Consider the following 288358-nt stretch of genomic DNA (forward strand, 5'->3'; position numbering starts at 1 on the left):
CATCCCTCCCTCCCTCCCTCCCTCCCTCTAGACGCGTCCTTCTCTGACGAGATGAGCGACCTGGGCAGCGACGCCGACACCTCCAGAGGACCTACTGAGCCGGCTGTCAAGAGAGAGAGGATCGACATGAGCCACCCTCTGCAGGAGATGTGAGTCCAGTCCAGACAGGAAGCCACGAGGACCAGCTTCACCGGCTCTAAGAGGTGTGACCCTGCAGGGGCCTTCTGAGGCCTTACGGGACACAAGTGGCTTTTTTCTAGCCGAGCACAACGCATCCCTCTGCAGTCGGTGTGTGCAGTGTACATAGAGAGTAGCAATGTCAGTCCCCCCCCCCCCCTCCCCCTCCCCCCTCACTAGTTTGTAAAGTTGGTGATCTTTGTCCCAGGAAACTCTCGTCTTTTCTTTCCTCACGGGGGCGTTAACACAGGTCGGATTCTGTTTCCTTTTTGTTTTTTGTTGCAACTGTGAATGACTTTGTGCAGTACCTTTCTATTGGATGTGTATCTTCGAGTGCTGGTGTGTGGTGTTTGTGTGACTCTTTTTGTTCCTCTCTCTCAAATTTCAAACTAGTTGTGCCATAGTGTCATTTGAGTGCCTTAGATCGCCAACTTTGAAAGCACCAGTGCAGATGCTGTCCATCTGTCCCTCAGCTGTGCCTCTACCGCAGTATGAATGTATCGTCTCCGAACCTCTGACGTTCGAAGCACCTTGAGCGTCGGTCGGGTGTCGGCGTCTGCTCCTCGTTGCCTCACACGGAAGAAAAAGAGAGAATAGAATCACCAACATGCAACCTAATGACCCAAAGGACCTTTTCCCTCAGTCCATCCCACCAGCTCAGTCCGTCAGGCAGGGAACAGTCTATCACCTGGGCTGTGTACACTGATAGTTTGTTTACCTCAATAGATTTCTATGCTGTGCTCCGTTCGGCTCAGATGACACGAGGCAAGTATTAAAAAAAAGAAAAGATGTAGCCACTGTTTGTGTGTCCCATGTAAATAAGTCCTCCCGGAACATGAATTCAGGATCCAGGGACTGATGTGTGCCGACCGGCTGTGGTTTCACTCCATCAACACCGAGTTGGGAACGAATCCAGATCAGTAATCTTAACGATGATGGGATGTTAAACTGGAATCAGGTCGGATTGTCCTGATTACAACTGGTCTTACATTTCAAAGGGAAGATGAAGCTCTGGGCCTTTAAAACCAAAACCCTGATCCAAGGAAAAGGACGTGGTTGGCATCTGAACCGGCACACACACCCCCCCCCCCACAACCACCCCCCCCCAGACGCCGATACTCAAACCTCATGCTGTTACTCAGATAAAGTCTTATACTCCGTTTGGATTAGATAGAAGAAAAAAATACAGTTCGTGATTGGGGGAATTTGTCCATAACGATAAATTATATATAAATATATATATATATCTTTATATGATGTAGAAATGATGTGTGTGCTCTGTGGCCTTCGGTCTTTGCCTAATCGCTCTCCTCAAACTGTACCAGACGTGTAATTGATTAGACTGATGTGTGTGTGTGTGCGTGAAAAATCGGTTTCCAATCTCGATTGTTCAATGTGTGAGATTCAGTTTCTACTTGTGGTGACGTGCACCCGAGTAAACCTGTTAAACTGTCACAAGAGAAATCTCTATTTATATGAAATCTTCTGCTTTGATCCACAGAAGCTTTGTGTTTGGTTGACCCCCCCCCCATCCCCTCATATGATTTTGTCGTAGCGATGAGAAACCTCGAGCTTGACTTTATTTAAGGCTTTTTGTAACTTGTGCCTCTCGTCACAGTCGTTTGCCTTCAAGTCCTTTGGGGATTTAAACAACAACAAAAAAAAGTTCTTTCTAAGTGTACATTGTAATGTTTTGTAAGGCTGTTTTAGATTTTTGGGCGGAGGATTATTTTTTATTGAACTAGATTTGGTTCCTCACAAGTATACTGAACCCTTATTTTTGTGTATTTTTAAGCCTGTTCTTGACTACACTTTAGCTAGCCCAAGGACGGATGATGGTCTGTAAGAAACTGCATAGTTCAGCTGTATTTTGTACTTGGTCACGATGTGTAATAAATTGGTGTAAACCAAAAACCATTGAGCACATTTATTTATTTTTTTAATCAAATATCAACGTCACAAAAACCTCTAATGGAAACAAACAGCAGGTTCACAAACGGTTCTGTTTGTCTCAGGTCTCGATCACAAAGGACTCGATCGCTCTGTATTTTACTTTCCTCTGTAGCTCAAGGAAAGCTCTGACCTCCAGTGGAGTTTGCAGTCTCTACCTACAAAGGCACACAGAGCAGGATGTGAGCAGAGGAGCGTCCAGGGAGAGAAGAAAGACTTTCCCTCCGGGGAGAGGAAGGAGGAGCGAGTTACAACACACGACTTAAATTAAGAGGAGGAGGAGAAGAGGAAGGAAAGGGGAAAGGCTTGGTCCTAAAGCTGCAGGACACCATCAGAAGTTAAGTGCACATTGTCCTCGAGGCCGAGCTGGAGCCTCCTCGTCACCACCGATCATCTCCTCGACTCCGACGCAGTTCTCTCACCCGCCAGAGAGGGCGCGTGATTCACAAGGAGCAGCCGGCCATGTACTTCCCTGAGGAAACGATAGAACCAGGAAATGTGTCAGCGAGTAGAGGGAGCGAGAGAAAAGAAAAACTTCATCACGTGAATAATCATCTGATAAACAAGGATGATACTGACACTCATGGACTTGTCACAATTTTTAAAGGAATATTTGACATTTTCTTCTTCATGAGATTTAAACCAATGAATCTCTGATAAAAAACAATTACATTTAACATATTTAAGTTATTTATATTGTTATATTACAGATGAATCTATCCATTAGGTTTTTCAAATCATTTATAATTTTGTTAGAGTCGTTGGAAGCTGTTACTGGTGGATTTATTTGTTCTGTTCTATATTATATAAACAAATTAATTCTGGTCTAGATCATCTTCATCCTCTTTGAACCAAAAGAGGTCAGCAGAGGTTTTATCAACCTGACAACCCAAAAAGTTTGTTTTTGATTATCTGTTTAAAAAAGTCCATCTAAATTATTGATTTATTGTCCATGAATAAAGCAGCTGGTTCTACGTCTCATTAGAAAAGGAACATCGTCTTGTTCCAACATGGGCAACAATCCAAGAGTAAGGATTTTCAACGCACAATTAAATAGCAGGAACATTCTCTTAATTCAGGAGCTGGAAACAGAAAAATATTAATTTGACATTTAGAAATTATTTATTTCCCAAATCAGAATTATAGAATTTGATTTTCTGTAAATCCATTAATCGATCACGTTTTTAAGAATAAGAATAATATAACAACTGAGAAAGAAAGAACCCACTTCTACCATCATTTAAACTGTCAAACACTTTTTTTTAAACATATCTTATAATGTAAAACTCTTTATATAAGGGAAGTAAAATAATCTACAAAATGTGTTTTCCTGATGTGTCATGAAAGCTCCTCCTCCACTCATCAGCTCGTCACCTGTGGCGAATCTCTTCTTGACCAGCGACATGCGGTAGCGGCTTCCCACCAGCTCCACGTCCATGCCCGACAGCGACGCCCCGGAGCCCTCGAACTGCACGGCCAGGCTGGGTGGGGGGCCGCGGGGAACCTCCAGGCACTGCCAGCTGGCACACAGGGTCCCTGAGCCTGAGCCGGGGCAGACGGACAGAGAGAGAGACACAGAGGGACGGAGACAGCAAGACAGAGTGATTCACAGCAAGGACAACACAGTGGATGTTTCTCTTTCTTTTAACTGATAAATCAATATAAACAGTTTGTGGTGCAAACAGTGAGAGTCGGATGAAAAGGTGAAAAATGAAAATCTTAAGAACTGGGACGCTGCTGATCTTCCCAGTTGCTGTTTTCATGTTTTTAAAGCATCAAACCAGTGGATGAAGATTAGTTTGAAAGTCCCTATACACGACATCTGTGAGTAAATGAACACAAGTTATTGAGTAACACCAGACGTCCAGTAAAAAAAAAAAGAAGTAATATTTGACTCGAAGCTGTCAGACGTGATTCATTACATCAAACTGCACTTGGACATTTTAGTATTGAGCAGAGTGTTGAGCAGCATCTTAAAAAGGGACAGGGAGGAGTAATGGTGACCCTTCAGTGCTTTTGTCAGCGGCTTATAAACCAGAGACGTGAATGTTTTCAGGCTTTAACTTCTCATCCATCACTGACGCCGGTGACTGGTCCCTTTCAGCCCAGGAGCTTCACACTGATCTAATAATATATCATTAAGTGGAAAATAAAAAAAAAGGAGAAATGTGGGCATGTGGAACAAAGAGACACAGGTGAGCTCAGAGCCGAGTTCATTTGAGGCTTTTCTCTCCTAAAGTCGAGCCACAAAACTCCACTCCGACGTCCCGCCTCTTCTCCGGAGCCGTTTGGTTCCTGAAATCCAAGCGAGGATCAACTGGACACGTGATAAAAGATTAAGATCTCCTGCTCATCTTTATATCAGTGCTGCAGTCAGAGGCTCCTCCACCGGGCGGAGGAGAGCAGCTGCATCGTTCCAATGCTAATGCTGCAGTTAAAAAACGTAATGATACGCCTCCTGATTTCAGCTTTTTTTAAAAGAGGATTTCTTTTACTCTTAATTACTCGTTTCAACATTTGTCTGACACGATGCAGCGAGGGAGAACCGCCCAGAAGACGAGGAGATGAGAGCTCTGGCTCGATTTAGAAGAATCAGACGTGTGCGGATGACGCGAGCCGAGCTGAGAACGTTGAGATGTGGATGAGGTTCCTTCAACAACGAGAGACAGAAGATAGAAGCGGAGAGGCTCTGACCTTTACTGTGATTGGTCGGCGAGAGGTTGGGGAGTTTCCACAGCAGCCGTCTCTCTTCTACGTTCCTGTCGAGGGAAATAAACGGGTCGTTAGGCCTGAGCTGCTCCTTGATCTCCCTCCTTTGACTTCCTATAAAACGCTCTCCTGTGAATCCATCTCAGTCGTCCTTCATTTTCTTTTACTTAGGCAGGATCAATAAATATTACTAAAGGACATAATCTTCACGAACAAGCAGCTCAAGTTGGAGGAAAACAGGGAAAATGGACGTTAAACCAGAACTGCAATGACTCCAATCGACGTCTCTCCCACAAAGTGTTTTTTTATATTTAAAACTAAGATTTTCTATAAAATAACCTCTAGATCCACATTTGTGGTCGATGTGCTGCAGAAAAACACAACAACACAATCAAATACATTTAGCTCCAACATGAAAATAATACAAAGTTTCTTAAAAAACGAATTATTAGAGAATCAATATTGTTTAAATACAGTCCTGACTTTAGTTTGAATCACAGAAACAAGATTATTTATCTATAATCTTAAACTGAGTTAATTTGCTGTCAACAGTTATAGTTATAATTAAATTAGAGCCCCTCAACTTCATATTATAACATTTCCTTATTCATCCCTTATCCTGTTATTTATTTATTATGATGCGTGTCTGATGATGAATTCGCCCTTTAGAGCGAGAGGGGACGACATCATCTCGAGTGAGAGCTGGTCTGACAATCTATCAAAACTTTTGTCTTTAAACTTCTCTCAAACCCACAAATGGAGGTTTTCATAGATCATTTAAAAAACGTAGGAGAATTCAGACCCTTCACAGAAATGTCACTGTGACATCCGTCAGACTCAAGATGATGATGATAAACCTCAGTGTCTGTGAGACATCATTTGTTTCTCCAGCTGACCTTTAAAAACACTTTGTTTTCCATCCCAGACTCACAACCTGTGATATAATGATCACAAGGATCCGTTTGTGCATTTCAATCATTTCCTCTTGTTCATGTTTATCAGAGAAATAAGCTACAGGAGGCTGACGGTCAAAACAGTCCCAACAAACAGGGATCCTCTCTGCTCACCAGGAGGCCGGCGGCTGGCACTGCAGGTCGGTGGCCGTGTGGTCTAACGGAAGCAGCACCTGGACGGCGGTGAGCTGGGTGGAGGGGGCGGTGGCCGGGCAGCAGTGGTAATCCAGAGACACTCGGGTCACGGTGCCGCTCCGCTGACACTCGGCCGACAGCAGGAGAGGAGCTCGGCCCGGATCCTGAGAGGACACCTGAGGGACGACGGAGACGGTTAATGTCTTCATGAAGACAGGAGGAAGACATGAAGAGTCCAGGGGAGGTTGGGTTTCTTCTTTAGGTCACATAAACTCACTTAAGATGATTTTTACTCTTGACTTCATTTGATCTGTCACTAATGTTTATATAACTTCTTTAAAGTTGCCCCAAAAGTTTTGTTTAAAAAAAAAGACTAAAATTTCTCATATAAAACATCTTCTACAGATATGAAGAATAAGGTTTTCTGTTATAATCAATGGGAGAAACATAATAAATTATTATTATTATTGTTATTATTAATGAAAGACCTGTAAAATAAAGTATTAATATTGGATATATATATAAAAAAAACAAGTTAAAAAACGTCTTTGAAACCATTACAGTTAGATGAGGAAAAATTGTGTCTGTGATGAGTAAGAAATAGTTCAAAGGGTAAAGGAAGCAGGAAGTGTTTGTGACCTGATACTTCAGCAGGCCCACGTTGTAATAAGAAGCCTGGGGGTTGAGCTCAGCCTCTCTCTGCAGGTAGATCTGCAGAGCCTGCATGTTGAACCAGAAGTCCCTGGTGTCCGGGTCGCTCTGAGACGGGTCACTGTGCACAACACAGCAGAGAGCGGTTAGATTTCATACAGGAACAAAACCAGTTTGGGATGCAAAACCAGCAGATAAAGCCTATGGACCTGAAGAGCAGCTTCTGATTTGGCAGGAAGTGATCGATCCTGGACATGTGGACCAGCCGGAAGCTGAGGACGGGGACGTTGGGGTTGGCCGTGAAGATCCTGGTGATGCCTGCTGGGAAGGACATGGTCAGGTCCCCGGTGATCTTCACCAGACAGCTGCCGGAAGACAGAGAGACAAGGACACGGTTCAACAAGCCCCCCCGACGGATAATTACAACAGTACCAACACAGAAGAGACCAGAACTGGACTGGTTCTGTAGAAAGCTGCTGGTACTCACCGGTTATGCTGTCCACCTTTGAAGTAGGCGTTGATGTACTCAGTTATGGCTGCTGCCACTGGCCAGGCCTCCTGTGTGCTGAGGGAAATGGGACTGGGACCTCTGGACAGGTGCACTGGGAGGAACAAATGTTGATGGTACTAATGAACCAGGGTGAACGTGAACAGACACTTTTAAAGGAATAGTTTGACATTTTGGATCAATTACTTAATCACATTGACCGATATGAGCCTTTTCACAGACACATACTTTTACATGTTTCTCTCTTAACATATTTCTGTCTGGTTAGTGTGACTTCATTTTGGGGCTGAGACCTACACGGCCTCTGCTGGTGGTCCTGGTGCTGGTAGGGCAGCGGCGAGGCCTGCCCCGCCCTGGGAGGACTGGGAGGTCGGTTGGGACCCCCCCACTCGGTGTCTCTGGCCTGAGGCCCCCACTCACTGGGACTGGAGGAGGAGGAGGAGGTGAGGGAGGGGCTGGGCTCCGGCAGAGGGGACGAGCACAGGGAGCGCGACTGAGACCAGCGGGGACAGAGACGGTTTAATATTCAGACTTAACAGGTTAGAGACCAGTAGAAAAATTATTAAAAGATGCATTCAATTGCTCTTTGTATCTGTTCGAAAAAGGACTGTGATATAAATAATTCATCTGGGTACCACGGCCACTCTGGCTCAAGAATAAAGTAGTGAGATATATTTTTATAAATGGTTTCCTCACATTAGCTGAGCTGTTACCTCGGTGCCTCGCACTCACCCTCTCATAGCTGCTGATTCTTCCCGAGCTCCTCTTGACCCGGGGCGCTCTCTGAGGAGCAGCTGCGACCGCCTCAGCTGTGTCCTGTCTGAAGTTGTGCTTGGACCCTTCCAAAGACAAAGACAGAAAATGACAGAAAATGACCCAAAGCTTAATCTGAAACACACAAAGGAAGAGGAACAGCCTGAATCGCTGCTCGGAACAAAAGGAGACGAGAGGAAAACGCAGCGCTGCCAGAACGAGCTGGCTCCTGGGAACATTCTCTTATCTGTTGGTTTATTTGAGGGAATTAGTTTCCTGCTGGTGTCGGAATATTCAGGATATTTCTCTCTTGTATTACTCATAATGTTTAAGCCTCTCAGACCTTTAACAAGTTAAGTTCTTATGTAAATATGACAAGATATAATTTAACGTGAACCTGATGATAGTGACGACTGCTAGTTGTGATTTACCGTTTCATAACCACAGTGAGATGGAGCGTTTTTAGACATTTTCATACATTTCCCAGGAATAATTCATGGTTCTTAATCCAAAGTAATTGAAGGACTGATTTCTATGAGTGTATGATTAAGAGTTACATTGGGCCTTGATGGAGGTGATATCTTGTAAATGTTTGATTTAGAACTGCAGTCATACATTTTCATCGTCCAGTAGATGCCCAGTTACTAAAAGTTAATCCCCACATAGTAGTAGTATAAACTAACATAGTATAAACTAACATAAAATAGAAATACCCAAGTTTAGTAATTGAAAACTGAACTTAAGTACTTGTATGTTTTGTTTGGTTGTGTTGGCCCCGCCCCCAGAGTCATTATTTGCTTTTATATGAGAATTAAACTTCTGTAAAAAGGTAATCCCTTAATACCCTTGTGGGAGCTGAGGCTGCAGGTGATCTGAGTGTTGAGATCCAGGCAGTCCTGGTCCTTGTCAGTCGAGAAACACAGGTCCTCCTGTGGGCCCGAGTGCCTGGTGAGCGGGGGGGGCGTTCCTGCGTGGCTCGTTCTCCGATGACCGATGTTTTCTCCTCTCCCCTCCTGCCCCCCCCTCTCCTTTGCCTCCCCCCTCCTGTGTTTTGGAGACGCTCTCGCTGAACGGGTTGTGGAGCGAGTTCCAGTGCATCAGCTCCTTCTTTGTCTGAGCTGTGGGCAAAGAGCCTGAGTTAGAGTCAAGTCCCAGTCTGCTGCTGCCCACAGAGCTGCTTCCCATGTGGCTGCTGCTGCTGCTGGTGCTGTGCAGTGGGATTAATCCAGCTGCTGCTGCCAGGGTCGACTGGTGCGTGGGGCTGCCGATCATCGTGATGGCAAACGGGTCATCGGAGGAAACGGGAGGAGGAAGGCTGCGATCTCGTTTCCTGTCTCTGTCTCTACGAGTGGAGGAGGAGGACGAGGAGGAGGAGGAGGTCGGGTGTTTCTTAGTTTCAGTGGTGTTCATGGAGAACGGGTCCCCTCTCACCTCCTTCCCCCTGCTCTCCTGGGTCGAGCGAGGCGGTGGGCGCGCCCAGGCGTCAGACAGGTTTATGGTCTCCTGGGTGACGGTCCTCTCAAACGCAGCGAGGAAGGGATCCTCGGGGGGGATGTGTTTACAGTTCCACACAGACGACTCCATCTCAGGCGGGGGGAGGGATTGAGAAAAGGGAGGAAACTGAATCGCTGAGGGGTCCATGTCGGGGGGCACACGAGAAGGACGCGATGGGGCAACGGACCAGACGCTGGAAGGGTCCTCTTGGGGGTAAGGGCTGCCACCGGGGGAGGGGTCACGGAAGACAGAGAGGAAAGGGTCCACAGGCCGACCCAGCGTTTGAGTCTGAGGTTGATCTTTACTCTGGGACACGGGAGGCCATGCTGCCCAGCCCACCGGCTCTGGCGAGGGCCCAAGGGGCTGATGGGAAGGAGAGTCCAGACCAGAGTCCTCCACGTTCTCAGGAGAGGAGGAGTCAGATGAGAAGGCAGCATCTGAGTGGAGATTATCAAACTCAATTAGACTTTATTGATCTGTGAAAATATTCAGGACAAATATTTTTACATTGAAAAAGTTAATTTGATTTAAGGAGGCACAAAGTGTAGGTTATATTTTTCAAGGGAGCAGGTGCTTAAAGCAACTCTGTGTAACTTTTACTGTGCAACAGCTCAAAGATGATTAATGTAGTTTGAGCTCTGAGTTTGAACAGAGACGATCCATCAACCTCCGACTGCATCAGTCCGGCTCACTGAACTGAAACACAACTGAACGCTGGATATTACCCACGATCCCCGGCTTCCTGAATCACTGCCACTCTAACAAATACATTAAACTCTGTTTAGAATTTTTCATATTTTAAGTTTCCTGGATGAATGTCAGAGATAAACTTTTTTTTTATGTTACCTCTAAGTCTTTTTATCTGATTTACAGTTCAGCATTAAACTGAAGGTTTTACTTCAACATGTAAATACTCAGGGGACAAACTGGTTCTGAGTATGTTTGGGTTGAGGGGACAAACAGACTCGGACACTGCCCCATTAATACCAGACCAGCTTGTTCAGTTCTCATTTATCAAAGACCAGTCTCAATATGATCTTCCTCTCAGTTTGACTTATTAATATTGGTGACATTCTATTGATATGATTTCCTGCCTTTACTTAGCAGAGATTAATTCAAAATCTAAATTTGTTTATCATGTGTGTGTTTATTGATTATATTATAGTGAGCAACTGAACTCGGCTGTGACTATGTCATGTTGATTCATGTGTTTCCATAGAGAGAATCTAGATGTGCAGTTTATTGAAACTACTCGATACACATCCCCGGGTCTGCAACAATCTACAGACAGAAAAACTAACAGAAACCATTAGAATAATCTGCATTAATGTGCAATATAAAATAGAGAAAAAGATTTTTATCTAAATGAACTAACACAGTCCATTTGCACTGAGCCAATAGGGTCTATGAATAATTAAACAAAACATAATATTAACACTGGAACTTCTCTTACATTCAGATGCGCGGAACTTGTTCTGCTCTCTGAGTTGCTCCCGGCTGTCGAAGCTCTTGGACTTGAAGGCCGAGTCCAGCGGAGGTCCAAACAGACTGTCTGAGCCCGACGCCGTGGAGCTCAACCTGACGGAGAGAAGGGAAGAAAAGAAACAAGAGGAAATCAGACAGAGCGGAGGACTGATGAGAGGGCGGGCTAATAAAAGGGAAGGCAGAGGGAGAACGGATGTGTGGGTGTAAGTGAGAGGAGATTAAAAAACGAGGGAATGTGGAGGACGGAGGAAGAGAGAAATCAAGAGAATTATTTACATTAAATATAATAAATAATGTTTTCTGCATTGTTTATTCTGCAAAATAAAAGCTGTTATATTGGTGCATATCGGAAATCAAACGCTCTTATTGGGAAAGTGTAGTATCCCTCAAAGACATTGACACTTAAGATAAACTTTAAGTAATAAATAGATTAAACGATGGATGAAATCAAGATGATGACTGAAAAAGCCACGAGGTTGAAACCTGCCGAGGTGAAAACTGGTGGAAAGGTCCCAGATGATGCAGTTAAACCTCAACATGCGTCTCGTGCAGACTTGACTGAAGAAGAGGGAAGAAAAAGAAAGGATAACACCTCACCTGCTGTGATCAGGGCTGGAGGTGGACCTGCGCATAGCCTCCTGGTCGCCATCTGAAACACACACATACACACACACACACACACACACACACACACACACACACACACACACACACACACACACACAGAGTGACTCACTGCAGAGGATGCTCCCTAATCAGCACTAATCAGAAACCCAATGTTCTTCATCAATGTGCTGCAGGAGGCTGGGACAGGCTGAGACCAGATGACATGAGAGTTCACCCATCAGCCATTAGTCTCTCCATGATTAAATACCAGCAATTAATATGGTCCCGCTCATCACCAGCAGCCAGTGCTGTCACTGGGGAGCAGCCGCTTTAATCAGTCGCTCTTTGTTAATCTGTCATCTCTGCATTTGAGAGAGAAAGAGAAAGAGAAAGAGAAAGAGAAAGAGAGAGATTCCCCCGCTGGTGTGAAGCAGCAGGTCGGAGCCTCCCACTCCAGCGTAACCTTCGGGCAGCTAATGAACCTGCCGGTGATAAAACATGCTCAGGAGCACGAGTGGAAGAGCCGCCTGTTGACTAATGAAGGGTGGTGGTTCACACAAGGTCAGCCAGCTAAGAGATTTGCAGTCGGGGGGGAAACAGGGCGGAGGTGGCGGGACGCTGTGCCGATGCATCATCGCTTCACCGAGGACACAGAGGTGGCCCTGAGCGACTGTGTGTGTGTGTGTGTGTGTGTGTGTGTGTGTGTGTGTGTGTGTGTGTGTGTGTGTGTGTGTGTGTGTGTGTGTGTGTGTTTGTGTGTGTGTGTGTGTGTGTGAGGAATAGTGTCCAACCGTTTTTTAAAAGGAAACTAACTGATGAGCAAACAAACAGAATGAGAGAGGGAATCAGGTTGGACTCACCCCTGTGGGAGGCAGCGTCACCTTCCTCCAATCGACCCCCTGCGCTGCTGGAGTTTCCTGCAGAGACACAACAGAAGCTCTCAGAGGTCTGCACTCAAAGATACAGAAGAACGACACCAGTAAAACGCACTGGACTGTTCATTTCAAATAGATTTGTTCTTTACTACGACAGGAACGGGAATTCTCCAGAAGCAGAACTTACTGGAAAAATTACTCTTGCGTGAGACCTGAAAATCAGAGAGAGAGAGAGACAGGTCTGATCAATGGAGTGAAATCCCTTCATCAACAATGTCTGTCTCTTAATAATAATCAAGTCCATTTGATGCACTAATGGTTATGTGCAGCAGCATTATGGTGTGTGAGGGATTGACTCAGAATAAACTGCAGAGCACATGTTCACACTATAATGATGGAATATGTCACCCAGTGTAATAACATGGTTCCCTGCTATGGCACGGAATAACAAGTTGTTAGCCATTGTTGTTTTCTGTGGTATTTGATTAACTGCATTCATATACGAATACATATAAATTGAATGTTCACATTAATCAACATTGATATTATATGCCAACATGGCGCTGTTGGCTCAACAGATGATTTGCTCCCATAATCGAAACACAACTAAATCTGACGAGGGCACGTGTGTCACATCAATTTGTTCTGGCAAATTAAGCAAACTATAAAGTCAAGTAGGAAGCAATCTTAGTATCTTGTGGGAAAACCCAGAGCAAACCCAACCTGGTGCCTTGCTCCTCGGTTGGGCGGCAGGGTGAGCGCCCCCACGGTCGCCTTCAGCTCCTTCTCGGTGGCGCCAGAGTTGCTGCGGCTGCTGGTGGCGACCGGTCGGATCTGGATGTGGAACTTCTTGGGCTCCTCGTCCTCAAAGTCTGAGCCACTGGAGAAGAAGTTGTTCTCCTTCTCCTCGGAGCAGCGTAAACAGAGAGCGGAGGGTCAAGGAGAACAAGCTTTTTACTGGAAGAAGGATTAGAAACCAGCGAGCACCAGAGCTTTATTACCTCTGCTCATTGGAGAATATCACTGATTGGACAAACCCTGTGATTCCCTTTAAGAGGAGTGAGAAGACATCAGGACAACAGGGACATGATGACGAGCAGCACTGAGAGATGAACACGTGCAAAAACACAAACAGCTGCAGCAGAGGTGACGACTGCAGAGCTGCCAAACAGCCAAACCGCCACTTCCTGTCAAAACATCACCCCCCCAACGACAGTCACCTCTCCTCCTTCCTCTTTTCTTTGGACTCTCACTGTCTGCGTCATGTGATGTCATGTGGGGGGGGGGGGGGGGGGGGGGGGGATGACGAAGACTGAGAGCCACCGCTGATAAGTGGATCAGGGGCTGAGGAGCCGGGACGTGAAGTATCAGGTTATCCTTCACTGCATCCTTCACTTTGCACTCGTGTTACACTTAAATGACAAATGGGATTAAAATCGCTATAGTTGTCTGGCTTGAGTTAATGAGGCCATGAAAGCAGCCGATTGGGCGAGCAAATTGGTTCGACCCCCACCTCTGACCTCCGACCTTCTCATCACGCTTCATTTAAAGCCTCCCAGTCTAAGGTCGGGGTCTTATTAAAGTCTATTCAGCGGCTTCATGAGGTTTAATTAGAGACGCTGTGTCTGGCGAGGCAGAAAAGTCTGGGACATATTTCAGAAATGAGAATCTGCTTTATGAATTTAAAACTTGTTGGTGACACAACTGAACTATGTTGAGTTTGAGTCATTGGTTTTAAAGTCGCTGAATCTTTATTATTCAACAGATGGTTTGTTCCAGTGCAGATGTTATTAACGTTCGGTTAATTTATCAATAAATCAATAGAAAATCAATCAGATGATTTCATATTATGCTTATTATGCTGAATGATGTGGTGGAGGCGGGGCTCTGTGTACGTTTGTTTGTTCAAACACTGAAAATAAAAGGTAAAGAAACTAAACAGGAAAAGAAGATGACAGAAAAAGGATATCATTGTGGGTGCTGTCGGCTCGGATCACAAATCCTTCATCATCTACTTCCAGAGGTGAATTCTATGTGAATGGAAGCAAACACACACACACGATGGGTCAATGAACATCCCAGCAAGTTACCTATCTATGACAGGAAAATCAATATACTACACTTTAAGACTTCTAATCCATGTCTATCCAGATGATGCTCCAGTACTTGTACAAAAATAGTAAAAACCTACCAGACCTTGTCAAGGATAGAGCGATACAAGACTATACTAGTACAACTCCTACCCCTTAGTAGTGGGTGTGAGTAAGTGAGTAATACTCTTCTCCATGTTATTACCAACAGGTGAAATGAAGATGCTTGTGCTGTCAGTTTGATTTAAATCCTGTGATTGTGTCGGGACATCTGAACATCAAGCTGTGTTTGCAGCAGCAGCAGCAGCAGCAGCGTAGGAGCAGTTATTTTTAGACTGAGTGGGGACATATAAAGATCTTATTTCATTCTATCACATTTCAGTAAACACATCTCAATAGGTCAAGTTGACATGACGAGTGAAACTGTGCCTACTGATGTTTTTGTTTTTCATTAGATCACAATCTGATTTAGGGAAAAACTCCAACAGCTCTGAGCCGTGCTTCATGGTGTGATCAGGCTACAACAGGAGATTATAGTGTGACTGTATGGATGAATATATTTTATATCTACACTGATACATGCATTGTTTTATCCACTATAATAAATCAAGCTTTAAATTCTACAGGTTGACACTTTGCCTAAAGTTTCTATTTAAGTTAATCAGAACACTGATTCAAATGAGTTCTCAACACAACTGCAAACATCGAAAAAATACTAATACTTTAAAACAAATTGTAGATTGTTCCATCTTGAATGTGAAGTGACAGTTTCAGAGAATGTTTTATCTTATGTCACAAGCTTTGAAATGACGTCTGTTCACATGGTTGGAAACATGAAGCCCTTCAAAGGGTCACATAGCAGCTCCAGGAGCTCTGTAGTTTACTCTCTGCTTCCACATCAGTCTGCACACACACTAACACACAGGCTGACATTTACACAAACACACACACTATTACGTACTTCATGTCTGGCAGCCAGATTATCTCCTACACATCTTCTCGGAAGTACAGGAATAAACTTGGAAAACCCCACACCGTCACTATCACACACTGCTCCCTGCTCACCTTCTTTCCAAATATAAACACTCTCACGCACACACACGCACGCACACACACGCACACACACACATGCTCGCACGCACGCACGCACGCACACACACAGGCTGTTGTGCAGCTTTAGGAGTCGGTCTGACTGAGAGGAGCTGCATTGTTTTGGTGTAAGTTCTGCAGATGCTCACCGTCTCTGGCACTGCGGAATCCCTGCAAATAGAAAAGAACACATCATGTTATTTTTGTGTTCATTATTCAGTTGTAACTCAGACTGAAGCGAAACCCAGAGAACGAGGATTGTAACATTACATTTCAAAAGATCTGTGACCTGTAACACAAAGTGCTTTACAATAAAGTGATAAATAAGAGTAAAGATAATTTTGCTGGTCCTGGCTTTCCAAATGTCTCCTCTACTTTTAGAACAGATATTCAAACAAACTGATTTACCAAAGTAAATATTAACGCACTTTTGTTCCATAACTGAAGCTCAGAACAACACAACGAAATTGTGATAGTTAATGGAAATAAAACTATATTCTCTGTTGTCTTTTATGAGAAAAATAACCCATTAAAACTTAAATACTTCCTGTGGTAATAACTGCAACATTTCAGTCAGACAGATCATAACTAAATAACTTTTCTACTTCTCCTGTTTGGCAGCAGCAGACTGAAAATACATATTTCAGACAGAAGGAAGCAAGAAAATTATCAATACTAAAGAAATACAATTCATAAACAGCCATGTCCATACATATAGATTCTGAAATCATTTCCAGTGTTTCCACAGCTTCTGGTTATATTGAAATACTCTGGTTGTGAAATGATATTGTCTCACTTCACCTCAGCTGAACAGAGCTGCTGAGGGGAAACTTAAAGGTTCTCTCTCTGTGTGTGTGTGTGTGTGTGTGTGTGTGTGCGTGTGTGTGCGTGCGTGCGTGCGTGCGTGCGTGTTTGTGTGTGTGTGTGTGTGTGCACTCACGTAGAGTCTGGCTCCTTGTCCCTCTTGCCTAAGCCGGGGATCCTGAAGGCTTTTGGTCGAATCTTCTTCACACCTTCAGGTACCAAGCCCGTCAGGTACTCTTCAAAAACAGCAAGAGCTGCAGACAACAAGCGATTTGATCAGATAAGAATCATCCACACACAGAGTGCAGCCTCCATGTAGACACACGTGTATCATCATGTCACTATGGAGGACGGCCTCCTCCTTGTTGTTGTCAGCGTCTTTATCATTTTATTGCTACACAAGCTTCTTTTACTTCCTCACACTACCTGGCCTCTCTTTGCCTGTTCCCTTCTGCTCTGCAAACTTCTGAACGAGGTTATCGATGCCAATGTTTTCCACATTCTGCTTGAATTCCTCGTGCACCTGCAGCGGAGAAGAAGAGAGTGATTACTTGGTCTTTTCTGGATTTGTTATTAAGGCTGTATGTGGTCAAATAAAAAAGTATGGATAAATGTTAGATAAACCTTAAAGCTTGTGCATAAATTAGTGTAAACATGTATTCAATTTCTCATTCTAGTGCCCTCTAGTGGTAGTAATAAAACACACAATATGATGTATATAAAGTCGCACAATAGATTGTTTTACATAACTTCTATTTAACCTGCAGTAGATAATAGTTCTTTGGTGGATGCTTACTCTAACTTTTGACTGGAAATATTGTTTATAATTATTGAAAATGACAAAATTGACTTGTGTTTCTCCGTTGACTGAGGTTTCAAAAAAATAAACAACCAACTGACCGAGGAGATAACAGTGCTTTGATTGTAAAAAATGAAATACCCTTAAAAAAGTTATATCTTTTGAAAAGATTTACAAAGGAAAGAAGGAAACCTTTCAGAAAACGATGACAGATACTTTGAGAGGAAGTGTTTTCTTCTCGTGAAGCAGGAGTCAGTGGACGTACCTGTCCCACCTGGACGTGAGTGTCCTCTATGGAGTGGGAGTAGCCTTTGATCAGCTGTTTCATCTGCCGTAGGTGAGCCTCCTCGATTCCCTGAAACTTCTTCTCAAACAAACACAATCACGGATGAGAAAACAAAAGAAAACATTGTGAAACCTTTAAAACTCTACTGCTGGTTCATCTACTTCTCTTGAATAATCATCAAACCTACACTTCAATTTGCTGAGAAGATCAAACTACTTTTCTTGCTCAGTATTAGTTTCTGTTGCTTCGTTCTTTTAACACACAACTTTCTCCGTTCTCCATCTCTGCGTGATGGTGTGAGTTTCGCGACAACTCCCAACCAGAATCTAATAAACCAGAAATTCAAAACCCCACTTCTCTACAATACAGTGAAAGTAGCCTTTTAATGGACTTCACTCTATAGAGGCGCTCAGCCAGCAGAGGAGGCCGTGGGCTGCCAGGGTGTTAAAACCAGCGATAATTTGAGAGGATTTAAGTTTGATCCTGGTCTTTCTTCAGACAGCTCATTTGCTGCTGTATGTTTCAGGGGAATTGTCTTGATATAGTGGATTTGGCTCCTGGTAGAGAAGAGAGTTTCGCCAGCCCCTTTGCTCCGATTAGCCGCGCAGAATCTGGGCAGACAGAGGAAACATAAAACACTGCTCTATTCTAGACTGCAGTAAACCCAGAGAACACTCCAGTCTCTGCTGCCCCACTGCTACAGGCTTTACTGCAAACTCTCACATCTGGATATGTGCACGTAGCCCCTAGGCTCTCCCACAAGGGGCAAGTGATGACGTTTGAAGAATCTGTCACCAGTTACTTTAACCTCCTGGATTTGGCTGCAACGCTGTTTAACCCTGAAACTCCAAAAGTGTTTTATGGACTCAAACCCACACACAATGTTTTTTGGTGAACTATCCATTTAAGTTGTTTTTGCGATATTGTGTTGTGACAAACCAAAAACATTTCTTCTTTGTAGCATCTGAAATGTTTTGAGATTTTGTTTTAAATCCCTGTAAAATCTTAATCTTTTATATATTTGATGATTCATTTGATCTCCTTCTTTATCTTCCTCAATCTTTTCACAATAAAACTAATTTCCAGGATGATATTTCCCAGACTTTGCCCTTCAGAGCTTTTACAAGAGATACTTGGTCAGAAGGATTTTTGTTATGAATTCAAATGCAAGAATCTGAAGCGCTCATTGGGGTTTGATGAAAATGTCCATGGAAACAGCAGCAGTAACCATGGATGTGTGGAGGCAGTGATTAAAGGTAATGAGCGGGGGGGGACAGGAAGTGCAGGCAGATGTTTTTTTTTCGAGGCTGTGGTTGAGGTTTCCATTTTTGGGGAGGGCATGATGTGGGATAATAAATAAAAGCACGGAGTGGAGTGTTTGTGTGGTGAGAGGTTACGAAGCGAGTGATTCACTGAGATGAATTGAAAGATAAAACCCCAGAGAGGAGAGGAAATACAGAACAACACCACATCAGAGGGAGGGAGAGATGGATACAGAAGAAGTGGCTCCGGGGCCCAGCTGGACTCGGGGCTGACCTGGGCAGACTCGCTCATCTTCTGCTCAAACTCTCCTCCCACTCGGTTGTACTTCTCGATGCTCAACGCAAATGACTCAGCCGCTTTCTTAGACTTCAGCTCCGCCTAGTGAGAGAGAAAAGGAAAATGAAAATGAAACGACAGCCTTCATCTACTGACTCTCATTCACAAACATTCAAAAGAAATGAAAACCTCAGTTAGGGACAGACTACACAGACACCTCCAGTTTCCACAGTAAAAGATTACTACCCAACGACTTCAGACACACGCCAGTCTGAAGTCTTTAGTGCGCTCCACAAATTAAACTGTGAAACAAAATCTACTTTGATCGAAGGTAAATAATGGAACAAAGACATGAACGATGGTCCCAATCCTCCCAATCCTCCCAACCTGCTGCAAAGAGGTTTCATAGCCGTGTTATCTGGTGATATTTAGCTGAAGTTACACGGTTTTGCACTTCAAAAGGCTTTTATAGAATCAAGAGAGCATCAATCGTCTCTGCAGGGGACTGGATGATTTGCAGGTTTGAACAGAGGATCAAAAAGTATATTTCTGAGGTAGAGAGGAATTTCAATCAAAACTATTCACTGTTAACATCCTTGAAAAACTCTAAAAGAACTATCAAATGTGTAAGTGGTCAGACTCTTTCAGTTTATCTCATGAGAAGCTTCCGTGGGCTTCAGGGATCAGAATCGCCTGCAGAGTCTAGGACACAGAGAGAGTCGTGACTGACCTTCTCCACCTCTTTCTGTGGAGCCCCGTCCTTCCTGAGCCGGTCCAGCTCAAAACACTTTCCGTGATAGCCCTCCTTGGACTTCTGAAGGTGACCACTGTGAACCTGCAGCGCCTGCACCGCCTCCACGGTCCCCACCATCTCCTCCTTCGTCTGAGTGCAACACACACAAACACACGGTCGGTGCACATCCTCATTGTGCTTGATGTTTAATGGGCAAATGCAAGCAATTACAATGAAGGGAGACGACACTTATTGGATTTTCTGTGAGATAAATTAGATCCGGATGAAGAGAAGTTCGCTCCAGGTCAGGTAATGAGAAAACACACAAGTCTATGTTCACACAGACACAGATAACATCCAGCGTTCAGGCAGAACATTCCTCCTCATCCCAGATTCCTACCTTGCGGTGAACTTTGACCTGCTCGTCTCCGTACTTGTTGATGTCCCGGATGAGGTCGTTCATCTTTCTCATCAGCTCCAGGTGGCAGAGGGCCAGTTTGTCTGAAGACACCCTGAACACATCCCACATGGGAGCAAACGTCCTGGGAAATAAACAAATACAATCAAACACACGCATGAGGCTTGAAACTTTAAACTTGAAGGGAGTTGAACAGGATGAGGAGGAGTCGAGAGGAGAAGATGTTACACTGTCCTGTGTTCACATGTCACCACTCACCCCTGTGGACTCCCATTGCTGGCGATCTTTGCCAGTTTGCTCATCGACTTAGAGTAAGTCTCCTCGATGGCAGCCCTGTCGAAACAAAAGCAAAAACATATATCAGCTAAATAACTGACAGTTACTGCAGGACTCAAGTCCATAGAACCCTGAAGCTGCACCCCCGCTGCTGCACAGAGAGTCTCTCATCCGTTTAGTCAAAGTTCGGGGAAACTCAGTAAACAGAACTGATGATGTCATGAATGAGTTGTGATCAACGTCAACCGCTGGACTGATGTTGTTATTGTTTTATATTGACTGATCGTTGTTGCTCCAACACTATATTAACCCTGGTGAGAGTGTCTCTGTGTGTGTTGTTTCTTCTTTGCAGCAACACAACATGAAGACTAATGTTCACAGAAGTTCTTGCTTTCTGGTAAATGTAATTGTAATGGACTTTAAAATCACTTCTTCTCCAAGCTATTGCTTCTTCTAATGGCCTCATATGTTACTTTCACCATCTAGAGCTTCATTTGGCCCAAATGCGGAGCCTCCGCCCCCCCACCGCAGTCGTCGAGATAAAGATTTATTTCCATTAGCGTTGGGAAAATGTTGCAAAAAGCTTCATTTAAATGATGAATGAACTCATTTTGTGAGGCTGGACATGAAACTGTAATAAGCATCTGAGGAGAAGGAAGGAGGGAGCATTGGACTAGATTCCCTGAAAGTGAACACACAGAACGTGATGCTGAGGACTGAACATCGACAGGAGAGACTTACTCTTCATATTTTTATATATTGTTTCAAGTTGTACTTTGACAGACAATCTCTCTCTATATCTCTATGTATAAACGTTTACAATTATTGACATACTGTAACCCTCAAACAACCTGAAATTAAACAACTAATTAATCATTAAAAGACTACTGGATTTAAGGTCTAAATAAATAAATATATTAATTGTGAATTATCTTATTATTGAAGATAAATTGTTTGGTCTGTAAAATGTCTGAGAATAAATAGGAGATCCAGATAAAAATTTACTTTCGGCCAAAGGTGAGTTTGAAAAACAAGCAAATTCCCACAATTACAAAGCTTGAAGACAAACTGGGCAATATCTGTTGAATTATAGATTTTCTATCAATACAGCAGTTCATTGATCAACTCATTGTTTGATTTGTCAGCACTGGTAAAGACCTGATTGTGTCTATTGTGTCCCTGACATCAATGGTCACTCAATAATAAGAAACATCAATATATCTCTATTAGACTGAGCACTGGAACAAGAGCAGAGAAGTGCTCACATGAAATAACTGAAACCTCGAGGTTAGAGCTGTTACAGTACTTGAACTGATTCATAAGGCCTCTTACATTCCAACGACCCATCAAGAAAGTGGAGTGAGAGAAAAACGGGGGGGAATGTATCAACACAATTGCAGCTTCCCAGTCCCCTGAGGGATCAGACTCCATTTTACCCACAGTGCCACATATTTCATTTCCCGGCTGCTGATTTGTTGTGTGCTGCAGTCCGAGCAGATAACTAAATCTGCCCCTGCGAGGAATGTGCACCGTGAATCAATGTCAGGATTCTATCAGTGGACTGACAGTGTGCGCTGTGTGTTCCCTTCAGCTGTGAGAGGACCAACTCCTGTGGGAACCTCATTACTCCACACAATTTACTCACTGATAATCGCTAATTGGAAAACAAGAGTATTTAATGTAACGATCTGGGCACTTTGAGGGAGTTTTAATTGGGTAATTGACCGACCCACTTAATTACTGTTGCTAGGCCAGTCAGGCAGTTTACTGTGGTTTTATTGGCAGAGTTATTTCAGATTTAATTGAACATAAATATTCAACTGATGGCTTTACAGCACCGTGCTAAAAGCTGGAGGCTAAAGCTGCATGTCCCAGGTAAAATCCTCCTCCTCAGCATTTGATTGTCCATTTAAAAATAGTATTGTTTCTGCATTGCAGAGTAGAGCTCGTTATTATAAGGAAAAATGTGCTTGGCTGTGTAGCTCACATATACATTTTGAAAAACGTATGTCTTTTGAATTAAGACAACTTTGGATGCATTCCACAAACATATCCTATCTTGGTTACTATTGGCCGAACCTATGGAGATAATTCACAGGGCTGTCAGGCTGATTTACAAAGGCAATTGGATTTAAGAAGTGTTTAATTAGAGGTTATTGAGGCGATGGAACTCATTAAAGGTATTCAGAGAATTTAAAGAGGGCGTTTGGTTATTGAGGATTGATGGATACTTCTACTCTGCTGGAGGTTAAAGGGATAAGTCAGGGTTTGTGTAGGAGTGTGTTTGACAGATAGCAAAACCAAAAAGTAGCACTGTAGTGCGGACAGGGGTCAGAGGTCAAAGCTGACTGATGCCCTCCTAACAGAGAAAGGATTGTTAAAATGTCGGCAAAATTTGGAACGTTCAGACTTGAAATAAACGACGGATGAAATTACAAACAGAACATTTATCATTTCTGAGCGTTTCCCCAAACCCTGGCACAATCTCTCCTCTTTCTTTCTTTTTTAAATCAAGTTCCATCACCACCTCCCACACACACACACATTCACAAATACACAAGAACCTTACCTCTCACGGACAAACTCAGCCAGCTCCTTGGTTGCCAGCTGGCCATGCTTCATGTTGTGGTAGAGCACGTCAAAGCCGGCATTCTTCTCCCCCTGTCGAGGTACAAATAAAACACACACACACACACACCGTCTGTTAGCACCCGAACGACAAACAGCTAGCAAACATGAAGGAGTTAAAGATAGAGATGTCAGCTGAAGCTTTGGTGTTACCAGGATCACACTTGTTTGGGTTTAGGAAATACTTCATTTTGCCACTGATAGTCCTCTACAGGCTTCAGAGGCTCAACAGATACACTCATAAAAGGAAAATCGAACTAGCACACATAGCACTGTAAAATGTTTTATGTGAAAAGAGTGTGTCTTCCCCCCAATCTCTCTCTCTCTGTCCAATTTACACCTATACTGTCCTGTCAATGAAGGAAAAATGCCCAGAAAAAAATCCCTCTTTCCTCAGCCTATTAACGTATGTCCAGTGAAAATAAGAAGTTATGGAAGGAATTGTCTTTAGCCCTGAAGGTGCATCACACCCCCGCAGAGCAGTTGACAGTAACTAGCAGCTCAACTTGGAAAGTCATGACAGTGTGCTCTCTGTTGTCAAAGACTTCTCTCCACCACCTCAACCAATGGCTGCAGATTTAACAGGTGAATCGGACAGCAGTTTCAGTTTTGTGTCCATTGTGTTTTGGAGAGTTCACCAACAGGCCCACTTGCTTGCTGTGAATTTTCCACCCATTTTCCATCCGTGCTCTCACATGGGCTCACTCCGACTTTTTACTGGAGGGCTAGCGGGGAAAGGTTCCTGAAAAAAGTCAGGAGCAGCTGACCTGGACGTTTGCTTTCTCACATTCAAACCCTCTGGAAATCTTGTCATTTCGGACAACAGCATAAAAGTTGAACTTCACTGTCTGAAGGTCAATTTAGACCGAAACTAATTCTGCTCGTCTTTCTTTGGAGCTTTGGGCATTTTGTTGCTTTTGGTTCAAACACGAGATGTTGTGACATTTAGAGGGATTTATTTTAATTCATTCTTCTTCTTCTTTTTTGTTTATGCTTCTGCACTCCACTGGATCATCTCTCACTGTTTGCTTCTCATTTGCTTAACCATCAAAGCTGCAGGGGCCAAAACTCAGTATGACTCAGTTGTGAGGAAGCCAGAGAGCTGAGGGTTTGCTGTGGAGAGGAGAGATGCCGACCTTGCAGGTATGCAGATTTACCAAAGACTCCAGCACCACCTCACCCCCGCCACTGTCATAATTACACAAACCTGCACCTGTCTTAGCTCTAGTCTCCTTAATCCCAAAAAGTGTCTGACAGACGCCGTGTTTTTACTAAGAGCTGGTTTCTTGAGCCGGTCTACATTTTTTCCAGTCAACAGCTGGGCTGTGGGTGCAGAGACACAGACCACAGACAGCTGCCTCTCAGGACCTAAAAATACACCGTCGCAGGAGAACAGACCAGTTCCCAGGTACCAGGGGAATGGCTGGAATGTTAAGGAAGGGTCACCCAAAACCACACACACGCACACACACACACACAGACACACACAGACACACACAGACACACACACCACAGTGAGAATACAAAGTAGAAACCGACTGGAGAAGCCTATCAAGCCCTCGACTCTCAAGTGGTCAAGAGGGGAAACAGCTGTTTTGAGATGCTTGATGATAGAGGTGAGAGATCTTTTTATAAACATCGCAAGAACAGGATTTTGTGTTATTACACAATAGTCGAATGTTTTGACATTAGTTTGCTATAAACAGTGGAAGGGTGGAGGTGCGAGCCGGCTCAAACTGGCTGTGGTCTGCTCCATTCTGAAGTGCTCTTGGTTTTCTCCCTTTCGTGCAGTTGGCAGACGCCTTTTGTTGAAACTCTACCCTCGCTACAGAAAGACGAGCTGCCATTCACACACACACACACACACACACCTGCCTCTCCACAGCTTGACACAGCACCTGTCTGCCACTGCTGCAGACTTGTGTGTTGGCTGTATGTAAACAGGAGCATGTCCACAGATGATTGAGGAGCTCAAATGGTTTTATAACCAGTATATGATAATGATATCCATCAGTAGGACTTGTTGAACACTACTGGTGCCAGGAGGGATATCCCATCATGTTATGGTATTAAAGTGTTTTATCTGCTCAACATATCATATTGACTTTTGCAGACACAGACTGGATCCTCGTAACCTGACAGTGAATAATTTCTAACTGACGGCTCACTGCTGTTATCACCTCTGCCAGGGAAGTTGTGTTTTCATTGCTGACTGTCTGACTTTTAGCAGGATTATGCAAAAACTACTGAACCAAGGTTATTGAAACTTGGTGGAAGAGTGGGGGTGAGGGCCAAGGATGGTTGGAACCCATTAACTTCTGGAGAGGATTCATTTAAGCCTTGGTGGATGTGTGCATTCTGCCAGTGCCCTTTTAGTTGTGGCAGTTTTCGCCTGCTTTTCAGAATCTGTTGTCTTACTTTCATTAATATTTTTGATAAGTTGGCAGCCTTTTGTTGTCTTTGAACTTAAACAATGGATGTGAAAGACTGAATGTTTTATTTTAAACCTCTAATCACATAACGAAAGTGTGTTTAGGGCGTTTTCAATGTCACTTTTATCATTAAAACATTGTTAATAAAAGGTGTCTCTCTCAGACACATGGTTCAAAAGGGTTGTCTCTCTCTTATTATGGGTGTTTCAAGTGAAACCCTCAATAAAAAAATCATCTTGTTAACTTCACTATCCTTTAAAAGCAAGATTTACACTCACCGTGGCCCTTAGTTGTTATAATGGCAGATTTTCCAAAAAGTAAAATAGAAAACTTGCCGCGGAAACTTTTACTTTGCACATGAGCAGACTGTCTGTGAGACATGACAGCTTTCCTCAAGTGAAGCCAAATAATCTTGATGGCCCACTTGGTTCTAACAGGTAATCTGATGCTGAAAAACAAGATTAAACCTCCAGATTGGCTCGTGGTCGGTCACGCGTGTATCTGCAGGATGTTCATCACTACTTGCAGACTCTGGCTTCAAAGGATGTAAAAAGCATTACGGAAGGAAGTGGAGACGCGATGTCCATCTTTATAAATAGTCTCTGGTGTGTATCAAAGAGTGCACACACTTTGTGCACCCACCTAAGACCGTGCATATAGCTTGATAATGCCCTTGGTAGATTACTATGCCACTGACCTCAGACCAGGTTTTTTGTTGATCAAACACTTTGTATAAGGCAACAATGCAATATCAATGCATCTGAGCTCACTTCCTTTTAAAGACATGAAATGTGCATTGTCAAAGTGCGACCACACTGACACTGAACTACACTCCGGTGTGTGTTTAAATGTGCAGGTTTTGATTGAACCGGCAGATGTGAGGTGGCACTTAAAGATGTTGAGTCATGCCAAGGAATCTAGCTCAAAACATGAGAGCTGCAAACCCACTCAGTCTTTTTCGAGTGCGGTTCTGTATTCCTCATGCCTTTAGAATTACACTCCTCAGGTCTGATATATGCAAACCCCCTTTCCCTCTCTCCTGAACTGATTTTTTTCAATCAATTAAGTTGACTGCTTTGGTCACGCACGATGGAGCACATTACCATGACAATGAGCGGGATGATGGGAGAGAAGAAGAGAGGGATGAAGGAGGGGGGGGGGGGGTGGTTGTGGAGACCAGAAGTATCAAATCTGTATGTGGACAACTTTCTCATGAAGAGGAGGAAACTATAACTATATAGAACCTGTATGTATAAAGGAAATAACAAAAAATGAGGCTCAGAACTACTGTTACAGACACACAAGACGAATGTGCCCCAGCTGAGATGAGGCTGATCCTGTGAGTTCACAGAGTCTCAAAGGCTTTCAGTTGGAAATGTGGGTTTACAAAGCTTTCCTTAGATTTATACTACGACTGAATCAATCACCAGACAGGGAGTCCTTTAGATAACTGATCAAATAGAAGAAAAAAACAAGAACACACCGACAGACATTTCCTGTTTGGACAATGGTTTCACTAGTGTGTGCCTGTGTGAAACTTTTGTGTGTTTTACATTATGTATTTCCAGTATTTGGTTTTTGCAACTGCTCTCACTGCTGATTCTAATTCTTCACACTTCTCCTCAGGCTAATTACAAACGGTGAGGAGACCTGGGCTTCACTACAACAAACAGTAAGATCACAGGAGGGCTTACAGTGTAAATGAAAAGGAGGCGACAGGGGATTTTCTATGGCTTCTAATGAACAAGACCCCAAAATCATATCTGCAACATTCAATCCACAAAACAACAAAGTGTCTTGGTTATGCCTCACGTCTGACAAACCTCACAGTTCAATTGTCACATTCCTCTTTCCTGGACAGACACAATGGGCATTTGCTTCCAAGGAGGCTGAATAATGGATGACTGGCAGCTGTCTCTTTCACTCGACTGGATGAGTGCACTCCTCACTGGACTGACGATGGTCCTTGTTAAGGACTTCAAGCTTGACGAATATAAATCGGGCTTTTTAGAAACATCACATATCTCCCCAAGAATATCAACCAAATATCAGATTTGTTTTAAAAGAGAGGGTTCCTAAAACCCTTTATAGATTCTGTGTTAAGCCTGTATGTACTTGCCAACTGAGCAAACAGAACACAGCCAGATGCCAACGTGTGTAACACGAGTACCAACATCCCAGTCATATTATTAAACAGGGTGTTCAACCGTTACATCCTTGGGGAATACAGGTTGGTCTGGAAAACCTGTGTGACCAGTGTGTGGTTACAGGAGCACGGAGCCGGGTGATATCTTTGAATCGTATATCAGAAGAGGAAACCAGTTCAGCACCAGTTCAGCCTTATAAGGAGAAGTTTATTTACAACCGTTTTCAAGCTGCTTCAATCCTGACGTCGGATTTTTTTTCTTTGATAGAATTTCAACATAAACACAAGCAGGAATTCCCGGTGGTGCTTCTCAGCTGTCTGATACTGTCGGGCTTTGGCTGTCTAATACACTTATCCGCTCTCTGGCACTGTCTAAAGGGCTGCCTTTAGTTCTGGCAAATGGTCAAATCTGCCTTTATGGTCGGTGTGAGAGGATCTGATGTCTTAGGGCATTCCTGCAGTGTAATACGCCCCTTCACTCAAATGAAACCAGGAAACTGAGGAGAACGCAGCAGAACCGACCAGAACAAAAGCTGGGATTATGGCGCTCTGAGCTCAGATTCAGTGTACATCTTGTCTGCTGAAGGTGTTTTCTGTCTCTGAACGAGTCCCGAAACGTAAGCAACTTCCTTAAAAAAGGTAAAATAACAGATGGAGCAAGGCTGGGCATATTTCTCTGCAACCTCCATCTGTAACCTCATATGTGCAGGTTTATACAAAGCACTGAAAGGAAGCATAATTCCACCTCCAGGTTGTACAAAGGCACAAAACTGGCAGCAGGTCTATCAGGGAGGGACTGTAACTACTAGAGTGTCACATGAACATCTGTTAACATCGAGCTGCACATCTGACATTTGAAGTTCTACTTGCGATTTATACAACATTTATCTTAAATCTCTAATCTGCAGAAATAAGAATATAATACAAAAATAAAACTGGTTTCTCCTGAATACTACCAGGTTACTTTCAGCTTTAGCAGGATTAATGCCGTTTCTATATTAAATATGATTTGAGAGACTGTTCAAACACACGTACAGATATTATTTGCATATTATAGATAAAGTATGCAATGAATAGAAAAAAATAAAAACCTCTGACTATTTAAATGTTCATTCCAAAGTTTTTACTCATGAGGACAAGATTCTATAGGTAAATGTCCAAATGACATTAAATTTACTTTCTGCCACAGAAACTTTTAATAACTTCATAGGGTCCAGTTCTGTCTCTTTCAAGCAGCTGTAAAACATTCCATGCATCAGACTCCATCCAGCGATCCCTGCTGACTCGAGGAAAGTTTTTCTGCTGACCAGGTGGGTTGAGCAGAAGGACCTGTCCCACAGCAGAGAGGCGTCAATAACATCAGGAGCAGGCGGCGGCCCGTCATCACTGATGGCTCCAAACTAATTAGTGGACTCGGCTGCTCTGACCAAACTTCCCCTCTGCAGGTCTGAGATGCTGCATGATCCTAAGCTGAAAACTGTGTAGTGCATCCTGAACTGAGGAGGTGTAATTAAAGTTTATCCCAAAAAATAACTCTGCTTTACACTGACTTTATTTATTAATTATGTAGTTTGCGCTGATGAGTGAATCATTTTTTTTTTTCCAATAGACAACATTAGTTCTAGCAATTGTTGTTGTGTAATCATCCTTTTTGCTCCAATAAAAATAGAGGCTGTTTAGACTAAATGACAAACTGTAAGTAAAGATGGGGGACGTGTCTTCACTTCCCCGAACCAAAATATAAATTGATCGACGTGTACTTCGCCTTTTATTTTTTTCCATGTCCCATCTGCTCACATGGAGGAAGCGGGATTTAAGAACTAAACTGCAGCCAGCCACCAGGGGGCAGTCAAGATGGGCTGATGATGGCGTAATTTTTGGGAATCTTTTGGGTCATATCATCCATCTTTAAATACAGCACAATCGATTCATGTGTTGTGTTGGGGAAGCTATATACATATACTACTGTATATATATCATGATAATTTAAATAAGAAACAACCTGTTATTGGCTGATCCAGTGAATTCAATAATATTCCAAACATCAAGCAAAATCTCTGAGGTCCAAGGGTTTCCCGAAACGCATTGGAACATGAACACAGATAAAGAGACTCTTCTATTGATCCATGTTGGCTCTTAATCTAATCAGAGCAAGAACAGATCCATGACTGAGAGAGAATGAAAGCAGTGAGGAGGTTGGTAGTAATGACCGAGGGGAGGAAGACGAGAGGAAGGGAAACACGGAAAGGACAAAGAGTTTCACACTGTGTGTTTACTGCTCTTCGCCCCGAGAGAAAACCCCATGACTTAAAGTGACGGGATCATAGCAGCGCCGGCATCCTCGTGCCGAGAAGCAGGCGACAATGGAAAACTACTGGGTTGTCGTTTGTGTGCATTTCTGCAAAACACACTCTTGTAACTGCAGGCGGAGAGAGAAGGAGCTGTTTCTAAGAAAAGAAGAGACAAGACAGCAACTGTACAGCCCCAAACCAGAACAGCTTGCTGCTCTTTACTGGTCGTCTTTCAAACAGTCCAGTTTAAATCCCCCCCTGGATAATGTGCCGGCCTTTTTTTGTCCTCTACTCATCACTGCAGAGACAACACATGGTTTGTTCTGAGAGCAGAGACGGGAATTTTTACTGAAGATCATTCAACGTGTGTCCTTAATAATGAATACACCCATTTTAATGTAGATTTAGGTCTCTCACCTAAAACCAGCATGAGGCAGCTGTCTGTAGAGAAAACAGCACAGGTACAAATCAGATGGGATTTAACAGACTCAGTTATATCTGATTAATTTTCTGTTGATCCACAAACTGATTGATTGACTAATTATTGCAGCTTTAATGTGTTCTGGTGCGTTGTCAGACTTTCTGGGGGAAATAGAAAACACCAATCCTAACAGAAATCATTTCTATTCCTGCTGCACCTGGATCTACTGAGGATGTTCAAGATTATAGCTGACGGGTCTTCACCCTGTTAACTGTGAGACCAGCTCTTATTTAGTCAATGGCAGAGGACCGTGTGTTTGTGATGAGGAGGCTTCGTGAGCGGTCGTGAATGTTCTTCAGCTAAACAAGTCGAGCCTCCCCCCCCCCGTGTGTGACGAGCTCCCAAGAGGCTGCTGGATAATGAACTAGAGGGCTGATTTGTATTACACAGCTATTTGTGTCTGACAGCAGGCTGGGTGTGGAGCACTGCTTCATCCACGTAAACACACACATGCAGGCGCACACGTTGCTCTAAATGTTGGTTTGAATCGAAATGAAGCCTTTTTAAATGCATTTCAGAGGAAAGACATTTAATCTGAAATACAGAGTCTTAGTGCCTGGATGAAATTCGCTTTTTTGGGGTGCTTCTTCTAATTGTCTCCCTTCCTGTCGACCATGCTTCTGTGCCCCTAGCTCTAAGACTGCACTGCGACATCCGTGGATCATAGACGACTGACTGAAAGACAGAATAAACCACAGACAATATCTCTTCATCGTTCTGCATTCAGGAAAAAGTCTCTCCACAGGATCAGTGATCGTACAAACCTCATTTCTGCATCTTAACAGCTCGCTTTGGTTCAACTGCTAAAATATTACTGAGGAGGGGGGAAGTAGGCCACACCTGAAATAGATGCACCAGGTGTGCAGGGATAGCGTGGAGAGGAGAATGTGAGGATAAAGGAGAAAATGAGGGAGAGAGCAGGCAGAGTCACAGCAGGAGGAAGAGGCTGATGGGGGGGGGGGGGTTCTCTCCTCCACTTTGCGCATTTGTCAAAAGTTGATAATGAAGCCGTTAATTACTGCCCACATTTAGTCAATTAATATGACATTTCCATAAATCCATGGGATGTTTGTAATAACCAGCTCATATTGGTGAAACAACAATAGAGAGGTGTTGATACAAATCAGTCTTCTATCTATTGTACAGTCAGTGGTGATGAGCTGGACTGCCTCATGATGACATGTGTCTGTAATAAGCTATAACAACATTCAACATTACATTTCTGTCGACTTACGCTTCTGAGTTGTTATGTTTATAAATGATTACCTCACACGGACAACAGTAGGGATTTGAACCTCGTTGCTATTGAGATGTCCATAAGCTTTATAAACAGATGCTTCATGTGAAACTGCAGACTCTGTAGGTGAGGGACAAGATTTAGGAGCCAGACGCTTTTCGGGTTTTAATTTCTAGTTTGACCAATTACGTTTGAACAGCTTTGGTTTCCCGCAGGTAAACAGTCCGTGTGGAGAGCTAGAGAAAAGCAACACAATCGAAAAAAATGTTATTAATCTGCATTTCTATGCAGACAGCTGCTGCCTTGCTAAATTGCTGTCTGGACCTAAAACGTCTGCACAGGGTATCACTGTTTGTGTGGAGAAACCAGTGTGATAGAAGAAACTAGTTGGACTGTAAACAGTGTAGGGCAAAGATAAAGTCTTTGCCAGATAATCCATCGTCTACACCAGAAGCTCCCATGTACTGGCCGTTCCTCACGAGGCTAAAAGAAGATAGTTGATGGGCTGTGAAAGTGAAGTGTCCAAAGCTTTGAGTATCAGTAGGTATCGTGTATGGGTAACAGACAAGAGGAAAACCCTGAAACTATAAACTGAAGGCTAATAAGAAAATAAGGAAACTAGTTTAAGTCCTTGAAATTGCTGTAGAAAATACAGCAGTTATTTCTGCAAAAGAAGCAGAATAATGTGAATGAGATTTCTTCCCATGAGGCAGAGAGATGAATACAGGATCGATCTCTATTGTGTGCAGGCGAGTGGAGGAGGGAGGCAACCACTGCTTCCAGTGAGCACCTGACGAGCAGCAGGGAGCCAGAAGCTCAGCTGTCCACTGAGACTATGAGCCAAAAGCCCAGTGACTCAAAGCTGTCAATCAACTATAATATTAATAATGATAATATAGTAATATATGGCAGTTAAACCTTAAGGTGTGATCAATATAACCCATATAGACAAGTGTTCTCCTGCATTATCTCCATTATTATATTGAGTCATTACCTCCAACAAAGAGGTGAGGTTTTTAATCTTTTCTTTGCAAATACTTACATCATCTTCCCACAAAGCTAGGTGGAAGGATGGGACATGAGCCAAGCAAGGGTCATATCACGAGCATATCTGTTAGTGTTTGCAATCTGGTGCAGATCCAAATAAAAATCGATCTAGTGAATATAAACGTGGTTTCATAAGGGGTCTGTTGGGCTGTGGGGAAGGTCACTGCCAGTGCCCTTCTGCTTTTTTAAGTGTTTACAAGACACTTACCCAGAAGTTGTTCTGAAAGAAGGCCATCTTCACACGGAGATTCACAGCAACCTGTAAAAGAGGAAGAGAAAACGCTGACGTAAAGACCTTTTCTCTTCTCCAATTCACAGCCTCAGAGCTGGTGAGACTGAGCAGGCGGCTGCGTCGTGGGCTCTTTGTAACAATCTCTAAAATGTTGTTTCTCTCTGCTCTCTGACAATAAACCGCAGTATTAACGTCTCTGTAAATTGCACTTAAACAAGCTCCCAGACAGCGCTGGCTTTGTAGAAACTCCAGAGACACCTTCAGTGTAGGAGGAGAGAGCCGAGGAGCGCTTAACGGATGACTTCAAAAGGAGGGAAGAGGGGAGGAGGAGTGACAGGAGGGAATACGGGGGAGACGAGATGAATCGATGGAGGCAGCCACCGAGGACGAGATCACAGCTGGTGAAAGTGGCGGATGCGATCCTCGCCGGTTGAGTCACACTCAGTCAGATGCTGCAGTTCACATCTGCGGCTGCTCACAAGAAACCCTCCACACATGTTTAATCACTATCAGACATCTAATGTTAAATAAGGCAATGTGTGGGGGAAAAAAGGTAGCCTGCAATTAATATTCAAGTAGTGTGATGAGTTGTGTCAGTAACTGGATGGGTCACATAAAATCTAAAACATATTGTACAGTTAATAAATACAGCAAGAATAGTTTGACATTATTTTGTGATACGCTCATTAGCTTTCTTTCCAAGAGTTGAATATTGACGACTCATATTTGCATTTAAGATCTTTTTTAACTATAAACCATCGATCACTTAGGGGCTTTGAGACATGCACTGGGTGGAACGATTCACTAGCAGCCAAAACATGTCTCCACATCTTTTAAAGCCGGAGTCACGACAGCATTGTTTTTCTGACAGATTTTAATTGGCTGAGGGCAGGAGGGAATTCAATAGTAGCTGCTCAGCACACACCTATGACCCTCTACTCTCTCACACACACACTACAGAAAAACTCACTACAGAAACACACACTACAGAAACACACACTACAGAAACACACACTACAGAAACACGCGCTACAGAAACACACACTACAGAAACAAACAAGCGCGCAAAATCATTGGAATTCGGTTGTGCCCTTTTTTTTTGAGAATCTATAATGTGAGAGTATGTCCCCGGGGCTGCTCACACACAGGTTATTCTGCTGACTGTGTGTGTGTGAGCGTGTGTGTGTGAGCGTGTGTGTGTGTGTGTGTGTGTGTGTGTGTGTGTGTGTGTGTGTGTGTGTGTGTGTGTGTGTGTGTGTGTGTGTGTGTGTGTGTGTGTGTGTGTGTGTGTGTGTGTGTGTGTGTGTGTGCTGACAACAGCCCTTTCTCTGTATTGGCACAGAATCGGCTCAGGCTTGGTGACCTGGCATCAGGCAGCAACAATAAACTGCAAGACCTACTTTACATAACAGTGTGCGCACACACACACACGCACACACACGTGTCCGCACACGTACCCATGTGTACGCACACCTCACACCTTGTTAATTAGCTCAGCAGTTGGACTGGGGGCCCCTGCTGAGGGCATTCTGTTTGGCAGAGCTTGAGAGAAATATTATAGAGCAGGACCATAACGCAGGACGAGGCAAAAATACAATGCTACCTTTTTTTTTACACGAATTGACAGAATGATAATATTATGCATTAGTTACCGTGGAATAATCAGATGTAAAGCACAAGTCGTCCAGTACATCCAGCACATGTTGTATTTCTCATTCTGGTTCTTTTATGACTTCTCTGTCCTCACCTGCAGATTCTGGACCTCTGCACTGAACTGTAGTTTGAATGATTGGTTTAACACAATGTTATACAGTTATCTGCCAGTACAGCAGGTTCACAGAGTTCAAACCTGTGCAGCCTAATACAGGGTTCCAGCTAAAGAACAAGATTTACATAAATAAATAAATGTAAGTTAGATATTCGAATTTAAATAATTTATTCAGTGAGGCCAGCAGCATGGCTGAACCAGGATCAGACTGTACAACCACCACTGCTCAGCAGATCATATGCACCAATTCTAGACTGTACTTTAGACTCAGGTCTCACTATTTAACTGTGTAATATTAATTTCTGCCTGTTTAATTAAATGTATTCAGTTTATAATGTATGTGTATTTAAGACTTTACTGAAGTCTGTTCCTGACTGAACTCGTTGCTGCTGTAACACAGCAAATTGTGACACTAATAAGGGATTGTCTTAACACTAACAATACATAATGTATTTTGATACATTTATTTTTAATCATTATTCATAGTTTATTTTCCAGTTCTTAAATTGATACAATATCAACATTTTGGGGATTAATAACTGACATTTTTGAAAAACATTTTCATATTAAAGTTTTCTCATTGTTTGGAAAATGTCTTGAGTTCAGTGCAGGTCAGCTAATGAGTGATATATTACAAGATAAGCCATATCAATTGTTTTGAGTATCTAGTTATGTTGTGATAATGATACAAAATCCATAAATTCACCAGCTCTACAGAAAATATAGACTTAAACCCACCAAACCAAAAGTATCAAAGCCAATTATTGAAGTATGGTAAAATGCGAATGCCGGGGGACAGTGATCCTGACTAAACCATCAGATGGTTTTCAGGCAAAGAGAAAAGAGGGTGACAGAGGTAAGATCATGACCATGAGGTATCAGAAGCCACTGGTTTTCCTCCTGCGACAGCCTGGTTCACCAGATTGAAACATCCTGTAGATCTGAGATGATTAACCGTTTTGTAATAATCCTCCCGCAGCCTGATCCAGACACACAAAAGACAAGGCGAGCGATGCACCGGGGACCCCATAGGGATACCAGTCACGGTGGGATGTATAGAAGTAGCTGACATTCAGCATTCTCCATCTGGTTCCAACTACATGTTTAGCTGAAATCAGCTCTCAGGCAAACAGAACCCCAGAGAAGAAGTGGGACACGGGGCGACCTTGATTCCCTCCTTGCTCAAGATCATTTTATATTCAGAGATTAAAAAGGCTGCAAGAGTCCCCACGCACACATGATTCAACCATAGAAGAACAACCAAATGCAGCCACAAACACTTTACAGATCCAAGAAATTCATAATTTATAAGCGAATCGGACCATTTGAAGTAGTTTTCTTTGGAACAGAGGGTGCTCTTAAAATTCAGAAAATGTAAAAGTGACCTGCAGTAATTGAGCGGCGGCTGGTGAAGACTGGCTCCGGGACACAGTCCACAGAACCACTGTTGCTGTTTATTCAAATCTCAGAGAAGCTCGACTCAGAGCCTTCAAACTAGAGGATGAGTGGTTGCAGTTTCCATAAATGTGCTGTAGTCAGATAGACAGCGACTCTAAAGTTGAGGAGTCTCAGCCGTCACTGCTACAGAGCCCTGGTTGCCTGTTAATTCAAAATGTATTAATATTGAACTTGTTGCATGTGGCAACGGCACCAAATTAGACACAGCACTTCACTGGGCCCTTATCATTTCACATGCCAAGCTAGACAGATATACGAGCCAAGTCATAAGTCAAGGTTCATAAACAATTTCTTTTAAATCTCCTGTTCTGAGGTTCAGATACAGCCATCCTGTGGGCCATTGTTCCCCACTGAGTACAAGCATGATGTAAAAGGCCTACTGGACAGGCGGTGGACTAGTGGCAGAAACTTGGACTATGGGCAGAGAAGGTCTCTGGTTCCTCTCTGGTTCGACAAAAAGACGAACCTGGATTGATCTGTCCAGAAATCCAAGAGGATTCTCCCTGCCCTGTCTAGTGCCCCTAAGCAAGGCACTCCCCAAACATCTGCTCCCCGGGCGCCGTACATGGTTGCTCACTGCTCTGTGTGTCCTGCACCAGATGGGTTAAAAGCAGAGGTTAAATTTCCCTACCTGCATGAGTGGGCCTGTGCCTGTCCGTGCATGTGTTTGGGATAAATAAATGCATCTTAATCTTAATCTTAATCTAATCTTCTGATCCTGATCACATTCAATTCGATGCTTGATGATTACGTGACATGTCGAAGAGAGAAAGCGAGAGAGTGCAGAGTTGGAGCAGCAGCACAATCAATCGATAGTAGAGCAAAGGAATTCATCCATAAACTGCAGGTTTGTGGGGAGGATCATATCATTGTAAGACAAGCAGGGAGACAAGGCTACCAGTGTTATTAATGAGCCCACACTAACCTCTTCTCCTGCTCTGACAACACAGATGGCTGCCATGAGAAATTAGGACTTACAAAGGCAGATGGGGCGGAGTGAAAGAAATTCTCATACACAGACAATAAGTATCCACAGCCCATTTCATTCCTGCAGGAAATAAAAGCTGTGTCCTCTCCGCCTGCATTTTCAGCATCTTCTGTTTTCATCATTCTTTTGCAAAGAGAGGGGTCTATGAACAGATGTCTCTCTGACGGAAGGGAGGGAAGGTCAACACAAACCCCCGCCTCCTCACCTCCTCTACCTGCCTCTCTCCCTCCTCTGGGTGGGAAAGGAGATGAGAGAGGATGGCCAGGCAATACTCTGCGTGTTTCTCTCCTCACAGCGTCTGTGAAAACACCGGAGAGCAGCAGCCGCCTCCTCCGGCTCAGAGACCAAATCAAAATGGAATTGGGTTAAATGTAATGGCACATTCAAGTGTGCTGTAAAGATGCTTCAGTAACCTCCGCACAGGCTCATTTGTCACAAGCTCAGGGAGCCGTGCAGCAGGGAGACAGAATATGACAAAGAGGAGAAAGAACCGAGAGAGGAGAAGGAGAAGTAGAGGTAGGAAAACAGAGAGGAGAGAGGAGGTGGGTGGATTGTTAAACCCAGGAAATAAAATCGTACAAATAAACAAGCCTCCAAACAGGTGAGACAAATTATTTAGTGACAATTGTTGTCAAGCCGTCCATTTTCAATATACAGTCTATAGTCAAATATCGGAAAAAAATACCTAACAATTCAACCAGTAAAGAAATTAATAGCAGAGAGTAGCTTCAAACTCCCAGTGCATTTAGGAACCATTAAACACAACAGCAATGCAGTCAGGTTTGTGTTTTGTCAGCACAGGTGGGACACACTGAGAGGTAGGACAACGACAAACAGGAGGAATGTATGCAGCAGCTGCAGCCTTGATGTGAGGTCTACTTCACAGTCCATCTTCTGTCCTTCAGCTTTACTTTCAAACCGGATTTGGCGAAGCGTGGAGGAGAGATCATTTCATGTCGGGCCTTATTTCCGCCCCTGACCACCACCGACAGTCTCCTGCCACATCCAGCAGCGTGGGATGAGTCATTGCTGTGGCCGGTAATTCCGAGACTTCACTGAGGAAGGTTTAGCAGTTTGTTTTATTGATATATGAAACCTGTGTGGGTTGATTGATTGGTCAAGCTTCAATATGAGCTCTGATGCCGTTCAATTTAGTTTATTTTTCCCAGTAGCGGCTCCATAAAGAGTTTACGTCTGCAGGCAATCAGCATTTTAACATGTCCACAGCTCACGACTGCATCTGTCTGCACAGTTACTCAAACCAATGTTAGTGAAATTCAAACTACCATGACTCATGCTCTATATTGAGTGAATGGGGCTGTCTCAAGACTTATCATATGGCCTAAATGTGAGCTTTTGGTCACATGTTAACAAGTAGTCATCCTTGGGTAGGAGGGGGGGGGGGGGAGGGGGGCATAACAATTGAGTACCGATTTTTATGGCTTCAACTACTGTTTAAATTGATTATCAAATAAATGACAGGTACTTTTACTTTATAGTCATAAAATTGCAAAATAAAGGCTGAATATGTTTTTTGCTTTTGCTTGTAAAAAAGACTGGATTGATCAACCAATCATTTAGTCTCAAAACTATTTTGATAATCAATAATTTCTCAAACAAACACGGTGAGCCTTATGTTGTTCATGTTTTCCAATTGTTAGTTTCACAATGACTTGTAAGTGTAATGCTTTGGGGTTCTGGACTGTTCGCAGAGCAAATCAGGAACACGTTTGCTTGGGTTCAGACACATTTCAATGAGCTTCCGTTTCTGACATGTCATTCATAAAAAAGATGAATCCATTGGCTGGAAATAAAGTGACATCAGTAAACTGATGTTTTGAAGCTTCAAGATGAAATAGCTATCAGTAGGACTGTTTACAACCGAGCCACTGACCTCACACAGTTACACAGCATCCCGGAGGTGACTGGTTGTTTGTCTATTATAACAGAAAGATGATTGCTACAATTACCGACGACAGCTTCAGCACTCTTAAATTGTCAGCTCACCTCTCGGAGCCAAATGAGTCGACAAAAAGCACTGTAAAAAACTACAGCCCACACTTTAACGATGACTCACTGAAACCAACAATCACATCAGCGCCGACTTGATGACAGAATTACAGCCTGCGTTTAATGACTAAAGCGATCCGGCACAGAGCCGTTCTCTCAGAGCGATAAACAAGCTGCTCGACGAGTGTGTGGTCGAGGCTTGGGCGACCGAGACAGGGAGAGAAACGGTGAGGCAGCAAACACAATAGACAGGAGGGCTGTGAGGGAGAGAGAAAGCAAGAGTGATAAACACAACCCAGGCTGTCAGCTCCCCATTGTCCAGACCTGAATGTGCTTTTGTCACAGCAGCACACGGCCCTCAGTCCAGCTCAGTCTATGACAACGTGCCAGGCGGGCATCACCCCACCCCCCACCCCAGCCCCTGGCATCAGCAGCTGTGTGAGAGCAGCGAGCGCACGGCGAGACGGCAAACAGCCTCACGGTGCATGTCGAGGTCCGTGCACACGCTTGAGAGGAGCATGTGGGTTCAACTCGGTGAATTAAGTGTTGAGGCCGAGGACTCTTTCAAGCTGTTTTAGTGATTCATTAACAACAACAACCCCCCCCAGCTAATTAATCTGCGTTTTAATGTGAACATGCCAAATATATGCCAGTTATACCCACTCAAATGTTCATATTTAATGTTTATTTTCATCATCTTTAGGTTTTGGATTTTGAGTCAAATGAAACAAGATATCTGAAGAGGTCACCTTGACATTTCACATGCTAAATGATTTGCTGAGTATTTCTGTGACTTAATCATCAATTAATCGGTTGATTATTTTCCTATTTACTCATTTGGTCAATAAGATGTCAGGATATTGTTAAAAATAATGCCAGTAACAATTTCATAAAGCTCAAGATAGCATTAACAATTTGCTTGAGAACTGCCTGAGGATGTTCTCAATACTCAATAATCAACAAATCAAGCAATTAAGAAAAGCCGGTAATTCTGTATAAATAATCAATCGGGAAAGTTATAAATTCATCCATAAACTCTGTATATTGACGATTAATTTGTTTACAATAATCTATTATTTGTTTATGAATATAAAAAAGTGGCCATTACAATTTCCAAAAGCCAAGGAAAACGTCTTTGAGTCACTGACCAACTTAATATGATGAGTGATGAGGGCTGATACTTAAGTATGTTTTTCCTCTATGAATTATGTGACAGTTGTTTTCTTGATGAGTTAATTAATCATTAAATAGGAATGGAATGATGGGATCCCTTTTTAGTTGTGAGGTAGTTGAAATAATCTCAAAGTGAAACAGCGCTCTTCATGCTGCTATTAAACAAATACACAAAATGATCTAAATGAGTCGCCTCTCTTTATCATAACTCTTGCCTCTCGAGTACAGCACAGCATGAAATGAGCCAGTAACCCAGAAATAGACCCAGGACAGGAGCCAAGGTGGACGGGTGGATGTGGGTTAGGCCTGCTCCTCCATCCTGCCCCAGGATCTTCCCATCTGCCATTAGGAGACCTTGGCTGGGACCATTCAGAACCTCCGGCTCAGGTCATGGGTTTGTATGACGAGCTATTATAAAGACTTCCCTGTAGCATGTCACCTGTTGTCACCTCTCTGTGTGTAATACAAAAAAATGTAATACACAGTTAATTGAGTGAGTCTGAATTAAAAGTACTTAGAGTTTTGTTTATGGTTTATTAAGTAGCACGTTAGCTTCACTGTTTCTTGCCTCAGATTTCCTGCCTCTGGGTCCTGCCCTTCTTGGCAAAAAAAAATGAGGGGAGGCCTTGCAGCACTGTAGCCTACATCTGAGAGGCGTCACATGTATAATTAATACTGTCATGGGCACCACATGATGTGTGGCAGGAGGGCCAACACAGAGAAAGAGGGAGGCCCAATAAAGCAATAAGTAATAGTAAGAAGATCCTTATGGGTCAAAGAGAGAGAAAGAGGAGTCATCAGGGAGTAAGAGTACAGCTCATTAACTATGCATGGCTGCAAGCGTGTGCACATTGTGGAGTATTTGAATATTTGAGCCGAGGCGCCGCTCAGCAGGTTGTTGTCAGATTAGGCGTCAGCTCAGCAAAAAAACATCGAGTCCATTCAAATCTAAATGCAAAGCAGATAACTCTTCCTCGGCTTCTTTCTTTTGCTTCCTCTTCCATCACACGTGTGGAGTCTATCTCTTTTCAGTAGATGGCTGCTGCAAAGGCTGTGAGGAAAGAAGCAGTCAACCATCTGACAATCAGCAGAAAACCCCCCGAGGGTGAGACTAGAGGTGTGGGCAATTTTCCCCTGCATGTATTATCCTCTCAGGTGGCCAGCCTCCTCACTTCCTGTGGCTTCATCATGACCTGTTGCATGTCTAAAATCTCTGGACGCATTCCACTGGGGATGCAAAAAACAGAATCCCTCTCGGGTTCGGACAGAAGATTCTCTAACTCCAACCTGTCCTCACTTATAGAGCTGTGGATGACAAGTATATTGATAAACCATTCATCTGGAATATCTAGGAGTATTTCATCATTTTACTAGAAGGCCCACATCCCTTCACAAACTATAACGATGCCTGTAACTGACCCAGGGACGGGTTCAGGAGTAAGGTGACAATTCACTACTTTGACTGATCGGACAAATGCACAACTGCACACAACTTGTAGATCTAAAAAGTGAATACTGTTAGTCACGGCCTGCCCAGCATCAAACACCATCTGCCAAATAAACAGGCATTCTGACGCTGGTATATATTTGTTTCATCCAGTGATATAGATAGTGAAACCAACCCCCCCTCCCTCCCTCTGCTCAGTGACTTTTATCTCCATCCCACACACCCTGACAGTGTCTCAGCATTCAGCAGGGAGAAAGTCTCTCTCCTGTTGAAGTCAAGGCACCAGGGAGCGTGTTGTTTACTTCATTTGATATCATAAGACCCGGCAGCAGCCACGACTCGACTCCAGCCATTTGCTCTCTGAGACACAGAGAGAAAAACCATGCGAGCAAACAACTGCAGTGGCTTCATGCTACAGCTGTGAGGAAATGAAGTTGAATGTCACCGAGAAAAATCTATCAGGCAGTTAAAGGGGAACTCCAGTCTGATGGAGCTTCGGTGCAACCCTGACACAGTTACCGTCTTAAAAATGATGCAGTGAAGCAAACTGCCACCGAAACTCACCGAAAAACAATCATCCTACTTTCACTTTTGAAGCTTTTTAACCCCACAGACTGTCGGTGAAATCAAACCAAGCAGAATCACACGTCAGCCGACGAATGAGAGACAATCTGTAGGTTCAAACACGTGTGATACAAACAGGAGCGAGCGACAGGAAATGTGCCTTCAAACCAGGGTTGTTGTTGTGAATAGCTACACAGGCCACCAGTAAAAAAAAAACTGTAAATGCTGGCCACAAAGGTTTGAGGCATATTCACATTCATTCACATTCAATCACATTCACACCTGCAGGCACCTACAGTCAACCTGAGCTGCTTGTCTTTGGCTTGTGAAGTAATCCAGACAACCTGGAGAAAAAGCCAGGCAGACACAGGAACACAGACTGCATCTTTAAAGTTATACAAAAATAACTGATAAAAGAATATCCTTTCTGTGGTTATATGAAAGAAAGACATGAAGTGTTTTCCATTGAAACCAACAGAGAAACATACTACGTTTCAATTTAAGACAGCATTAAACTAAATTGTAAATACAACCATAAATAGAGCCTGATTTAAGAAAATAATAATGTATAATGTAAGCGACATCTTCTCTGCATTGTTTTTTCTATGAAATTAAAGTTTTTTTAAATTGGCGAATATAGGGTTATGGCTGTGGAGGGATTCCATCAACCAATATTATCAACCAACCCAAATACCGGCCAGGCAAAATTTCGGTAAAAATTTTGGTGAAGTAATATACAAGTTTTTGTCAGATGATCTTGGTCACAACTATTTAAAGTAGGGTTAAGATATCACCCAAGATGATATCAAGATAAACATTTTCAAATCAGTGGAATATTGATAATCCTCATGATAAATGTCACATTATTGTTTCTTTTAGGTTTAAAGACTTGTTTCTGCTCCTCGGTGAAGGTTGTGGTTCAAAACTCGATTTTGTTTTTACAAATCATGGGTAAAGATCAATTCTCTTTTACATCTCTTCACTGTGCTTGCTTGATATCTATTGAGCTTTTGCTATATTGCTATTGATAAATACTGATATTGTCTTATCAACATATTTTTTAAATCCTAATAAAGAGCCCTGTTAAGAGCTCGATCCCAGGTTCACATAGTTATATAAACTTAGTACCTCAAACACCTAGAGACCACATGTTAACCTCAGTGATGTGAACTAGTGAGTGACAGACACACACACACCAGCAGCATCCAGCCCTCAGAAGATGCTACACTACGGACCCGTCCCCAGAAAGAAACTACACTATCTCGGCATGAAGCTATTCAGACACACAACTTACGTTCTATTTAATCACGCTCGGGTTCCTTCTCACACAAGTTTTGTCTGAGTGTGTGTTTCCCTCCGTTCACATGTCAAACACAACGCGTCCAGCCGCCAGTTTCAATCCAACAATGTCACAGCCGCGTCCCGAGCGACTCTCTCCCCCCGGGCTCCGGAGCCTCGCAGCTCGGGCGGCTCGGGCCGGACTCACCGGGGGAAGGAGCCGCCGCGGAGGGGGACGTGAAAGAAAGAGGTCGTTACCTGCTCGGACGCTTCTTGAGCATTTTCCGCCCGCAGCCGCTCGCGTGCTCCCGCAGCGGTTTGATCTGAGTAGTGGAAGATCTAGCACCGTTTCACCCCCCCACCCCACCCACCCCCGGCCCCGCGCTGATTGGCTGCCCGGGCCCGTCACTCCGGGAGCAACGCGTAGTAGGTATAGCAACCGTGAAAAAGGCGGGTCTTACGAGTGCATGCGCGCAGCCCATTGGGTAGCTGTCTCAGAGGGAACGCCCACAAAGTACAGGCTGCAGAACTTCAATGTAAAAGGATGTTTGTGCAGCAAAATTAAAAATAAGGGATCAAATAAGGTTCGGTGGTTTGATAACTCATCTGATCCGCTTTACAGCAGCATTTTAAATAAATATAAATACATATTTGAAGATTAGGACACTAAGACACTGTAACATGAAAGGGATAGTTCACCCAAAAAGTTAAAATTCACCAGTATGCAGATGGAGGTGGTGGGTGAAGGGTTTGAGTCCACAAAACAATTCTGGAGTCTCAAGGGTAAACAGCGCTGCAGCCAAATCCAATACAATTGAAGTATCTGGTAACTGGTAAACTTGTGCAGTGTGAACGTGTGTATGTCTGTAAATATATCTAAAATGCATGAAGACTCCATTTGTTCATCATATCTTTAATCAGATTGTAATGATACAGTTGGTCTGTTTTAGAATACCACCTACAAGTTTGTCTGATACCTTGTTTAAAGTACCTGGGATATCTACTGGAATTTAACATGAAGCTCTTTAGGCAATGAGCTGTCCTCTCAGCATTTCAGGAGGTTTAAGAGGCTGAGTGTCAGGAGAGTCTGAGATAAGGGGAAACACACGGAAGAAACCAAGCCTCAACTTTGTTCTCCTCAAACTAATCTATTATATCGACCTCCAAAAGCCAGTGTGGTCAGGGCCCTTGAGTCATATAGTTGCCTGTTATTTATTATCAACATGGAAAGCCGTACACGTAAACTGTCTTTTGCATACAGTCACAACAAGTGTGAGTCAGAGCCAAAACACAAAGTCTTGGTTGTGTTGTTTTGTGTCTTTGACGGACGTCCTTCAGTCAACAAACCAACATAGCTTCGAGGCGTCCAGTGTGAGAAATGTGCCACACGGCCTTATGGAAGTCTACTGCTGCCACTTTGCATCGAAAAGGCAAATATTAATATATTAATCAGTATTATGCAGGGACATAAAGTGTTGACCTTGATAAATTATTGTGAAATCATAAAACTTATACTCATATCAATAAGAGTTATCATGTTATAACATGACACGTTTTATGTTTTAATAATTTATCATATCATAAAGTCATACTGATCCATTTCTCCTTTTCTGGCACGATAGGAATGTATTTTTTGATTCGGACTCTTCATATAATTTTTTTTAATTCAGCTGCAGAATCTATTTCTGCTCTAGCATCAGTATCAGGGTGAATGATCTAAATAATACAGCCCAGTTAATTATAAGAGTTGAAGAAGGAACAGCTTGATTTTACTGGCCAAGAAATAAGGATTCTCCTGTGCCCAGTTGTTTTATGAGCAGAAATCATATTACTAAATACATTTATTGATGAGGACTCATTTGGTGGAATACAGATCAACTTATCTTGTGATTAGACGTTTGACTTGTAATATTAGCACAGGTTTAACCTACATTACCAAACGTCTGCGTGTGACAGCAGTTCAGCTTGAAGGTAACGAGACACCAGGTCTATCGTGCTGGTGCAGGATATGTTTGAGTGACAGGAATATATTTATCTCTCTGTCAACCTCCTTATCAAAGTCAGATAACATGGCTGGGCTGGTGACAGTCGTCCTGGGGGAGGTAACGGCTGTAGCTCTGGTGAGATGCTGGTTGTATAAAGCAGAACCGTCCTCAGTCAGGCCTGTATTATAGTGCAGTTTAACCTTGAGTCTGAAATGCAAAGCTCAGCCTGTACTGATTTGGGGTCAGTTAAGGGAAACTAACAACTGACGCTCTAGTGTCATGACACACATTTTGCTTCATATCGCTCTGGCAGCAGAAGGGTCTCATCAATCCTGCAGCTGTAGCCTAGTTCTAGAACTGTCCACTTCGCCAATATGTTGTTGAATAGAGAATAGGGATGAAAAAGTTAAATGGCACTTTAGTACGATTGTCATTTAAGTTACTGCTGCAGACTCATAGAGTAAGTAACACTGACCAGTGGGGCGTGTTTTGGCCTTTTCATCAATTCTGAAGGAATAATACATAAATCTTGATGAAAAATAGAAAGTGATATTGCAGCTTAATTGATTCCAAGGGGACTGTTGGGCCTTGGAAGAGGTTGGCTGAGTGCCATTAGCGTGGTTTATCTTTTTTTAGAATAAGACAGATGAGTGAAACTTGGGTTGAAACTTGTCAAATTAGTCATTGGGCTGAAAATAGCTATTATTTCAATTACTGACTAAGCTGCAGATTGTATTTTATATTCTAAGTTGAAACATTTTCTCTATAAAATGTATTTTTACAATTTTCTATTGTCCGACAAACAGTGCAAAAGATATTCAGTTTTGGCATTCAGGCTTATTTGAGCGACTGAGATAATATATATTTATTTTTATAAATAGAAATACTGGAGGAAATTAAATTACGCACAGCCAGTGTTTTGGTTGACAGTGCGAGTCCTGCCACATGCAACCCTGTTGTGACTAAAGTCCACACGACCTTTCAGGTGCTCTTACACATCAAACACCCGAGCTGTGAGGCTCCTCTGCTGGAGCTGCTGATGCTCCGTGATGTTCAAATCAATACAGGCTGCAGCACAACTTAATGTCAAAGGCAGTGAGGTCGCTCATTAAAGGGTTAGAGTCTATTTCCTGTGTAGTGACTGAGATCACGTCCACCTTCAGACTGACACTGAGCTGCAGCCGAGAGGAGAACGTGTTTCCTCAGATATCTGTAAGGACGTTGGACGTAAAACACACAAGTTTTAGCTCATGTAAAGTAGCTTATAAATGTTCAGTGTGAGATGACAGACAAGTGTGCGACAGAGAGAAGCTGTGGTCACACACAAACCCTGACTCTTCGTAAACACTCTCGTTGGCTGTGTCCCTTCACTTCCATCTGCGTCCACAAATGAAATTGAAGATAATCTTTTGAGCGTTTTAAATCCGCAGTGAAATCTTCCGAATAAAATGAAATGAGCTGATGAATTTAATTATGCATCATCAGCCCCTGCCACCTGTTGGCGTTTCTATTCTTACCCAGAGGCGTTTGTCTCATCTGTCTCCCTCTAAAGGTCCTCTCTGATCGGGATCTCATTCATCACCATATCAATACACTGTAAACAAACACACCGTGACAGGCGGTGTCATTACTCCTGCTGGGTTTTGCAGGTGCCAGATGAAGAGCTGTCGTCAGGGAGGCCTTCTCACTGATGTCAGGTCCGGATCGTTGATTTCTAGGTACAAATTTGAACCAGACAACGTAGTGTGCTTTTAATCTAATGATAGATTCTTGTGTTATTGCTTGTTTAGAAGTCAACGTTATTGTATTAATTTTGCACTCAACCAGGGATTTCCCGAGCTTCTATTATTGGGGTTCTTTCAACTGAGAACTAGCGTGTTCACCCTGATGCTCGGCATCTCCTCTCCTGTGTGTCTCACCGTTTCCGCTTCTTTCACATCCACATAACAGACCGGTGGATTAAAGCTGACGAGACAAAAGATGGCCTCCGCTACTCATGAACACAGGAACCGCTTTGGATCCAGACTTTCCTCTCGGCAGGCTCTCTCTGTTCTCAAGGAGATCCTGTGTTCAACACCCAACTGTGGAAATGAGCGTGTTGTTGTGACGGTGTGCACTGTCACCAGCTTTGATTGAGACAGGCACTGTGGGCCAGGTCCCTGCCTCTCCGTGGGCTGGAAGTCACAGCACCCACCTTGTACCAAGTTGTGTGGTTATTGGTCCAGTAGTTTATTACATAAACCTGTTGACAGACAAATCAGAGGTGAAAACATAACCTCCTTAGCAGAGGTAATAAAACCTCCACCCATTTATCAAGGAAATGTCACCAACATTAATAATTATTAGAAACACAACAGGAAATTAAAGTTGAATGAAATGTTTCGAGAATATCTAAATAGTTGACGGGTAATTTTCTGTTGGTTGACTTATCAATTCATTTATTAAAAGCAAATTTCCCCCTGCTACTTAGTCTATAGGGTTTTTATATTGTGTTTTATTAACATTGTATATATTTGTTTATTGTGCACTGATTGCTGGTTGAACATCAAGCCGCCCCTGTCACTGGTTATCTTGGCTCGCCGTCTGGCCGGTAACCAGCCGTCCGGACCGCTCCGTGAATAAGGAGGAGGAGATGTTTCTTTACTTGGAATGCGGCCACTTATTATTTCTCGGATATACAGCAGGAGCAACACTCGCATCACCTCTAGGTGCTCCGTCACTTCTCGTTATCACACACTTTTAGCGTCTTTTCCCACAATACCCTGGTGCACTACGTCACACACTACAATCTTTCCTTAAAGGGGCAGGCCATACCTGCAACACAACAGCTCTCGGTCTCATATACAGATTGAAAGAGAAAGCAGAGACGCAGACTCAGCAACTACATCCGAGATCCGATGCACCTTATTATTATCTGAGGGATTTGTACACACTGTCTGATAAACATTCCGACAGTAAAGGCAAGGGTAAGTGATGGATAAGGTTTTCTTTAACAAGTTAAGTCTTTCATTCTCACTGTCCACCAGGGCCGGGTCTAGACAGGCATGTATGAGGGGGCAGCCACAAATCTTGAGGGGGCATTGTGCCTAACCCTAACCCTAACCCTATTTAGTTTGAGGGGGCACAACATTTATTTGAGGGGACCAGGCCCCCTCTTGCCCCTGCCTAGACCCGACCCTGCTGTCCACCTTAAAACTATGAAATGAACTGAAATATGAACTAGTTCAGAATTTAAATGGTGAACTATGAACGTGAACTATTCATGTTTACTTGTATGAACTGAACTTTGAACTAGTTCATGAGAGGTGTGAACTTGCACAGCACTGACAGGAACTTTCACCTCTTTAACCGTGAGCAGAGCAGACAAAATACACCCAGACAATCTTGTAGCCACAAGGGGGCGCATAGACTTTACTATTAAGACTTCAACACAACCCAGTGCACTTGTCAGTGTGGCAGTATGTTGATGTGTGAAGGTCATTGGTATTCATCTGAATGTGACAGGGGCTCGATACTTCCTCTTTTCACGGGGCTGCAGTGGATGAACTGTGTCTCTCTGTGTTGATGTGAGTGTCCAGGAGGCCGAGTCCCTGTCGTCATTATCTCCTTGACACAAGTGCACTAATGAGGCTTCTCCTCTAATTGAACCATGACATGATTGTAAAATACCACTGATATGGTCCATCAACGCCTCAAGCATAGATAGATTGCATGCCATTTAGGAAATTATTAACTAAACTAAATTAAGCTAAACTTAACTATAATAATAATAATACTAAAGATAAATATGCTATAATATAATATGACAATAATAATGTATACACTATAATATGATAATACTAAACTCTATCTATAGAGCAATTTTACAAATCCACATTACAAAGTGTTTTAAAATGGTAAGAAAAATAAAACAGATTACAGATGGTATTTGCTTTGAGCCCTGTAAACCTGACAGGCTCATATATATAAGTAATAATGTCACATTTGATTTATCGTTTTGAAGTTAAAAGTTAAAACAGTGGAGTTGTGGGTGCGTTCAAGAACAAACTGTCCTCGAACAACTTGTCACTGTGCTGTAAGGTCAAAGTGCTGAGGGACCAGTGAGCCGGTTACTCCAGTGCATGTAAACTCACTGACTATATACCACCGTGGAAAATACTGAGAAACCTCAAATACAGTCAAACCCACATTTATGGCTCGTTACAAACAATGTCCTTCACAGTGGTGAAATCTCTCACACATTTATTTCAGTTTATAAGATATCACGAAATGTTATGACCCAGATAGACAACTCAATTGTGGTCATTCAATTACATTTTGCTAACGCACTCTTATACCAATAACATTTTGAAGACAAGATTTAATTGTGTAATTGTGGTTATATAGTGTGCTATTGCCAATTTTACTCAAAAAAATACTTTTCCCAGCACTGGCTGCTCTCATGTATGACGACGTATCAAATTAAAAAATTAACCACAGACTGTAGCTAAGTTGTTTGACATGGTCCTGATCCGTCTATGATGATTTTAATGTGTCCCGTCCACCCACGTGTGACTAACAGGTCACACACACTTTTGCTTTCGCCCAGACGTGTGTGAGGTCAGCCGTCTGTCTGGCACAGATGTGTGTTGATGTGCCTCCAGCTGTTTGCGGGGAATCATGATGTCTGGACCTATATGGTCTGGATGGGAGGATCCTCCCTATCCAGCCTGTGAGCTCACCACAACTTTTAATTAGACCGGATTCGCCAATTAAAGGGCCGTCCAGTCGGCCGCTCTCTCACAGGCTTTTAAAAGCAGCAGGAGTCTGAACGTCAGCAGCAGCAGCAGCAGCAGACAGAGGTAAGACACTTTTCATGTTCTCTCTTAACCTGAAAGTAAAGTTCTATATATGATCACACTGGATTTACATACATCTGCCACTGACACAAAGATCTGATGCAGTTATTATTTTTTGTGTATCATTTTACAGGTTGAACTGAAGATGTCTTCCACTTTGCTTTGTGCCGGTATTTTGTTGGCATGTGCCGTCACACTTAGTGCAGCTCAGAGTGAGTATAACTTGTGGAATATTGATTTGTGTGTTTGCTGAGCTGTCACTCGTTCATGTTTACCCTGCAAATAATGATAGAGCAGAGGGTCGAGCCGCTCTGGTGGAATAATGGACCGAACATTTAAAAGTGTGGGTGTCGTTTGACCTTCCATGGATTTTCTGCAGCGAGCTGTAAAGGACGATGCGGTGCTGAGTACTACAGGGGTTACATGTGCCAGTGTGATTACACCTGCCTGCTTTATGGAGAGTGCTGCGATGACTATGAATCTCAATGCACCACAAGTGAGTCTTTAAGCCCTGATATTATTCAAACTATCTTTTTATTGTTTGTGCAAGCTTTACTGATCAGATGTTGAATTGGGATTCTCATGTTTTACTAAGAGAGCAATGTGTCCTATGCTATAACCCTTGAATACCTTATTAATGTGATGAATGTATTCAGCATTGTGTGGTCTTATTGTACAGTGTCTTGAGCCCGGCTTCTGTTTGTGTGCGACAGAAAGCTCATGTAAGGGTCGATGTGGAGAATCCTTCAAGAGAGGCCGGCGGTGCACCTGCGACCCGGACTGCTTCAAGTTCAAGCAGTGTTGTCCAGATTACAAGAGCCACTGTGATGCAGAGGGTGAGCCTCGTCCCACTCGTTCAGCATGACAGTCATCACGTGTCCCTTTCTGCATGTTCACGTCCACACAGCCCCCCCCCCCCCCCTCGCCGCCGTTTCATACTCTGTGGTATCACCGTAATATTTTCTGTCATTACTAAGTGGTCATTCATCGTCTGGTCTGGTGTCGTCTGTTGACATTTGGTGGTCGTTTGATATGTGACCGGCAAATACAGGGAATGCTCGTGTGAAAGCATGGCTGCATGTTAAAATCAGCCCTCACCTCTCTCACCCGCACCATGAGCATGGAGAAGCGTGCGATGATATCTGAACCCGATGCATTGGTTTCCATTTGACTAAATTTTCTGTCCTGGTAATTCCTGCAGAGGAAATCAGTGGAGCAGCCGGTGCAACAGCACCAGTGAAGACTAGTTCATGCGATAGTGTAAACAATAACAAACCCACAGGTATATATCTCTTGACAACAGGTTTAAATCTTTTTGTACGTTTTCAGTTTTTTAAGGATTCAAGAGAAATATTTTCAGGGCTCGCTAATCTTTGTTATTTAATGAAAAATTCCCACAGAGCCGCCTCTGCTGGGACCAGAGGAGCAGCCTTCTACGTTCAGCGAGGAAAACAAAGCAGGTGACTGTTTGAAATGTACTCTATGTAATATTATTAACTCATTACCTATTACCTTTTGTATCTCTGATTGTTTGTAATCTAAATAACACAAAAACTACAGGCCTGATTATCGTGAAACTTGGCAGAAGGATGCAGTCTGGGTCAGGGAATACAATGTTGGTGTGGATCTGGATCAGGGGACAGATCCAGGACTTTATTTTCTCTTTCTTTAACCTTTTGAGATGCATTTCACACAGAAGGATTCATGGATCTTGGTGGAAAAAGCCAGGCATCTTTAGGGAACTGATTTCTATAAGTGTAAGCAATTTGGTGGAGCTGGGTTGAGTGGGGATTATTGGTATGTGCTCAACTGCCTTTCTCTTTTTTTCCATGTTACATTATTATCATCACTGATTATTATGAGCTGAACCTGATTCATTTAACAGGATTTACGACATTTACCCTCGACCACCGCACCTCGGTCGTTTTGGTTCGTTCCAGGGGCCAAGTCTCACCAGGACAAGCCAAGAGAACAAGGCGCTCAGGCCAAGAGAAACACAAGGCAGCAGTGTTGTGATGAGTGTGTGGGAGGGTTACCGGCACAGGCTCAGTCCCAAGAGAGGAAAGAAAGCCAAGAAACCATGACAGAACACTTTCTCCATAGGTTTAATTCAGGAGCTGGCCTGGAATAGTTGGGAGGGTGGAGTTTCTTTCATCCTCGTCACCTTCTTTCTCAGGAGGAAGACATGTTGTGATGTTTCCATGTGGAGAGCCACAGCCTCAGTGATGTGCAACCAACACATACAGGGGAAATAAAGACAGTGGTGTTGAAACTGAACGTTGATTTGTTTTGTCACAGATGAAGATTCAACTCCTCTGGTTGGTCTTACCTCATATCTACCAGATGACTCCAGTGATGGTGAGCAGTGAGGATAAATCTATCAAAGCTCTTTCTCTAGTTGTTTTTATGACTGTGGGTTCACACAGCTTTTCATTTCTCTAGATACAAACAACCAGCTCCCTCCGGACTGGGAATTCACCAACACTGGACAAGAGGAGACCAGTCCAGTCCCTGAAGGCACCAGTGGTTATGGGTCGTCCACAGCTGATCCCCTGGATCACGTCTCCACTGAACCCACCCTGCAGCCGGACACTGAGGATTTCACCCCCGAGACGGTCACAGTCATTTCTCAGACAGAAGCGACTCAGACAGACGATGAACCCACGGGTAGGGAGAGGACACACATCTCAATGCTCCCTGTCTCTGAACTCTGAACTGGAGGACATGATATTCTCTGATGTGGAGACATAAGTCTTGATACAACTGGGTAATTCTAATCTAATTCAAACCTAACATTTGATAATCATGTTCACCTCCAGTTTCCAGTGATCCAGGAACAACCCTCGCTCAGGCCACGACAGAGCAGGTCCCGGACCAGCCGACACCAACCTCTGCAGCCCAGACAGAGGTTTCTTCCACAGCCAGCAGCCCAGAGCCGGAGACAGCAGGGCAGGGAACCGTCCAACCGGAGGACGACTTTTCTCCTGCAACACAGACGACAGATCTGCCGGAAGCCTCCACTGATAATCCAGAGGTCACAACCCTTCCCTTCACCACAGCAGCTTCAGCATCTACAGGACTCACACAGGACGACACAACCGCGGATGCGTCACAGTTCACCACGCTGGAGTTGACAACCATCCCTGACGAAACCACTTCCAACACTGATCCACTAAATACTGAGAGCAACTCAGAGGATTCAACAACGGGCCTTCAAGATCCCTCCACCAGTGTTTCCCCAGAGCTCGATGCCCCGACGACTCACGTTCCCTCGTCCACATCGGAAGCACAGGACGAGACCACAGATGAGGTTCCACCACAAGTTGCCACTGCAGATCCAGTGAAAGTCACAGACCTGACCGAGCGACCCCAACCAACCAAACCCAGCGAGCAACCACAACCGTCCACACCCATTGAGGGAACCCAACCGTCCAAACCCACCGAGCAAACCAGTCCGTCCAAACCCACAGAGCAAACTAGTCCGTCCAAACCCACCGAGCAAACCAGTCCGTCCAAACCCACAGAGCAAACCAGTCCGTCCAAACCCACCGAGCAAACCAGTCCGTCCAAACCCAGCGAGCAAACCCAACCGTCCAAACCCACCGAGCAAACCAGTCCGTCCAAACCCACCGAGCAAACCAGTCCGTCCAAACCCACCGAGCAAACCAGTCCTTCACCAACCGAGCAAACCAGTCCGTCCAAACCAACCGAGCAAACCCAACCGTCCAAACCCACCGAGCAAACCAGTCCGTCCAAACCCACCGAGCAAACCAGTCCTTCACCAACCGAGCAAACCCAACCATCCAAACCCACCGAGCGACCCCAGATCAAACCTTCGCCATTGCCAGCTAAACCAATTCTGGTCAAAGACCCCCCCAAAGGCCCAGGAACTAGACCTGTGGCCGTAGAACAAGCTCTGAACATATACAATCCACGAGACTACCAGGCAGGTGAGAACTCATCATTAGACTCCAGTTCCTGTTTCCTGTTTCCAGTGTGGAATCTGTTTTACATGAATTTGATAGAAATGTAAAGATGCTCCTTTAACACAACAATTTGCCGTCTCATTACTCGTCAATCCTTCTTTTTCAAGATGACAGCAACGATACGAACCTGTGTAGCGGTCGCCCGGTGGGGGCAGTTACCACCCTGAGGAACGGCACGGTGGTGGTGTTCAGAGGTCAGTGCCAAGGTCCTCTCTGATCTACACGATATCAAATGATGTGTTCAAGTGTTTTATTCATAACATTGGTTTTCACAGGACACTACTTCTGGTTGCTGAACAGACACAGGGAGCCGGGTCCGGCCAGAGGCATCACACAAGTGTGGGGAGTCCCATCCCCCATTGACACTGTGTTCACGCGCTGCAGCTGTCACGGCAAAACATACATGTTCAAGGTCAACTTCTCTCCCCTAATCTGTGTTAACGTGGGCTTTTGCTGGATTTGAGGGATTTATTAGATGTCATAAATTTATTCTGCTGCTTCAAATTCCAGGTACATCCTCCAGGTCTGACATTTTTGTTTGTGCTCACATGGTGTTGTGGTGTGTGCAGGGATCTCAGTACTGGAGATTTGACAATGATGCTTTGGACAGTGGTTATCCTAAAGTCATTAATACCGGCTTCGACGGGCTGCGGGGCCACATCACTGCTGCTCTGTCTGTGCCTCAGTACAACAGGAGGAGAGAGTCCGTGTACTTCTTCAAGAGAGGTGATGACCGTCGCTGTGTTTCATCCTCATTTAACAAAAGAACTAGTTTCACTTTGTTAAATGTGTTATTATTTGTACAAAATACTTTTTTATTGTATCGATTCTAAAATTATTATTGGTTTCTTTCAGGGGGACAGGTCCAGAAATACTCATACCAGTTTGGCACCAGTCCATCATGTGGCAGGAAAGTCCAGTACCCCGTCGTTCACAATGTCCACCACCGGATTGTTCGACAAGCAGGTATAAAGATTCATGTGTAGAACAGTAACTGTGGCGACTCACTGGGTGTTCACTGGGAGTATTTGAACAGATTTGACTCAACATGTTGACCGTGTGGCCGCACGTGCACTTCTCTGAAAGAGTGAGTCATGCTTTTACAAGGTGAAAAGGGCAGAAAGGTCCATGTTGCAAATAGTGTGGTAAATAACAAACGGCATGTGTAACATTCACAGGGATAGGATTTTGTCAATGCCAAAACACTTGAGATGAGGAAAACACTGCAACACCCACTGTGGTTTCCTCACCCGCTTTACCCTGATGTGTTTCCAGTGTCTGCTCTAGGCCCAGTCATCAACATCCGGACGTCCTGGAGAGGTTTCCCCACCACCGTCACAGCCGCTGTGTCCGTGCCCAGCACCAGGGAACCAGAGGGATACAAATACTACGTCTTCTCCAGATGTAAGACAATACATACAGTCAACACCAGTAAAGGAGCCACTGGGTCTCATCTCAACAGATGTGTTCTGTAAAATCATCACAGAAAGAGAAGGCACACAAGGTCCCAACAGTCCCCTTGTGAAACCACATTAGAATTCACTGGATATAGATTCTTATTGGGATCTGCATCAAATTGCACATAAATATCAGCCTTCGTTTCAGCAAGATCCAATAATTATTCTTAGAAAATAAACAAATTTTGCAAAACTCCTTCTCTTACAATGTTAAAGTAACTTCCAACATTTATTGGGTTCTTATCCTTCCACCCAGTTTCATGCTCATCCATCCAGTTCTTATAAACCAACAACAGACAGGGGTAAACAAAATAGAGCCTCCTTGTTGGAGTTAAGGGAAGCCTAGAGGAAATGTTAGTTTAGCTCTGTGTACTTCAGATTAAAACCTCACACCCTTAATTAAAAAAATACTGCTTTCAATATAAGCCTCTCAATTTACAGGAATGAAGTAGAAACCGTATTATTGTTTGAAATCCATCCAGAGTACATTATATTTAAAGAAGCATCCTTCATGTTTCAGCTGAAAGCCATTTGACTTCATTCCCATCAAGTCTGGGACGTCTAACAGAAACCATGTGTGTGTGGGTGTGTGTTAGGGTGGAGTGGAGTATTAGACAGATGGAAAGGTCATTGAGGGAGGTGTCCATTCATCTAAAAGTTTATCACGGAGAAACCACAAGAAAAGGTTCCGCTCCCACGATGCCCCCTATAGTTTAAACAATCCTATAGTTCCTTATAAAGATTTTACTGAGTTTAAAGTGTTATATTGGCATAATGTCTGGACGGCTTTACTGTCGAGTGTTTTAAATCATTCCTGACACATCAGACCTGACCAAGGTCAATGTCCACAAAACGCCATCGCCAGGACTGTTTAATATTCATTTTCACCGAAATTGAAACTGGCACATGTATTTAAAAGAACATCCAAAATGCCCTTCATGAATTTAAAACTCAGAAAAACTCATCTAATAACCATTTTGCTTCTTTTGCAGCCAAATCCTACAGCGTGAGGCTGGATGGTGACCGTCCTGTCATGGCCGCTGCGGCCGCCGGCGCGTCCCCTCAGAGCAGCAACTTCATCAAATGCCCGAGGACATGAAAACCAGAGACTGTTTGTTTTTTCTCACCAACTTTCTTATCGTTTATTACATCCCTATTAAAACCCACCGCATCACCATGGAGCGCGATTACAAAACAGGTACTTTACAAGTACATTAAAAACAAAAGCAGAACATAAAAACAACAGGTTTCAGAACACGTGAACGGATATCAGGACCGAGTCGAGAGTCTGAACACGGACGTGGGATGTTTCTGGAGTCGTCCAGTCGTGGTCGTCAAGTTTCCGGATGAATTCTTCATCTGGCGAATCGTCTGCCGTTTGTTCCCCGAGAAGGAAACGACTGACCTGTTCACATGAAATATTATTTCAAACAAAGCCTGTAACACCTGGGAAAAAAAATAATCTGTATTTGCATTGTAATGGACGTTCTGTGTTTTTTAAATCTACAATAAAAACTCAACAACTCACACCAACGTGTAGTAAAGGCTATGACTGGTAATTCAAATGCAACAGCGTTAGTTTGCACAGTTAGTCATGATGCAGGAGATTAATCTTGTGAACACGTACATGTAAAAAAGCCAAAAACACGTTACACTGCAATTAATGTGCATTAGAAATAAGAGAGATTAGTTTAAATGACTTCAGTCGCACTTTTCACTCATGCAAGAACTTCTAGAAAATCTGGGACTTAACCTCTGACTTACAATAAAGATCAGTGTTGTTGTAAAAGTCTGTGTGGAAGCCTCCTGTTTGTTAGAATCAGACAAGTGTGATACAACCAGGTTCTGGATTTCTAACTTACAAAAATCCCTCATCACACTTGAACAATGAACTCAGTGTTCATGGGAACATCCGGAGCCACTGAAGCAGCGTACATACAACGGATATTGACTCAATTAGCATTTGAAGACGAGCTGATGAACACGAGCACTCAGAGCTTTGAGCCCTGACTGGACAAAGTGTGAGTTGCTGCAGCAGCTTAGTTGCTGCCCTGTAGTAAACCAGGGCATTTCTTTAACAGTAAACAGGTCTGGGCACAGTTTTGTTAAACCAACACATTCACTTTTCAGTCAGAATATCATTGACATTATCAAGTATTTATATATCATTTGTGATACGTTTCTTGGAGATGAAAATAGTTAAGAATTTGTGTTAATACTGAAACTTTTTCCCCACTTATTATATATACTGGAGCTACACCAGTTAAGACGTAAATAACCAATCAGGTGTGTTTACTTTTGAAGGTGTTACCTCCTCTCTTCATCCGGCCGCGGCTCTCCGGCCAGCGCTGCAGCTGTCTGCTGGTTCCAGGTCGGGAGGGTCTAGACGCAGCGCTGCTTGTATCTACACACAACAACACAACGTGTCAATCAGAGCTGAACATCACAGTTACATAGAAAAGGGAGATTACATGACAGAGATTCACAGCTGCACAGTCATGGTGCTCCGCTGTACCTGCGGAGCTGGAGGAGGGCTCCTGGCTGGTGGAGGGGAGGCCGGCCCTGTCAGACGGCTGACTCTGCTCCTCCATGTCTCCCTGAGACACGACCTGATCCGACGACGCTTCAGCACTGGGCCTGGAACACACAGAGAAAACAGAAAAGCTTTAATAAATACATAAAAACACGAAGCAATGCAATCTGCAAAATCATCCGTGAACAAAACAATCCTGAAATGCATCTTTTATAGTCTTAAAGGTTTTTATTGTTGATGGAGCTACAGAAAGTGGAGAGACACTTGATGCTGCCGTCTCAGGTCAGTGTCTGTGAGCTCCAACAGCTGTGAAAGACTTTACACGACTGACACACAGCAAAGAGGAGTCAGTCTCACCTATCAGTGTCAGGCTCCAGGAAGACATCATCCCTCTCCTCCCCTGTGCCGGCTGCTCCTGGCACCACCGGGCCTGGTGTGGACGTGCTCACCATGGGAACCGACTGGGAGGCGTGCTCACTGCTGTCAGACTGGGCCGCCTCGGAGAAGATGGTTACTGGAAGCACGGGACAGAAAAACAAGATGTGGATTCACTCAATGATTTGGGTTCTTGGCACCTGATAGAAAAACAGATTACAGACAGTTTTCCGACACGGACAACTGAAATATGCCGAGTATGTTAATAAAGAGAGAGCTGCTCCCTTCATATCAGACTGACAGACAGACAGACAGATACCTGGGGCTGTAACTTGCAGTGGGGTGGTAGGAACACTGCGTCCACCAGACTCTTCTTCATGAGTTGTGAGGAACAAGGGGCTTTCATATAGACCTAGACCTGAAGACAAGAATTGTGTTTGCTTTTAAAACAAGTATCATATCTTCTTTCAGTTGCAGTTACCTTATATTTGTTTTACTTAGTACAACACAAATCGGTGAAGTACCTCCTTGTGATGCCAGTTGTCCCAGATCAGAGTGTGAAGACGAGCTGGTCTGGGGCATGTCGTCTGAAGGGCCGAACCGAAAGCGAGGCACACCGGCCACCTGCGGAGAACTGATGAACACACACACAGAAGTCGTTCAGTGCAATACTGTTACATGGAATTTCAGCTTCTCTTCCTTTTGTTTCCCCAAACAAAAATGCCAAAATCTGACAAAACATATCTGAATTTATTTGTTTGAAGAAATTATGCATTCTTATATATAGAAAAAAATAAGGATCCAAAAATGTAAATTTGTGTTACATTTCAAAGTATAAGATAAAGTAATTCACGGTTTTGTTATAACCATGATACATTAAATGTGTCCTGAGAGTTCGGACTTCCTGGTGTGTGTTCATGTGTGGGAGACGTACTGGACGGCCTGGTCGAACCCGTCGCGGTGCGGCACCACCAGAGTGGGAGTGCTGGGAACCATCCTGTCGTCGTCGTCGAAGAAGTGCTGCTGCAGAGGAACAGACGGTGAAGAAGAGTTGGGAAATGAACACAGTGAAAGTTTCACACTGAGGTCTGATGACGTTCTCAGTCTATAGATGAGAGTTGAAGCTCTTACCGGCGGCCCGGGAGTGAGCTGAGGGACTCGGCCCACTGACTGACGCCGAGCAGGCAGGCGCTGGAAATACAGACATTAAAAGACTGATTATTGATAACAGAAATTAGTTGATTAGGGTAAGTGATCGATTTATCTGGTGAAAGATTAATTTAGAGGTCTGATTATATTTAGAAAACCGGAGGAAAAGCAAATATACAAAAAAAATTGAAAAAATGTCACCAAATAATGATATTTACTGTAATTATTCTCATCGTTATTAGTACACAACAGATTACTCTTCCATCATACCTGAGCAGGTGGTCCCAGTTCAGACGATGGGGCAGGGTGGATGTTCGGGCGGGTTTGAAGCTGATGCGTTGGCCTCCGTGGCGACTGGGGCGCGGGTACACCAGAAAACATCTCCATCCCTAGAAGAGTTCAGATGAACAGAGGTCAGTCTAACTCGGAGAACAGACACTGGATCAGCCATGTAAACACTAACACTACTGATCTAAGATCTATGAAAACACACATTACCTATTAATTCAATTCTGGCCTGAACGAACAATCTTCTTCTTAACAGCACAAATCATGTTCAAGGTAAAAAAATTTACCATTTCATATTAAGATAAATGTTTGAAATAAGAGAACATCAGTTTGATTATGTCAGAATGTAAAAATATATAATGGATGTTGGGATAATGAAAGATTTTAGTTTGACATCAACTAGGTAGATTAATGAAGAGAGTAGGTGTTATAACCTGCATCTCCAGCCTTCATCTATTCAGTCTATAAAAGCTATTGTTAGCTAAGTAAAATTTCTTTTGAATTTTCCTTTATTCTATCCAGATTTTGTTATATTATATTATTAAATTAGGATTAAATCAAGTTCAATATATTCAGGTTTACAACACACACACCCAAAGGTTTTGAATCATGTGTCTCACTTTTGTAGCCTTCATGAAAATGACCTGTATTTTGGCCAACAGTTGCAACACGCTTCCTTTTAGACAGACGACAACATATTACATCTTTCCCAGTCATCGTGTCCAGTGTCAGATAACTAATTGGATGTCGGGACAGCGTGTGAGTAACGTGTGGATGTACGTATGTGCGTTCAGCAGCGTTTCCTGGATCTTACAGCTGGGTGTCTGGGAATCCGCTGGTCTCTGGGTGGAGTCAGACGCCCCCAAACTCTCCTCAGTCTCCGTGCCCGGGTCTGTGATGTCAGCTCCCTGAGAAAGGAGAGGACAAAGGGAATAATAAAGGACACCGGACGGTAAAAGAAATAAGACCACTGGTGAATTTTTACAAGTTTAATTGGGGCAAATAAAAATGTACAGAACACAAGCTGGTTAAAATGAGAGAAACGCGTTATGAGATCTTTTCCAAACACAGTAAAGACGCGAGGAATAAAATGGCAGAAAACCAGATACAGAATAATTTTCTTTCTATAGGGAACAAAGATGCTCTTCAAAAAGGACAGTTAAAAAAACTCATTCTTTCCATATATACAAGTATTTGAGTAACTGTACAGAATACTGCAAACACTGACAATCTTTAGAGCTGCATAAATTAAATAAGTAAGAACTATTTATTAAGCATGATTAGAGTTACGTTTGTTTATATAGTTTAAAAGCACACTTATGTCATGCTCTGAAAATAATGCTTCATAATATACATCCCTTGGCTTTAAACTTTTCGGAATGTTGCAGCTGGTAAATGCCTTCTCAAGTAATCAATTTATTATTTCATCTTAAAAAAAAACACAAGAACAGACTGGACCACAGTGTTTTTTGCAGATTCCCAACTTCGAACAACTTTCACTGGTGCAGATTACAAGTGACAGACTGTTAGCTGCACTTTGCAGACACTGTCTCATCCCACACAACATGTGCAGCCACGTGCAGCGTGAGAGAGTAAACAATCGGAGTCGCCACTCACAGCTTGCACACAGACAGAGTTACGACACGGGGATAAAATTCAAGTTACAGTTAAAAGGGGGGGGGGGGGGGCGACGCTGTGGAAAAACTGAGTGTGTGAGCTGGACTGGGAACGTAAACCTCTGTGTGGGAAGGGGGTTCAATTAGGGGGAGGGGTTAATGTGCTTACGGCATGTGTGGGTGAGGACGTGTAAAAAGGTCAGAGTTGTAACAGAGGTCTGTATATGTCATAAGCAATCAAACCTCCGTGTCATCTTCTTCATAGGCCTCGTTGCCATCTCCGCTGCCCTCATTGCTTTCCTCTCCTTCCTCCCCCATCCCTCCCTCATCTTCCTCTTCATCCTCTTCCTCTTCTTCCTCCTCCTCTTCATCTTCCTCATCTTCCTCCTCATCGCATTCCTACAGTGAGCAGCGAACGAATCATTAGGCAAGAGATAAAGACATTATTAAAAGACCAATTCTGTGGCTAGTGTCTAATGCAGCTTTGCCCTTTAAAAAAAAAAACACTTTCTACCTGCTCGTCTTCCTCCTCCTCCTCCTCTTCCTGCTCCTCTTCACTCTCGGTGTCTGTTATTATGACGATAACTTCCTGTGACGGTTGGTCGGGGGCGTCACTTTGCGTCAGGGTCATCTCTTGGTCCAAAGTCACGGACTGGGAGGCTGCGCTGTCCTCTCCTTCCTCCAGTGCTTGAAACTCCTCCGCCTGCAGGGTGCGCAACCGACATTTACATCATTTATCATGAATATGTAAAACTTTTTCTGATTGTAATTGTTGACTAACATCTGACATAATGTCCTACATGTGGTAACAACTGTTTACCATGAGCAATAGCTATAGAGATGGCCTTATGGTAAAACAGTGCAGTGGGGCAGGACCAGCATGAACAAAACATATGGAAAAACTTGCACCATATTCATCCTCTCAAGGAAATAAAAGAAAACTGAGACTTGATCCATTTTACATCTAGAAACAACAGGAGCCGTGAGGATGATAATGAAGGTTTGGCAGTTTTATTACTGCAAAGACTCTTTCACAGCATCAAAATAAGATAATGAGGGATTGAAAAACATTTCACATCTTGGAAAATCATATTCTCTCTATGACCGACCTGAGTTGCCTCCACACTGTCTTGACTGTCTGTTGGCACGACGCTCTCAGCCTCAGCACTGTCCTCAGCCAGCACCTCCTCCTGAGAGAGAGAGAGAGAGAACACTGTCAGAGCTGCACCAATTCTGTTCACATCATCAACAACAAGGAAAATGTCTGTTGTCCAACAGGTTTCTGTGTAACCGGCTCCCTCACCTCTGGACCCACTCTCTGGATGATGCGTAGCTTCTTGGGTATAGGAGCCCTGGAGGTGTCCTCCGGGGGGGCTTCTGTTTCAGGGACCATGCTGCTGCTCTCCTCCTCCTCTCGAGGCCTCTTGGACATGGAGGAAGTTCCTGAAACTGGAGATAATTGATGGATATTGTTGAGTCTTCTCTCTCACAGTGATACTCCAAATGCCCCAAATAAAAAGAGATTAAGAATATATTTTAAAACTGAGCGAATAAATTAATGTTGCTCAAAAACTGGCCTTTTGTGGATTTAAAACTATTTTAAAATGTTTATCTCTTCTTCTTGTACCAACCCAAAACACAGCACTATGACTTACAAATGGATTAACTCATTTAAATGAGTAAAGCTTCTCACCAGTTCCAAACATAGATGAGGTGGAGGAAGTCGAAGGCCATTCCACCTGTGAACTGGGTGTGGCCTCAATGACCAGGGTTGGTGGCTCCTGATTGGCTGGCTCTGCATGGCTCACGCTCTGTTGCTGTGTTGGTTGAACAAACGCTGTCGTCTGAGTCTGTGTCTGTGTCTGCTGAACGGTCAACATGGGGCTGGCTAGAGACGTCTGGACATTGGGGCTGGCCGAGCGCACAGAGCCACTGGCGCTGCCGTACACGGTCACATGCTCCACTGGTGGGCCTTCAGTAGACTGGATGGCTGTAGAGAAATTCCAGTTAGTGGAAAGAGATTCACATAAAGTTGAAGCAAAGTTAGAAATGCTGAAAAATGTACCGAACTTTCGACACTGAGTGGGAACGAATTGGCCGTGCTCTTAATCAAACTGAGGTAAATATCTCGGAACAACAGTTATTTGGCGGATTAGAGCGGTCGACCTACCTTCCTGGGTCTCCACCTGAGAGGTGGGCATGACTGTAGCTGTGGGTGTAGGTGTGGGAACAGTCGCTGGAGTGATCATCGGCCTAATGCTTGCTCTTGGAGTGGGTTTGTTCCCCGGATTCACCGGCTGCTTTCCGGCTGTTGCGACTACAGGCGTTGGCTTAATGTTGGCAGTTGGAGTTTCTGAGGTGCTGGCACTGACACAGGCAAAGATCAATTAGTACAGATTCCTCTAATGAACGAGTGATTCAGGTAAAACTTGAACAAGTCAAAGGAGATGTACTCGCGAACATCACAGAACCGTAGGAAACATGTGGTAGATTCATTCCTTTCTGTCCATGTCTCACTGCAGTGGTTTCAGTTGTTGTGGGTCTTACCTGCCCCTGTCTGCAGCTGGAGTCGTCTTCAGACTGATCTGCCTCTGTTCTGTGCTCCTCTGCTGCTCCTGGGTCTGAAAATCAGGATGGAGTCATTATGGTCGAGCTGCAAAGTCTTTGCACCACCAAACTCTTAATACTTAGAACAGTCTATGGCTGTATAAACAACCTTAAAAGTTCAGGTAGATTTGAAAGTGGAATAAAGTTTATGGAGTGGTTAATTACAAAATATCTGTTTTGTGAAAACTTCGAAGCGGACTCTCACCTTGCTAGGACCTGCCTCAGCTGGCTCATCTCTTTGCTCTTGTCGCTCCTGTTGACCTCGCAGGTCTCTCAGTTCTCTCTCCTGCCGACTCAGGCGGCCATCGTATTGGGACTTGAGAGCGCTCACTCGAACCTCCAGCTCCTCACGCTGCTGCTTTAGCTCATCATTTTCCTTCTGCAGCGAGTCTTTGGAGCCTGGAGAGAAATTTGTGTGAGATCTCAACCCCCAAAAAACAACGGAAAATATCAGAAAGACCAATTGGTAAAAGACAAAGTCTCACCAGTGAGCTGGTTGATCCTCTGTCTGGCATAAACCAGGGCCTTTCGGGTCTTCTCCTCTTTGTTGGTCATCTGCTGCCTCAGCGTGTCCTCCTGTGAAGTCTTATCCTGCAAATCCTGCCTCAGCCTGGTCAGCTCTGTCTGCAGCCTGGACGACTGCTCCTGGGTGTTACGCACTTCAGCCTCACGCTCTGTGACCACCTGGGGAAAGACAAAAAAGATGGGACACAAATAATTATATGAATGTAAAAAAGGCCTCTGTGCTCATAAGGGAACTTGTGGAAGACTAAGAAAAGCATGTGTGTTAGGTTTAACCTTGTTTATGTTCTCCAGCTGTCCTTCCAGCTCTTTGATCTTGGCTTCAGCCTGGTTTAGAGAATCTCTGAGGCTCTGGAGTTCCTGAGCGGACGCCTGACGAGCCTCTTCTTCTTGGGAGGGACCTGCTGCGGCCTCTGCCACCATCTGGAGGAAACAGCATGAAGGATTGACAGGTTTAAACAATCACAGAAAATATGCTTTTGTTCTAAAGGAAAAGATGGACTAAAAGATACATGATCATTTTAAATGCTTTGGTCTAAAGACTAAGGCTGTGCTGACAACAGCTGCTGAGCTCTCACCTTGTCATGATCCACCTTGAGTTCATCATATTGAGTCTTGTAGCGTCGCCCGATCTTCTTGACCTGCGTGATAGTTCGAACCTTCTCCTGGATTTCCTGGTTCTTGGTATCCACGTCCTTCTTCAGCAAATTGCGCTCTTCGGTTAGCTTACCCATACTGTCACGCAAGTTCGTTATCTGGCCTTGTAGGGTAGTTGTCAAGTTACTGCTCCTATTGAGGGAAATTGAAAGAGTTGTAAAATTAATAAAAAAGGTGGAACAGAAATATTGTGCGACATGTTGTTGTGACATTCATTATCCCATACCTGGCCACATCTGCTTTAAGTCTGTTAGTCTCCTCAGAGAGCTGCTGGATGCGTTTGAGATGCGTCTCCTTCTCAGAGTGCAGACGCTTGTACTCCTCTGGGTCGGAATCTTTCTGTTGACTCACCAAATGCTAGAAGAACAAAAAGTGGATTTAGTGGTAATAAGAAAATCACTTTTCATTCTAGAGATTGAATACTTTTCTAATAGAGAATGGTAAACGTCACCTTTCACATAGGCCTCTCTATCAGATTAGTATTTTCACTGACCTGCGTTCGAGCTTTCCAGCGCTTGATCTCCTCCTCTAGGATCTTCTTCTCCGCCTGCAGCATGCCACTCTTCTCACTCAGCTCAGAGTTGGCCTGCTGCATTGGCAGGAGGTCTGACTCCAGCTTCTGCAACTGAAACACGGAAGACGAGCTGAAACCAAGTCTATTTGGAGGTTCACCGAGTATATTATCGGATAACCGGATTGTAAAAGGAATCTCTGAATAAAATGGAGCCGATACCTTAGCTTGGGTTTGCTGCAGCTCCTGCTCCATCTTTTCCTTTTCCCCTCTCAGCATCTTGTTGGTCTCCATCAGGATGCTCATCGTTTCTGTCTTGTTCATCAGCTCGTCGTGCTGAGCCAGACTCTTTGCAGTCACCTGAGTCATATCATCATTTGGCTTTTAGTCATATTAGGTAAATCTAGGTATTAATTATAGTGGCCAGGTTAGATATATTTAAATGAGTCTTAATCTTTATTTGACCTTCTTGTTGTTAGAAATGGCGTAATTAAAAAAACAGACTAAATTTGCTGCACACATTAAAAAAAACATAAGAAAATAATTATAATAACATAAATGAGTGAAGAGAACAAGAGTGAACTGCATACCAAACTGACAGTCTGCCAAGCACCAATTTAATCTTGTTTAAGCAGCTGTTATAAGCATCATTACTGGTAAGTGTGTGTTGTGAAATGAGTGTTGACAAGAATAAAGACACACCTGCATCCTGTCCCTTGCAGCACACAAGCTGTCCTGCATCTCCTTCAGCTCTCGTTCCAGGTGCTCCACCCTCAGCCGATGACGCAGAGTCTCACCTTGGGCAACCTCATAACGGGACTCTGCTATCTCCTTCTCCCGACGCACAAACCTGAGATTTAGAACAAACCAAGGTGCCAAAATTTAGAAGACATTTTAAAAGAAAATATATCAGCAATGTGACCAGTTGTCAAATGGGGCCAAATTTCTACGGGATATTTGTTCTTTAGTGTAGTTGGATACATTTTGTTCATTCACACGTGTGATATAGGCTGCATTACCTGAGAATCTCAAGCACTTGGTCTTGAGATTTGCCCTCTTCACTCATGGAAATGTTCATAGTACTCTCGCTGGCAGCACGCTGCAAGCTTTCAGCCATCTTGCTGCTCATTGCCTGGATCTGCTCATGCAGGAGAACATTCTGTCTCTGCAACTCCTCAAAGCGACTCTCAATCTTTGTCATTTCCTCCTATATGATAAGGAAAGAAATAAACTTTCATTAAAAATAGGCAAATGGGAAATAAGCATTGCACATTAAAAAGGTGATGATATATTTGGCCCTGAAACAAATGATTTTGTTAGGATTGCACTGTGCCAAAGATTATTTGTAAACTCAAAGTTAACCTAACAAAAAAAAAAAAAAAAAAAAAAAAAATCACATTATACACTATACCAACCTTGAGGATCTTTTCCTGCTCCTCCCAGGAGATTCTGGCCTCCAGGAGCTCAGTGCCGACCCTCTGCACTTTCTCTTCCAACTGGTGTTTGAGCTCGACGGCCTGCCGCGCCTGAGCCTTTGCAGTCTGCAGAACCTCCACATCTGCTGCATGCAGCATCATCTCCCGCTCATACTTATCCTGTGCTTCTGCTGCCAGCTTAGCCTTGGAAATGGGAAAGTAAACTTTATATTAACTTTGTTTCAATGAAAATACACATCACATCTTTATTAAAAAGGTGCTTACATGCTCCTGGCTGTCCTGAACCGCCTTCTGCTGCTGAGCTTCAGCCAGTGCTACTCGCTGAAGTGCCGCCTGTTGAGATGCCTGAGCGTTGCTTAAACCTTTCCTTAGATTGTTTATCTAACAAGAGATACACACGCAAAGATTAACGATTTTTCTAAGGAAAGTAAAATGATACATTTTGTATCAACAACAAAAACTAAAACTTTTAAACAAATGTTTGGAATGACTTAATATGGGACAACACTTTACCTGCTCCTCCAGTGAAGCCAGAGCGATCTTCTTCTGCTCTTCTAGGCCTTGCTTCTCTTTCTCTGCTTCAAGAAGCTTCTCCTCAATCTTTCGGTGCCGAATCTCAGCCTCCTTCATATGGGCTTCAATTGATGAGCGTGCCTGCTCTGTTACCTGGACAATTGCAATTTTTTTTTTTAAAACAATAATAATCAGCAAAATTTCCCAATGTGCAATATTAACTGTTAAAAAAGCTAAAATCATTCATGAGTAACTGATTAACATTTCATTAACATAGTGGATTACATTTACTTAAAAAAGGCAACAAACTTAACGCTGACTTTGTCCAGGAAATGTTTTACCGTCCGACCAATACCTGGGTTGTAACACATATTTACAAGCCTCCTACAGCGCTCATACAACTTTTAAAACGACTCTATGTGCTTGCAGTCAATTGGAGTTACGAGGTCACACAATGACAGACAGTGTTTGTTTTGCACCTTCTTCTCTTTATCCAGGGACTCCTCCAGGCTCTGAGCCATGGCTCTGTACTGCTCCATGCTGGAGGTTACTGCCTTCAGGCTCTCTGCCAGCTCCTCTACGCGGCTCTCAGCCAACCTCAGACGGCCCTGAAGGTGCTCTCTGTCTTGATCTGATACCTGCAGGCCTGGAAAGAATCAGCAACATTCGTGAGTGATGCAGTTTGACAACAGTGCAATTAATGTGCCATCATTACAGAGTAAGGACACACTAATGAAACACCATTATATAGTTATGAAGCTGGGTTGAGAACCCAAAGAAAGAATGACCTAATTGGGGCTTTTTTTTAAAACACTCAAAACGAGTATATGAGTATAAAGAATACATGTAAAAATGTGGGCCAATTTTAAATCTTGGTTACTAAAATGTAATAATGCAATTTCCATGAGCTTTATTATCTTCCCTAAACTACAAACTAGCTCATAAATGGTAATTATAGTGAACAATTATAACACAGACAATACATTTACAAGCACTAATAAAGGATTTAGCTTCCAAAGACATACCCCTGAGAATTACAAAATATATTGGAGCCAATACATGAAAAGATTCATATGTGCATTGGGTGGTTATATTTTCTTTAGTGAGAGGGTGCGTGTTTGTGCCAACCTCTGGTGGTGGGTGTGGAGGGGCAACTCAGGGGATGGTGTGCTTCGCTGCTGCCTTGCTGCAGCCGGAGGGAGCTGAGCTCCAACTCAGCAGCACTCAGCAGCTCTTTGGTCTTCTGGTATAGAGCAACCTGCGTCTCCACTTGCCTCTTTGTCTCCATTAACTGGATCTGTGCGTGAGAAATCAGGGACATTGAGAAATCCCCTAGCCAGATATGTGAATTCTCTACCCCCTTTGATATCCGTGTTTATTTGCTTTTACGGAAGATGAAGCGAGGATATGTAGGGAGACTTCTTCCATCACTCAGAAACTAAGTATAAGTCTTCTGTGGAAACATCTGAAATGTTCATCTTCTGCTGATAACTGAACAGGGCAAACGGAAACTTTTAAAAGGCTTTGACTGTGGTGTTAAGGATAAACTTGTTTAGAAGATGTTTGACCACTGCTCCCACACCATTTACAAAATTAAACTAAGAGTACAGATAAAATATCCCTCGTCTGAAGCTTCTACAATATCTACAGTTTTTTTAAATTGTACCAAAATCCGTTTACATTAAATCAGTAAATTCTGCTTACTTCTTGGTTCCTGGTGAGCATGTGGCGCTGCTCCACCTCGTTCTCCAGCCGCTTCTGTAGTTGGGAGATCTCCCGTTCCTGCTTCTCCAACTGGGTGTCAAGACGCTGGCGTGTGGTGGTCTCTGAACGCTCAAGAGTAGCCTAGAACAACACATCAATTAACAACATGAACTAGGTTTGTGTGTATGAGAGAACGAGCCCAAACCATTCCCTCTTATTCCATTCCCTGTCAGGTGTACTATTAATATTTTCTACTTGTTTTAGGTCCTTTAAAACCAACTTTTAATTAAACGTTGTCTTATATTTGCTGACGGCAGACAAAAGATTTAAGGTATTGCTCTTATGACATGTGTTGGAAAAAGAGTTATTTTGGACTAGTGAAGTGAATAAAAAAAAAAGGGAATCAGACAAGGTACACTACATACATGCCTCAGAAAGAGAGCTTCAGAGGAAGATTATTAAAAGGTTCTTGTATGACACATGTGTCAATCTCAAGGCGAGAGCGGGTGCATTATTGTCCTAGAAAAAAGTTCACTGTATGCTGCTTAAAAGCGCACGTTGACCGTAAACTACATCTCCCACAATGCATGTCGATGAACCCGCCAAGGTAACGTATCTCACAGACAAGGCGCTGTCTAGCTTTTTCATTAGCTGTGGATGAAAGCGCAGACAACGTGGATACAGCGCATTTATCAATTTTTATTAGAGGCGTGAAGCTGGACCTCTCAGTCATTGAAGAGCTGTTGGATGTAGCCGCCATGCATGGGACCACAATGTGTCGGCAGTGGAGAAGTCCGTAAGTAAACATAAATTGCCGTGGGGAAAGTTGGTGGGACTAACTACAGATGGAGCACCTGCTATGCGTGGAGGAAAATCAGGTTTGGTTTAACGAGTGAAGGAGAAATTGCAAAAAGTAAATGTCACACGCCCCTGATAACCTATCATTGCATTATCCATCAAGAAGCTCTGTGTGGAAAGGTCCTGGAGCTGGATAATATAATGACCACGCTCATGAAAACAGTGAACTTTATTCGGGCGCGTGGCCTGAATCGGCAGCTGTTCCAGCTGCTCTTGCAGGAGACGGGCTCGGAGCACGGAGATGTGCTGTACCATAGAGAACTAAGGTGGCTGAGCAGGAGCAAAGTCCTCAAACGATTTTTTGAGCTAAGAGAATAAATTGCTTTTTTTTTTTTTAAATAGGTAAGCATTTTCATAAATCCTTTTTTTCCACTAAGTTTTTACTTTTATTTAATAAATGCATTTTATTTACCAAGACTAAGAACAGTAGAATATGTGTGAAAATGAATGATTGTGCTGGCATTTTGTTTTGTGTCTGTTATTTCCAGAACATGATCTATGAATGAGGATGTGTGAGATGGCGTCTCAGGATGAGGAGGGATCTACTTGTGTGTGTTCAAGGACAGGCAGCATTACCTCATTGTTTTGTAAATTGCTGCTTCTGTCATATGCTGGTTGTGCCATAGTCCTACCCCCCTTGACTTGAATACATAATAAATAACAGAAACAGTTATCTAACAATATAATAAGTTGTAGTTTCATTTATTTTAAATTACATTGAATTTTTGTTACATTCATACTGTTAATCTGGCCCTTAGAGGCCAACCATTATGCTGATGTGGCCCTTGGTGAAAATGAGTTCGACACCCCTGTTGTATGATGTCCAAGAAACCAGAATTTACACTCTTAGATTACCTGGATAGACTGGAGGTTGGTCAGCAGCATAGTCTGGCTCTGTTGTTGACTCTGGATTGTTTCCTTCTCCTGTATCATTCTGGACTCCTCCAACTTCAGCTTGTCTCTCTCCCTACGCAGGCCCTCGGCGCAGCCCTAAGACACAGGAGCAGATAAGCAATTCCTTTTGACGGATTGTTTTTGAACAGTCTCAAATCCACTGCTATAATTCCCCGGAGTGATGATCAAATTCTCAGGAATTCAGACACAGCCATAAAAAACAACTTGAAAAGGCAAAAGGATGGTGGAATAAAGACAAACCTCCGCCATGGAGAGTTTCTCTTTGGCAGCTCTCAGATCCTCATTCAAAGTGTGGATAGTCTGCTCCTGCTTCTGTTTAGCAGCATTCATCTTCTGTTCTTTCTCTCTTAGGGAGGCAATCTCCTTCCTGAAGCCCTCAACATTGTCCTGGAGCATCTCATACCTGGCGTTGTAGAGATGGAAGTCACTTTTAGTGATCTATGGTGTCTCAGAGATGGCAAACTTTTGCTTTACTTCCCCAAAGCAATTTACATCAGTGTTGTTCCTGCTCACGTTTTTCAAACTTACCTTTTGGAGGCAAACTCCAACTGGGTTGATATTTTGGTATTCTGGGAGCGGAGGTCAGAGAGCTGCTCTTGGAACTTCTCGCTCTGCACAGTCGACGCCTTGTCACTCTCCAAACGCTCCCTTTTATAAGAGGTAAACACCTCCTGCAACTGCAGATCCAAAGAGATATTATTATTTTCTATCAACACAGCAAGAGCCGTTTCTGCATCATACCAAAAGTTAATAGTCAGTCATGAATGTTCACTGAAACCTAAATCTGTAACTTCTTTTCTAGAATAACCTGCCTTCACTCTTATTCTCTTATCATTAAGCAAGAAAGTCAAGGAATCATGTCAGGGCCATTTAAATAAGTGCAGATTTCTCAACATAGACGTATTGCCCTCTTGTGGTAGTCATGAGAAAGCTCAGGGTGCAGGAGGTGGTTGCAATGGAGGACTTTTGTATTAATACTAATCTATAACCAATACGTTTGTTATTATTCTATGATAAACAGAAATCTGTACTTTTGCTTAACAGTCAACTAATTAACAATAACAATCAGGTTTGGGAGGGAAAAAAAACCCAGTAATATTGCTGACACATCACGGTTTAAATGTAGCACTGACCTGTCGCAGGGCAGCCTTGGCCTCCAGAGCCTCAGTAGACTCTGATGCCATGGAGACAAGAGCAGTGGGCGTTCCTGTGGTGGGAGTGGCTGCAGGTGAGCGTCGAGGCGTGGAGGTCAGGGAGAACTCATCGGCTGGTGCATCTTAAGAGAGGGGGGAAAAAATGCTTAGAAATTCCCAACTACTATGAATTTCTTGGCCTCATAACAGAAGCTGCTACATGTGGATGTTCCCGATGTCCCTGTGCTGTGTCAATTACAGATCAGTCCATTTACATCTCATCAGTGTTACCTTGCTGAGGAAAGCTCACTCCAGTGGCCTGAGCCAGCAGCACACGGTACATGTCCCTCTGCCTCACGATGGACTCAGTCATTTTGTTATGCTGACTGCGCTGCTCCTTCAGGGACTCCAGCTCCACCTGAGCCTTCCCCAAACTCTGCTCCAGCTCCCCATGTCTGAAACGTTACGAGGGAGATAATGAGTGCATCAAGAATCTGATGCTAGAGACAGAAAACCTATAGTTGTGTTTTGTAGCAAATGTTAAAGACAATATTTAATTTGTTTAAATTTCCCACCCTCTGTAAGCTTCATGTAATTGGTTGGAAGAGAGAGAAAAATAATTTGTACATACCTGCCGACAGTGGCCTCAAACTCCTCTTTCTCTTGGGCATCACTGAGCTCCCTGAGGGCGACCAGGAGACGTTGGTTTTGCTTCTGAAGCTCCTCCACACCGCGGAAGGTCACCAGATGTTGGCTGATCACCTCTGATGTGCTGCTGATGTCGGCTGAGCTCACATCCTCCTCGAGAACAACATGGTTTCCACGAGCCTCTTCAAGCTCGATGAGCAGCACACGTACCTGGAAGAGATAAATTAAAAAAATTATACATTTGGAGAAATTAGAGATCTTAAATGTTCAACATCTAAAAAAAATACAAGTAAAAAGATGGATGAAAGAGAGTGAACCCACCTGCTGACCCATATCAGACAGCTGCCGTTCAAATCTCTGGTTGTCCCGTTCTAAGACTGAGGAATGCTTGTTGGCCTCATCAGCCTCCCTCTGCAGGCGGTGCACCTCCTGAATCAAAAAATGACACACAAACATTTAGACATAGATTAGTAACTTAAAATTTAAAAAAGTGTTTATGTAGCACAACATATATTATCCATGGATTATGCACCTTGATGGCCTGCTCCAGCTTGGCAGACAGACTGGCCACCGACTTCTGCATGCGCTCGTGCTCATCCCGTTGCCGTTTAAGAATGGGCCCTTTGGCCTCCACTTCCTGAACTATGTCATCCAGGTACTTGTTGACTCGTTTGTTCTCCAGGCGCTCCAACTGCAGCTGCTCCTGGCTCTCCACATAGGCAGTATACAACTGAAAACACAGATTAAATATCATAAGAAAATAACAGAGTCCACAAGAAAATAAAAATGTATTGGGCAATTAGCACAATGCATAGTGTGAAAATGCATACAACAGAACTTAGGTCCAAATTCAGACGGGACACTCTTAACCATGATACTAGGAATCCATGTGTGGCACTTCACAGGACCTTAAATCTATTTCTTACAAACCATCTTCCCCAGCCCATTTCCAAGTTCTACTACAGTTTGTACTGAACTTTACACATTTAATAAATACTGAAATGAAGCTGCGCAAACCTCAGTGAGCTTCACACCAGGTTTGATCTTGGACACAGTAGCAGCTGTTGGAGACATTGTTGTCATTTGCTCTTCTGTCAGCATAGATGATGTTCCGAGTGGGCCTGGACAGAAAAGGAGAGGACACATCGCAGGTCATTATTTCCATGAAAATCTGTTTTGGTTGGCTTATTTTAAAGTCAAGATTGAAAATCTGTCATGGACTTGTTTATATGTCCAGACTCTAAAACTGCTAAGAAAAACAGACCTCTAAGTTTAGAGCTCGACAGCAGATCATTGGCATTATCCAGCTCTTTCTCTAGACTCTGGATCCTCTCATTTAGTTCAGCGACAGCCTTGTCTGTGGCACCATTACTCTCCTGTAACTTCTCCTCAAGGACCTTGTTGGCTGTGGGAGAAAAGAAAGGAAATTGTAGTTGGACCCCAATGCTAAACAAAGCATATTCAAACCAGGAAGAACTAAAGTACTAAGTGATGATTTGTGAGTAGTGGTTGTGGTTATTCTGTGGAGGCCTCAAACCTTCTCCAGCATCCTTTAACAGTTTATGCAGCTCCTCCACAGCCAGATTCAACTCTTCACTTTTTGCCTCAGCATCAGCAGCTGCACCCTGCAAGTACAAGTAATTCTGAATATTAACATTGATAATAAAATCACAGAATAAATAAATGTGTAAAACTAATTTCAGAGCAAATAAAACCCAAAATAAGCCAAGTTTACTGAGCTGGGAGAACATGTTATGTTTGTATACATTAGGCCATCCAGGCTCGTTGTGATGCACGTGAACCTACCTTATATAAATTGGAGAGCTTAATGTTGGCATTCAACTCATTTCTGAACTTTTCCTCCACGTTGGCTTGTTGTTCCTTGGCCTAAAATAAGTTAAGATTCAGTCATTAACTTAAACCTTCAATTATTAATCTTAACACAGTGGGAAACAATAAATACAAAACACTGAAGAATACACATGACCAAATATAAATTCAGCCAAGAATCGAGGTAGACTGGAAGAAATACCACATACGTCTTTCAGTTTGCTGATCATGTCCTCGCTCTGTCTCTGAAGATTTTCATTTGAAGTCTTCAAACTAGCCATTTGGTCTTGGAGTCGGTTCAACTGTAAAAAACAAAACAATAAAAAGGGTATTAATTATGCTTTAAGAGATGACCATGACATGAGGGCAACGATTTAAAAGAGTAAACTAGTGTCCACACACACCAGCTCTATTCATGTGTGTTGCTACTGTTGTACTGACATGTAAGTGCTATAGCATGCTAGCTCTATAACGTAATGCAGCTTCACAATTTAACTATTGTGAACATTAGCACAGTGCTTGTTAATAGTGCCAAGATAAAGTCAACTTTATGTAAATAAAGAAAAGAGACTTGCCTCGTCTTCTTTATTCTCCAGGGAGCATTTCAAATCCAGGATCTTGTTTCCCTTCTCTCTGGAGAGAGAGAGAAGCTCCTCACTCTTTGCCTTCAACTCCTCATTCAGCCAAGATGTCTGACCATGCAGAAGCTCCTTCTCTTGTTCCATTCGCTTTTCCTTATACTGTAACGACAGACAAAGTACAATTAATGGCAATACTTGTTTAGAGTGTCACCTCCTCTGCAGACAAATGTATTTTTAAGATATAAACAATCAATGCAAGATAAAGATATATGTGTGTCTCACTTTAATGTTGACTTCGGCAGCTTCGAGCTCATCTAGCTTCATCTGCAAGGACATCTTAGAGGTGCTGACTTCCACCAGCTTATCATTGAGCTGCCTCAAGTCATCTGGTGGAGCAACAGAAAGTAACTTAAGTGCCCTTTCAAAGTAATGGTTAGTTTATACAAACAAAAGACTGAAACAATGTTGGTACCATTTACATGCTCCACTTCCAAAGATCTCCTTTCCAGAGTTCGTACAAGATCTCGCTTTTCTGCCTCGAGTTCCTCTTTGGCTTTTGACAGCAGAGTCTGAAATGAAAACCACATTCATAGAAACATATAGATTGCCAGTTTAGAAAATGGTGTGCTGAAAAGCCAGTTCAAACACCCATTCAATTAAAAACACAATTTCAATTTGTGTCACTATTTCACCTGCTCAGACGACAGCCTCTCTTGGACAGACTCATATTCACTGTTCTTCTCACGCACCGTTTTGAGATCCTCCTCTGGAAGAGAGAGACACACAATATTATGAAGTACGTAGAATTCACTCTAGAGTAAGTTGGGTTATGTCAGTTATGATATTGCAATGGGTTCAACTCTTACCAAGCTTAGTCGACACATCTTTAAGTTTAAGATGTTCTTGAGTCTGGGCCCGAAACTCCTCCTGACACTGGGCCAGCTGTTTCACCTTTTCAAAGAAGTGTTGCTCTGAAGGAGGAAGGTCAACAAAGACATGAATATCACATTTGAACACTCACTTTTATTAGTTATCGTTCATTGTGTCATCCGAGTCCATGAGGCCGAAACAACACTCATACTTTGGTGATTTACTTTATCAAAAACCTTATAAGTGTTATAATAAGTTTGTTATTCGTGGGTTTTTACTAAGGTAAGCTAAATCTTGTTAAAGTAGCTCAGTAGATGATTGGGCTGTCACGTTAGCATCAGTTATCATTCTGTGTGTCACCCGAGTCCATGAGGCCAAAACAACAGTCTCATACTTTGGTGACTTACTTTATCAAAAACCTTATAAGTGTTATAATAAGTTTGCTATTCGTGGGTTCTTACTAAGCTAAGCTAAATCTTGTTAAAGTAGCTCAGTAGATGATTGGGCTGTCACGTTAGCATCAGTTAGCTTCACGTCGTTGTAACCGGCAGTGAAACGCAGCCAAAGCCGCCAATACACGTGTACCACTGTCTTTAAGAGACGTATAAATCTATCGAACACGTGCGGTTGATGTGTACGTGCGTTCAAAATCTAAATATTTACTAAAAACTTTGCTCCGTTCAAACAACACGCTGTCACGCCGAGTGGAAGCCCCTTAGCACGGACCGGCGCTAACAAGCGGAATAACGGGAAACCACTCACCGTTATCCACACGAAACTGCTCCTGCTGCGCCTTCAGGGAGTCGATCTCATACTGCTGGTCCGACAGAATCCTCTCCAGTTTGTTCTGAACCGCTTTGGGTATTTTAGAGATCTCCGAGTCGCCTAACTCCTGCAGCAACAGTGCCGCCATTTTTACCCCGGACAGCAACTGCGAGCATGCGCGGTCTGCGATTTGTGTTCGCCACGGCTCCCGGAGCATAGTGGGAAATGTAGTTTTTAGCTTGTCACGTGGACTTCAGGGTTTGGAACCAAAAAAAATAAGATTCAAAAGGACGTTGTTTATTATTGAGGGCTGAAGATAAGATCACGTGTCAATGGTAAACTTATTTAAACTTGTAAAACGAGGCTTATTTCCTTTTTGGCAGCAGGTGGCGCTGTGACTGTCACAACATACGGACTAATAGATCTGTTTAGATCTGACACTCTCTTGTTTGTTCTTCAGTTCGTATAAATCTCTCATCTTTGCAACAGTCAAAGAGATCAAATTAATCAAATCAAAGCAAACTGACAACAAGGAATTATTAGCAAAGTTAGAAACGGTGTTTTCACATTTGTCCAGCAGGGGGCGCTCTGACTGCATCGTATACAGTAACACACTCATTAATGTCCTGTTCTCTATAATAGTGCTGTGAATTTTTGAGGGTTTAACAACATAACGACGAATTCACATTAGTTTTACAATCACGCATATATTTTGTATCGCAAAATCTCCTAAAATGTATCTCAGGCTAAAATTAAATATATAAAAAATTGCCCTCAGTATTCTCTACCAGAAATTCATACTGGTTTAAAATGGAGGAAGCTTTGTAATGAGATTTAGGAAGAACCGTTTTATAAAAAATAACTAATATTTACGCTAGTGATTCCAATTTGAGTTTTTTTTGTTCTAGAGTAAATACAATGATTATATGTTCAACATAATTGATCATCCTGTTAAAAATGCATTTTTGATTATAAATATATATATATATATGCATATATATATATATGTATATATACGCATTTTACTTTATGGCTTGTAGCATCAGACTGTGTGAAATGTTACAACGTGTTTCCTTTTAAATGTACTGCAACTTCAGGATTCAGGATTAAGTTTTTAATTAGCTTGTATTGTTTTGAACAGTATCAAGCTCAGTTATTTATTAACTCTGACCTCTGTGACATATGCCTGGAAGGTATTCACACCCTGTCTGGACCAGTTTTAAAAAGCACTTCAGAGGTTTATTGATTAATAACCAAGGCGATGCTGGGACACAAAAGACTGATGGCACGTACACAAGGTAAGGCATGAGGCGCCCCTCAGGCGGCAGATATTTTTTCACATTCATCTGTCACGCCTGGATACCAAGATGTACAGTAACCTACAGCAACCTCGCCGTACAAACTTCTTAATGAGTCAGCCGTGTTCGTTGTTGTCAGCACTTGTCATGGGAGTGAAACCCGGGAGCACGGACCCTGCAATTTGAAGTGTTTCGAGATGAGGTGTGGCTCGTCTTAACAAATGATTTCCTATTCTAAGCCCTCCATAACACTGAACAAATACAACAGCGATTTGTCTCTCTCTCTGTCTTTGAAAGGAATTCAAAAGAGCTTTGAAGTTGCAATGATTCAGGTACTTTTATCCATTCACACACCCCTGCTTCCACTTGGCATCACCCATTCATCAAAGGCCTTCCGAAGTCAGCCCAGTGTGAGAAACACCAGTAAGACCAACCCATGGGTGGCTTGTGTTATGTGGGGGCGCATGTGTATTTTAATCTGCAGCTTATCTCCATGCTAACATCCTCATATCACTCATCCTTTTCTTTTCTTACCTCCTCATTAACATAATTATGTCATCTATTATTTTTGCAATAACTCATTGGTACTCTGTGTTCATAGTGGTTGCCTCATCTCCAGTGTTTCCATTCAGTAGTAGTATGTTTTGTCAACGTGCGTGCAAGTTGAATCTCATCAGGAGTAAATACTTCAAACAATAACATTTACATCATCACTAAATCAACGAAAACAGTGAGTCACGAGGACCTTGTGTCACAAATATCCACACAAAGGGACTAAAATAAACCTTGATTTATGATGACAGCCAGACAGTGCACCCACTGCCCCTTACGTCCGCTGTCCATATTTGGTCAGAAGGGCCAAAGTGCCTCAAACCAGGTCCCCGCTGCCATGGCATGACATCACCTCAGTTGTTGTTGTTTTGTGTGGGTGAACTAGAGCATGGCAGCCGAACTTTCCAAGAGTCCAAACACCATAAGTACAAAAGCACTCCAATTAGCGGGGCAGTGTAAACGAGGAGAGCGGAATCCAAACGTCAGAAGCGGGGGTGGGATCAGGTGGCCGTCACGAGGGGTAAACAAGGAGGTAAACATTTGTTTGAGGGGAGGGATGAGTCAGATCAAGAGCTGGGGCCGGTTCCAAGAAGCAAGGTCACTGCGTTTTCTGAGGCAACTTTGCAACACCCCCCAAAATTAGAAACTGATCAAAAGCTGCTTAGTATCTTACTCCAAAAAGTTAACCCGACAATTTAGTAAATGGGCTCTGCAGAATATTGTTGAAAATACACATTAAAAACAACTATAAGCTGTTTATTATTATTAACTCTGAGTTTACAGGTGAGTCATATGGTCTGTGAATCTTCTCAGTGGCCTCAGCTGAACCTGCTGAACCCTCACGGTCTCTGCTGGAATAATATTGGAATAATGCCACGTATACCTTATATACATGATGGGTGGCTGCAGCTCAGAGGCATTTTCCTATGTGGAGGCTTCTTTCGTCGGCGTGAACTTTGTGTGCCAGCGGTGGCACGCATGCAGTGTGTGTGAGGGGTGAAAACGCTGGCTGTCACTTTCTCACATTGTGCTGGGCTCACGGGTCGTGTTTGGGCACCTCGTGAAAACTTCTCGCCGCTCAGAAGGCTCTTGTGGGAGGTCTCAGAAAAATGTTTTGATAAACCTTAGACACGCTACCGTGTGAAAACGAGGTGTTGCCTGCTAGAGGCTATGCAAACCCTGCCAGACGCGGTACTGTGGAAACACAAACACATGTATATCCTCAGAGAAATATGTTAGAGTATCACTGCTCACCCGCTTTTGACTCTGGATTAATTAGAAGTCAAGAGCCTCCTTTGCAGGCAATATGTCAGAAATTATTGGGGCTTATTTATCTGAAACCATTAAGTAATCACCTTAAGACATGTTCAGAGTTGCATTTGAAAAGGTATAAAGCTGGCATGGTGTGTGTGATCCAATATTATCCAGTCGAACAGTCAAGATGATTATAACCCTGTTTGACATGGATCTAGAAAAGTGTAACAGTTACAAAACATTTCTATTTACATCCACAGTAACGTTCACATGGTGTTTGCACTCCTCCGACAAAACACTTTTAAAGTCCATAAAACTGAGCCTTTCTGAAACACTTAGGAGAACTGGCTTCATCAAACAATAGATACACTCCTGATCAAAATCTTAAGACCAGTTAAAAAATTGCATGAATTTGCATTTTGCACTGTAAAATCTTAGGAAGGTTCTAAGTAGAGTTTCAAAATGCAAAAAGAAGAAATGGGAACAAGAGCCCAAAAGTTGTGAGCAGGCAATTTATTGAAAACAACAATTTAACTGAAGTAGGCTGTTCATCAGCTGATCAAAAGTTTAAGACCTGTGCAACAGTGCAAAATGCAAATTCATGCAATTTTTTAACTGGTCTTAAGATTTTGATCAGGAGTGTATGTGGACTATGCATCTTCATTATATTCATTACATTACATGCAAAGGTTATAAATTATGAGTATTCTAACAGAGAAGGCGCTGCTACCTGTAGGGACTGTTCTTCAGTTGACAACAAAATAAAAACAAAGAGCAAATCCTTCAACAGTTACTGTCTGAACTTTCAAGAGATTAATTAATTATTTATTTTTTAAATTGGAAAAGGAATATGACAGAGTTCACACACAACATAACATAAGAATTAGTAAGAGACAATTATGAGCCTCTGTTCCCTGTAGCGGTGGTTGTGTTTGTGTGGTAATCTGTTTTGGGCCGTTTCTACAGAAATTAATTTGATTCATGAATTCTGGATCAGTGCCGCAAGTCTTCACTTTAAAATCTGAACCTTTTATGTTGTGGTTTTGGAAAAGGCCTGCAGCCAACTGGGGTCACGGGGAGGTGAGGTCTATTCCACAAGATGAACAGTTGAGGTTATTCAACGTGTGACAGCCTGCTCCAGCAGCAGAGAGGAGGGAAGTCCTCTGCGATGGTATGAAGCCCTGCATGTGGGAATGTTTGCAGTTTGGGTGTTTGTGTATGGATCCTTACATCTGGACCCGGATGCTGGTGGTGCTGGTGAAACGTAGAGGGTGGGGCCTCTGTCATCTGAGACCCTCTGAAGATATAGATGGTGACACGGTGGTGTTGACTGAGGAGGAGGTCCATTTTTCCACACTCCACGTGGGGATCACAGATTAAGCGACGACATTAAAAGTGTCTATAAACTAAATTAGCTTTATTGCAATGTTATGTGACTCGAGAGGCAAAAAGAAAAACCACCTACCTGCACCTTTATCGCTGCTTGTAGGCTGGTAGTAATTCCCATAGTAGTGGTTGTGTTTGTGTGGTAATGTGTTTGGCCGTTTCTACACAATTAAATTCATGACATATCAAATTATGGATTAGGGCTACAAGTCTTAATTTAGTTGTGGTTCAGGCAAGCCTGCAGCTCACTGGGGTCAAAGGGGTGATGAGGGTAATTAGGTGGTAGAAGTTACTTCCTTTTAGTCAAAATTATAGACTGAGTGCTATTACACCTGTTTAGGCCCATAGACAAAAGTGTGGTTAAAGGGATCTCAAACAGATTAGCACGTTACATCTTGTCTAAAAAAAAAAAGTGCCATTGTAGTTTTATAGAGTGTAGAGTGTATACCAAGGCCCAACAGCTCCCTTATGAAACTACATCTAAATACACTAGATCCAGATATGTATTCTTATCATAAATATTAGTCCCCTCAACATGCCTGATTTAAAAAAAATCCAGATCCATGAATTAGAAAAAAAGGCCCCAACTCAGGATGTTAATTGAAGAAATAAAATGATCCTATAGATCCGCCCTGTGATCTGGATCTACACAATGTAATGGGTTCTTTCTTGGCCATCTTGTTCCATCAGCAGATCTTCGAGTAAATTAATACAATGCAACACTTGTCTATTTTGTACAATTTTATTATTTTTCTATCGTGGACAACATGTATATTAGGCTATGATTCATCATATTCCAGTACACAGTGTTAAATAGTAACCCTTAAAACAACCATATTGACCATTGTGCAGCATTAAAGGAATTGTTGCTGAGTCACATCACACTAAGAAAACCCGTGTTTTCATTTCTGTCTATTGAACTCTTCTCTCTGATGATGTTTAAATAGCAGAGGCTCAATAGTGTTTTTTTTCCACATTGGCTGAGGAAGCTGGAGTTGGTTATGTTGGACCGAACAGCTGGAAGATGTGTTTACATCAAATTGTTTCCAGATGTTTCAGCCTCATCACTCCTACGAGTCCCTGTTCTATTAACCTCTTTTACTGACTTCTTAAAACTTTGGCAAATAACCTTAAGTATACATATGTTTAGATATTCTATCACACGAGGACATTGTCACTTTGTACGAATTCTGCATTTGTAAATACTTCAAATCAAACGCTACAAAAAAAGTCCATGAAACACTTTTTACAGGTACATACAGCAGGCAACGTTTCCTAACATAACAAAATAAAACATCTCTGTTATAGTTACAGCTGGTTTGGTTTCTGTTTTGGTGCTGATGAGGGGGATTTCTGATATACTGTGTTTCTTTTAGAAATAAATTCTGTATCTCCTCACCTTATCCTCACCCTGATTTGAGAGCACCATCATAAACTGGATGGAAAATGTCTCCTTTACTGGAAAGCCCTAAAACACCAGTGAGCCATAGACTGTGTATGAAGATGGACGATGTGTCTCCACTTCTCCAAGAAACCAAAATATCCCAAATATGAATTCTGCCATCTTGCACATTTGGAGCAGTGTCGTCCATTTTTATATAAAGTCTATTGAACTAGTAGAGATAATAACCTGTCTGTCACAGCTCTCTATCCCAGACAGTTTCCTTTCCTCCTCCTCTGCAGCCAAAACCCGATGTTTATTCGACATCGTTTTCCTCTTCCTCTTCCGCACCAGGCATCTCTTTCTCTGGCAACAGGCCATAGCTGTTGAGGAAAGCCTCCACATCGGTGGCGAAGAACTCCTCGCTTAGGTGCTGCATGCAGGCCAGGAAGTTCCCCAGTAGTTCTCCCGCCTTGTAAACCAGCAGGGTAGGCAAAACCTCGTCTGAGAACCGCTCGCCAGCACCGGACGAAACAGCATCGATCCTGCAGAACTTCACAGTGGGGTACTCGGTGGCCAGGCAGTCGAGGCAGCTGTTGAGCTCCTCACAACCTTTGACCCCGGCCTTGTAGATGTGGACAACCACCACCGTAGTGTGATGCTCCTTCTCGATGACCTCTAGGAAGGCCTCGCCACTGTCCAGGTCGTGCACACCTTCAAACTTGGGCCCAAAGCTGAGCTTATCATGCATCTCCTGCATGCACCTCCGTCTGTATTTCTTGAGACAGCCTTCGTCCTCCTCCTTAAGCAGCTCGTACTCTTGGACGCTCATCTGGAAACATCAAAATAGAATTAGACCAATTGTCACCATCCTCTATGGGGATGAAACTACAATATTTGTCACTACACATGTTGGTGGAGAAGCTCATCAGCAGACTTCTTTCTTGCAGATCAGTATCACAAAACACACGGTCCTCAGATCAGAATCAAGTATTTGTTCCCCTTCAGAGTAAAAGTCTATCTTTGTGTGGGCTCTACCTTGCGTGCATTTGATCTGGGGTCGTCGCTTGCCGTGTGAGCAGATGACATCTGTCTGAGCAGTTCCTTCTTTGCAGGTGGCAAGTTGTCCTGGTCCATACTCTCCAGCTTAAACCTCCTCCAGTCATTGATGACTCCTTTTGGACCTATAGAAAAAAGATAAAAAGCAAATTGCACTTATTCATTGAAAGGCATTTAAAAGAATACAACTTTCATCTGTTTTTACTTGCATAAGTTCCTCATAATTTTACTCCTCTTTTTCTTCTAATATTCAAAACTTAATTAGCAATTTGTCAAATCTGTAAAAGCTCGATATACGGTTATTTTTATTGGTTTTATTGTTATTTGATATCTCAAATGATTAAGTAAGTCAGTAAAGACTAAATGGAGACATGTCGGTTGTAGTTTAAGGCATGTTCTCAAACTTTACTCTTAAGAAACCAACTGGTCTGAGGTATATGTGACTTCAAACTCAGCGACCTGTTTAGGGGATTAAAGCGTAATCTCAACCTTCTAAGAAGTTCACTAACTGCACCAGTGTTGCGTCAGAGAAAGAAGATTAAAGCATCAGTCAGACAGATCAGGTCTGTACTCGGCTCAGTTTAGGTTCTTCAGATATCTGTTCAGAGCGGTTTGCTCCGTGAACAGCCCTTTTGTCCTCGTAAACACATCTTTTCAAAAACACATTTTGACTTAAGGTACAAATCCCTCCTGAATAACCGATAAACAGATTTGACCAACAAGCACAGACGACAGAACCCAGGTTGTGTTGCTGTGAGATATTTAAAAACAACAGCCTCTTCTCACCTGTGTGGGTCACGTTCGCATCCGATTCACTCATCCTGTCACTCATGTTTTCTGGTTAGCTACCTGTAAGACAAAGGTCAGAATGAGTTAAAGGAATTGGACATGATTTGCATAAGGAGTTTCTAAATTAAGTAACAATAACGCCATCGAGGTCCTACAAGCTTTGTTGTTCTCCGGCAGACAATGGCGTAGATTCAGATTCTGGTCTTTGCACTGTGACTTAGCTGCTGGACACCAAGTGAGTCCCATGATATTTAATTAAATTAATGCAGTCTAAGAGGATTAGTGCACTGCAAGAGATCTGTTTAAGTTTGCTGTGAACCCTCAGTTACTGTTTACTGGTAAATTTTAAAGCCAAATCAAACGTAAGACAGTGAATAATAATATGAATATGTGTGGTTTGATTAAAATAATATATTTAATGTGTACAGTGTAAAAAATACATGGAAAAACTAGTGTAAAGGGTGAATGTGTGTTTATTTTATTTTTTTCAGTGTCTCCGGTCACTGGCCCAGCAGCTAGTGTGACGTACGCCCAGCCAGTATCTCATTGGATTAAATTGCCCTGTTTGAATTAGTGTCGTCTTCCCTCTTGCGTGCAGTCACGATGCTGATCTGGTCTGATGATCTGTGTGACCTCCACAACCCCCAAATCCACAAGTACTGTGCTCAGTCTTATACTACGAGCCAATGAAGGACAAATGTCTCTGTTATTTCCTATGCCCGTGAGTGAACAGCTGACTTTCAGTTAGACACAGACCCATGACTAAATTCAGCACAGACAGAAAGAATTCCTTGTTCGAGTTTTCTTCGCAGGAGCCGTTGCTTTAAAAACAAGAAAGAAACCGAACCTGCAAAACCCTTTAATTCGATCCTTTATGTTAATACACAGTGTAAATGTTAAATGATACACATGGGAAATCAAAATGGCCCCCAGAATCAGGTTTGAATATATGTAAAAAAAAGTTACATAGACCAACTTATCGTCTGTTACATCAATCCAAAACTAAACGTCTTATTTTTCTATAAAACATTTGTTCACAATTATGAAATGACTTTACGAGAATGTGTTTGAGAATGAGTGAAATGAATAAAGTTCCTCTTACCTCCCGCAGTCCCAGTGAAGTCGTCCCTTCGTGTGAGTAGCTAACCTTGCTCTGGTCGACACTGGGCTATCTGTTGCTGGATGGTGTGTGTTTTAGTGTGCATGCGTGTGTCTGTTCCAGCCAATGAGCTTGTGTCTAATGGAGATTTCAAAAAGGACCCTATAGACCAAACAGAAATAGAGCACAGATCCTAAGAGGATTTCACCTCAGGAATTAGAAGCCTCCACTCTCGATAAAGGCCGAGCTACACCCATTGACGAGAGAGAGAGGAAGATAAAGACAGGGAGAAAGAGAGAGAGAGAGTGAGAGATGGAGGGAAGAGAGAGGGAAAGCAAGGACAGAACACCTCTTTTTCTCAAAGCCGGGAAAAGATGTTTTTCTTTTACCAGAAATGTAAAACATCAATTGATTGGCTTCTCAATAAGAGCCTTGTATATTCAAAAGCAGAGCATACGGACCCGAAGTTCTAAATAAAACGCTTTTGTTAGAATTTCAAAGTTTTTCCAAGCACAACAATGACCACATGACTGATGAGCCTGTTAAAGCACAAACCACCACAGTAGCTGCGGGTGAAAAATGATGCTTTATCATGTGACTCTTGATTATCTTCGTACCGTGACCTCCTCTCTCCTCTTAAACTATGATTTTCCTCGTGAAGAATAAATTAGGTTGAGACATTTATTATACTTGTAAAGATGTACGAATGTTTTTGTGGGTCAAAAATTATGCTTTTCAGCAAATGCAGACAATTCACAATTAAATCATGTTTTACCATGTTTGTTGTACTAGAAACTAAAATAATCAGGTTATGGAAGAAATAAGACATAAGGTTGACTTGAAACTTATATTTAATTGTCTATAACAAGATGCCTGTTGTTCTGAGAGGTTTTAGGACAATGTTTAAGCATGTACAGACACTCAATTACAAGTATTAGTCCTGCAATCAAACGCTTACTGATATTAGCAAAATCAAATCAAAATATTCTCAAGGAAAGTTTTTTAAATGCCTTTATCACAGTATCAAAGTATTATTTCTGATGTATTCAATGAAATTTAAGCAGTATCGTAATGTTGTACCTAATGGATTGATATGCAATTTGCTGGAAGGATGTAGTGGGATTTAGGAAAGAACCAATACAATTTTTATAAATTTGAATATCCAGGGATTTAAATAAAACCTTCTTTAACATTACGAGATTTTCAAAATTGTCATTATTATCTTCCTCACAGAATAATTTGTGGATCTTGATGAAACAAATTGGGGATGTTTAGAAGACTCACTATTTGTGAGTATTTGTAATTTGGTTCATATCCTGATAAAAATCCAGATCTAGTGAATTTAAATGTGGTTTTATAATGGTTCTTTTAGGCCTCGATGGTGTCATGTGCTCTATTTGTCAACAACCAGAGGGATGCACACAATGGTAACATAGTTGTATACTCCACTTCACCTTTGAACTAAATGTTTTCAGAAACAAAAAATGTCAGTTGGGATCTTTCCTTAATCCACAGTGTGAAGAGAAACACCACAGTCACTCTTCATTCTTCACCTGCACCTCATTGTAAGCTGCTCTTAAGTAAGCTGTTCCCGTGTGCGCAATCACTGCAGTGCCAAGGGGAAGAGCAAGTGTTCCCCACAAGCAAGTGTCTCGACTTCTGTCCTGCGTCCTGCCTTTATTGGCTTACGGGATTAGCAGACTTTTTTATTCAGGCACAGGGCTTGCATCCAATTTATCAGGTGAGGTTTCGTTACTCCCAATCCCTCAGATTACCTAAAATGGAATTCAGCAGTTTATTTAGAAACTTCTGTTCTAAAAATATCCGTCAACTTCGGCTTAGGGTCCAGTATTAGCTGTGCCATACATCTCACTGTTGATCTATTTGTAACAAAAGAAGCAAAGCCAATATAGGCAGATCAGTTAAATGACTCTATATATTGTACATATATGAAAAGAAATGTTAACCGGTCACTGGTGCAGTATAAACACATGGACAAGTATTCACACAGACAATCACACATAGAGAAAGACAACAATAAATCATCTAAGTTCCCTGGTAGAGAGACTGGTGATCCTGGAGGACAATGACTGGACTCACATGAACACATGTCCACACAACAAACTGATGTGTTCTTGGCTTGCTATAGGTCAAAAGCCACATATGTGCAGGCCCACATCAACAAATGACAATCTCTCCAAGAGGGAAACACGAGCAGAAAAAGGAAATAGGTGAACACTTGCACGGGAGAGGGTCATAGTGTGTTTGGGTACACGGGGTTGTGTACTTGTGGTTGGATCATTGGATCACCTCTCTTGGCCGGCTGACAGGGAGACACCAGGTCGGCCCTCTGACGTCTGTTTTTAAACACTAGAGGTCAGCCTTCCACCTTCATGATCCGGGTTCTGACATAGACTGTGACTTAAGTAACTGTGCTGCATTGGGGGAAGAAGCTTATTTAAATTTGTACACGTGGAGCAGTCTAAGTGGTGCTGGTGAGGATGGATGCTGAGGTGAACCATGTTTTCATGTTCAGGGTTGGTTGTGGTACACGCTTGTGCCCTAGCCCCAGATGAATCACCTGTACAGTTGGCAAACCCCTTGGAAACGTTTTAGCTCTTTGTGGGTCAGGGTTGTGGGTCCAGTGTGTTGCCAGGAGAAACAACGAAGAAGACACAGTGGAGCTGCAGAACCGCATCTTTATTTTCTTTCACACAAAGTCGGTTTTCCAGTAACAAAAAAACGGTCTGGACATCCCAGAAATGTTCCCGTTTGATCCTGGATAAAATAAGCTAGTTGTCAGAGTTTAAAAAAACAACCATATCGGTTCACAGCATTGTTCATCGAGACCTGGAACACATGCAGCAGTAAGACAAAGGTGAAGAGGATGTCATATGAAAGAAAGAGCCCCAACACCAGTATGTGTTTGGGTTTATAAATATGGATTTACATCTCGACCATGTCCCCTCCACGCCGGGTGAGGGTGAGCACACAGAGGGACCATAATCTCAAAAAAGACACGGGGACCGATCAACTTCAGCTGATTTTTAACTGGTCAGGGTCTGGTTTAAGGGTTAGGGTTAGAAACGTAAAGGCTATCGTTGAAGCAAGTCTCCCACAGATGAATGTAAGTGTATGTGTATGTATACGTCATCCTCTGTCTCTCCTGTAAGTATTTAGACGGACAATATGAGTTTTCTCATATGAACTGCGTGCTCCATGACGTACATGTATGTGGAACTTTAAGTATAGAGTTACCTCCTTTCTGGAAGCCAACAATTACAAATATTTACTGCTTTCCATAGCTTCAAGTTGAGGTGTGTGAAGCATGCACTTTTCTTTTTGGAGGCCCGCATATTAATTACACAGGTGATAAACAATCACACGTGGAATGTAAATCTCATGTGGCACTTGTTGGCTGTGTGGCAAGATGTGTAAAGAAATCCATGTGGGTGCAAAGGAAAGCAGCTCCCGTTCTGTAATTTTCCTCTGTTCATGTGAGTTTCCTTCTAATATTTCTTCACCCTCGTAGTGGCTGAGAGAACTGAGAGTTTTCCTCCTATTATGACAGCTGTAGACTGTTACACTGTTATGAGAGACTGCCTGAAAGTCCAGCCTTGCTTTATCGGAGGCCCACTGCCAACACATTTCTGTGACTCAGAGGGTTTCTCTTCCAGTTCAGCGATGGAGATATTCTATTCTGGCAGGGGCCCGTTGCCTCTGCATCAACTGGCTCTGTCTCATTGCATCAACTGTCTGAGTCATGGTTTTCCTTTTTAATCTGTTAATTTGGTTCCGGGAGAGTACGGGCAATACAGCTTTGTTGTTTAAAACCCCCCCAAATAAATAAACCAGCCAGCAATGAATAATTTAATTTATTATGTTTAGTAGACAACTTTTTAACCGGTCAAACTAACATAATTTTTTTACGAGTAATTCTGCAAACCAAATTAATAGTTCCAGCAACTCAAATGTAGGGATTTTCTGCTTTTCACCAAATCACTGAGTAAACTGCGATTACAGATTTGCACTACAAATAGGACAACTTGTCCTTCAGGGTGGTTCCGTTCAGCAGCATGCCTGTCAGGGTCTGTGAACCCGCATTCAACACACAGAATTTTTGCTTGTCACCACTGACAAGCATCACAACGACTATCATGAAACCAGATATGTATTGTTGCTCTGACATGGCTGAGGGGGAGAGCACTGTCTGCCAAACAAAAGATTGGCGGTTAGATTCCCAGTCTTCCCCATCTTCATGCCAAAGTGACAGCTGAACCCTGAATAGCCCTTCATCGCTGCTGAATGCACAAATTGGAAGTCGCTTTGGATGAAATGTAATGGCTGGAGTTTGAGTGCTGACAGGCACGTACAGAGACTCCACTCTAACAGAGTCAATGTTACATCAATGTAAATCAGAACCACATGTTTTACTGAGAAGTGCAGCTCGAAAGCTCAGTAACTTTCCTCTCCATCATCTACAGATTCATCACCACCATAATCTCTCATTGACAAATAAGAGAAATTCAGAATACACTGGAAGATATGAAGTTAATTGCAACGAAATATGAGGTCACATAAAGCCACAAAGTGCTGTGATTCACTCTGGATGCTTGCGTGTGTGTCTGTGTGTGTCTGTGTGTGTCTGTGTGTGTATTGTGCAATAACAGAACTGGTCCAGCATGTTTTCTGCGTAAGAGGAGGGAGGGAATGACAAGGCACCAGTCACTCCCACCAACCCCTCTAACCAGCCACTGTCGCTATGAGGACCCCCCCCCCCCCCCCCCCCCCCCCCCCCCACACACACACACCCACACACCCGTCACTGTTTTGAGATCTCAGGGAAAAAGTGATGCACACTTGAAAGATATATACCACAGTAATCAATACGTTATCTGACCTGCCACTGGGGGGAGCTGCAGGCGCACAGAGCGAGAGCCACTGAAGTCTATGAGAGGGGGATGATGAGCAGATTTATTCATCTTTCTCATCGTCTCTGTGGAATTATTGGGTGATTAATGAAATGAGTGAAACCATGACATCATAATCTCACCTGAGCGAATCTGTTTATTAAAGTAGTCGCGTAATTAATCAGGAATTTGAGGTTTGTGTTGTAACAAAGCTTTTGGCCACTTCAAAAATTATCCCTGTTTGTGAAAGCAGCTTTTTATGACACATAGTTACATTTGGTATATATAACACAGGCCATTTGATATGCATTTTAAATGGACTGTCAAGTTAAGCTATAATAAGATAAGACACAGAAATATACACATGACTTTCTTTATATACAATATGAAACCATAACAGAAATAGAGGTTACCTATGCTAAGATATGCTAAGGCAGGCTAAGCTAATACAAGTTAACATAAGGTAAGATAACATCAGATAAAGACAAATACATTCAGCCACGAGTGCCTTGCACATACAACATGAAGCAAAACATGAAATAGTTACAAAATAAGCTATGTTAAGCTAAGCTAAGCTATTATGAGATAGGATAGAACCCATAAACATACACACGCTTACAGTATGAAGCAAAACTGAAATAGAGGGGGAAACACAAGTTACGCTAAGGTATAGAATAAGCTAAATTAAGATAAGGTAAACTAAGATAGGAAGCTAAGTTGAGATAAGATAAGATCAAGATACATAAATATACATATGAGCATATTGCACATCTAATAACAAGCTAAATGGAAATATAGGTAAAACACAAGCTACACTAAGCTAATACAAGGTAAGTAAGATAAAATAAGATATGTTAATATACACGTGAGCATCTTTGACATACACCATGAAGCGAAACAGAAACAGAGGAAGTACCTGACACAAACCGAAAAAGATTTACGATAGATAAATAGATTTGCAACAAACGAATACAAAATAGACCTTTGTTTTGGAAATACAGTAATTAAAGTAATTACAAATGACAGAGGTTACTATAGCGACCAGCTTCCTATACTTTTTGCATGACTCAGTGAATCTAATGGACCGGTTCAAACCAGCCGCGGGTTCACCGACGGGCCCTTCTGTCAATCCTGTGGTTTTCACAGATCCCCTGCAAGCTGTGACAGCGGACCACACGTCACTGCACGGCACTCTGGAAAGAAGTCTCTGAGCCCCAGCACCAGTTCAAACATCAATACTGGTTTCTTTTGATCTTGTTTAATGAATCGGAGAAAATCTGACGGACCTGTAGGCTTCAGGGTTCACACTTAACATCTGTAAAAACACATTGATCTGCCTGAGCTTTCCTTTTTTTTTTCAGGAAGTTACTTTCAGCTTAGTTTATACTATTAAACCTTTTTTTTTCAATATTGATATTATTTTTCCAGATTTGCTGCACAAAAACGTCTGAAGTCAGTGGTGAAGTATATCTAGGTGGTTTTCTACGTACATTGTGAAAATGGTGTTGTGCATCTATTTTGAAAATTCTGAGAGGAAAAGAATGAACCCCACCTCAAAGACATCAAACCCTGGCTCTGTTCTCGCCTCTGCACTGACTAATGAAGATATCCATGTGAGATCATCGGTATCCAGCAGTTACACACAGCCGCCTCAGACTCATGCTGGAGAGGTGTGCTTGGAGGACGTCATCAAACTGACAAACTGTTTTCGGAAGTAGCTCGGAACACACATATCACTCACAGAAACCAATTCTTCTTTCTCAAAGGAATTATTCTTAGGCTTCACTGCAGACCACTCCCCTTCCATTTGTCCCTCCATTACCGGCCTTCTCCCTCCTCAGATCCAGTGCGATGATTCATCCACTGCAAATATGCAAACAACCCATGAGGGGTTCTATATGGTTTCTCAAGCATCATCTCTTTCACTCAGAGGATAGGAATTCCTCCAGTGCAGTCCCACATAACTTAAATAACATTATTCAAACATGACACAAATCCGAAAAAAACGTAAGAGAGGTTTACACACGTTCTGTCAGTTGTAAATGAGACTGTGCTTTTTGTTATTTCGTGTGCATGGCCACACACACAGCAGTAAAACAGATTGACGGGAAATATTCAAACCTGTCTCAGAAATTGTGACTGGAATATTAGTTTTATTTTTGCAATGGAAATATGTTGTTAATTGACACATTTGGCAAGTGATACATCTGTTTATACTGATCTCGCCATTTGAAACTTGGGTATGTGGTCATGTTTAGGGCCCTCACAGCACTCGGTTAAGGTTCGGGAAAGATTGCGGTGAAATACAAAAGATGTTAAGCCCCAACATGTTTACATTTAAACAAAACCAGGATCTTTTGTTGCCTAAACCTAACCATAGATAGGACTGAGGTCGCAAACCCTGGCCACCATCTAACCCAGCTGCCTTGTTGGCATTCATAAAAGCTGCTCTTCATTCTTTAATTTACAAAAAGAAAGAAAAGAATACACTGTGGCATTTATTAGGTTGCATATTTATATAATTTCTATGAGACAGACAAGCACCATTTTATATACTTCATATTTTCAAAAATAAAAAACAACATAAAAAGACACAAAGAAACAATTCATTGATCCAACGTATATATTTACAATACTATACATTGCATGTGTAGGTAATCATCTGCGAATGTCTGATATAAGCCCCAAAGACCCACTGTTGTTGCAGTGTAGTTTATTTGAGTCAAGCCCTTATATAGCTGCTGTAAATACTCACTGGTGCCCCGTGGGTTTTTAAACTGAAGTTACAGTCCCTCTAAAACTGCACCACTTGTGTTAAAATGATTAATTTACTAAACACAACAGCGATCTGCCACGTGTATGATGTAGTGAGGTATTTGTTGGGCCATTATCTTTCTATAATCTACAGAGATACTTACATGCTGGCTTTCTGTTAACCTGCCCGCATGTGAGTGTGAACCACACTCAAACGTTTGTAGGACCATGTGGGCACATCCTTCATCACCTCAATTCTGGGGCAACACCAGAAACATATCTTTACGCTGATGGCATCTGGTGAGTTACCTTTCACCTGTGTTGTGACAACACGGTTCAAATATTACACATCATGGAAACATTTGTAGATTTTTTTCATGGGAAAGGTCAGGGGTAAAGTCTCTGTGACTGACAGGACAAAGAGTTATCACATGTCCAGGAACAATATCAAAGAGGTTTGTCATTATTTATTCACAAACACCCTGCGATACGTTTTCAACATTTGCATAAAATTGAGGAAAAGTTAGTCTACTTTATAGTTTTAGTTTTTATAGCATATCCCTCTTCTGTCAACATAGTTTCTCAGACAGTTTCCAGCAGCGAGTTCTTAGCCTTTTTTTTAACCACTTGTCATAAGGAAATAAACTTGAATAAATAATAGAAAAGAAAAGGAGACAAACCAAACTATAGAGGATACCAAGAAATCAACAGCTCTGCCGCCTGTCGCCGGTCAGCTGGGATTGGCTCCAGATCCCCAGGTGACCCCCAGAGGATAAGCGCTATAGATAATGGATGGATGGATGGATGGATACCCCAGAAACACATTAATGTAATTTTTCTTCAACAGCATCACAATTTGCTTTTTTCTTCAGAGCTTGGACAGTAAAATTGCCACACACACACACACACACACACATCCACAGACACACACTCAGCTGTCATCTAACCTACGTGCTGATTCCGGGCTCCAATTAATCATCGCTAGGCTTTTCTGAATGTGCTTCCAGTCCAGGTCTCTGGGTTTCCTGCGTCTGTCCTGCCAAACTCTGCACCCTGTGGAGTTTAATTCATTGAGCTTTCCAACTAACACAAACAGGTCATTTCATTTAGTTGACCAGTGAGGGATTAAAAGAAAAACAAATTTGTCACAAACGTGAATCAAGGCAGTTGTCACTGTTTTATAATCTAATCTAAAGATAATGCCATTGCTCATTTTATTCTTATCAAATAGTTTACACTTACTCATGAGATAATTGTTGGTTATCAGTGGAATGTTTCCCACGTTATGTGGAAAGCTAAAAGGGGTGAGCAAATGCAAATGACATACCTGAAAGGTATCTCAACTCGAAACACCCTATTACTAACCTGGGAAAACAGTTGAGACACCAGATCAAATAACTGACTGAACTGAAGTCAACTGGAAACCGATACCAGTCCATGTGTAACACAGGTAATAGTCCCCCGTGTGGAGGAGTGCAGGGATTTTTCAGGAATGTGCAAAAAGATGATATCGTTTTTTTTTTAGATTCCTATGAACTTCTGCAAAATGAACATTGCACTTTAGAAGAGGGAACAATATTTATTCACGTCCAGGAATAATTGTTCTGATCGACTTCCTTGTTTCCTCTTGTGTGTCAGTTGAGTGGTTTCATATGTCTGCTATCAGTGTGTGTGTGTGCGTGTGTGTGTGCGTGTGTGTGTGTGTCTGTGTATGTGTATGTGTATGTGTGTGTGTGTAGTTTAGTAGAGAGGGGTAAGATGTTAATTGTTAGGTTTAGGTTAAATGTAAGGTTTGGGTTCGGCTGTCTAATGAATGGAAGTCAATGTAAAGTCCTAAGGATAGCTGCACTCACCCGTGTTCGTCTGTGAGTCTGTCTGTGAGTCTGTGTGTGTGTGTGTGTGTGTGTGTGTGTGTGTGTGTGTGTGTGTGTGTGTGTGTGTGAGAGAGAGAGAGAGAGAGAGAGAGAGATACACAAAACTTATATTTTAAAGAAATCCTACGCGTCAGTTTTCAGATGAAATGTATTATTATACATAGTTTACATAGATAGTTCCCATGTTGATTCAATAGCAAATGCAGGTACACGAGCGCCCATGGGCGTGTTTGAGGTGTGGCTCCTATCCTGAGGCAGACGGAAGCGACTTTGAACAACAAAAACGTCTGAAGTCAGTGTTGAAGTATATCACTGTTGTTTTCTACGCACATTGTGAAGTGGGTGATGTGCATCTTTTTAAAAAGAAAATCAAACCCTGGCTCTGTTCTCGCCTCCATTCTGACTAATGAAGATATCAATGTTGGATCATCGGTATCCAGCAGTTACACACTGATCAGTCTCATGCTGGAGAGGTGTGCTTGGAGGACGTCCTTAAACTGACAAACTCTTTTCGGAAGTGTAAGGTGACAGCTTTAATATTTACAGCATGAGGACATCGAGACACGACTCAAACTTCCAGTGTTTCAGGTTCCTGAGATCAAGTCTTATCAAGTCGAGTTAAGGTCTGAGAGACGAGTTTTATAAACAGAGATCGTCTCCTACATCTCTGGTGTGTGATGTCATCCTCTGTGTCTGCTCCTTTAGGCCCTTAAGTGGTTATGTATAATGTATAACACTGTGTATGTCTGATAGATGAGTAAGTGGGTGCCACGGGTGAGTATGTGCCAACGACGTGATATGACGGCAGGTTCGCGTGATCTCTGGAAGGCTAACAGCTGTTTTTGTGTTCATGTTTTGTTGTTTTGTCATCGTGTCACGTGATGTGGTTTTTGCAGCAGGTCTCTTACCCCCTTTGTGACCTTAAAAGGCTCTGGTGAGAGCTACTGTAGGTAGTTTCTGTCTCCTGTGAAATACACGTCAGCCCAAACATGCGGCTTGGTCGAAAAAGGAATAAACCAAATGCCAAGTATTCCTCGTGGCTGAGACAATGAGGGTCAGACCCCGGCTCGAGTCAAACAAAAAGTTGGTACTTTCCTTCTTCATTGTTAAGCACCTGTTCTTCAGTGTTTGTTTTCTTTAGTCCTTCTTTCTATCTTTTCATTATTTACTTTATTTACTTTCCTTCCTTTCCTCTGTTTTTCCTTCTCAGCACGAAACGTGGACCAAGGTGGAACTTCCTGAATAAATGTTTAGAGATGAGAAGTTAATAAATATATAAATAAATCAATGAGCTTGTCGGTCAACAGTGGAAGAAACGATTATCCTGGTTTCCCATTAACCAGAAACTTTCACCTGATGTTGCCTGGTATGTTATTTGCGCCCAATGAAAAGCAAATGGTTCAGAGCACGTGAAAAGATAAAGATGGACAATAATGTTATTTCCTTCTCTTGTGTTTCACTGCGTTTGGATTTGTCCTCATCTCTAGATTTTACCTTCCTCCCTTCAAGTGGCAGAATCCTCTCACTTGCACATAAACAGTTTACTACTGACTCTCTGGGTCAGCTCCCCTGCCCATTACAGGAATCCAGTAACCAGGAACACAGGTTAAGCATTTAGCTGCAGAAAAACCCCTCAAATCCCAATCGCTCAATCAGTTACCGGAGAGAGAACTCGTTGTCAATGTCCGTTTCAACAGGAATCTCACCTGACTGGCATCTCCTTTGCCCCAGGCTGTCCCTCAAAGGTACTATCACCCAAACCATCATATGATTGAAGAAAAACAGAAACTGTGAGTGTATCAAAACCGAAGCCATCGTTTCTAAGGAATTACCTCATTGACGGTGACTTATTTAAATCTTACCTGATGATGATGATCAGGTTTTTGATCAGGTTTTTTTACGGGACAGTACAACTAGTGCTTTGAAGATTTCCCCTCGGGCAAGAAGTGACGGGTGTTTTTTGTCACATTTTCTGACATCTTATGGCAGTGTACCCGTCAGTGTAACGGAAATACTGGTGTCTCTGTCTACATGTCCTCACTATGGCAGGATGTCTTCTCTCTTCTCCCTCCATTTCTTTATCTATTTCCACCTCTCCCTCTCTTTCACAGCTCTATTTCCCACTTTCCTGGTGCATCATTGGAGGGTCATTCTTATTGGGTTCCTGCTATTAGCTAATTTCTTCGTTTCCACCAACCCCTGAAGGAAGGATTTGTCTCTGACATGGTCCACCGTGTTCTATAGGTTGTCACTAAATGTGTCTCTCTGATTTTTTTTGCACAGTAGGTCTTTTTTCAATGAAAACAGCCGCCTGCCAGCTGAAAAGGCTGAAAGACACAAGTGAGAATGAACCAATGCATTAAAGCTGAGAGGAGTTGCAGTCTGGGGTGATTGTTCTCTGCAGCTTCATCGCCCCTCACACTGTTCTCACACTGTTTTTATTGTAACCACTTCAACACATAGTTCCCAGAATCGTGATGTTCTCCCACTGATGTGCCGAAGTATCTGAGAACCTCTGCAGTCTCCGGTAATCCACGTTGTTGATTGTGTCATTTAAACCTGCGCATGTAAGCGACAAGTGGCTTCCTGTGGGCCAGTGCCAGTTCACGTGCGGAGGCGGCTGGCGCCAACTCCCGCTTGACCCCGGGTCCTGCCATCTGCAAGGCGTCACGTAATTCTGGTTTTGGATCACGGCCTCCATGCCGGGTCTGGTTCCAGTGAGGTCCAGAAGCGGTCAGAGGGAAAACACTCACTGGAGTCTCCTAATCTTTTGAGGGCTCGCGGCCTGCTCATGCTCATTACACCCACACAAAGCAAGATGTGTTCCCCCTGCTCAATCTCATAGATCCGGACCCGAGCATGCCCCTAATACTCACCCTCGGGCAAATGAGAGTGAGGAAAACAAATCATATGCTCACACAGTTATGTCATTTTCATGCCGTCACAGAGCAAGTCCCCCCGACAGGGAATCCCATGGCTGGTCTTTGAAGTCATGGTCAAAGACTATGAGATGGATGAGGAACCGTTCATCGGGTTCTATTGAGACGACAGCAGATGAACCTGGCTTAATTAATGTAGCGTCCTTGCTTGTGTATCTTTGTGTGTCTGTGTGGGACTGTGTGTTTAAGACCAGTGAGAGGGGGCGAGAGTAAATGTGCTCTCTGTATCAGCTGGGAGAAATGTGTGAATGGATGGGAAAATGCAGCTTCTCATTGTCTGTGTTTGGATGGGATGATGCCTTCGTGGTCTGACTCACCACTTTGTGCCGGCAGTCACGTCGACATTCCTTCCAGCGTGTTTGTTTTGGAATGGGTACCCCGTTTGCACGGCCGGCCTTTACTGCTGAGGCAAGGATTCCCGGACACTCTTGGACCGGGCGCTAATCTTCACACCTCATATACAGTAACAGTCCTTTTATCCTCATTGCAGATACATCTCTTCCCGGCAAGGCGTATATCAACTCATGGAAAGGTTATGAAACGTGCAGAATGTCACCGCCTGCACGAAGCCATATCCCCATTTCCATTCATATACTATGTTGTGTTAGTAATCTTAAAATCCTCACAGAGTGCATCAAAATCCCAACAGAAACAGTACATTGTTTTCCCAACTGTTGCTATACTATCATATTACGCAAGGACACTTATTCTTCCTCAGGGCATTTGGACTGATAAATTCTTTCCTTTAATTACCGCATGTAACTTCAATGCAAAGAGGGAGTGGCATAGTGAGAAATTCCTTATCTGGTCCTCTCCACCACCACTTATCTGTGAAGCAGGAGCTCATGCCATGTTGGCTGACAGCATGCAGATCTCCTCGAGCCTGACAAGTGTCTACAGGTTTAGATCTGATGTGCTGAAAAGCGAAAGCTGCACAAAGTGATCTATTGTGTGCATAGGTGAGTGTGTGTGCGCTGAGGGAATCTGGGTTGGGATAAAACAACAAACCTTCGAGCCCTTTTTGCAGAGTTGTGCAGGAGTTGACGCTTTCTTGGAAATGATTGTGTTAATCGCATTAATCTTGTGATTAAGATAATTGATCTGTTGTTCGTTTCTGTGCAAAATCATGTGTTGTCGACTTGCACCATTCAGACCTGTAGATAAAAATATATTTATAGACAGAGCAGGTCTGTCACAACACGATATGCAAAGCAGGCATTTGCTTGAGACTGCCTGAGTTTCGTGAGAACTCCCTTGGATTCTATGATCGGCTTTGAACATGAAGCTACAAAGGTCGGAAACTAACTTTCTGCCAAAAGCTTTTTAATTTTAGATGTTTGGTTGAAACTGGAAAGTGTGTGAATGATGCACCTGGGATGCTGGTGGAGGTTTGCCCTTAAACTTTACTTATATTTACGTACATGCACAATATGCACCTTGACGATAATTCTCATCAAGTCTCTCATAAAATAATTGTCTGAAGATTAGAATGATGTTGTCGTGCAGCACTTCCTGGTAGTTGAGGGGGGGTGGGTTCAATGGAGGGTCCCTCGGGTCCCTTTCAACCGGGGCCCCAAATGTCCCTTGAAAGTATAAGTGCCCATAACTGCATCTATAGAGTATGAGCAGGACTCTTTATTCTTGACGCTGGGCAAAGTTTTGGCTAAAAAATATTTTTAACTCAGGGTCCAATCACTGCCTTGCTTTAGATCACATCTCATGGTGTTCTGCAAGAGGCTCACAATCTGACTGAGATATCACTTTCTAGTTTTCTGAGTTTTCTGATGTATTAAAAGATTATAAATCCTTCTACTACAACTGACTGGATGCAGTTCTTCTGAAGAGATTTTCTATATTTAATTTACCCCAACTATTATAATGTCAGTAGTTCATTACAATACATTAGTAATAATTTTAAACATATAACATTTTAAAATATTGAATTACTATAAACAACTGACTATACAAGGTAATAAAGTGATTATTTGCGTATGCACACGTTGAATTCCTTTAAAATGCGCCATTATTCTGGTGGCATCTTCGGTTTCCATACTTTAAGACATTTTAAATTGTAGATATCAATTAAGTATTCATTCATAAGATGATATTAATATGTGTAAAAAAGAGCATTATTAGAGTCACCCTTTTAAAATGACAAAAAACTGTCAGGAAAGTGAGGAGACAAGTGCATCATTTCCTAGTAGTATTTATTAGTTTCAAACTTGCAGGTCAACAAGGTTTTTGTAACAGACTTGGCAACAAACTGCCCCATACAATCAAATCAGACACTTTCATAGAATGGCAATTGAAAATATTATACAACAGTGCAGCTCAGACGCAGTCAATAAACAGCCTGAAAAAAGAAATCTGTAAAACAATACTGATATGGTTACCACTACTGTTTGTAACATCAGATCAAGAGAGTGTGACATCACTACTATAGTGTACGACTGTATTGCTGTGGGGTGAACAGCCCACTGTGGAGACTGACAACCACACACTTGCATGGACATCAGTGGGGGAGCAGCAGTTCGTCTGTGGAGAGCAGTGTCATGACCTCTGCCGGAAACTGTAAACTAATCTTCAAGTATCAAGTTGTCGTGACTGAGGTCATCAAATCAACTTTTACAGTAATAAACTTAGAATACAATAAATCGCTCAATAAATAAACAACCACAGGCTTTTTGTTCTCGAAAACTAGACAAGAGAAAGCACACAGTTCCATATAAAAAAAATCTGTTATCACTTTTTCATTAATATAACTATAAATAGAGTTAACAATAAACAACAATAAATATGAAATACGAATAAATAAATAAATAAATACATATATAGATAGATATATAAAATAATCTAACGAAATGAGAAATTAGAGCTCAGTAGTCCTTTCTTTCAGAATGACTGTAGGGTTGATGTCACTGCTGCGTGACTGGGCCGTGCTGGAGTTGATGATCATGGAGCCCGTCTCTTTAATGTCTGTCACGTGGAAGGAGGCCACGGGACAGGGGCCCTGCACGTTATTGCACACGAGCCTCTGCAGGGAGGCGGTGTTGATGATGTCGAATCCCACGCTCCCGCCGAAGGTGCTGGGCTTCCAGTACTCCGGCGAGCAGATGGCGTTTCCCATCAAACCCTTGAGGGAGTAAGGGGCCCCCATCTCCACCATGGTCTCGCCGAAGATGGCGTCGGGCCTGGGTTTCTCTATGAGCAGGCCCGGGTAGAGCTCCACGGCGTCCACGTGTCCGTACATCTCTTCCAGCACTGCAGCCATTTCGGTCTCTCCTGAGCAGATGAGAAAACAGATTGAGTTAGAGACTCGGTTCAGCTCTTCTCACCGGTGCAGCGGCTGCAAAGCTCGCATTGACTGGCTCTCCAACTATCACCACTTCCTTTGGACTCATTAATAGAAACTACCTCTCTTCATATTTTTACTTCTTTTTCCTTTTCTCTCTCAAAGCTCATATATCACATTTAGTTTTTAATCAGCATTAGATACAGCAGCAGGAGGAGGAGGCCCTCCTTGTGTGTTTATGTCTTACGCTCTGTGATGACAGTCTGCTTACACTGTCTCAACATGAAATGAACATCTGGGGCTTAAGAGTCCCGGAAATAAATTCCTAACCTCCAGAGCTGGTGGGGACTTAGACAGGGTCCGAGCTATTTTTCTCAATGAGAAGAAAGTTTTCTATGACACATGATTTAATCTTTTGATCTCAGTTTTTTAAAAGGTTGTATTTCGTCCCTGCAGCCAGTTAAAGACAATGATGATATTATTACTGCGGCAATTATATGGCTTGATGCATAATTTCCTTGCAATAATAACCTCCTTCCTAATTCTCTGACATCTTAGATCCACAGGGTTTGTGGGTCATCTCCACTGTGTCTCACCTGTCATGTCTTCAAAAGAGGTGTAGGGCTTCAGGTTGAATCGTTTCCTGTAGGCGTTCAGAGACTGGTAACGCATCTTTCTGCTGTTCTCTATGGACTTGATGGCCACGTACATGATGGCTTGAGGGACGTTACGGCCGCCTGCAACCTGGCAAAGAAAAAAAGACGACGAAAAGTTAGCTTTGCAAAACCTGAAGCCACAACACAGCACACGACACAATCTGAAAAGACACTGGGAGCGTTTCTTACCCGTCCAGCAACCTGCTTGGTGAATGACTCCACCAGGTGGTTGATGCCGTGCTCGGTCACCACAGACGTGTTGAAGACAAACTGCTTGTAGTCGTAATCGGTTTCCTCGATTTGGAAGGTATCGGGCATCAGCGGGTGCCAGTGGTACAGGGTGTTGAACTCGGAGGAGATGCGGTTCTGGTACTGGAACTGCTGGTTGAAGAGCAGCTCGGGGTCGAACTTGAGCTTGAAGTTGTAGCCGCTCAGATGCTGCACGTAGTCCTCGATCACGATCTTGATGGTCTCACCTAAAAGAGCAATGGTGGAATATTATATAGGATGCAGATGCTATACGTTTTCAATACACCTCTTGCTTTCAAATTTGTGTTTTGCTCAGTGTGGGTTCATTGTTCATGATGATGTCTGTGCAGAGGTTGACCTTTAACATTAATGGACATGTCACACAGATTTGTATGTGGCAATGTTAAAATATCTGTGTCCATTTTTTGTGTCCAGTCAAAGGTTTGAAACAATATAAGCACGTTTATCTAATCTGAGAACAAGTAGATGTTATTTAAGAAAAGGTAATGTACGTTTTTTGGGGATAATACGCATAAAATACTAATTCTTATTATGTTTCAAGTATTTTTTAAGTCTTAAGTAATGTCTTGAAGGATCTTTGACTCATTATCTTTCTCTAGAAGCTGGTAAAGCTGCAGTGATGTTATGACATACAAAAAACACACCCTTTCCTCTTTCTGATATTGAAAATAAATGATCACGTCCTTCACTAAACCTTGTTCCTGAAACACTTCATTATGTGCAACAGGGTATTTTTTTTTTTTTAGGTGTATACCAAAAACTTCCTCTATTTCAAACTCCCACATAATAACATTATCATCGTTTTATTATTGTTTTGATTCGATTTCCCCAGTTGCAATGCAGCAGTTTTATCTAAAGAAGTCACAAAAAGCTGCTCTTGAACTCACCAATCAGGATGAGCCGTGTGGTCTGGAAGAGTCTCTCGTCGTCCCAGTCGGGGTGCACCTCCTTCAGCACGTCGCACACCCGGTTGTGCTCCCGCAGCCAGATGGTGGCGTACATCATCAGACCCGGGACCAGGCCGAAAGCCTCGTGGCCGACGGCGAAGCGGTGGGATTCAGGGACGTGAGGAGGGTAGATCATATCAGCGCCCACTTCCTTTACCGTCGGGGGGTACACCTCTCCGTTCATGATCTGCAGGGTTACGAAAGAGAGGAAGCAACTGTGAGGACACTTGTGTGGTTTGAAGCGTGTGTCTGTCAGAGCGGCAGCCGTCTCTCCTCTTACCTGATATTTAAGCTTGCCGTCCTTGAAGAGCCGGAGCTTGTGCTGCCTCTCCAGGTTGCCTCCGTAAATGTGGTTGAGGTCCACCTGAAAGCAACAACGACGCCATTAGTACATGTTACTTTTTAAACCAATCATTCAGAATACCTGACCTCCAGTCTGAAAATGTGCTCGTCTTACCCCGTGGCCTTGAGCCAGGGTGAAAGCGGGTCCTTTCTTCATGTCGGACTTGAAGAACTGGTGGGTGAAATGCTGGGCGAAGAATGCAAACATCAGGCTGGTGCCCTGCGGGTCCGGGATGAACTGTCTCCTCATCAGGAGCTTCTCCGCCAATTCTTTAGCATCAGGGAGCTCTTTTTTACCTGGAGGAACAGTTAAGAACATTACAGTTAATATACAAACACCACAATACAGAATAAGGCCTGTTTCATCTGGATAAAACTACTTTTTTTATAATGTGGAATGTGCCAAAGTTAGTTTTGAGGTCTTCAGGTTGAGCTGTGTTCAACCAGCTTATTTAAACTCTTGTCAGTCAGCCGAACGAACGAATAGCTTCCTATATGATGTAATGGGACCAAGCCACTCTTGCTCAGTATTGAAGAATCTGTGAAAACTGGTTCTCCAGAGGCACAGGGAGTGCTACTCACCTAAAACTCCCATGGGTGTTGGGCAATCCTCAGGTACAGGGGGGAGGGTGCGCGTGTAGTACGACAGGTTGGAATAGGCCTCCCAGTTTTTGTAGCCATAATCCGCGTTGAAAGTTGGAGGGCTATCAATCATGTGGGATCGGGCTGAAGAGGAGGGGGATGAGAGACATTTATTTATATAGCCACCATTGGTATTAAAACTACAGCCGCCTCTCAGCGACTCACTTTTACAAATTGTTTAAAGTGCCGAGGAGACGTTTACAATCCATCTAATTTCTGCCTCGGGCGAGAGAGAGAGAGAGAGAGAGCGAGACTCACATGTCAGCACATATCTCATGATGGCATCGCGGAGAAAGGAGATGTTGTTGATGATGTTCCAGAAGCCCTTGAAGTGGGTGAGCAGGTAGTGGACGGTGTTGGGCGATGGCTTCAGGGCCACTTTGATCCGCGTGAGGAACTCGGCTGTAGAAAACACAGGAGAGAGAGAGACAGTGAGTGAAACAGACGGAACCTGATCCCGTGGATTCACCTGATGTGTGTGGATCTGCTCGTGGACTCACGTGTGGTGCAGTTTTTCCCCTGAAAGCCCGTCCGTGTGCAGTCACACTCATAATCTTCTGATCCGAGCGCCATGCAGACGCCCTTGTTCTGGCATGGCTGCGAGCAACATGGGTTACCTGGGGGGGGAACAAATGATAATTAGAATTCCCTTCTTCTCTTATGCAGAAAAAACTCTGTCAGAAAAAATATTAAACCATAAAAACACCCTATAATATTTATTAAACCATAACAAATTTATAAAACACATTTTGATGCTATAATATTCTTATAAAACAAGTTATTTGTGAATTAAGACACAAAACAATCTTTAAAAAAAACTAAAAACTAATTCAAGTCAAACTTAAGATACAATAAAAGCAGAACTCTTGAGTTTCCCAGCTCCTGTTTAATAAAACATGAAAACATCTTCTTACCTCCTTCACACACGAGAAAGCCCAGCGCCAACAGGAAAACCGGGAATGTGAATGTGTTCATACTCCAACACTTGTCTCTTCTTCTTCTTCTTCTTTTTTTCTTCTTTTCTTCTTTTCTTTTCCTGGGTCCTTGTTTCCTCTCCTCTTTCCTCCTCCTCCTGTCTGCTGGAAGTTGCGGGTTTGAATGTGCAGACCTGAGCGAAGGCACCACCATTTATACTCCTACTGGTGGGTGACGTCACTGGTGGCCAAGCGTGCAGCGGTGAGCGCGCGCGGCTCGTGGATGCAGGACACGTCGGTGGTCGACACCTGACGGTCAGGGAATCTCTCCTCTTTCGCAAGCACCACAGTTCTGCCCACTACCGAATATGGATTTTCAGTTGATGGTATGTGCGGTTTGTCATTTCTTTATTTCCCTTTTCCCTCCGTCTCTTTCATTGGTGTAATCCCAGTGGAAAATATTCAATTTGATAAGATGTCTGAAAAGATATTTATTTATTTCCCATGCAAACAGGAAACTGTATGCGTAACGTAGTTTATACTTTATAGTCAAGCATTTTTATATTGTTTATATTGTTATGGACTGTTATAGACTTACATACGTGTTATAGATAAGTATGAACACTGATTTATTTCATTATTTATTTCCACTGAAGAACATCCATAAGGCACGATAATAATGGTTTATCTATCTATCTATCCATCTATCTATCTATCTATCTATCTATCTATCTATCTATCTATCTATCTATCTATCTATCTATCTATCTATCAATCAATATATATATATTTGTAGATTCATGTGATTATTTATAATATACTGCATTGCCGTGAATTTTGTTATTTTTGTTTTATTTAATGCGATAGACCTAATTTATTCTAAGAGATAAGACAATACTCTGAATATGATCAAATCTTTATTTAACTGGTTTCATGAAAACTGATTGGAGTCTGTACGGAGTTGCACAAGATCTCTGTTCGCCTCTTTCACTCTTTTTATTGTGTAAATGAATTATTAGCAACTTGAAATAACCGGTTCTTCTTCAGAACATGTCATGAGAGTGTGGGATGGAGGAGAAATACACATAGACAAGTATTACTGCGTCAAATCCATCTATTTAAACCAGATGTTTCTCTGTTGGATGTGTGGCTGAAAACTTTGGCCAGAAGTTACCAACCCATGAACCCCACTGGGAAAGTCTGACTTGAGATATCTTGACTTTCCCGTCACCTTTGTGTCATGCTCCGGGGACCGTCACGCTGCTCTATTCGGACTTTACGCGCCCCTGGTGGACGCAGTTGCGCACCGGCTGCGCACCGGGAGAGAGGTGGAAAGCCGTCGTCAGATCGCAAGCTTTCCCCCGGTGACTCAAACTCTGACCGCTGCCCGGAAGTTATTGTAACACTTTGCTGTTCGTCACGACTTTTTGTGTCAGCGTGTAAACTTTTCCTCGGTTCCGTGAAGTTTGTGATGTTTTGATTCTCCAGCTGCGATCCCACCGACGGACCGACTGACTGACTGACTGACTGACTGCCGGGTGTGCGTACTGCGCCGCCGAGAAGAGGCGCCTCCTCCATCTCTACACTCCCGCAGCGGAGGGAACATATTCTCAGTCAGCATGACACAAATGTCTGGATTTGTGAGTTGATAGCGCGCTACACTTGAGGTACGTTCCCACTTTCCTTGTCTGTGTAACGTAAGAGTTGTGTGGATTTAGCAAATTTGGAACAGGAAGGTCGGTGCCAGTGAGTAGTCGTGCTTCAACCCGCGTCTTCCTCAGCAGATCACTCTCCGCCGGAGGAGAAGGAAACAGAAAACACGCTTTTAATAACTCTAGAAGAACCTTTAAGGGCAGATCAGGCATAAGCGAGGCACGAATACAAGCTATGAGGGTGTTTCTACTCTTAAATATTTACTTTACAGTCTATATTGATGTATTTAATGTCATATTTTACATTCAAATCATTGCTTAGATGTAGTAATATTATCTAACACTGTATGTCGCACGCCCATACTGTACCATCAGGCCTCGTCAGATCTGACCTGCAGCCTATAAGAATCAGGCAAAACCGGCTAGTGGATTAATAACTCGTTCTGTATGAGGTGCAAATGATCCAGATAAGACTCTGCAAGGATTTTTCCTCTGCAATGTTTCTTCAGGTAAATGACACAGTGATTCATACGAGTGATTCTGTGAGATTCAGTTCAACCCTGTGTCCAGTGCGAGTGCAGACGTCTCGCACCGCAGACACACACTGAAAGAATGGCTGCACGTTGCGTGTCTCTGTTGCGCACCTTTAGTGTCCTCCTCTGAAATGCAGTGGGTGGGTTAATGTCCCCGGGTCAAGCTGGCTCCGGACTCCAGCCGCCTTCATGCACTCATCCTCATTGTGCGCCTCAGAACAAGAGCAGAGCGAGAGCTGGCAGATGGAGAGTTGGACCGCTGCTGCACAGTACGTGACCGGTGCCGTGGACACACAGACGCTCTACGTGCTCTCAGTCCACTCAGTATTGACACGCTTTGGTGAACAACTGAGAAAAGACTCAGTGACCTTGATCTGCTACCACACTCACTCACACACACACACACACACACACACACACACACACACACACACACACACACACAGTCTCAATGGCTTTAATGTCCTGTATCATGTTTAGTAAATACAATATCTTGAGTTAAATGGTGCTGCAAGACAGATTTTATGTAATGCTCTAGAGCTTTACATGCACACACACACACACACACACACACACGCACGCACGCACGCACGCACGCACGCACGCACGCACGCACGCACGCACGCACGCACACACACACACACCACACAGTACATTCACACACCCTCCCACCCTCTCTCACACCACATGCAAATTTCTTTTCGCCGTATATGTGAGTTTATCTAAAAATAATCACCTCACCATCTCTTCCGTAAATGCACACCCAGGTTCACATTTACTGTGTGTGTGTGAGTTGTGTTTCGTGTGTTGAATTGCACAGGGTTGTTGCGCGGTTTATTAACTTAGTCCCGTCTCTCCGAACTGAGGACAGGAGACGGATCAGGATGGGTCTCGTCCGTTATGACCCGGAGGAAACTTGTTAGGCCTCGCTGGGTTCACAGCTCCTTCAGGCTGCACCTGGTTTTGTCTGCAGCCCCCCCGCGGGCCGTGTGGGGCCTCGGTAGAAGTCCTTGACGAGTTGTGGCTTCCACAGTTATGTGTTTACACCCAGGTACTTGAAGGTGTCAACCCTCTACGCCGTTGTACCGTCGGCGGTGACCGAGGAGAGTGTAGGTTCTCACTGGAGGTGGAGGGAGGGAGATGGGGAGCAGCGGTGCAATGGTCAAGTTTGTCCTACACTCAAATACATGTAAACATTATCCTGGGTTTGTCAGGACGCTTTCCCTTTCACCTCTCAACATGTGAAAGGCTCCACTGATGTATTTTAAAGTAGCTATGACTTGTTTTAGGGAAGATTTCCCCCTTCAAGCAGTTCTAGTAATATGCCTGGTTGTTGATGTAGAGGCAGCTCTGGTCAAAAGTGGATTTCCTTCCATGTAAATATCTGTAAAAGTTTGATCTTCTACATTTGCTCTGATAATCAACTTCTTTGTTTCCCCTTCCAGGCTCTGGACGCTTGAGTTCGCGAGTGGGATGTTCTCCTGAGTTCAATTTCACATTCTGACAAAGGCTTTTCTGAGAATTACCCCCCACCCGACAACACACAATGGCTAACAATATAATTGTGAGTACTGGCATAGATATTATTTTACGTGCGGAGACAGTTAAACTGAGACAAGTTCAAACAAAATCAGAGAGATTTCAGTGGTTTTCGCAAGTCGATCTTTTTTGCCCCCCCGAGCAAAACTGGACTTGTCAGATTTTGACACCAAACATCTCATCAGCACTATCATGTTTGTTATCACTGCAGCTGGTGACAAGGTCAGATGAGGATTTGTTGAGGCAGAAAATATGAGATAACAAACACGATATCTGCATTTACAGTTCTGCATAGCTCATTACATGTGGTAAAAGTCTCATAACCCTTTTTCTGATTACTTGTCACGATTCATTTGAATCATGTAACCCTACTTGTTTCCCCGAAAATGTACACACCTTAAAACGGAAATGCAACGGACCAGTCACAGAGATTAAGAGTTCTTAAGAAAGACCGGTCATCAGGGCGACAATGCAAAACCGCCTCTGCTCCTAATCCAACATGTGGGTTCAATGACTTCTGAGAAGGACAAAAGGAAAACTAGTGAGAGATAAATGTCCTTTATAGATGTCCTGTTTATTCAACTTGAAGAACATGAGGGAGAATTAACATAAACGGATCAGTGGACACAAGTAAATTCTACTAAAGTTTTAAATTGTATATAAAAAAATCGATTTAAGTAATATACATATTTCACAGTTGCCAGAGTACCCCATTATCTTTCTTCTTTCAATGCATTTTAATTAAAGTACCTCAAAAGTATTTGATCAGTACCTGATCCAACAGAATCCCCTTGTAAATCCTGGTCTGCCTGCCCCCAAAGATATTCCCACAGACTCACACTGAACCTGTTTACGTCAGATGTTTCTAATTAAACGTCATGCGCTTATTTATCTTTTTGCTATTTGGATTTGTAATCTGTTTTGCGTCAATGTTGCTGGACCCAGTGAAGCCAAACCCGTGACTGTATGAGTAGCACTGAGCTGAACGGCTGTTTTACTGCAGGTGGAGCAGCAGTTTTCTCACAAATTCACGGTGACAGTGGCTCGGGCTGAGAGCGTCACCAAGGGAGCGCTCGGTGACCTGTGTGAGTCTTACTACATCTTATCTCATATTTGTGTAATACTATCATTTAAACATGTTAGTGCTGCATTGTATTTAGAACTTGGTGCATGTACAACATTATTTTAGCTTTTATTTTACAACTTTTCATTTACACACCATTGAAACGTACTTATACTGAGAGATACTTTGACTTTGGAATTCTGTTATTAAGTAAGAGTGTTGAATGTGTGTGTCTGTGTGTGTTTGTGTGCGTTTGTGTGTGTGTGTGTGTGTGTGTGTGTGTGTGTGTGTGTGTGTGTGTGTGTGTGTGTGTGTGTGTGTGTGTTTGTGTGTGTGTGCAGTGGACACCCCAGATCCGTATGTGGAGCTGTACATCGCGACGGCCCCGGAGAGCAGAAAGAGGACCAAGCACATTGACAACGACATCAACCCAAAATGGAACGAGACCTTTCAATTCATATTAGACCCCAACCTGCAGAACGTCCTGGAGGTGAGACCTGCATTTCCTTGTCTAGTAAAGTCCACACCAGTGCAGATAAACGGGAATAGGGAGGGAGATGTTGAGATCAGTGTGGAATCAGGAAGAGTTTTGTTTTTAAAACTTCTCCACCAATCTGAATTGATTAGAAGTTGTGAGGGGGAACTCACACACCGGCTAAAATACCTAATGTGCAGCTCTCAGCGTGTATGTAGAAATGAAATGATGTTGTTTATCTCAATCAGTTAACATTAATGGACGCCAACTACGTGATGGATGAGACACTCGGGACGGCGTCCTATGACATCACCAAGCTCCCAGTGGGCCAAACAAAGACGGAGGCTTTCCTCATTGGCAAAGTAAGACAATTAATCCCTCATATACTCTGGAAATGTGCACAGATTATTATTATTATTATTATTATTATTATTAGATTAGATATAATACTACATATTCCAATTGATGACAGAAAATATACTGTATATATGTCTATCGTGTGCCAACAGTATACTTGTAGAGCTAATGGAGTTCAGTTGTGACAAAATAATTAAATTATAGAAATCTTAAAAGCATACAAAGTGACTAATTACTTTTCTATTTGTATTTATATGTATTTATTTGGCTGTTGACAGCAATAACAGCAGCAGGAAGTTACTATGATAATAAGATATTTAATTGTTTTGACAGGCAACCAAAGTGTACTTAGAGATGTCGCTGGAGATCTGGTATGTAATCCCTTCTTAATCCACTTTTACATTTATTGTAGCAGTATTTGTTTTTGAAATTGATTGTTCACCAATTTTACCCATTATATGCAACGTATATGCTCTGTTTACAAGTTCATCACAGGTTCAAGAATACACAGGAATTCCAGAGAATTCACTGAGAGCAGTGCAGAAACAAAATTTAGAACTCGAAAGCAGCATGACTCAGTAAGAACAGGATAATTGTGTGAGAGTTAAATGCATCATCATTTCCATGGTAGTTAATGGGCGGATTAGGAAATACCATACGTGTTTGAAAGGTTAGTAATAGCGAGTCTGCAAGTAGCAAAAGGTCAGAAGTCGTGAGTGTTTGTGGATGTGTGTTTCTCACCAGACCAGGCCGGCATCACCAGCAGTGCTGGGAAAATGAAGAAACCAGATCCTCTGTCTGTCTCCCAGCAGAAAACATGTTTACCTTCCTACTAAGAGATTTTGTTAAGCAAACCTTTCTCCTGTCATTTACGTGTGCAGCACTAAACTGGACCTGCGGTTCAGCTTGGCCCTGTGTGACAAAGAGAAGCAGTTCAGACGAACCCGCAGAGACAGAGTGATGCTGGGCATCAAGAAGCTGCTGGACATGGAGAAGCCTCGTTTCCTCCCCAGCTCTCCGAAAGAGGTGGGAACAGACCAACTACATAGAGCCGTAGCATAGATATAACATGGGACTGTTCATATTTGAGGCTAAAATCGTTTTTTTTTACGACTTACGAAAGTGTGTGAGGTGCTTAGTTTTATTTTCGGAGAACACACAGCAAAGTGCCAGTTCAGGACCGAACCCACAGCTCAAATATTGGAATGTTATATCGTGTTTGTTCAATCAATTAACACTTAATTGATTTAATAATAAAGTTATTCTGAAGCCATCAGTTTATAATATCTTTGGATAAAGACAGGAAACAGGGACAGATTATAAACTTTGTGCAACCATGACTGTAAACTTTCGTCTGCTTCAAACCTGCTTCTTCATTGCTCATCCGAAAGCTATGCGGCAATGCTGCTGCTGCTATTTATTAATACCAGTTAATTAACCTGTGATATGGTCAATCAGCACTTCCTCCTGTGCTTAGGAATTTTGTGTTCCCTCATGGGGAGTGCCGAGGATTAAACCACTTCATTTGGCTGCCTGAGGTCTGGCTGCTGTCTGGCAATGCTAAAGGAAAAGAATAAAAGATTCCTGGATCCATCCCTTAATCCAGAGCCACACCAAACGTGTACTGGTTCTTTCTTGGCCCATTTCCCAACCCTCCCACCAAGGGTCGTGGAAATCTCCTCTGTCGTTTTTGCGTAATCCTGCTGACATAGCACAAACAGGCCTGGGATGAGAACACGTCTCCACTACTCTCAATCTAAGTTTCATTTCCTCTCGGTTCTGTTTTTGGCTTCACGCCGGCAGAGCCAGCTCTAATATCCAGCCAGGCTCTTTTTTTCTTTTTTTTTTATAACTTCAGTTTATGCAGGAAACTCCAGAGCGGTGAGATAAGCAGAAACTGCTCTCTGCTGTGCTGCAACTATCCTTCACTTCATGTCCAGGATGACACAGTTTGAATAATTTCTGTCAAAATATTCTGAACTGATCATGAGATTAAACCCAGAGCACAGGCAGGAAGCCATGTGGCACAGACATGTTATGGAAGAGCCAAAAATGCCTTAATGTGAATGTGAGACTCCCGGCTGAGTATTTATGTAATTGCCTAACTAAACCCATCTCTATCTTCTTCACATTATGACTCTCTCTTGGTGGATGTTTGTGTGTGTGTGTGTGTGTGTGTGTGTGTGGCAGGTTCCAGTGATAGCCATCGCAGGTTCCGGTGGTGGGTTCCGGGCCATGGTCGGCTTCTCAGGCGTCATGAAGGCCCTGTTTGAGTCCGGGGTTCTCGACTGTGCCACGTATGTCGCCGGCCTCTCCGGATCCACATGGTCAGTTTGTATTTCTCCCACGATCTTCTCTCACTTCACACGCGGCCTTTCTCTGACCTCCTTTGTTTCTAAAGACACTTGACTCTCTTGTTTCCTTTTCTTTTTGTCCTTTCTTCTTCTGCGTTGCCTCCTCGCTTGCTCTGGCAATCCTACCTGTCTCCTCGGCTGGTACGAAGCTGTCATCGAGTTATTACCCGAGGCATTTTCTATTCTCCATCTTCATATTTGTGGAGTGACTTAGTGGATATAACTTCCTAATGAGTGCATCGTTTCCTGCACCAACCTGAGATTTAAGCATGTTTTAACTGATTTAACAACCTTGCATTTGGATTTGTGAAATCTGTAACTTTCTCCCTGCCTCCTTATCCCTGTAGGTACATGTCCGCTCTCTATTCCCACCCTGACTTCCCAGATAAGGGCCCAAGTGACATCAACAAGGAGCTGATGAAAAGAGTTAGCGGTAACCCCCTGAGGCTGCTGATGCCCCAGCACATCACCAACTACATCCAGGCCCTGTGGAGCAAAAAGGCCTTAGGGCAGCCTGTTACCTTCACTGACATCTTCGGTATGCTCATAGGAGAGACGCTCGTACCTGCGGTGAGTCGCCAGACAGCTGTTGTTTGGTTTAATTTGAAAGGATTTCCTTATTTGTCCATCTTCTTATTGCTCACCGCTAACAGCAACACTCGTCTTCACCCCCCAGTTCCTCTTTCATATCTTCTCCTTTCTTCTGTCGTCTCTTCTCCCCACAACATTTTTGTGCGTAAAATGAAAGTGTGTAAACGATTTAAAAACTGTTCTCTCCCCCACCAGAGGATGGACATCAAGCTGAGTGACATCCAGGGGAAAATAGACCAGGCCCAGTGTCCGCTCCCTCTCTTCACGTGTCTGCACGTCAAGCCAGATGTCTCCGAGCTCATGTTTGCAGGTACATTTCTATTGTTTATTTGTTTCTGGATGTGCTTTTATGTTGCATGTGTCCTATTTCAGTCACAGACCATTTTTTTTTTGCATATCTAATGAATAACCAGAGATTATCAGATGGATTTGGCCACATGCAAAATAACCCAGCGGGACATATTTCCCTCTAGCACTGAGAGGATGTGCTACGTGGTGGGCAGTCGTGGAGTGACAGCTCTGTGGTGATAGTAACTGAACTGTTTCGAGGAACTGAGGCCATGAGGGACTCTGGGTTTGTCCGATGTTGTACAATACTTCCTCATTGTTGAAGTGGCCTGCACAGCAACTGTATGCTACCTATACCCTCAGTGGAACAGATATATAAACATTGAAAATGAAATAAAGAAATGAAATCTGCAGGGGATCTTTAAAAATATAGTTCCACTCATCCAGAAACCAGTCTTACAGTTTGTCTTCAAGTGGGTCATGTGCTTTGCGGACACTTTCTAAAGCCCCTCTGTAGAAAATAAAGAGGAGTCAGTCTGTGAGGATGTTTTAGTTTCAAGCTCCATGATATCTAATTTATCCAAACAAATATCTAATCTCTTTAGGTGCAATACTGAAGAAATACTCTTGCACTCATTCGCTTAAAAAAAAAAGGTGAAAAAGAGGATTTGCAGTGATAACATATCCCTCAGATTGTAGGAGTCATGATTCATACTGTGGAGAGAGTGATGTTGTGCAGTGTCATGGTGATATGCATCAAGGCCGGACTCCCACACTCACACACACTCATTGAAAGTGTAACTAAAATAAACTTTGTTGAAATCAGTCTAGACCACTTTTACTGACGAATCTTTGGAGCCTCTTCTTCCTCCTGAAAAGTCTGACGTTGGGTTTGTCAATGTTTTGAGTTGACTGGACTCAAACGGCAGAGACACAAACTGAGAGACAACTGAGCTCATGGTAAAGTTGTCAGGAATCTCAAACTGGAGTTCAGAGCTGGGACTTTCCAAATAATTTGTCTATTCTGGCCTCTGTTACCACTTTCTCTGGGAAGAGCCAACATTAATCTTATTTGGGCTCTTGATGAACTCCAAGTTACATCAGCTTCCTGTTCACCTGGCAGCTCTGTATTATTTTGCTCCTATATTCAATAGTCTATGTTGTTTGTTTATTTCTTTTTACATTTCAACCCTTCAGACTGGGTGGAGTTCAGCCCATATGAAATTGGGATGGCAAAGTACGGCACCTTCATGACCCCAGACCTGTTCGGGAGCAAGTTCTTCATGGGAACAGCTGTGAAGAGATATGAGGAGAACCCTCTTCACTTTCTGATGGGTGAGGCCGAGGGACGCTTTCACCTGCAGCACTAAACCAAATGTTTTCCAAAGCTCCTTGTTGACACTGTTCTCTCTCTGTGTGTTTCAGGTGTGTGGGGAAGTGCCTTCTCCATACTGTTTAACAGAGTGCTGGGAGTCAAGGACACAGTCGGTGGCAGCACCATGGAGGAGGAGTTAGGTAATCGCTCAGATGTTCCTTTTCTCGGAGGACTTTTATTTACTTTTCATCCACTTTGGCTTCACATGTGAAATAGTTAATTCTTGACCTGCTGAGAACAGACCACAGGATCTGACTGAAATATTTACAACAGCCTCTAAAGGGACTGTTTATAATAATATTTTGATAGTGTAGTGTTGCCACTTGATCAAAATATGCTGAAGAGAAAGCTGGAAGCTGCAAACTGCAAGCTGCAAGCCAACGGATTTTAACAGCAAATTGTCCAAATACTATTAAAGTTTTCTTGTCACCACTTTTGAGTGCAGTTGGAAACAACGCTCTCTTCTGTGTTTACACTCTGACGTCTTATTCAAGATTAGATTCAGGATCTCCTGAGAAAAATAAAAGCCTTTCTTGGACCCGGAAAACTGTAAGAATAAAAACAGGCTTATAAACAAATCCATATTTCTGTAAATCCAAACAACATATTTATACACTTTAATGTACTGTACATAAATACAAAGTACAGACTGTAGGCTGCTTGAAATGGATGTGAACCCTTCAGTAGATCCTCCGAGATCCTTTTGTCATTTGTTTTTTCTTACGCTCTATTTTCACACAAAACGACACCAGTGAGTAAAAATAGCCGCGCTGAAACCGGCCCAACAGAAGTGTGTGATTGTTTGTGTTTGTTTGAGTGAGGTATTAGCTTCCGGATCTTACTCTGACAGCTCATCGGACGGTCGTCACGCTAGAACGCATCTGTGTGCGGTGACCTTTACACGATTTGTCCCACTGTAAGAACATGTTGTTTTATTGGGTGTATTGTATTTCTCTCAGGAGTTATATTTTGATAGAGACAAACAATAAGCTGTGAATTTGATAATGTCACATAGCTGAAGCAAACCCATTCAGTCAGATGCAGCGATGACGTGCGGTGCACATGAGCCTGGTTTGACCTTGTTGCTTCTTGCCTTACAGAGCAGATCAAACCCCAGCACATTGTCGGAGAGGACAGCATGGACAATGAGGACGAGCCGCGCAAAGGTGAGCCACAGTCAAATATGTATCGTGCAGTTATACGAGCGGCTCAGACACCGGACACCTCTTTGTGCTCTATATTAAATTTAGCTCTATGCGTGACTGCGAGTGGTGTCGAAAAACCGTTTGGCTCCTTCTGACGTCTGAGTGAAAGTCGATTCTTAAATGATCTCATTGATAAAATAGTTTGAGACGCTTTGAGGGACTAAAATAATATTTCTAAGTTGAGCTTTGAGGGAAACCGTAGAGCTAAGATAAAAATAGACAGGAAACAATTGGCCTTGGAGATAGAACAATATCTTTCTTTGTACAAATGTCACCAGATAAATCTGGTTGTACGCTACAGAATTGAAATCAGCTCTGATAGGTTTGTTAATGTTTTGGAATTGACTGGACTCCAACTGCAGAGCTCAAAAGCTTCAAGAGAGTTTATTGTAATGAGTCTCAAACTGCTTCTCCAGGAGTGCAGAGCTGGGTTGTGCACAGGACAGGTTGGGGGGTGTAGTGTTCTCAATCTGATCCGGAACCGGAAGCCCGAGGTTCTGGTAGGGGTCTGGTTGGAGAGTGGGTCGGTGGTGAGTTTTGAAACCAGGGCAGGTGGATGAGGAAGAACCGGGAGCACAGGGTCATGAAGGTTCTGGGAATCAAGGAACGCATCGGCTGTCGTTTGACCACCATGATTTATACGAGCTTCAGGGCTAGAGAGTGGACGTCTGGGCCAAGACTTTTGTTCTGTCTAGTTTCTTCCATCACACAAGCTAAAGGTTTTCCACACTAAACACAAACAGTGATGCTTTTGGTAGGTGAAGTCCAGATGACATTTTTGCGTATCTCTAACAGAGAGGCTACATGGTAAATGGCATATAGCCCTTTTCTAGTCTTGATGACCACTCAAAGTGCTTTACAGTACAGTTTGCTATTTGCCCATTCACTCACCCTAACCCTAACCCGCTGACCTTCTGGTTGGAAGATTGGTGATTGGTGAATCTGAAACCAGAGGGCAACTTCAGATTCTCCATATTCACATGCAGAATCGGTTCATAGAGATTAGGAGGAGACACAGGAGGAGAAAGGAGATTAAGCAGTATTTTTCCTAACATGCATTTGTTAGGGAAGTTAAACCTCTTGTCGTTGTTTATCAAAAAAAGTGAGAACTGAGAAAAAAAAGTGAGAGTTTTCAGCAGGTTTTCTGCAGACGGTGCAGTGCTTAGGTACTCAATGTTCATCTGTACTGAAATACTTATTAATAAAGTAGGCTTTGAGCACTTGTGTTGTTATTTGAATGAAAAAATGTCTCAACTATGTGTATGGCTCAGAGGCATCAAAGATGACGTAGAGAGCTCAAAGTAGAAAGGCTCCAGGTTAGAAATAACTTGTTTTTGTATAAACTATGGAAGCTAGAAATGGGAAAAAGGCCAAATACATGTTCGAAAGAAGAAAAAAAAGCGAGACATCTTCTGATTTGACATAACAGCACGGGCCCCAAATAAATGATAGGAAAATTTGAAGCATGATTACAGAGTCCCAGACAAGCTTGGGCACCTTGAGATTTGCCTCTTTTTGTTATGTGAATCTTATAATATAGATCTTTATCATTTATTGTTTTTTGGCGATTAGGTGGGATGTTTTCATTTAGTTGCGGTGAAGTGGAAAGTTCTTGATTTATTGCAGAAAAGGGAACAGATCCTGATTTCACAGTTCAATCATTTGTCTTGTGATTTGACAACATGCCATTGGCCCTCAGGTGGGAGAGAGAACCAGGAGGCCGAGGACGACTTCAACCGCACCGCTCAGGCCAGCTGGTGCCAGCGGATGATCACGTCGCTCTTCAGTGATTCTTCGCTGTTCAACACACGAGAAGGCCGAGCCGGGAAGGTACCTGAGTGTGTTCACGCCCCGCAAAGCACGACAATGATGGAACGAGTCCCACGAAACGCTGCCTTGTCCTCCGTGCTGCATTCTTGTTTAAAAAAAAAACTTCCTGTAGTCAAATTCACACCAACCTGCCTCTGTCTCTCTCCGTGATACCATCTCCCTGTTTCACCAGGTGCATAACTTCATGCTGGGCTTGAACCTGAACACCAGCATCCCCTTCTCTCCGGCCAACGAGGTCACGTGTCACGCGTCTCCACCTGAGGAGGAGGTTGACGCCGTCACGGGTAAGAATGCTGTCACATCTCGCCCGATCCAGACCTAAAGGATAGATTCGCAAACTTTACATGTTCCCACAGAGACACGGCCTGGGGTACAGAGAAAAGCGAGAGTTTTGGCTGGCACGTTTCTTTAGCCGTCAAAAACAAGACAGGACATAATAATCTTGAGGTTTTGACTCCACATTTTCGTCACAATTATGTCATACACATCAGGAATGATGCTGACAATTTTGGAGACAGATAAGAGTAACTGTGTAGAGCCCTGTGCATGAATTTGCTTGGCAATGCACGGGCATGTAAGTTTAGTTAAAGCCTGCTATCAAATATAGCCTCAATGTATGTTCTGTACTGAACCAGCTGCTAAAAATGTACACAAACGTCAATCATTATTTTCTTGATTTATTCTCTGTACGTCGTACGGCTCTCTGTCAGAAAGTTAAACACCATTTTTTGGACACTTTTAGATCTCTTTGGTTTGGTCTAAACATTTCAACTTTTCAGTTTACTCCGGATAAAATAAGAAAAATAATAAAGAAGTTAAAGGTTAAATGCACCACACCATTTGTTTGACCAAAATGTTTTTGTCTCGGTCCAGATGAGCCTGAACCGTGATTTTAGTTGTTAGTTGTTTAGTTTAAACAACTTTTTTTACTCTGCACTGTATTAAAAAAAAAATTGCAAATACAGTAGTTGAATTGACAATGACTGACAGTGGACACACGCCCTTTTCACGAGCTGAAGAAAATGCTCTTAAAACAGCATCTTTTGGACAGTTGTCTTCAGTTGAAACAAACTGTAAACACCTGATAAAGTTGTGATGAACATGCTAGCTACACTTTCGGTGTCAACATCGGAGGGAAATATCCGTCACTTGAGCTGCTGAATGCTCCACTTCTTTCAACCGCGAGTCTCCCACTGTGTCTGTGAGCAGTTAGTGTTTGTGTGTTTTTGTTGATGTTGAAAATGCCCCTCCTCTTCCTGTATTTCCTGAATCTGAGAGGAAGGAATCAGAAGGTGAGAGGGAACCAAAAATAACCATGAAGTGCAAAGCGATTTCACTTAATGCTTCAGCGACTTCTTTCACATTGCACGTTGTCATTTTAAACACCTGTTATTTGCCGGTGCTGAAACGCGGGTGTGTTGTGGCATCACTGTGAAAACATTTCAACTATTACCAAGCCAGACTTGTGTGGGCGAGGTGTTACGCAGGTAAATCATTCCAGTCAGCCGTGCGGAATAAAATTCGGTTGCAGACGACATCCTTCCATCTTTCAATTCACGTTTCCATTCGTCTGATTGATTTTGCGTGTTTTTCCTCAGACCCGGATGAGTTTGATCGTATCTACGAGCCCCTGGATGTGAAGAGTAAGAAGATCCATGTGGTGGACAGCGGTCTGACCTACAACCTGCCCTACCCTCTCATCCTGCGGCCGCAGCGTGGCGTCGACCTCATCATCTCCTTCGACTTCTCTGCCCGGCCGAGTGACTCCAGCCCCCCGTTCAAGGTCAGAACTCGTTATTCAAAGGGATCCGCGCAAACCAGCGGTGGAGACCAGAGTTTTATCTGATTCGTTGAATGTGTCCCACAGGAGCTGCTGCTTGCAGAGAAGTGGGCTCGGATGAACAAGCTCCAGTTCCCCAAGATCGACCCCAAAGTCTTTGACCGCGAGGGCCTGAAGGAATGCTACGTATTCAAACCAAAGAAAGGAGAGAAGAACTGCCCGACCATCATCCACTTTGTCCTGGTCAACATCAACTTCAGGAAATTCAAAGCGCCTGGTAAGTGTGTGGAGTGTTCGTGGACTTTTCCACAGCATGTGTGAGGGAAGGGGGGGGGGGGGGGGGTGACGCCAAGACTGTTATTATAATAAAGCTGGTTTACCGACATGACACATGAGGCATCTCTTCCTCGAAGTTGCGCTGTGGAATCAGTTGAGAGAAGAGAATTGTTTCATGTTTTTCTAAAAGTTGGGCCCCCATATCTGAGTGACCCTGGTAAAAAAAAGCTGCATTGGGTCGCTGTGCATTTGTACTGGAAATGATGTGTGTGTGTGTGTGTGTGTGTGTGTGTGTGTCGATAGGCTTCCCTCCCTCAGTACACGTAAGATGTGACCCCTCTGTGTTTTATGAGCCGCCCCGGTGAATTATGGGTCCTCATGGAGCCAGGTGCCAGTGGAGAATCTCTCGCTGCAGTGGGAGAGCTCTGTGTGTAAACATGACATACATCATGAGACACACAAAGACAAACCAACTTTACATTTAGCCGGCCGCCCGGCCCACACACATCCGCAGTGTGTTTATGGACGTTACATAAGCGTTCTGCACTCAAATCCAAAAGAGATAGGAAGGACTAATACCGTACATGGACTTCCTATTAGTGAGAAAAGGAAGTTGGTCAGTATGGAAAGGGCTCTTAACTTTGCATTTTGAAAACGATCACGCCTTCCTGCCTGCAGCCTTACATCTTTACACCAGTAATAAAACAATAAAAACGTATTTATTGCTCTTGGCAGATGATAAACGACTTGTAAATAGACACAACTTTTTGAGAATAGTGAGCATCCATTGTTAAAAAGATCCACAAAGATCTACAATCTCAAATGCATGTTAAGTTGAGTATAGGTGAGGAGCTGTGGCCTCAGCTCCTTGAACCAAACCTCTGTGGAAGCACAAGCCAGTGCTTTCTGAATGCTTGACCTAAACCTGGATTAATAATAGGCTGGGATTAGGAAGAGCCTTCAGTGTAATAAATTCCAGATTAGTATGAATTTTTTCATAGCGATTGTCTACAAAGACAATAAAACAACTCTTGATATAACAATATCAGTCCAATCAGAAACAATCAACTTGGATCTTAATCCTTAAAACCAACACTGACAAGAACCAAAGTGTTCGGAACACAATTCAGTGACTAATGGGAGAAGTAGATAAAGTGACCTTGGAGAAAAGCTGTTTTGTTAACTCTTGCTTCAATATTGAAGTTTTAAACTGAACATACAATATTTATCTATGTAATTTGTCCCAGTTTTCTCACTGACTCATTAATAACTGTAAATGTACTTACAGGTGTCCCCAGAGAGACGGAGAAGGACAAGGAGTTTGCAGACTTCGACATCTTCGACGACCCGGAATCGCCTTTCTCCACCTTTAATTTCCAGTACTCCAACGAGGCCTTCACCCGACTCCATGACCTGATGGAGTTCAACACTCTAAACAACCTGGAGGTCAGTTCGCCCCCTGTGGTTTTACTATGGGATGTTCACCTGGAGGAATGAAAAAAACTATAAGTATATAGTTTTTCAAGGTCGCTAAGTGGGCTGATGATTAATGGCCTTACCTGCACACAGTCATTCACTCCTTCATTCAGTTTTTGCATTTCTATGTTGTCACACCACAAATATTAATTCCTTGTGCAACACGTCCAAATCCCAAAGGCCCGTCTCTCACGGGTTGGCACACGTTGTGGCGCGTCTGCCGTAGGTGTGTCGCTGTGCAGGTCATACTGACTTTCACGGCCGACATGAGTCACTTCCTCACGGAGGAGCGACTCAGATGCCGAGAATATTTCATTTCACCGGAAGGTCGGCTCAAGCCAAAGCATCTCAATCGCCACCGGGTGTCTGGATGCAGCTTAAGTCATAAATCCTGCCCCCTCCATGTTAGTGGATGGGACGTGGACCAAAACTCAAGAGTACATGTTAAACAAAAACATTTCAAAAATGGTTTCTGTCATTTCAGGTCGTTTTTTCTCTGATAAGTTCGGGTTTAGTGATATTTAAAGCTGTGAAAAAACGGGTGATATGTAATGATTGACATTGAATTACTTTTTTGAAAGGAAGCTTGATGGATTTGTCCTCATTGACGACACCTGACAGTTTGTGTGTTTGTCTCTCGCAGGTGATCAAAGACGCCATCAAGGAGTGCATCGTCTCCCGTAAGGAGAACCCCTCCAGCCCCTCCCGCTCCTTCTCCCTCAGCGAGACCCCGAAGAAGAAGAGATTCCCCCCCGCAGCCTTGGCAACACTTGGGAAATGAGAAACAGTAGCCCTGTTCGCTTGTTTGACCGTAAAGTTGGAGACTGTGGATCAGTGGACTTTAGGGATTTTTTTGTCTGTGTAGATTCTACCTTAACGTAAATCATTTTCTTTTTGGAAAGTGCCATCATGTCGATCTCCTCCCTGAGTGCTTTTTTTTTCCACCAGGAGGATTTGTTCAACTCGGATTTGTGTCGCTAAGGAACCTTCATGTTTACTGTTAAAGCGTTCATGTACAACACAGTTAGAATTTTCATCTGGTTTTATTTGCACCGATGTGGCTGCTGTTTGTGTTTACTGACCTCAAGCAGCCGATGAGTGTTGTGCATGTGGGCGAATGGGGAAAGACTGGATGTTGAGAACCTCTGCAGGGTGAGTGGGTTGTTGCAGGTCACATCTGGCTCCAACACAAACTACACAAGACTGTGAAATCTGTCTTTCACTTTTTTTTTTTATATCTACTGAGTTTCGAGCAGTTCTATATATATATACATAATAAGTCTGCTCGTCCGCCTCACTTTGGTGAATCATGTGAAATTTCCACTCCTGCTAAAACATTCCTTATTTATGTGGACGCCTCTTGGCTTCGGTTCACGCCGCCTAGAGCGCGGCTGCATTTGCATCTTTCCGATGAAGTTTGAAGGCGCCACGCTGTGTGAGCTGAGTGAACCTGCACCGGAGCAGAACTCTCGTGTATCGATCGTGCGACTAGACCTCGCAAATTTCTTTTGTTCTCCCTGTATCTGTTTTTAAACCTTGGCGTCTCGTCTAAACATGTAATCCTGTTTGAAAACATGGAAGAGGAGCTCCTAACCACGGTTTTTGTTTTATGGCAACTCCTAAACACGCCAAGTGCACCCCCCCCCTTCTGGATACCTCAAACATCTCAGTGATGTTGTTTACCCACCTACCGGGAAGGAGCACTCCCTGCTCCCCCGGAGGGAGTGCCTCACATTAAAGCCACCATTTTGGGAAAACAAAACTTGACACCATAGAAACGGTTCCGCTTCTTTTCCTTCTGCTGCTCTCTCTCTCTCCCTGTATCTCGCCAGTAGGATGAGGTTGTGTTTATTTTCCTGACCGTGTTGTTTCCGGCCGACTTTTAGACGCAGTTGAATTCTCCTGGGGTTGTTTACTCGTCCAACGAATCCGGCTCGCGGCGGGACTCCTCCGACGCCCTCGGGCTGAAAATGGTGGTTCTTTGCTACACTCAGTGGAATTTTACACACTACACCTACACCTGCAGCAGTGGAGACCTGGAATCTGACACACTACACCTATACCTGCAGGGGCCCGAAGGCTGCACACAGATCAGTGGAATTTTACACTGAAGTGCTTCCGACCCCTTTATACTCAAGTTCCAGCCCCACTGGTTTGCAAGAATTTGAGAATAAAAGCGTTTTCTTCGGAGTTATGACCAACAAACCATTTTTTTTAGCACCTGGTTTGTATTGTGTTTCAGTTTTCTGTAATCATCCTCACTCTCTTTATGATTTTAGTTTTTTTATTAGTTATTTGGAAATATGTTTTGCTACGTATCCGCTTTCATTTATTTGATACCAGTTGTCATATGTGTCAGTGGAAGCAAAAGTCATGACATCACGTCTGGGCTCCGCTGTTTCACAAGCCTCTGTTACTCATTCCCACTTTCATTCATAGTGAAGTGAGTTAATGTCGTCAGAGAAGAATTAACACCAATCACATCATATATGATACAAATTGATTTTGATGATTAAATTCATTATTTTCGTCTGTGTCCATCAAATTCACTGGTGCTCTTTTCTAGAGTCTCCAGTTAGCTATGAGATGTGGTTAATTGTAATCCGCAGATTTAAAAGCCTTTCCCGGATGTGACTCGCTCATTGACTCACCTGGATTTGTCCAAACTATTCACTGAACATAAAGATGAAAGTCTCCACTTCCTCCCACTGTCCAGAAAAGAGGTCTAAATGTCTTGGATATGAACACTGCCATTTTGCGTGAAGACGGGGATGGGGCTGTGCTATCGAAGTCTCACCCTCAGCCAATCAGGAGTCAGTCTCAGCTGCCAATCATTACACTTCGCTCCTTTTTTATATATGTAATTAAGACAAACAATTTTTTAATAAGAACAACCTAAAGCATGTTTGATGTTTTTTTAACTTTTTAGTTTGGCTTATGTCCCATCCACTAACATGGAGGAGGGAGGATTTATAACCTATATTGCTGGTAGCCACTAGGGGGCGATCAAGGTGATTTTGCATCACTTTATCGGAGGTATCTTATTGTCTGTACAGTCTGTGATCATAGCATTCAAAACTGAGAGGTGCTGGTAGGTGGCTATAGCTTCGGGCAGACCCAGGCTAGCTGTTTCCCTTTGTTTTCAGTCATTATGCTAAGCTACGCTAAGCACATATATAAGGAAAATATCTTTACGACCGAGAACAGACTCAAATCTCTGTGCAGCGAAAGAAGCAATGATCATTTCATGAATCCTGTCAAGCTGCCATGTTAAACTATTGTACGTACGTTTACGTAAGCAAACGTGAACTGACGTTTTATTCTGTACGTTCTTTGTCATATTACATTTTAGAATTTTTTCACGTTGTTTACAGATGCATAAAATGCCAGTCATCTCTAGAAAGTCAAGTATAGAAAATACCAGTGAGATCTTGATATACTGTTCATATTATAACAGGCCAAGCATGACATTCACAATGTTTATGTGATTAAAAAAGAATCAAATAAAAAAGAGACTTTACAACGGTGTCATGATTTTTTGGTTGAAATGTTCCACCCCCCCCCCCCCCCCCCCCCCACCTGTATCTATGAGATCCTTCCTGAAGTAACAGCAGCAGCGGAGAAGGAGCAGGTTGCAGCGTCAGCATGTTTGAAACATAGATTTTCAAATCGTCCCATGAAGCCTGTCACGTGTGCGTCTCAGTGACTGCAGGCCTCATCTATCACAGAGGTGAAATGTGTGATGCTTGGTTTTGTCCCTTTGGCAGAATATCAACTCAGACTGGATTTATTTCCGTCAGTGGTATTATCACAAATCAGCTGCAAATCAATAGGATCAAAAAGCTTTTAAGTGAGTGTTGACAGTTGCACTCTGTAACGGTTACACTTTGTAACACTGTCACTGAAATGAAAGGTATGTAAGTGCTGATGACACATGGTGAAACTCACACAGCCTGGATTCAGAAACTTAGCATTAAAACGAGCTGTCAGCACTAAAGCAACAGGCCCTGTCTCCACCTGCAGCGACGCCCCGAGCGCAGCCCACCCACATCACTCAGCCGGCCAGGACTCGGTTTCTCTGGGTGTTTACTGTGACAATACATTTGCTATCAGCAGTTCTCATCGGGGGCCGCTTCCTTGAGAATTTACAACTTCCCCGTTCTGACGATTAATCTTGAGAGGATATCGATTCTGAGAAGATGATAAACAAGTTCCTGTTTAGTTTTGAATACAAGTTTTCAAACATGTGAGCCACACAGAATAAATGTCACGCACCCCAGAGTCAAGTGAGAAAATCTTTTTTAATTTATGTTAATTTCGGTCAATCAGCCGTTTAGTATCGTTCATTATACCCATCAAATCAAAAAATAATGAATTGAATAAAAAGCTGGAGAAAGTTGCTAAACATCCAAACAACTTCAAATGTCCGCAGGCTTTGGTTTAACTGGTCAATAGATAGTGTGTGTCATTATCCCAAACACATTTCATATGAAAGACGATGTACCTGTGCAGGTAAGTTAGACTACGCTACACTAACATGTACTTAATTTGTCAGTTTAAAGGATTAGTTCAACAATTACAAAGCCACCATTAATTACAGGGTTAGGGTTAGTTCCTCAGATGTCATCTGTAGACATGCAAATCTCTGAGAGACCATTCAAGCGTGTGTTCCTGAGCAGTTGCATTTACCGCCACAGTATTTTGGTGAGAGGCAGAAATCTCAAATTGTCTTTACACCTGGTAAACTAAATGAATGGGTCCCACTCACCCTGTGAATGTGTGATTCATTCTGGAGTTTTTTTGTGACACGAAGAATCATTTTGTGAGTACACAACAGGAAAGAAAATCTAAAAAGCAGATCCCCCAGAGACCATGCAGATTAAAACCAAAAACATCTCCACCTGTAATATGATCTTTTATTCAATGGAAGTAATATTTTTCAATGTGCGTTTCATCGAACTTGCATCATTTTCAGTCAAGAGTCTGATGCTGACTCACAGCTTCACTCTGCCTCAGAGCCACTTCACCAGTAATCCCAACCGGCTCTGAATAAGTGACTTTAAGCTCAGTGTGACGCGATCAAAAACGAAAATCCAGAACCACTTTCACCCCCCCAGAGGAAGAAGCCACCCACAGTCTCCATCGGCCCGAAGACCTGCTCCAACGCAGCACCCGCTAAATCATTACATTCCCCAATTAAACCATCATCCAAGAGCAATGTTCCTCTCCTGGGAGAGCGCTAATTATGTGCTCAGGATACTTAGCTCTGATGTTAGTCCTCTCCTCTGGCACGGAAGCACCTGGCCCAGTGCCCTGCAGATTTGCTCTGACATTAAATCCACAGAGACACGTCGACAGTTTTTATTAAGATGTTTGGAGTCTCATCCCCTCCGCACAGTGTGTCTGTATGTGTGTGTGTGTGTGTGTGTGTGTGTGTGTGTGTGTGTGTGTGCATGGTACAGCAGGAGAAAGGGCCAAACGGTCTCCATATTGAAACTTTCCAGGGCTTGTTGTCAATTTGCACACTCACGTGAAGGTCATGTATGCGCCTGCATCCTTTGCTGAGTCATTCACATAGTTCAGTCGGGCTGGGGCGCTCGACAAAGCCCACAAACAAGGACACTCATGACCAATGCACGCAAAGCTCTTGTGTCTGTGTGTGTGTAACCGTGTGTGTCTGTGTGTGTGGGAGTGGAAGGAAGAAAGAGAGAGACATGGAAGAGAAAGTGTCTTAAGGGGGCTAAGAGAGATTTGAGCAGTGAGTGTGTGTGAGTGTGTGTGTGTGTGTATGTGTGTGTGTGTTTTTTGTGTGTGTGTGTGTGTGTGTGAGTGTGTGTGTTTGGGGAAGTTAAATAACATTCCACAGTTTCACAACCATAATCTTACTATTCTTATGCCCTACGCAAACATGCCCAGTGTAGTGAGCAACACTATCTCATAATGAAACATCCTTCCTGGATCTCATATGGTATGTGTGTGTGTGTGTGTGTGTGTGTGTATTTGTGTGTGTGTGTGTGTGTGTGTGTGTGTGTGTGTGTGTGTGTGTGTGTGAGGCCTTCACTGGGAAAACCATTAGCCAGTGGTATCGTCTCCCCTCCAGAGGAAGGGTCAGCAGGTCACAGATAAGGGAAATCAAAAAATCCCAGTTTATACAAAGTTAAGCAACTGGTGCCAGTGTGGGCCACGGACTGGTGGGTCCGTTACCCACAGCAACATCACAGGAGCTGGAACTCGAAATGACCTCATGTTAGTTTTGGGGCTAAAACGATTGGTTTTGCAGGCAAATGTGACTTTTTTTGTGTTTATTCCAAATTGTCTGGCCGATTTAAACAGAGATGAGTGTGTGGAAAGTGTTTTTAGTTTCCTGCAAAGAGGAGAAGAATGCAGCGTCGCGTGACGCAGGGAAACCCTGACATCACAGAGCCGCGTGCTGACCGCCACAGACCACCCGTTACTGGCCCAGTTCAATAAATACATCCACCACAGCAGTGAACTGGTCCGCAGAGAGAGTGACTCAGCATACACATACACACACTCACACACCCACCCACACACACACACATACACACACACACACACACACACACACACACACACACACACACACACACACACACACACACACACTGGTAGCTTCTGCTTGTGTGGGGATCCAGATAAAACCCAGATTTCATCACCAAAGCAGTTGTGTCTGGGTCTTATCATCAGATTAAATGACCGTGCAAACGTCAGGGTGAAAAATATGCAGATTTATCAAACACTGGACCCTGTGTGTTTATGTGTGTGCATGTGAGTGCATGTGAGGGCATGTGAGTGTGTGCATTGTTTAGTCTGAAAGAGAAAACCTTACATCTCCTCAGATACGGCATTAGGCCCAGTCATGTAGAGACTCAAGTTTTCTGAATGCCACACGGGAAACTCTCTTGTCTATTATACGTGAACTGTGTTTTTAACTGTGTGTTATAAATGTAAAAAAAAAGATGTTAAACTCTGTGTTTAAATAAATATCTTAACAGTTAAGGTTCTCTGTGCCCAGCACAAAATACAGTTATAGTGTCTGGATGTAGCGTTTCTTCAAAACTGTGGATATTTTGTAAATGAATATGTGAAAAGCTTTGAAGCTTGAAAGTAAATAATAAGACATGGATTGTAATTATTATAATGAGTATTATGACCATAGTTTTTAATATTCTTCAGGTGAAGGGAATAATCTTCATCCATTTTCTAATGATCCTGCGCCTTAGAATAATGTTCTTTGTTTTTAAAATGGTTTTCACTATGTTGGAATGACATGTTTCATTGTGTGCAACTGAAAAATATTTGATTATTCAGATTCATATATGATGTTTTTTTATATATTCTTATATTGTTTGGTTTTACGTATCATGTATGAATACATTAGAGCAGGGGTCAGTAGCATGTTACTAGAAACACGATGGCTGGTTCTGCAAGAACATATATGGAGCCGAATAATAAATAAAAGGATTTAATTAAGAACATAAAACCTATGATTTGGGACTTTTTTGTTCACAGTGTAAATAAATATTGTCACTGACTCATGGCCCAAGGATTTGAGTATTAATTACATAAAATATAAATCTATCAGATGCACAGAAATCAGTTATGAAATGTTATCTTCATTTCAAGTTAGTTTCTGTCATAGATGTGGTGTTTGTGATTTAGTTTTTTAAAATCAACTTTATTGTCAGTTCTGCTCTGTACAGGACAAAGATGGGGTTGAAATGCTGTTTCTCTCTGATCTCTGGTGTAAAACATATAAGTAGACAGTGCATATAAGTATGCAGGATATTAAGTACTCAAAACATAGTACAACATGTAATTAAACGTGTTGTTTTTGTATCAAATATCAATAAATACATTAGACTGTTAATGCAAAAAGAAAAAATGGTGATAGAAATTGGATTCAACTGTCTTTTTCATACTTTTGAATCATTGAGTCTCTCTCTCTCTCTCCCTCTCTCTCTCTCCCTCTCTCTCTCTCTCTCTCCCTCTCTCTCTCTCTCTCTCTCTCACACACTATCTTCATTCATAGTGTATTCATGAGGTTTGATCGCCCTCTGGTGGCGGACACGAGTAGACGCAGTCGGTGACCTGCAGTTCCGGACCTTCCCACTGGATGGCCACAGCGCGCGCACAGCCCCTCACCTAGACGTCGCGGAGGAGAGGAGAAGAAGAAGAGCGGGACGCTGTGAGTGACAGACGCGTGAAGCAGAAGCTCTGACACGTTTCTTCATTTTTATTTAGAGACATTTCGGTTTTGGAATAACAAAATAAAAAAAAACCTGAGACGCGACATGTCGGCGAAAGCTTTCCGGCGCGTGGACGTGGACGAGTACGACGAGAACAAGTTCGTGGACGAGGAGGACGGAGGAGACAACCAGCTGGGTCCGGACGAGGCGGAGGTGGACTCCCTCATCAGACAATATCCTTCACACGGTGCCCGTCACACACACAGACACACACACAGTTACAGACACACACTGGTAACACACACTGGGGGTCCGGGGCTTAGGTGGATCCTGCAGGTTCGTGTCGGTGTCTGTGTGAAGGGGCGTCAGGCTGCTGCAGGCCGGTCACTGTCCGGACCTGCCTGACAGTCACATTCCAGGGATTTCTGCTCCCCCTCTCCTCCTCAGCCTGTGTGTGTGTGTACAGTATATGTGTTTTAGTACACGGTCCGTGTAACGATACCCTGATTTAAAGTACTGTGAATCTAGTTGTACAGTGTTTCCACAGACCACTGGACTCGCTTGTGTTTCCTGAAGATGTTTCGCTTCTCATCCTCAGACAGGGAAGTACAGTGGGTGTACTTATGATCGTATAAGTACATAAGGGAAGTACAGGTTCTCTGTGTACTCATGATCTCATATAATGATATTTATTTGTATAACAACTATAGAAAGTATCAAAGGCAAGCAAAATACCACATAACTTAAAAATGGAAAAGGTATTGGGACACCTACACACACCCATAGGAGCTTGTATGACCTCTCATACTAAATCCATGGGAAATGAAGGGTTAATTCACACAAAAATGAAAATGTACTCATCATCGACTCACCGCTGTGCAGATGGAGGTGACAGGGGAAGTGTTTGAGTTCTATAAAATACATCTGGAGTTTCAGGGGTAAACAGCTTTGCAGCCAAATCCAGTACAATTGACGTAACTAGCGAACACGTCTTTAAAGATAATAAAACAACAGAAAAATATCCTAAATCGTCCAAAATGTCATTGTAAGCGGGAGCGTTAAGATTTTCCTTCACTGGATCTAAGGATCCGAGTCCAACCAATGTCAATGGGACTGAGGGAAACACCTGACTGATGTGTAAGAGCTGTGTCCCAGTCAGTCCCAGTACAACAGATCATATAATCCAAAACAGACAGGGATGTTTGGTTAACTATCCCAGAGGGTTTGGGGACCTGATGTCAAAGGTCATGTCCCCTCCGGCCTTAATTCTTGACAGGAGCGTCTAACGCAGCCTCATCAGAGGATCCGGTGGGAAACTTTGCCAAGCGGTGCCAAACCGTGCAGTGAAAATTAATATTAGTATTCTCACAGATGTCCTTACAGATATTTTATCTACAGAGACGTGTTTGTTGAGCTGCTGAGACGAGGGTGTCAGACTTACAGGCCTTATAAGGTAGGGAAGTGTTGACTTCCTCATTGAATCAGACAGTTACCGCCCTCCTTGGTGCAGGAGAAGTTCAGGACAGACACATTTTTTAGTTCAAGTCTTACAAATACAAAACTCAGAACACGAACACTTAAAGAAAACCATTCTTCTCTAATCGAACAGGCCGTGTTCTTTGTAAAAAAAAGCATTTTAAAGTTGAATTGTGAAAGCTGCTTTAAAATGCATTTTAAAGTTGTGTCGACACTACTATAGAGCTTCAGCAGGACACGTTTGAGAAATCGTTCAAAGTTTGTGTTTGTACTTTTGTGTTCTACTGACCCACGTCCGCATCTCAGAGGAGAAACACTGTCACTGAAACGACTGACGGGAAGTTACTCACTTTATTTTTGTCTAAATCGTCCAATTGTACTGACTCTTAGTTCCTGTTGAACGTCTTGCTTCTCTTTTTGCCTGAATAGGAACTTTTATCCTCCATCATTAATGGGTGGAGCTTGAGCGTGTAGTCAATATTGTGATGTTGTGAATTCCATCTTTGCTGCTGTGCATCCTTAACCCAACCCTGCACAGGAAACCTCACAGAGGCTCTACTCGCCGTTCTGAAGAACCCACCAATCAACACCAAGAACCAGAACGTCAAGGTGGGACTGGTTTTATTCCTCAACTTTCCTAACTCTGAAGTGATTTCCTGCAAACAACCATCCGAGATATTGATCTTTGTTTGTTGGTCTTCTGCAGACCTGTGGTGATTTTAAACATTTGTTAGTGTGGAGTCACGATGGTAGTCGACTGATAATCAAACTAAAATGTGAACGTATGCACCTGATTGGGAAAACATCCAAGTTCTCTGGACCAGCAGCTCAGGGTTTCACCTCTCCCCTCTCTGTTCCAGGAGCGCGCTGAGGGTCTGGTGCTCAAGGTGCTCACTGCCTTCAAGAGCAGTGACATCGAGAAGGGGGTGCAGTCTCTGGACAAGAACGGCGTGGACCTGCTGATGAAATACATCTACAAGGGCTTCGAGAAGCCGTCGGAGAACAGCAGCGCCGTCCTGCTGCAGTGGCACGAGAAGGTAAACGTTCACTTCACTGTCCCAGACAATCACGAAGGGACTGAGGAGTTTGGGATGATTGATTTTGTGGACGCACCAATCCAACCCTGTCTCTCTGAGTTAGAGCTTTTAGTTATATTTCTGAATAGTGGAAGGAAGTGAAGATGACGCCATCATTGTACTGTAACGTGTCAAAGAAAAGTAATAACAGCTTTGCGATGTTCACAGAAGAATAATGATGGTTAATCCCCAAAAATATGATCTTTCTGAAAAGTGACAAGCTGCTGCAGATCAACTGAAACTCATCTTCCCGTGTGTCTCCAGGCTCTGGCAGCTGGAGGGGTGGGCAGCATCGTGCGGGTTCTAACAGCGAGGAAGACGGTCTAACAGAGGAACAGAGGATCGGTTCAGTCCACATCACTGATAGATGCAAGTGGAGCATGTCACTGTACTGTTCATGTAATAATACACATGACATAGGGAGCTAAAATGGAAAAACTGCTTTTTTAACACAATGTGACTGAAAAGAAAATCATATGATCTGGGTCACGTCGTGTTAAAAATGGGTTTTCTTGTTTCTTCCTATGCATGATCACAACCGAGTAAATCCTCACAGGGTGCTACAGGTAACTTCTCTTAAACTCTGTGTCTGTGCCAGTCCCGTACAATGTGTTCAGTTTATACACCAGTGGTTCCCAACCTGAGGGCTGTGATATAAATCTGAGGGCTCACAAAACCATTAATAAGGTTAGAAACAGAACAAAATCTCCCGATAAACAGAAATCCTGTATGTTTTTGAAAAATCTCTTCTAATCTAAATTTTTGGTTGAATTACTGGATCATTTCCTGTATCAACCTCTAGAATACTTCAAATACAACAAGGAAACACTTCTGTCTTTGTTCCAAGTAGACAAATGTTCAAGTAACAAGGATTCACAAGTCGACCCCCTTCGTTTTTAAAATGATCACAAACCTAAAAGGTTGAGAACCACTGTTATGAAAACCACCTCCACTCTCAGCATGAGACCTCCACCCAAACACACCCTCTGTGTGTCCGGGTGGAGTTCAGCTTCTGCTTCGTCTCACTCAGGAAAACCTTCCTTCCTGATGGAATAATAAAAAAAAAAACAGTCAGTAAATCCCCCCCCCCCCCCCCCCGCTGCGTCTCACTGTTACACTTGAGTGGCGGCGGGGGGGGGGGGGTCCTGAAAAGCACAGTCAAAGATGGAGGGTGGTGGATTTGCTCACGGGGGTCGTCCCTCTCCCCCGGGGAGGGGAGGAGCGGAGGGGAGGGGGAGCTCCGTTGTGATCCATCCACCCGGCCGCCCTTTCACACCGCCTGCTGCCCTAGTTAAGGATTATTACCCACGATGCATCTCCAGCACCACTCTTTATTAATCCCACTCCACCGGTCCCTCCATCCTGTTAATGTGCGACGCTCTGCCGCGGCTCACAGGAGCTGTTTGCTCTGCTTCCAGGAAAAATGACATCACCCTGAGCCAACTCTCTAGGACTGTTTTTACTCTGATATTCAACAGAAAGGATCATGTAGGATTATACGTTTTCATTTCTGTTTTACAGTATTGTTATTTTGCCTTGAGGCCATAACCCCCACTCAACTGAAATGAAATACCAGGTTTAGTGTTAAAAAACATGGCATGCTTGCTTTCCAGGAGAGGTGAAGATAATAATATTAATATTTTGGTGTCTTTTTAAAAAGAGAGCGAGTTTGAATTGATTTTAAATTGTTTGCATGATCCCGTTTTTGAGACTTTGAGTATTTTCTCGAGCATTTCATAATCGTCTTTTGTACGTTTGCTGTGATTTTTGTATCGAATCTGTTGAATTTCACGCCAAAGGATTTTAATATGAAATCCTCCACACCCAGTATTGTCTTGCAGTAGAAATCATACTGTTACGATATATATACTTTAAATTCCCATGTATTTTATATAGTCAGGAGAAACTGGAAAGTGTCATCTGCCTTATCAGGTGGATTGTGTCTGTTGCCAAATGATGTTACTTTGCTTGAGTTAGAACCATGTTCATATGAAACACATGAAGCTCAAAAGCAGTGTGTTACAATTCAAACATTTGATGTTGTGTGAAAATCCTCAACACAATAATTCAGCTAAACATGATGTGTTGGTGTCCTTTGCTCATTTTCAATCAAACACTGCGTGAAAGTTAATCATGGATGTTACTTTAAAAAAAAAACTCAAAATCCTTGGTGTGTTTTTCACCAGTGGATATTCAGTTCAGTTTCTTCAGAGTCGATGCACCGAGACGTTAGAGAGGTTTTCTAATGCAGTAACAGTTTCTTTTTACACGAGAACACAAAGCAGAACTTCTCCTGCTTCATGTTCTTCTAGGCAGAGTTGCTCCTCCAGCCGAGGACCAAGCAAAACACACCGATGTACAAACTGCCTTACTCAATAATATTAACAAGTCCTTTTTTATGTTTGTGCTTTTTTGACAAAAAAATGAATAAAAGTTATGAATGCCGATCAGAACTGTGTGGAGATGTTTGATTGTGTTTTATATGCACACACTGAGTATTGTGAATATAAGTCACCCATTAATGATTTGAGAGTAGATGGTTGCACTAGAGAGCAGGAGTGTAATGATTATCATAGTTGAAGTAATAGCTGAACTGAAGTTTTAAGACTTTTTACTCCAGTACCCAGGAAATTTGGAGATTTCTGTTTTCAGACAATTTCCTTTTCTTTCATCTTGACTTTCATGTTAAGAAGTTAATTAGTACTTTTCACAAAGTAAATTGAGGCTTGAACGTTGAAATGTAAAATATTTTTTTGCAGGAAAAACTAAAACGTCCAGTCAAATGCCAGCTTTTGGCATTATAGCACTTTAATTCTTTAGCTTTACACTTTGGTGTAAGTATCTTTGGGCGGCACGGTGGCCCAGTGTTAAGCACCGCCTCCTGACAGCAAAGAGGCTCCAGGTTTGAGATTGGTTCCTTGGATTGATTCTTAATTGTAATTCTAAGTGTGATAAAACCAGGAGTGTAATAATGACATATTAGATTCCATGCTCTTTTTACGATGAGCAGCTGCAGACACACATCACACAGGATTTCAGTGTATATTCATTTATTACATTTTTTATAAAAAAAATGGATAGATTAAGTACAGTATGGCAATACATTATGAGAAAAACAACACGTATGTACAAGTCATAAAAATAAAATACATCTTGGTATCAACTACTGGTTGGAGCGTGACTCGTGATGTAATAATCAGTGGACTGATTGACTGGAGGGGGGGGGGTTCTAACTGATGCACCGGGTGTACGAGGGGTCGCTACCTGAGGCTGTAGAACACGTGACCCTCGAGTTCCCCGTCTTCACGATGAGCAGCGGCCGTCACTGCATAAACAAACAAGGGAACTGTTTCCTGTTCAAGCACTTTCCCAATAAGTTACTAGGTAGATGTAAATAAGAGACGAGCACAGATTTCCTAATCGGGGCCGAGGCCTTCTCTCTGAGCCCGAGGTGGACGGTGGACGCTTTGGCTTCCAGGAGCAAAACAAAAATCTGGTTTGTGTTATAAATAAATCAGGAGGGGGCAAAATATGAAATATTTGAAGAACAGTCCTAAAAGACTGAAGTGAGGTTAACGTGGATCTGAGCTTCATCCTGCTGCTGGTTCCTCTCTCTACCTCCTCGTGTCTTCAGGGCTGTGTGCTGCTCACAATGAGTCTCTTTGCAGTCTGTTCAATGATGTGGCTTCTTGTCCACGACCACTCACACGCCCACACCACGCCTCAGTGTCACGTGGTTTTAAAGTGCTCTCAGTAGGGGTAGGCAGAGACGGCGATGTAGACGATGAAGGTGGTCTGGTACTCGATGCCTCCGTCCTCGCTGTAGGAGAGGGCTCGGACCTTCATGCGGTACGTGTGGGGCTCCCGCAGCGCCCGCGTGGTGAACAGCACCCCCTTCAGGTTCTCGTCCCGCAGGGCGAAGGGCAGCGAGGCGTCCTCGTCCACCACGATGAAGGTGGTGCGGCGGTGCATCACGCCGTCCTGCGTGTAGGCCACCAGCCGGATGAGGTCCTGATTGGCCGCGATGCCGAAGGGAAGGGACAGCAGCTTGTACTCCAGGGCGTACGGGCTCAGCGTGCACTCCAGGTCGTTGGGGGGGCAGTTCTTCAGGCAGAACCTGCACCACAGAGGGAGGTTCGGTTTAAGAGGATGTTCAATTAAAAAAAACAACTTTAAAAAGAACCAGAAGAATATGTTCACTGTAGTTTAATCATTCAAAATCTAAACAATAAATAAAGTAAATGAAATTCAATTAAATCAAGTTAAATTTAATAAAAACCTAAAAAAATATGTGTTGCTTAGTGAGATGAGAGTCTTGAGGGAAAGCTCAACCAAGTTTGGCAACTTATACATAGAGTAAAAAATAAAGAAAATATTTATATATCAGTACAGGAGTGTGTCTCAAGAGGAACGCAGGTATTTTACATCTTCCACAGTTTATTGTAAAGGTTGGATGGAGCTGCCTATGTGGAATCATCTCCAGAGATGTTTGAATCAAAGTGTTTGTAGATTCCATGGCTCAGTTACTGCAGGTAGAAGAGATGAAAGCGTTTTCTATTCTGCTGGTGGGGAAAGTCTGATCAGGAATTTGACTAATCCTCTTAAAATCATCCCAGAAATATTGAACTCTCAAGACGAGACTGGAGAATTACTTCACTGTGTGCGTCTAAACGGTTCTTTTCCTAAACGATTGATGTCTCTGAGGAGGTTTACCCGGTGGCCTGATCCCTCTGGTAGTTGGGCGGACAGGGCGTGTCGATGCACTGGTAACTTCCTCTCATGTTGAAGCACATTCGGTTCGCTCCACACTGGATGTTCTGCTCCAGGCACTCGTCGATATCTGTGGGTACGGAATAGAGATGATCACAGACACTTCAGTGCAGTGAACTTCCGAATGATTCCCCCTGATGATGTGTGTGTGTGTGTGTGTGTTAGGGGGGCAGCTCCAGGAGGTGGGTGGTGCTTCTCACCTTGACAGGTTTTGCCGTTGGTCATGAGGCGGTAACCAGTAGGACAGAGACACCTGTGGCTCCCAGGTGTGTTCACACACTCGTGTTGACAGGCGTCCCTCACCTCGCACTCATTGATGTCTGACGGTGACACACACACACACACAAACACACACAAAGAGGATTAAAACCCATTTCAAGCTCCCAGTTCATATTCACGACAAACCCTGAATCAGCAGTGAAGCGTCTCTCCCTCATCTCATCCCTGCCTGTCCTCCATAGTTACCTAAGCAGCGGCCACCCCTGGACTCAAACCCTTGCTGACACGCGAGGGCGCCGAGCCGTGCGGATTGTGCGCGAGTCTCTCTGCGGCTACGGCTCCTGTAGCGCCCCCTGGAGGCGGCCGCGTAGGAGTGGTAGCTCTGAGAGGCCAGGTTGTGGTACAGCTGCTGGTAGGCGCTGCGCTCGGGGGACGACTGAGACGTGCGGTAGCCGTACGAGTAACTTTCATAGCTGGGCAGACGCTCCAGGCCGGCGCAGGATTTGCCGTCGCCCAGCAGGTGGCGCCCCGGCGGGCAGGTGCACTTGAAGCTGCCCGGGGTGTTGACGCACTGGTGGGCACAGGGCTGAGGAAGCCGCTCGCACTCATTTATGTCTGCCCTCAGCACAAAGAAAGACCAGCACCGGTACAAGACAGAGTGACAGAGGAGAAGAAGAACAGGTACACAAATAATAATCGATAGAAAGAGGGAGAGAGAGAGGAGGGGAAATGAAAAAGGAGATATGAAATGGTGCAGGCCATGAAAACAGAGGAGAGAGATGAGGATGAGGGGGGGGGGGGAGAAAGGGGATATGTTAATGACCCCACTGTACATTTCCACGTCTCTGAGACAGAAATGTATCGACACTATCAAAACACTTGTGGAATTTGAATGAGAGACTGATTTGATCTCATCATATCAAAAGAGGTTTGAAGGAAAATAAACTTCAACATTTCATGTAGAGAAATGACATCAGGTCGTTTGTGAGATACACATGAACAGCTGTTTGACAAAGACAGACATCAACGTCCCGGGTTAATGATGTCACGGGGGGGGGGGGGGGGATGTATGCCATTACAAAGCGACACCAGGAAATAGCCAGATTCACACATAGTGGGGACGTTGGAGAAGAGGGAAAGGAAACAGAGTGAGAGACAGAGCTGTGAGCTGGTGGTGCTGGTCTTTTTATGTCCGTGTGTTTCAAAAGGAGGAACCGTTCTCTTTCAGGTTCCCTCCCCGGAGTCCTCTCTCACCCTGACTCTTATCTGACAGTGTGGACGAGGACACTTAGAACCCTGGGATAGTAGAACACCATGCATTAGATCTCTGCAATGAAGAAAAAGGCCTTGGCATTGATTGTTAGGAGTTAACAAGCCGTTTCAGATGCAGCGTTTTAAAGATGGAAGCAAGCGAGCGAGCAGCAGGATCTGATAACTGAACTAGGCTGCAGAGGAGGTTATTATTCAACAGGAGTGAGTCACCCACACAGAGAGAGAGGAGGAGGAGGAGGCAGAAGCAAGAAAGCTGAGCAGAGCAGAAGTGTTTCAAACTGCTGGCCGACGCTGAGTATCCTCAATTAAACACAGTTACACATTAGACTGTGAGCAGTGAGCAGTACTGAGCTAATCCACACTAAAGAAGCAGTTTTATTATGTCATCAATTATTAACCCTGTCAAGGACATTATGTTTTAAACCCTGTCTATTATATTTTTATGTTTTTTTCTGCAGGATAATGGGAAAACTACCGAAGTTCTTTAGACATTTTCACATTCTGGGAATAATTCCTGAATCTTGATTTGATATTTAGAAAATGTAATTTGGTGCAAATCCCAATAAAACTCCAGATCTGCTGAATTTAAATGTGGTCTCTTAACAGGACTGTTTTCTTTGTCCATCACTGATGAGTCGGTGACTCAGTGTAAAGGAAACATGAAGCTGGTACGTACCGACACAGGCCCGTCCCACTCCCTGAGATCTGTAGCCACGAGGACACGTGCAGTGGTAGCTGCCTCTGGTGTTCTCGCAGATCTGGTTGTATCTGCACTGGTGGGTTCCATCCCTGCACTCATCGATGTCTACAACAGACAACAGACAACAGACAGCACAGATCAGTGTGTTAACCCCATGACTGAAATCTCTCAGAGTCTGTGTTATTTTCACATTTGTCCATCAGCTGATTCTGTCCAACTTACTAACATTACTCACCTACACACGTCCCATTGGCTCCTTTGGTCATACCGCTGGGACACAGGTCGATACAGGTGTAACCCCCCCGTGTGTTCTTACACTGCTGATCTGAACGACAGACCCTCTGTCTGCACTCGTTTATATCTGAGGGGGAAAGAGAGAAAGGAGAAGTGGCACGATCGTAAGAGCAGAAATAAAGGCAGAGTAATTTCTTCTAGGATATAAAAAAACAACAATTATAGTAATAATAATTCATTAAATGTGTTATAGTTCAAGAGCAATGCTGCATTGTACATCAGTTCAAATCCAGCATTTGTATCCGGGGCAAATTTTCAAATAGTAATAATTCTAAACAGTGTTTCATGTATTTGTTACAACAGCATCTCTTCTGGATCAGGGAGCAAGGCATCATGGGTAATATCCACGAATCAGTTGTATTTCAGTTCAGTGTCAGAGCTCTGGGCAAAAGAGTGATTTTCTCTCTCTAGGAAACTAGGACACGGATCCCAATAGAATTCGTGTGTGACTGCAGGGGGCGCTGCTGCTCAGTTTAAAGTTGCACGGTGTTGCTTTAATATTGAAGATCAGAGGCGAAGCCGGAATCTCACCAACGCAGCGTCGGTTCCTGAGTTGAAATCCCGGTTCGCAGGCGCAGCGGTAACTGCCGATGGTGTTGAGACAGTGCTGATTACAGGGATGAGACTCCTGACACTCGTTCACATCTGAGCAGCAGAGGACAACGTGAGGATTAGGAACATTCATGGCAGACCCCCCCCCCCCGCCCCGGTGATCAGTGAAGCGTGTTGACGTACCTGTGCAGCTGAGACCGTCGGCTGTTCTCCTGAAGCCACGCCCACAACGCATGACACACCGGTAGGAACCAATGGTGTTCTCGCAGTCCTCTCCGTCGTGACACACGTTACCGCCCAGTGAACACTCGTCAATGTCTAAGAGAGGGGAGAGCAGCGGATAGACAACGAGTACTGTGAGTGTGAGTGTGTACTTGTACTTATATATTCGTGAGTATATATATTTGGAAAGTTTTAAGACTTGGTTTTGGGATTAGAGTTAGACTTAGGTGAGGGTCAGGGTTTGGCATTTAGGTGTGTAGTTAAGGTTTTCCTCACCAAGATAGAAGTACAAGAGTGTGTGTGTGTGTGTGTGTGTGTGTGTGAGTGTGTGTATTGTGTACCCTGACAGCTCCTGCCATCAGCTGAGATGGTGAGGCCTCGGGGACAGGAGCAGTAGTAGCTGCCCATGGAGTTGTGGCAGGTGTGAGAGCAGGGGTTCCCGACCTCACACTCGTTCTCATCTACAGCAAATTAATAATATATAAAAACACAATAATCGGAACAGATTTCATCACACAATCAGAGAGTCCAGAATAAGCAGTTCAATCATCTATCATCAATCTTCATAAACAGACATTACCTGCACAATAGGGCCCAGCCGTCACCAGAGTGAATCCCTGAGGACACTGGTTACTACGATCACCTGGAATCACATCAACAGTTCATCAATACACTTAGGTTCAGTTTGTGAAACAACAAAAATACATAGTAGTAGTATCCTCACCTTTTGTGATGACAGCTTGGATGCTGTACTCCAACACCTCCTCCAGAGGGTGGTATTGAGCGTTGATGGCCGTGGCGTGCAGCATCTCCACCAGGTAAGGCATCTTGCCCTTGGACACGTCGTAGGAGATGGTGTGGTTCCAGGAGTAGGGCACGCTCTGCCGGTCGATGCTGAACATGCGAGTGGACAGAGCGTACAGCTGCCCCGGGCCGGTCTGGATGTAGTCCTCTGTGTAGTCCTGCAGGGAACACAGGGAGGTGAGGCGGCCTCCAAGCAACTTTTGTCATTTTCTAAAACCGGACACAAGACCGTATCACCTACATTGATTATTTCTGTACCTTGATGCTGATGTCAGCATGTGAGGGCAACTGTAAGATGTGTCCGTTCACTACGATGTCCAATAGCAACGCTCCATCCGAGTCCAGGCCTCTGGAAATGTGGGTCATCCTCAGGATCTCACCTAGAAACGAGATGTGTCACATTTCAACACTGATGCTGAACATCAACATCATCACACAGTTAACAGACGAATGACTGGACCCACTCTGAGTATTTAGACCCACGTCCACTCTTACCTGTAGCGAACTCCACCTGTGTCTCCCTCCTGAAGACGCCTCCTGTCAGCGTGTAGCCGTTCACGGCCCCGCCCACTTCTTGTGCCGTGGTCCAGTAAACCGGATTCAGGATGGAGATGAGCTTCCTCATTGCAGGACCTTAAATATAAAAGGATTTCAGTGGTAGATGAGATTTAATAAAAAACGGAGGAGAATAGATTTACTACTTCTGTAAAGGCAGGTATCAAAAGTTTAAAGTCACGTTTTCACTAAAGATAATTAGAAATTTTATTTCCAGGAATAATTTGAAAAGTTCCTGCAGAACGTTTAACAATAATTCAAAAGACTGTACAACAACAATGACGATATATATAAACTGAGCAGCATCACAACAACAGGAAATCAGGAAACGCAGCTTGATAACAGAAGTTATAAAATCAAGAAGTGAAGCTGACCTAAAGTCCTTGGGATGTTAGAGATAGTGGCCTTGATGATTCTGCCCCCGGACTTGCTGTCTGTGATGGTGGAGTTGAGGATGGCGATGCCAAACTCAATATCGTTGATGTTCCCTATGATGCTCCCTCGGGCCGTCTGGGGCCCGCCTGACAGGGAGACATACGGTATCATCAAGTGTTAATGACCCACACACACACATATGCAGTATTTGTGACTTACCTGGGCAGGCCGGCGTGTTACACTTGGACAGCTGGGAGGAGTCACCCGGACACAGGCGCCCGCTGTTGCTAGAAGACGGGCTGTTACAGAGACGGACGCGGGTTCTCTCTCCACCTCCACAGGACGCCGAGCATTCTCCCCACGGCTGCCAGGAGCCCCAGTTACCATCCACTGTGATGGTACAGCCCAGAAATGAACAAGTCAGCAACACACACGTTGCAGGGAAACACACACCCAGCAGGGGCGGTGTTCACAGCTGTACACGTGTGGACTCACCGGGGCAGTTTGCTGTGCTGCATCTCTGTATCTGTGTGTCTGCCCCTGCACAGGCTCTCCCGCCATTGGCAGGTCTGGGGTTGTCACACGTCCGGTAGCGTCTCATCTGACCTCCATTGCACGTCTTGCTACAGCCGCCCCAGCTACTCCAAGGACCCCAGTTACCACTGACTGTCAGGAAATAAGGGCAAAATGTCAGATGTGGGGCAGAGCAACCAGGCATAAATACAAATAATATAAACAAAAAAATATATATATATATAAAATATGCTGCTTTCGGCAAATCCAGTAGAAGTAAAGTCTACTCACTGGGACACGGGTCGCTGTTACAGAAGTCAATATGCACGTCGTTGCCCTCGCACTGCCGGCCACCATGCTGAGGGGCGGGGCTGGCACAGAGGCGTGTCCTCTGTCTGGTTCCGCCTCCGCAGGAAACACTGCAGGCTCCCCAGCTCACCCAGGACGAAAACTTCCCATCCACTGGAGGATAAAGAAGAAAGTGAGGATTTAATATTTGAAACCGGATTTACATCCACTGGGGAACAGACATGTGGATATGGCCTGAAAACTCCTTTGGTCTACAATTCCTGAGCTCTCACCGGGACAAGGCCTCTCCTTGCACACTTGTGTCTGGGTGTCTGTGCCCTCACACTGAGGCCCCTCGAAGGCAGGAGGAGGGTTGTTGCACAGTCTGATCCGGGACTGCATGCCCTTACCACAGGTCTCACTGCACTGGCTCCAAGGAAGCCAAGAGCCCCAGTTACCTGACACTGCAAGAATACACACATATGTATAAAGCTTATTTATTGAGCATCAAGCCAAATGAAATCTCGAATAAAGCTTGTTTATTGAGTTTTTTATGACTTTTTTTATGATGCAATCAAGATATAATAGATAAAACATTCATGTCAGTTGCAGCCCATCATACAACAGCTGATATTTTTGGCTGCAGCTGTAGAAAAGGTCTTTCACCTGGACAAGGCCTGACGCTGCACATGATGACCTCCACTGCCTTCCCCTCACACGGCCTCCCCCCATGCTGAACTGGAGGGTCACTGCAGGTCCGGACCCGGGTTCTGTTGCCCTGACCGCACGTACGAGAACACTCCTCCCAGAGGGACCAGTCTGACCAGTTACCATCCACTAAAGAGGGACACAGTTACAGGTCTTATTGAGGCATGCACCCCTGGCACACAGCCTGAAAGAAGAGCGTCTAATCCTCTCGTGCCTAAAATAATTCTCACCTGGACAAGGTTTTCCCTGACAACCTCGTGTTTCTGTCTCCAGTCCGGCACAGTGGCGCCCTCCATTGGCAGGTAGAGGGTTGTTACACTGCCTCTGCCTCTTCTGAGCCCCGACACCACAGGAAACACTGCAAGGACCCCACTCTGCCCACTCTGAGAAGCCCCCATGCACTGGAAAACAAAGAACACATCAACACAGGATACTTTTAGTTTCCTTTTGTTTTCTCTTTGGAGGATAAAGAAGATGACTGAGTGTTTTCTCCATCAAACTTTTATTACATTTCTTTAACTGTGATTTCCCTCTCCTGGAACCGTCACCTTATCGTGGTGGAGAGGTTTGCGTGTCCCTGTGAACCTGAGGGCTGTGTTGTCTGGAGCCTTGTGCTCCTGGTAGGGTCTCTCATGGCAGAGTGGTCTCAGGTGAGGGGCCAGACTAAGAATGGTTAAAAAACCCTCAATGAATATCGATACAAGAGGAGATGGGACCCAGCCCGGAGGAAGCCCGGGGCCCCCGTCTGGAGCTAGGCCCAGACGGAGGGCTCGATGGCGAGCGCCTGGTGGCCGGGTTTGCCACGGAGCCCGGTCGGGCACAGCCCGAACAAACTACGTGGCACCCCCCCTCTCTTCATCTCATGGGCCCACCACCTGTGGGAAGACCCGTTGGGGTCGGGTGCGCAGCCACATGGGTGGCAGCGAAGGTCAGGGGTCTCGACGGACCAGACCCGGGCGGCAGAATCTGGCTCTGGGGACGTGGAACGTCACCTCGCTGTGGGGAAAGGAACCGGAGCTTGTGAGGGAGGTGGAGCGCTACCAGTTAGATCTGGTGGGGCTTACCTCCACGCACAGTCTCGGCTCTGGTACCGTACTCCTGGATAAGGGTTGGACTCTATTCTTCTCCGGAGTTGCCAAGGGCGTGAGGCGCCGGGCGGGTGTGGGGATACTCATAAATCCCCGGCTGAGCGCCGCGGTGTTGGAGTTTACCCCGGTAGACGAGAGGGTCGCCTCCCTGCGCCTAAGGGTTGTAGGGGGGAAAACTCTGACTGTTGTTTGTGCGTATGCACCAAACAGCAGCTCAGAGTACTCGGCCTTCTTGGAGACCCTGAATGGAGTCCTGCATGGGGCTCCAGTAGGGGACTCCGTAGTTCTGCTGGGTGACTTCAACGCCCACGTGGGCAACGATGGAGACACCTGGAGAGGCGTGGTGGGGAGGAACGGCCTCCCTGATCTGAACCCGAGCGGTCGTTTGTTATTGGACTTCTGTGCTAGTCATGGATTATCCATAACAAACACCATGTTCGAACATAAGGGTGCTCATAAGTGTACCTGGTACCAGAGTACCCTAGGCCGAAGATCAATGATCGATTTTGTGATCGTGTCATCTGATCTGAGGCCGCATGTTTTGGACACTCGGGTAAAGAGAGGGGCGGAACTGTCAACCGACCACCATCTGGTTGTGAGTTGGATCAGGGAATGGGGGAAATTTCCGGATAGACCTGGTAAGCCCAAACGAGTAGTGCGGGTGAACTGGGAACGTCTGGAGGAGGCCCCCGTCCTAGGTATCTTCAACTCACACCTCCGGCGGAGTTTTTCTGGCATTCCTGTGGAGGTTGGGGACATTGAGCCGGAGTGGGCGGTGTTCAAAGCCTCCATTGCTGAAGCTGCGGCGGCTAGCTGTGGCCTCAGGGTCTTAGGTTCCTCAAGGGGCGGTAACCCTCGGACACCGTGGTGGACACCGGTGGTCAGGGAAGCCGTCCGATTGAAGAAGGAGGCCTTCCGGGATATGATATCCTGGAGGACTCCTGACTCGGTTGCAGGGTACCGACAGGCCCGAAGGGCTGCAGCTGCTGCCGAGTCGGAGGCTAAGCAGCGGGTGTGGGAGAAGTTCGGAGAGGTCATGGAGAAGGACTTTCGGTCGGCACCAAAGTGTTTCTGGAAGACTATCCGGCACCTCAGGAGGGGGAAACGGGGAACCATCCAAGCTGTGTACAGTAAGGATGGGACTCTGTTGACCTCAACTGAGGAGGTCGTCGGACGTTGGAAGGAACACTTTGAGGAACTCCTGAATCCGAATAACACGCCCTCTATGTTGGAGGCAGAGCTCGAGGTTGATGGTGTTTCGTCGTCAATTTCCCTGGTGGAGGTCACTGAGGTAGTCAAACATCTCCGCAGTGGCAAAGCCCCAGGGATTGATGAGATCCAGCCAGAAATGCTAAAGGCTCTGGGTGTTGAGGGGCTGTCATGGTTGACACGCCTATTCAACATCGCGTGGGAGTCGGGTACAGTGCCAAAGGAGTGGCAAACCGGGGTGGTGGTTCCCCTGTTCAAAAAGGGGGACCAGAGAGTGTGTACCAATTATCGGGGTATCACACTTCTCAGCCTCCCTGGTAAAGTCTACTCCAAGGTGCTGGAAAGGAGGGTTCGGCCGATCGTCGAACCTCAGATTGAAGAGGAACAATGCGGTTTTCGCCCCGGACGTGGAACTACGGACCAGCTCTTCACTCTCGCAAGGATCCTGGAGGGGGCCTGGGAGTATGCCCATCCGGTCCACTTGTGTTTTGTGGATCTGGAGAAGGCGTATGACCGGGTCCCCCGGGAGAAACTGTGGGAGGTGCTGCGGGAGTATGGGGTAAGGGGGTCTCTCCTCAGGGCCATCCAATCCCTGTACTCCCAAAGCGAGAGCTGTGTTCGGGTCCTCGGCAGCCAGTCAGTTTCGTTCTCAGTGGGTGCTGGTCTCCGCCAGGGCTGCGCCTTGTCACCAATCCTGTTTGTGATATACATGGACAGGATATCGAGGCGTAGTCGTGGTGGGGAGGGGTTGCAGTTCGGTGGTCTGAGGATCTCGTCACTGCTTTTTGCGGATGATGTGGTCCTCATTGGATCATCGGCTTGTGACCTTCAGCACTCACTGGATCGGCTGGCGGCCGAGTGTGAAGCGGCTGGGATGAGGATCAGCACCGCTAAATCTGAGGCCATGACTCTTAGCAGGAAACCGATGGATTGCTTACTCCGGGTAGGAAATGAGTCCTTAGCCCAAGTGAAGGAGTTCAAGTACCTCGGGGTCTTGTTCGCGAGTGAGGGTACTATGGAGCGTGAGATTGGCCGGAGAATCGGAGCAGCGGGGGCGGTATTGCGTTCGCTTTACCGCACCGTTGTAACGAAAAGAGAGTTGAGCCGCAAGGCAAAGCTCTCGATCTACAGGTCGATCTTCGTTCCTATCCTCACCTATGGTCATGAGGGCTGGGTGATGACCGAAAGGACGAGATCGCGGGTACAAGCGGCCGAGATGAGTTTTCTCAGAAGGGTGGCTGGCGTCTCCCTTAGAGATAGGGTGAGAAGCTCAGTCATCCGTGAGGGACTCGGATTAGAGCCGCTGCTCCTTTACTTAGAAAGGAGTCAGCTGAGGTGGTTCGGGCATCTGGTAAGGATGCCCACTGGGCGCCTCCCTTGGGAGGTGTTTCAGGCACGTCCAGTGGGGAGGAGACCTCGGGGAAGACCCAGGACTAGGTGGAGAGATTATATCTCAACACTGGCCTGGGAACGCCTCGGGATCCCCCCGTCAGAGCTGGTCAATGTGGCCCGGGAAAGGGAAGTCTGGGGCCCCCTGCTTGAGCTGCTCCCCCCGCGACCCGACCCCGGATAAGCGGATGACGATGAGATGAGATGAGACTGTGATTTCAGTGAAAGAAAACAATCCCCTCTTGGAACATTTGTTGTAGGTTCAAATAGAAGCTGGCTCAATATAGATTTAGAATGAAAACTACCCATGCAGTGCTCACCTCGTACGGTGAGTGTGACCCTGACCAGCACAGACCCAAGTAGGTTTCTGGCCACACATTCATATTCCGACGTGTCCTCCTTCTGGACGCTGCTGATCCTGAGGGAGCCGTTGGACAGGGTGGAGAAGCGGTCGGTGGCCAGCAGCGGGCGCCCCTGGCGGGACCACTCTATCTTGGGCGTGGGCTCACCCTCTGCCTGGCACTTGAGCAGGACCGTGGTGCCGGCATCCACCACCGTCTCAACTGGCTCCACGATGATGGTGGGTGCACCTGGAGGAAGAAGGTGGGAACGTGTGATTTAAAGTATTTAAAGGTAAATTCCACTCGCTGTGCACATCAAATTGAGTTATTAAACATGGGGAATCTTGAAGAAATAACCCAGATAATGTCATTCAAATGTTTTACTTGATCGATCTAATGTAAATAGCACTGACACTTACTCTGCAAGGTTAGTGTGACACTTCTTTCCACGACGCCAGCATCATTTGTTGCCACACACATGTAGTTGCCGGCATCTTCCCCCTGCGTAACATTTCATTATCACAGTTATTTAGAAACAAAATCTAAACAAAGTACAACAACTCAAATGTCCAACTCTCATAGTTTCCCTACCACTGTGCCATAGATGGCCAGAGAGCCATTGTCCATCTGACGGATTCGGTTGCTGATCTGGATGTTGATCCCCCCTTTGCTCCACTGGATGGTCGGCAGGGGGTCTCCCCGGACCTCACAGTTCAGGATGGCGTTGCCGCCCAGAGGTTCGATCCGGTTGGAGTGGAGATCCCCATCGAGGATCGGAGGCTCTGAAGGCAGACACAACAAACTAAGTCACACACATTTGCCTGGACATTATTAAAGGATCTGATTCTGAGTTTTCATGGTTTTACCTTTAACGTACACGAATCCCAGAGACTTGATGTTTCCCACGTTGTTTTCTGCCACGCAGGTGTAAGTGCCAGAATCGTCTTTACTCACTCTCTCTATCACCAGCTCACTGTGGCCGTTCATCTGATCATAGTGAACTATTGAAAATGCGAGAGAAGGTAATTTGAGTGATTGATTCTAATCCATGACATTCAGCCACATCTCTCTGTGATTTGCCTAAAGAACAGAGCTGCTCTCTAACCTGGGACGATGTTGTTGTTGAACACCCATGTGATTCTGGGTGCTGGGACGCCACTGACCCCACAGGCCAGAAGGAGGCGCTCTCCCTTGTTGAGGGCCACGTCCCCGAGCAGCTCAGTGAAGACAGGGTGGGTGTGAACCGACAGGGCGACCGTGTGACTGTCCTGCCCGACTGCATTAGTGGCAACACACGTATAAGAGCCTTCGTCATCAGGCTGGTGCAGAGGGGAGATGAAGAGGATGAGATGAAGAGGGGAGGAAGCATGGATCAGCTAAGTCAATTTATGAATCTACAAAAATAAGAAATAGAGAAAGAATTAGTTGTATTTTTTGTTTCCCTACCTGAGCAATGTCTATCACCAGCTCTCCAGACGGCAGGATGGTGTACTCCCCTGTGGTTTCACTGAGGGCGCTGCCATCCTTCTCCCAGGACAGGCTGGGCTGAGGAACCCCCTCCGCCACACACATCAGCTGGGCCTGACTGTTCTCCACCACCGCCACCTCCGGCTCTCCGCCCCGGATCGAAGGAGGGACTGCACAGGGAAGAGGGTACATCTTTAAATATCACATTAATCCCTAAAGAAAAATTCTACTTATGGTTTTAATGAACTATACAATCAAAAAGGATACATTTTACATTTTGAGCCAGTGGGTCAGAGTTTGTGGCAAATGAAATTAATCCCTTTATGGCACAAATGAGAAAATACCATACAGCAAAAAAAGTAAAAGGTATTATTCTAGCTATCCTGCAGTAAATGCAAATGCACTTAAATCAGTTTTATTAATTTAACATAGAAAGTAGTGTGTTGTTTCAAATAGCTAAATGACTGAAACGTACTCTGCACAGTGAGGCTCATCTCCAGGCTGACTGTTCCCGCTGCGTTGGCTGCCGTGCACGTGTAGCGCCCGGTGTCACTGGGTTGGATGAAGGCGATCTGCAGAGAGCCTGAGCTGAGAACCCGCTGGCGCACCGACTGGCTGAGCGGCTGCCCGTCTTTGTGCCACGTGACAGAGGGAGGGGGGGAGCCGTCGGCCTGGCACTGCAGCATCACAGAGGAGTCCACGGGCGCCAGGTACTTCTGGGTCTCTGAGCTGATCCTAGGAGGGACTGCAGGGACAGAGGAATCACATGATGTCACCATGTGGCCATATCAGTAAAGAATCAGGGTCTGTTTAAGACTGTCAAACAAAAGGCAGGGGAAATGTTCTAGAAATAAGTAAAATAATTTATGTATCATGGAAATAAAGTGTGTAAATCTCCATTTTTACTGTATTCAGGACCTGTGTCTGTCAACTGTTATTGCCAGACGATGAAATGGTGCTACAACATACAGTAAATAGATCTGTGACCTACCTTGTACTTTGAGTTTGGTCTTCCCCAGTGCTGTGCCCGCCGGGTTTTGAGCCACACATATGTAAGTACCAGAGTCTGACACAGAAGCCTTGGAGATCTGCAGACTTCCATTAGGCAGCACGGTGAAACTGCCACCTGACGAAAAGCAAAGCATGTAACATCTGACTGCTTACACATCACTGACCCACATAGAGGGGACCAAGTACCTGTGGTGGGGATGTTGATTCCCTCCTTCTGCCAGTTGATGGTGGGCCTGGGTGAGCCTGTGGCCCAGCAGGGCAGAGTGACAGGGTTATTGAGGATAACATCCAGGGTTGGTGGGTGGGACTGGATCACTGGGAGCTCTGAGGGGAAGCAGGAAAAGGCCAATGTTCAGAATGATGATGAAAATATCAATTATTGAGATTTATTAACTTGTTATCCAAGTGCTTTGGCAATATCACATCGAGATTTCTACACATGTCACTACAGCTCTATTGGGAACATAAGCATTGGAATACAGCTCACAAATTAATTTTTGCTCAATATCCTCCATGACCAAGTTTCAGGATCCAAACAAAATCGAAGTCTGACAACAACATTTCTCTGTATAAATGACAAAAAGTCATGAAATAGTGAATAAACGAAGATAATTAAACAAAACTACAGTATGAAAAGCACCAAAGCAATAAACCTGACATGGTGTCTGGAGGGGTTTCTTACCTAGCACCGTGAGCTGCACGTGGCGTTGGGTGGAGCCTGCAGCGTTCTTCGCTGTGCACGAGTAGCGTCCGGCGTGACTGAGCTCAGCTGAGGTGATCTGTACTGGACCTGCGTCGGGATTACAGGTACGTGTTACCGCCTTGATGTCTGGTAGCAATCTAATGTCATCTATCACTGACCTAAATGACTGAAGTTTTCCACAGTCACATCTGAAGTAATGACGTGATGTTATGAGTGAAACTGACCTGAGGGCAGCACGCTGTATCCTCGTCCCTCTTTGTTCAGCTTCATTCCGTCTTTGCTCCAGTGGATCTCGGGCTGTGGGACACCGGATGCAGTGCAGGCGATGACCACTGGGGACAGTCTGATCACAGTCAGCTCAGTGGGCTCATCTGCTATTGACGGAGGAACTAGGGGAACATAAGTAAAATTATTAATTTGAAAATACATGTGCAGAAAGTTTTTGAGTTTGACACGATGCAACATTGATAAATCATGATCATGAGATAAATTATGAATCTGTAAAAGTAAAGCGGTATTTCTCACCATGCACAGTGAGGTTTATGGATCTGGAGTGTTCCCCTGCCTCATTAGACACCACACACCCGTACACTGCTGTGTCCTCCACTGTGGGAGCAATAACAACCAGGGAGCCGGATGAGAGTAATCTGGAAATAATGACAAAGAGGAGAACTCAGTATTTGGAGGTATAATCAAATAATAATTATGAAATGATTAGAAACTTAAGGATTTGTTTTTTCTGTGCAGCCTTGAGTTTGAGTTTTTTAAGATCTTGGATGAGGAAGCAGAGAGGGAGAAAACCTGGATCAACCTGTACATATTCTGGTTCTGGTCGGTGTTCATGGCTCGACCATTCTTCGTCCAGCTGACCGTGGGTTTGGGGATGCCGCTGGCCTCACAGGACAGGGTGGTCTGCACGTTGACTGTGACCGTGACGTTGGTGCGCCCGTCAGCGATGGAAGGAGGCACTGAAACAAGGAAACAACAGAATCACTGGGTGACTGCTGTATTTGTGGCTGATGGAGACAATATTCAAAAGCAGATATTCCACAACCAACCATAAACTTGAAGGTCCACTCTCTTGCGTTGCGTCCCGGCCGGATTTGTGGCCATACACAGGTAGCGCCCTGTGTCGGTCACCTGAGCGGAGTGGATGTGCAATGACCCATCCCTCGAAAACGTGTACCTGCACACAAGTTAATACAAACTTTGAGGGAAATCCAAAAATAGAAAAGGGGAATTGACACTGTGGGACACTTGGCTTTACCTGGGGTTGTTTCCTGCCAATATGGCCCCATGTTTCCTCCAGGTCACACGAGGAGGCGGGACTCCACTGACGATACACTCAAGCACCGCCGGCTTGGTGATGTGTACTGACACTGTCTGGGGGCCTTCCTTGATAGTTGGAGCCACTGAGGAAACAGGTGACAAGTTGATATGCACATTAATTTGTGATCAATACATCCCTAGAACTACTTAAGGGAGAATTACAAAAGCTAGCACTGTAGGAAATGAACTAAAAGCTGTGGCTGTACCATTGACAGCCAGGTTAAACTGCCTCGTGGTCTTGCCAGCGACGTTACTCGCCACACAGGTGTACTGAGCTCTGTCGCTCAGCTCAGCCATGTTGATCTGCAAGTAGCGGCCACTGGACAGGATACGCACTCGGGCAGAGGCCTACACAGAAAACACAAAGAGTTATTGAGTGAATAAACTTGAGGGAAGTGGCTCATTTTACAGAGAGTTGTTTGTTTGTGTATTTCTGACCTGCAGGGGTTGGCCATCCTTGAGCCAGGTCAGAGTCGGAGGTGGAACGGCATCAGATTTGCACTCGAGGGTCACCTGTCTGTTCTGCAGCACTGACGTGTTCTGGGGCGTGCTCTCCCCCGCGATGTTCGGGGGGACTGTCACAGAAAAAACATGGATCTTATAGACAGGTGTAATTTAAAATATCTTATTTTTCACACATTTTCTGATAAAACAGAGAAATGCATTAATTAAAATCTATAAAAACTATTCATCTTCCTTTTCTGTACATGTAATATATGAAAATGATCCTTAAGCATTGATTCTTTTAAAACATTATGTTACCCACCGTGCACTCGAACCTGGAACTCCTTGTCATCATCTCCTGCTGGACTGTTGGCTAAGCAGCTGTATCTGCCGGTGTCCTCCAACTAAGCACAAGTGTAAAAAGTGTGTAAGTGCAATGGAAAGAGACACAAATGAATTATTTTACCACATGTACTGTAAGGTAAGTCTAATGTGTCACAGAAAAGTTATTAAATTAACTAATTAATAGGATTTTATTGTAATAAAAGGATTGACGTGACGAGTGCAGTTGTCGTGATCCAGCACTGGTGGTGACTGACCTGTGCCGAGGCCACACGGAGAACTTCTCCCCCCCGCAGGAGGCGCAGACTGTCTGTCTGTGGGAGCGGGCGGCCGTCCTTCAGCCAGGTGAGGGAGGGCGTGGGGATCCCTGAGGCCTCACACTGGAGCTCCAGCACGTTGTTCACCACCACAGAGACTTCTGATGGAACACCGGAGCCCTTGATCTGCGGAGGGTCTGAACAAACGGAACCAGAACATCATGAGCCATTAAGGAGAAGCATTAGCAGAAAGACAACATGCTACATCTGCTCTTTCAACTCACCCAGCACTTTCAGGTTGAAGTGGCGGCTCGCCTGACCAGCCGTGTTGTTAGCCACACACGTGTAGCGTCCCGTGTGGCCGACCTGGGCCTGGACGATCTGCACACTGGTTTTCAGGTTGAGGAACGTGAGTTGGTCGTCAGTGGTCAGAGTCGCTCCGTCTTTGATCCAGGTCACGGTGGGGGTCGGGGTCCCGTCAGCGACACACAGCAGAGAAGCCATATTCCCTCGGACCACGGTCACGTCCTCGGTGCTGCCTGCTCCGTCCAGACCGGGGGGGACTGCGCAGAGTCGTGGAAAGATGCGTTAGGTTCATTCTGTTGATTTATTCCTATGACTTTACAAGCAAGTCCTATTTTCATACCCACCATACACCTGGAGGCTGTAGTGTCTGTTGTCCACTCCTGCTCTGTTTGAGGCAACGCAGGTGTAGGTGCCACCATCAGACACTTGGGTTCGTGTGATCCTGACAGACACAAAATGGTTCAACAGATTATAAATCCTGATACATATCAACTCTCACAAGTTAGTACAAATAATTAGACTACTCATCTGCTTTCAATCGATTTTTGTACCAATTTGTCATCTATGAATAATTTTTTGGGGCTTATAATGTGAATAAAACATGAAAACATTTACTTGTTTTTACAGACATGAGAGACAAACATCTCAAGTTATTTTCTAATCATTTAAAAAAAAGTTTGGACCAAAATTCCCCACAAATGAGAAACATGGGAAGTTGTTCTGAATGCAGCAGCCTGTGTTCCAGCCTCCTCCTGAGCCCTGACCACTGACCTACCGGAGCACCTGTCCAGCAGAGAGGAGCCGGATGTGGGAGGACACCGGCAGGGGGAGACCGTTCCTCAGCCAGTTGAGCTGTGGGGGGGGGGAGCCCGCGGCCACACACTCGATGTTGACAGAACTGTCCAGAACTGTGGTCAGCTCCTCGACCTCGTGACTGTTACCGTCGATCACAGGAGGCACTGAAAGAGAGAGAGAGAGAGAACGTGTCTGTCTCATCATGAAGTGACAGGTTAAACTAGTGCATTGGAAAAATAATAGTTGGATTTGAAATAAACCCACCATATACGTTTAGATTGAATATCCTGTCCTCCTCTCCTGCAGGGTTAGTGGCCACACACGTGTACTTCCCACTGTCGGTGTTGTGAGCTCCGGTCACAGTGAGTGTGCTGCTGTCCGCACTGATCCCCAACACACATACATTCACATCAACTATTTCTCATTTACGTCTTTTTTTTTTAATTCTTTTTTTCTGGTGGAAGGCTCTACTGTACCTGAGACCTTTGCTCGCTTCATTGCTGATGACTTCTCCATCCTTCAACCACTGGATGGTGGGCGGGGGGGTTCCCTGCACTCGACAGACCAGCTGGATGCTTTCATTGAGCAGAACTCCCATCTCGCTGGGCAGCTCTGATCCAGAGATGCTGGGAGGGACTGAGAGATAAGCACAAGTGTTAGCAGGAGCCGGGTGGATGGGAGATGCAGCTGAATTGGATCTGAGGGATTTAACAACTCTGAAGACACATTCTTGTGAAGTTACGTTTGAGAATGTGATGTAGAAGAATTCTCTGAGTGCATTGAGACTTCACCTAGTACAGTGAGGTGGTAGGTCTTGCGTGCGTTACCCTCCACGTTAGAGGCCAAACACGTGTATGTGCCACCGTCAGAGAGCTGGGACCGGGCAATCTGAAGCTTGCTGCCCCCGGAGAAGATGTGCATCTCCAGAGACTCGGAATTCTCTACGGAAACATGAAGTTCATATGTTGGGTATTAGTGGACAAAGATAGTCATAAATCACCTTTCCCAGGAGGACATCAGATCATCAGATGATAAAACTGTTTAACATCGTTGTGATAATACAGACATACCTATGGGTCGTCCATTCTTCATCCAGGTGAGGCTGGGAGGAGGGATACCAGTAGCATCACAGGAGAACGTGACTGGGTTGCTGATGGTTTCCAACACATTCTCCTCCACCGGGCCGTCGATACTGGGAGGTACTTCAGAGAGAAACAAATCCCCTCTTTAATATTATTAAAAGGGTTAAACACTTTTGTAAACGTGTGTTTTAAATCTAGAATAAGTTACCATAAATATTCAAGTGGAAGTTCTTGTCCACCTGACCAGCAACATTGGTGGCCTTGCACACATATTGTCCAGTATCAGACACCTGGAGGACAGAGGAGACGCAGGAGGCAGATGAAAGAATAAGAAAAAGAGAGTTTAACAATATGAACTAAAATAGAGGAGATTGCATGGAGACGAGTCATTTAATTAGTTTTACAGAATTGACCACACTGTTGATGCTGAGGTTGTGTGACTCTGTTGAACAGAGCAGACATCAACAGTCTCTCTAGGTGTTCCTGACTTATTGAGGTCACAATGATATGATGTGCCTGTGACCTTTGACCTTTGAGATATTATGTTCAAGTTGCAAAAAAACATCATGAGGCCACCGTGACCTTGATCTTTGACCTTCAATCACCAATATCAAACCTGATCCTCTTTGAGTCCAACTGAATGTTTGCACCACACATAAAGAAATTCCCTCTTGGCTTTGTTTTACAAAAATGGGACGGACGTGTGGATGGAAAGAAAACAAAATGCCTCCAGCTGCTACCTGTCACCGGCGTCGAGGCGTATTAAAAACAATGAGCAGAAAACATGGCGTCCCCTCACGTCTCACCTCTGAGCCTTTGATCTGCAGCATCTGCCCCTCGGCCAGGATGCGCAGGTTGGCCGACTCCGTCACCGCCCGGCCGTTCTTGTACCAGGTGATGGTGGGAGGAGGCACGGCGTTGGACTCACACTCCAGGGTGACAGATTTCCCCACAAGCATGTTCACCACCACAGGAGAGTCCCCGTTGCTGTCGCGGATACTGGGAGGAACTGGGAGGAGGAGGAGAGAGGAAAATATTCACTGTTGGGTTATTTGAGGTAAAACTAGAGGCTGATCATGAAGTCGGGCACTCGGTGTGGATGAATACTGACCGAACACAGTGAGATAGATGTGCTTGTAAGCCTCTCCTGCTGCGTTCATGGCCACACAGCTGTACTTTCCTGATTCAGATACTTTTGCTTTCAGAATCTGCAGCATACGACCACCTGGGGACACACACAGACACACACACGTTAAGAATCAACTGACTCAACTGTTATTTTAAATGGGATCTTGTGGTTGTAGATTATTCCGAGCTCCCAGTACCTGGCATGATGAGTGCATTGGTGTTGCCTTGAATGGGGCCCCTGTCATTCAGCCAGCTCAGTGTGGGAGGTGGGAAACCAGTAGCTTCACAAGAGAGAGACACAAAGTTGTTCACCACCACCGTCACGTTCTCAGGACTCAGGCCGATAATGGTGGGAGGCACTGAGAGGAAAAAAGAACAAACTTTCAGAGTAGCAAACAGACATTTTACAGATATCCTTAAAGAGCAGAAAAAGAGTTAATCTTTGCAAATTGAATGAAGCATTCAGAAAGTCCATGTGACTCACCGTGAACATTGAGGTTAAAGGACTTTTCTGCACTTCCAGCCACATTATCAGCCACACACACGTATCGTCCTGTGTCTGATACCTGAACAGCAAACACCTGAAAGATAGAGAATACTGAGTAAGAAAACACATCCACTGTGCGTGAGGTGTATCTAAGAGTTAGAGCAACTCTCAATTTAACCTTTAAATAACAGCTTCATAATTAGTTTGATTGTTCACTGACGTTCATCTCGAATATTCAGTGAAGAAACTTTCAAAATATGAAGAATTGTAAATAGAGTTTGGTTGATTTTTTAGAGCAAACAACATAATTTATCAAGTGTGGCTGCAGGGGGCGCTGCTGCTCAGTAAAAGTTAACAACACCTTCGCAAACTCACAGTTAAAAAATACTAACATCAGCATTGATTTGTCCACATTACTGATATTTCTGCTTCCTTGTTAATTATAACCTAATACTTCAGATATTATTTCATATGCAACTAAAAGTGTCAGAAGTTTCTGTGTAATTACTAAATTCTACAGTTTTTATAAAATGAATTACCAAACAGCTTATTGACTGTGCTTCCTGGTCGTTACCTGAAGTGTCCTCCCATTGGATAAGATCCTGTGTGAACTATCAGAGCTGATTTGCTGGTTGTCCTTAAACCAGGTGATCTTGGGGGCGGGGTTTCCATCCACGTAGCACTCCAGTTGGGTGGTTTTGTTGATGAGGACCGTGACCTCATCGGGCAAGTCGCTGTCTGCTCCACGTATGGTCGGAGGCACTGGTGCATCATACAAATACAACATGAGCGATAATGAATTAAACTAGAACTCTGAAAGACCTACTGATACTTTGAGTACTTTTACTCACATAATACTCTAACATCGTACTGGATGGAGTCTTCTCCTGCTTCGTTCACAGCCACACACGTGTATCTGCCTGTGTCTTCCGCCTGGGCCCTGGGAATCTGTAACACTCGGCCGCCTGAGAGAAAAACAGTCAAATCAAAGCATGAACTCTTCCTCTCTCTCTCGTTCCCTCGCTTTCTTCCTGTTTACTTCCTGTGTCTCACCTGGCAGGATCAGAACCTTCTCCCCCGAGGTCAGCAGGTGTCCATCTTTGTACCAGGTCAGAGTGGGAGGAGGGACAGCGTTGGTCTCACAGTACAGAGACATGGGATTGTTGAGTATCACATCCCGAACGTCCCCTCCGAAGCCCGGGGGAGACGTGGTGTCACCGACTCCACCGGGCCGGTTGAAATTAGGTGGAACTGAAAAAGAGGAAAGACATTCAAACCCTTCTTTTTGGACATTTCATTCCATAGTTTGGTTGGAAACACGCTTCAGTGCATGGTTCTGCATTTATCAACAAACTATAAAAATCAGTGGTTTTCTTTTACTATTTTAAAAAGGACAAATAAAAACACAGGGACACTCGTTTAGCCCATGAAATGCACAAAGAGTCTCAGTTAACACATTTTGCATCAGTCAACCCAGTTCACCTTGTATATTTACATCAAAGTCCTTCTCATCCTCTCCTGCGATGTTAGTGGCCACGCAGGTGTAGCGCCCGGTGTCCGACACCTGAGCGTGTTTGATCTGAACAATACGACCGTTGGCTGTAATGGACACATGCTGGTCCGGCCGCAAGATCTGAAGACGAAGAAGAGGCATTAAGGAAGAGAATCAATATGCCGTATAAATAGGGTTGCCAAACTCGGGAATATTCGAAGGGAATTAACGGGAATATAAGGGAATATACGGGAATTAACGGGAATAAACTGGAAATGTTGTGGGTAATTTATACTAACTGTATTTACCTTGTCATATAAAGACATAAATATAAACATTTTGCTTTGTCATAGGCTGATTTGAGACCTGAGGAAACTTTGGGCACTTGAGTATATGCTTCTGCATCTTTGTGTCATTCTTGACATAGGTCTTTGCACAGTATTTGCAAATGTACACAGCCTTTCCTTCAACATTGGCTGGGGTGAAATGTCTCCACACATGACATGAGAAATTTACCGGAAATTGTCCGACCCTTTGCAACCCTACGTATATATACTTCCTTTATTTGTATGATATAATATGTCCTATATGTCCTGAATTCATTTCAGAATAGTGGAGAGGCTCCATGGACACAGGAGGCAGAATATCTACCTGTCCGTCCTTGTACCACTGCAGTGCTGGAGCAGGGAAGGCCTCAGCTGCACACTCCAGGGTCAACGTGCTGTTGACCTTGATCTTGACCTCTTTGGGGGTCAGTCCTTCCCCTGGGATATCGTTTTTGTTGATCTGTGGGGGAACTGGAAAGAAAACAGTAAACAGTTATAAATAAAGTAACAAAAACGAATATCATCAGTTCTCATTACTAAGTAAAGGATTCTCTCAGGTCATCTCACCATAGACTTTGACCTCATAGTGCTTCAGCGTCTCTCCAGCCTCATTAGTAGCCACACAGGTATATCTCCCAGCATCCTCTTCTTTAGCATTAAGAATCTGCAGAGTTCGCCCACCTGTGAATGTACGAGCAATGAATGACAAACACCAAATAGGACAAGCTATTCCATTTTATTCTACTCTCTTCATTGTGATCTCAAACCTGGAAGCACTCGAACATTGCGACTGGACTCGAACAGCGTGCCGTCTTTGAGCCAGGTGATGAGGGCGGCTGGGTAGGACTGGACCTCACACACGAGGGAGGTGGGGCTGCTCAAAGTCACCGTCACCTCCTCCGTGGAACCATCAGGACGCAACCCGGCAATGGTGGGAGAAACTGACGGGAGTACAACCAGTCAAATTAAGAACGTAGCTGTCATCCATCTCAAATAATCAGATTGATTCATGACATGTTTCCAAATGGATTTTAAAGAGTCGTCTTTGTACCCAGGACATTGAGGTGGAAATGGCGGCTTCGATCTCCTGCGCTGTTCGATGCCAGGCAGCTGTACCTGCCGGTGTCTGACACTTGAGCCCCGGAGATTTGGAGGAAACGACCGTGAGATGAAACTTGGTGGCGTCCGTCAGGCACCAGAGTCTGTCCGTCCTTCAGCCATTTGATCTCTGGAACAGGATTACCTGCAAAATCATCAACGGAGGTTAACACAACAGAGACATACAGATTATCTGTAATTACATGAGTCTCTTTATATATAGAGTGTACGTCACTTACCTGATGCCTCACAGGTGAGAGTGATGTTGTGCTTCTCCTTCACTTTTGTGTCCACCACACTTCCCTCGTTCACGATGCTCGGTGGAACTGTTGAATCAGACTACAAGTCAATTAAATTGTTCTCTCTCTCTCGGTTCATCACGTCCCTTCAGGTCGATGTTAAAGCAACACTAAGTAACTTTTACCGAACAACAGCGCCCTCTGCAGCCGTATGTTTAAAATTCTTGATGATTAAAAAGTTTCCTGGCTGGATATTGAGGATTAATGCTGATTTTGAAAGACTTCTAGTTCAGGTTGATGAGGGGGAATGAAAGAAGAATCATTCTCTCTATTCAAAGTCAGTGATTCATCGAACTCATTCTGAAGCTGCAATTTTAAGGTTTAACAATATACTCAGTGTTTCTTTAAATGAAATTGAAAGGACCTAAATATAAACAACTTACCGCTAGAGAGATTTGTATATGTACATTGACTTTAATTTTCAAACAGCATCAAGCCTTCAAAGTTAAAGTGAAACATTTAGGATTTCTCTTTACCAAGTATGTCGATGTCAAAGTTCTTCCTCTCCTCCCCGGCACTGTTGGACACGATGCAGGTGTATCTCCCAGCATCCTCCACTGCAGCATGCATGAGACGCAGGCTTCGTCCCCCTAGAGGAGAAACAATCCAAATGTGATCATCAATCTCCCGTCACCGTGGAATGTGCTCACGGTCAACGTCCACAAAAACCTGACCCTTTTCTCAAAAAGAAAAACATCCAGATGATGTGTCAACATCAGTTTAAACTCGTCGAGAGGAAATCGCCTTTCTCTGAAAACCAGGATCAGTGAGGAAGAAGAATTTGGACGTTCAAGCTCACAGCTGTTAAAACATCTGCAAACCAGTTTGATGAGATTCAAAATGAAACGTGTTTGTGGAAACCTTGAACAGCGTGTTTTAATCAGACTGATAAACTTTGACTCGTGGAACTTATTTGATTTTCCATCATTCCCCATTGTCATAAGCTCAGTTACAAAACGGAGATAAGTCAAAAAGCAAACGCAACAACTTGGCAGAGTGAGGCGTGTATTTCTGCACATGCAATTTAAGTAGTGAGCTAAAGTTCAGGGGCCACGGTTTAGTTTGGAAGCTCCTAATGTATCTTGTCAAACATCGAAAAACACAATTCAGAGAAATTGCTCCTGTTTGTCTTCTCTCACAGATCTGCCTGAGCTCGGCCCCACGAGCAATGATCCCATTCCATCTAATTACAGCTGATGTGTTGCATCTGCCTGCGTCTTTGACACCGAGCCGGGAGCTGAACAGTTCCAGTTACTGCTTCAGTGTGTTTCTTCAAATTTAAGAAAGGATTTCCTAGATCTTTGAAGAAAACCTCCACATTATCAGAGGGAGTCGAGTGGGAACTCACCTGAAAGGATGCGCACTGAGCTGGAGGCTTTGATCGGCCGACCGTCCTTCAGCCAGGAAATGGCAGGGAGAGGGATCCCAGTGGCCTCGCAGCTCAGAGCGACTGGGTTCTTCACAACCACTGTCACATTCTCTGGGAACTGCACCTGACCGATTATACTTGGTGGGACTGAAAAAAAAGGAGAGAGAATAAGAAAAAAGGACAAAAAGGGAAATCTAACGTTTCTACATGGACTGAAGGTGTACTCTAATGATTCAAATAAAAACGTGATGATTCATACCATGAACACTGATGTCATACTTGCTGTCAGCCTGCCCAGCCACATTCACAGCGATGCAGGTGTAGCGTCCCGTGTCCGACACCTTAGCATCTTTAATCTGCAGCAGCCGTCCTTCATTCAGGACCTTCGCCCCATGCTGGCCTGTGATAGGCCGCCCGTCTTTCAGCCACGTGACTGCTGGTCGTGGCACGCCCTCCGCGGCACATTGCAAAGTCACATCCCCTCCCTTTGTCACGGTGACATCATCGCTGTCACCGGGTTTGATGGCTGGGCGGACTGAAGGGGGGAAAGCGGGTGAGTTGGGGCATATGCTTCTTTCAACAGATTCTAAAAGTGTCAATGGTACCACGTTATTTCAAATTGTATTTGTACTTTTAACTCCAGTGCTGCATAAACTCTATGCCTGTATACCTATACATACCATAAACCTGCAGACTGTACTCCTTGGACGTGGTGCCGGCTGCACTGGAGGCCGTGCAGGTGTAGGAGGCTGCGTCCGTCCTCTCAGCACTGGAGATGTGCAGCTGACGACCTCCGGACAAAACTCTGAGCCGCTGATCTGACTTGAGCTCAGAACCTGGAACCAAGACGAGACTGGTCATCTGAAGTGTTTCTATTCATCCGAACACACAAACACAAACAAACACAAAACGTACCATCTTTCCTCCAGGTGAGACTCGGAGGTGGGATGCCGCTGGACTCACACACCAGAGTGATGAGACTTCCTTCAACCACAGTGAGATGAGACACCTCCTCTGAGCCGCGGATACTGGGAGAAACTGTAATAACAGGACGACACCAAAGGGAGGCGCACACATCTCAGTCAAACATAGAGTTGGGCTTAAACTGAAAAACACATTTACACTAATTCACATCTTCTTTCAAATAAGAAAAAGTGAAATGACCAGGAACAGATGAAGGGCTTCTGGATCATCTATTTATCTTTTGTGAAAATCAAGAACCATCTTTGCAAACTCACCCCAAACATTGAGGTTATAGTTCTTCTCTGTCTTTCCAGCCACATTGGTGGCTTCACAGGTATACCTGCCTGAATCCTGCACCTGGGCACTATCCACCTGACAAACAGATTCATACACAAATCAAGAGGTTTATTAACAACACACAACTGTATATTCAATTTTAAAATAGGAGGAACCACAAAAATTACACTGATGAAAGAACTTGAGGCTGGGTCAACACCCACACTCACACTTCAATCTACCACTTTATAATCCTCTAACTCTGACGGTACCTTGAGCAAACTTCCATCCGACAAAACCGTCAGTCCAGCTTTCCTGAACAGCGGGCGGCCATCTTTGCGCCAGGAGAGAGTCGGTGGAGGGATGGCGTCGCTCTGGCACTGCAGCTCCACCGGACGCCCGAGCATCACCGTGGCATTCACCTCCTCGCCCTTGATGTTCGGTGGCACTGTGGCAGACATGGAGACATGGAGACATGGAGACAGGCTACTGACAGAGTTTCCATGACAGATTATTAGAACCTGACCAGGTTGGATTTTTGGGAGTCAAACATATCAGAATCTGATATGTAGGCTGATACGTATTAAAACATTTAAACGATTCCTCAGGTGTCATTATCAAACCCTTGTGACAAAGTAATGTAATTGAGGGCTGATGTTTTAATTCTTTAACCACAAACTGAAAATAAATCAATAATTATCAATAAAACACAAATAAAACCAAATGTGCGGAGCGTGAAGAAGAAAATAAACTTCTTTTGATGTAAAAAAGTAAATGCACATCTTTTCATTTACTCATAGTCAGAAACTCAAATACAAATACCAATACCAAAGACTCATGTCGGCCACTTCTTGCTCTGCAGATTCTATCCTCTTACATTCATTCTCTTCTTAGATGCTCTTTGACATTAATTGACTTGGTGACTTGGCTCACTAAGCCCCTCTAAATGCTGCACACTCTTCATATTACCTCATAAGTGAAAAGAATAATTGCTTCCTGAGATGCTAAGTCGGTGTCATCTGGTGCTCTTTAAGCACTAATTCTATCTGGGGCTATGACAGCAACGTTAAACCATTTCAACATTTGTTTGTGGTGCTAACAATCAGAGTGGCGTCTTTTCCAAGAAGTCCATGAAACCCAACCTCTGGGGAAATTGCTAACATGCATAGAGATGCATAATGACTCAGGAGCGTAGAACATCCCATCAGAATGGGTTTTCTCCCCTGTGAAGAAGCCATGTATCATCACAGCTAAACATGAGGGTTACTGACACTGCTTAACTAGATTTTCCAGAAATTCAGTGAGCGGTGGATATGATTTGCTTTTGGCCCTCAGCTTCTCTGGAACTGAAACACACAGCTCTAAACCAAATAGAAGCAAAGCAAGAGAAAATGTGAACTCACTACATGGACGTCTTTACCCTGAGTCAGACCTATCTGAACTCCTTAAATATGATATGTACCTAATATAATATAACCACTTCGGATTAATCTGGTCTGGTTTAGAGAATAACAGCCAGCTAATTTCCTCTGCATTATAGCTACTGGACCAACAGAGCACAAGTCATTGGGGACGGACTGAAACAGGCCCTCAGCTCAGGATCTGGCCAGACACAGGAAGCTGCTGGAGAGTGGTAGCAATTACCTCAACAAAACTGCCTTTATTTCTCTGGACAAGCTCCTTTTGATGTCTCTGAGGAACTGCACGTCATGGAGATGTTTGTATTCTGCTTACTGCTGCGTATATGTAAACTACTTCCTCAGCGACATTAGCTTTAACTTGTATAACAAGTGACTTGCCATCAAGCTCAGCTCTGTGCAGGAGCCTGACAAGGTTTATTGAAATGCTAAACTCAGTCAAATCACACTTCCTCTGCGCGCACGTGTTTTGCTCAAGGCCTGTTTCTTCTTTTTTTTTCAGTCTTTTAATCTTTCCTGCTGGATCTGGTGATCTGTTGACAGACACACTACAGTTGGCAATAACCAGTCGTCAGTAAAACAAGAAGTGGAACAAGGAAAAAACAGTAAACAGGAAGGTTTTGTCCTGAGGAGAGGATCCAGTGTTTGCCAAGACGCTGTAAATCCAGAGGTTTTACTGCCTTCAAGTTCATTTCGAAGCTTTCATCAGATATTTTTAACCATTTTTTATCCTATTTACCACATTGTCATATTGTAGTGCAGCATTTTATTTAAATTGTGGTTCACAATGATGATGAAATATATATTTCCACATTGAATTTAAACTCTGTAAACTAATTCTGTTTTTCATACAACTCCCATTGCTGTGGTAAAACATTGATGATACTACTGCAGTGTGACGCAACATTACCAAAAACAGGTGACTAAGTTTGTTTAAAATCCACAGATTAACCCTAATATATAAATTACTAGGAGTGACTATTAACTATTTAGCTGCATTTACACGTATGTTATATATGTACAGCAAATTAAATGTATGAAACAGCTACTGACAAATGTACTCACCATAAACACGTAAGTCGTACTCTCTGCTTTGCTCTCCTCCAGCATTGACGGCCACACATGTGTATCTGCCTGTATCACTGACCTGTGCACTGCTCAGTGACAGGACTCTGCCACCAGACAGCACCTAGGAGGGAGACAGACACTGATCAGAGACCAGCTGACAGCAAAGACTTACATACAAACAATACAAACCAATGCTATTGTTTGCATGGCACAAAACATATCTTAGAGCTTCATTCAAACATGAATTGCTTAATTATTTTGTGGGTACCTGTATGCCGTGTGATACGCTTGCCACAGGGCTGCCATCTTTGAGCCATGTGAGGCTGGGCACAGGAACACCAGTGGCCTCACACTGCAGCCTGGCAGCTTCATTCACCACTACCGTCACTGTACCACCCCGGCTGGAGATCACCGGAGGAACTGCAGAGAACAAAACAGAAGGAAGTGGTCATAAATAAATGTAGAATATTATAGGAATCTATGGGATCTGTAGGAAGCATGTCCGGTGAAAAAGCAGAGGACCGAGGTAGCTTCCATGAGGGACACCAGATGGTTATATTTCCCTGACAGAGTGAAGAGAGTGGAACCAATCCAAAACAGTCCGAGAAAGGTTGAGGCAGTTGTCATGGCTCAATAACAATAATTGTATTATTGGATAAGCACAGACCTTTTGATAAAAGTATAAAAGAACAACAGAGAGAGTCACCCACCAAACACCTGCAGGTTGTGTAATATCTCAGCAACTCCAGCCAGGTTGACCGCTACACATCTGTATGTCCCAGCATCAGACAGCTGAGCCCGTTCAATCTCCAGCAGCTGACCACGCTTCAGCATGGTCACCCCAGCGGCAGAGGTCAGAGGTCGACCGTCTTTGTACCAAGTGATAGCTGAAGCACAGAAGAAACAGTATTTGAAAGTGCATTACATAAAAAAAACATGGAAACGACATTAATTATAGATAAACATTAGCTAATGAAGTAATGGTTAGTGGGTAGTTACTGCACAAACACAAAACAATGACTCAATAAAAAGCAACAGGGTATTTAAGAGCAGATGTTAGATGTTGACGTTTGTGGCAGAAATGTGTTGCATATAAAAACAAAAGTTGCTTCAATATGTTTCATGATCAAAAAAGGAAGTAAACCAAAGCCAGGTGACCCTCAAGGTCGGGAGAGGTTCTGACACAGAAGCAGAAAGCACACAGATGTATTTTGACCAATTAGATCATTCAGTGATTCATCAAACAAAGACAATTCATTACTAAATGCAGAAACATCCCCAAGAAAAAAAGTGCTATTGTTTACTGGGAATGCTGCTTACTGGTTATCTGCACTCTACTTGGACACAGTTGTGCATCCAACTGGAAAGAAAGAAAGGCAGTGGGAGGGAAGTGGAGTTGCCTGCAGGGAGTCATCTGAGATCAATTTTCCGCTCTTCTGCTAATGGTTAAAGATAAGGAAAGAAGGAGAAGTGCCAAGTCCAAGTGAGCGGTCAGGGGGAACTACGCCCTGCGGCCTGGGAGCGAGCGCAGCGGGATGGAGGGGGGGGGGGGGGGGGGCTGTCTTACCAGGTAATGGGCTGCCTGTGGCCTTGCACTCGAGCTCAGTGGGGAAGCCTGACACGATGGTTTGGTTGATGATCTCACCAGAGTAAGGGATCGAGGGAGCCTCTGAAGGACGCACACAGTAACACACACAGGAAGAACAAGTTGTTAGATGATGTTCTAGTGTCTCCACCTAGTCACAGAGTAACAGGAGTGAAGATGTGTGACGTGACAGAGTCTGGGAGACGAGGGAGTTCTGTGTTTATCTTCACGTTACCATGAACACTGAGCCGAATGTGCTGTTGGGCTTCACCAGCTGCATTGGTGGCCAGGCAGGTGTATCTCCCAGAATCCTCCAGTCTCGCCTCTGTGACCTTCAGTATCCTGCCTGCAGACTCAAGCTGTGACACACACACACACACACAAGCACACAAAAAGGATGAGTAAAGTTTATAATACATGTCAGTGTCTCTGGAAGACAACTTTTTCCTGTGTCTCAAGGTTACAGCTGGAAAATATAACTTTTTTTGTCAACATGCAACCAATCATTGGTCCGTGCTGAAACCATAAGCAATTCTTTTTCAATTTATGATGAAACTGAAAACAGCGTTTGTCAGAGGACAGGTTCACATAAATAAAAATTTTAAAAAAGCAACCTTTAGGTGTTCTTGTGTTGTGTCGACAGGCCGTCCATCTTTAATCCAGGTAATGCTTGGAGGAGGGATGCCACTGGAGATGCACTCCAGACTGACGGGCTTGTGGAGAACCACTGAACGTTCTGCAGGTCCAGTAGTGCGGATGGATGGAGGAACTGGAGAGCAGAAGATTATAGATTTATTTCCTTACAACCACTAAACAACAGCTAATTAGGAAGATTGAAATTACATAGAGGCAGAGATTAGTATTTACCCAAATTGGGATTGTCCTTGTGCGTTGCGTTTGAAGCATAAATCACATTTATCACGATAAGAACACGTGCAAAACTATTGAGATTATTTATCATTTGTTGCCAGAAACTGATTCAAAAGATTGAAATGTTTTTACCGTGAACGACCACATTGAAGTCCCGCTCATGTTCCCCTGCTGCATTCGTGGCCACACACTGAAAACGAGCTGTGTCCGAGACCTGAGCTCGGGACACGATCAGCCGCCGGCCGCTGGTAGCCACCCGCAGGCCTTCCCTCTGTCTTACTGGTTTCCCGTCCTTATACCACCTGGAAAGTTGAGAATTTTTTATGCTGAATCTGTGTTTTCATTCACGTGTGTTTATCTCTGTGTTTGCATGAGATGTGGATCTTACGTGATGACGGGTGGAGGCGTTCCTGTGGCTTCACACTCCAGCTCCAAAGGGCTGTTGAGTATCACCGTGCTGTCTGTCACGTCATCAGCTCCGTCCAGGAAGGGAGGAACTGGGAGAGAGAATATTTAAAAAAAAGTTAAGATTCTGTGAAAACCACAATAAATGCATGTTCAATTCTAAAATAGATTGTATTAGATTATAACACACAAACCATGTCAGAATAAACCATGGGCTATTTATCAATGTTTTGTTGTATTAAGACGAAAGGAGAGATAAAAATCCTCTGCAAGGCCACAGTGAAGTGGCACGTGTTGCTTTCCCATGTGGAATGCAACACGTGGTTTTTGCGCAACCGCCCTCAGTGGAAAAACTCAGTATCAGCTCAGGTTACACAAGTTGTCGTGGCCGAGTGGTTAAGGCGATGGACTAGAAATCCATTGGGGTCTCCCCGCGCAGGTTCGAATCCTGCCGACAACGGTTCAATGTTTTCTTAACTGTCACAGGAGTCGTTAAAGCATAAATCACACATGACAGTCTGCGGTGAAAGGTTGTTAGGCCTCTCACAGAAATGAAAGCACTGCAGATGGTGACACAACTCACCCTGCTACACAAACACTCTGAGCCTTTAAATATAGCACAGAAACACTATGATGAAAAAATTTGCGGTAGAAGTGCATACAAGACAATTTTAAATAAAATCTTTTATATTAACAAGTACCACTTTTAACTTGGAACCCTCTTTAGCATGCTTATCAGGATGGTTTCTGATTTATGTTATAAGAATAATAAGCTGGGCCTAGCAATGTTTAACATATGTCCTGCCTCTCAGCACCTATAAAACACTGGATTTTGATTGTTGTTGGTTATTAAGCAGGATTAAGCAAAAAATGCGACTACTTTTTATTTTTTAACATTCTCTAACACAGCTGCTCTGCCCTCCTTGTGTCTTGGTGATGGTGACAATGTGCTGTGCATATTAGTGCCAATATACTATCTGGCCTTATTCCTTTTCAAAGATATTTTTCTGGTGTTTTCTTACCTAAAACTCGGACGTCGTATTTGACCTCCCTTTCCCCAGCGATGCTCGTGGCCACGCACACGTAGCGCCCCGAATTGGAGACTGTGGCAGAGAGGATTTCTAACTTCTTCCCCTGCTCGAGCACGCGGACGCTTTCACCATCGTGCACAGGAACTCCATCCTTCAGCCAGGTGAGGGAGGGCGGAGGGTGTCCCCCAGCCTCACAGTCCAGAATCAGAGACTTGCTGAGGACCACTGTCTTCTCAGTGGGCCCGTCACCTCCGCCTGCTATGGTAGGAGGCACTGGGGGGGGGGGGGGGGGGGGGGGGGACAGAACAAAAGGAGAGTTCATGCTTGGCAGACTTTTCGGCTTGACTTAAACCTCATTTGCATCTCATACTTCAACAGCCCACAACATGTGTAATTGCTTTATACTTCAAATCCATTTCTGTGCTCCTCACGGATCAATTATTTTTTCTATTAACATGTTTGCCAAATATCTGCAGCTGTTTGAAATTATTCTATTGCTGCAAATGTCTCCATGTATCGAGAGTGAAAGAAAATACCTTAAAGCTCAGCTTTATACAATAATAAGCTGCAGAGCTCAACAACGCACACGAGAAGGCTCTCGGACACAGAGACAAGAGGAGTCTGAGGTTCTTAGAGGTTGAAAACCTGATTCAACTCTTCATACCTGAGACATTTTGTCAGTTCGAAAACACCGTGTATGCCTCTGCAACTACAGGGTCTATATAAATGATCTATCTACATAAATGTAACACCTGTGATATTTCTGCAGAGCTGTAAGAATCAGTATAGATGTTATTGGTAAAATGAAGATGGATAAATGAAAGATATCACATGTGCTATCATGCATTGTAGCTCATAACCTCAAGCAATCCATAGCAAAACAGCTGAACATCACACGTGCCACATGTTATGCTAATAAAGTGAAGCAGCGCAAAGTCAGAGACCTTTTAGTGAAGATATGTTGAGGTGTAATCTCCAAACTGGCCTTTATGGCAATAAAGCGGACATGCAGTGCACTGGGAATGAAAATGTGAGTAGATATCAGGAGTCAGATGTCAAGTTCTTACAGTAAACATCCAGCTCATAGGCCTTCTCAGCACTCCCAGCCACACTGGTCACCTTGCAGGTGTATAGACCAGCGTCGGACGCCTGTGCTCGGGGGATCTTCAGGAAGTGGCCTCGCTCGACGTACTGAGCTTGGCGGTTGGACATGATGGCCTCTCCGTTTCGGTACCAGGTGATGACGGGGAGGGGCACCCCGCGGGCTTCACACTCCAGGGTCACCACCATGGCCAGCAGGGCAGTGACGTCTGTGGTTGAGTTACCTCCTTTGATGGTGGGGGGCACTGGAACAATCATATGATAACATCTGTTTTTGTATTTGGTCATGTGAGCATATTTCTACTGATATACAACTCTAAGAAAAGGCCTTGCACACAGCACCTGGCTGTTCTGGGTTTTCCCAAACAAACACTCACCATAGACACTGAGGTTGAAGTCCTTGGACTGTTTCCCGGCTGTATTCATGACACTACACTGGTACCGGGCCTGGTCCCCGAGACGGGCACTTTTTATCCTCAGAACCTGACCTCTGTTGGTGACCTCCAGATTCGGATCACCAAGAAACACCAGTCTGGTAAGAATTTAAAAAAGAAATGAGAAGGACAGGGATGGTCGTATAGGGAATTGTTAACCCAGCCGTTCCATCTTATGTGATTATTCCTTAATTTTAGCTGGCACTTACTTCCTGTCCTTGTACCACTGGATTGTGGGTAAGGGCACTCCCTGCACCTTGCACTCAAGACTGATCTCCTGTTTGAGAATGGCTGACACATCTCCAGGAGAACCTGCAATGGTCGGTGGGACTGTGGCACGAAGGGAGAGAATCATTCCATATTAGAAAATGCGTCAAATCATCCATGTATGATGAAGGAGAGACGACCAAACACTGTGTTCACTTGCACAAGAAAGACCATTTAACACAACTTTTAAGTTAAAGACCTTCCTCAAGGGTCTGTTCTCGTGTATTAAAATGGTTTAAACCTTTAACACAGTTCAGTCTAGGTTCTGCACAGAGCTCCTTCTGTGTAATTCTTGGCGTGGCCATAGAAGATTCCTCACCCAGAACATCCAGGAAGAAGTCTTTCTCTTTGCTGCCAGCGATATTGATGGCTATACAGCTGTAGCCGCCTGCGTCCCCTGTGGCTGCGTTCAGTAGTCTCAGGGTTTTCCCCATATCCAGAAGCTGGATGGAGCTACTAGCCCGCACCTGTCAATCAACGTGAATAAATTAAATCAAATACATAAGCAGAAACAGCACAAGTTAAACTATAGGAAATACAAAGAGGCCGCAAAATCTGCAGCTTTTTAATTTAGACTGAATTGGAAAACAACCGCTGTTTGTGAATCGTTGGAGAAGTGGAGAAAACACGGAACGTTTTCATCTGCTGCCCAGAGCCAGAAACATTTAAGGAACAGAGAATCCTGATTCAAATTACTGGTAATTAGCAGAATAAAGTAAGCGCTCCGATTTTCCCATCTGTGCCTCGCAGGGAAAAATGTACAAGGCAGCCAAGTGAGCAGAGAGCAGCCAAGTAAGTGGGATGCTACAGTCTCCCTCCTCTCATATCAATTCATCATAATTATTTGGTCATAACGGTTTTGAGCATATTGCCACCGAGGCCGGCCTTGAAACACAGGATCCACAGCGGTTTCTGGTCGGTTCTGTTGGACGACGTTCACTCATGAGAACTTTCACTAATAAATGAAAAGGAAAGGTCACGATGATCTCTCGATGCTTTTATCCCTGTAGATGACTCACAGCACTCGACCGCAGCGTAAGTATAGGTTATGCAGAGGATTAGGCAGCATGTTACTTAATCTCTCTGACTTTGTCTCTGAAGTGCGTATCCACCTTTTACAGAGGGTGTCCCAAAAAAAATAAGATAATGTACGTTTTGAGAGTTTTAAAGATGAAGGACAATTTTCCTTTGATTATGTGTGCATGTATGATCATTTTAAAGCATTACACTGAACTTTTTTACCTTAAACAGCAGCTTCAAAATTAGTTTGATGCCACAATGACTTGGAACAGTGAGAATGGAGCCGTTTTATTTGCCCCCCCCCACCCTGAATCTCTGTTCCTGCTCTATGTAACTTTGGTGAGTGGGTAAAATCCCCTGTAGGAAGTGTGGACCAGACTGATAGTCACAGCTTCAATCATCAAAATCTGACCCAGCTGGTTCAAGTGTAAAAGTTAAAAAGAAGTCAATGAAAAACTGTATTTTTTACCAATATTAGGCAGAAAACTATTTAAATATGAAGAATTCTAAATAGAGTTTGATTTCTTTGTTTCAGCGGCAGCTCTTCTGGAAGAGGAAGCCAGGGATCATGGGTAATATCATCTGGTTTTGTTTTTTTTAACGCAGTCAGGGATAGATTTTCTCTACATGAAGCGCTTGGAGCCAATGAGAATTATTCACCTTGTGGCTGCAGAGGGCGCCGTTCTCCAGTTAAAGTTACATAGCGTTGCTTTAAATGTTTTTGTGCAAAATAAAACTTCACGTGTTCAGAGGGGTTTCACCTACAAGAGTCCCATCCTTGTACCAGGTGACCACAGGGGTCGGACTTCCTCTGACGTCACACAACAAGCTGGTCGGCTGGTTCAGGACCACCGACGTGTTGCCTGGCGTTTCATTTTCAAGAAAATCCGGGGGCACTGTGGAGGTTTCAGAGGTGATCGTGTTAAATATAACAGTTCATTAGAGGAGCACCGGAGTTTTTGGCGAATGACTCGATGAGCAGCTCAATCACCGTTGACTTTGAGCTGGTATTTCCTCTCGGTGGATCCGGCATCGTTGACGGCAGCACAGACGTACTCGCCGTTGTCCAGCGGGGACACAGAGGATATAATCAGCAGAGTGCCGTCCTCCAGGATGGAGACGCCGGGCTCGTTCCCAGTAAGCTCCTGGCCGTTACGCAACCAGCGGATCACTGGTTTGGGAAGACCTGCAGGAGAACGGAAAGCAGGATAAATAGAACAGCAGACATCAAGCATTAGCTGTGAGGAAGTAATTTTTGTGTATTTAAAGCAGAACAGTAGTACTTTTAACTAACCAAATGTTACTTTTAATAGAAATGGGAGTGTCTTCATCATATGGAAGAACAAGATTACTTTACCTTTTGCAGGACAAGGGAAGGCGATTCGCTGGTTTGCCACTCTCTCCTGCAGGGGACTATTGAAGGGCGGCTCCAGTACCTCGACCACAGGGGGCACTGAAAGGACAAAACAATCACTGAGTACTGTACTGTACTTTACTGTACATGACCTTAACCTTTGACAACTAGATCGAAATCAGTTCCTTATTGAGTCAAAATTAACATTTGTACCGAATCTGATACTGAAACCAACCTTGCACGAGAAGCTGAACTCGAGCTTGGTCTCTGCCTGCGGCGTTGGAGGCTGTGCACGTGTACGTTCCCTCGTCCTCCAGTCCCACATGTCTCAGTGCCAGGCTGCCATCGTGGGACACTGGATAACCTTGATCGCCTTTAGTCCAGGTCAGAGTGGGCTCGGGAACTCCTCGCACCACACAGGGCAGCTCCACAGGGTGACCCAGCTGGACCTTTATGACCCTCGGGCCGGCCTGTATGCTAGGGGGCACTGCAGGACAGAGGACAAGGTTCAATAGGTTTAAGCACCTGTACCTGTACCTGTATCTATCACACAGGAACTTTAGTGTCTATAGTGTGTGGTAACCCATGAATACTTATATAACACAGAAGGATCGATCAGATCTGCAACTTTCATTAGGCTGATCATATCTTTTATAATGAAGTTTGATTAATGTATCTATATAAATATATTAAGGACAGATTCACCTGAGACACACCGGAGTTCCAACACTCACACTTCAGACCACTGATCCATCATCATAGGGTTATGAAATGCCTCTATGACCCGGTTAAGACCTGGTGTCAACATCCATCCTGAGTGATCCATCACCTGTGTACAGCTCTAAGTTCAGGTGTGACCACACTTACTTAGATCCGATCACTCACACCACAATAGGAGGTGTGGCCACATTCTTTTCTCTGTGTGAACACAAATGTGTCCTCGGCCCCATATGATGTCCTCTGGTCCAGTTCCACAATGAATCTTTATGCTTCTCAGTGAGTAGCATAAAGATTCACTTTCCTAATTGGGTCAAATCTTTCTTTCTCTCTATCTCGCTTATGCTGGGAAGGAGGTGGTCACAGGAGAAACAGTCTGGGCTCTTTTTAATGCCGGGTGTGAACAGATGAACTTTAAACTGTCAACTTGTGATCACATCTCTCAGGATGGACTTTAACACCAGGTCTGAACAGGGCCTGTGTTACTGGTTGGGATCTTGTGAACGTACCTAAAACACTCAGCGCAACGGATTGTGTGAGGTTTCCAGCGATGTTGGAGGCAACACACACATACAGTCCACTGTCTGACACCCTGCTCTCCAAGATCTTCATAGAACCTGAGGGAAGCTGAGTGTGCCTAGGAAAACGTACACACACACACACACACACACACACACACACACACACACACACACACAGAGAGAAAGCAAACTGTAAAGTGATGTTTTATGGGAGCAGAAGGTCTTGCTAAGCAGGCTAGAGAAAAATAAGCACACACAGGATGAGTTCATCAGTTGTGACTGTAAAAAAATACTCTGTATAATAATTCTGTCTAATCTGCCATCAACCACAATTACAGCTGCTGAGGCAGCCGCACAGTAGGTGCAGCAGATCACAGAGAGGAGTACGATTACCCAATCATCTTATAAAAACCACAAACAATAGCCCGAGGTTATGAACAGTCGACAGACACGGAGCACAGCAATCAAAACAGCATGGAGGTTTTCTCAGTGTCTGTAAAATATGAATGTAACTGTGTTCTCCAGCAAGAGGTTTTTATGTCTGTGGTGGGGCTCAGCTTGAATTATGGTCCGGGAACAATATCCGAGTTAATAAAGTGAAAAGGTTATAAACAATCTCATGAATCCGGGAGGAGCTGTGAGCATTGTGTGTGGCCGTGTTTGTGTGTGTGTGTGTTTACCTGGGAGAGAAAGGGGAGATGAGCTGCCTCTCCTTGGCCCAGCTGATGGTGGGAGGCGGGACGCTGTGGACCTCACATGGCAAAACAACGTCTTCACCCTCGATCACCGACATCCTCATCGGTTCGGCTGAGACTCCAGCTCCATCGACGTTGGTCCTGGGACGAACTGAGTGTGGGCAACAAACACAGAAACCGTTATTCCAATTTAGAGACAAACCATTTAAAAGTGAATATTTAGTATCAAGGTAGAGAGTTGATGGCAGAACGAATGAGAGAGAGATTTTTAATTTATTTTCTGGAAAAAGGGTGAAACCGATTCAGAGTATTAAGGGAGGGATTATTATTGTGAAATTGTTTTTTAGTCCAATCAGGCGAGTGACCATGCCTCGACTAATTCAATTAGCATTAGGTGTAAAATAAAATTTGCCTGAGAGGCTAGTCATGATGATCTTTGTCAAAATGTCTCAGGATCAATTAATTAATAATTTGCTAACATGACATTCTACATTTAACTCATTATCCCCATCGAGGCTGTTGTGTTTTCCTTCCCATATCTTTGTTTGTCTGTCAGTTATGCAATAAACGACTACACAGTGTTCCATGAAGTGTTGAGGGGAGCATGGGGCTCCATTACATTTAGCAGTAGATCAGATCGGGATCGGGCGTTAGCTTTGGCGGAGCTACGCGTCCACCTAGCGCTCCTTCTTGTTTATTTCCGTGCAGCCTGGCGACGAGGCTCACCATAGACAGTGAGCTGCACCTTCCTGGAGGCGGAGCCGGCTGCGTTGGTGGCTGCGCAGATGAACTCTCCGGTCTCATTTCCAGAAGGGGAAGCGATGAGAAGGCTGCCGTCAGAATCCAGGGAGAAGGCAGGACCACCCAAGTACAGCAGCTTCCCACCCTACAAAACAAATCACAGCCGGGAAAGGGCAGAGGCCAGAGTTTACTTCATTAACTCGGCTTTGTTAACATTTGACACGGCGACCAACACTGACTTGAGACCAGAAAGAGCTGTTTGGTTTGCGTTTGAATTAATCACTTGATTCGCTTCCCTGCTGGGAATGAAACGCTAATGTTTATACAATCATATTAACCAAAACAATCATCAGGATCAGGAATGTGTCATATCTGGACTGCCCTTTTGTATCGGACGTGATTTACTGCATTTGACTGGATCGATGTTACAGAGAACAGCAAAGGAATCGGAGGTAATTTCATTTTTGAGCATCTGGTGCATAACTCAGCAGAGTCTAGTTTCATACGTCCCTGCAGCGCTGTGCACTTTAACAGCGACGCTTTTACAACTGGTGTAAAAGATCAGCCCACATACAAACTTAAAGAGTACAAACCGATACACAAGTCAAGGCTGAGCACACTGTTCAAACCATCGGATGCAGCTAGGGCTGATTTCATGGTGCAGCGCAGACACACATTTTGACAATATGCCAAAACAAATCAATGGAGTGAGCATTGCTCTACAAATATAGAGTTACCCTGATTACTGATTACTGACAGGAACGTTTTCTGGAGTATAACCCTTCTCATCGGCCTTTATACGTGGAGAGTTAAGGGCAATACAGACCTTGGCCCAGGTGATATCTGGGTTGGGTACTCCACCGGCACGGCAGGGCAGTGAGATGGGATTCTCCTCAATCGTGCTGAACACTTGAGGCCCATGTTGAATGGTAGGAATCACTGGAAACACAAGAAAAAATACAGTCGGACACATTTGTTGTGCATCAAGTATTTATAGAATCTAGTAGATAGCATTCCTTGTATGTACTGTGTATTACGTTGTCTCTGTACACAGAACCACATGTCTTAAAAACATCTGGAGAAAGCCTATGTGAACTCCTAGAACTGATATGTTCCCAAACTATCAGTCCTGATTTTGTTTTGCTTTAGTCCTGGGAGTCTGAACAAAAGATCAGCTCCTGGAGCATCAGCTTGGAAATGGAAAATATGTTGTATCTATACAACAAAGTCACTTTCTAATATGTGCTATTTACAGTATAATATACATTTTATGCATATTTCGTACACACTGCACACTGGCCTATTCAGTTGTCAGATATTTCTATCATATCCTCAGGGATAGAGGTGTTACATGTGCTGGTGGGAAATGTAAAATGCAGCTTTAAAAGTAAGACTAAGCAACTCCATGTGCTTGTGGTTATGTCATTGTGCACACACCATATACGTTGACAGTGGTGGTATCGTTGGCAGCTCCAAGGACGTTCTCTGCCAAGCAGGTGTAGTCCCCGGCATCGTCCAGCCGGATCCTCTCGATGTGCAGACTGCCGTCCCTCCTCACCGTCACATACTGGTCTGATGTTACCTGACAAATCGCACAGTCAATAGAAAGATCTGAGTTGAAACGCGGTTAAAAAACGAGGCGTCTGCAAACTGTGAGCGTCCTCTGTGTGTCCTCACCAGGCCGTAGTTGTGTAGCCACTGCCTCTCAGGTAGCGGGTTGCCAGCCAGCAGCACACAGGGCAGAGTCAGCTGCTGGTCCTCGATCACACTGAGCACAGCCGGACTCAACGCGATGACAGGCAAGACTACACACATCAGGAAAATAACTTGTGTCAGAGAATAACAAGGAGGCTGTGCTCAAGAAAATGATCAGGTAGATTCATATTAGCAGGATTGATGGTACACATGCAAAGAAACCATTGATTAACACAAAACAATCCAATTTCATATCTGAGACACAATAATAGACTTTAGCCTGAAGGTGTTTTCCACTGTGTTAAATTATGCATGTGTTTAAAAATTAGTGTGTGTAATGTATAATGAATAGGGAATGTGTGGTTGCTATAAACACAGTGCAGCTTAAACAGTACACACTTTCCATAGCTGCTAAAAGCATCACATACATAAACACACACTCTTAAAGGGTATTCAAGATTCATATAGAAACAAGAGCAACACTTTTGCAGGGACGCAAAAGTGTAAAGTAAGTAATAAATAAAAGATAAGCAATATAAGACAGCCAGGAGAAGTAATAATACGATAAGTAAAGTAATAATAAGATACAAAATATTTACAAAATATTAGAATTAGACAAAAACAAGAATATTTAGTATGTGGGAGAAGCGATGGTTAAATTCTTATTGCACACATTTACGATTTAGGGATAAAGCTGGCAATACAATGACCACCTCAACACAAGTGCTCTCACACACACACATACACACACATACACACACACTCAATAAACACAATTGCTCCTGATCCGCTAGTTTCCCTGCTCTCTACTTCCTTTCCCGTCCAAAAGAAACTACTGTAAACATCCCTCTGCCCTGGGTGTGTGTGTGTGTCAGCAGGGAAATGGGGCAGTGGGGCAGTAAGAGATGTGTGTCATCTGGGTGGGTCTGTGCTTTCTGACCTCTGGCCCACATATAAGTGCTCGGTTTGTTTCCACTGTAGAGCGACAGTGAAACAGAAACAGTGGTTTAACAAGGCACATGTGTTCAAACACACCCACTGGAAGGTGCTAACGAAATCACACTCATGTGTTGAGGCCGAAACGAAACACACAAAACACACACACACACACACACACACACACACACACACACACACACAAAGACATACGGAAAGACGTTTTATAAAACATAGCCAATACTTTGACAATGTTAAGGTTTTGCAAAAAGGAATGGCCGAATGTGTGAGGGTGTGTATTTTGTTGCCGTGGGGCTTTCTTTGAAGTACAAGAACCCTTCACAGGGGGACAGGGGTTTTCTTAGCAGTTGCTAGATTCTTCAACACAACTGTAATTCCCTCACTTAATTTACAGCACACAAACAATTGACAATTACCCTTGATGATTATAAAATTCACTTTTTTTTTACATCGACAGCATTATTGAGATATTAACCCAATTATGACTGAATAAGACGAATATCATTTTGATTACCTTAACCCCAACAAATATCCTGTCTGTGTAAACATAGTCACTCTCAGTCAAAATCAAATCAATCTCATTAAGAGAGCCCACATGTAAACACAAAAATTACATTATCTGCTTTTAGATTAACACAAAGCTTCTGCTCTTTGAGAAAACAAAAGAACAACATCCCATCAGAAACACAACATTTGAAATAAAGCCACATTCTTACCCAGTCCAGTCACAGTGACACTGGCCTCCGCCTGGATCCTGCCAAAGTGGTTTTGGGCCTCACAGATATAAACCGTCTCATCCTCCACCCACAAGCCTGATGGTCAGAGGGATGTTGAGGTGTAAACAAAGAGTATCTATCCGTTTAACGTATATGAATGTACATATATATGAAAAACTCACTGGTGATATGTAGGCCTCCCCTGCTCTGTGTGACGGTGCCATGTGTGCGGGACACGTTGAAAAGGGGCAGTCTGTCCTCTCTGCGCCAGGTGACCTGTGGCTCGGGGTAACCTTGGACGTGGCACAGCAGGGTCACGCTGGAGCCGATGTCTGCCGCCACATCTGACGGCTCTCGGGTGAACTTGGGAGCAGCTGGAACGGATACAAAGGTCAACAGGTTTAGGGGAAGCTCGTCCATCTGCAATAGATCCCACGGACAATCAAGCTGTCCACATGTTGACTTGTTTTTAGATTCCAGAAGTCTATTTTTGTACGAAAGCAGACAAAATGGGAACAAAGAATTTGCACCAGATTTATCAGCCTCTGGAAACGCATTGTTGGCTGTTTTTGAATTGTGTGCTTGTGCAAAAATCCACCTCCCACTGTGAACCATGCATGGGTACAGACACACCCATGTGTTGGCATGTTTAGTTGTAAACCAGACATGTTCTGTGCTTGGTTTGTCAAAGGCATCATTCACTACCAGCTCCAAAGCAGCCTGTGTGTCAGTATACATCAGAGAGTAGTCAGAACCCTAACAGCAGGTTTAAGGCTCCAAATAAAGTTTTGGCTTTTATCCCTCTAATCTAGACCTGCTTGTAGCTGGGTTAATTCTGCTTTATTGTCCAGGTCGGACATTTAGTCACAGTGGCCATGGACTGAAATAATCCAGTTTGGGACATCCTGATGGGATTGGAGTTTCAACACTGGGAAACAGGCAAAGACTCTGTCGTGCTTTTACGAGATGAACTAAACTAGCTGCTGCTCTCACCTCCCACATCCAGAGAGATCTCGCCTGAAGAAGTGCCGGCAGCATTGACGGCCACGCAGCTGTAGTCTCCAGCATCGACCATCTGGGTCTCCTTGATGGTTAAGGTCCCTCCGACTGTGTCCACGTCCCAGAGGGATGATGAATGCAGTTGGACATCACCTAAAAGTTCAAATAGAATTCAGCGGTCGAGTTTGTGTTATTTGGGTCGCGTGAGCAAGTTGAGGATAAGACTAAAAACTACTCAAGATAATGATTCTGTGACATTTTAATAACGTGTGATGGTTTTTGTTTGTTTCTCTCTGCAGGAACTTTACCTTTGTACCACAGGATCTCAGGCTGAGGGACTCCAGACGCTGAACAGGCCATAACCATGGTTTCTCCGATGCCAATAAGAATCTCACTTAACGCCACGGTCACCACAGGAGGTTCTAGGGAGAGAGAATCGTTGCAGAACGGATCACAATCACAAACGGAGGCAGCAAATGAAATGTAGTGATACTAGTGTGCATGTCTGAGTGTGAATGTGAGGGAACTTTTATGTGTAGTGAGTGAATTTCTTGAATTATACAATTTTACGATAACTATGTCCGGGGTCAGACGTCTAGTCCATGTTTCCATTTGTGCACATGTATTTACATTTTCCACTTGAGTGTGAGCACTGCACCACTCACCAATGTAAGTTAAGTCGGAGGTCATTGTGTCCGTCCCCGCCAGGTTGCTCGCCAAACATCCGTACACGCCTCCATCCTTCTTCTCCATGTTCCTCACAACCAGTGTGCCATCGGGAGTCAACCTGTGTCTGTGCGTGGAAATTGGAGGCATTTCAGTACATTGTGGAGCAATGAGACAGAAAGACTAAAAAGAAAATGGTTCTAGAATTAACCATGGACTAAACCTAACCCTAACCCTAACCTAACCCTAACCCTAACCCTAAGTTATTTGGTTCATGGGTTTTAAACTTTCAGATTTTAACAGGTTGAAGACGTGTGAGGTTTAAAGGAGACATCTCATGCTCATATTCAGGTGCATTATTTTAATTTGGCCAATCACTTGAAACGGTTTTGCCAGACTAGCTACTCTGTGCACATTCACGAATCCTCAGGGTTTTCCGTGGTTGTGAGGAGCTACCGTTACCGCACACTTTGGGAATTTCAACTTTGCAGAAATTGTACATACAAAAGAATCTAAACAACACACTAGAGGATGGAAAAACCTGAAAAAAGCAAATGTCCATTTTAAAGAACTAAGAATCAAATCAGTAGAATTCACCTGCTGGAGGCCATGATGAACATGTCGTTGTGTGTCCAGAGCAGCCGGGGCGGGGGGTAACCGCTGGCCGAGCACCTGATCCTCACTTCTTCTCCTGTCGTAAAGGTTTGATCCCGAGGCTCGACTGAAACCGTGGGCACCTCTGGAGGAAAAAAACAAAACACGACATGAATCTGCTGATTATTCACCAACTCGTCCAGTTGCCATCAAATTCAGCTTTTGACCCTGGTCTCCTTAGCGTAGAGAGGTCAGGGACTCGATTACATGCACATATATGTAAGGCATATGATGTAACAGGAGAAAAACGGTTATTGTGACTGCAGCAGGAAGAGTGACGGCAGTTACAACATCTTCTTTTGTTTCTCAGCATATCTTTCAACCTTATTTCATCAGCTATTGATTCCAGACCCTGGGAAACTCTGGAATCCTGGAGATTTTTTAAATTGATTCGTGATTTTCAACTCATCCTTTTAAGGGCTTTGTTTTCTCTGTGGTATTCCCACAGCTAGAATCATCTGCAGTGACCTTTCCAGATTGGCAGCCACAGCTTCAAACAGTTGAATAGACACACACACACACACACACACACACACACACACACACACACACACACACACACGAGTATAGCAAGTGTGTAGGAATGTACAGGTATGAGCCGATGTTTCCACTTCAATCATCAGCGATGCCGCGCTTTTCAAAAGAACTACGGCGCAATTTTCCAGATGCCGGCAGTAAAAAAATGTGACCCTTGATATATATTACAAGCTTGAGAACAAATTGAAATACATCAACTTGTCACTCAACTGGATCTTAATCTTCGCGGAGCCCGAGGCTGTACAGTGTTGATCATTTAGCAGACAAAAGGTCAAGAGGGCGGGCGTCGGAAAGCGGGGCAGGGTGCCTGTCCTTTTCTTTTACAGCCAAAGCCGAAACTCTTCTCTTGCCGCAATGTCTCGCAAGGTCACACAGGCCTGAGGGAGAAAATGACACCTCAGAGTTCAGAAAGAAAAGGAGGATCTGTAGAGGGAAGACACATTCTTCAACCTTGACTCAGCAGCAGCGAGGAGGAGGAGGAGGAGGAGGAGGAGGAGGAGGAGGAGGAGGAAGAGGAGGCCTAGCTTTAGCTCTCACCTGCTCCATCTTTTCCTTTTTCCAAAAAATAAAAAACCTGCAATATCTGACATGTGAAGCTGTATCATTTGAAAGTGCTGCTATATTACATTACATGTCTTTTGGCTGATGCTTTTGTCCAAAGCGACTTACAATTAGCACACTTAACATTTATTAGGGGCCATTTAGGGGTTCTGTATCTTGCCAAGGACACTTCGGCATTCAGATGGGGAAGAGTGGGGATTGAACCGGCAACCTTCTTGTTGGAGAACGACCACTCTAACCGCTAGGCCACACCGCCCTATATTTTCTTGTTTGCCACTGCCACTGTCTAAGTGCTCCTGAGCAAGGCACCTTACTCCCCCAACACCTGCTCCCCTGGCGCTGTGCATGGCTGCCCACTGCTCTGTGTGTCCTCCTGTGTTCACCAGATGGGACAAAAGCAGAGAACAAATTTCCCCCCATTTGCATGTCATGTGTGTGGGACCAATAAATGTATCTTATCTTATATCTTATATCTTATCTTATATCTTATCTTATCTTTTCATATTTACTCTCGTGATTTCATATTTCTTGTTGTGTTTTCGTAATTGCTGTTGTGTTTTTTCTATTTGCTGTCGTGTTTTCGTACTTGCTGTTGTGTTTTGTGTATTTGCTGTCGTGTTTTTGTACTTACTGTTGTGTTTTTGTATTTGCCGTTGCGTGTTATAACAATCACACACTCCTGTACAGCTGTGGTCAGACAGATTTAAGATCTGTTATATATTTGATGACTGGTAAGTTGTCAGCTCACTGACAACACCTGTAGTTTGCAGTATACTGACATATAAAAAGAGTTGTGTGGCCTAAAGGTCAAAATGAAAAGACGGGTGTTTTTACATTTTGTCAGTGTCGAGTGGACGTGCGCTCAGTGCCACAGTTTTCTGGCCAAGTGTTGTAAGACGTCAGCAGACTTGACTCACTTCAAAGTGAAACTAATGACTATGATGGGGCTGACCAGGGGGAAACCCCCGGGGCTGGCCAACAGCTGTTACCGAAAAGAGATTGACATAAATTAATCGAAAAATCAGAGAGAAAATGGTTTGAAAAGGAATAAAAAAGACAGCTGTGACGAGATGATGTGAAGGCAAGGAAAGTGAGGAGATTTTAAAAGAGAGAAAATGATCCAGTTAAACCAGGGAAAATGTTACAGGGTCAACTGTGCTACTTATCCCTCAGCGAGACCAGCTAAATAACAGAGTTCTCCTCCAAACCGGCCTGCTGCTCGTCGGTCTGTGTCACTGAGGTTTGACTTTGACACAGTTCACTCAAATTAAAATCACACAGGTTAAGGTAAAGTGAGCCATTTCTTTTTTTTTGTCTGAGTGTAAAGATAATGCTTTTTGCTTTACACATTAAGAGCCGGCAACACAAACACAAACATGGAGGACTTGAGGCCACACTAAGCAGCATATGGACTCTGAATTAACTTTAATGAGGCCGATGGTTTTATAACAGAATAAATACAGGGTTAGATTTTGGATTATGCAAAACACAGCTTTCTTCTTCTTTGTTGCTGCCGCGAACCTCTAAACCTCGGTAGGTTCTGACTGAGGTCTTCGGCTCAGAGCAGATTTTAGCGGCTGTAATGCATCCACTCTGAGCCGCTCGCCAGGTAGTCAGCGATACGCTCCTCCATCTGCAAGTGTTCCCGATTCGGTGTCAGGGAAGTGTTAGGAACAAGATTATAGGAGCTGTCAGGAGATGGAAAACTCTACTTTAGCGCTGCCTGAGAGAGAGGCATAAATAATTTTCACGCCTCCCAGAAAGCATTAGGGTGAATTATAGGGAGCAGGGGAGGGAGGAAGGGGGGGCGGCACCTTGGAGATGATTTTGTATATGGGAAGGAGATTGTGTTTGCCAAGAGTGCTGCTCCCCCAAGGTTTAAATCACACAGACACACACGCCAAAGGCAAAGTCTCACACAAATATGCATTTTCAAAGTTAAACACCCACTTTTTAATCATTCGATCAACTGTCGCCGGGTAGTTTCACACCAAAGAGGAAGACACAAACACGCACGGCTCACCTTGCACGCTCAGGTAGACCCGCTCTGCGGTCGCCCCCCCCTCGTTGATGGCGACGCACTCGTACCAGCCGGAATTATCCGGCGTCACAGTGGACACCTGCAGCGAGAGGTTGCCCAGGACTCGCACCCGCGGGTCCAGACGGGCATCGTGACCCCCTCTCAGCCAGGTGAGGTTGAAGTGGACGGTGCTGGCCACGTGGCAGGTGAGGACGGCGTGGGAGCCCGGGCTGGAGGTGACGTTCCCCTCGACGGTGATGGCGGGAGGCGGCTCTGCAGAGTGAGGACATGATGTTGTTGGTAGCTGCCAGAAACTTGACATCATATAGAAAGCTAAGCAGGAATGCACATCGGATATGTTTGACAGTATTTTCTACTCATGAGGCAAAATGTTGCAGATGCTACTAAGTTTCTGAGTGAAGTCTATTATTGAATCTTGGGGAATTTTGTCTTAATTGAAAGTGTGAAATAAGAGAGAATGGGCACAAAGATCTTGGTCGGACCGGAACAGGCGGCCGCAGTAAAACAACTCAAACCTCCATCTTAATTTTTCATGTAAATTAGTTTGTCTTCATCCTCAAAAACACACCTAGAGTTTTACCTGCATACATTTGCTTAAGTCCCAGTTTATCTGGTTGTCTGCGGGATTACTCAAAGACTACTGAACTGATTTCCAAGGAATTTTGTGGAAGGGTGGGACACGACCCAAGAAAGAACCCGTGAAAAGTTCGGAACAGATTCAGATAAACTGCTGGACCCAGGAATCATATATTTTTTTCCATTTTCTAATAACATGTCATGATAGGCGTTAGCCTTGGAGGAGGAATGTGTTTTCTGAGCACCCTTCTGGTTGTGGATGGTTTGATCTCTTCATGCCTCCGACAAGTACTTCAATTTGATAAATTGGGGAACAATACATCTCCTGTGTTGGCTGTTCTAACATCTCAAAGACATAAGAAAGAAGTGAAACTGGGTTGCAGGTGGAGAAATGGCTAAAAGTTCTTTGAGTCACCGATTTAGACCATTTAGCTAAAGAGACACAAAACACAATCACATTATCAATTCTAGCTAAAAGTTTAAATTCTAAATAAAGTGGTTATTTTATTCAAATTCCTCTGCCCACAATCTTTGTGCTATAGTCAGATAGGAACCTCCATCAACAGCATCACCCTTGCATAATGCACTGCTGTCCTCCACAATGTGTGTTTGCATGTAAGTGTGTACATCTCAGCTTTGTGTAAAGGTATTTCATGTTTGTGCAAAAAAACAGTAACACGCCTTATTAAGGGTTTTTCCTCTTTCTCTGTTTTCTCTCGTTAAACTAAACCCTCGAGTCTCATCGTGTCGTCAATCACGTCTTTGAGAGGTGAGCCAGAGCTAAGCAGGGAAAAGAGGGAAAACGGAGGGAAGAGGGGGAATGAAAGTGAAGACGAGGGAGAGGTAGCAGAGGCTCTGGTAGGGGGAGGATGCTGGAGATCTCAACACAGCTCTGTGGGATTAGGAAGACATAAATTTGGCAGATGAATGGTATAACGTGTGTGTGTGTTTCTCTGTGTGTACATGTGTACAATGTGAGTGCCTGTCACTCCGTTAAGAATATAACTGGCCCACTAACAAAGGTGGGATTGTGGCTGAGGAGGACTCATGTCAGACATTATAAGTGGGAACAGTTGGACAAACGTAGTCGCCGCTGCATCGTTGGACCGCGAGTCACAGTCGTGAGGTTGAGCTCATAAATTAAACAGATCCATGCCTGACTCCTCTCTTTCCTTCTTCTCTTTCACAAAGTGTCTTTCAACTAACTCTCGTCTTCTCAACTCTCCGACGTCTTCCCCTCCACTGTTTTTTTAGGAACCGTTTGGACACAGAGACGTTTACTGACTGAGTTTGGACTCATTTGGTGTCAGTTCAGGATTTTGGGGGAAAAGAAAAAATTACATTTTTGTTTCGGGCCAGTGGTGAAACTGAAAAGTATAAATCATAATCTATTCCTTTTTGTCTGTGCTCCCAGCTTTGACAACGCAAAGATCACAAGCGCATCCTCCAAGTAATTTATGACCTGGGTTATGAATTTCTGAGATAGTAAATTATCATGCATTTATTACTGTGGTGACGAGTGGTCTCTGCTCTGCTGTTCACATCGAGTCCTAAACCCAATTTTCTTTCTTGCACAGCCTGGAACTTATTTACAGTTTTAAAAACTTTTTCTCATCTTACACCACATCCACAGTCCGTTGCTTAACAAGTCAGGAACACAAACCATACCAGAAACCCCATGACACGGTCGCTGGCAGGCATGGATTACATCTTGTTGCAGAGCTGGTTTCAAACTTTTCCATAACGTTATATTAATTCTGTCATCATGCAGGTTTAATATATGGGAGCCGCAGCGAGAGTTTAAATAAAACCCACAGCGACTGGCACTTGTATTCATAACCCTGTGTTCATAAGTAAAGTATGCATGTGTGTGTGTGTGTGTGTTTGTGTGTGTGTGTGTGTGTGTGTGTGTGCATGTAAAGCTCTAGAGCATTACATAAAATCTGTCTTGCAGCACCATTTAACTCAAGATATTTTATTTACTAAACATGATACAAGACATTAAAGCCATTGAGACTTTAAATTGCTCAATGTCCAGAGTAGATCCATCACATACTTTGAGTGTAATAACAGTCCTGGCTCATTAGCTGCAGTGATGGATGGTAGATTAAATTTTAAGTTTAAAATTTCAATAAACTACATTGTGACAGTTCGCTGAAGACGACATTCTGAATGTGAAAAATGAAAGTATTGTTTTCTGCATCTAAATTTTACTTTAGCTCATTTCTGTATTTATTAACAAGCACTGTTGTGAGCATTGTTGCATTTTTTGTCTCTGTACCTTTGATTTTAATAGAATAACTGCAGATTAAATAATCCAATGAAACCCTAAATATAGTGGTAGAGTTACAGGTTATCAGACTGTGACAGTTGTGGAATGTTAAGATACCTGAAACATCCAGGAAGGTGCGAGCTCTTCCCGTCCCAGCACTGCTGATAGCAATACACTCGTAGTCGCCCTCATCCTTCAGAGTAACCTGGGCTATCTCCCACGATGCGCTTCCAGACTCACTGGGATCAAAAGAGTGACAGAAGAAATGGAGAAGAAGAAGTGTTCAATGACTTTGTCTTGTTACGCCATGCCATGCTTTGCTATGCTACAGATCTGCATGAGAAGGGAAAACCAACATCATCAAACAGAATGTCCAATATGTCTCCTGGCATCAAGAGGAGGGAGCCAACCCACCATCCTCATCCCAGTACAACAACATCTGGGGAACTGATTTCGAGGTTGAACATGGTACAGTAGAAGAAGAGCAGCCCAGAAAAAAGCTGATTTGACTGGTGCCTGTTTCTAATATATTGTAATGTTTAAAACACGGCTGTATGGAAAATGGCATATATTCAATTTACAGCTAGTTTTATTTACCCAGAGTATTACCAGAGTTGGGTTGTTCCTTCCTTTTCCTTGTGCTCTCCCTCTGTGGGCTGTCTGTCCCTCGTTTGTCTTCATGTGTGTGTGTTTGTGTGTGTGTGTGAGTGTGTGTGTGTGTGTGTGTGTGTGGTTCATCCACTGCCAGCTCATCCGCACAGCTGAATCTCATCATCTCTTCAACTCCACCAGCCGACTGCCTCCTTTTACTCTCGTTCCCTGTGGTTTCTCCTGCTCCATGCTCCACGCTCTTTCTTCCTCAACTCTTACCAACCCAGCCCAGATCTCCCAGTCATCCTGATTCACCTGCACCATCCCATGGAACTCCTCATTCGGTCCGTAGCTCAGAACCCACATTCCAGCCTCTGCCCCCTCATTTGACCCCTTTTCTATACCTTAAGTAAATTCCTTTGAACTTTCCCCTGCCTGATATAGAACAGATTTTAGCAGATATGTGACTTTGGGGGCTTTTGGGACTCATTTTCTTTTCAACCGTGCTCACCTGAGAAGTTGGTCCACCCCGAGTCGTTTTCCATCCCGACTAAAGCGCAGGGTGAAGGGGATCAGACTCTCTACCTGGCATTTAACAGCCCCTCTCTGGAGGTAGTAGCCATGAGTTGTGGCTGGCATCAGCACCTTAGGGGCACCTGAAAGAGAGATAAGTAAGTAAGCAATTCCTTACATCTTAATTTGAGTGGGGTGAATACGGATCACCATCACTGACCAGGTATGATACTGGAGTAAGACACGCTGGAGACTCTTTGGAACACGTAACCGTCCTGGTCGTATCCAGTCACCCGCAGGAAGAAGGCCACGTTGGGCGGAACGAACTCGGTGATGTTCCACATGCCGAGCGGCTGGCGGTCAGGGTAGTAGCGGATCGGCAATGTTTTAATGACTTCACCCGTGATTGACAGGAGCTCCAGCCTGTCCGCCCGAGCCGGAGGGGACAGTCCAGTGGTGTTCAGCAGGATGTGGGTGGGAATACCTGGAAAATCCACATGACACTCAACATACTGTATTCTTTACCGCTCCAGGGCTTCAAGGCATAAGTGAAGACAACAGGTGAAGGAGAAAACATACAACAGCTGTGGTGTCCTTCTCTGTTTTTTTACGATTTGGAAAGGGTGACCTCACTGACCTTGAACTGGCCGACTCAACGTCTTTTTGAAGTCCAGGGTGGGCTTTTTGGAAAAGCCGGCTCTGAAGTCAATAGTGCTGAGACCTGAGATACGGACAGAGTGTCTTCCTGCGCTGGAGACCTGTATCACAAAATGGGGAGATTTAAATTAATACTTTTTCAAAACTTATATTATGTGTCTGTTGTATTGATTGCATAACATAATCGTTATTACAGTACAGTGGTTTAAACTAATTTGTGCAATGAAAGTGTAAATCATCAGTTTTGTTATAAGATAAGAGTAAAGAGAAACTTAATTGATCCCAAGCCAGAAAATTTCACTTTTAAGCATAAAAAAAAATATTTATGACAGAGAATATGTATAAAACACCTTTCACTGCAGATATATTATCAAAAAAGTACTTTTACAGTGGCTCATGATGATGGCATAAGGAAGTACACTGCATTTTAAAGGATAGTAAGCTAAGCTAAGCTAAGCTAAGTATATAAACAGGTAAAATTCCCAATAACTAGCATTCATATGGAACAATATGATTGTCATATGTTTGATTTTGCCCAAAACCTTGGCCTGTTGTCAATTCATGGTCCTGAATCAAAAGAAAGAAGAGTTGTAGCATCTACGCTCCGAGAGCTTTGAACAGACACACCACTGAGAGTGTTTGTGTAACAGCCTTTGTGTGCATCCTCCAACCAACCACACATGTACAGACAGGCCAACTGACTGACAAGTATCTCACACCCGAGCTTATAAAACATCCAGGATTCAGAGATGACCCACTCAGTCTGACATTCATACTTTAATTAAACAAACACCACCACTATAATCAGAGATCGGCTAATGGCTCGTGCGCTCTTCGCCGTGCAGGGCCCGTTTGAAGCTTCTCACAAATGGAGACAGAGTAATTACAGTGAAGTATAGGTTGCTGAGAGGTGGAAACTCCTCACCTTAGGTTGCACGTCTTGGAGGTGCGACAGACACTGACTCACAACACACATCGAGGCATGCAAACCTAAACTGTCATTTGCAATTGCGTGAAATGAAAGAAAATGTGCTGATTTATTGTGTTTCCAGACGATGACTATGTTTAACCCAACATTAACTTTAATTCCCTGGAGAGAAAAACAACCAGGACAGTGAAGTGCATTGAGGCAGACAGATAACAATAGTTAGGCTTGATGTGAAATTGAGTTAACACCAGAACAAAGGGGATCTCGCACAACCTCAGATGCTAATGCCTTCAGTCACGAAACACAATACATGCTGTGGCCATCAAACCTGCCCTAATGGCTGCTAGAGGATTATCCCGGGTCTTTAGTTAGTTGTAAATGAGGCCATAATTAGGGGAGAGGTCCTTTAAAGGTCATGCTTTTACAAAAAAAAAGAACAGTCCCTGTCATTAAGGAACTCATTTCCCTGTTTCACACCCACCCAGACAAAGTGAACTGCCCAGGTCTCTCCAACATCCTAAACTCAACTGGTCAGATCTTGGATATTTTCCTGACATTTTCCAGAGGGGCTGTACGTTAAAATGCAAATGTCTGAGTTGGTTGCTCCAGACCAGTTTTCCTGCCAGCCCCCTCGTAATATGCCCGGAAAATAACTCCCTCGTCTGACATTTCTGGACATATTCCTGTTTTTGTGAACGTGTCTGACCCCGGATAATCTCCAGCTACAGACTTCATATGTGAAAGACAATGACCAGACACAATTTTGTTTTCCCGAAAAGTGATTTCCCTCGTACTCAGAGACACGCTGATTCACCATGAGTGTCTGAAGGAGACGTTTCACAGGTGGTTCCTCCCTACTGCTGACACACTGTACAGCCGATACTGCTTTTATAACTTTTATGAAGTCTATGCATCCTTGTGTGATTCTGTCAGAGAGAGAACAGGAACAGGTCTCCTGTACTTGGCTTCCTTTGAGCTGTTTGCATGCTTTAGAAATTACAACGTTCCCCAACTGTTGTAATGGGCTATACAATTCAGTATGAAGCTTAAATATACTTGTCAATTGCAGTGAATGCTGATGACTCCATTCCCATTGATGACCAAAGCCTGATCTGAGCGGGTGTTGATGGTTTTTTGACCATTGGAAACTCAAAACTCTGAATACATCATCTAACAATGCCCGGATGCAAAATAGGATCATTGATATCAGAATCAGAATAAAATCAAATTAGCACAGAGGGAGGGTGACGCTGCAAGAACTCACACGGCAAAACTGAAGAAGGTGACGGTGCGATGAACCCACGTTCTACATCACCACAATATCCAATTACAGGCAGATTAAAAAGGATTAAATTCCTTTTCACACACAATCTGCGGTTTTACACAAGGCTCTCACGGGCCATTAGTGTTACTGAAAGCCAGCATGGCAGAACATGCAAACTCCCACTGGAAGTATTTATCCACATTTCCTGGGGAACACAGCTACACTATTTTTAGTTGGACAGCCAGTGTTGTGTACTTTGTGTGTGTGGGAGGAGGGGGGGGGGGGCGAAGATTGAAAAGGCAGAGTGCGAGAGGAGAGATGTAAAAAAACCGATGTTGTGGGGCCAGAGAGCGAGAGAAAGAGAGAGACAACAGCAAATCCCAGAGTGCTTCGCTGTGGGAGAGAATGTGAGGAGTAAACGTGTTGAGAGGAAGATGTACGAGGGAAGAAGATACTGTTAGTGACTGAGAGAGATTAAAGGAGAGAGAGAGAGAGAGAGAGAGAGAGAGAGAGAGAGAGAGAGAGAGAGAGAGAGAGAGAGAGAGAGACACAGGACAGAAAGTAGACCCCAGGATGCAATATCTGTTTTTTATGTCTGTTTAATATTCTTTTCCATGAGAACAGGTCACCACACGGGATGAAGTCAGAAAGCACAGATGTCAGTCAGAGTTTGCTGATGTGCAGATTCCAAACAGAAACCTCAGTGACGCAGAAGCATCTTTTACTCAAAGTAGAAAACAAATCAATCCAATTAATGTGATCAATTCATCGGAGCCCCACCGATTTATCAGTTGCCCGATACAAATTGGTCAATTTGAGCTTTCCACAGAACGGCTGAACATAACATCAGACCATAAACACAAATGTATTACTTTGAGTGCATTTTCACACCCAGGTAACAAGAAACCAAAACCTTGTGTGGACTTTAGTGGAAAACTTTATCTACATGTAAATGCATGTGTGCACCGCAGCCAATGTTACAGTATGTTCTCACTTAACAGCCCATAATGTCATTAGGTCTTTGGGAAAAAGGGGCTGGAAAGGCATGAAAAGGCGACTTAAGAAACAGCCACTAACATGCTGTATGCTGGGAACTCGCAAGTGATTAAAACCAAATGTTATGTGTAAAAGAGTAAAGCCGTTCCACAGCAAATAATGGGAATACCTAACTACAGTATTGCAAATCTCTCAGCGTACACGCATCCTCTCCAATCACACAGTTTTTCATCCAATCTGCGGCCCCCGTAAATCAAATGAGTGCTAACACAAAACACAGCTATGCGGAGATGAGGGAAAGAGTCCCAGCAGGGGGCTGCCGAGAACACAGGGGTCAGTGAGGCCCCCACAACAAATCACTCAGGTAAAAATGCTTGTCATTTCCCAACATCTGGAATTGACAGTCTTGGCAGTCAAATGTGTGACCTTTTATACATTACGTCGGTAGCAGGGTGCCGACAGTTTCAAACGAAGGGGGGGGGGGGGGGGGGTGTTGTTGACAGTAGCGGCCTTGGATTTTGCCCAACCAACCAGGACTGTCTTAAAATCATCTCAGGCTCAAATGTGTCTTTGTGACCCTGTTTTTGGGGTTTGCTGGGAGATGCTTCTACCACACAACATGCATATTAAATTGTTTCTGTATCACTGTATTTGAACATGCTGATATATCACTGCAGCAGTTCGACTAAAGAGCCTTCCTATAGGGCCACGGGTTCCTCCTGGGGTGTGAGCTGTGACCTCATTTCCTGCTAATAGGCTGCTACCGAACTACTTGCTAGTAAATCCTTTTTAAAAGACTAGCTTCCCCCTCCGGGACTTGTTAGCGGAAGCCTGCCACTTTACACACATGTCCAGGTAAAGAATGAATTGTTTACCTTGATAGACCACGTCCCCGGCTGCGGGTCCTTGATGCTGACAACTCTGGCCGAGTTGGGAATGTGCAGGAGCTCTGTCAGGCCGTCACTCTTCCCCACAACATTCCCTGGAGGCCAAACATGAACATCGATACAATTATTCCCCTTTAACCCAGGCAATCAAACTCTTATGGCTCTAAGGCCACAGGTTGCATACTCAGTGTTGCTGTAAATTGTCCAAATATTAAGATGCAGGGTATGGTTTTAGCATTAGCCAGCATACTGTAATTGAAGGAACATGTGCTGAACATGTGGACCCCAGATGATGCTTGACTAAATCCAGTCCCATGAAAAAACGGTTTTGTTTTTACCTCTACCGGCTCTGTGGTCATTAACTGTGGCCTCTACAGTTAGCTTTGTTTCTTGAGAACTATCCCAAAACAGTTGTCTTCTCGTTTACATATATTTAAATATGATCTTCCCATATGACATCTCAAATCCAAACCAGACTGTAAGTTCAATGGTCTAGAGAAAAAAAACAACACTGCAGCTGCACTGGACTTAAAGGGAAAACATTGGAGAGTTCAAGAATAAAGTCGGAATATTATATTATTTATTTTCCGATTTTATTCTCATAATATTTTTTTGTTCAATTTGAGCTTTATTCTTGAAATTACAGAATATGATTTTACTTAAAAATAGGTCTAATACTCGAAGGATGTTGAATTGTTAATTTTGTTGTTGTATTATCTCTACAAATTACAAAACATACTGTAAAGATGACTATGAAAAAAAAGAAAAAGAAGAAGATAACAATTATTTTCATAATCAAACTACTCCATTACCCCTGGTGCCCTGAATGGAATCATCACTTTTTTTACATGTTTATTCAGGTTTTTCATTTTCCCTTTGACGCTCATCTTTACAAGTATGCTAATAAATGTCTGGTAAATCTTTAGATTCCAAACTCTGTCGATATATAAACATAACACGTATCTTACCCTCTGGGTTTTTTATTTCGATGTCAGGTGCGGGGCCACTCAGGGCCACTGTGATTTGCTTGAGGCTGGGGTCAAAGGGCATCTGCCACGTGTTGCTGACCCCACTGAAGTGATCAGTGGACAACAGGTGGACTTTAGACGACTGCACGGCCTCCTCCACCCATTTTAGGATCTACAGCGAATGGATCAAAAATGTAAAGAATGCAGGAAATACGTATCATTTATAATGCGCACACACACACACACACACACACACACACACACACACAACACACACACACACACACACACACACACACACACACACACACACACACACACACACACACACACACACACACACACACACACACACACACACACACACACACACACACACACACACACACACACACACACACACACACACACACACACACACTGCACACAAGGTTATCCCCTCAGCATGTGCAAAGCTTTCATCAGAAAAATGTCCGACATTCCAGCGCAGTCTTGCCCCTTTATTTCCTCCTTGTCCCTATGGAGAATCCCACCACTACTGTGTGAGACCCAGAACCAGATGCTGCTCTACCCGGGACATGTGAAGCACTGTAATATGATACAGTGCATTCATCTCAAACCATCGCAGTGTAGGTAGAGGGAGAAAAATATTCACATCGATCAAAATTTCCCTGAATTTATAATGCATTTTCATATTTTCATCCTGCAAGCCACAAGCATTTTTCATATCTCATTGTCCTGGTGATGTGAAGTAAGAGACTTTTCCTCCAAAGTATTTACGATACTAAATTTCTTATTTAACTCTTTGCATCCTTTGAAATCTCTCCTTGGCAGCGGAGTCCAAGGAAGGTGCATGCATCAATCAGCTGAATGTTTCTTGCACATTTGATCTGGGCTCGGGTCTTGAACACGGGGCAGCAAAGGAGATGAAAATGGCTGCAACCTACCACCTTCTAATATTGTTTTTTTTAGGTCTTTTGAAACCAGACAGCTTTTCCTCTGAATCTCAAAATGAGTCCTCTTACCTCATTGACTTGTTTCTTGTCCAGATGGAAGACCTGCCCAGAGCTGGTAGAGGCGATCTCCTCGTAAGCCTTGTAGCCGATGTGACTCCTATCATCACAGTCCCCCGTCAGCACAAACACCACCTACACACATTCAAGCACACATATAAAAATGTGATCTCTGTTCCTTTAAACCTAACCTACATGAAACCATGATAATGTATTTGAAAAAAATCTCCAAACCTGCGACTGTTTCTGCTGAATGAGCTGCAGGACTTCATGGGTCAGTTTGTAATCTTTAGAACGGGCATCTGTGAAGACGTAAATGTAGGACCCCGGCAAGGAGATCTCCAAAGCGATCTTGATGGCACCGATACTCATCTCCGGACAGTCCCCGCCTCCCTGAGAAAGAGAAGGGTATCGTCAGCATATGTGCTCATATGCGCATAGTGCAGCATCTGTAACAGTAACAGTCCTTTTCAGTTTAACTTTTTCAATCAAATTAAATAATATGTGAATAAAATGCAACCAGGTTGGTAGCAGATCAGACCGAGAGGTTCTTGATTCTGTCCGATTAGCACACATGACTACTGAGCTATTATAATGCAGAGAAGACAAAAGCTGTAAGGCAGAGGACTGTTGACATCAAATGAACTTAAAAAATAAAAAATAATCATCTTGTTTCTAACCATACTGACAAGAGTAACTAGAGCAGAACTTATAAACTCTCTGTCTGACTAATTTGGTCTAAAGGAAATGTTTATCCAATAGCACGTATTTGTCTGTCTGAGTGGTCCAGCAGCCATCTTTGATGCATCATCCCCAAAGAGTAACATCTGGAATTGGGTGACCCATTATTTTAGGCCAGGGGGGGGCAGAGGGTGAATAGACAGAGTTCCTCTATTTCCTCTGAAACCCAACATCTCCCGTCTGGCCAGAAAATCAACTCCTCCATTCAACCTCTGCCCCCAGCAATAAACCTGATAACCCCCCGCTGGTTACTTCTGCTTCTGTGGTTTAAAAATAACACGTCCTTCCTTAAAGGTTGTATACATATGACATTCCATCACGAGATGTTGCACTATAGCGTCCTGGACCAAAACAAATACTAGGTGTAGCCCACTGGTTCAGAGTGTTTTGCAGGTGACAGGTGTGGTAACGCCGTTAATCTGCACTCACAGCAAAGAAGCAACAGGATGGAAATTGTCGCGATCACCCGGGTGTCACGTTTACATTGCTGCCGGAGCAGGAGCCATCTTGCTTGATAATTCTTTGGGAGGTTCAGTGGTTTCACAGAGAGGGGCTAACATGTATTAAAACCAGTAAAGACCAGTAAAGCTCAGACACAAATAGGGATTGAGGCTTCAGGTTCTGCTCAGGATGACAATATATTTGCCGTACCCCAAAATAGTTGTTGGCCGTAACTATTTGATGTGAATGTAAAAGTCTACAAAGTTAAGAAGCAATGGACAGTATGTGTTTTTTTAAACATTAGAGCATGTAATGAATATTAGCACAATATGTCGCATTTAAAATCTCGTTTATAACCTTTAAAAACATAACTTTTCATGAAAGAAGAAGAAAAATGTCAATTCCAAAGAGTATTTTTCCGTGCACTTTGCCCAAAGCCTCTTCAGGGGATGAGGTGAGGAGGTGAAGAAAAACAGACTCATGAATGAAGCAGCGAGTGAGAGGAAGCTGGATCCCGTCCCTGCTACACACAAGACACACTCACGCAGCAGATAGAGAGGAGCACGGGCCAAGGATGCAAAGACACTCGCCAATGTCTTTCTTCACAGGACAAACTTCACTCCATCTCCCCTGTCATTTTTAGATTTTAAGAGCACTGGTTTTGAAGTTTTTCCACTTGCTACTGGCTTCTCTTGTTGAACAAGGTCCCATCACAAAGTCCTCTCCCTCTCAGTACACAGACTTAGCAGTGCTCTGTTTAGCTGTGTGGCCATCGCATGTTTTTGTTTATACATGTGTTTGCAATGATGCAGGAAGAAAAATAAACCTGAGATAGAGAAGAGATTTTCAGTATCATCTTCCAAAGTCAACATGTGACCAAGGCTTTGACTGGTAGACCTCCTAGCAACATCATATAAAAGGATGGAAATCCACATTAAATGGGAAAACTGATTGCAGGTTTCTTGTAAAATAAAAAAAATAAAAAAATTCTTTGAGATTTCTTTCATCTCCTGATGGAGACTGACTGATGAAGCTTCCTGACCAGCTCACAAACATTCCAAACAAGGCGTCTGGCAAGACCACAGTCTGCCTGTTCTTATTAAGGCCATATGACTCTCAGTGTCCAGGTTACTCCGGTCATTCTCTCAGTTCGATGAAGATGATCTCTGAACCCACCTGAACGTACAGCTCCCGCAGCTCATACTGGAACTTCTTCGGGTCTGTTGTGATTGTGACCGGTCCAATCTCTGCAGAGAAACAACAGAAAAAAACGCTGAGTGATTAATATGGCCACAGGCTCAAGTCTGCATCTGATGAAAAACTGAGAGCATTCTTGTTTCCTTAAATTCTTCAGCTGAGCCAAATATTAGCTTTGGCAAACGCACGCGGATGTCCAGATTAAAATGTCACAATATGAGCCGCCAAGAAGAACGGCAGGAAAGGAGATATTTGACCCGACAGAGAAACGAAAGCATAAAGAAAGAAATGTGAGGAAGATACACACAGACAGACAAGTGATGAAGGAAGAAAACATCATATAAATGACAGGGATGCATGGAGATATGTTCTCAATACAGATGAGGTTTGATGATGTTGATGATTTCAAGGTCCGAACTTCCCTCTTCTATTAATTTGCATTGACGCTTTTGTCCTGAAAGGAACACAGAGCTCTGGAAAAACCAAATCCAAATGTTTTGATGTACAAAAGCTGCTGTCATCTGCTTCCTGAACACAAGCGTGAAATAAATTTTAAATAAATCCTCACAGACACTGTAACTTACCATCTCAGGAGTTCTATGTGCTTTAAAAAGGACAAATTCCTAATACAAAAAGCTACAAACCCAACAATGTACAAGGCAGAACCCATGGGGGTTGCCTTGGAGCGAACTCGATTAATTTTAACGACATTTTGGTGAATTCCTCAAGAAAAATCGAGATCAGAGATCTTGATGAAGCAGTCAGACGTACTTAGAGCACTGATGATCTGAGCAATTTGGTGCAGCTTGATTGAATTTAAGGTTTGGCCTTGGCATGCGCTCCACTGAGTGACATTCTACTTGTACGTGCAAACAAACCTCTGCAGGAAAGGGCCTTTTCATTTCAGTAATTATGTTGTTTTTGTGTCAAAGTGAGCTCAGCGTTTGGCCCCAAGTGAGGACACCTTTCCCTGGGCTTCAGGGAAAAAGTGTAGCACCTTCAGCTCACAGTGACAACATGACCTGTGCTCTGTACCTCTGCCAGGGCTACTAGTCACCGCCGTTTCTCGGCCGACTTTGTTCTATCCAGTAATGAGCTGCTAAGCCCCTTCTCGAGTCAAACTGTGTGACTTCAGCCACTGCAGCTGTGCTGTGGAATGAGCCTGATGAGGGGCTGCAAAAAGGCACACACACACACATGCACACACACGCACACACACACGCGCGCACACACACACACACACACACACACGCACACAAACACACACTGCAGTTATGCACATGCAAGCAGATTGGAAAACAAGGCTTCCATTGTGGAGGAGAGAGCAATTACAAAGGATCCCTGACTTTTAGAGAAAGGACAGCTTTAGAAGTCCTCAAATGTGCGGAGAGGTCAAATCAGAAGTGTACACGTTTGATTGATACTTGCTGCAGAGAACTTTCTCTTCTTCTTTCTTGGGATTTTTGTTAAGTCAAACATCTAATGTAACCCTGTTTGCAATGAGGAATCATACACATCTTCATTTCTGTTCCTTTCAACCTTCTTCCACATTCTTTCACTCCACTCACAAGCACTTTCAATCTCTATAATAACATACACAAAGGAGAAAGACATTTTTTTCCAAATGACCCAGATTTTGGCATCCTTGTGAATCCTCAAGGTGGAGTGTAGGAACATTTGTGGCGATCAGAGGCGCTTTTCAAAACTAACACGGAAAAGAGTTCTGGCTGCTCTGAACGGAACGTGGATCTCAGGCCAACGTTTGCAGAGATGGAAAAGCTGACATCTCTTTCCTTATGGGACAAGTTCCCATGGCTGTTGTAAGTATTCTTTAGACTACTGTGGCTGTGGTGCTCCTGACCACAGCCCCTCTCTTTGCATCAACACCATGGAAAACCACAGCTAATACTCACAACCTCTTAACCTCTAAAAAAAAAAAAGATTAACTAAATCCAATTCTTCAAACCCTGTTTTCTAATGATATCTGACTTTGTCAAGTGTCTATTAGCTCTTTTCAAATCTGTGTTTATTCAAGTTTAGAAGTCTGAATGAGCTCATGTAAACTGTTTCTATACCACACTCAAATAGCTCAAACAAACAGTCATGCCTGAGAGCGTCTCCTTCTTGTGCTTGTGTGTACTCAATGCTCTCGGGGGGCAGGTGCCTTGCCCAAGGGCACCTGATTAAAACTGGTTAAGGATAGACAATCTGTTGATCCATCAACTGCTGCTAAAGACACTGGACAGCATATTCTTCTCATTCGCTTTTTCTAGAGTAACAAATGAACTTCAACTAAAACTGAATTCATGCTTCCTTAGGTCATACCTCACCCCTCCACTAAAGATGAATGGAAATCCGTTGAGTAGATTTAGCATAATCCTGCTAACCAACAGACAAACATATATGAATCTAAACGCGGTCCTCTTGATGCCATATGGGAGCTAGCTTTCAGGCTCCCTTGGTGATGACAGTGGCACGGGAAAGGCCAAGAGAATGAAGTCAGGGTGAAAGAATGCACCCAAGTCCGATAAAGGAAACAACAAAGAGAGAAAACGGCCAAAGCAAACAAATCAAAACGAAGATCTGCATCTTGTTCCTGTTTTCTAAATCTGTTAGCGGTGCGAGTTGTTGACCCGAGCGGGCTGCGGGAGTAAACAATCAAAAACAAATGACTGCGGCCTCCACCTTGATATTCCCACAGCCTTGGTCCCCAGCGCAGCCTGTAAGAGCATGCATCTGCGAATCACATGCAGCCTTAAACACTCACAGAACGTCTAATGGGATGGAACAAACTGGGCAACTGTCCAGCGGCAAACTCAGCTTCACCTCCGCTGACATTCGTGCTTAAAGTAATTTGCGGAGAATCGCTCGTGCATTCACCGTGGAGCGAGTTTCTCTTTTTTCCGCTCACAGCATCAGCAGCGAGGAATTCCAAGGCCGGCTCGATGATAAGTCACAGCCGGTGGTGTCTTCCAACCAGATGACTTCTGACTCTTTGGCCGCAGCACATGGTGAGTTTCACGGGCTGCTTACATGACAGACAACTGAGGAACGTTTTCATCGTTGTTCTCTTTGGAATGATCGAGACGAGATGTGGCAGCTTGGGAAACTTTTGCTCTTTACGTGCTCCGCGCTCGTTTCCTCCGCCGCAGTGGGAGGAGTTATACAGTAACATTCACTATCTGCAACATTTGCTTTCATTTTTTCATTCCTGATGGCAAAGACCTGGATGTTTTCTGACTCACCATTCCCCTGGTTTATAAAAGCCTAATTACGGGGGGGTACAGAAACCCAGTGCAGTGACAATACAGACCATCATCGCCCTGAGGACCCCATAAACTCGACCTTTTGTTTGTCGATAGAGTGGCAACAAAGGCTTTTCCTCTTTGTCCTCTTTACAAGCATTGATTTTGACTAACAAAACCACTTTAATCTTCCATTGTGTGCTGTAAGTGAGACCTTCACTTCAACACCAGTCAGGAAAAGAGGTTCTGTGGTTTTTGTCCCCATTCAAAGAAAATGTCATCGGGTTACACAACGTGAAGCTGTGGCAGCGCTTAACACCAACAGAAGCTGTAAACACACACGCACACACACACACACGCTGCTTTCTTTCGTTCTGCTGACTCAGGGTCAAATCTGCGGCTGTCATCTTGACCATCAGCTTTGGGATATAATTCAGTTTATTCCACCCCCCCCCCCCCCCCCCCCCCCCCCCTTAGAAAACACATGTGAGGCAGCACACAGTGCGATTACCTGCAGCTCGGTGAGTGACCTGGAGTGTATGCACTTTGAGCAAATGAGAAAACATGTCTGCAGACACTACATGAGGTACATCTGTGAGGGTTCCAGGTATCTTCAGAAGTTACCTGAGTGAATATATATCAAGAGTGTAAATGTACTTGGCAGCATTATGTCATGCTGTATTCAGAAGTTTTGCACATGTACATAGGCGACTGGACTTGCTTGTGTTTCTAGAAGTGGTGAAATCAAACAGGAAATTACAGCCCATAAACACAGATTTCTTCTTCTTCTTCTTCTTCTTCTTCTTCTTCTTCTTCTTCTTCTTCTACTGCGGCTCTTAAACTCTGCAGTAGCGTGGACACCAGAGGTATTTGTAGTTCAATGCGTTTTCGCACATAAACGAGTAGTATGGATGGAGCCGAAGTATTTCAAGTGTCCTTCAACTTTCAAGTCTTCCCAACTTGCCCTCACGTTCTTCTATGCATTATATCTCTGTCTCTGATTACAGTACCTCTTCAACCTGCTGCCACGCCCTGAGCGACAAGAGCTGATGACAACCTTGATTTGAAAACCACCACAACCTGAACTGGAAACTTCTCACACAACCAGAAGGAAGAGAGAGAGAGAGAGAGAGAGAGAGAGAGAGAGAGAGAGAGAGAGAGAGAGAGAGAGAACACCAGGCTCTCGTTTCCCTTCACTTGATGCAACTGCGTGTGTCTCAGGATGATGGGACACACAACAAACAGATCTCCATCGATGACTTCATATGATAACACACAGCACTACAAGCACGCACACACACACAAACACACACAAACATATAGTGAGACCCAACCGATGCAAATCGCACATTGCACACTACACACAGCCATGTAATCCCTCCCAGATGGACGGAGTGACGGAGCCGGATCCAGAGACGGATGACAGCTCCGACCCGTCCACCCCATCGATCTGTCTGCTAACTGTAGCCAGAGATACAACACAGAGGAAGACGCAACCCAAGGTGAAGTCTTAATCAAGTCAGTGTGTGTGAGTGAGCGTGTGTTACTTTGTGTCTGTCATGGAAAGGGACATGTGGTTCTGTGGCGTGTTCCTTCACGCAGCCCCAGAAATATGTGTGTATATGTTTAAGTGTGTATACTTGGGCTGGTTGGAAATAAGAGCACATGTCACTGTGGGTACAAGTGACAGTAAATCATAGTTTGTTTCTGCACCCCCCCCCCATCTTTATTCAAGAGGGTGGTCTTCCAGCTTGAGAGCAGAACTAATCGTTCTGCTGTGCTGCATGACTGCAATGCTTTGATGGAAAATTTGATTACATGTAAATCGATTCTTTATAAACAAAACTGTCTCGGTGAAATCTGTGTTTCTGTGGAGGAATTCAAAGAGAAAGGCCACGAGGAGGAAGAGTGATAACTAATTCAGACCCAGTCTGACCCCATCTTCGTGGTTGACCTTTGACCCTGACGGTTTTTCAGCCATACCCTTGAACTCTATGATCTGGAAAGTGTCTGCACAAGGTAAGCAACAGGACAAATCCATCTGGAGCGCATTAGTTTTATAGTTATTTTTTCCTGATGCTGATTTATCTGACTAAATATTTGTGTATGAGATCTTTTAGTTTACTTCTAGTTCAAGCTCACTCTCCCACGCAACATAATAGAAATCCCCGAAAAATTACCTTGCGGCCTCTTTTTCCGACTTTGGAAACTTTGAGGAATATATTGGCAGATTTATATGATTGATATGAATGCATACCTCTGCATTGACTAGACCCGGATTTCTATCTGGAACTACACCAAATTACACACGCCCATAAATATCAGTCTCCTTAACATGCCTGATTTTTTTTCATCGAGATCTATGAAATATTCTGAGAGGAATCAACCCAAATGTTGAAAAACACTTTATCTTGCTATGTTAAAGAAATGGAAAAAACTTCTTGATCCGCCGTCTGCTCTGCACCGACCCAGCGCATCCTTCCACCCAGTTTAGTTGTAATCCGTCAAATAGATACATGGATAGGGGTGGAAACATAACCTCCTCGGAGAAGGTAAAAATCCATGCTTTCTCAGGTATTCTTGTTATTGTTCCAGATAACTTTACTTTAGTCAGTCAAAATCTGTAGATACGACCAAAGTCTGTTTTGAGTACAGTCCCACAGAGTCCCTGATTGTTTGCAAACAGCGTTTCGATGGCTTGTGTCAGTGATTTCAAACGAGATCTACAGCCGGTAACATTGACCCAGATGTCTAAGAGCGAACTGTGAACACATAAAAACCTCGCTGGGTTGGAGTCAAAGGAATGTGACTGGGGATGAACACGGAGTGACTATACTTTGGAAGGGTTCTGGTCTGTTTTATGATGAACGCTGTCGGAGCCGTGCTGCCATGTATCTGCTCAGCGCCCCATCGATACTGATTGATAACAGGGGTGTCTAGGTCAAGCTGTAATAGATCTTCCTTCACCTCTTAAACAACTTCACCTTTAAAGACGTAAAAACACAAAAGCAAACAAATTGTGGTCATGGTCAGGTTTGTCAAAACATCTTACAAAACCCAACTGCTTTCAAAACTGACTCTGATAGGTTGTGTTGTGTAACGTTTTCTTTACCTGTTGAATAAGACAAAGTGTGCTGACTGTGAGGTTATGGCATATGCTCTCCATTGGAGAAGTAATGGCCAGAACCCTGAGACTTGTTCAGACTGAACCCTATGATTCAAGCCATGAAAGAAAATTAATTTATGTATTAAATGTGGCCTATTAATTGAAGAACTTGAATTCATTTTGCGTGAACATAAAATACCCTCGGCATCACAAACACAAGACTGCACGGCTCGTGGCTGCATGTTTTACGACTGGTGGTGTAAAACCAGACTGCACAAAGTGACTGGGTGGTGTTTTTTAGGTAAGTGTGGCTCCTTTGTTTAACTGAGGAAAATCTAATTGAAGCAGACAAAGAAAACTCAGCAGATCGGCAATGTCGACCACACACAGACGCACACTCAGATGTCTGAGGCGGTGATTTCCTGGACCTCCATCAGATTTGCTCAGGTATGCTGTGAACATTAAACAAATCAAGTCACCTGGTACGGTGCTTAACCAATAAGAAGGCCTTACCGCAGTGGCTGGCAATTTAATTCAGCCCTATGGCCATTTGACGTGTATCATCTGCAATATTTGGGCCATATTGACTTTTACATCATCATATTATGAGAATAAACTTGTACTTTAACGAGAAAAAGTAATATTACCAGAATAAATTAGCCTTATTTAGGAAACAGGCTGCAAGGAGAACCAGGGTTCCACTCCTTCTGGATCCAGAGTCTTTAGTATCAATCTCATTGGTTCTGAAGAAACTGTGAAACCCCTTCAGCACACAGATGTGACCAACTACAGCCGTCGACCACAGCCAAACAGTTCCTGCTCCACAAAACAGAGTTTCCTCAAAGTCTGTGTGGTCGTTCCTCAGAATACAGAATAGACCGTTTCTTGCACAATCTTTTCAAAGGGAAGTGAATTAGTTAGAGATAGTATTTCATTATATGTGAAACCTATATACTGACAGGTATAACATAACAAAATGCCTTCATAATATTAATATGGACCTTCTCGTAGTATTGCATCTTTATTCTCAGATTTTGTGATCCAAATGTACTTGTTAAAAATAGATATATGAGTGAGCAGATTGCTTTGGCTGTTTCCAAACAGTTGACCATGAGCTCAGCATGTGCTCGCCATCAGTCTGACAAAGAACAACAGGTTCATCAAAACCAGCTGAGCTTTCTCTCTGAATAAGATTCAAAGGGAACGGACATGTTGTGAATTATTTTTCTAATGTTTGGGGGCTTTGTGCTGCATCTTTGAGTTTTTGGAGCACAGAATGTGTTTGACACTAGAGCGTGATAGTGTTGAGAAACATTGATCTTAGGTGGTCTTCATGATACATGACTTCCCTCAAAACAGACCCCTCAGAGGCAGGGGGCAGAGGGCACTGACGGCCCGACCTTTAACCTGGCAGCCAGTAATTTCCTTAACACTTATCTGGTTCGGACACATTTGCCTCAGTTAAGAACCCATACATGCCTCAGTGTCCGTTAAAATCCTCTTTGTTGTTCCATATCTTCACTGATCCCACCCGTCTATCTTTATGGGTTTTCCTCTGATACAGACACACAGACGAGTCAACAGTTGTCCAGGCATTCAGAAAATGCTTCATCGCTACATTTCAGGTTTCTCTGGAGGTGGAGAAGGAGTGTAAATAGTACATTTTAATAAAATAATATAACTGCAAAAGGTTGTACTGGGGAGGCAAAGCAAAAAATAATATAATATAAGCGGAGCCCCTGCTGTCCTGCCCATAAACCATCATCCTGCAAACACTGTGTCTTTCTAATCTAATTTTATCACTAAAGTACTAAAAACTAAATGTCATTCTAAACACACACATGTTTCAACTGAAATGTACATGAGCAGCTTTCACACAATTGATAAAAAAAAACAAGCCTTGAAAGTCACAGCCAACATGAGGTCATGCCATACCAAACATGGGCTTGTTCAACCTTGGCACCAGCTCTCTGTTGAAATAAACACAATGTGTTCCAAATGAGTCCCCCAGACTCATGTAAAACAATGCATGAATGAATATGTGTTAAAAATACATAAAAAAAATATTTCCTGAATAATAATTATGTCTAGACATGATCTGGGGACTGTAATTGTGATAATAAAACATTAATTCGAGGAAGGTGTAGAGCTGGCTACTTACAGATTAGGGTAATAAAGCATAAGAAATGCTGACTGGCAAATTCTAATATACAATGACTGCAGTAGCTGGAAACTGTGCACTCGGGTTCTAGGTTAGTTTAAAAAAGTGATTTGAAATCCCCCAAAATTTTTTACAGGCATTAAAATAGATCTGTTAGTCTTGAATTTATTATAATCTTTTGTGTTAGGCAAGTCGAGACATCTGAACTCTCAATGCTATTACAGCACTGGAAGCAACAAAGCACAAGAACAGCATTTAGAAGCTGCTCCTCACCCACTGAATCACCTGACTGGCCTCGGGAGCTCAGCTCTCCAACACAAATGGACTCGGGAGTGAGTGACTGGCTGCTTCTGCTGTCGGCACATGGTCGGAGTTACGGACAGGTCAGGTAAACATGTCCGCCCCAGGACGGTAAAACACATCTGAAGACAAGCAGCCAAACAGGCGATTGGACACTCACTACAGGTCGTGTGGGTCAAACAGATGACAGGCTTTTTTACGCTTCTGTTTCTTGGGAACCAGCAACAAGCCATGCCCCCTGGATGGAGCATCTCCGGATACATATCTATATTTTATCTATTAGAAAATTAGTCAAATAGTGAGGATATGTTCTCATTTTTGTTTGTCTGTTAGTCAGCGAGATTACTTTAAAATTATGGGTGGGATTGAATCGAAACCTGGTGGAAGGATGTGGTGTGGGTCAGGGAGATAGTTTGTTTTATATTTATATACTTTTTACATTTTCACAGATTACACGAGGAATAATTCATGGATCTTTACAAAATAAAAACTCAGGCACGATAATGGGGACTGACATTTATGAATCTGTGCCATTTGGTGCAGCTTGATTGGGTTTAAGGGTTCTGTTCTACTTACTTAATCCTGTTCCCTTGAGGTGGTGTTTGGTACTACATTGTCTTCAACATCCGTAGTTACTCAAAAGATGCTGCAGGACAAACAAACACCAGCCGCCAAAGGTCAGGAGGATATTGGTGATGGCCCGACAGTGAGGTCAAAGAGCCCCGAAGGTCAGGACCAGGGCACATGAATCCTCAGGATCAATGTCTAGGTTCAACAGAGGTTGGAAAACAAATCCGGAGCCCAGAGGGAAACCAGCGTCTCACCGTCCAGAACAAGAAACAGAAACGTTTCACAAATCCCTCCTTGATTGGGTCATTTCATTTAAATGGCTCCATGTCAGCCGGAACATCACAAGGTCAACTACCTGTGACGTTTCTAAACACCGGCTACATCCTTCATCCTTACGTGGTGTTGGAATCTCTACAGCTGTCGTACATGAACAAATTGTAAACAAGGACCAACACGGACGTGGTTTTAAGTGTTCCTGTAGAAACACTCAGGTATGTGCCGACTTCAGAGATGAAAGGGGGGATAACCCCTGAGCACCGATTACAAAGCTCGATGGAGTTGAAGCTGTTGCGCTAAGAGCACCTCGGGGCATTTCAGGAGGTGCGTGCACGCAGCCCCAAAAATTAAAGGCCAGTTTAATAATCCCGGGCAGGTCAATTAGTACATGAAACACACAGACACACATTGTAGTCTGCCACACTCCGCTCTCTTCCTCTAATTCTCTAAAACCTCCACCTCTCTGCTTTGGCATTCCTGCCTAATAGCATCATTATTGACTCTGTCCGGCTAAACGCAGGCTCCTTGTAATCTCGGACGGGCGGGGCAGAGCAGACCAAAAAATGCCGCTCTGGATAAAGGGAAACAAAGGGGAAAGGGGATGGTAGAGGAGGACGCTGCACGCCAACAAAGGGAGCTGTGTGACGGGGGCGTCTTTGATCACGGAGGAAGAAGGTTTTTTTTCTCGTGTGTCACTCCGCTCCCAGGGGCTCGGTCCATCTCGCTCAAACTAAAAGACGACTGGCAGGAAAAGGACACTCCATATCCACTCGGTTCCAAGAGGTCAGTAACTGATCTCATTTTTAAAATCTTAAATCTCAAAGGGTTCTTGATAGAAACAAGCTGGATTTTGGGAGATAAGCTGTTTTCAGACACAGACTCTAGAAAATGTCCATAAACTTGGGTCCGGACGTTTTCCAGAGTTTGCCTTTCACAGAATGAAACATGGGATTGTCCTGGTCAGGTGTATTCCCAACAGCAGGACAGGGCTGGCACCTGAGTGGATCATGCAGGAGGCAGGACACAGTGTATAAATTCTACTGGGGAAAGCACATGTTTTTCTGTTTACAGCACATCAACCCCAGCGAACGCCCTGATCACCAAAAGCTCTTGAATCTCATCGTCTTTCCAAAGTCGAGGCAAATATCCAGACAGATTCCCTTTCATGTGGATGCAACCACCCTCAAATGCTACAATGCTACAATGCACAGCTAACACCACACAACACAAAGGGCTGCCGTCTCAATGCATTCTGGCTGTGTCGAGGTCTCCCACCGACCCAAACCACTGACCCATCTTAACCTCAGCCAATTAAACCCTAACACAAGCACATACGAGATACCCACAAACACATCCCCTCACAGCACGGTGCCATTTACAAGGACGAGCATGTGTGTGTGTCTCAAAATGGACTTCTCTCAGACATGAACTCTGGGAAATGTCCAGACCCTATTTGCCGGAGTTTGTCTTTCCAGCTCAGACACGTCAACAACAACAGGAGAATGTCCAGTTAACGGAAATCTTTTTTTTTTGATTGTTTACAGCACATCAACACCAACATCGCCCTCGTCACCAAAAGCTCTCGACTCTCGTTCCCTTTCCAATTGAAACGTTTCGTCGAAGTCTTCTACGAATTATTTTCCTCATTTTTGGATTGTTTGTCGTGTGTAACAAAGTTTATTAACAAGGTCACTCGCCAGTCAGTTTCCTGTTGTACTCGCTCATGGGCACACAGACTTTCTCCTTATTGGCTAGCAGGAAAAGTTTCCGAAAATTCGGACATTAGCAATCTCTCACATACAGCCACTCCGGAAGATGTCTGGAGTTCAGTGCACGTCTGAAAGCTGCTCTATTGTAACGTGCTTTATGAATGGTTAATTGGAAAGCTGCACAATTTGACATCAGTGCCGGGACTAAGGCCAAACGTCCCGGCTTGGGAACGGCAGCAGCGTTGTGAAATAAACTTTATTCGGCTGTAAAATCTCAAATAAATATTCCATGAGTCCAGAGAGTCTGTTTGTCAGTACACCTTCAACTTCTCAGCCTGAGACTGGATTCTTTCATGACAGATTACTTGTCGTTCTCTGGATTGTAACTGCAGGAAACAAAAAGAGACGTCCGTGTTCACAGCTGTTATTTTAACAGTCCAGGGCGCTAATGTACAGCAGATTCCCTCATTAAGGGAAAGTCTTTTCCAAAAGCAGCCACGCTATGAAATGATAACACAACAGGGGCGGCTGTAATTCAACTCTAGCAGGATTTCATGTGAGTGTTCTCTAGGCCCACAACCCCTGTGCCTCAGTCAAATGACTTGTGAAGTATCCTCTTGCTTTCTTTCTTTCTCTCCCTGCAGGATGGAGGAATGGGACGGGATGGGGGGGGGGGGGGCTTCCTGACTGATCTTCCCACACAAGCCTGACCCCAATATCCAGGCATCCTCCTGACACTCTCGCTTCACACACACACACACACACACACAATACAGGCCGACAGAAATACACAAACACACACTCTAATGTTTACAATGTCAGATTGCAGTGTAAATAAAGCCGCGGCTCTGGGCCTCTGATTCAACAGGAGCCAAATCAAACAGGAGGGACCGTGTTATCGCGCTGGGTCGGAGGGAGAGCGGAGGAAATGGATCTGTGTCAGAGGAGTGAAACTAAGACTAAATAAAAAAGTTCCTCTGTAAAAAAAAAAAAAAAAACTGACTCTCTCCGAGGGTTAGTGATACTGGGAGGACAGAGAGTGAGAGACAGGGGCAGGACGACATTTGGGGAAATGTCCAGCGGTACCCTCTGGTTACAGTGGGCTCTGCTATTCATTCCTCTTTTCCCCTCCGGGCGATTTCGCAGAACACATCCTGACATGCTCGTTAACATGTTAAGGAGCCAATGAACGCCACTCGGTGGTGAGGGACAAACGCAAAGGACGGGCAGTTTGCAAAGAGAAGTCGACGTGCACTCAAGGTCTGTCTCAAGCTGCTGCGGTTTCAATTTACTGCGTGAGGGGGAAACAATGCAAGTTAGAATCACCATATTCTTTCATTACTTTGGCTTTATCCAGGACACGATGCATCACCGCTCTTTCATCATCTGCTAATGATCCTCGATTTACTTTCACCCCTGGGACGCACAACCCTGAATTCATCATTTGTAACACTTGTGTATACTGAGCATATTTCTTCTTCGGGGATATAATTATTATTCTAGGCACAGAGCTGTCGGATTGAATCAGTGATCGAGGAATCGGGCTCCATGAGAATTTGTGACATGCTGAAATTTAGTCCGAGGAGAGAAAACATCTGGAATAGGAATCTGCCTCCCCACCCCACATGTCACCTGTCTATTCATTTCTTTCCCTCTTTCAGATCTCTTGGACGAGTCGGTATCTACCGTTGCTAAGTGTACTCAGGTTGAACTGGGAGGAAGACGTTGTGTACAGATATATCTTGAAGTAGTAAGTCTGTACTATATAAGGTTCAAAAGTAAACTATGGCATGATTGTACTCAAATTCTGTCACTAGTACAACAAACACTCAGATTCCCCCCCACAGTTGTTTCACTATCAGGCATTGATGACCTTTGCAAGATCTACTGTTTTCGATCCCCACACCCTCCAAGTGGTTCAAGAGGTAGAACGGGTCGCCCACTAGCCACGAGGTTGGTGTTTTAAACCCCGGTTTCTCCACAGTGCCTGTTGATGTGTCCTCAGGCAGTGTACATGATGCAGTGTGCACATGGATGCCCTGTATGATTGCGTGGTCATCAAGAAAAGAAAATCCTTTCCTATAGTGACCAGTTCCCGTCTCAGCAGCATCTCCCCTGGCTCTTGTTGTTGAATGAGTGTTTCTTTGCAGGTGGGCACCGTCCACTTCTCACCTCCCAATCGGCACACAACCCCCCCCCCCCCCCCCCCCCCCATGACATGACATGACAGCAGCCTTTGATGGTGGTGTTTTTTTAGGCAAACAGGTAAGTGACCTCTCCTCCTCCTCTCAGAAAATAGTAATTACAGGATTTTAAATAGTCTTACCCTCAGCGAAACGAGAAATGTCATCTTCAGTACAACTGTGGATGTGATGGTGAATATGAATAGTTGTAGCTGAACTACCCACATTGAATCTCTGCTGGGTTTTGTCTGCATTGCCATACACCCCCGTGCCCTCAAATCCTACTTCGATGTGAATTATTATCTGTCGAGTTTAATGTGAGCACCTCTGACCCACAAGCCAAGGTTACTTTTAAAAGGCCCAATGATACAGTATATTGCCCAGGCATTAGCCGTTCAGAATGAGAGAGCACCCAGGGGTGATGATAATGATCAAACCTGAAGCCACACACACTAACCCTGACGGAATGCTAATGATAGTGACCGCCAGGCTGAACATCTGTGCGCAGAGACGGCTCCTGCTCTGGAGGTGTGAGGGACATTAGGCCTTCAGAGGCGGGTTGTCAGCAAACTATCACATTTCTCACGTTTCTTTTGTTTCCCTTGCAAAGAGCAAATAATCACAACACGGCGCAGCAGAGCCGAAAAGGGCCGTGCGTAATGAGGGAATTCAATAAAGACCTCCCGTGCCTGTGTGTTCAGTGCATTACCTGGGTCGTGGAAAGGCACCAGGGCGAAGTTGTACAGGGGTCTCTGCGGTCTGCTCAGCGAGGTCTCCAGGATCTTGGACGCACCCTCGATGACCTGGACCAGGTCGTCGTACATGGAACCGGTCACATCGAAGACGAACGCCAGGGTGGATGCGCCCTCCGGGATGTCTTCTTCCTTCACGGCGCCGCTGGCTGCGTCCTGCGCGGCGCAGAGCGCCACTGACAGCGCGAGGGACAGACACAACAACCTGGAGCCCATTTCTAACTTTTCTTCTCAGGCAGAGTTTTGTAGTTTTGTTCAGGGTGAATCTCGAGCCGACGGCAGAGACATCAGGCTTCCACACTGGACTGAAAAGTGCTCCGAGAGGTCTCCAACATCAGCCAAAGAAAGTGGAGTTAAGAGATTCCTCTCTGGTTTCCTCTGTGGGAGCTGGAGCCGTGTAGTCCCGGCAGCTGCAGCAGCGCCTGTTGTCTGCTGGATCTGCAGACTCAGGAGCAGGAGCCCTTGTTCAGCTCAGTCATACAAAGACCACCTCTCCGCTGGGCAGGAGGCATCCGAGGCGCAACGTGCCCCGTGCAGGAGGGGAGCGGGGCTGTGATTGGATGGGAAGGTTTTGGGTTCCTTGTGTGTGTCATTTACTTCACTTCGGTCGCGTTACTCGACAAAGACGTTACACGAAAACACACGCATTTCTCTGTGTGTCCAATTAACAAATGGTGATGCGTCATTTGGGCATTTATACGTGCCAATAACGCACCTGTTGTTCATGTAGAGAAACAGAAGCGAGTGATCTCACTTTAAATTCACTTTATTTGGAGGTGAATTCATATTGAACAACTTTAAACTCTTATATTCAAACAGAAAAAGTCTCAAACTGCAGTAAAACGTGGAACAATTAGAGCTGCTCCTCCCTGGATTTGTGCTGTTTGCTGCCATCTAGCGGTTATAACTGACACAACAGTTTGCAACCACTGATAAGTTTTTCCTGATAGTTTAAAAGCCTGTATTGTTTTGACATGTTGTAAGGTTCCTACATCAAAAACAGTCAAAGCTTTTAAATATGGGTGAAAAAATAAAATAGAATCCAATGGTTTATTGAAATGGTTATTGTTCAAATTAAAATGACTCCGGATTCAAACTTCTTCTGTAGTTGTCGGATTCAGAACTTCATTAGTGCAACATTCTTTCAAGTAGTGTGGCCGATCTGCAGTAAATGTTAAACTCACTTTAACATGTAGGAAGAGGATGTTTGTAACGTCTGTTAGGAAATGTTTTCCAGGAAGCACTTCCTCATGACAGGCAGGGATAATGTTTAGCTTCCTCGCTGTGTATTGGTGAAAGAAGCTAGTTTTTTGTAACTTCTGAGTTATTGTGATCTTCAGTTCAGCGTTACTCTTGTAACTCGCTCGACCTGATTCTGCATCATTCTGTAAAATGTGAGCTAAGAATGTATTTACTCAAGATTTAATCACTTAACAATATCTGCTTTTTTTGGATCAGTGAAAAGAAAGTGAAAAAAAGTTGTCCAATCCTCTGCAACAGCTCAAGATCCAACAAAAGGTGTTTGACAAATGTCAGTATTATATTATATTATATATAATATATATTATAATTATATTTAATTATGTTTACTTATTTCACCCTCACTGGATAATTGTAATATGCACACCTGCACTTCTTTGCTTAAACCGTCGCACTGCTCGGACTGTTTGTATTGTTTTGTTTTGCTTTGTTTTGTTTTGTTGTGTTTGTTTTTGTGATGTGTATTCTGTGTAAGCACCTGAGAGCCACTTTACCGAGTCAAATTCCCTGTTTGTGCAAACTTACTTGGCCAATAAACCTGATTTTGAAGACTTCAGTGTGTATTACTGTAAAAATACAACTTGGGTTCATTCTCTCTTGAGGTTGTGGTGTTGTTCCTCATCTTCATCAGCTTCTGCTCTTCTACGTCTGCGTCAAAGCTGCTCAGCCACACAGCAGTAAGGATGACTGCATTTTCCAGCCCAGACAATCAAACTGCATTTGTTTCTCAATCTGACATTTCAACCTCAAAAGGTTCCATCACCACAGTAAGCAACCTTCATTCGGTTGCTACTGCGTGCAGATACACTTTGACCAGGATATAGAAGAGTTGTGTGTCGGTGAAACACAAAAAAAGACACAAACTGGAAGCATTTGAGGATTCCAAGAAAACACATTATCAGTGAGTTTATGTATTTTAAACCGCAGGTGCAGACTTAGAAATTGATTACAGGCTTGTTGGTTGTTTATAAATCGTCCTTGTGTCTGTACACGGCCTGGTGAAAATCAAACTGTGTGGCAGGACTGTGACTGTCAGTATAAGATCCAGTTCATTTCCACATTGTCGACAATTACAGAACAAGACACGTTTCAGGAAAAGGCGTCGCAAAGAAAAGGCTCCAATTAAACCTACCTGTTAAATCGGGTCAATGTCATTTGTCGAGATGTGAAATGTGCACTGAAGAATTCAACACTTTCTGTCACTCGAAAATAGAAACCTGTCATGAACTCTTTTGCTCTTGTGTGTGTCTGTGAGTGTCTGTGAGTGTCTGTGCCTCCTGCTCTGTTTCACTCTGTTGTATCAGATTTTAAACATCAGCATCAGGAAAATTCATTATTCATTATCTCCAAACCCCCTGACTGGTGCAGAACTGTCATCCACACACATCATGTGGCCTGGTTTCCCCCCAGCGCGCCCAGACGAGGCTCGAGCTATAGGTTTATTTATAGTGGTGCATGACGAGTGCTGACAAGTTGAATATCTCAGGAGAAAATCCTCCTTGATTCGACGTTGAAAAGTCTTTGAGTACTTGTGGCACATGGCGATTAGTCCTGCTTGGCCCTGCAGTGGAACCGGGACCAGTGGGTAATAATGTTGAGTGAACAAGAAGTACAAGTAGAAGGACAGCATACACCTTGACGGAGGTAGCAATAAGATGGATACTAACTTTTAAGAGAATTTTGGAATTCGAAACAACTTTATTTGTCCGTACAGGGTAATTCAAAGAGACATGGAACACGTCAAAAAACAAGTAAAACAAGAAAGACAACGATGACAGTGCAATGACCACGGACATTTAAAAAACAGGGGAGTTAACTGAAATTCAAGAGTGAGAGAAGTGTATATGAATGTAAAAGGATGGTGAACAGGACAACGGCTGTTATACATTCATGAATATACAGCCATGTATATTTATCAGGACTTGTCAGTCATGCTGGTTTAAAAAAATTTTTTTAAATCATATTAAACCAGCTGTTCATTTTTCTGAATAACCCTAACCCTAACCATGTCATAAATTTCCTATATAATGTAACATCCATTGAACCTTTGGTTACTCTATATATCTTAGCCTCCGCCCCTTTGTATGTTTCTTTAAAAAGTAATGAAAAGGGAGAGAGAAGTAAAATAGCACATGCCGTACATTCCTTTTTGGAAATTGGTTTGCGACCCCGTCAATAAACCGAATTTAGAAGATGCTGTTAATGCTCATTATCTATTGAAATTTCAAATTTATGATTTTGAAACATAAGAACTACCCGTCGTATCTCCAGCATTATAAAGTTTTTGGTTTTGTTAAGGCAGGCAAACAAAATGAGTACAGCTCAACCACTGATGTTCTTGTCTCCGTCTTTATATATTTTTGTGTCTTAACTCTTTCTCTATTCGTCTCCATCTCTCTTTGCTCCCTCCATCTCTCAGGGGGTCTCTCTATGATATGTGCTACCATGCAGGGTCAAACTGTCAAATAAACTTGCCCTTGTCAGCCCCCTGCCTGTCTGCTCTCTCCTGGTTTTTGTCTTGCCCCTGTTGGCCTGGAACTTTGGTGGAGGAGAACAAGAGGAATACATATAACCACAACAAAAAAAAATGGCACAGATAGACGCTCACTCTGTTTTCGGACATGACCTATCTCCTCTCTATCTCCATCTATTTGAAAACCTTTTGGTGCTTTGAGGTGCTATCATTAGTATTATTGTGAGCACTAAGCTCACAAGAATGGACCCTATACATTTAAAAATACATTATATTTCTGTCTGGAGCGGGTCCTCTCTACGGAGGCAGCCATGTTTTTTACAGTAGCCCTAACTGGACAAACTTAACCTTTTGAATTTCTATGACAACTGAAGTTACCACAGGTTCTCTTTCATGTTTAGAAGGGGAGGGGGAGGTGAAGGGTTATTCAGCTGCAACATGCAACTTAACCACTAGATGTCACTAAATTCTACACACCGAACCTTTAAGACATATTGAGTTGTTACAGAGGGAAACCTTTTCACAGCAACATCCTGCCGCAGTGTTCCAGCTCCGAGGCGAGGACTTAAATATACATTTATCTTCAGATATAGAAAGAAATTCCTCCCCATCGGGGAATCAAACCTCAGTCATCCACTTGATATGCGTAGATACTAAACCACTGTGCTAAAGAGGATAGATATTGATTTTGCATGGCAGTAAGGATTAATTAATGATGATGGTCGCACATCATCTGGTCCAGTAGCAAACTGGCAATTCACAATTTTCAACTGAGATGTTTAACTTTAAGATGAGTTTTAAATCCTTTATATTCTATTTTATTTTTGAATGGGATTCATTTGATGAGTCATTTGGATTACAAACAAAATGCATCTTGAGATTTTGAAACGTGTTAAGAAGGACATAAGAATGTATGGATTCTGGTTGATAATTATTTTTGAATGTTTCAGTTTTGATTCAGGCTGAAGAAATGATTCAATATATTCTATTTGTCTTTTGCTATTGATTATTAACATTGTAACTTTTTACTTATTCATGCTGCTGTGTGATGTGGCAGTGCTATAAAAATAAAAAAGAGTGAGTGCTTTTAGGTTGCTTATTATGACGCAGAAGAAGAAGAAGAAATATAAGAAGAAGAAGTAGAAATAGAGATATAAGAAGAAGAAGAAGAAGAAGAAGAAGAAATATAAGAAGAAAGAGAAGAAGTTGAAATAGAAGAATAGAAATAGAAGAAGAAGTAATAGAAATAGAAGAAGAAGAAATAGATTGCTCCACACTAACAGCCATTGTAGACTGGAAACAATTGGCATATTTTTGCACTAGAGGGAGCTACTGCCCCACTGATACCTCATTTTTCTGCTTCATAACCGGATGAGAGCACAGAGACCATGAGAGCAAGTTGAGTTTTTAAAGAGTTGCAGACATTAAATGTTAAAGGAGAATATTAAAACATATTTAGATTTAGAGGGACACCCCTGCTGTGATAGGATGTGATAGTTTATGTAAGAATTGGGGAACCACAATCGAGAAAAGTCTGGACTGTGATTGATTTGTGTGCTGATAGGTTGGTGACTTTTCTTGGAGAATTGAAGTGGCCGATTTGGATCATGCACCTGAATGTGTGAGCCCAAGCAGACGAACCCAGGACGCTCTGTAGGTGTAAGTATTAGTGAGATTTGTTCCTAGAGGCCATGGGTCAGCCACCTGGTTTCTACTGGGTGATGTGGATGGAAAAGTGGTGTGGAAACATTCAAATAAGAATTCAAATGCAACTTAAATGGGCACACTCAAATGATGCAGGGAGTGAGCATCCGCTGACGACAACTTTGCACGGCAATCAAATCAGGAGGCTTCTGGAAAACACACCTTGGCAAATCCAGCAAAGGGGCAGCGATTACACAACCTCTCTCCCAGCATAAATAAATCACGTTCTTTCCAAGCCGAAATAACAGGAACAGGAAAAACAAGACAAAAAGGACTGTTGATTGACTCACTCACACTTTCTCTTTTTGTGTAAGACACTTACATTTCTTTCCACTTCGTCGGCAGGTTAACAAAACAATTGACTCATCTCAAAGGGAGAAGCTGTGAGTCCACATCACAGGGCCGGACGATGTGGCCCAAGAATCAATTGAGACACAAATTTCACATCAGTCAATATCGTTAATTATTATGATAAATGTCACATAATTAATTATTTTGAGTTTTAACACCTCTTCTTAATGAGCAGAAAATGAAAATATTTCAAAAAAACTCTTGCACAACCATGATATCGATATATATATATATATATATACTGGACTTTTCTTATCTTGCTATGAATGAAATTTATACTGCCATTGTTATTGATTCTGTTGTATTGCCCAGTCCTACTCTACTGGGTGATTCCCAGGAAACAAGGAGGAGTGGTATATGCAATCTGAGCCAGAGAGCTGAAGGCATTGAAGATAGAGAATGAGATGTGTATCTGCTTTCAAACGAACTTCTTCATAATTTCTCCTTGGCACATCTACGGACACGTATTCGAGGTGTTGACAGCGGATTCCGTTCTGCTGATGTGGAAGCATGTGAGCAAACAGTACTGAGCATTGTTTGAGTTCAGCAGGAGATGGTACACTTTGGTTTCATCATCACAACCCAGTTCATCAGGTCAACCGTTCAAACAAACCTCGGTGAGCTTCTGACTGTTCAAGTGTAAATGATTAAAGCGGCAGTGTAATGATTCATTCATCATAACAGCAGGGAATTCACTTCAACCTTGGATTTTGGGGGATTATTTCCCCCGGATGATCTGTTAGAGGAGAAATTACTGCACCTGGATTTGTAATGTAAAACAGATTGTTACTGTACTTCAGTAGAACTTGAAGAGTTTACTAATGGAATATGTTTTGATCACTTTTCCAAGGAAACTGATAAAACAGGTCCAGCCGTATTTGACGCAGCACAAATGAGTGATTGACATTGTAGCCTGTTGGTTCAGTCTTGTTTTGTCATCGTGCCAGCTCCACATCATGTCTCACTGTGACATCACACATTATAATCTTGCTTGACAGCTTTTATTAAAAAAGTATTTTTATGAATTGTATTTTTTTTGTTTTCTAATACAGAAATGATTCCATCCTGTCTGTTGATTCAGGTTCTGCTGGAAAAACAGCTGTCAGTGTTACTTTCTGTACATGAAGCCCAAGACGATCCAGGACGGGCTATTGGCAGCGGTTTCCCTGTGTCAGTCTCCGGTAAGGCTTGGAAGCTTGGCAGGTACGCACCTGCCGGAGGCCGTTGATCCAGAGATTAACCGAACCTGACAAAACCACATAATTAGGTGGACTTGTCATAAAAGGTTGCATAACTTCCATTTCCATTACACAATAACCTCAACCCATATTTCACAAACTCACTTTAGACTGACTTTCCCCTTCAGGCTACCAGTACATTTTTTCTTTGGAGGAGACAAAGCAGAACACGAAACATAGTTCAGATCACAGCCCCTCCTTCGACCCTGATGTTGTTGCGTTGGCATGTTGTTGTAATGTTATGAAAATAACATGTTTTAGGGAATCCTGCGCTAGAGCTCTCTGAAAGAGGGCAGGTGGAGGTTTCTGAACCGCATGATGATATGTGTGATGATTGTTCTTCCTAAGAGTTCTGCACAGACACGTGATGAAGGCAGTCAAGATAAGTAGAACAAAGGAGGTTAGGTTTTAAGGATTTCACAAAATATATCACAACAAAAGTCTGCATGGAACTTTGTGGAGTGATGGGACGATGGCCTTGGATCCAGGTTCCCCCCCACACACACACACACACTTGATGTAGCATTGAAAGATAAGGTGTTTTTTGCAGGGAATCATTCATGGGCCTCCATGAAAAATAAATCATGCATTTTTGGGAACTGTCATCTTTGATTTGCAATTTGGTGAGGCTTGAATTGACGTGGACTGTTGGGTCTCTGCGTTTGTACAAACATATAAATCCTGCCTCCTCCATGTTACTGGATGGTACATGGACCAAGGTATGCAACACCACATAAAAACAGGAAATAGTCCAAAAGGTGCAGAGGCCCTTAAGGGCTGCACATCATGATATGATGGATGCTATTCCACATCGTCTGTTCTCTTTCCTCATTTTCTTGACAGTGTGTCCTCTCTCTAGATGAGGACGTCACACCTTGTTGAACCTTATCAGGCAAATTGGGTTTGCAGGCTTGTAACGCAACAGAGATCTAACACATGTAATTATTGATGAAATATTGTAGGGGTAGCAAATTAAAGATAATGTACAAACATTAAGGCTAAAGCCATACAAGAGATCAATAAGTGATCTGAGCTGAAGATGAACTGATGACAACTGATCACATTTCAACAACTAAAACAATATGAAAATCATATTTTGACACATAAATGCTGCCTCAAAATTCCTTATTCACTTTAATTCGATTTTATATCATTTATAAAGCACAAAATCACAACTTACATTATCTCAAGACAGTTAACATAGCAAGGTCCAGACCTCAGAACAGTATAGAGAAACCAAACAGTTCCCACAATAGAAACGAGTACTTTGTCTCTTTGAACAAGAGAGGTATAGAAAAATGTCTTTAGAGGGGGACGACAGGAAGGAAAGAGTCGCGCCACAGTGCAGTTCTTATTCCAGCATGTCCCTGCCCACCATTGGAGGGGAAATGGGTGAGAACGTGCCAGAGAAGTCGAGACAGCCATGGGTTTGTTTGTCATCCTGTTGTGAGGAAACACTTCTGCACATGCCGTTCACAAACAACCCACACAAACAGGTTTCTCTCTCTGTTTGTGAATGGTTGTGCTGGTGTAGTAGTTTATGCTGTGCTAGTGCAGGGCTCCCACAGGACGGGCACCATTGTGGCACACAGACGTCAGCCCCTCTGTCTCCAGGCTGCCAACCAGGCCGTCCTGCATGAGGCCCAGCAGAACTAATCCCTGGACCCACGGCCGCTCCTCTCACCAAAGTCCCTCTTTTGTAGTGGACATAGCTCATCAGGCCAATGAGGCTCAGTAGCCGGGCCCATGCACACCAGCGCACCTTTTGTAATTCCCCTCCATTCTTCCTTTTTGTCTCTCTCCCACTGCGGCTCTCTCGCTTTCATAAACACACACTGTACGGTGTAGACGGGGTAACCACGCGAATACCAGCATGTGTGTGCACAAACAATTGCCCTCATTCTCTCTCTCTCACACACACACACACACACACACACACTCACACACTCACTCAGACATCTGTGATGTGAATACACTATCTCTTTGTTTTATGTTTGTGAGAAAACTGTGGCCTCACAGCAACGAGGTACCCAGTTCGAATCCCGGTCCGGCCGTGTTGATTTGTTCTCCCTGTGTTTGTGTGGGTAATCTCCAGGTACCCCGGCTACCTCCCAAAAATTCAAGATTTGGGTCAGGTTGACCGTGGCTGTGGTTGTGAGAGGGAACGGCTGATTGATGGGATGTCGGGGCAGTGGCCGTCTAGCCCTTCAAACACCCCTTGAACCGCAGTGTATTCAGGACCCCCCTAAAAAGGGAAGGGGTAGATGGAAATTCTCTAATGTTTTACGAATTGACAAAGTGAAGCAAGATGGCGATGGCTGCCGGTAAAATGCTCATAATTGAAATTCCGGGCTCATTTTCTAAATCCAGCGGAATATCTTTTTTAAGTCCAGTGGGAAAGGAAAATGTAATTGTGTTGCTATTCACGCCGTCAACACTTAAACAATCGTGACAGTGAGAGAACGTCGAGTTTGAAATTACTTCCCTCTCATTTTATATAACGTTTTCAGTGAAGTTTCTATGGACAGGACTGACATTACATTGAAATAACAGATGAACAGTAAACACGCTGAAAAGACAATCTGTCAATCTGTCCCGTCTGCCCTGCAGTTGTCAAAAGTGTCACTATAATAATATTGGTTTATGACAGTTGTTTATAAAATAATGTCGGTGGATATTGTTGATTGAAGAGCAGCTCTATCTGTACCTTTAAAGAACTAACCCCTGCAGAGCTTACACATAGAGATCTCAGGACATCTGACTCCTGACACATGACGACAGCAGTTATTCGTCACTTTCATGATGATAATGGAACAGATAGATGAGAAGAGAAACTGCCCCTTCATCCGTCAGACCCGGATCGGACTGGATTTAGATTCTGCTGTTTCTCTATTTCACTTCAATGCTGCTTTCACTTTCCACTGTCACTCTTTAACCGAGGCCTCTGGTTATTTGAGTTTTTCCTCTTTTCAAAGCTGATTAATGATCCAACCGTCCAGACCTTCACAGACTGTGCGAGAACAGCGTACGTGCACTTGTGCATGTGAGGTACTTGGACGTGTCCGGGAGTGAAAGGGTGATACGTGAGGAATGACAGGTGTTGAGCAAGCTGCGTGAGTCACAACAACATGTGATTGTTCATTTACAATTACAACACGCACCAGTTTGACCCAGTTCACCGTGGCTGTGTCTGCCTGAGTCTCCAGAAACACTTAAGCAAGGTCAGTTAACTCACACGATAAAGAGTTGTTATTTATCATTTTTAACCGCCTTGTGTTTCATCATTGATCCTGAAGGATTCCTAAAAAAATTACCTGAAGTTTTGTGGAGGGTTTTTGAGTAAGACGCCGTTACATTTTTGTTACACCATAGACTTTATAAAATAGATACAAAAATGCTATATATATATATATAAATGTGTGTTAATATGTTTAAATCCTGCCTCCTCCATTTAAGGGGATGGCACAAGTGATGGGATAAGATGTGGTAAGTCCAATCACACGTTAAATGAGTTCTCAACAGGTGAACAAAGAGTAGATTGAACTACACGATTTGCAGAACTAACCCCACTTGACAAACAGAGGATGCTCCGTCCCTGTTGCATTGTGGGGACAGTGGATTTATAAATCAAATATAAATCCTTCGAGTTTAATCCCACAGCAGGAAAGGATACGCAGTGATCTGTGAGCAAGCAAATACTACAACATTTACATCTGGGTGCTTCTTGTGACTCTGACAGTGGCAAAAGCCCCCCCCCCCCCCCCGCCTACATCAATCCTCTTCTCCTTTCAGTTATGAACATCACCGTTTCATTGCCTTCTTTTATTTCCCATCTTAGCGGGTAAACTGGAGAGGGAGGCTGGGACGGTTAGAGGGAAAATGCGTGAGGAGGAATTCAAGTTGAAGTAATAGCTTGGAGCAAAAGGGAGAAGGAGAAGGAGGGTGGGTGGACATGTGCAACACATAAGTGTATTATGCAATAAATACGCCGTGCGACTTTCTCACTGGGTCTGACAACCGCTTCCTCACTCTTTTTTTTTTTAACATAAACCCACACACCTGCACGTAAGCAGCCACAATTCGTTCACACACAAGAAGACACAAAACACGAAGCGGTGGGCACACAGGGATATTATGGGAATGGAGGATTTGCATCTTCCCGTTCAACCCTTTTCCCAAAACATGGCCCTGACCTTGTTCCACTGAGGGAAATGTTTGTTCTTCAGGCCACCAGAGCCCAGCCCACCTCAGTCTACTCCCGACAGAAGGCCCCAGGCCGACTGTTGGTAGGTGTGCTTCTGTGTTGAGGGACATAATGCTCCTCCAGAGAGGCAGCAAGTTGAATCTGTAAGTCTCACTTCCCGTGGCCTTGAGGAAGCCGACCTCCGAGTGGGGATGTTACGTAAGAGAACAGAAGAAAATGCCAAGTCTGCACGTTTGAAACACATTTTTTACGGATGAAAAACATGTTCCAGCAATTAATACCCAAAAGTCTGATAATTTATTAGTCTAATCGTGTTTTATTAATTTAGTTCATTAATTAAATCCTCCTCTGAAATTATTTTAGTTTGGACTTGTTTGTTTTAGTAGTAAGTAAAGTCAGGAAGTTTTCCATGATGTGAACTCACTAGTTGAGCGTGTGAGTTCCTACCACATATTTCCCTACAGCCTCTCCACACAAGTGTTTCCCAGACCTGCACAATGCAAATCGACTGAAAAATAGAGATAAGAATCCCACTTATATTTAAATGTAATAATTAATGAAAATATTAATTCAGGCTTTTTCGTGTATGACACAGAAGGAAATATAAAAAAATATTTAGACTTGTTTATATATTTTATATATTTAAATAATGATGGCTAAAGTCAATTCAGCTGCTTTTTGCTGTTGTGGCCCCACGTGTTGGTTCACTGCTACACTGAGAAATAGACTTTAAATATTCCTCTAGGACCAACCTGTTTTATGGGAGGGTAGAAACTGGGTCATAAATCAAATAAATGTGACATAAAACATTGAAACGTGTCTCATTGCCACCACAGAAGGTCACGTGTACAGGTTTCAGGTTACTGATAAACCTGACCGCTGCATCACGGGGCTGATGGCTATAGGGAGCAGATTTATATGCGGGGAGAGGAGGATTGAGAAGGTCACTGCTCGTTTTCGTAGACAGAGATGAGTGTGTGTGTGTTTTGTGTGTGTGTGTGTGTCTGTGTTACCTCATAAACTGAATACATGTGACAGATACTACCAGCGAGCTATCAGGGGTTTTGTTGACGCTGTTCTCTACGCAGAAATACTCGAAAACACAATTCCTGAAATAGGGCACAGCCCTGAAAGCACAACACAGGCCGTGAGTCTTTCAACAATAAAAGGCGTCCCCTTCGAGCTTGAGAGGCTTTACTGTACATTAGCTAAGTGACCTTGGTCATCCATGAAAGGTGAGGATTTACTTCTAACTGGGACATGTACAGTGTGTTGTGCCTGTGCTCCATATAGGCTGAAGGTCACAGGATAAGAGAAGCACTGAGATGTTAATGTATCATGCATTTGTATTTTGGGGGGGGGGTTGTTTTTCCCATCACTTTCCTTTTATTCTATGTGATTCTATTTCTACTCCCATCCCTGTTCTTGTGGCCAATTTATGTTCACTTACGTTTCTGACATGGACATTATTGTGCTCATGTGCTCCATCCACTTCTCCACCCCGCTGATCTCATCTATTTAACATGGAAACAGCTCCATGGGATCCAAAGAAAGAAGGCTAATAACTGAGCAGTTTGTTTTGACCAAAACACGGAATCATGGTCAAAATATCAGCGCTCCTCCTCACCACCGGAATGTGACACAAATATGTGGGACAAGGTCACAATATGGGACTTTTTGTGAGGACACTTCTCCATCGGAAGTGGTTGCATTATCAATGTCTCCCTGCAGCATTTAAAATCTGTTTTCCTTCCTGATTTCTAAAAAAAACTTGTTTTCAGCTTCAACTTTATAACGTATTCTGTGCACAGTCACTTTGCCCTTTTCAATGGTCACAAGCTAAAAGAGGAATCTTTCATGCTTAATAATTTGGCGCTAATGTCATCTGTGGTATTATTTCATCCAATCATCATGCATAATGAAATAAAATGTGCTTATATAAAACAGTTCAAGTTTTATATAAATATTCATATATATGTGATTTTTCTTAAATGCAGCATTATCAAGTCTTGTTGTTCCACGTTCCATTATGCATTTCCCTATCCTATCTTGTAAAGAAGGAGACATCCTATCGTTGTTGTCGCCGATGGGATAACAAAACCCATCGGCGACAACAACGATAAGGAGAGAAGCAGCTTGAATAACACAACAACACAAATCTGCAAGTTTTCCACAGGTCGAGGACATGGTCCTGTCCGGTGGCTTGAAGGAGCAGTGGAAGAAGACAACTCGAGGCTGCTGCTGAATTCATACAGCAGGCGTTAATGCAGTGTGTCCCATTAACAGAATGCTAAAGCTACCGGAGGTTCAATCTCTGTCGCTACAGCCGCAAAATTGCTTTGTTGTGATGCAAAGAGAAAGACACAGAGTCGTCACATATTCATCAGCACTTCAATCTCTTTCCACGTCTAGGTCACCCTCTCCAGCCTCTACTGTAAATGTCTCTCCTCTTACAAACACTGCTCATTAGTGTATATAATTCAACGTCATCTGCCTCCTCAGTTAATCTCCCATTTGCGTCCACAGGCACAGACACTGAAGTTGAGAGAGAAGTAGATTAAAAGCACTCAAGTGCATTAAACCTCTGAGGTGAGGCCCGTGTAGAAATAGAGGTTGACGTTTTAATGCATTCTGTCGGTGAGGAATATAAAAGCATGAGTTAAGCAGGATTTGATTGATGAACTGTGAACTCGACCGCGGAAATAGAACCTGACCCATTTAAAAAGAAAAGTATTGTTCTATAGAATAAAGACATGAAGACAAGATGCAAATTTATGTTTGTTTTCTTTATTTAATATCTGGATTTGGTTTTCCAGTTCTATTTTTCCCATTTCCCATTTTCCCATTATGAGATGCACAGTCATGCCTCAAAAAAGAAAGGTTCATATTTAAAGGATTTGATGAATTCGTGGCTCTGCAGGTCTCAGTTGCTAACATCACTGGCTCTACAACTAGAATACATCAAAGCGTTGTGTAACTATCTCTCTCTGGGGGAAACTGGTTAAAAGTTAAACCAGTCAGGAGGAAAATCGCTGATAGCCAACAACCGATGCATGTGTGTTTCCCCACATGCGTGTGTACAAAATATGTGCTCGACTTGTGTGTGCATGTCACAACTTATTGAAGTTTGACCCGTGACTTTAACTGGGTCAGATTTTATGTCCACATGTTTTTTACCCCCTCGGCTTGACAGACACACAGAAACTTATTGCAACTCTGCTGCAGGCCCCAGTTGTTGGAACTCTGAAATAGCTTCTTACCGAAACCCGTGGAAAATTGCCCTTGAAGAGACTAATGATTAACTGTGTTCAATGGTGTCAATCCAAATTCCTTCGCCTCTCATTTATTATAATGATCATAATCGAGTCGTTGTTTTAGTGCCTGTACAAGATTTGTAAAGACTGTGAGGGCTACAATGAGAACATGTGATGTAACAGTTTACTGATGTTATTTCCAGCAGTGCACAACACAAATGTGTATCATTGTGCTGCTCCTCAAAGTGGCCATGCTGCTAACTAGCTCATTATGGGAAGCACAGTGTGATGATCTGGCGATCGGTACACAGCTAATTGGGTGTTAGCCGCAGCTTTTCTCAGCATCCTACCGTCACCGTGGGTAAAGCGTGTTAAGGGCGAAGCTGTGAGATATTAAATTCTCATTATGGAAGACAAAAGGATTTGGCAGCAGAGGGTGGAGTGAGCAGCACGTCTGTGGATGTAAAAATCTGTGTATAACTTACTTTTCTATTAAAAACCAACAATAAAAGCACCAAGATAAGATAAGAAAAGGTTTGCATGGTGGTTAGCAGCTCACAGCAATAAGGTTCCCGGTATAAATATGAGGAAATGTATAAATTGAAATAGTGTATACAATGTCAACACAATATACACAGTGTGAATGGAAGAGAAACAGGATTGCACATGAGATATTGAGATAGCACAGGCCCAAAATGAACATGGGACAGTTAAGTTAAGTAGATACCTGTTTTGCAGCTTAGTGAGGATTTTAGAGAATAGGAATACATCGATTAATATCTTTAATCAAGTGTGTGTGAGATCATGAGAACCTTAGGGTTATAGATTCCATCTTAGGAAGTGCGGAGCTGTCGTCTGTTTCTCTGGGTTTTTTATGTTGTCTCTCTGCTCCTCACTTTAATATAAATTATGTCATAGATTCATTTATTTTCTTAAACATATACCTGGGGCTACTAAGTTTGGATTGGTTCCACTTTCACTATTGATGTGGAAATTTCCAACAGCACTTGCTTGTGGCCTTGGTGTCATGTGTGTGAGGTTTTATGAGTTCAGCTGGGATAATCCTGGGGAGGAAGTGAAGAGAGCTCAACGAGAGAGACAGCATCACATAGAAAAAAAGGATGACTGGTGTTATCTGTGTGTTTCAAAGAAAAGAGCATCTAACAAAACCATCAAAGACACCAGACAGAGGAGAAAGGGGACGAATCACAGGCAGAAACAGAGGGATGACGAGAGAGGGACGAGAGAGAGGAACCGATTAGATCAGCCGGTGACTGGAATCATCTGAGACCAATCACACTGTCACATGGGGAAACTGCTGCCATCTAAGGTCACCGGCAGGAACTGTGTGAGCCTTCATGTCTTAATCGTTTACGTAACATCCAATCATTTGGATATACACACACAGTCACACAAAACACACACACACACACACACACACACACACACATACACACACACCGCCCCAACGGTTACATTGATCAATCATTAGATGTTGATATGATAATCTTTCAAGGCATTAGTGATTGAAGTGGAGACATTGATCCTCTCTACCTCCCCTCTGGACTTTGTTGATTGACTTGTGGACATGTCGGGACCAAACCTGGACAAAAGAAGAAGCATGTGAGGACATGTGAATTTAATTGAATGTTGTTCTGTCTTGCTGTGGACACCAACGTGCTTTTAGTGCGTTGTTAAAATTAGAAATAAGATAAAAAAACACTGAGCTATTATTACTTTTTATTGTAATGATAATAAGAAGAATAGAATAGGATACTGTGATAAATGTCTTTATTGTCATTGTGCTTTATGTTTATAAAGATGTGGTCATACTTGTAATACTGTTAAATCCCTGTCTGAATGCAGAGGTCAGAGGTCAATACATGATGCAACCGGTGTTCGAGGAGCGTGACCTCTTCACTTAGTTCAATTGAAAGATTAAATTACCAGAAACACACGTGACTGTCTTATGATGTGTTCCCACGGCCTCTTGGCTAATTCCTTCGACTCCAAAAACACTGCTCAAACTACAGTGGTGTCAGTGGTAGAGTGGTTTATTCAATATCAGGGAAGGTTGCTGGTTCGATCCTCATGTTGAAACTTCCTTGGGAAAGAGTCTGAATCCCAAATTGCCCATGTGGCAGTGTGTGATTGGATGGCAGATGGAGAAGTGCTATATATAGAAGCACTGCATGAATGTGTGAATCTGACCTTTGGTGGAGAGCACATGGAGAGGTTGTTAAAACTAGAGAGGTGCTTCATAGATGCACATGTAGATTTTAAAAGTTTTGAATTTTTGAGGCACATAGGACTCTGGAAACTCTGGAGTTTACCAGTGAATCTAACAACAGATGGACTCTGCGTAAGAGAAAATATAGAGAAAATAAATGGGGAGACTAATGCAGTGCTTTAATGAAATCACACTTCTTTGTGAGGTCACTGGTGCACCCAGTACATTAATTGGTAGTCAGTGTCCTCAAGGGAGATCAGTGCAACAAGATGTGACTGCAGCTCATCAAGCCTTATTCCAGCAAAACTGAGACGAGCGTGAGTGTGTGTGAGTGTGTGTGTGTGTGTGTGTGTGTGTGTGTGTGTTTGTGTGCATGAGTGTTCTATTTTCACTCGGCTGATCCCCTTCTTAAAGTGTGCAGAAGAGATCACAGGAGGCTGGTTTGAAAGTGGTCGCTGGTACCACTGTGAAGTATGAGAAGTGTTTTGTGTGCACACCCGGGGCGGAGAGCCAGACTCCTGTGACTCTCTTGTGACTTCCCCCCCCGTGGGGCCTGGAGGAGAGCCTGGCCCTGTTCTGTGGGAATAAATAAACTAGAGAGAGAGCGAGGGAGGTGTGTGATACAGTGTAGATTTGCTTTTGTCACAATTATCAGTTACACTAGAAGTTGTTAGGTGGTTGATAACATATCACTTGCAAACACTGCAGCTTTGAGGAAGTTCATGCTTTCATATCAGCTGAGTCAGGGAAGAAAGGAGGAAACATAAATGAAAAAAGCAGTAAATAAGGGAAGTCAGGAAGAATTAGGAAGAATTACAGTGAGAAATTAATATCAACAATATTTAATGAAATCAAAACACGTCCCACAAAGTTGCACTTGAGAATAACATTTCGTTACTGAATGTCCAAAGAAGTGAATATCTAACTGAGCCCAGGGGGGAGGTCAGAAAGCTGCTTAGCCGAGTATCAAACATATAAACAATATCTCAGACGCCACCTGGATGATAGGGAAACTGAGGCTTTGTCCTTTGAGCCGGCCCCGCGGAAAACACACTGCCTCTGTTACGTCAATGTCATCAGCCTCTTTCGAGAAGGCTGCGTTCTGGAGTTTCAAAGTTTATCAGAACCTTATCAGGAGACTGTGTAACTGCACGTGTTCTCAGTGTGAGGGACAGGGAAGCAGTGATAGCAACTAAACCTTGTGTATTTCCACTAAAAGACTCTCAAACGCAAACACAGTGTTGATCTTCTATGCTGCTTTCAATACACTAATCAATGAATGAGAATAAAGTAGAGATATTAGCACATTAAGGCGATATACTGAAATAAATGATTTCTATTTTGTTTAATTAATACAGAAGACAAAACTTTATAGTGTCATATGTACAATAAATAAGATTCATGAAATATCTGTTAAGTCAACCCCTAAATTATCATGTGGCTGAATTTTCTAAGTGTCTTATCGCGGCAGTGTTGTTTAAAACTTTTATCTTAAGGACTTGAACCTCCAGCTTGTCTCCATCGACACAACAGTTCCAGCCGCGTGCTGTCGCTCGGCCCAGATATATATTTACAGTGTCCTTGTCAGAACACGTTCCTGCCGCCTGACTGAACAAATCTCTACAGAATAAAAGAATGAAGGGGGCGCCAGAGTCCAGAAACATGACTCAGCAAAAGAAGGCTGGTGTCCTGTGTGGTGGAATAAGTTGAAGGCAACACACACACACACACACACCCCACACAGTTTTTGTTGATGTAGATGATTTTTTTATATATTCTGTATTATTATATTTAATTATAGCACATCAGAGTTAAATCACGCCAGAGATGTTTCATTAACAATGTTGATCACCTTTTATATATACATTTGATATTTTACTGTGGAAATTCTGCTCATAAAACATGGTGTACTGTTACAGAGGAGAGAAATGCAGATATATATCTTTAAGAAATGGCTACAATTCTTTTTTCTTGTGCATTTGTTCGGTCTCACTTTTTCTGTGACCTTGGCAGCACTGATGCAGCAGTTGCACGAGGGCCTTGTAGAACAGGGGTGTATACATGTATGTGAAATGCCTCATGGTTTTGGTCTCACTTCTTATATCATGCTAAGATTGCTATTTAAATACAGTAAGATGATGATGCAGCTTAATATATTGCAAACATTTACTCTGCTGTCAAATCAAAATTACCTGACTCACCATTTCTGCAGTCCATCTGGAAGCTTTTACCTTTTTGTGTTACAGATATAGTACATCCATTAACGGAATAAACACAATAAAGCAACTCTACAAATAACATCTTGTTGTAAGGTTTATTATTATCACATCATACTTGTAACAGCTGTATCTATGGCTAATTGTTGTAGTTGTAGCATTTTCACATTGCATATTTCATATATTTCAAGGTGTTCATATCTTAAATTAACCAGGACTGTCTTGTTGAAACACAATATCTCTTCTGTCAGGGAGTCGTTATCAAGATGGAGCCGTGACAGCCAACATACAAAAACCTACTGAAACACAGCCAACCGATTAAAGCACAGAACAGACAGAAACATGTGAGGAATCACAAATAAAAATGAATCACGTGAAATACAAATATTACGTTAAAAAGCTTTTTTGGTCCAGATCCAATACCTGAAAACACGTCCTTAAGAAAGGAATAAGTCAGGCCAGGTCGGCTGGCTGCACTCCATCAGCAGTAATCACCACGTCTGAGGCTCCAGACACTGAGGAGATGGACTGACGCCTTGCCAGGGAATCGTCATTCACCTTCGCAGGCAGACGGGAGAAAGCTGAGGTCAGACAGCCCGGAGACAAAACTCCCAATGAGCACCGACAGAAGCCTTGAGACGAGGAAAGCTCTGCTGATTAAAGGGTTGTGCTCTGTAAATCATGAATTAGAGCCTCGGGTGTTTCACCATCCAAAGCTTTTGACTTTTTAATTTTCGTTTGGCAGTCGCATGGCGTCAAACAGGGATTCATCACCCATATCTGCATCTCCGGTGTTGTGACCTTAGGGCTGGTAAGCTTCCTGACCTGTGTGCATGGGGGTGCGACTTTTACAGTCCAGGCACACATGAAGACGGCTGCAAAAAGCAAATAGAGGTGAAATATGAGGCAGGGGGCCATTCTTGGAAACCAGCCACTCATTTCCTGGAGCGTGAGCCAGCAGTAACTTCTTTCCCCTTGTCCGGAATGTCATCCTTCGCATGGATGGAGGAGCAGCGTGTCGTGACAATAATACCAGCACAAGAGGCTGTTATGAAGACATTACTTTGTGTTGATAAACCTAATCTGTGTTGACTGGGCCCATGGCTTTGGTTGTGATTACTATGGTTTTTCCAGGACAATGGTCATCGTGCTTTTAAAGCCGGGCCTAAATGATCATGTGCTGCTGTTCGGGTTACTTCTGGTGCCAGGTTTTGACAAACAACGGCACATGCAGAAAAATATACTCACACATACACACACACACGCACACACTGGGCACATACAAAGGCTGGCTGACACATTGGTGTTGAAGTGATTCTTATCCTCTAATCTAATTACTGACGTAGTGCTAAGCTCTTTTCAGTCCGGGCAGGTGACCGGTTTCTTCTTCCTCCCTGATGATGTCTGTGCAGGAGTGAAGAGGCTTTAGGCCGGATGTTCTCTCCTGATCGACATTAAGCGACCCACGCAGTGCAGCTCGTCCTGGCATGCTGCTCTTTTGACTCATGTAGCAAAGATTATGACAGGGGATAGCTGAATGCTGTCGGATAAAGAGAGAATTCCATGGAGACATGACAGGTAAAAGGAGAAGGAGCCAATGGTGGCCGGCTGAGGCCCAGTAACAGCCTGCCTGCTCTTTGACCTCACCCAGTTATCATTCATTACTTTGTGCAGTTCGTCAAGAGTCATACTTAAGTACAAATTTGATGCACTCAGCTCTGACTAATAAAATATTGTGGATATCATCTAGGATTTCTCTCTGCCTGGTTCTTTTCGTCCCTCTGTGCACCCAGGTTTCCTTGTTTATTTCCTTTTATTTTGTGTCTTCTCCATATTTTCCTCCCTTCTCTACTTCAGCTAATTGGGAATCCTTAAAGTTCCAGTGTTTTGGGTATTTAATTCACACTCTGTGCTCCCACAGAGGAAGTGTAGTGAACATATGAGGGAATTCTCATTCAGTTAAGATGAATTGTATCTTGGCTTAAGAATATCTGTTTTATCGCTACTTTGCTCTATGTGCAATGCCCTTGACCAGCTGCTATAACACAATAATTCCCCAATTCGGGATCAATAAAGTACATCTATCTATCTATCTATCTATCCATCTAATTTCATATACATCCTATTATCTACAAATATTATTTTTATACAAACATTTATTTATTAAGAACATAAATACAGTACGATATTAGTTAAACATTATCAAAATACAGAAAATGGCCTTTATATGAAAATACATGTCGCAGTATAATTTGGATGAGTATCAATTAATTGACAAAGACTGAGAAGCATAAATAAAACAGTAGAAATAATAAATTGCATTTTTCTATAAGTTAAAATAATTATTATATTATTGTGCAACCATGGTGATGAATACATATATCCATGAGATTACTGATTTATAGAATAAAATCATTTAAATAATCCATGTGAAAAACACCTTTTTGCACATTTTGTTTTCTATCTGATACCGATCACCGATAAACTGGATCATCGATCTTCATCCTGGATTTCATCAGCCCTGCGCCGCTGACGTCACGCGCAGCGTGGCCTTCACGCTGCTTCTTTTTCTTTATCTCGGGAGCGCGCCTCACACCGTCACCAGCCATTTCCGCCAGAACGAGCCCGAGTCAGCACGAGAGAGGACGCGCTTCCCGTTCAGAGCCGAGAGAGGAACCGGACACACGAGCTGCAAACCCCGCAGAGAGCCGAGCGTTCCTACCCCGAACCAACCAACTCTGAATTCTCACTAAATATGTCTAATATCGTTTGTTGTCAAACGCCTCAGGTAAGATGGTTTCCCTCTCTTTTTATTTTAAATATATATATTTTGTAAGCGTGTCTTTGTCGCCTAGCCGCTCGCTAACATGTGAGAGGAACCGTTAAATATGTCGCCGGTTCACTGCGACTGTCTGCGCGGTACTTGTCCCGTCGCTGGGTGTTGCATGTGTGGGTAGAATGAATGGTGGCTAACGGGGAGGGGGGGGGGGGGTGTTAGCTCAGACTGGGTGGAAACCGCTGGAAACGTCAATTTTTAATGTCCGCGGAGGATGTGTCACGCAAACCGCTGCTTGGCGCGTGTGTTGGGCTACGTCGCCGACATTCAGCGCCCACTGCCCGGCTCTAACCGAGGCTGTTCCCCCCTCGAGGAGGGACCCTCGCAAACGCCTCATTTCCCCCGGCAGGAGTAATTAATGTAAGCCGGTGTGACGGAGCTGTCATCCCCGGCTACAGGCAGCAGGTTGCCTGCCTCGCTAGCGGTGCTAACACGCACTTGCTCCCCTCCATCCTTCCCCTTCTTCCTGGCTAATGCTCGGCTCAAGATCTAATGTCCGCCCCGTTTGTGCAGCTGAAATGCGGGTATTGTCGGCGCGGTGACCGGCTTCCCGGGGCGCCGGCTTCCTGACCCACTTTCTGATGGCGGGATTGTATGTAGAGAGGAGCCTTTATGACTTCTGGCCGAGCGCCACACATCACGGCCCCGGTACATTACCCCGGCACCAGGGGCGGAGGCAGGCGGATGAATGACATCGATGTGCAGCGAATAGCAGACGTGACATCCAGGGTGCCCGGCTGTGGGACTTGCCCACTTGGGGGGGATGGCAGGATGGGCGACGTAGCGTGGGTACATCCTGTCCTTTAGTGACCCTCCGTTCGGGGCCATGCCATGCGGGCTGGGACCGGTCCTGGTACAACACGGACGCCAGTCGATTGATCGTGGTTTAATCGATTGTCTAGTAAAAGGGAAACCGTCTCCCCGGTTCTTAGCGTGTCAGGTTTCTCAGAGGGCTGCGGGTTGCATCACGCTACGGGAGGATTTCGCCATTTATGCTGTTAATCCGGTTCTGAGGAGGACAGCCACGTAGGGATTTCCCGTTTTACACATATAAGATATACGCTTATTTAAGATTAGAAACAAATATGCAAATTGAACAGGTTATTCACACCTTATATTCTTCTTACACTTGAATTATCTGCTGTTACATATACTATATTAGACAATGCACCGTTCTGATGAATGGTGTGAGTGTATTGTGTGTACAAATACACAACCATTACGGTGTACTGCCTCCATCAGCTGTTATTTTCTCCCCCTTGTTTAATATCTGTTACATTTAGGTGGTAAATTTCCACACAGTGAATCTGGGTGAGATATCCTGCAGTTCCTCTCCTCTCCACTGGGGGGGTTGACCAGCGAGCACTGGCCTGCTCAGTGTCAGACCTGCACTTTTGTGTGTGACTAATCAGATGGAAAAATGGAGAGGGAAAATACATTCAGAGCCAGCCTCTGTGACAAAGTTGTGAACAATCCGAGTCCTTTTCTCCTTCTCTCGCCCTTTGTTCCGTCTCCTTCTGTTCACATGTACACGTTTCCAGATCACAAAATCTGCTTGGCCTTTCTTCTCTATCTACATGTGATTGGTAAAGTCAACGTAAGCGACCTAAAGGGCGACCATTCCCCTTGAAGGCCACATTTCCAAACATGCTTAACGTGGCATTTTCCATGTATTTAGAGTTGATATCGAATTGACTGTATGCTTGTCCAGACAGTCATACTGGTGATGGCATAAGATTATCCAATCAGAGGCTGAATATTTAATCACAGCCATGTGATTAGGTGGCAGCTCTGTATTAAGAATTATTTAGTGAACTGAGGGTGTGGTCTGCCTAGCGGTGTGTTTGTTTTAGTGCTAGGTGGAGAGATGAGAGGGGAACCAGGCAACGGGCAAGTGTGGTGGACCCAACCATGTGGAGGAGGTGAACATTTCAGTCTTCACATGGAGTTTTCTGCCAGATGTTGCATAACCACTCAAAAGTGGGTCAGTGTTCCCTCCGTCCATACACAGACGCGGTGAATTATTGATTTCAATGGCAGGATGTAAAAGAGGGTGCTCTCTCTTAGCGGAAGAAAAAAATTAAAACATTTAAAACCACACTTACTTAAACATCGCTGATATAGACAACGGAGGATGAGACGGCAAACTGTTGCTGCAGTTGCCTCTGAAAGCAAACATGCAGATTAGAGGATGTGACTGTTTACCCGATACTCAAAACTCTCCTGCTACTATAACTAACACAACAGCAACAATATATTTTAGCAAGTTAAGGAAGACATGTAATTCAATTTAACTGGAAACACAATCCGTGTGATTTCTTAATCTTTGTCGGACACATCTCTGTAGGCAGTCATGCAGGAAACTGTCAAAGTTTTAAACGACCTGTCAGTCTCTCTTGGTATGGGATTACTGGTAGTCTGTATTACAATTCCTTACTAAACCTGTAACTGTCACACCGCACATTATTCTCTTCTCTTTGGATATGAACCTTTCAAACAAAACTCAATACCTGTCTTTACTGCTATGTTGACTTTAGTCGAGTAGTGCAGGATATTTTTTCAGGGTTAGGCAAGACATTTTTCATAGCTTGTTTTATTCCCTCAAGACTGATTCTCCAATCATCCTCTCCGTGTACATTCTGTCCTTTTTACTTTCTGTTTTGCATAGTGCTGTGTAATAGTCAGGGAGGGGGGGCAAATTAGTCAAATGCCACCTGAGGCTGAACTGGCAATCTAAAAAAAATTCCTCTTTCCCTGTTGTTTCTTGAGTTATGATTATTAAATTCACTTGGTGCCTTGTACTTGTGGTTTTATGGGGGATTTTTAAATATCAGAGAGGTGTTGGTTTCATATGATTAGCACACAAATTATCACTTCGCATACTTTTCAATCTGGCAGGGTAATTATGTAATGATTAGGTGGCAAATTTGGCATTGTGATTTCCTTGCTCAACTAGTTACTTGGCACCTTGTCAAAGTATGCTGTTGTTGTAGGGGTTATCTGGAAGTACCGATGATTCTTTGAAATTATTTGTTACCTGAGAACCAAAGTTCATAGAAATATTATTTTAGTTAAAAAGTGTCCAACTGAATGTAGAGAAGACAGTTGTTATCTCTCTAAAACATCAAATAGAATACTTGTTTGTCTGTTTCAATGTTAGTCGGTCTCTTACAATGTCTGTACTGGTTAGCAGATAACCCTGGACCTGAATCTGTTAGATAAAGCTCAAACGAGATCAAGTCTTTTTTTATATTCTCTCAAATGCTGCCTTTTGAGTACAAGACTTTCAGCCGTCATTATTGTCAAGTACTAATGTTATAAGCTCTGCAAAGAAACTAGTATGTTCTTTGTGGAAATTCTTGCACAGTGATTCACACGTTGGTATGTGAAATCTGACAAAAGCTAGAATGACAAGTTGATTACGTGTGAGCAGTGGAGTTAATCACAGCTTTTTCAAATGTAGTTTGAAGTGCATACAAGTTGGACAGGTCCTACCCAGGAAAGCCTCATCACATGTTCCGTGGATACAGGTTCAGACTGTGGGGCAACTGCTGAGGCCCGTCTTGTCCCCTCTCCCCATCTGAGATTGTATTAAATCTGTTGGAATAGCATTTTAATGAACTTCCTCGAATTACCTCACTTTAGAAGCTTGCATTGGTACAAGTGAGACTTGTGTGCTTTTTTTCCGGCTTAGCATTATGGCTAGTGATATTTATACATGATCTGTAGTATAAAATGTCCTGAGATGGAAAGTTATCAGATGCTCTCTATTGGATGTGATGTGCAACCATGGGTGGGGCTTGTGGGACAGGGCTCCATGAAAAATAGAGTACCTTGGTTGGCCAACCAGAATTCATAGTGCAGCGATGCATCTGCATAAGACCACAGCCAAATGGCTGTCAGTGGAAACACTGTCACAAGTGGCTCCCTCCTACGTTTTCCTTTTAGGTTAGTGTTTATAGTCCTGTAGGGAGGAGCCAGCCAACAGGGGGGTTGTCATATAAGATAGGGTTTGAGTGGCCTCACCACAGACAGGAGAGACGGAGCTGAAGGCATGAGACAGATATAACCGTCTTGCTTGGCCGCGTGGGACGAAGCAGCAGGTGCGGAAATTTAAATGAACTGACTCGTGCAAGCACTACTCGAGTGCCCAGAAAAACCTGCATTGACTTGAAAATAAGCTGTTTGTCCTTTTTTCCATCTAAGAAGAATTAACAATACTTATGTTTCTTTTCTCCTTTTTTTTCTCCCTAGGTTATAATGTATGACCAACACAGAATAAGTACAACTCTATAGCCAACGGGATACCGAGGACTTGATTACAGTCGCTTCAAGCCTGATAGTTTGTCCGTGCGGCTGCTCCCCCTCTCCCTGCTGATCACACCAGTGTTGTCAACTGGCATTTCTTCTATTCCAATCCCTCTCCGCGGTGAAGAAGACTTGGTTCCACGCTCGGTCTGCTTTGCCTACCTTTGGTTCCTGTTCTACTCTCCGCAGTAGTGCTTCACTGGATTTGCATAATTCTCTATTAGGTAAGGCCATGACTAATGCATATGACAGATTATAGTACACAATGAACATTACAGGCACCTAATCCTAATCCTCTCACTGGTCATCAATTAATAAAGCCAGCTATTAGCAGTGTTGAACAGCATGTAGGAAAGAGCGGAGAAGAAAAGCATGCTGGGTATGTCTAAAAACATACATTTATTTATCTTTAACCTTTTCAGGTACACAATCAAAATTCACCAAGATGATTCCAAACGGTTATTTGATCTTTGAGGATGAGAGTTTCCTGGATTCCACCGTGGCCAAAATGAATGCTCTGAGAAAGAGTGGTCAGTTCTGTGATGTCAGACTTCAGGTACGGTGTAATACAAACACACATGGACATAGGTCGGCATGCTCTCACATGTGGCTCATTGCACTTCTGTGAAGCACCATGACTTGAGTAGCAAGTGGGTATCGCAGAGGATAAAATTATAGATTTGTTTTATTTAGTTGGAAATTCATGATATATAAATCTGAATGTGCATTTGTCGTTTTTAGTTAAAGAAATATACAGTGTAGCTCCCTGAATGATGAATATTTTTTAGATTGTTCCAGATGAGTCATTCCAAATGTATACGTTTAAAAAGAGGAATGTAGAAACTTAAATGTTCCCCTTTGTTTCCATTGCTTTTAAAGCTTAAGGGTGAGAACCTGTTTCCACTATAGACCTCTTTGAATCACTTGCAGCAAAACAGAAGTTACTTGATATTCTTACAGACCCTAGCCTTGGAGTATCTAAAGCCTCATAGTTTATAAATATTAGAATGTTTATAAATATTAGAATGTTTAACTATTGATCATGTTTAGTTTTTTTTTACAGACATTCCCCACTACCAAACAGTATTATATTTCTTTGGTTGCTTTTGACTCTAAAGCACTGATATCAATATTTCTACCATCAGTTTTCTACCTTTAGCACACACATACTCTCCTGTAAAACATTTTTTGAAATGTTCCTCTTGTCCTGTGTGCAGGTGTGTGGTCATGAGCTGATGGCTCACCGTGCTGTTCTGGCTTGCTGCAGTCCCTACCTGTTTGAGATCTTTAATAGTGACATTGAGTCTCATGGAGTATCACATGTCACTTTTGAGGACTTGGACCCAGCGGCTGTGGAGATCTTGCTCAACTATGCCTACACTGCCCAGTTAGTAGCTCCTTTGACCTTTCTACCTCTGAACCTATCACCGCAAAACGTTTGAAAATGATTAACAATGTCGTCTTCTTGTCTCTTTGTTTTCTCTGTGGAAAACAGACTTAAGGCGGACAAAGAGCTGGTCAAGGAAGTTTATTCTGCAGCCAAACGGTTCAAGATGGAGCGAGTCAAACAGGTATGGAGGTATTTGTTTGCCTCTTGGCGAACCCAGCACTCAAGCCTTTGAGTTTTAACTTTATCCTTCAAAATTTAGATTTGAGACCTGTCATTTACTCCAGCATCTCCCACTCACTCCTCAGATTTGTGGGGACTACCTGTTGTCTAAGATGGATTCCCAGAATGCCATTTCCTTTCGGAACTTTGCCAGCTCTATGGGAGATGGCAGAGTTTTGGCCAAGGTGGACGCTTTCATCCAAGACCATCTGTTGGAAGTGTCTGAACAAGAGGACTTCCTCAAACTTCCCCGCCTCAAGGTACAACCTTCAATTTTCACTTGTGCAATGATGGTTTAAAGATTTCTGAACAAGTATTTAACAGTCAGTGTTGATGTCCAGAAGCTATGTGGCTTTTTGCTGAGGGCAGACGTCTGTTCTAGCCCCCCCCCCCCCCCCCTTTAATCCAGCATTGGAGGTCTTTGGTTGAATAACAGTCACTGGATTAAGCTTTGTATTTTTAACCTTTCTGACTTTGACTATGAGATTAACAATGCTTACAGTATGAGGTGTGCTTCTTTTAGATTTCCCCACTGCTAAAACCAGCTGAGACTGTATTAAGGCTAGGCTGCTTACACACATGCAATAGTAAGGCCTAGAGTTGGAGGGTTACGCTGTATGTTTTTTGTTGAACGTGAGGGCCAGAGTTAAGTCTCTGGTTCAGTGCTGTACAGGTCACCCACATTAAGTCCATTCGTGCAATCCTTTCATTTTGTAGCAGGAGCTGATTGGCTTCAATGACGACATAATATGATTGTTGTAAAATTAAAGTAAATATTTTTAAGGCTCAGGTAAATTGATAATCAACTTGTAAGATAAAGTCTATCTGTGAGCAGAAAAGGCCATGGTATCGAATTCCTCATTTATGCATCTAGTTTGTTCCTGCAGTGAATGAATCTAACTCTTGTTTCATCCCCTGTGTGTGTTTACAGTTAGAAGTAATGCTAGAAGACAACCTGACCCTGCCCAGCAATGGCAAGCTCTACTCGAAGGTGCTGAACTGGGTACAGCGAAGCCTGTGGGAGAATGGAGACCAACTGGAACGACTGATGGAGGAGGTCAGTAGCAGGCTATGCAGCTAAACTCTCAGAACGATCTTCATTCCTAACCTGTCCCTTGCCCCCTGCCCCCTCCCCTCTCTCCGACTCCTCCTGTTTGTGACATTAAGAAGTCATCAAGGGGGCTGAAGTAGAACTGGCATGCTGTTGTCATGCTGCTATGTCAGGATTGTTCTTTTTTCCCTCTGATTTGTTGAGGTTTTTGCAGTAAGAAACTCTGTACCCCTGACCCATACTACAAATTAGAGGTGAGCCGAAATAGAGCCGCTGTCTGCTCTTGTTTTTTGTTTCCACTGTTCTCTTTTGGGTATGTGGTTGTTTTTACATACAAGCCCAGCGGAGTGGTACAGTGCTCTTCTCTTCTGAACTGCAAAAGCACAGGTTCTCTAAGGTCTGACCCTTGATTCTGCTGTCTCACTGCCACTTTACTATCTGAACAGGTGCGCGTTTGTTGCTCCAGCACTAACAGGCATTCCTCCCCATTGATTTATCTCTCCTGTAGGTTTATTAGCAGCAGCAGGGGACCCGACTGAGGAGCCAGGACTGAGCCACCAGGGTAATGAGTCAGAGAGGGAGGGGAGGAGCACTACTGCCTCTCAGCAGCCTCTCTTTGCAGCCAGCACTGTGCTCCCTCCCATCTGTCCATGTCACGCTTAAAGATGCAACCCATTTCTGCATTTAAAGGAAAACATTTCTCACTTTAGCGACACATTCATCCAACTGAATATATTTTAGCTGCACATTACAGAACTTGCTTATTCAGGCGAATCGTTCAAATTGTAAATTCACTCAAATTTGGCATAATGCAGAAAACCGCATCGCACATGGAACTATTATACGTCATTAAACTTCTCACATCTCTATACAACTTTAGCTTTTTTCTTTTTTTTACCAATCGCCCCTAAGCCGATCCACTTCAAGCCGTTTTCTCACTTTCATTTTGCCGGCAGAACATGTGTTGTTACGCCTTGTGGAATTTAATGGGATAAAGGTCTAGCTTGATCGTTTATACATGACTCTTAAGTCATCTGGATTTGACTGCCCATTGTGGTAGCATCACTATGACCAGCTACTTCAGCTAATGGACCGGTTTCCAACAGCAGAGGTGGAAGGAGGGCCACGTGGAGCCCCTCCTCCTCTTCATTCTTCACAGAAGATTTTTCCAGATGCAGCCTTTCTTCACCAGATCCCTCCCTCTTTTTTAGATGCAAAGGAAAGGGAAGCCACAATCTGATGCCTTCTTGAGCTCAAACACTAAACCCACTCTATGCAGTGGCACCAGGGGCGTGTGTCTTTTTTTTTTTTTTAAGGGACGCTTTTCATTCAAGAGACTGAAGATCCAGGCCATCGTCCCTTCCCCCTCCTCCTGTTCACAGCACTGCCTTCCCTCCCTCCCTTCCTCCTCCCCCCTCCCCTTTTCTGCTGGGGTTATCAGTGTGTTGCCATGGAGACAGCCACATAGGTGTGTTGTTCCTGTCTGTGTTGCAGGTGCAAATGCTGTACTACTCACCTGACCATAAGCTGGTGGATGGAGGGCTGGTGATTGAGGGGCACAGTGAGGTGTTTGGTAGCGAGGAGGACCAACTTCAGTTTGTGCAGGTACACAACAGCAACTTGTGCCTGGCTTCACTGTGATGACACATCTGTCACAGGTTAACATGGCAGTGTGTAACTCTACTGTGCAGCTCGACTAATTTATTACCACAACGTCAGTAAATTAGCAAGAAATGAGCTATGATGCCTGCCTGGCTAGACCCCTAGTTAGATTTTAAAAAGAACTTCAACCAGTGGAGTATAAGCGGTGATAACTGTGCTGTTAGATCTGATCTGCAGCATGGACCGAGGCTGCAGTTTGAAGTTGGGTTATGGGTTCAGATGACTTGTGATTTCTCAGTACATACTTAATGTAGCTTCACTGTCACGTCTACATCAGACCAGCTGGATCAAAGTATAGGTTGGGTGTGATTGGTTGGTGTTGGCCACGGGTGGGCCTGTGGTGCAAGCTTGGCTTCTGTAGCTGCACTGTGCATTTGCAGAAGAAACCGGTACGAGAGAGCACCCAGAGGCCGATGAGCTGCAGCTCCTCAGGAAGCCTGTCGCCCTCCAACCAAGCAGCTAACGCCCCCAAACCGACGATCAGGAGAGAGTGGAAGTACATCGCCTCAGAGAAGACCACAAGTAAGTGTTTCTGAATAACTCTTTCATAAGTCTGATCGATGCGGCACGATCAAGATGTGTGAAATGTAAAAGTCTGGTAGTTTCAACTTAATACCCGACAACTTTACTTGAAAGCACATGACATCTTTTAAGCTGTGGAGGAATTTTATGTAAAAATTTGTGTCTATTAACTGAATCATGATCAAACGGACCTGAACTGAAACTACACATATTTTGTTTTCTTAAAACCTTGGAACAAATGTGTTTTAATCCATGTGGACTTTAAACGTATGGCAGTTTTCTTGTTTTGATATGTACATATTACTCAATTGAAAATATTTTCTTCTCCAAGATCCATCTCAAAACCTTTTCCCTCCAGTGACTTTAACGATGTTTAATGTTCCCTCCAGACAACACCTACCTGTGTCTGGCTGTGCTGGACAGCGTGCTGTGTGTGATCTTCTTGCACGGTCGCAGCAGCCCTCAGACCTCTCCCTCTGCCACCCCCTGTCTGATGAAGAGCCTCAGCTTCGAGGCCCAGCCCGAGGAGCTGGAGGAGCAGCCGCTCTCACCCATGCATTATGCCCGCTCGGGCCTGGGCACCGCAGCTCTGAATGGAAGAGTCATCGCCGCAGGTTGGTGCTAAACAGGATTTTAAACAAACAGGATGGTATCATGTGAGGAGTTTTAACTATGAGACCTTTAAGGAGTTATTATGAGTGAGAGCTACACGGAACAAACTAGGAGATAAGGACTGAATTTAATGTTAATATATTCATATAACTGACGAGTCATGATTTTAGTGGGAATGCTAATTTGCTGGGGAAAGAACAGCTTCAGTGAGGCGATCGTTCATTCTGTTTTAAATATGTGGAGAAATGGTGAAAATAATCAAAAGCAAGTTAAAAATACAATAAGGGAAGTCTGATCATGGTGAACTTGCAGGAGGCTACAACAGAGAGGAGTGTCTGAGGACTGTGGAGTGTTACAACCCCAAAGAGGACCGCTGGACCTTCATCGCTCCTATGCGGACTCCGAGGGCTCGATTCCAGATGGCTGTCCTCATGGTACAGTTCAGCAGTCACAGATTATCTCTGATTTATTGAGCGTCCATATACGGCAACACAAAATGTAACAAGTTGATAAGAGCGAGGTTGATGAATTACCTACTGATTTGTTTATTTACTGGTCTCACAGGGTCAGCTGTATGTGATTGGAGGATCCAATGGACATTCTGACGAGCTGAGCTCTGGGGAGACGTACGACCCACACGCTGATGAGTGGGTTCAAGTCCCAGAACTGAGGACCAACCGCTGCAACGCAGGTCAGCCCCCCTACAGCAAATCACTTCCTGATGGTTCCATGTTTTCTCTGTAAAAACGGGTAGCCTCTTAAGTAATGAACCAGTTTAGCTCATCCCCGTCTTCTGTTTTAAAGGTGTCTGCTCCTTGAACAACAAACTCTATGTTGTGGGAGGGTCGGACCCCTGCGGGCAGAAGGGCCTGAAGAACTGTGATGCATTTGATCCTGTGAGCAAGACCTGGTCCAACTGCGCCTCCCTCAACATCCGTAAGTGTCCTCACAGTCCCACAGACACTCTGCACTACCTAACACTATGGACGATATAAGTGGAGCTTGTGTTGTCTGTGAAACTTGATCAGAGAACTTAATATTCAGAGAATGAGAATAAGAATCTTCAGTCTTGTGATGTATGTTTCCTGTGGAGAACATTGTATTCATTAAGAAACTGTGGTTTCAGGGAGGCACCAGGCAGCAGTGTGTGAGCTGGAGGGCTTCATGTATGTGATTGGTGGAGCAGAGTCGTGGAACTGCCTGAACACTGTGGAACGCTACAACCCCGAGAACAACACCTGGACCCTGATAGCCCCCATGAACGTGGCCCGCAGGGGAGCTGCCATTGCCATCCATGAAGGTAAGACCCCGACCAAAAGAATGGGGGGGGAGTTGACATCCCTGAGTATTAATCTAAAACATCCCCCAACCTGAGTTTCATGAAAATTGTATTTCTCAGCCACCAATGCAAACGGAATCACGATATGAAAAACACTTGAGAACTTACACCTTTTGACTTTGATTGTAAATCATTGCTTTAGCCCCGAGTGGACGTCTGCTTGTGTTTCCAGTCAGATCCAGTTCCAAAGAAGGGCAATGATTTACAATAAAAGCCAAATGTTTAAGCCAAAGTGGTATTTCTATCTGCTTGAGAGGCTGGAAGTAAAGGTTTCTGAGGTGCGTCTTGGAAAAGTCGGTCTGAATCTTCTAAGTAGTTATTTTAGTTGTAAAGTGTTTTTCATCAAAGCAAATCGCCTTCAGAGCAAATAAAATGCATGCATGCATCAGATTGTGTTTCAACCTCCTGACGTGAATTTCATTGAACCACAACATCAGTTAAACAAACTTCTTTTGCAGAATATAACTGTCATTTCTCTGATGCTCAAGTTTCTCTCTCTCTCCAGGAAAACTGTTTGTCATCGGCGGCTTCGATGGCTCTCACGCGCTCCGCTGCGTGGAGGTGTACGACCCCTCGCGCAACGAGTGGAGGATGCTGGGTAGCATGACGTGCTCGCGCAGCAACGCCGGGGTGGCCATCCTCGGCAAAACCATCTACGCCGTGGGCGGCTTCAACGGCAACGAGTTCCTCAACTCGATGGAGGTGTACAACCTGGAGACGGACGAGTGGAACGACTGCGCCCAGACCCCGACTCCCCTCTCCGAGTGAAGATGGCGACGGGGGGGAGGGGGGGAGACAGAACGGGGTTGGAGGGTTTCACAGTGCTTCACCTTTTCCCAAACTAACAGGCTTAGTGACGTAATCGTGTTTCGTGATGTTCTGTTTGTGTATGAGTGGATGGGTCGGGGTGGGGGGGGTGGGTCTTCAGTGAAGACTATTTGGCAGGGGTGGGGGGGGGGGGTGGTAGGGTTGTTGCCCACAGCAACATGACGCCTTTGCATATTGCATACAATGTTTTCTTTTCGTGCTGTATATATATATATATTTCTTTTTCTTACTCAGTATTTGTCATATGCCAACATTTAACACACATTTAGTGCTTTTCTTTTCCTCTTAGAGTTGAAAGGGTTGTCACTGGGACGGAGGGTTTTCAGACGAGCGATCTGCTGTCGGTCACTTGGTCATAGGAAGGAGTGGTGGCGTTTGAAAGTTAAAAAGTTTATTTAAGAATATTCCTGTCGTGGAAATGTAACTTTTGCTCACATATTTAAAGGTCAGTGGTTTGAAGCCTTACTGGGAGTGAGAGTTGAGAAACACCCGTCATGGCTTTTTGTGTCATTTCAAACGAGCTGAGTTGCTTTTCGAATCTTAAACGATGGCCTTTTTTATATTTTTTATACACTGCTGATTTACCAATAAAAGTAGTAGCAGACAGCTTCAATCCACGAACCTAACCAGTGCCAGTTTTAGTTAGAATTGTTTTGTGCACGCACAACCATGCTCCAGCTAACCAAACTTTTGTTATCGTGATTTTTAACTGATGTACGTAGAGATGCAGTTTTCTGAAGATCCTTTTTTTTTTTTCTTGTGTTTTAAAGTGTCAGGCATTGGCAGATTTTTTTCTGGAAGGAATATGAGTGAGAAGATATCACATTTGTAACATTTCTTAATTAATAAATCATTTAAATCTGATTTCTGTCTCCAGTTCATTTGTCTCAGATGTCAGGCAGCAACATGGCCGCATTGTTAAAAGTTTACCAGAGCCCTAGTATGTGGGAGAAGTTAGAAACAGTCAAGAATCCCTGAATAATGACTTTCCAGCAACCACATCTCCATCTGGATCAAGTAATTACTGTGTCCTGATTGTTGCTGTCTAAGCTTTCATTGCCTCCGTTTTCCTCGGAAACTTTCGCTCTAAGCCTGGAGGGTCCCCCCCCCCCCCGCTCCTCTTAAGTGTCTTTTCGGGCAGATTATACTGAGCTGGCTAACGTCCCTCAGCAGGAAGGGATGACGACAGCCAGTCGCTCTGGGTAGTGAAAGAGGAGCCGACGAGCCGGCTGCTGCATGTGCATGACCCCGGACTCCACTGCCCCCCCCCCCCACCCCACCTGTCTGAGTTTAAGTCTACTCTGGGCTCTTTCACAAGTTGGCCTCTGATAATCTGCTGACGCACCTTGACGGAGAAAATTCTCCATATGAGCTCCAGGAAGTAGGGACTAAACACTCAGACCACAACGAGTCTATATTTACTGACTTCAGTTACGTGCTCAGCCATTCTGGATCTTTCTGGTTTTATATATCACAATTTACAATCAACAGAGGAAACCCTTTTTTTTCTTCCTGTTATACTAAAGTACATCCCAGTTTCTCTTTAATATTTATATATAAATTATTGGTGACTTTTTTTAAAATCTTTTACATTTTATCTTTTGTAAATCAGCTGGATTTGGCTTATAAGAATAAGCCATTACTGAATACTACTGATTACACCCACTTTCACATTCAATTATTTTGTATTTGTGTTGTGTAAACTAAACTATTCAGAGAAAAGGAGATTCCTCCTCCATGGACACGTCCGTCTCAACGATCCAGGGTATTTTCAGTTTCTCATTAACCAGGCTCCCGGTTGCACAGCTTCACATGAGAGGCAGGTTCTCTTTGGATCAGTGGTTTGTGTCATTTCATCTTTTACAAATGGTTAAAGGAGAATATTTATACAACAGTAGAAAACTCTTGAAGCTCGAGACGCAGCTCTAAATTAAAGAGTTAATCGTCTAACCGATAGTTCACTGACTCACTGTCTGGCCTGAAGTGACGAGACAGGAAGTTCAGTAAATCCAGATCATCGCTTCTCATTATCCGTCCACCCTCCGCCTGCCGCCCCCCCCCCCCCTTCCATTTCCTGCTGTATGACGTCTGATGCTTCAGCCTCAATGTGTGTCAGAGCAGCAGCAGCTGGTGTAATCTCAACCTGTCTGCTGGCGTCACCTGCACTATAATCCCCTTAGTCACCACACACACACACAGTACTAGTCAGTGGAGCCTCTCCTAAAAACTGCAGGGATTAAGTTACTGAGGCTGAATACATCTGGAGATTAGATGGTTAAAAAAAGAAAACGTTTCTCACAAGACAGTGCTTCAAAGCTTTTTTTAATTTCTTGTAAACATAAAACTCTTCCTTAAAAATATATTTGATCTCAGATAATTTACACTTCTTGGAAACATGTTCAGTAACCGAAAGCTGCAAAAGAATAAATAACGAGGATGTGACTGTAGAACGTTGCTTCATTTAGTACATCCACAGTCATCCATTCAATCAGGGGAGGAGAACAGTGTTGTCTCTGTAATAACACATGTTTATAAATTATTTAAAAGAAAACCCCAGTAGGCACCATAAAAGCAGACGTCCCTTTAACACACACAGTGTGTCCCTCTGTCAGTTACTCAAGGCCGACGTCCTGACTCGAGTCTGTTCAGGGCGACGTGGTGAAGGAGAGGTCGTGACCTGTGGCCCCTGCACAACGCCCGAGGGCCTCGTGGAGACCCTGCAGCTGCGTCCCCCCGACCCTCAGCTTCTCCCTGAGAACACAGGGAGGGGGGGGGGGGGTTAAATGTATTATATTAGTTAGATACAACACAACTGACAAAACAAAAACACACTTTATCAATCAGCTTGTCAGCCCTGTTCATTTGTTTGTCAGCAGTATTACACAAAACCTTGGAAATACATTTCTGTGAAACTGAATGATGTCATGGGCCTTTAAAGAAGCCCTTTACTTAGGGCTTGGATCTGGTCAAAAGGGGGGGGGGGGAAGAGATTCCTTAACACAGCTGTAAATTCTGAAAAACGACCCTGTTATTGATGAAATTATCATGTTAGTCCAAACGGCTTCTTTTCAGCTTTGAGAGAAACCCTTAATTATTGAACTGGATGAGCTCCCAGTCCAGGAGGCAGCAGGAGGGATCTTACAGAGGGAAGCAGAGAACAGTTCCCATGATGAGTGAGAACAAAACCAGAACAAAACCAGAACAAAACCAGAACAAAACCCCACAGACTGAACGGGTTCCACCGGCGGAGCTGACAGGAGAAAGATCTGTATACACTGTGATATCTGAGCATAGTCACACTGGTTGTTAGAATGATAAGAGGAAGAACAATTAGACAACATCCACCAATGGTTTCTCAAGCTCCACAAACAAAGTCCTTCTGTTTTATATCATCAATCTTCTCTGTGAACTTTTTCTTCTATCACCATCGGACCTGACTTGTTGTGTTTGCTCTTATATTTGATTAAACTTCAGCATCTTCGTGACAACAAAAGTTAAAGTTTTACATGACATCTACATTTCAGCTGCTGGGATGTTTATCCAGTTTTAAGAATATTCACAAGGAAGAGGACAAAAAAACCAAATTGTTCCCTCCAGTCTGTTTGGGTGTTTGTTCTTCTATGACGAGTTGAATGTCACAACACAGTTTGGCAGAAATCCTCCAGTACAGAGATCAGTCCTGTTTCTGTTGGTTTGTTTGTCTGTTTGTAACAAGATTACACAAAAACAACAGAAAAACAATACCACAAGCCCTGGTGGAAGCGGAGTGTGTGGATTTAAGGGGAAAGGGGCCGATCCGGGTTTTATTGATGAAGTAATGTCCAGCTCAGTGTTTGATTTGTGTAATATCTGAATCCCTTTGCATAGGCAGCAACACATTTGTTCCCCAATTAGGTGGAGAGCTTCAGAACTTTCCCTCGCAGGATCCGGATGAAGCCGAACCCTCTGCAGACATCTCTCTCTCTTTCTCTCTCTCTCTCTCTCTCAGGGAACTTTCCATGTGCTGACCGAGTCGGGCACAGAATGTTCTGATGGACAAAAGAGCTTCTGTGCGAGCGGCGGCTTCCAGAAGACCCACATTCCCCCTGTCAGCGGTTTACACAGACTTCTCTGCAGCTGAATTACATTTTTTTTCTTCTGGTTCTGTATACATGCACGCCTTCACCAGAACAACACCAGTCCAGGACACAGAGGGTCTCACTGGGAGCACAGGCACATGCACTTGGCTGCCGGAGCCTTGGCAACAGAGACACTGAGGGAGCTTGTTGCTTGTTTTGTTTCCGTCTCCGCTTTGTTTCCATCGGAACATTATGCAACTCCAGGGAGGAGAGAGAGACCAGAATCCCCCCCCCGTTTTTCACCCACACTTGTTCTACCCATTCACTCCCCCCCCCCCCCCCCGTCTTCCTCCCAGTACGCAGCTGTGTGTTTTCATAACCTGTCCAAACAGCAGCTTGTGTTTCCCCCCTGGATGTGTTGTCGTCCATCACAGCTGATCTGATTTTCTATTCTCTCGCTCCGTGGTCTGTTTGAACGGCCGCCTCTCAAACTCTGAAACCCACAAACCCACAAGTCTTGTGTGTCTGAAGCACGTCCGACGGCAATCACGCAAACTCGCTGTGACGCACAAGAACTCAGCACAGAGTCACTGACCCAGATCAACAACCTGTACACAAAGAGGCAGAGCGCCTGATTGTGTGTGTGTGTTGTGTTGTGTTGTGTAACCGCCCAAAGTGCTTGACAGGTAGTTAATGGATTTTCCTCACAAGACGAGTAACGATTTGCACACAGAACCCAGGAGCACGTGAGACGCTGACATAACCCGTCGCTCGTCACGTGGCTCTGGTTGGATTCACTCCCCCCCCCCCCCACAGACGCCTGGATGATCACCACGGCGACCAACTCTTCACCTCCACCATGCTCTACTGCATCAGTTCGAGGAGGAGAGGGAGGCTGACAGCAGCAAGATGTGCAGGAGGGTCAGTGTTTGTGAAAGGAGGAACAAAACCGGTTTGTTCTATTTATATTGAAATCTATTTCTGGTTGTTCTCTTTTGCACTTGAAGTTTTATTTTTAATAATTCCCTTCAAATAGAAAATACGGATCTTGCCTATGAGCAGGAAGAGCGTTTCTCTTTCCCTCTGCACCCTCAGCTCGCAGAGAGAGATCTGACAGGAAGTCAAACCGAGTTCTCTTTAAAAGTCTTTCTTTCCAGGGTCACTTGAAAGTGGCCGCTGACCTTGAAGCTCTGACTCAGTCTGTGGCAGAAGGTCTCAGCACTAACAAGGGAGCACAGGGTTTGCTTATGAAACGTATTGATGAACAAAGACGTGCGAGGGCTTCTGGTGCCGACCAATCACAGCAGTGAGAGATGAAACGCTCTTAAGACTTCAGCCACATTATGGAGCAACAGCTTCTATATGTGGCTATGATCCATTTTTCATTTAATATGTGAAGATAGAAGACTCAGTGAGGAACAAGTAAACGTGAATGATCCGCCTTATGAAGCGTAAAACAGTTTCCCCTCAGCGATTGAAATAATAAAAAAAAAGAATCATTAATGTTAAGGCTCCAGGTTTTCCTCGCGGGAAGTGTGTGCTGCTCCCTACAGGCTGTGCACATGTATATAACAGCAGGTCATTCTATTTGACTGAGTTAAACTGATGAGTAAATATTGAGACAAAAGACAACACTGCCAGAAGCGACCGCACAAGATCGAGGAGCCGATGTTTAACGCTGTTCGTCAAACAGTCAATGAATTACGTAAGAAAAGCAACATGCGAGTTAAACACTGATTCAACCAGGATGTGAGCTTCCATTCAAACACACACTGAACAATGTGAAGAGATGTGAGCTCATGTAAACTGGTCACGTGCTGCAAATCATCAGATAACTCATGAGTCACATTATGAGCTGAGCACAGACACAGGATGAACACCAGGAGAATCACAGACGATCAGAGCATCGAACGTGCACTGACTTCACATGCACGGGCCGGTAGAGGGAGATGCACGGATGCTCCTGCTGGATAACTCCCAGTCCACCTGGATCTATTCAAGCAGAAGGCAAAAACTAGGCTGAGAAACACAGACACACTCGAAAACTAATTTGTGTTGTTTTGTGCCTTTTTCCCTCCAACTTGCTTAAAAGAAAACACACACACTCAAAAGTAGAATACGATTCAGGAGGGCACATAATACTGCTGAGGCCCGACTGGCCCCTTATGTTCAGAGTATTTTCCATCAAGATCCATGAATTACTATCGGACAATCGACACATTTGTTTTGTGGTTGTGCTTCAAGTTGCTTTGCGATTTTGTGTTTGTTTGCTAACAAAAAACAAACCAACAAACATACAGAGAGGTGTGATACATAACTTTTGGATGGGATGATATGATAACCTGTGACTTGTATTTTTGTATCTGTTTCTAATCTCCTTTTTTTTTTTCTTAAATTAAAATGTGATCACAAAAACAAGCTCAGTCTCTCTAAGGACCTAATCATTTAAAATGCTTTAGAAAGGTCACGGCTGAAAAAGCAAGAAAAAAGCTTGTAAACAAATGGATCCATAAAACAGATATATGGATTTATAATCATTTTAATGACATTTTAATGAAACCCCCAAAAGCTCCTGTTAGAGAGTGTCTGTTGTCGAGTTCTGTTTGTGCTCGTCAGTGACGGAGCCGGATCCAGTGACCCCCCCCTCCCCCCCGAGGCTTTATATAACGTATGACATCATGCCACCGCACCGAGCACAGAATCAAATATTTAACACTGTGGATAATGCGCTCGCCGAGTAAAGGCCCAGATCTGTTCACAGTGAAAGTTACCAATAAAATATTTAGCATCACAACACGGGCAGCTTAACTAAATCTATCAGCGGTCGGCCCTTGTAACAAAAGCCGGGATGACGTGAAAGCTAAGTGCCGGCAAAGCTCTTCCACGAAGTGACACGGCAGATGTTGTGTTTGATACTAAATCAACCTTTGGTTTCATTTGGCTTCATGTCAAACATGTCATGTCATTATTCACGACCAGGAAGTGCTTCTGTGATATACACAGAGATAACGCTGCGGGTTACTTCAGATCACACGTTAGAGTTATTTATGTGAAGCAATCAATGACGCAATAATTGACTGAAAGGGTTTTAAATCATCTCCATTGAGAAACAGGAAACATAGTCTGTCTAAAGAAAATCATCTGTTTAATATCTGTGGCTTGATTCCATGGTTATTACTGGCTGCTCTTTAGCTCCACAGCCACAACATGATGAACCAGGAAGGACTTCTGGTCCCTCCATGTGTTAACTGCTCCTGTGTTGCTACAAACTATGGATATCACATTTCATTTCACTTTTCCTGCAGCTTAAGACATATAGAAATGAAAGCAGATGTGATATTTCTATATTACTTTTTTTGATGTAATTGTTCGTTGAAATATATAACACACATCACCAACCCTGATATCAATATCCAGCTTTCCAATACAGATCCCTTTGACTTATTCTGCACGTTTGACCTGTCAGGGCTTCCTGGTAATTAACCTGTAATGTGACACAGTTTCTAAGTTCTCTCTCGTAGCTGTAACTTAAGAACAAGTTAAACCATGTTTATATTTAGGACGAGAAAAAGCTGCCAGAAATACACAGGATGAGTCGGATGACTTTGCACTAACAGGTGCTCATATTTATTCTTAAGACCAAAGATAACAGGTTTGCTGCAGATTACTGTTATATTTAAATCTTTCTAAGACACTTATAGCTGCAGGGAAATGTATTCATGTCCGACATGAACGTTCAACTGAACTGTGCTCACAATATTAATGTAAGACCATCTTAGCCCACGTGTCCCAAATGAACAAACTAGGTGAGCAATGGCCAAATCGAGTCCAAGCTGCACAGTTTACATGATGGTTATTGGATCCATGTTGGTTTTGTTCGGTAGTTTTGTTCCAAGGAAATACATAAAAAAATAAAGCAAGAATAAAATGAATGCAGCTTTATAAAAAGTTGCATTAAAAAGTAAATTTAATTTTACTTTTTTAAGGTTGGAAATAATTTTAAATGAAATCCATAATCCAATATTATTAAAGATCCTTATAGGCATTTTAAGGTGGAAAATTTTGAGTGAAACTGAAACGTCAAGGAGAGAGTACACAAAGCAATTGGCTTCACCCTAAATATACTTCTATATTTCACATAATGATATAGAGCTGTTTATGATATAACTATTTACAATACATAGGCCACTGAAGTGACATTGACTCATTGTGCCTCTGATCTTGGCTCGTCATTGCAAATCAGCACTTTCTTTACTTTATGAGAGTTTATCAGGGTCCACGCAGCAGCACGGTTTAATCTCCAGTGTTCAAATACAGTCAGCTGCTTACTTAAACAAACATGTCTTCTTCACTCCACCTCTTAAATCCTACAGCAGCACTCACATCAACTCATGCAACAGATTAATCTTCCTCCTCCGAGGTTAAGTGTGTGATTATGTTTTAATGGCTGAAGAGAGCGACAGACAGATTTGTGATAACCGCAAGGGAACAATGCGGTCCCATGAAATAACAACACGGTGATTACTGTGCTGTGCCTGTTACATTATCCAGGTTCAAATCCCTCTGGCTCACTCCGTCAAGGTAATATGTTAATGATCAGGGATTGAATTGTTTGGAAGTGTTGGCTTGGCCACTCACAATGTGTGATCTCTGCAGGGGATGTGTTGTACCAGGATGTCGTGTTCCAGAGGCTGTGAATGAGAGCAAACAAGCCCGGGCACGCTGCGACAAACACAACCTGACAACGTCCGAGTGTTGATATGTGGTCACAAAAAGAATGTGCTGTTAAATGCATACAGCAGACTCAGCGGGGGACATGTCGTGTCGAGGTGGTGCTTGATTCATTTCACTAGTATAAACAATGGATTTGTCCTGAAAGGTCCCTGTCCTGTTGTTATACCATCAAATAGACTGGTGTCATTGCAGCTGTACACACTGGGAGCTCTATATCAATTCAATTTTTAAGTGTGTGCGTCTGTGTGTGTGAGTGTGCGTGTGCGTCTTTGTGTGTGTGCGCGTGCTTGTGTGTCTGTATGTCTGTCCTACCTGTACTCCTGTTGTGAGAAACAATCAAGTAGGTCTGCAGGTGTCACTCTGGAGTCCACATTAACGACCTGAAACCCAATGCATTGCACAGATCAAGGTGAGCTCAACATAACGAAGACCACTGCAGGTGGGGGGGGGGGGGGGGGGGGGGGGGGGGGGGGGTAATGTCCAATGACCTTGATTAAATGCATTTCTAACTGTTTGATAATGACATTGTGCCAACCTTGTGAAAGTGGATGATGCTGAGCAGTGTCTGGACTTTCTCCAAACTCGGGGCCGAGGAAAACAAACTGAAGAACAAAAAACGCATTTTAGAAATATTCTCACTTTCAGGTGAAGCTAAAACATTTTAACTACGTGAGACTGTTTTCTTTTTCCGAAAGAATTAAGATTCAAATAGCAAATTTATTCAGGGAAATAGGACTTATTACGTTTGGCCATAATGAATTATCAAGGACTTTCTTTTCACAATTACTTTCCTGATAAATGCAAGATTGAATACACTGAAATCTGCAAACAACGGGAGTGCACAACTAATATGTTTTATTTATCATTTTAACGACAAGGCAATTCATCCACACAAACAAACACATCACTGTCAGTGACTCCGTGGAGTGAGTGGAGTGGAGAAAAACACACAAAGAGAGAACGTTATGAAAGTCAGGCAAGGAAAGATGAGGAATAGAAAATGGCCCATTGAGAAGAGTCCTAAATTATCCATATCTTACATCCATAGAATGAGAAAAATGAGTGAGAGGGATACGGGGGGTGAGGGGGGGGCTGAGTCATAGCTCTGCCTGAACACGTGAAAATGAGTCGGGCTGTCTCCTAGGCAACAGTGTTCGAGAAGCCCAACACACACAGGCATGTTCACAGATGAGCACAAAGACGTGAAGTTAACACAACGAACCAGGGCTCCTGCAGAGAGAGAGACGAAGGAAGCATGGAAGCAAAAAGCTTATTCCAAAGATGGACAGGGATCGACCACATTAGCTATGTTTATAATCTGAGGCAGCGTGAGCACGGTGACTGTTATTAAGGGATAGTATTTATGATATTATCATTCAGATTGTAAGAATCTATATTTTCCTGAAGACACACAAAGGGGAGATAAACCCAGAGTGTTAACGTGGCAGAACGATTCCACACGGAAGCAGCTGTGAGAAGGTTGTTATTTGAAGAGGAGAAATCTGCACCTTCAGTAGATTTAGGTCTTGATTGGGATTTGAACATTTTCCCCGTCACAAATGACTGATTGAGGTTTTGAGGACACTCGCTGATTCTTCTCAGACTGATTAACTTCACACAAAGACCTCCACTAAAGCAGCTGCAGGTGTACGGTCACTGAACGTCGCCTGAGATCTGCTAAATACCACCATAAGACTCATATGCTGGATGAGAAAAGCCGTGATCAAGCAGCAATGGAGGCCAAGTACATCACAGAGGTGATAAAAGGCCCTTGGGACACTTTGGAGTTTAGCACCTTATGATCTGAGAGGTCGGATTTTTATCTGCTCTTTTTTTATCCACCGAGCTGAGAACACGACACACGATGTTGCCTTATGTTCCTCTGTTATTCTAAAAAAGAAGATAAAGATAAGATATTTTCTGTATGAAGCAGATTCAGATATGAGCCTTTCACAGACATATCAGTATCTGCATTTCTGTTTGGCAATATTCACTGTAATGAATTCTGCAGATTAAATACAATTTCATAAAATAAAAAATTTCATATTCTATATTTTTAGTTGTATGTGTGTTTTCTTTCATCTATAGTTATTTAATATAAGGTTTATGTTTAAACTGTAAACTATCAAGCTAGGATGATGGAGGTCAATTACTTAATTGAGGTTGTTTCCAGGAGCATATCACAATCAATGGAAAAGTCTCTTTACTGGTTTTGTAGACCGACAGAATGACTTCATAGTGACACATGGAGGAAACAGTGGGATATCAGGACACACTTTGCCCTTTGGATAGATCACCGACCCTCAAAGAGATCCAAAATGTCACAGGAAATCCTGAATGATGCCAGACTCTGACTGGACCTCGTGTTGGTGTGTTATTACATTTCATATGTGTGTGATAGAGAAGGAGAGGTGGGGGTTGTGCAACAGTGGAAGAAAGACGTCACAACAATAAAAAATAACAAACAACAAAAATGACGAGTACTTTTTGTCTGCAAACATGGAGGAGACGGAGATACAGCAACCAGCCACTAGGGGCAGATCAAGACACTATGGCTTCACCTTTGTGGAGCCGTATTACTGTCAATCCAAATATACAGTCTACCGTGCAGACTAGAACAACAGAGCTGAAGCAGGTCAAGAGAATCAAGCCGTGAATGATGTTCATTATTTACAATTATACTTTTCCTACTGTGACATGTTAAAACACCTTCTGAAGGACATTGACTGCAAACCTGCGCTGCAAGCCAAAGAATAAACTGAACAGGAATGAACACAGCCACTGCGTCAGAGTGTCGGGCTGCCTGTTGCGTCATGGAAAGGTGATAAGGCAGAGCTAAGGTCAAGCAGATTACAGCCAGGCCAACGCTACATGCCAAGTAGGGTCTGAGAGCTATGAGGTCATACAACGCAACGTGCACACACGTAACCAGGACATAGGAAGGAGAAGGTTGGTTAAGGACGGATCAAGGACGGTTTGAAGGGGCTTCTTAGGGGGACTGACTGAAAAGACAACCCCACTGAGGACCAATAACGATATATGTGTATTAATTAAGGAGATAGCAATGATTCTTAACATGTTGTTAACGAATCCTTAATTATTTAGCAACGATTGATACTTTTCAGTTTAAACATTAAAGGTTCAGTGTCTAGTATTTAGTGACATCTAGTGGTGAAGTTGCACTTTGCAGCTGACTGCCCCTCACCTCACCCTGCCCTTACAGATTTGTAAGGGGAGTATTCTGTAAAAAGAAAGTTCTCATAATCACATAGAAACAGATATCGATGGAAGGATAGTTTTGGGAGAGTGTTAAGTGAAGATGGACGAGTGAGGGCGTCTTTCTCTATAACGACAAACAGAATCGCTTTGGAAGGTGTTAAAAAAAAGCCCTCAGAGTCAGTGACATAAAATGTAAAGTTGACCATACCAACAAAAGTCCATTTACATAGACAATGTTTAATGATCCAAGCTCCATAAACACTCACTATGACCATTAACCTAAAGCGTTGTGTATTCACAAATGAGAGCTATAGTGACAAATGTCCCTGCTCTTGTCCCAGCTTGAACTCAAATGATAAACTGTAAGAGACTGAAGACAATATGAAGCTGACACCATTGTGGCAGACAGGCAGAGGAGCTGAGTGTTTGGGCTCAGAGCAGTGATAAGAGGCAGCTGAGATACCTGCTGAAGGCTTGAAGCAGCTGTGACACCATGTTGGACAGTTTGTGCAAACAGGCCACGGCGTCCTGTGGTGGCGGAGGCCCCCCCGCTGGCCGGACACCCTGCATGGTGTGAGGGTCAAAGCCCAGCGCTTTGAACACTTCCAAGCTGAAACATGACAGAAAATAATGACCTTGTTAGGTCGATGAGTGGAAAAAAGCCCCCCACACGTATCAAGACAAACAACCTCCAGAGTGGTGCTTGTTGTTACTACTCATTATGTCACATGACCGTTTATTGTAATTATAATTATAGGGATGGAGTCTGGTTAATTTTTCAACAGGTCTTTTGTTGTTTACTGTCAACTGTTGTTATCAGTGTCCTCTTGCATCAGTAGAGATCAACATTTTAATGGTAATAATAATGATAACTATCTATGCCATTCAGTTAAATCTGTAAAAAAGACATGAGAATAAATCGTTGTCTGCAGTAGTTCGAAAAATCATAATCATGAGGTCACATTGACCTTTGACCTCCCCACTGTCGGAAGCAGAGGCATTCGCTCACCTCTCCTGATACACGTTACTCCAGATGTTCTCAAACAGGGCCCACACTTCCTGATGGGTGACCTGAGAGGACATGACTTGTCCGTCTTCGTCCTCGTCATTCATGACAACATCGCAGGCAGGAGATTCCTCCGACACACTCGCATGAGGCTGTTAATCCATTTGAAAAATATTAAATAGAATCCAACAGTGTGGAGAAGAGATTTCCTCTCGGTGACTCACTGTGTATAGACAGGATATATAAATGTGGAAAAAAGGACATAGAAGTGTGTTCCTAGTATTTCTCTCCATCCAAATACCACAATGTACCGCACTGATTGCATCTGAGCTCTGATCGCATGAATTCAACTTCACATGTGCTCAACACTGACCTGAGGTTGTAGCTTATTGAAAATGTTGTCCATTATGGAAATGGCGCCGGGTACAAGGCTTGAACTTTTCCCAAATGCTTTCACAAGCTCCTTGGCTTCTTGAAGTGCTTGTAAAGTGGCATCACAGTCCGAGGTTTTACCTGAAATCAGATGTAGTTGGGCATTCAGGAATAGGTGTGCATAAAGATGGATGTCTGTGAGAACTGATGAATATCAAGATGAAAGACAGAAGCAGGGAGAGGGACACTTAAAAACAAGTGATTCACACTCATGGTATTTTTCTGCTTAGATGTATGTGTTCATTTATTGTGACCTCACTTTATCTGTCACACTGAAAGCTACCTGCCTATTCATAGAGCTTGCCCTTACCTTAACCTAAGAAATTCTTATTTCAGGTAGGCCTATGAGAGTCTGTCCTCACAAGTGTAGCTGCAGGCATCTACACACACACACACACACACACACACACACACACAGTACTACAGAGACCAGAAGATCACATGTAGTACTTTTCCACTCCAGCACCTCACACACGGTTTATCCCTCCTTCCTTCCTTCCTTCCCTCCTCCGCCTCCTACTCGCGGAGCCCTGGCACTGAGCCAGGCTGCGTGGTACCAAGAAATCCAGAATCATGCTCGTGAACCAAGGACACACAGAACAAGGGCAAATATCTTATTGTTTTAACCATCAACATTCTTGGATGGCTTACAAAGCACTGGGCCATGGCTGAAGCAGTCCAGCTCACACTAAGCCTGAATCAGAGGGAGACACATGCACACGCACAGCACTGTAAGCATCTGTAATTAGACCCAGCGATGAGATCCAGAGGAAGAGCTGCTGCAGCGGGCGACTCAGCATCTCTCTGACACACATTTGAGTGTCCTGCTTTCACCGATGACCTGATTCTGTATGTAGTTCTGTAGGGTTCCAGTGCAGGGCAGCCAGCGTCATGCTGGAGTAAGGCTTTTATCTGAGGGATGAGTCAGTGTTTCATCACCACTCTCCCATGAGGAATAGAAACATTCCCCCGAGGCTGATGTGGTGAATATTAGACATTTTCCTCTAACCACCATTATATTTAACCAGTCTAAACCTATTTAACAACAGGGTGTTTGAACAAATAACTCTGCTTACAAACCCTCAGCTTTTAGGGAACTGCTACAGGGGAACAAAGATTCTCTCTGCATTAACAAACATGAGGAAGTGAAGCTTGGCTGTTTTCACTCGTGAATTTTTAGGCTCTTGCAGTTTTTTGCCTCTTTTCAAACTCTGTTGTTCATGTTCAGAGATTCAAATCCCCTCCAAGGAAACTAGCATCACATGTTTCCATCTGGAGTTTATGAGATGGTATCAGGCCTTTTTCTATTCTACAGAAAACAAAGGCTCCCACATTGAGAAGTGGCTGACTGCTCATTCTAAGCCACATCTGATGTCACAGCTCACGGTAACACAGATATAAAGAAGAGCTGCCCTCTGATCTAACTCAACGTCACTGTCTTTAAAACATGGAACAGATTGTTCTGGTCTTTGCTGAGTTACATGCAAATTTTTTACATTAGATCCGATGTTCACATTGTGTTGGTTCAAGTTCCTGCTGAGCGATCAGGTGATTGGACTATGGCCAACACAGACGAGACTGTTTATAGCAACACTAACCTACATTTACAGTAACCTACATTACAGAAACATCCACCTGAACTCATGATCCACCTTTTTCTACATTATCTGTATTTTCCAAGCTGTTATTTTACACATGACAGTCAGCTGGAGAATTGAAATTTCTAACACAAACACCAAACATTTTGCCCACTTCCACATACAGACCTGAGTGGAAGAATTCGATGAGATTTAAAACAGTCTGCTCTTTCCGCCGCGGCACGATGAGACCAAATACGGCAATCCAGTGTTTTTTCAGGCACTGCAGGACATCTCGAAGAGTCCACGGTGGTTTGAGATAAACGATCTGTTACAAGAAAGAAAAAGATAAACAAAAAGGAAGGATGAAGTCATTCTCATTTAAATCTTTATGTTCAATTTACATTCATGCAACTTATCATTCAGCATTATTAAATGGAAACCTCACTATATAAAGTAACTATAAAGAGTTTGACCCTTTGAAATATACAAATATATATACTTCATGTATCCAGTCTCCCTTTTCTTTTATTTTCCCCCTTCTGTTGTTAAGCTTGATTCAATTCCCTTTTATGAATGTACACATTAGTCCAATGAACCCAATTCTGATTTAGAGACATTTATTGAAGTATCATCTCGAAGATAATGTGAAATTACGAAACCCTAATTGTTACCTCGAGCCAGAGTTCTTCAAAAGCCGCCTTCATCTCCACCTCCAACACATCAGACAGCACCTCCCGCAGGCTGTCTTCCAGCTCAGAAACACATCTGCTGAGGTCCCTGTTTGCCTTCACTTCTCCTCCTCCACTGAGCTGCTGGTTATCTGTGATCAGTCACATATATCCACACCATGTCAGTATAAGAACAACACAATACAGGGCAATTGCTATCCTTTAAATGCAAGTTGCTGTTCATCAAAAAAATGCTCTGTTAAGCTTAATACTAACTGAGTGTGCGTGGGTGAAAATGGCATTTTATTTCTGCTTCCAGTTTATGCTCATCAAAACAGATTGGTTCAATGTGAGCTGATGCAGTCAACTGAATTATACAGTTTGTACAGATGGACTTGAATGGAAGGAAAAGTGACCAGGAAAACCGGAAGAGGTGGGTGGCAAGTGCATGGATGGTATGTGCTATTAACTACTGCACTATGATGGAGTACGGCAGGTAATTTCCTGTTTTGCATGAAGAACACATTAATCCAGGGCTCACATTTCACTATGGGTGCCACAGAGAGGCCTGTTCTCTCTTGAATATGAGGCCGGGCAGGCGTGTGACTCCTGCTCAGCGCTGGTGAGGAGATCTGAGGACTTGTGGGAGGCACCATGGGAGTGCCGGTGTTGAGGAGAGGGCGAAGGCTGCGTCTGGATCTCCCAACCTCTGCCTCCAAATCATTCTTGCTGAGGGCCTCAACCCCACTCAGAATGGATTTACTGCACAGGTTCTTATCATTACTAGAGGGGAAGGAGGGGGAGTGTCGTGTAGCATATATAACATTAAGACATCACAAATAACAGCTTAATTTCCAATGTCTGCTCATTAATTTCTCATTTATTTTAGCCATATTAAAAATAACAGTGTTGGAAAATAACAGCATACGGAGAAAAAAGGTGAAAAGGAGAAACTGGTGAAACAATCCAACAGCCATTCCTATAGAGTCAAAAAAAATCCTGACCTCAACTAACAATGCCTTGCTCAGCACATCTATTCTTGCCCAATTACTCTGTCTGGCTCCATCTTTCTCTCATTCAAACTGGAACTATCTGGCTGGAACCACTCACTGTCACATGCATGTGCATTATTTGCAGAGGACACGCACTCTGCAGCAGCAGCAACAGCAGTAGTACACAGCAGGGGGGAGGGGATACTCACGTGCATAGGATGAGAGCACGCCCTGGGTACAGACTCTGGTATTGCAGGCAGCACTGCAGAACTCTGTCGTCGTTATTCTCAGCGAGCGGGCCATCTGGGGACAAGGAGTCACGCAGACAAAGAGGAAGGAGCAGGGAGACAGGAGGAAAAACATGAAGGTCCATCTCAAGACAGAGAGATATGTTTAATTCACAACACTGAAAGCACTTGGATGAGTGCGTTATAACTTTGTACAAAACAGCACAGAATGTCTTTTTCTTCTTTCAATGACGATAAGGAAGGAAAAACACAAAACAGAGACTGTAGGACCCTAAATACTTAGGAATAGGACAAATTGTTAGACTAATGACTTTTAGCACACTCCTTCCTGAAGAGATTATATTGCCCATGTTGAAAAATTCATGTTTGATCAATTTTACATACAGCTAAGAAGTGGGTTACCTTATGCCTGGGTTCAACCTGCCCTTGAGTTGCACACAATGTATGCTATGAGGACCAGCTTAGTGCTAGTGCCATCTACTGTCTAATGAAGGAATGACTGCTTGACCATAATCTCTTGCACCACGTACACTATACTTTAAAGAAGAGAGATGTCAATATTAGACAAAATATAAACTTTAAGATATGTGCAAACACATCTGACAGAACCAAAGTGTGGAATGACATGAAAAAAAGCAGACCCTCACTTTGTGTTTACTGTTTTGACTCAAATCGCTGTAATACTGTTCTTTTGTAAACAAGAGTGACATTTATCAGTCATCATGTCCCGACAGTTCCCAGTAGAAATCTGATTTGAGCTCATGGACAGACTTAAACTTTAACCCAAAGGTTCCATCCTTACTTTCAAAGCACGGATTTTTTTTTTTTTTTTTCCTGAAATCCACACTTACTGCTGCTCTCAGCGGCCTGCTGCATGGACTGGCCCCAGAGGTTCGATTCCCGGCCCTTCAGAGTGTTGTAAATGTACGAGATGGCGGGAGTAGCCAGGTGTGCCACAGAACCTGACAGGCCTCTCCCTCTTTTTAGGGAATCCAGCTCCTGAAGCACCACCCAGGGGATCAGGACCACAGGGAGGCCCAGGGCTGACAGAGCATGAGAAGGAGAGAAAGCACGCGGTGATAATTCTAATGTTAAATAAAACATTTTATCATGGTAGAGAATCTATATTCAACTAAATGTAGACACATGGGATTTTATACTTTTTTGCCAGTATGATTATACTAGTTATACTATTCACTAGTTATCAACCCCAGTCTTCATGGTCATTGTATAAGGAATTCATATATTATTTTTAATGATATTTTAGTAAATACAGCCATAAACCAATCAAGAAACAAATGATGATTTCAATCACCTCCAAGGCCCAGAGACTGGATCTTTTTCACATAATCCAGGTGACTGAGGAGAATGTTGGTGTCCAGAACCAGGATGAGGTCTTGTGGAGGGGAGTGTTTACCTGTGATAATACACAAAGTTCAAGTTCGTTAAATTATTTGTTGTCGAATGTCAAATGTCAACAACTGAATAAAATAAACTGCCCACGGAAAAAAGCTTTGTGTCTGTGAAGATTTTCTTTTATAACTCAAGTGCATGTTTATGAGTAAAGCATTAATTCTGCAGCAGAAACAAACCAAAGGAAATAAATGTGTCCTTGATGTGTGTTTGTCTGTGTGTATAAATATACACACTGGAACATATATACATACATGTGCCATAAAACTTACAGCATTGATCTGGAGCTGGCTCTTCGGGAGGATCTATTTCCATAGAGGTCAGTTCTCCATAGCTCTGCATTACATTCACCTCCAATTTCTTCTCATTACGGGCAAGATGAAGCTCATCAGCCACCTGCATCTACAAAACACAACATTTATAAAACTAAACACGAACATACTCTCTGCCATTGTAACAACATATTAAGGTAATTTATCTTGTTGTCTTTAGGATTAATGATATTTTTCATTACCTGGTCATACCACGGCTCTTGGGTGGCATCACATACAGTTTGGATTGGGTCAGACAAGGAGGAAGTCTTATCTTGTCCTTCAGATGAAGGAATCTGAGTTACATTGAAAAAGCTCTGAGGTTGTTGGACTGTTTTCTCCTTGGAGTTTGTTACTTTGGCCCGAGAGTCTGGAAGCTCGGTCCCACGTTTGAGATTTCTCTTAGCAGAAATGGCAGCATTGTAGTAACTTGTATAATCTACTGGTTTTGGTTGAACCTTCTTTGGTATCTTAAAACTGACAGGCAGAGTAGGTTTGAGAGAATCTTTTTGATGCTGAGCAGATGATGCTGTCTTATGTGCCGATGAAGTGACACTCCTCGGAATTAAAGTGAAACTCTTCACCAGTTTTGAGCTTCTCTCTGAGGTAGAGTGCTTGGCTGAGGCTGAGGACTGATTTGTGATGGAGGACTGATTTGTGGTAGAGGACTGATTTTTGGTAGAGGACTGATTTGTGGTGGAGGACTGATTTTTGGTAGAGGACTGATTTGTGGTGGAGGACTGATTTTGGGTAGAGGACTGATTTGTGGTAGAGGACGGATTTTTGGTGGAGGATTGATTTGTGGTGGAGGACCAATTTGTGGTGGAGGACTGATTTTTGGTGGAGGACTGATTTTGGGTGGAGGACTGATTTGTGGTGGAGGACTGATTTTTGGTGGAGGACTGATTTTGCGTGGAGGACTGATTTGTGGTGGAGGACTGATTTTTGGTGGAGGACTGATTTTGCGTGGAGGACTGATTTGTGGTAGAGGACTGATTTGTGGTGAGGGACTGATTTGTGGTGAGGGACTGATTTGTGGTGGAGGACTGATTTGTGGTGGAGGCAGATGGAGGTTTAGCTTCTGTCCACTGGCTCCTTTCGGCCTTGGAATCATTTTCTTGATGCCGTTGGCACATCTTTTTCACCAGCTCCTCTCTCTTCTGCAGTAAAGAATCTATGAGGACAGAGGAGGTCCTGCTTGGTTCCTTGGTCTTCATAGTGTGGCTCTCCCTTCTAGTCTTTGGTGGTTCCTCAGTTCTGCATTTCTTCTTCTGTAATTTGTGACTCTGTTCCTTCTCTTCAGCAGAAACCAAACTTGGACATGTTCGACTCTGTAAAGTGGATGGCCTCCTCCGGGAAGACGTTGCAGATAAGCTGCCTTTAGTGTCAGAACTCGAGGGCTTTGAGGAACCTCTCTCCGCAGTCTTACTCCCACTAACCGTTTTATGTTTCCCTGAAACATAATCGTTTGTTTTATCAGAGCAATTTATCCCTCGGAATGGCAAAGAGACACTTTTTGTTTTTGTGCATTCTTCCCCATTATTAACAGGTTTCTGGTCTGTTGTCTCTGTTTTTGCGTGTCTGTAGACGGGTGTTTTGATCCGGCGGGCGCTTCGGGAATCATCTTTTGTTGAAGAAGAAACAGACTTTTCCTTTGTTGCTGCACGGCTACATGTAGAAGAAGACAGGCAATATCAGTCAGAGATAATCATGTAATTTGAAAGGTGAATGATGCTCACGATAGTTAGTATATTGTTCTTCATTACTGCCATTTTTGTTAAAACATCTGACCTCTCCTGCCTCCTCTTAACACATCTGGAACTGTCGGGGACACCATGTTTTTTGGATGCCTAGAAAAAAGGAAAGATAAAACACAAAATATCACGTGAACAGCTTGCTGTGAGTAAAAGATAGATCCTGAGGACATTTATGCATTTATGTTATGAGATTCTTTGATTTGTCAGGTATTTCCTTTCACAGAATTTTTGTAGCCCTTCATGTTATTTTTTCTTTTTGGAAATTCAGCTCTTAATGAAAAATAAAAGAGTAGACATCGGTATGTGGGAGTGAGAATCCGGGTTATCGTCCTCCCCCCACAAACAAACGCTATCTGTGATTCCACCAAGGTCACAAAGTCCGGAACCACTTTCTCTCGGGGTACCAGGAGTTTTTGGCTTGGTTGTTGACAGACTGCATTCATGTTACGACTTTTTTTGATTTGCCACATATTTGATTTCGCTCCTACCAAAAACAGGATTCTTGTAGACACCTATTAGTATTTCATTTTTTCTTTTTACATAAAAATACACTGTATTTCTCCTTGAATACAGAGGAGGCTAAAGAGCAGGATAAGGAGTTTAAAAGAGAGAGAAATAAATAAAGCGTATAAATATGAAGAGATAGGATGAAGTTGAGCAGGGCAACACATGGAGATGTTTAACTGTTCTCTGATCACTATCACAAGGTGACCATGCTTTTGCCATCAGGGCCCCTCGCTCAGTGACTTATATTAAATCATTTTATTGACTTTCTCTCATGCTTCTACTGTGTATTTATCGTTTTCTTTTCGCCTTTTCTTTTACTTGTTTATATAGTTGTACTGTCATATCTCTGCTTTTATGTGTTCAAGTTTTCATGTGACATAGCTCTATATCTAGTCATTTAATCTGAACACCCCCTTGTGTTCGACAACCTAAACGTGGTTGTCTGGCCTCCTTGTCACATTGGATCCTGCTGATTGTTATTTCTCTTATATGTACTTTTTTTGCTCTGCTATCAAAGCACTTTGTATTGTTATTATTAAAAAAGACATATATCAAAACAGAGGATTTCATCAACACGGACGACTCAAATCAACAATAGTGAAGATAACTAATTGTCATCTTCCTCACCTTCTCATCTTCCTCACTGGAGGATGAAGACGACTTCCAGTGCTTCCTCTTTTTGGACTTTTTAGACATTTTCCTGTGAAGGGGTTAGAACAACAAAACACACTGAGCCACAACAAGACACCACAATCTCTGGCTCTTCACGGAGCTATCAAACAGTGAAGTGTGTTACACATGTAGATATATGAACACAGCAATATCACAATCACATAATATAAATTGTTATTATGTCTTTAACATAATGGGTAACTCGATGTGAACAATTAAAATCAGTCAAACAAGTGGTTAACACATTTAAGGTTCAAACAAACACACTTTACTGTGTCACAAATACAAATATATCCATATTAAACTGAAACGATCTAATGTAAAGAGTTGAGCTAACAGTTAACTGAGTCACAACAACACCACAGGACATAGAAATTCATCATTAGCACACCTACCGTTAGCTCATTTAAGCTAGCTGATGGAGAGCGACAGGAGATCCGCGTCAGTACGAGCTCACTGTCTTTATTAAAGTCTGTTCGCGAACATTATCTCTGAAATACAACGAGTAGAACGAGATCACCGGTTTCGTTCTTACTTCAAAACATCCGTTACATTTCCGCATTCTTTCTTCTTCTACTAATTCTAAATGTACTTCCAGTTGTCCCCCTAGTGCCCCACAGTGGTCTGGAGTAGAAACCTCTCGTAAACATGGTGTAAAATCCTGTTTGTTGTCATGTTTGTTCTGCAGGTGAAGATCCATAAAGTATTTACAGTAAGTGTGGGTTCAATGAGGAGAAGCTGCTCTCACTGAGCCGTGGAGGAGGTCAGAGTGTGGGAGTGACTGTTCACACAAACAAACGCCATCTGTGAAAGACCCAAGGTTACTCTGATTATCTGATGTTTTATATCAGGACAGAAGTTCTCCCAGTTCCACTGAGAGCAAACAAAACACTTTCCCACAGGGAACAACGAATGCCTTTTCTACACCTTTTTCATCTTTTATCTCTTTAATCGATTATTTACTGTGATGATCAATTAATCAAATCAATCAAAAACTTTATTCATACATAACCTTCAAACAAATCAATTGCAAAGTGCTTTACAAGCAATTGACTAATATTTAAGAAAGGGGATGTTAAGTTCAGAGACCAATTCAATCATACATTTTAAAATAAATAAATAATAATATTTGATTTGATTTATTTAAATGTTCCACTTATTTAATATTATGTCATATGAAATGTACTATACACGGGGTCTAAACTTTTATATTTCTTCTATAGGAATCAGCCACTCATCTGTTGGACAGTTGACCTAGGTGGAGGTATTTGCTCTATTGAGACGAGTTTCGTTTTATTATCTATTCATGGTCCCAGCCTCAACATGTGATTGTTCACAGCAGACATTTTTCACAAAAACGTTAAAAAACACATATTTACGTCAACAAGTCTTCTAACCTGTATAAGCATTTATCACTACTTTATACAGAATAGTCCTTTTTAAAATAAATACTGAACCTAAAACTGCACTTCCACTTACATGCCACACGGTGTCACTGTAGCTCCAGCTACTGTTCCACTGTTTCCTCTCTCCTGACACACACTGTCATCAGCAGTAATCAAAAGTTTATCAAAGTACTTTCTCATTTTGAGGTAGTTGTACATAACTTGAATATTTTCATTTTCTTCTACGTTAGCCCCCCCCCCCCCCCCCCCTCCACTACAATCCCCACTCACCAAATGCTCCAAATTTCAATTATACTCGAGTAAAACATATTTACTCATCGAGGCAGGATTTTGACTGGTAATGGAGTATTTTTGCAGTAAAAGATTGAAATACTTTCTCCACCATGAGGATTTACACAGAGCAAAGAGTAACAAAGCTGCCGAAGAGTGCGGAGGAGACAGAAATCAGACGAGTGACAGTCGAGCCGTGAGCAGTTTCAGATGTAGGGATAATAATCTGCGACCACATCAGTAATCCTGGACATGAACGATAACAACATGTTGGGATCCTGACAGAATCAGTCAAACGCTGTGGGATTCAAATGATGAGACTGTTTGGATTAGACCAGTGACATGTTAAATACACAAAGATTAGGTTTGAAAATTAGAAACAGCTTTTCTGTTTGGTAGTTCATAGAGACGCTGTAATTTCTGCCGGGTTTGGTTGTGGTGATGAAGGTCCAGGAGTCTCATCTCCACCAGACCAGTTTATGAGATTACATCATCAGAGGGCTGCATGAAGCAGTGTCCCTTCCCTTATTAGCATGATTCATGAAACTCAATCTACTCTGGAACCATTAAAAATGGATGTCTAGTGGAGAAATACAAAATCCCTTCACTTTAAATTATGGTTTTGGTCCAAAACAGACACATTTAACAATTTGCACATCATAAAACATCATTAAAAGCCTTTAAAAGTCACCATCTAAAGCTTAGGATCATTTCTGTATTGTCTGCCTTTGTTCTGGCACCTTTTAAACCGTCCTCAACACACATGCATCAAATCATTTTTTCTTTACAAGCTCAGCTCACATTCTGATTATTTTTTAAAGCTGTTAACAGATAACAAAGAATATATGTTCACTATTTATACTCACAGCGGAGTGCAACATAAAATGTAAGACATAAAACTGAAATATTGTTTTCCACTTGTTTTAACACTGCTACATATATAAATGACCAAAGGCCCACTTCAGATTTTTCTCATGTTAATTCTTCATGATACAGTTCAACAAATAAAGCTAGATAAATGAAGTTCAATCATTGTAGTCACTGATGAATAGCTAGACCATATAAAATATAAAATATAAACACAATACTGCTTCTAATTAAAACATGTGTATGTGTGTGTTTGTGTGCATGTGTGTGTGTGTTTGTGAGAGAGAGAGAGCGAGAAAGAGAGAGAGAGAGGTGCGTGGTTGTGAGGAAGAACTGATTTTATGCTTTCTGATTTAAGGACAGCTGGGGTCATTTGGGGTCAGGTGCACAAACACACACGCACACACACATACACACGTACACACACACACACACACACACACACACACACACACATACACACATACACACACACACACACACACAAACACACACCCAAGGAATAAAGAATTGTCTCTCACTATATCTTGTATTTATGTTTTCTTATAGTTGCAGTTCTTCATTCATCACCATCTATCGATGAGTGGTTTTTAATCTTGGGGGATGGGATCCCTATAAAGGCCGAATCATAAACCCATGGGGACCACAGATGATTATGGGGATAAGTTGAAGAAAAACACACATTTCTGTCACTCAAAATTAAGTTTGTGTTGAAAGACAGATTTTTACCGACTCTGACTGAACTGCTCAAAAACATTTAAACGATTATCAATTGTTTGGATAACAGAAAATAAATGATTTAAATAATTGTTTCAGTAATTTCCATGTAAAAGTGCTTCATACTCACTGATTCTGGTTTAACAAATGTCAGCAATTGATGCTTTTCTTTGCCATACATGATGTGAATAGAATAAATATCTTTGAGTCTTGGACGGACAGTCAAATCAATCACGTCATGAAGTAAATCATCTAGAGACTCAGTCTAGAGTATCTTAAGGCTATGTCATTGTTGAATGTTGAAACATTTAGTCAAACAAAAATCCTGGATTAAATGAGTTCTTTCCTGACTCAGACCACATCGTTCCACCCAGTTTTGCGGTAATCTTACTAACAAACAAACAAACAAACCAACAAGACAGGGGTGAAAACATAACCAGTTGGCAGAGGTAATAATCTTTTATTTCCAGGCCGACATGTCGCAGGTTTGAGAGTTAACGATCCATAAAGGTCAGGAACCTCTGCTCTACATGTATGTATAGTCTGGTGTATATTTCATATGCAGACGGAGTGAAAAGCCTGGTTTTCTCCACAGGGCCAACATGAGTCCTGCCAGTTCTTACTAAATATTTATACAACTCTGTTTCCCTCCCCAAATCCAAAGCGAGGTGATTCTCTCTGCTCGGCGCTGCCAGCGGAGATGACTCCTCTTCTGAGTTGCAGTTTCATATAAACAAATAACGCGTTCGACCCTGTGTCCTAAACATCTCGACTTGGCCCTGGGTCTGGTGAGCTCCACTTGGCTCCACAATCGCTGTTGAAAAACAGTGACTAACACACTGACTGGCTGCGTGACAGACACTTACCTCAACACATTCTTCTGCCCTCTTTCCCACTGGTAACTGCTCTTTTATTAGTGGGCTCTATTAATTTAGTCAGCTCTATTTTTTTTAATAATAATTCCCAGACTATAATGGACATTTGTTTTTCAGGGAAGTAATGGCAAAGTGTTAATAGGCCTTAAACATTAGTCTGCCGTGTGAACCATGAGGACTTCTCTTGTTTCACTGCATTTCACTGATACTTTTAGTTACTTCAGTACTCAGTTACATAGCAGGTGTAATGAAGATTACTGTGGAACTAAAGATGAGGATACGGATTTTAAAAATATAATCTACATGTAAAAGTGATGCAATAGAAAATAGATGAACATCATTGATGATGATGATGATGATGATAATTATTAAGATGATGAAGATAATGATGATACTAATAATGATTAAGATGATGATGATAAATGACAAACCTAATGATGAAGATGATGGTGATGATGAAGATAATGATGATTGTGATGATGATAAAAATGACAGTGATGACGCTGAAGATATTGATGATGATAATGATGATAGTGATGATGAAGATGATTATGATGATGATGAGGATGAAAGTGATGATGCAGATGATGATAGGGATGATGAAGATGATTATGATGATGATGAAAGTGATGATGAAGATGATGAAAGTGATGATGAAGATGATTATAAAGATGAAGATAATGTAAAGTGATTATAATGATGATTGTGAAGATAATGATGAAAGTGATGATGAAGATGATGAAAGTGATGAAAGTGATGATGATAAAGATGATGATAAAGATGATGATGAAGATGAAAATGAAAATGAAGACGATGCTAATGATGAAAGTGATGATGATAAAGAAGATGATAATGAGGAAAGTGATGAAGAAGCTGATGATGAAGAGGACCAGAACAACAAGGACGAAGAGCTCTACAACTCGGCGTGGCCGCACGTGCACCGGCGGGGGGAGTGTCCGCGAGGAGGGCAGAGCCGCTGCTCGCGCTGCTGCAGCTCGCGCTCACTGGGATGTTTTCATAGAGTCGCTCGCGGGACGTTGACGAGCACGAGGAAGACGAGTCCGCCTCTCTCCTCTTCTTCTCTCACTTCTCGGTTCGCTCGCCGCCGTCATGTCAGCCCGTGTGGCCGCTGCGCTGCTGCTGTGCGCGGTGCTCGCGGTGAGTCGCGGCCGCAGGAGTTCCCCGGAGCTGGAGGACGTCCAGGAGAAGATCCACAGCGCGAGGTGCTCGTCCAGGTGTCTCACCCTGCACATGACCCAGCTCACCGCCGCCTTCAGGCACCTCCAGGTACTCAACCCTCACCCACCCACCGGTCAGCGGTCAGCAGGACCCCCACTGGGAACCAGACTCATTAGAAATCACCATCTTTAACAGAGACAGTCCCAGGAGAGAGTGCTGATGCTATTTGCTTCTTGGTTTGACATTAATTCACGTGGATTTAACATTTGATGTGACTCTCAAAGTTTCTGTCTGCGGTTTGAATAATCCACCTTTAAAGGTTCAGTGTGTAGAATGTAGTGACATCTAGTGGTGGAGTTGCAGGTTGCAGCTGGACACCCCTCACCTGTGGTAGCCTTGCGTTGTCAACAACTCAAAAGGTGTTTAGTTTGTCCATTCTGGGTTTCTGTAAACAACATGGACCCACTCCCGATGTAAATATAACATATTTAAATATAAAGCGGCAACCCCGATGTAAATAAGACAACAATTTGTGCGATTTAGTACAAATTAGTGAAAACATCACAAGGATTATTTTTATATTCAGTCTCTGCCAATAGATCCCTTTCACATTGGACCTTTAAACAGTGCTTTGTTTTACAGGCCATTTGCAATCACTGCCAAGATCTTTATCCATTTATTATATATAACGCAATTTTCCCCTCTGGCACTAAACAATACTCAATACAATTCTGTTTGATTAGACCAACTTATATATTTGCCTCCAGCTTCATCACCACATGATTATTGGAGGATTACACAAACAGAAGTGTGTGTGTGGGGGGGGTGAGGAGCACCTTGAATCAATCTATAGTCCCAACGAGTGAGTGCAACCGAGGGACCGGAGTGAGACTTTCTCACGGAGCACAAACAACAAGGATCGCACAACATCTGCGTTTGCACGTTCAGCCGCGCGAGCACAACTGGCTGAGCCTGCACTCAATTATGCACGTAAACACAGGCATTATCACCGAGATTAAAGTTAAACGGCCTCATTAAACTTTATTAAAACTGGAAAAAAGGATTTGCCATTTCCCTTTGTTGTGATTGGATTAAGAGCAACCACGCAGCAGACACACTCACACCTCCGCCCTTCGTGGTTGTGTCACTGTCCGATACTGCGCGGCCCGCTGGAGAAATACAGTACAACTCACTGTACATAGTTTTACAATCAGATATTGTAATAAACCTTACTAGTGGAAACAATGGCCACTCAATCAGTTCAGAGACGTTTGTTTTGCACGGTGGGAAACACAGCAGAGCACTTACTGCCCCCAAATTATTAATCGGGAAACTTTGTGATCTGGAGCTAAACGCTGTGTTGTTCTCCAATGTGGTTTTCATCAGGATGTTTTCCTCGGACAGCTGTTTTGATGTTGCACCCGCTGAAGTGGCCCTGGGTCAGCAGTGCTCGCGCTCACATGGGCCAAGTGCAGGCGGAGAAACGTTGGGTTAGCCGGTTTCTAATCGTTTGGCGAAAATGGCTCATCTCGCCGAAATCGCTGGCCCTGGCACCGCGGCCTTTGTAGTGAGGAATGTGAGATTAACGGGGACGTTAGGACGTTACCAAGTTCGAAAAAGCCACTTATTTTAACGGCTTCAACATGTGCACGCCGTGTAGTGGGTGGGAAAGTCATTAACCGCAGAGTTCAGCCCCAATGGCTCTGACGTGTGTAGATAAAAAGTGTGTGTCTTTGTGTGTGTGTGCGTGGGGTTTGCACATGTTCACGTATAAAACAAAAAAAAGGTTTTGGTCTGGTCCTCGTCCATCCAGGATCGACTCCTGTCACCTGTGTATTGGGTAATGAGGTCGGCCCCTGGATGACTCTCTTAACACTGAACTATGTGTGTGTGCGTCTGTGTGTGTGTGTGTGTGTGTGCAGGTGTGAGAAAGGGAACATTTGCTTTACACTTTATGAGTTGAGTGGACCGCAGTAGTCAGATGTTGAGCATCAAACGGCAGCGATGGGAATGAATACTTCGGACTGGGAGGTAGCAAACAGGCCGGACATGAATCTTCTGCTCAGGTTTCACATCGAGAAGTTAAAACGCTTCGTGATATGACTCCTGTGTAAACTCTCTGACACGCTGCTGGCATTAATTGTCTTCCCCGGTATGTTTGCACTCGCAGGCTTCTCTGGCTCTGATCTCCTCAAACAGACAAACTTACTGCACCTTCGGGGGAAATATCTCCAAATCCAGAAAGGAGGGAAAACAGTTCATCCCACTCTGGTGCATAGTACAGCTTATTATCCATCTCATGTTTACTCTTCCACTCTTTCCTCAGATCAACTTTTCAGTGGACCTTTGCTTTTTGTTTTGATAATTTCGCTTTGTCTCCATAAAATATAAATTTTACTTGTTTGCGAAGGTTTTTGAAGCCGTAGAAATTTTGAATAAAACAGAATAAAACGTATTTGCAGCAGAACTCCTCTGGAAAGGAATTCTCAGATTGGGTCAAACCGGGTCAAATCCTCACACTCTTGGGCGGCACGGTTACAGATAATTTAGGTTGGTTAACGTAAACAGAGTTTATTAAATTTGATTTGATGATTTGTTCATATAGGAAACCTATGGAACTGAAATTTCATGTGTCTGGGATCTTAATGACGGGAGATCAATGTTTGAACTTTTTGTGACTTTGACGGCTCCTATCTCCTTTAATCACAGATAAATAGTTCCTATATCACTTTAAAGGCTCAATCCCAGCTCCATGTTTCACTATACAGTATATTTATATTCTCAATATAGAAAATAACAGCATGATGAGGTTAAATCAGTTCAAGTTGAACTGATGATTTGAATTGGAATGACCTCTTTTACTCACTATAATAGTTAGATCTTATACTCACTTCAAAAAAGGTTGTGACTACTTAATACCTCCTTCAATTATTACTTATATTAGGGTTAAAGTGAATAATCAGTCAAAAAAAATAAGCAGTAGATTGATAAATATATAATATTAAAGAATTTAAGAAACGTCAATTCTAATTACTTACAAATATTCATAGCATAGAATTAATTAGACAATTTAAAGACATTATCTAAGGCTTTAGAAAATGGTGTCTATTTGATTATTATTGATTATTCAATTATGCACATTTAGGCACAATTCTAGCTGTGACATATATGAGGAAACACTGACTTCATCACTGATGACCGTGTGGATGACTCAGAAACACATTTTCGGACATGACGTAAAACTGTGTCGTACCAAAGTAAAAAACAATCCTCTAAACTTTTCGAGCAAACGAGGAATCAAGTTCCCGCACGGCCACATCCTGGAGGTACAGCATCCGAACCTATTATGGGACAGAAAGTGTAGAGGCAGCACGGAGTGATGGATGGGCGGGAGAGACTGTACGTTAGAGCAGTCACACGTTGGAAACAAAGAAAAATAACCTTTTTGATAACAGCTCCAGTAACTAGAACATCAGTGAATACAAATAAAGCTTTACTCATCCTGCTCTGCCAGCGCACTCAGACACAAACACACACATTACTTCCTCTGGCTTCATGTGGGTGAACCCTGTGTTTTTGGCCCTTTCTCTCTGTCTCTCTACCTCTCTCTCTCTCTCTCTCTCTCTCTTTGTGTGTGTGTGTGTGTGTGTGTGTATGTGGCTAGTGTGTAGCCACTAGAATGTGAGTCACCAGTTTTCTATTTACACCTCTCTTTCTGCTGCGTCTCTGGGTTTTCCACTACTTTCCCTTGTATGGTGTAATAGCATAATTATAGCTTGTTGAGTGTGTTTGTGTGTGTGTGTGTGTGTGTGTGTGTGTGTGTGTGTGTGTGTGCGCACATGAGCATATATATGTTGGTATGTTGTCATATGCCCAAATTCCTCTTTGTTGTAAACTCCTAAAAATACGGGAAAAACTCCCGGCTGGCCTGCAGAGCTGGATCTCTTAGCACGTACGTAGTAGATCAGATTAGACTGCGTGTCTTAAACACTCACAGGTCTGTGGTGCTGATGAGCGGATGGTTAGCGGTTCCAGCCGGGGCCGTGTGCCAGCGCGGGGCTGAATGAGCCGCCTGTGCATTTGTGTTTATGTGTGTGTGTGTGTCTATGTGTGTCTGTGTGTCTGTGTGTGCATGCATGTGTGTCCCAGCTGCTCTGCGGTAGGTAACTCTAATCAGCCAAAAGGTCGTTCAGCCAACTAGTCACGCTCTGAAAAAATGCCAGAGACAATGGTCAGGTCAGGTTGCACAGAGACAGATGGGGAGATGAAGGCAGGTAAGACAGACGTGGTCAGGCACAAAGACCGGCAAAGAGCTGCAGAGGACGGATCGGTGGGCAGGTGGACACACAGACAGGTGTGACGGACAAACATGAGGACAGACAAACTGATACGCTGGGTAAAAAAACCCGGGGTAAGCAGAGAGAAAGGCCGAGGGGCGGGTGATGGCAGGAGACAAAGGCCTGCTTGATTCACGTCAGAGATAAAGCCTCTGTCTCTCTCTGGAGCTCTGTGACCGCCCTGTCATCTGATCGGTGCAGCCGGGGCTGGATGGTGATAAAGCTGTGGCGGCGCAGGAGGAGGGATTCTCACCTGAAACCAGGACCAGAAATTCCAAGACAGTAAATCACAGCTCGGAGTGGAACGGGCATTGAGCGGCATGCCTTTACTCTGTCAGACAGAGAGCCTGTTCCACCACATCAAAAGCTGTGACGCCATATTACATCTGATACCACAGCAATTCAATCTGTTCTCCTTCTTCTCACTGCTGACTCTTTTCTTGCTAAGACTTAAAGGAGAAGTTTGACTTTGGAGCTGGAGTGGGAGACATCTGGAGAAGATGGACAATGCTGTCCAAATTAGGATTTAAATAGTGTGTAGGTAGACAAAAAAACAACAAAATAAAACTCACAACTTTTTGGCTGTGCGCATAATAAGCAAGTTTGGAGGAGGAAAGCAACGTGACACATTTAAGCCTTTGAGTTGAAATAGATCGGCAACGTTGTCCCTTAGGTCGACTTTTACAACAAATCAATGGAGGATCATATTTTACATCTGACATTTGAATCAATTGGAAATTAAAATAACTTTAATGACCAAACCAGCTGGAGATTCAACCCTGTGGCTGCTAAAATCAAATACAATGACACATCACTGATGGAGCAACTTGCAACATGCAGCTAACTCGAGTCACATCAAGCAGTGATTTTTCACTCATGTAATTTAAACAAGGAAAATTCAACAATTACAATGTTAAGTAAACCAGGAGCTGTCAGTCATCTTGGAAAGCATCATCTTCCATTCTTCCTCTTCTTAGATCTGAGTTTAAAAATCAATCCAGAGTATTTAATGCCTATTTTGCTCCAAAACGTTAACTGTGCTAAATGAGATAATTGGACTTGATTCAGCATTAGTTGAATTATTACTGTACAAAATTCCCTGTTTGTTACACTGCAGCTTTATCCTCATCATACAAAACCCAATGGTATCATTCTTCTCATCTTAAAATGGCAAAGAGGGACGGGGGGGGGGGGGTATTTTCTCCACTGATGGAGTTTCATCATCGTTGTTGTCGGTGGGGGGGGGGGGGGGGGGAACCGAAAGAGAAAAAGAAGAACAGCGACGTAACTGTCGTCGGATGAGACAAATTTCAGGACCGTTTAACAACCACTTTGTTGTGACGCTTGTTGTTTACAGGATGTGGAGCGCCACAAACACTAACGTTGACACACAAACGCACGGAAACACACACACACACGTAGAGTAATTAAGGGCTTGTGTCGGGAATGCTCGGACCTCAACATGGGCTTTTGTGGGAAGAACTTTATATTCCGTTAAGAAGAAGTTAGTCATGATAGGTTCACGACGCACAGTCACACGAACGACACACAAACACGTCAACACACAACACGCAACACGCCGTGGATGTCTTTGCTCCTGGTCATCTGGGTGTGATTAGCCGAGTTAATGCCTCGTGTTAAATAGACTTTCTACTGCGCCTCACCGCAAACACTGACCACAACACAGACACACACATAATATACACACACGCTCTCTCCTACTCTCTCTCTCCCCCCCCCCCCCCCACCCCCCTCTCTCTCTCTCTCTCTCTCTCACACACACTTTTTATCGCCGCATCTGGCAGAAGTGTGATTTATGTCTCTTTCTCTTTCAAATACTAAAGTGTGTGTGCAGCTGTGTGCGTGCGTGATGGCCGTGCACGTGTGTGTGTGTGTGTGTGTGTTTTCGTGCTGCTGCCTCCACTGATATCAGAATGTTATTCTTTTAACAGTGATTAGTTTGGACCCAGCAGCCATCAGAACCATGTGGAAGTCCTTTAGTGCAAGTGTTTCTTCCTCCGCGGGTCAGTTGCTTTCTGACGGGTCCCTGGTGTTTCAGCCGCAGACAAATTTCTCTCCTGGATCCGAGCACAAGAAGAAGAAGAAGAAAAAAAAAAGGGGTTTTAAACCTCAGCCATGTGGAAATCCATCATTAAAAAAAGAAATGAGATTCCTGCATGGTTCTGTCGTACAAGTCATTCATCATCAAGTGGGTTTAAGGAAAAAAAAAATCACTTTTGATATTTTTCATGTACGGCAAAGTCCCATTTAATAAAATAATAAAGATTCAACCCCGGCCGGACGACAGACAGCAGTCACAGGAATTTATTCCATCCTGTTTCACAACTGGTATCCAGCGCTCCCTGCCAGTCTCCTCCTCGCTCGTAAGAACTAGTATTTATTTCCAGCTTTCACCTTCTTTTTGTCTGTCTCCCTCTGCTCTTTTCAACTTCCTCCCTCCCTCCCGTTTTCCTCTCCCTCTCCCACATCCAACTTCTCTTCTCTTCTCTCAGACACCTTCTCCCAGTCCTCCCTTTCTTTGCCTGACTCTTTCAACATGTGCAGCTGTTTTGCCGCAGACGGCCTCGCTCGCAGACCCCGGGACCCGACCAAACCCCACTCTGACCACCGTTTAATAGCCACGCGGCACACAGACCCATCCAAACGGCCTTGATTGGCTCTGACAGCAAATATGTCCCCTGAAATTGACTTGGGATGATACGTACATCTGTGCAGTGCCTGTGTGTGTGTGTGTGCTGCAGAGGAGTGACAGGGAGCTGAGGGGGTGTTATGGTGAGGGCGACAGAAAAAGAAAAGAGAGCGTGAAAAAGATTAAGAGAGAGGATGAAGATGTGTGTGGGGGGGGGGGGGGGAGAGCAGCTTTATATCTCCTCTGTGAAAATCTGGACTTGTTTAACTGTCCTCGGTTGTGTGAGTGGAGCAGCCACAGTTTATCATCGCCATTGTTTTCAGGTCCTGTTCTGTCACTTTTACAGGAGCTGGCAGCGACGTGGAGAAGAGAGAGAGAGAGAGAGAGCCAGAGCTGGAGTGTATAGTAAAAAGAACAGGCAGAGAGAGAGAGAGAGAGTGACAGGGCGACTAACGCAAGCTCATCTGGACGAGCAGTAGCAGCAGCAGCATGAAGAGGAGGAGGAGGAGGAAGAGGGAATGTAAATTGTGTGTGCACTCACTTCCTCTTCCCCACTTTTATTTATCCCTTTCTCTCCTCCAGAAGAGGCAGATGGTGGTTGGATAAACATTTTAAAAAAAGACCCGCCCTGGTCGCAGGTCCAGAGGCAGCACAGAGCAGAGCGCTGCTGCCAATATTGTTATAATATTGTTGATTGGACGTCTTGGACACTTTGCACTTCACATACTGGATATAATTAGGGCCTGCCATTTAGATTTGATTATGATTAATGTGGATGTGATGAAGAAACAGAGCAATTTGGGTGTCATATCACTCACCAGGAGCAATATGAGTTCAGAAAATGATTTCGCATTAACGGCAGTACGTCTTTTAAAACCAGGAAAATACATCTGTAGCTATGTGAGGATGTTTTTATTGCCAAAATCAATGATAAGCTACGTATTCCATTCAGGTCGTGTCGTATTTTGGAACATTAACTGTGTTTGACATGACAGCTGACAGATCCTCCACAGATTTCTTCTGGATTTATATTTGAGGCAGTAAGGAAACAGTTCTCTAATCACCACAACCTCTACACACCAGAATACAATGCAACTGCATTAGTCTCCCACACAACTTATACAACATAGCCCAGGGCCTAAATGTCAAGATGTAGAATTTTGTTACAGACCTCAGAGTCATATGAGCAATAACATATCAAACCCTATGGAAAACACTAAGAAAAATACCTGGATAGCATCACAAACTGATGCTCAGAGTGTCCGAGGCTGGAGCTCACAGCACTTCTGCAAATTAATGTTCCTATTTGTTGACGATTAGTTAACGCTGTGATGCAATGTGTTTATGAATTGCTGGATCAACGTTGTGTTTTGTCTCATGCACAAAACATGTTTCCGACTTCAAGCTCACTTTATTCCAATGATCATCAGAGGCAGTTGTATATGGCACGAAAAGCTAAATGTAGATATAAACGATGCAGGTTTCAAAGCCTTCAAAACAAAGGTTTGTAAACACTTGATGGGGGGAAACGTATCATCAGGTATTTAGACTTCAATGATTGAACTTTTGATGAGAAACATTGATTCTCATCTCTGCAGTATTGACTCTATACAGAATGAAGCACTCAGAATGGAGACACAATCTACTAAGGTCACATAAGATGCATGTTTTAATACCTGTGAAACCTCCAATTGCACATATGAGTATGGAAGATGCTCGTGAAACCAAATATAGAAGGAGAATTAGCGTCTGTTTAGTATTTAAAGAACACATTAATAAAGTTATTCTCAACTGTGGCATCAAGCACAATCACTGTGAAGGTAGAGTGACTTGTTAAAGAAGTTTTAGTATTTGAGAAAGTAAACAACTTGATGAAGACCTGCATACAATCACATAGGTTTGGTCTCGTCTGTTTAAAAACAGGAGGAAAGAGAGGAAAGGTGAACAGGAAGGTGTTTCTCTTCCTCTCCTGTGATACCGTTCTTCTGTTTGTCCTCTCATCTGCTCCTCTTTCCATCCGTCACTCCCCACAGACTTGTTACCAAACTATTCATCAGGGGTTTAACCTCTACTTTAATCCCGTGCTGCTGCTCTCTTCCTCTCTGCTCTCTGTGTCTCTTCTCAGCATTATCCCTTTTAACCACTGACACAGATTACTGTTAAACCCAAAGTGTCCACACCATCAATACTAATTTAAATTTAAAGGCAAACTCACATGGGCAAGAAATACACTTTTATTCAGTCCAAGAATCATTTCTTTGACAAAATTGATCTTTGTCTGTATCGACTCAGATCTGGTGTGTCCACCATTTTTGTGATTTTTGGTCACACTCCTTCTGTCCCCTCTTTGAAACCCTAATCACTTCCACATCGCTTCCAGCAGCTGGAAAACCAAACCAAAAGCTGCAGGTGCACACATGGACAAGACTGAGAGTATGAGAGGAATGAGGCAGAAAAGATTTGTGGAGCTCTCGTCATACTGTATGTGTGGCAATGGGCAATTTGTGCAGAAAGCAGGCGTGACTGATGGTTTGTCGGTTTTTGGAATTTCACAAAAAGGACGGAGAAGCAGCCCTCCCTCCCTTTCCGACAGAACGGAGCTTTTGACTGTCTGAGCGGCAGTTCTCTCTAAAGCTGTTCTCCCCCTCACTTTTCCAGCTTCAGTAGAAAAACATGAGGAAGAGCTTGACTTTAAGTCACCGTCCTACGCCACAGAAAGGCTCAGCTGCAGGTATTTAACCTAAACCCAGTCAATTTGCATCTGTTTTGAATGTTAAGACTGAAAGAGACAATTCAGCGTCTTTTCCACCGTGAAAGCCCCTAACCCCTAATCTCTAACCTTTAACCACTGCACTGTTCCCCCGGCTCTAACCCTGTAACCTGCCCCATACCAGGAGCACAAAGGCAACTTAAAAGAGGAGAAGCCCTGAAAAGTGTGTGTCTGTGGAAAGAGATGAGCCTGGTTCAGGCTAAATACAGCTCACTCAGGAGAGGGTTTAGGAGTCGTTAAGAGGGCTTATCCCACGCACACACACACACACACACACACACACACACACACTAGAGACTCATATACTCCCCTAGCAGCACACACACATGACAACAGACCGATACACAAATGCACACCCACCAGTTTTCTAATAGTTGTTTTGATGTCGGATGATGGCATCAGGATTGTGCTGATGGTAACAAAGTGTTTCAGAGGGAGAAGCAGCTCTGTTGCCACACAACCACGGTAACTTTAAAAGTTCCCACTAGCTGTTTTAAGCTTGCTTTATTTAAACCATTAAAAATGATTCACAATGCCACAAAAAATGTATAAACAAACAGAAGGGGTGTCTCACAGGTAGGAGCTCAGGGAGCGTGACTCGACTCAAGTGAAGAGAAGCTCTGTTGGGAAACCAGCAGGGTTTGGGAAGAAATCCTTAAATTAGTTTATCAAGTAAAATTTGATTCAGAGTAAATTGAATATCAAACAACAAAAAAACTTGCTCAATGTTAATTTAGCTGTTGGACATAATGTACCTGTAGGAAATGTGGTCTCCTGGCTGTGTATAAAAACAGATCTAGACTTTACATCTGGAAAGTGAAGCCAAGGTTTCAGGTAAAAGTTCTGAATGTTCTGCAGGTCTCTACCTCATCTGTTAAATGTCAAGTATTGATCAGGAGTTTGAAAACTTGGAGAGACTCAAGGGTTTGGTTTTGGGTCCCTTCATCTGTATTTTTGTCATTGTGGTGACATGATGACGTCTCAATCTCTCACTCATGTTTACCGGTGGTCTTGACGCACAAAGCAATAGCTTTACACACACACAAACACACACACAACCACACAAACATGCATCCCTCCAAGTGACGTGATCTCTGTCTGGCTCTGCAGCCACAAACACAGTGTGTTCACCCACTTTTCACCCAGAGGATAATTATGTATATAGTAGAAAACCTGAGTGTGTGTCTGTCTGCGTGACAGGTTTCCTCTTGTTACGCTGTTTGGCCACTGACCTTTTATTTAACAATATTTGGCTTCCTGTCTCCTTGTAATTTACTTTCATCACCATAGACCGTTTGTAAAGATGGATGACACGTCGCCACTTCCTCCTGTTGTAAAAAATAAACGTCCCTTATACGAGCGCTGCCATCTTGAGCTTGTGTAATAGTGATGGAGCTGTGGTGTCGATGTCCCGCCGATACTCAACCAATCCCCAGTCAGCTTCAGCCGTCAATCAAGAAGTTTCTCTTTGCTTTTATAGCATAAGATAACTAATTAAATCCAAACTTACCAGATTCATGAACACTTGAACAAACATACTGGGGTCATGTACTGCTGCCAGCCACTAGGGGGCGATGCAAGGTGGTTTGGCTTCACTTCTGCGGAGCTGCCATGTCGTTTGTCTTTGTGGACATTTATATATTGTCTTTGTATAGTCATCACATGTTGAAGGCTTCAGAAACACTTGTTTGTTTTAATCCTTCTCGTCTTTGTCTTTTTCTAGAGTGACCAAGTTCTGGTTTGGTGTGAAAACAACAGACGCTGCTCTCAGGTAACACACGCACTTCACACACACACACACACACACACACACACACGCACACACATACACACATAATCTTTAAACGCACTGCACAGCTCCTGTAATTGGAAAGGTTGTGTTTTTAGTTAAAATAACGTCGTCAGCTGTCTCCCTGTTACCCGTCCTCCGTGGAGCAGAAATTAGCCTCTGTTTATTCACTTAACTCTGTGAGCCAGGAGGCTTCAGTGAATGTATATATGTGTGTGCGCCTAATCATTGTTTGATTCTCGAGGAGTTTCCATGCTGAATTTATTTATAGACACCAGTCGGTCCACTTTGCAGCAGCTCCAGCTTGTTCCAGCTCTCTGAGACATAGACAGTGGGCGGATAAAACAGAGACTGAGGCCTTGTTTAATCTACCGCAGATATTTCAGTTGAACGCCCCCCGCCCCATTTTTAAATAAATCGTTTCACAAAAAATCATGCTCAAACAAACATGCTGGGCCTGTAGGTGGCGATAGAGCCTTCATCCACAGAGAAACAACAAAAAGACGAACCTGGATTGATCTGTCCAAAAATCCAAGAGGATTCTCCCTACCCTGTCTAGTGCCCCTGAGCAAGGCACCTTACTCCCCCAACATCTGCTCCCGGGGCGCCGTACATGGTCGCTCACTGCTGTTAAATTTCCCTACCTGCATGAGTGTGCCTGTGCATGTCTGTGCATGTGTTTGGGACGAATAAATGCATCTTAATCTTAATCTTAATCAACCATCCGTCAATTAGCACTGACTAACGCTGTTGTTCAAGTGATATTGGGCGAGGCAGACGTCTGTGAATATCGGTGATGTGGTGCAGTAATGCTTAAATTAGCTATAAACCTGTAATTAGACCAGGTGTAGAGAAACCAGCCTGTAGTCGCCATTGTTGTTGTTTCTGGTGTGTGTTCATTACACAAATCAACAGTGGGCGAGGAAGCTGTGACTGTTAAATGACTTCAAATGGTGTTTGAATGTTGACGAGAGGCCCGGACGCAGAAATATCCACATTAGCATGAATCTGGGTCTTTTAATGCCAATGATCATCTATTGCTCAACAACGAGGTCTAACAGGTCAACACCCACATTCAGAATTCTTACGTATTCAAAGTTTTACCATATATCAGAAAACCAAATTAAAACCCCGAAGCACGTGAGATCAGAAATGCTCCTTTGGAACGAAAGAACACAAACAGTGTGTCCGCTGTGACCTTTCACTTACAGAATATTAATGACTTCTTGAAAGATCCTGTCTGGTTTTCTTATTGATGTGTTTTGTGAACTCTCCGTTCGGGTTCAGACCTTGTTGGAAAGCTTCGACCCGGCAGCTGCAGGAACACCTGCGTCATATTTTACCTTTCGCAAACATCTCCGAGCCTCGCAACCAATTCAGCTGACAGTCGGAGAAAGGACCAGGTTTAAACAGGCTGAGACGGGAGCTGTGTTTCTGCGTGTAGTTCAGGGGAGTGAGCATGTGTGTGTGTGTGTGTGTGTGTGTGTGTGTGTGTGTGTGTGTGTGTGTGTGTGTGCAATGGGGTTAGAAGAGGTTAATGTCAACAACAGCCAAGAGCGTACCCCCCCCCCCCCCCCCCTCGTTGCAGGGGATACCACACTGAGCGAAACATCAGACATAAACTCTCAGCTCAACCCAGCCGCCCTCAGCACCTCCAACATAAAACACACACACACACACACACACACACACACACGCACTCGCATTTGACCATACCCAAACTTATTCCTACCTTCTACCCTTTCATTCCTTGTTTTCTTTCCATCTCTCCCTGCCTCTGTTTCTATTGTTGACGTTCGGATTTCAACGAAGACACCGAGAGCACGAGAACGGAAAAATATTTTCTCGTTTAATACCATGTCTCAACTTTACTACCTTGGCTGCGCTTGTTGCAGCTGTACATGTGTGAATACCAGTGTGGCACTACACTGTAACCGAGGTCTCACAAACAGTCCCAGAAACCGGCCAGTGGGGGCTGACGCTGCGCAAACCACAGTTTTCCTCTCAGACGGGCCGACACTGCACAGACTCGCTCAGTGTCTCTTCTGGCTTGTTTGAATTGCAAAACCTATTAATTCTTACCTTTTTTAACGGTCTGTGTAAAGTGGATGCAGCCCAATTTGTTAAAGTCAACACGGCAGGCCAACAAAAACACATGACAGCAGAGGAGCACACGCAGCGGCCATATTTGCCAAGATTAATCAAAAATAATGAATTATGCAGCAGAGGCAGTCCAGCTCTGTTTAACGCTCCCAAGGTGAGTGTATTTGTTCACAGGAGGAGAGGGAGATGTTTAGGGTTCCGTTTTTTGTTTGTTATGCACCTTGGGGGCATTATACACTCTGCAAAGGCCTCTTTGTTATTTTTTCATGGGGTCACAAGAATGTTCAGGCTTCTATTCTATTCTATTGTCAGGGGCTGCAGAGTCTAAATGAGCCGGTTCTGGTCTGCAGAGGATTTCCTACTGTCAGTGTCATGACCAGCTTGTCTCACTCTCACTGTAGCGTTATCAAGGCCTTTGAGTGCCTCCACTTTCTTTAGCTCAACCACCTGCGTGAGTCCCGGAATATTTTGGCCCGAGAAGGATCCCCCCTGTCGGCTCTTTCATTGCAGGAATTGAAGGGGTGCTTTTATTTTGCCTGCATGTGAAGTAGCCTTCAAAATGTGACGACCTATTCTGGCTGCGGTGACTCAACCGGTGTTCAAAAACAGCCTCTGAGGGATGTGGCCGCTGAACTGGGACCCAACTATAGATACAGGTTATAGTGGAAGATAAACAGACTGTCAAATTTTAAATGTTGTCAAATAAACAGCAACCGGACAAGAGCTTGTGCCGTCTCTCATCTCATTGGCTGAATCCTTCACAGGCCGAATTGAAGACCGATAGCATCACAGCGGTGCAACTAGAATGTACCAATTCCAAGATTCCTTCAAAACACAGCTAACAAATTAGTCCTCCTATTCAACAGCAACAAAGGATCTGATTAGTGGATCCTTCTCAGGCCAACCTACGCCAGGATTCATTGAACACTGGTGATGAATCTAGTTGGCTGCCGATGGGCGGCCGAGCTGCAGTAACTACAGCAGCTCAAAAGTTGATAACGTCGCATGGAAAAGCCTGTGATGCAGAT

General features: G+C 43.5%; 12 protein-coding genes and 1 non-coding gene across 20 annotated transcripts in view; 7 read left to right on the forward strand and 6 right to left on the reverse strand.

Annotated features, from left to right (window-relative positions):
* The window catches only part of rfx2 (regulatory factor X, 2 (influences HLA class II expression)), a gene marked incomplete at its 5' end in the record, with an annotated part of 3344 nt that extends 1250 nt beyond the window's left edge, over positions 1-2094 (forward strand). Inside the window, 1 exon segment of the mRNA XM_053430988.1 lies at positions 32-2094. Coding sequence (XP_053286963.1) covers positions 32-153 — 122 coding nt within the window.
* fcho1 (FCH and mu domain containing endocytic adaptor 1) lies at positions 2091-43875 on the reverse strand. The gene is given in 28 exon segments (XM_053430989.1): positions 2091-2599; positions 3502-3669; positions 4822-4886; positions 5904-6100; positions 6564-6696; positions 6785-6940; positions 7063-7177; positions 7381-7576; positions 7816-7922; positions 8681-8795; positions 8797-9767; positions 10784-10908; positions 11413-11464; positions 12282-12338; positions 12484-12508; positions 13020-13213; positions 14266-14326; positions 15625-15646; positions 16416-16533; positions 16706-16802; positions 17344-17442; positions 18901-19005; positions 19634-19786; positions 20037-20178; positions 20313-20387; positions 22900-22991; positions 32801-32851; positions 43769-43875. Coding segments are annotated over 27 exon segments (3696 nt in total). The 5' UTR covers positions 32828-32851; positions 43769-43875; the 3' UTR covers positions 2091-2570.
* A 6134-nt stretch (positions 43876-50009) lies between these two features.
* prg4b (proteoglycan 4b) lies at positions 50010-57309 on the forward strand. Of its 5 annotated transcripts, XM_053430477.1 has the most exons (16): positions 50010-50336; positions 50467-50545; positions 50713-50829; positions 51047-51169; positions 51535-51615; positions 51734-51793; positions 52632-52691; positions 52776-53000; positions 53153-54004; positions 54056-54283; positions 54427-54513; positions 54595-54731; positions 54889-55045; positions 55175-55285; positions 55595-55723; positions 56769-57309. In XM_053430477.1, the coding sequence occupies exons 2-16, from the start codon at positions 50479-50481 to the stop codon at positions 56873-56875; spliced, it is 2541 nt and encodes an 846-aa protein (XP_053286452.1). In that variant the 5' UTR covers positions 50010-50336; positions 50467-50478; the 3' UTR covers positions 56876-57309. The 5 variants fall into 5 exon arrangements, with proteins under 5 accessions (XP_053286452.1, XP_053286451.1, XP_053286454.1 ...); XM_053430476.1 differs by having other exon boundaries at positions 53153-54283; XM_053430479.1 differs by lacking the exon at positions 51535-51615 and having other exon boundaries at positions 50011-50336; positions 53153-54283.
* tprb (translocated promoter region b, nuclear basket protein) lies at positions 56889-77461 on the reverse strand. Of its 2 annotated transcripts, none has more exons than XM_053430475.1 (51): positions 77285-77461; positions 76519-76623; positions 76345-76418; positions 76125-76221; positions 75935-76038; positions 75647-75811; positions 75281-75373; positions 75048-75128; positions 74779-74866; positions 74506-74646; positions 74259-74362; positions 73774-73971; positions 73563-73670; positions 73225-73451; positions 72885-73048; positions 72594-72736; positions 71989-72137; positions 71701-71863; positions 71401-71535; positions 69688-69828; positions 69112-69280; positions 68463-68629; positions 67984-68136; positions 67735-67851; positions 67450-67653; positions 67054-67241; positions 66737-66884; positions 66257-66394; positions 66017-66148; positions 65750-65880; positions 65445-65655; positions 65143-65289; positions 64830-65028; positions 64550-64743; positions 64285-64358; positions 63908-64104; positions 63431-63727; positions 63041-63186; positions 62847-62927; positions 62252-62440; positions 61981-62136; positions 60936-61029; positions 60104-60222; positions 59816-59875; positions 59619-59707; positions 59209-59318; positions 59004-59102; positions 58667-58823; positions 58292-58413; positions 58088-58180; positions 56889-57181 (listed from the first exon to the last, which is right to left on the reverse strand). In XM_053430475.1, exons 1-51 carry the CDS (start codon positions 77433-77435, stop codon positions 57132-57134), a joined length of 7062 nt encoding a protein of 2353 aa, XP_053286450.1. In that variant the 5' UTR covers positions 77436-77461; the 3' UTR covers positions 56889-57131. The 2 variants fall into 2 exon arrangements, with proteins under 2 accessions (XP_053286450.1, XP_053286449.1); XM_053430474.1 differs by having other exon boundaries at positions 58073-58180.
* A 5775-nt stretch (positions 77462-83236) lies between these two features.
* On the reverse strand, positions 83237-86237 carry pdcb (phosducin b). The gene is made up of 4 exons (XM_053430484.1): positions 86109-86237; positions 85004-85066; positions 84197-84342; positions 83237-83990 (listed from the first exon to the last, which is right to left on the reverse strand). Exons 2-4 carry the CDS (start codon positions 85047-85049, stop codon positions 83475-83477), a joined length of 708 nt encoding a protein of 235 aa, XP_053286459.1. The 5' UTR covers positions 85050-85066; positions 86109-86237; the 3' UTR covers positions 83237-83474.
* Positions 86238-100772: 14535 nt separating this feature from the next.
* On the reverse strand, positions 100773-105817 carry ptgs2b (prostaglandin-endoperoxide synthase 2b). The gene is made up of 10 exons (XM_053430483.1): positions 105646-105817; positions 105232-105348; positions 104990-105133; positions 104672-104815; positions 104205-104386; positions 104028-104111; positions 103688-103934; positions 102720-103006; positions 102471-102618; positions 100773-101864 (listed from the first exon to the last, which is right to left on the reverse strand). The coding sequence occupies exons 1-10, from the start codon at positions 105704-105706 to the stop codon at positions 101452-101454; spliced, it is 1827 nt and encodes a 608-aa protein (XP_053286458.1). The 5' UTR covers positions 105707-105817; the 3' UTR covers positions 100773-101451.
* Positions 105818-106954: 1137 nt separating this feature from the next.
* Positions 106955-124629, forward strand: pla2g4ab (phospholipase A2, group IVAb (cytosolic, calcium-dependent)). The gene is made up of 19 exons (XM_053430482.1): positions 106955-107312; positions 109276-109394; positions 110373-110454; positions 110774-110922; positions 111156-111269; positions 111598-111635; positions 112146-112290; positions 113455-113591; positions 113966-114188; positions 114405-114519; positions 115695-115832; positions 115923-116012; positions 116973-117038; positions 118777-118907; positions 119080-119191; positions 120506-120690; positions 120775-120964; positions 122252-122409; positions 123083-124629. Exons 2-19 carry the CDS (start codon positions 109377-109379, stop codon positions 123218-123220), a joined length of 2229 nt encoding a protein of 742 aa, XP_053286457.1. The 5' UTR covers positions 106955-107312; positions 109276-109376; the 3' UTR covers positions 123221-124629.
* A 5973-nt stretch (positions 124630-130602) lies between these two features.
* On the forward strand, positions 130603-135654 carry arpc5b (actin related protein 2/3 complex, subunit 5B). Its single transcript, XM_053430485.1, has 4 exons — positions 130603-130882; positions 132662-132734; positions 132986-133162; positions 133466-135654. Exons 1-4 carry the CDS (start codon positions 130755-130757, stop codon positions 133526-133528), a joined length of 441 nt encoding a protein of 146 aa, XP_053286460.1. The 5' UTR covers positions 130603-130754; the 3' UTR covers positions 133529-135654.
* A 599-nt stretch (positions 135655-136253) lies between these two features.
* Positions 136254-213548, reverse strand: hmcn1 (hemicentin 1). Its single transcript, XM_053430487.1, has 107 exons — positions 213031-213548; positions 198751-198821; positions 196627-196785; positions 196405-196527; positions 195380-195551; positions 194400-194506; positions 190317-190437; positions 189900-190163; positions 189678-189822; positions 188693-188814; positions 185710-185979; positions 182532-182673; positions 181934-182061; positions 181577-181690; positions 181263-181421; positions 180452-180643; positions 180270-180365; positions 178579-178706; positions 178339-178483; positions 177728-177840; positions 176887-177046; positions 176146-176311; positions 175454-175581; positions 174463-174714; positions 174231-174326; positions 173865-174059; positions 173639-173769; positions 172173-172320; positions 171796-171916; positions 171530-171684; positions 171119-171397; positions 170043-170324; positions 169004-169112; positions 168748-168917; positions 168360-168514; positions 167981-168104; positions 167728-167829; positions 166871-167047; positions 166429-166580; positions 166158-166281; positions 163947-164122; positions 163674-163770; positions 163351-163473; positions 163116-163271; positions 162695-162970; positions 162415-162582; positions 161543-161656; positions 161007-161093; positions 160721-160912; positions 160437-160610; positions 160237-160350; positions 159995-160140; positions 159334-159484; positions 158905-159102; positions 158703-158816; positions 158426-158613; positions 157849-157945; positions 157562-157723; positions 157348-157461; positions 157043-157245; positions 156445-156526; positions 156225-156356; positions 155946-156095; positions 155631-155790; positions 155419-155537; positions 155135-155318; positions 154704-154801; positions 154338-154616; positions 154054-154250; positions 153777-153858; positions 153449-153585; positions 153217-153358; positions 152949-153093; positions 152740-152867; positions 152493-152649; positions 152207-152328; positions 151906-152070; positions 151661-151768; positions 151165-151302; positions 150959-151093; positions 150443-150712; positions 149947-150137; positions 149606-149819; positions 149367-149501; positions 149092-149282; positions 148920-149001; positions 148480-148749; positions 144704-144874; positions 144432-144602; positions 144059-144229; positions 143769-143939; positions 143460-143630; positions 143184-143354; positions 142964-143110; positions 142530-142667; positions 142293-142414; positions 141955-142192; positions 141811-141873; positions 141572-141691; positions 141192-141326; positions 140988-141101; positions 140398-140523; positions 140139-140267; positions 138437-138805; positions 138172-138291; positions 137915-138041; positions 136254-137318 (listed from the first exon to the last, which is right to left on the reverse strand). The coding sequence occupies exons 1-107, from the start codon at positions 213287-213289 to the stop codon at positions 136952-136954; spliced, it is 16860 nt and encodes a 5619-aa protein (XP_053286462.1). The 5' UTR covers positions 213290-213548; the 3' UTR covers positions 136254-136951.
* trnas-aga (transfer RNA serine (anticodon AGA)) lies at positions 169399-169480 on the forward strand. The gene has a single exon. It is a non-coding gene; the product is annotated as a tRNA-Ser (tRNA).
* A 21046-nt stretch (positions 213549-234594) lies between the features above and the next one.
* On the forward strand, positions 234595-247634 carry ivns1abpa (influenza virus NS1A binding protein a). Its single transcript, XM_053430187.1, has 15 exons — positions 234595-234791; positions 239094-239371; positions 239570-239703; positions 240365-240534; positions 240643-240718; positions 240843-241016; positions 241688-241813; positions 243302-243412; positions 243850-243991; positions 244381-244605; positions 244916-245037; positions 245168-245294; positions 245408-245539; positions 245730-245903; positions 246448-247634. The coding sequence occupies exons 3-15, from the start codon at positions 239593-239595 to the stop codon at positions 246708-246710; spliced, it is 1953 nt and encodes a 650-aa protein (XP_053286162.1). The 5' UTR covers positions 234595-234791; positions 239094-239371; positions 239570-239592; the 3' UTR covers positions 246711-247634.
* A 1474-nt stretch (positions 247635-249108) lies between these two features.
* Positions 249109-268950, reverse strand: swt1 (SWT1 RNA endoribonuclease homolog). Of its 3 annotated transcripts, none has more exons than XM_053431082.1 (17): positions 268763-268950; positions 268323-268395; positions 267223-267281; positions 265635-267099; positions 265393-265522; positions 265023-265124; positions 264559-264750; positions 263669-263762; positions 263009-263229; positions 262471-262619; positions 261986-262124; positions 260161-260300; positions 259791-259939; positions 259245-259391; positions 256098-256164; positions 255875-255942; positions 249109-249521 (listed from the first exon to the last, which is right to left on the reverse strand). In XM_053431082.1, exons 2-17 carry the CDS (start codon positions 268389-268391, stop codon positions 249416-249418), a joined length of 3297 nt encoding a protein of 1098 aa, XP_053287057.1. In that variant the 5' UTR covers positions 268392-268395; positions 268763-268950; the 3' UTR covers positions 249109-249415. The 3 variants fall into 3 exon arrangements, with proteins under 3 accessions (XP_053287057.1, XP_053287055.1, XP_053287058.1); XM_053431080.1 differs by having other exon boundaries at positions 263009-263250; XM_053431083.1 differs by lacking the exons at positions 249109-249521; positions 255875-255942; positions 256098-256164; positions 259245-259391 and having other exon boundaries at positions 259883-260010; positions 263009-263250; positions 268763-268949.
* Positions 268951-273612: 4662 nt separating this feature from the next.
* The window catches only part of anos1b (anosmin 1b), a 43407-nt gene continuing 28661 nt past the window's right edge, over positions 273613-288358 (forward strand). The window contains exon 1 of the mRNA XM_053430792.1: positions 273613-273814. Within this exon, the coding sequence (XP_053286767.1) occupies positions 273613-273814 (202 nt within the window). The remainder of the gene's footprint in view (positions 273815-288358) is intronic.

The sequence above is a fragment of the Pleuronectes platessa genome, chromosome 9 (genome assembly GCF_947347685.1).
Source record: "Pleuronectes platessa chromosome 9, fPlePla1.1, whole genome shotgun sequence".
Classification (NCBI taxonomy): Eukaryota; Metazoa; Chordata; class Actinopteri; order Pleuronectiformes; family Pleuronectidae; genus Pleuronectes; species Pleuronectes platessa.

What these genes read in the sequence shown, in the direction of transcription:
- prg4b (XM_053430476.1), top strand. Translation starts at nt 50,479, where the DNA reads ATGTCTTCCACTTTGCTTTGTGCCGGTATTTTGTTGGCATGTGCCGTC. An exon ending in CCGGATTGTTCGACAAGCAG is followed by an intron (nt 55,286 to 55,594) that starts GTATAAAGATTC and finishes ATGTGTTTCCAG; the next exon opens with TGTCTGCTCTAGGCCCAGTC. An exon ending in ATACTACGTCTTCTCCAGAT is followed by an intron (nt 55,724 to 56,768) that starts GTAAGACAATAC and finishes CTTCTTTTGCAG; the next exon opens with CCAAATCCTACAGCGTGAGG.
- tprb (XM_053430474.1), bottom strand. Translation starts at nt 77,435, where the DNA reads ATGGCGGCACTGTTGCTGCAGGAGTTAGGCGACTCGGAGATCTCTAAA. An exon ending in CCAGCTGCAGACAGGGGCAG is followed by an intron (nt 64,105 to 64,284) that starts GTAAGACCCACA and finishes TGCCTGTGTCAG; the next exon opens with TGCCAGCACCTCAGAAACTC. An exon ending in GGATTCCCAGACACCCAGCT is followed by an intron (nt 60,223 to 60,935) that starts GTAAGATCCAGG and finishes GAACTCTTCTAG; the next exon opens with GGATGGAGATGTTTTCTGGT.
- pdcb (XM_053430484.1), bottom strand. Translation starts at nt 85,049, where the DNA reads ATGAGTGACAGGATGAGTGAATCGGATGCGAACGTGACCCACACAG. An exon ending in TGCGAACGTGACCCACACAG is followed by an intron (nt 84,343 to 85,003) that starts GTGAGAAGAGGC and finishes TTTTTTCTATAG; the next exon opens with GTCCAAAAGGAGTCATCAAT. An exon ending in CCAGATCAAATGCACGCAAG is followed by an intron (nt 83,991 to 84,196) that starts GTAGAGCCCACA and finishes TGATGTTTCCAG; the next exon opens with ATGAGCGTCCAAGAGTACGA.
- ptgs2b (XM_053430483.1), bottom strand. Translation starts at nt 105,706, where the DNA reads ATGAACACATTCACATTCCCGGTTTTCCTGTTGGCGCTGGGCTTTCTC. An exon ending in CTTTCTCGTGTGTGAAGGAG is followed by an intron (nt 105,349 to 105,645) that starts GTAAGAAGATGT and finishes TTCCCCCCCCAG; the next exon opens with GTAACCCATGTTGCTCGCAG. An exon ending in CATGAGATATGTGCTGACAT is followed by an intron (nt 104,816 to 104,989) that starts GTGAGTCTCGCT and finishes CCTCCTCTTCAG; the next exon opens with CCCGATCCCACATGATTGAT.
- pla2g4ab (XM_053430482.1), top strand. An exon ending in GAGAAGGCCGAGCCGGGAAG is followed by an intron (nt 118,908 to 119,079) that starts GTACCTGAGTGT and finishes CTGTTTCACCAG; the next exon opens with GTGCATAACTTCATGCTGGG. An exon ending in CAGGAAATTCAAAGCGCCTG is followed by an intron (nt 120,965 to 122,251) that starts GTAAGTGTGTGG and finishes ATGTACTTACAG; the next exon opens with GTGTCCCCAGAGAGACGGAG.
- arpc5b (XM_053430485.1), top strand. Translation starts at nt 130,755, where the DNA reads ATGTCGGCGAAAGCTTTCCGGCGCGTGGACGTGGACGAGTACGACGAG. An exon ending in CCAAGAACCAGAACGTCAAG is followed by an intron (nt 132,735 to 132,985) that starts GTGGGACTGGTT and finishes TCTCTGTTCCAG; the next exon opens with GAGCGCGCTGAGGGTCTGGT. An exon ending in TGCTGCAGTGGCACGAGAAG is followed by an intron (nt 133,163 to 133,465) that starts GTAAACGTTCAC and finishes GTGTGTCTCCAG; the next exon opens with GCTCTGGCAGCTGGAGGGGT.
- hmcn1 (XM_053430487.1), bottom strand. Translation starts at nt 213,289, where the DNA reads ATGGGCTCCAGGTTGTTGTGTCTGTCCCTCGCGCTGTCAGTGGCGCTC. An exon ending in CAGAACCAGAATATGTACAG is followed by an intron (nt 152,329 to 152,492) that starts GTTGATCCAGGT and finishes CATTATTTCCAG; the next exon opens with ATTACTCTCATCCGGCTCCC. An exon ending in GGCTGGGCCCTATTGTGCAG is followed by an intron (nt 141,692 to 141,810) that starts GTAATGTCTGTT and finishes AATTTGCTGTAG; the next exon opens with ATGAGAACGAGTGTGAGGTC.
- ivns1abpa (XM_053430187.1), top strand. Translation starts at nt 239,593, where the DNA reads ATGATTCCAAACGGTTATTTGATCTTTGAGGATGAGAGTTTCCTGGAT. An exon ending in AACTATGCCTACACTGCCCA is followed by an intron (nt 240,535 to 240,642) that starts GTTAGTAGCTCC and finishes TGTGGAAAACAG; the next exon opens with ACTTAAGGCGGACAAAGAGC. An exon ending in TCCAGATGGCTGTCCTCATG is followed by an intron (nt 245,038 to 245,167) that starts GTACAGTTCAGC and finishes CTGGTCTCACAG; the next exon opens with GGTCAGCTGTATGTGATTGG.
- swt1 (XM_053431080.1), bottom strand. Translation starts at nt 268,391, where the DNA reads ATGTCTAAAAAGTCCAAAAAGAGGAAGCACTGGAAGTCGTCTTCATCC. An exon ending in CTGCTTCAAGCCTTCAGCAG is followed by an intron (nt 256,165 to 259,244) that starts GTATCTCAGCTG and finishes TTTGTTCTTCAG; the next exon opens with TTTGTTTTCCTCGGCCCCGA. An exon ending in GCATCATCCACTTTCACAAG is followed by an intron (nt 255,943 to 256,097) that starts GTTGGCACAATG and finishes ATTGGGTTTCAG; the next exon opens with GTCGTTAATGTGGACTCCAG.